Raw genomic sequence first — 247,500 nt, 5'->3', positions numbered from 1 at the left:
CACCGTTGCTCCAGCTGTGCAGCTCAGATGTACTTCCTGTTCCCTTTCTCAGTCTGATTGCAGCCGTAGTCTGCGTGTGAGTCTAATGAGGCATCTCCCTAATCCATCCAGCCCTCACTCTCTGTTCCCTCTCTTCCACTGCTCCTGCTCTCCTCTTCTTCACACTCCCTCCCTTCCTTCTCTCACACAAGTGGGTGACAGATGTGAGCCACTCTGGAGAGCACACAGACACCCAGCTCTCTGCTGCCAGGCGCCACTCCTCCGTGTGTATGTATGTGTATGTGCGTCTGAGTGTGTTTACGCATGGTGTGCAGTTGTGTTTCACTTAATGCCTTTGTGCATGAACTGTAAGGCATCATGTAGGACTGTAGTCTCTCTGTATGTGTTTCTCCCTGGGTATTGAATGTGGTTGAATGTACTGTACTGTGAGTGCTGTTTTGATAAATGAGAGCCAACTCACAATGTTTGGTCCGACAGCTTTGTGGGGACCGAAATGCTGGACCCCATAATGTACATTATTTAGTTTTAAGATTTTAGGGGGAAGATTTGGGTGAGGAAATCATGGATGTGTGCGTGCATGCGTGTGTGTGTCTGTGTGTCACACACACACACACACACACACACACACACATAGATAATAGACACGTCCAGTATTTCCGCTCCATAGACATAGGAATGAAACGGACAATCTCTCCCCCACTCTCTCACTTGCACACATGCACACACACATTTCCGCTCTCTTCACATGTAATGCAATCACCTGGGCTCTCCATGCTTCCTAACCCAATAAAGCTGACAACCTCCACCACACACACATGCACACACACGCACACACACACAAACAAACACACACATCCCTTAGAACGACCTGTGATACATTCACCTCTACTTTCATTTCGACCTCCGTTCCTTTTTTCCGGTCTATCTGCATCTTACAGGAGCTGTTGCAGTTTCAAACTCCAGCTTTTCTCAGCCTAACCATAGAGTCTCATTAGCCGCTTGCAGAGTTTAAGGACTGACTCGAGCCGGTCCAAGGTGCCATACAGCGTCTGGGGAGCAGACAGAGAAACAGAGGCTCAGACACAGAGAGTTGGATCGACGTGGCTAAAACAGAAAATAGACAGACAGACTGTGGATGCTCTTTGTTACATTATTCAACAATATGCATGAGTTAGGACAGAGAGGACAGAGAGAATGGAAGATGGACTGATGAATAGAGAAGGAAGAGGTTGAAGAAAGCCTGTAGAGTAACTGTGAGTGTGTGTACTGTATGTGTGACTGGGGTCTGCCTAGTGTTGTGGAGGGTGACCAGGCATGGCGGCCATAACCGCTCCTCCGAGCACCATCTGCTCCTCGCCGCAGCAACTGTTGCCAGGGTACCTGCTCTCCTCTCTTCCCCTCTCTTCCCCTTTATCCCACCTTTTACTCCTCCTCTTTTTGCTCCTCACCTCCCATCTCTTCCTCCTGTTCTGCTCTCCTTTTCTACCTTTCTTCTTCCCTCACACATGTTCTTTTCTCTTCCCGTCAATTTATTCCATTTCCTTTTTCATTCTAAAGAGGATACCTGCTCTCTATTCAATAAGCTTTATTGGCGTGACATTCAATTCGTTGTATATTAGCAACGCTTCAGTGAAGTACTAATAACACTGAAATACTACTGATACTACTGCTAATTCATTAGCTCTTTTTTTAATCCTTTCCCTCATGTGTCTTCTGATTGTCTTTATTTGACTACACACGGTGTATATAAACTCATTCTGTCAGTTCTTCAGCTAACTGCTACATACACACAAGCTCGGCCAAAGTCTTGAATTTTCAGAGACTTTTTCTCTCCTCCTTCCTTTGAAATCCATCTCTCTTCCGTTCCTTTCTGGCGATTGTGTGGACATGACTCAGGGCCCCCTGTCTACAGAGAGAGAGAGAGAAGCAGAGAACGAGTGGAGAAAGGAGTTTGATGGCGGGATGTTTAGAGAGAAGGGAAGAAAAGAGGTAGAGTGAGTGGGGGAGAGGGAGAGATCGTAGATCAGAACCGTCATGATTGAGCCATCTGCTGAGAGGAGGCCAGTGAGACTCAAACACACATACATACACACATGCGTGCTTAAAGATCACCACTGCCACCCGTTGGTCATTGTCTGACACTACGCCTCTGCTCCTTTCTTCCATCGTCTGACTGCCCTGCTGCCTGCCATCCGGTAGGAACATGCCAGGCGGAGATGAGACACGTAGCTCTGAACATCGATCAGTCTGGTCTGGCTGTCTGGTGAGCCAGTCTTAAGCAGCCGATTCTGTTTGCTCCACAGGGTTTTTTTGTGCTCTAATATATGAGATTTATCTCCACCAAACTCCTTTCTAAGAAGAGCAGAGCCTCAGTGCGGATTATGAGGCTTTGGCTCTTTCAAAACATATTGAGTATAGCGATGTGTTACAGGCTCTTGCCAATGTTACGATGCACTACTGTAATCCTGCTTTTGCTGTTTCATTCTTGCCCTGCAGTTAAATGTGATTTGTTGTACACTGTCTGTTCCTCCGTGTGGCTGTGGGTGGCTGTGTGTTGTTGAATTTTTATGTGTGCGAACACACTCTTTACTGGCCTGAATCGTTCTTTCCTCTCCTCTCAGGCCTTTCCACTCTCTTACTGTCAGCCGGCCTAAACGATGTCCACTCTCATTCAGCTGTCTAACCTTTAATAGATTTATAAACGCTCCCCTCCCATTGGCCAGAGCAGGCCATTTCATCCTATTAGAGATTAGCATACGGCTGAGTGGAGGAGGAAGTGCTCTTTATATGCTAATGAGGAGATAATGTATGCAGCGAGGACCAACCATTGCCCCCGTTGGGAGGACTCGGGGTGGCCTGACGAGCTGAATCTTGAAGCAGTCCTGTCTTTATCTTGTTTTTCACTCTCGTTCACACACACCAGGACTGTGTCTCTGTGGGCTATTATACAACACAGTGGCTGACTATAGTATTATGTCTAAAACAGACTGATCAAAGGTGTCACTGTAGATGCCAATAACGCTGGGGGATGTACTGAGTACACATTCTTTCTGTCCCTGATCTATTTGTGATAAGAGTAGTAACCCTGAAGCCGAGGTTTCTATGGTTTCAAATTACTTTGTTAAATGTGGAGCAGAAAAGCTAATTTAGCCCGTTTTTGTCCAGATTTACCCTTTAAAGGTGCTATACGTAAGAAATGACCACCTGTCAAATTCATACTTAAAACAAACAGAGCAGCATATCACTATAGTAAGTGCTAACTGTAGCTGCCATTAGCTGGTTAGCTCAACTAAAATTCTTACATGTTGCACCTTTTAAGCAATAAAAACAAGAAAAAGTAATAGTCCAACATTGTGGGGAAATAGACTTATTAGCTCTGCGGCCAAGACTTAAATGAGAAAATCAATGTCACTTTCATATCTGAATGGTAAATCGCAGGCTACTAATGTTTGGTTAGATTAGCTCAGCACAATGATTGGAAACAGGGAAATGGCAAGCCTGGCTCTGTCTGAAGATAATTGAATTTGCCTAGCACATTTAAACAAATGTGTTATCTCTTTTGTTCAATCCATACAAAAATCAAAGTGTAAAAATAAAAGTTTAGCATTTTTTGTTGGACTGTTTCTCAACTGGGACCAGTTGCCAGGCAGCCAGTAGAGACTTCAGGAAGTAGTAGATATAATAAGATATAATTTGCAAGCTCTAGAGGTGCTGGTAGGTGGATTTTGTTTCCTTTGGACAGTACCAGGCTAACTGCTTTGCCCTGTTTCCTTTATGCAAAGCTAAACTAGCCTGCTGCTAACAGACAGATGAAAGAGCAGTATCAATCCTCTCTGTGACAAGAAAGCAAATAGGAATATTTCTGGAAATGTCAAACTTGCTTATCGATATATGATTGACTTGCTGCTCAACAGTCCATCTGACCAGGTGCCCCCTTCCTCTCTATCTTTACAGGAGCAAGGTGTGGTGGGAATGTCACGACCACCGGGCGCCATCCCGCCTCCTCACCCTGCTGGTGGCGTGGCCTCAGGGGTGGGGCCCAACCAGGGGTCAGGTCCACCTCCAGGCTATGTGGGCAACCAGCAGCAGGCAGCCATGATGAAACAGATGATGGCGTTGGAGCAGGAGAAGAGGGTGCAAATGCACATGATGGAGCAGCAGAAGCAGCAGCTCTTCAGAGAGCAGAGACAACAGCAGCAGCAGCAACTACTGGCCGAACAGGTGAGTCAGTGTGTTCATAGCATAACATTGTGTGATGATGTGGTGAAAACGGCTGTATGATTCATCTATCATGCATTAAATTATAATTTGTGTGTGTTTCTGTGTGTGCATTGTTTGTTCATACATTACTGTGTAATTGTCTGTGTCTGCAGCTCTAACAAGAGCGGCTCATCCTCTCCTCTTCCTTACTGCTGTCTGGTTGCATGTATAATTACCCTCAACCAGCCCCCTCTTCACTACTTCCTTTTCATCTCTGCATTGTGTGTGTGCGCCTGTGTATGTGTGTGTTTTTGCCACATGCCGCCTGCTGTGATAATGTGGTGTTTTCTTTTTATTTCTCTCTCTGTGAGGGAATCAAGTGTTAAAGAGTTCTGAACTCTGAAGTCACCACCCACTATGTTCGTTTTAATTGGATCTGCAAAAACATACACAGACACACAAATATAGGTGTCTGAAAGGGAGCACATCCTGTTGGGGTTTAGTGTATGTTGTTAACTGGATATCATTCCTCCATTTAAATGAGCAACACCTCTGCTGCTTTCAAGCGCACATTCAGAAGCTGCTTTTCATGCTGCAAGGACTAAAGTTTTTCCACTTAATCTTTTCAGAGTATCAGGGCTGCCTTTGGTTTTCTGTTTAAACACGGATCAGTTATGGTGTTAATTATGTTGGAGAGCATCATGCAGACAATGTGCACCAATGCAATCCTGAAAGAACACATCTGTCTCACTGCTTTACCAAATGTCTGTCTCACATCAACTGTGCCAAATATGTCACTTCTGTACCAAACATCTGTTTCTTCTGTACCAAACATCTGTTTCTTCTGTACCAAACATCTGTCTCACATCGAATGTACCAAACGTGTCTTATGTACCAAACATCTGTCTCGTCTGCACCAAACATCTTTTTCACATCAACTGTCTCAAACATTTGTCTCCACTTTACTAAACACCTGCCTGATGTCTGCTCTGCTATACCAAACACCTGTCTTCCCGCTACTATACTAAAAATATATCTCCATTGCAACTAAATTCTGCCTCACATCGACTGTACCAAACATGTCTTCTTTACCAAACATCTGTCTTTTCTGTACCAAACAGCTGTTTCACTCCTGCTGCACCAAAACATTTGTCTCACTTGTACTGTGGCATTTGTAAAGTAAAAAAAATGATATATTTCAACAGCTATCGAAGTGAGAATAGAGGTACTCAGAATGTCAGGAAAGTGGTGACTTTGACAGAGTTTACCACACTCACAACACCATGTGAAATGTGCAAGAATGCTCAAAGAATGTCATAAAGAGAAAAGAAGGCTTTATACACTTGGGTCCAATGCAAGTATTTAATGATAACAAATTGGGCAAAGATGTTTTCCCCTATGAAGGTGCCGTGACTAGCTTTGGAGTGAAGACTTCATTGTTGATTTTATAACAGAATTTAATTCTGTTAATACAAATCAGATCCTTTTTCTCGTCTGTATCCCATAATTATAATATCAATACATTTAAAAAGATATGAAGACATATGAAACACATTGACAACCTACATTCTTAACAATTTATGTGTGTGCGTGTGTGTGTGCAGCTCCAACAGCAGCAGCATCTCCCCAGACAGATGGGTCAGGGCCAGAGGAATCCATACCCCCAAGTCAATCAGTACCAAGGTGAGACAAACGAACGCATGTCTTCATTTCATACGTGCAAAAATACACGTAATATGAGCAGAAACATAAGAATGGCAGCATAGATTTTCTAATAGACGAGGCAAGACCTGACCTAGATTCTTCAGCATTTTATTGATGACCACATTAGTAAATTAGATTTTTTGGTAATTCAGCTTCTAGTTCTTTGCAGATCATCCAGATGGTTACACAAATAAGACTCACAATCCCACATGCATGCTTGGTCTGCAACAAGTATGGTATACATGGTAGAGTGCCAAGACATTTAGACATTTAACAGATTTTACAGTTCACTGTCTGCCATATTCAGAGACAGATAGACACACAAACATATAAAAACATGTATGCAAACAGCAGCGCTGACTGAACATCACCCTGAAACCAAACCTCATCCTCTCTGTCTGTCTCTGTCAGATACATCAGTTGGCGCTCAGATGCTCTACAGCCTCTCTCTCTCTCTCTCTTTCTCACTCTCTCTTTCTCTGTAAAAAAAATATAGAATATTCCTGCTCTGCCTGTTACCACGGCAACTTGTCTGTCCTGGATCCCCCAGAGTTCCGGTGAAGTCAGAGAGATGGATGAGAGGAGGGAAATGGGAGAGGGGGAGAGAGGGTGGAGGCTGGTAACAAGAAGAATAGGTAGATGGTCTGCTCAGTAGAAGGAGAGGTTGGGAAGAGAAAGAGAGAGAGCGAGAGATGAGTGGGTGAGAGGATGATGGAGAGATGAAGAAATACATCGAGAGGGAGGAGGAGAGTCAAGACGAAAGCCATTTATAGCCATCACAGAGTCTGTCTGCAAGTCTAGGAGATAATGTGGCGAGGAAGAGGGGGCTTCATCATGAAACTCTGGCCTAGAAATATACCTGTTAGTTCAGGTATCCCGCAGCGTTTCAGTGATTTGAAAGCAACCAGTGCAACTGCAATCAGAACACAATCATCCACTCTCTACTCGTTTATATACAAGAAGTGATGTGTGGCATAGATGTGGCTATTTCTTCAAGTTACATTACCTCCAACTCTGCTCGCTCCCTACTTACTGACAAGTCTGGAGTGTGTGATCCTCTTCGTTCTGACTCCTCTGTTACAGTTGCAGTCTGATCTGTGAGGTGAGGGATTAGTGGAATGATGTCAGAAGTGGGTGTATTAGAGGATTTTGAGCCATTTCCACGCTAGCAGACCTCCTCGGCTCTGCCACTACCAAGCCTCTAATAGGAAAAAGTGGGGAATTCAGGTGCTAGTGCTTTAGAGTGTTTAGTTTTATTTTAGTGTGGTATTTAAAGCAAATTGGGAGGGAAGCATTCATTTCCAGAGTAAACCGGTTGTCACAGAACATAAATTTTTGCCACAGAACTGACTTACTAGATTGGCTTTATGTGCCATTTGTTGATTTAAGTAGATCTAGTACACAGGCTCCAAAGCTCTTTACGACAGTCCAGCTCCTTTGTGTTTTCTGTCTCCATATGCTATTCTATTTTTTTCCCAACTTCATTGTCTCTGTTGTCTGATGTTAACTCCTCTGATTCTTCTCTCCTAGGACCCCCTCAAGATCTGGCATCCAGGAGCCAGGCTCTCCAGAGCATTCGGGCTGCACGTCTCCTACAACAGCAGCAGCAGAACCAGCAGCAGATGGTCCAGATGAGTTCTGTTCAGGGCCAGGGAGGCTCAGTGGGACCCCAAACTGATATGGGCCTTCCCTATGGCAACCAGGGGTCCAACCAGGGTTCCCTGTATGGGCTCAACCCCTCCATGAGCCAAATGATCCACCAGCAGCAGCACCAGAGCCAAAGTGTCCAAGCCTCCATGGGTCTTCCACCTCAGCACAACCCTGCCGGAGGGCCGCCCCGGCAAGCAGGTGCAGGTCCTGGGGTTGGAGGTATGCCCGGAGGCCCCGGAGGTGGTGGAGCTGGAGGGTATGGAGGCCAAGGGATGTTAATGAACTCCATGACCCAGCAACCCCTCAAAGGCCCTCCCAACGCCAAAGCCCAAGCACAGAGACTGCAAAGCATGCTGGGAGCAGGAGGAGGAGGCGGGGGAATGGCGGCGGGTGGCTGGCCGCAGCAGCAAGGACAGAGTCTGCAGGCCATGGGGGGAGGAGTCGGAAGGACTACAGGAGGAGGGGGAGGAGAAATGGTGGGGTTCAGCTCTGCCCAGGGTTATGGGATGCAGCCGGGTCAACCCCCCCGCATGGCCAAGCAACACTTTCAGGGCCCAGGCCAGGGGATGAGCCAGGGAATGGACCCCAGAGTGGGCAACCCAGCGGCTGGTATGGGAGGCCCAATGATGGGCCCTCACATGGGCGGTCAGCCCAGGACCAACCAGCCCCGGCCCATGGTCATGAACCAGGGGATGAACCAGGGGGTGATGGGCCAGGGGATGACTGGGATGGCAGGTTTCGGGCCGGGCCCTGGGGGGCCTGGGATAGGGGCAGGGGGAGGAGGAAGTGGACCCTATGGACCAGGGGGAGTTGGGGTTGGAGGTCAGCCACCGGGCTACCAGAGGACAGCCAATCAGGACATGTCATCCTATGGTTATGGGGGCGGGCCCTCAGGGGGAGGAGCTTTCGGATTGGCCGATGGCTCAGGGGCAGAGCTGGACTCAAGCGATGGTTGGATGGAGGAGTTTTTCCCGAGCCAATAGCCACCGGGGAAACTGGAGAAGAGTTTTTACTGGATGAACTAAACGTTAAAGCAGGACAAAATTTAAAACCTGAGAAAGTAAAACAAAAAGGATGACATGATGTGGACTGGCATGTTTTTGTTTTGTAAAACATGAGCAAGATTATAAATGAGTTCTTGTGTTATGTTTTGTGTGTGCAAGTGTATGTGTGTGAGTATGTGAGATGAAGAGCGCGATCATTATGTCTTGTGCATATTAATGAAAAACCAATATAGAGATTAAGAGGTGTGTTTCATTAGTTTCCCTTTTTTTCTCCACGGATGAATTTTTCTCATGTTCCAGTGTTTGAAAGTGAGCCCCATTTACACAGCAGCGCTTTGAGCCCAAGCTTCAGCAGGGGCTGATTGAACACCGCAGACTGATGAAGGGGAAGGAAGACTTGTTCTCAAGACAGCAATTTATTTGTGTTTGTGTGTTTGTGCCACCCAGCTCAGTGCTTCACATCTCTCAACTATGTGAGGAGCTGAAGGGAGTAGAAAGCACTCTCAGCGCTCCCATTTCCTCTCTTAGATTTGTGCCCCCCGTACACACACACACACACATGCACACACACACAAATCTGTCTCCCTCGCGCTCTCTCACTTTGTTCCTCTCACTTGATCTCTCTCTCTCCCTCATCCTCCTTCCCTCTCTCTTCCCGTCTTTCCCACCCCCTCTCAAGAGAATCGTTCCTCGCTCTCGACACTCCTCTCTCTGTTTAAATTGTGAACATCACAACCGAACAAATGATGTTCTTCTATTGTGCCACACAAGCGCACTCTGCCCTCTAGTGCTTTTGCTAAGTAATCGACCTGGGTGGCGTTTTTGGGGGGGAGGGGGGGGTTTCATTTCCTGTGCATGGCTGTGGATGACGGGTATGCATGTAGAGAAAGACAAAGAGAGTGAAAAGCAGAGAAAGAGGGACAGAATAGGCAGCTAAAGCAAGCGCTAGGATTCAAAAGCTAATGCACACACACACACACACACACACACGTATACAAACCAACAAACAGACAGACAAACAAACATCAGCCCGGGAGGATGAGCGGATGTGTGAGAGGCAGCTAACGGAGCTAATATTGCAGTAAATTTCTGCCTGTGTGACACAAACCACATCACATACATCAGGCTGACACAAAGCAAAACGATCGCTGGGCACTGAATGTATTCAAGCACCACAAGTGACTTCTTTTTAAGGAAAAAAAAAAAAAAAAGCTCATTGGAAGCCCACCCACATGGTTTTGTTTGTTGCTGTGTTTTATCTCTAACAATGATGCTGGTTGTGTCTTTGTCGATTAAAAGGAAAGAAAAAAAAGTTCAAATTAGCCTTCTTTTAGTTTGTGTTGTCTTTTGAAAATCTGTTTGTCCTCCCGTCGCAGCACAGCCTCCCCTCCCATTGTGACACAGCTAGTTGTCAATCACCGTGGCCCTGCTTTACATTGTGGCTTTTCTTGTACCGCAGCTATAAAACGCCCTCGCTCCGAACTAGAACGTAACTGTGCTATACTGTAACACTACTGTGAAGAAATACGAGTTGTCCCCTTCCAGCGTTTTACTAGGAAAATGAACCACTGCTAAGCCTTGAGTTTATTTCATAGACAGTAGAGAAACTTCAGACAGCTGGCTTAAAGGGTGACGCCGGTTAGCGCCAGTTAGCATCAAAACAATCAGTGCTTCCACTGAAGTCAGTGTCTCCCCTTCTCTGAGCTTACTAGCATACTGTAGGCTTTCCTCCAGGCCTTATGGCTTTAAATCATCATCAACAAGCTGTCCACTCTTTTGCCCTAATGGTTGAGTAATAAATATGTGTCAAATAGGTTTTAATACAGTAGTTGTTGGTAACACCTTACTTCTCTAACTGTTTTGTAATCTTGGTTAAAAGATGAATGAAAGCGTGTTTGTATGTGCATTACTTTGTATTTAGCTCATCAGAGTGAAAGGTTGGAGGATGACGCTGTAATCAACAAACCAAAAAGCCTTCTTCTCTGTAAACTTAACTCCTTGCCATCAATGCATTTGTTCTCATGGTTGTTGATGTTGTATAATCCAACCCTTTAAAAACAAACTTTAACCACCACCACGCCCATCATCCTGTAAGCGTTGCTGCATTTGGTAGCACCCACGAATGAGGTTCTGTACTTTGATTTTGTCATGTTTGGGGAGTAGAAGTCCTTCCGCCTCACTGTGTGGAGTCTGAAGGTCAACGGCAGACGGGTGTTGAGGGTTGTAGCGTCCCCCAGTATTATCAGGGGGAGATGGTCAAATAAATGAAAACACACTCTGATTGTTTGAACCTTCCTTGTGCAGGAAATGCAGTGGAGCAGTCACCGCTTCAGTGGCTCCACTGCTCATGCTTCCAAAACTTTAATATCGCTCCAGCACTCCAGGCAGGCTCAAATCAAAACTCAGAGTGCTTGACCAGTGAAATGGAGGCGGTGTGTAGGAAAATACCTGACGTGTACCACTCCAAACTGGAGACGGGAAGGTAGAGAAACTCTTCTGGGTCAGTGTTAAGGTCACAGCCTTTGTGACCTTTTAGTCTTCTTCAAAATAAGGGTTCATGATTTGGTTTGAAATCCCTTCTGGAAGAGAAAGGAAGCTTCCTCCAAATATCATTATGTACCGGGACCAAGTCTGTAGACAACATTTTAACAAAAATGGTTGTTGTTGATGTTCTTTGTTTTATTTTATTTGTTTTTTTTTACTGGTGCTGACATATATGTGATTATGAGAAAAAGTATATAAAAGATAATGGCTATTTGTAAATATGTTTTTACAGGTTTAAATACATCAGATAATACAGTCTCTACTCTGTAAAGAATTTACTGTTTGTTGGAAAATAGAGAAGTATTTTTATTTTGAAGTTTTTTGGTTTCACGTTTAACCCATCTGAGCTATGCCATTGCACTTCAGACAATGTCTTACTACTAATTTGTATTGTAAACCTCCTCTCTTTTTTGGAATTTTTTTCATTTGTTTTTTTTCTAGTTTGAGATTTGACTCTGTTCTTAAGCAGTGCTTATTTCTTTTTATCCTGTACAGAATTCTGAAATGTTAACAAAAGAGAATTACAAAAGACTTTTTTTTGTTTGTTTTTCAAAAAGATACAATAAAGAGAGAATGTTCTCGCTGATCATATTAAATGAAAGCTTGTTGTTCATTGGGTTTATTTGTCTTCAGCGCAAAACTGAGTAGTAGAAGGTTAACAGATGCTAGCTAGATACAATTATTCTGAAGTTTTTAGATTGGTTGAGATATTAAGAACATGTTAAATTATTTAATCTACAACATGTCAAGGATGACACAATAAAGCCAAATTATTAATACTTCCACTCTGAAGACAAGACGCCAGCACTTGAATATGCAGATAACATTATGAAGTAGGCTCTGTTAACTACCAAGTATGACTAGCTTGCTAATGATTTAGCTACTGTTACAAGTTTATACAGGGTAAATACAGCAGTAGCCTACAGCACAATTAGCTTAATTGAGTTGCTAACTGAAAATGCTGGTGCTCTGTGTGTTAAGTTCAAACAGCAACCTCCGGAGCTGAAAAAAAATTGGGAGTCAGTGTTGCCAACATTTTCCAATGAAAGTAGCAGACACCAGCTCCAAAAGTTGCCAAATGACGCCATGCCTCCATTTGCATATTGATGACTTCAAGCCATATCAAGGGTAGATTGAGACATCTTCAGCCAAATAATCACAGTCACAACATGGAGATCTTATATTTGATGTAAAAGAATGTACCAAAGGAGGGAGAGCAGGACCAGATATTTACATATTAACAGCCTACACCCTTTTCCAGAGAGAGAGAGAGAGACAGAGAGAGTGAGAGAGAAGCTCAAACTAATTATTAACAGATTAGTGAGCTGCACTTCAGAGAGTTTCAAAGCAACTCACTATAACCAACTTAACTCCCACTCCTGCAGTGGTCGGTGTCCGCCTGCCTCACACGCCACTCATACGCCCATAACCCCACGCATGACACACGAGGGCAGGGAGAGTTCCTGGTGTTGTCGACTCCTTCATCAATGCTTACTCTGAACAGCATACATGGGAATGAATGACAATGTATGTCATTTCTACCGAACTACGTCACTTGTAGCTTTTTCGAAATAAAGTCGCTAAGAGGGGTCACCAAGCTCGTAACAATGGTGGAAGTGCTGAAACTGCAGTTCCTCGAATGGCCACTTGAGGCTGGCTGTAAAAGCAAGTCAATATCCTTGAGACCTCACGTTAACTCACTTGTGTAACTTAAGGCTAAAAGTTATGCATAACTTTGTGTGCAGATGCCTTCGAGTGACAGCTAGCCACTAGCTGTCTAGCTAGCTGACAGCAACCAGGCTTCATTCATCCTACCTCGGCTCCACCATGCTCCACCTCCATGCCCATTTTTAGATTGTTGGGGGGGTAAGCAGAGTCAGGCATCACAAAGATGGCGACAGCAGGAGCGACCACGCCGAGCTTCACAATGGCTCTTCAGAAACCGATGGGTGACGTCACAGAGACTACGTCCATGTTCATACAATCTGTGGTGTGTTTTCAGTTAAGCTAGCTAGCTGCACATGACCTCACCAGTGTCCTTTGATATTACACAAACATTCCCACGAAACCTGAACCAATCACTGCTCTGGACATGCTTGGACATGCCCATATTATTAACATCGGCCTACATACAGACAACTGAAAGAAAATGTGGTGATGGAAGGAAATGTGGTGTGGGGAAAACAGGGAAGAAGTTTTAAGTTTTCATTCATTTTATTAATTGGTTAGTTGTTACTGTCACTGTCTGCGCTCAATAAACAGCAACACTGTCTGCGAACACACAACAACATCAATACTCACCCGTTTAGCCGACAACCAGTAATCTCATTTCGTTTCAGGGTCGCAAGTCTGACTGAGACAAATGTACACACATCCATGTAGCGCCTAAAACCAGACTGACTAACTGCTGCAGTAATGTTTTGTCTAACAGACCTGATTTGCATAATTAGACTTGCATATGCTAAAGAGCAGAGCCTTAATTCTGTCTGGCAGTAATAGTGACGATGAATCATGGGCTCCCTGTTGGTGTCAGCAGACAGACAGACAGACCACATGCAGGGCCGGGACCTTTTTGTTATAATTCATCTTTCCTTCGATCTGCTTCCTTCAAACTCACTCCTCCTCATCCTCTGTAAGCCACGCCCCCTTTCTTCATCACTCCTCTTCGACCACCTTCCTCTACCTCTCCTGCTTATATTCCAGCTACATCTTTCCTCTCCACTCTCCCCGGCTGCCGTGTTTCTCTTCGACTCTCTACCCCCCACCAACCGGCACCACACACACTCACACACACTCCTCCACCACACTCCTGCTTCCCAGCTGACAGTGATAAATGGAGACTAACAGAGATGACAACATCATTACTCATGTTCAGTAGCGACACCACCTAGGACAGAGAAAAACGAGAGGAAGAGGGAGGATGAAGGACAGGACAGGAGGAAGATGGGGAGTGAACAGGGTGGAGGGGGGAGGCTGCAGTTGGAGGTGTTTGCTACAGTCCACCCCCGAGTGCACACCTGAACATCTCCTGAGAGCACGATGTTGAGGTGTTCATTACTGGTGTGAAAAAAGTAGAGCAACTGGTGATAGTACGGACAGCCTGGATTAAAACTCATCGGTTTCCTACGCAAATCCAATCAGACAAGAGTCGCTGCAGGGCTGTGAGATACAACAGTTTTCTTTATCACTCAATCTGCTGCTTCGTTTCATTAATCACTTATTGTAGAAAATGTCAAAAATAATGATAAATGCTTATCGCACATGTCCAGGTTTCCAAGGAATTTCTTCCAACAGACAAAAACACATAAATTACATTTTATTAGATTTATTTATGAATTATATGTGAATTTACTTATCATATATTAATCTATTATCATATATTTATGATGAAAATGTGACTCCACTTCACATTTGAGAGGCTACAAGTCACATGTATTCTGTATTTTTACTCAATGAGTTACAAAAACGATTCAGTCTGAAAATTAGAATTCATTGTATGTCAAGCGAGAGCAGCAAGGTGAATATTAAAGGTCCAGAGTGTAGGATTTATTGGCACAACAGCAAAACAATGTACAGCAACTTCACACAGCCGTGAAGAAGAGTGGACCACCCAAACACCACTGCAGGCCGAGTGCACCGCGTCATGGCAGTGACACTCCCTGATGGCAGTGGACCGTCAGCAGGACAGTGCATCCTGCCGCACCACAAAACTGGCTCAGGAATGGCTCTGGAACCTGGCCTCCAAATTCCCCAGATCCCAATCCGATCGAGAATCCATTACTAAATGTCCTAGTATACTGTTCAGCAGTTAGCACAATATCAGATTACTTAATGGTTCAACACTAATAGGACATGACACAATACAGGTAATGTGTATTTAGTATTCATGCCTTCTGGTTTTGTTTCCTTTACTCTCTCACTTCCAATGTGAACAAATTTGCACTCAAAAACCTGCTTAGAGGTTGTGTGATGTATGAATTTGGGGCACAGTGTTAATTTAGAGCGTGTCAAAACATGCTAACATTTGATAATTAGCACAAAGTACAGCTGACGCTAATGGGAATGTCTGCATTTGTTGGTATTTGGTCATAATAATTGTGGAGATAGAGGATCACCAAAGTCTTCATCCTCTAACATGAATGTCAGTACCATATTTCTTAGCAATCCATCCAATAATCGTTGAAATGTTTTAGTCTGGACTGAAGAGCTGAGCCAACCAACCGACGTTCACCAGCGTGGCTACAAAGCTCGTAGATAAATCACAAATCTGCAGTGCAAAAGTGACGCTGCGGACGGATTTTTGCAGCAAAAACGCATCATTTCTCCAGCAAAAGTCTAACTTCACTATTTTCATCATTGCACGGGGCAGGTGGCAGGTAGACATCTTTGTGAACACACACACATATACACACACACACACACAACTGTCTTTCTTGCTCCTCAGCGCTCAGGAGATTGTCAGCAGCACCGACATGGAGCCAGCCACAAGTCCAAGTTAATGACAGCCAGTTTCCTCCCGTAGCCAAACGCTTACTTACACACGCACACACACCGGCAGCCTGGCACACACTCCAGAGGAACCGTTATGGGCTCTAATCAGAACGACAAATGATGTGTCACAAAGAGTAGGAGATGAGTTAGAAGAATCATTCACTCTCTCTCCCTCTCAGAGTAATAATGTGAAGAAATGTAGCTGCAGAAATGTGGAGGGGGAAGACATATGGAGCAGGAGAGAGAGAACAGGGGATGGGATAGTGTGGAGTGAGAGGGAGAAAAGTGTGTGTGTGTGTGTGTGTGTGTGTGTGTGTGTGTGTGTGTGTGTGGTGTCAAGTTGATGAATGTGGTAGCAGGAGCCATTGTGGTGGTGGAGGAGTAGGAGGCCACCAGATAACAGCAGAGCAAGGCCTAAGCTGTCTTGCACCATGAATAAAACACCATGAAAATCTCTCTCTCTCTCTCTCTCTCTCTCTCTCTCTCTCTCTCTCTCTCTCACACACACACACACACACACACACACACACACTCTCTCTCTCACACAGATTTCTAATTACCTTTGATGACTCTATCATTCTGTTTCACTGAGTTATTTAAATGGAAAGTATCAGGCTGTGGGATAAGTTCTCTGTGCTCTGCTCCAGCTTGTTTAAGATAACCTGCATATGTATGTTAACACACACACACACACACACACACACACACACACACACAGGCTTAGTGAACTGTCCACTCACAACTTTTAAAGTTTGCTTGTAGGCAAATTATAAGCAACAAATTGTTTGGCTGTGAGCAGTGACGAGGTTTGGCTGCTTTTCTGTTTATATGGCGCCCTCTGGTGGACGCTGACAGGAGCTGGAAAAAGCTGCACGCTGCTCACTCCACTGCTCCATTTATTTACTCACCTTACACTTTAACAGCAGTGTTTAGTGTGGAGCGATGAAGCTGCTCATAAAAATGTTAGACCACACTCCAACATGTAGTCTTTAGACGTCACATTGTACAGTTACACAGTGTAGTTTATCATTACTACAGCACATCACAAGAAGTTTAAAAAAACTGATTGAAATCTTTCCAATAATGATTGACTGACAAACTTGTGTCTCCTTCCTAATGTGTGGTAAACCATCTTAGTGAACCAATTTCCCACGTCATAACCAGTTTACTTGTCACAACGAGTGCTGCTCAGCCTGGACACAGTTGGGTAATCCCTGTATCCCTGGACGAGATCACCAAAATCTGATAATTAGACCGTATTCACACTGCACCCATTTTCCTCTGATGACACACTCAAGGATGAAAGCTCAAATGCTGGGAAAATGTTACGCTGCTGTTCCATGTTTAAGTTGTATAAACTCAGGGAATTGGAAATACTGCCAGCATCTTGCCACTTCCTGGTTGATCGGCAACTTAAAGGATGATGATTAGTAAAAATCTGGAGGGACATCAGGCCATATTTCAACATATATGATGACTATTAGCTAACATTAGCATTCAACCACTTCCTGGCTAACACTGCCTTTTGATTACATTCCGCCAGCTTCACTTCCAGGCGTAAAAAAAAACCATGTATCCAAGATGTTCGTTGCTATTTTAGAGTTAATGTAAGCTTTTCCTTTCAAACGATGATGTTAGCTAGGAGAGATTGGACGCTATGGTTAGCTGCTGTCTTACTGAAGCTAAGGGGTCGTCTTCTCAGTTGCTGATCAATCAGGAAGCAGTGGAATGACAATGAAACGACATTAGAGCTTTCCACCCTGAGCATGACGTCAGCGGTAAATGGCCACTGTGTGAAAATGGTCGCTGACCCTGATGCTGTTATAGTGATGTCATCAGGGTTATTTCGGCATGGCCTGGAGACCAAATGCACTGACACACCAGGCCGTGAGCGTCTGTGTGGCCCGCACCATTGGCACTTGTCAGCCATTGTCGGTGGCTTTTGGTCACCAACAAGCGAGTGCCATCTTGTTCCATTATATTCAAAAGAAGGCAAACATCTCTCCAGCTGATATCTCCACAACTCTGTGATTTGCATCAAAACAATATAGATGGATAAATAGGACTCCAGGTAAGAGGAATAATTTTTTATTTTTTTATTTTAGGGTGAACTGTCTCTTTAACACTCAATACATTTTGAGCTATCTTGTACACAAATGAATTGTCAGCCACTGAGTAGACATTGAGTTGACTGTGCTCTGCAGATGTTGTGGCAGTCCTTCCGGTAGATTCTGAAGTATTTTTTGCGAACAAGAGGTCACCGAAATTTTTCACTGCAGTAGTGTGTATTTCTTAGTTCTTTAAGGCAATCTTTGATTCCTCAGAGTAATCCGGCCTTGTCTTTGCATTGAGGACCATGTAATAAAGGAGCTCTCAGATCCCAATCAGTCTTCACTTGCCCTCGGTTTGATTTGTGCACTCTTTTTGCAGGTGTAGGTCATTATTTAAGGATGAATCGTTGTCATCATTAAAATAGTGGGGGCTCATGTCGTTATACACCCAACACGGCCGAATGTATGTGGACACCTGAGCATTACACCAATAATCCAATACTGAGCTTGTGATTGAAAAAACATTCTACAAGTTCTGTGTGCAGGACAGTCGAGTTCTCTCACACCAAATGGAGAAAACCATTTCTTTAAGGACCTGACTTTGACATGTTGAAACAGGAGAGGTCCTCGCCCCAACGATTGCCACATTTTTGGAAGAACAGTGGTTTCTCAGATGTAATTATGTACTGTAACATTAAGATTTAAGAAGGAAGATTTGAAACTAAAAACAGCCCTGGGTATACTATTTTTTTCTATTCCTTTATCATACTGTTGTGTTAACTTGTGTACTTGATGTCTAAAATATGTAATATATTTAGATTAAGATTAAAAGAGACAATTATCATGTCTAATCTGTTACTCCAAAACAAGTACTTTAATACTTCCTCTCTCGTTTTATACTATCATATTAAAAATATATATCTTTATTCACAAAGACATAGACAGGCAGACAACAATTACTTCAGCAAGTTCACAATATTTAACACATGCACAAGAAGGGATGGGCGGGAGTAGGAGGGTGGAGGGTTTGTTTTGGGTTGGGGAAAGGAGGGGGGTTTTCCACATCTAACCATGAGCGCATTCACATAAAAGGGGAGGTGTTTGCATTATATGACCAACATGGACAGGTCTGCAGGAAGCAGAGTGAAATATTTAATATAAAAGAGGAGCAGACCATTGGACAAATGGGCTTAAAGAAGCAAGACTCAAAGCAACAAAGTTACTGACAGGCTTATAATATTAATGTGTTACTTAGGTGTATTCTTACGGCTTGTGTGTGAAAGTTTAGTCTTATTCTTTCAGCAACAAAGCAGCACTTTCAATCCGTCTCTGTTGAAAATGATGATATCGGTATAAAAAAAGCACAATAAAAAGGCTCTGAACCGGCTGTTTGCAGCCAGCAGAAGAAAAGCACAATTGTTAATAAATATGAAACACAAGCGAAGGCTGGGAGTGTCATCAGTTAAGCAGATATTTAGTCAGAAAACAAATACCCTGAGTGGGACCCTGAGTATCTGCACCAAATTTCTCTCCATCCAATAGTTGATCAGATATTTCAGCAATGTGGTAGACCGACTGACAAACCAGCATTACCATTTTAGAGCCAGGCTCTTACCATGGGCTGACTTCCAAAGTAAATGCTGTAAAGCTCCAGTTATTACTGTAGTTCTCTGTATTACTGTAAGGTCATTTAGTTTTCAATGTGACAGATCCAAGTTAAAGACTTGATTTTGAATTTGTGCGTCAGAGAAAGCAAAGAAATGCAAGAAAGGGAAACAGATGTAATCAGTTCAGCTGATCTGTATTATTATTTTAACTATTTACAATACATATAAGATGGGATGGGTGGGGGAAAGGGTTGAGGGGTGGAGGGTTTGTGTTGAGGAGTGGGTAAGGGTAGAGTGGGGATTCGGCGGTTCCGGTAGGAGCGGGTGGAGGTACAGGGCAGTGGCAGACTCAAGATGTTTAAGGGGCAGGGGTGGAAGAAATAATAAAGGGCACCAGCTGTATGCAGTGGGGCACCAGCACGCAGAAAGTCTCGGTCCAGGGTGTCCACGTGGGCTCTTGAGAAGTTCATCTTTGTGTTTCAGCTTCTCTTGGCGCTGGCTCACCTCCACCTGCGTGTTGGTTGAGTTGAGTTCAACTTGAAACTGAGACAGTGAAGATGACACAATGTTTCTGTTCCCCTCAGAATCATGTATTACTACTTACACACCAGCAAATGAGTGAGCACAAAAGCTCTACAAGGCATCAACTATACAATTAAATCAGTTCACATCATTCAATGTTCATAGTGCTGATTACATCTTTTCAAATGGTCTTCTATTAGATGTCAATAGCCAATATCAGAATTTAGTCTACTTAAATAAACTAAACATATGAGAGCATATAGGCCCGCATCGAAACTGCACCTTTAAAATTACAATGGCCTTTCAAAAATGCTAAAAAAAAAAAAAAAAAAAGGACACAAGGTTGAACCTTAAAGATAAGTTTGAGGTCTTCTGGAAATAGTTACTCCATTACAGTTTGTCCAATACACTCATTTATGAAATGGCCCTCAGCACACATCTTTGTCACAGTTCCTTAATAATCAAACTTATGGGATCATAAAATGTTTGTTTATGTTGGATGTGTATGTTGAAAAAATACAAATGTGTATCTAAAATATAAAGGATTCTTTGGAGTAGTGTAGTGTTAGTGATAGATGCCTGCACAAGGACCACAGGACTGTTGGGCCTTGGTGGAGATATGTGCTCTAGTGAGTGCTATTCTAATTTTGAATTTGATATAAAAAAATTCAGTGTTTATAGGCTACATAACACAAAGGCCTACATAAGCTATAAACAGGGTATGACTACACTGTGATTGAATAGGTGTTCAAGCTAATTTAAATCTCTGCAAGTTGATCTAATACTCTAGAAACATACAATGTGTTTTGTGAAAAGTACACATGATATTTGTAAATTGGTTGTGCCCATTTTTACTTAGGCCCACTGTCATCTCGCTTGACGATGTAGCCCATATGCTGAGTTTAAATCTCAGTGTAAGACGGGCAGATATGAGATGCTTTTGTGACATCACAAATGGTTTTTAGGCGTGGAGGACAATTCTAGTCCAGCACGCAATAAGGCTATAAGTAGGATCCCAAGTTCGCTTAATTGATTGTCTTGCTAATTAATAAGCATTCTACATATTTAAAGAGCATTTTCAACTTTGACTTAAAGAAAGTAGCATAGGCTAAATATTATTATTATATAATAATAAAAAGACTTACGTTGTTTTCTTTACAGCTGAAGGCCCAAACTTTCTCCCATGCACCCTTACTTTCTGTATATTATATATATATATATATATATATATATATATATATATATATATATATATATATATATATATATATATATATATGTATATATATATATATATATATATATATATATATGTATATATATATATATATATATTATAGTCTGTATATTATTATCTCTATAATGTCTCTCTATAATGTCTGTGGCAGCACTGAGTTGAACTTAAGTGAAAATAATATTTGTACATGGGCAGTATTCAAAGTGTGAAGGACCAGATATAATTTTATTTGTCTCTCAGGCACTGTTGTTTAAAAAACAGCCGCCGCCATTTTGAAAGGTGTCGGAGCTTCCGTCACCACGTGAGGAGGAAGCGAGCGAGGAGAGGAGACGGAGCAATCGAGCGGAGCGGCTGAAGCGGGCGAGCCAGGGCCATCACTCCGCTCTACTCGTCTTGACTACCTGGGCTAACTTTAGCTACATGTGCTGAGGTCGAGGGGGAAGCTGATCTCAACTGTAACAATGCCGACAGTTACTTTACCGCCGAAAGAGAATGCTCTCTTCAAGAGGATTTTGGTGAGTTAATTGTTAAAGAGAGGTGCAACGATAGCTGTCGTTAATACGGACAGCTGACGATTTTAAAGATCCATCGCAGCGGCTCTGTGTGTGTCAGTGTAGCTCTCCGGTAGTTAGCGTTAGCTTCAGTTTGTTAGCAAGATGGCATCATTGAATGGGTCAGCTAGCCCGGCCCTGAGGTGCGCTGTCACTGTAGCGTAAGGCCAAATGGTTGTTCGTGACTCTGTTGTCATTCTGACAGACTTGTTCATGTACATTAAAATACTGCACTGATAAAAACACGCTGGTGAAGGTTTAAATAGCCAGACATGGCTAGTTAGTAGCGTTAGGCCTCACCGTTTGTCAAATAACAGCTACAACAACCAGGAGCTTTACTGTAACGCTAGCTAGTGTCCACGATGGCTCACTCGCTAGTCAATGCAACGGTCATGTGTGCGGTTAAGTTAGCTTCTCGGGCTTTTTCTATAAATGTTTTGGCATCTGTTTGTTGCTAGCTGAATGCATAGCATGTTTCCTAACCAGAATATAACTATACGATTGAGTTGTGTCAGACGTGGGCCATGCTAGACTGCTATGTGAGCACAGCCCACTGGCTGGCCATTTGACGATAGCTAATCGGCTAACGCTAGTCGGCTCGCGCTAGATATCATGCTTTAGCAGACTTTAAGTGATTGTCAGTCTTAATCTGTCTGTGTGGGACCTCGGCATGTACACATTACCATCACCAGTCTAGGTCAGATTAGGTCAAACTTGTAGTGCCTTTGTGAAAACGAAAGGATGTTAGGATGGCACCGGTGTGACTGTGTCAGCAAATCTGTAGCTGCTTCAGGCCTGCTGTGCCCTGGCAGCTAGCTGCCCACCCATATCCATCCATCCATCCCTCCACCTCTCTTCCATGTTAGAGTCCTTGTGTCGCCTCGCTGCTTGTTTGTTTTCTGCACGCAGTTTTATTTAGGTCAAGAATTGTTGAACAGGTGTGGATGAAGTCTAAATGTATATTTACAGGATGTGACAGCAGCGGAGCTGTCTGAACTCAGTGTAGTTTGCTGCATGTTTCACAAGTCCTCTTCTGCCATGCTCAGTGGTTGTCAGCATGTGTTGTTAAACATATCTGCGTGAACACCTAGCTTCATCCTCTCCTGGAACAGTGTGGAGTACGTGGGAGTACGTGGTACCAGTTTTACATTACTATCAGGTTCAGATAAACACCATTGTTTAGAAAGGCAGGGGCTCTGCTGGGAGTTAGTGGATGTTTATCAGCACATTGGCAGACGGCTGGCATTCAGTCGCTCTACCTCTGGCAGGAAAAGGGGAACTGTGACCTGCACCTGATCTTGAAAACTTGGAGCCTGTATTTGCTGCATATCTCAGAGGGGATATTGTTTTTCCTTGAAATGTTATTGGGCTGCACTGTTAGACTGGAAAGATTTTCTGATACCACACTTGATAATTGTGGAATTTACCAATAAAAAACGGAAGTTTTTATGGTAATGTTTATGTGGAAATCGGTGTGAAATTTGCTTCACTTAGTGAATAGTTGCTGAAATTAAGTTTTTTTTTTTCAGACATGTGGAAGCATTTAACAGAAAACAGAAAAGCCTTCACCACCATTCTAACTATACTTCATACATATTGTTTAACTTGAGCACATCACTGCTACTTTTTAAAAGTTTGGTACTGCGTGTTCAAAAGGCTTCTGCTGGTCTTGATTTCTGCAGGTTCATCTACGGCAGGCAGATGAGTGAATACGTGTTTATCAGAGTTTAATGTTACACTTCTAAAATAAAGTGAAGTGACCTTTAGGTCTTGTTCCTAGTTCAGAAGAAGCCTGAAGGCATTTTGTCTTGTTGAATTTGTTGTTGTGTTAATTAGAAAACCCAGAATAAAATGACTGTCATTAACCATTCTGCACTGGGGATGTGATATGAGATTTGACATGGTTTTGTCTGGTTGTAGTTAGGAGCGGACCACACCCCTCTTTATTTTTGCTTTCCCAGACCGAGTGCCCAAATGCATTATTAGAAATTGGCAGGTTTCCAACTTGTGCATGGCACTGGAGTTGGATCAGGGTCCATTTTGTTCTTATGGGTAAGGGGAAACACCTTTCCTTGCTGTTAGCCTACTCTAGAGTTGGACCTTGTGCCATTACTCTCACTAAAATTGCAGTTTTCATCAAGAATGCATTGCAGTCTTGTTTTGCAAGAAAAATTCTCTGCTGTATTTGAATTTGCAGGCCAGTAAATTACAACCAGGTGCGCCTGTTTTCTCCCAAAGTTGCTCCAACAAATGATAAAACTGTGTTACAGACAGAGGAGTAAAGTAAAACATACACCTAATGTTCACTGCACATGGAGACCTAAGAGAAAACTATTGCACCTGTAATAACTTTTCACATTTGTAAAATCCCTGCACAAAGGAGAAAAACTGCTTTGTGTAGAGTCTCGGCATGTGATAAGCCTTCAGAGTAATGGATGTAATTCTTTAAACTGGACTTCCAGGTATTTCATTGAATTTCACTCATACCTGTAGCAGCATGCCTACGTCAAAGGGAAGCCAACATGTTGCAGGACAGGTTCCATTCAGTGAAAGTGAGTCTTATATGAAGGGATTTATCCAGGACTGTCTACTTGTTTTATGGATAGCATTTGAAGTTAGAACAACATAGGTGCCAGGACCTTTAGGCTGTTACACAACTATTGTTGAGTTGATTGCAAACAGTCCATTTTTTGAAAGCTTCTGAATGTCCTATCTTAGCTGAAACCCAACTCCTATTTAATTGAACTACCTTCTAAGGTAATAAAGTAGGTTTATATTACTGCACTAAGTGACGAGGTGTAGTACAATTTTGCACCCTTGTCATGTTGAGTTGCCGTTCAGTTGCCATTCACTAATGTGAACACTTGTGAGTTGTAACCACAAGCATCTTCCTCGCTACGACCTTCCTTCCAACATGATGAGAGTGTGGCTTTGAACTGTTTTCTCTAAACCTTACGTTTGTACTCCTCGCAGTGATCCCTGCAGCTCAGAGCCACCGCTCTGACAGATTCTCTGTGTAACTCAGGGGGCCGAGTTATTTTGGGTGAGGAAGAGAACATGCTGGATAAGCACAGCTGGTGGTGTTAATGTTGCTAAATTTACATTAAATGTACAGTTTGTGTGTGTGCTAGCTTCTGTATACTTGCATAATGCATTTGTGCCGTTTTGAACTGAAACTTGTCATAGGTATTGCTGCCTAATTTAACTACATACTACTTGAATCAAATATGTTATGCAATATGTGGCTCTTTTGTGACAATGAATTTGAATTAATTTTTCAAACAAGAGTATCATTGAGTCCCTCCTGTGCCACCAAATTTATGTTGAGGACTATTCTGATGAGGAATCAGCAGGTGAACTTGTGTTGAGAACAGTGACTTTCTGACAGGAATGACTCACACAGTTTACATGAAGAAAGGAATGCCATGTGTGTATTGTATGGATAGCTCCTGTGTGGCCCAACATTTTTTTTTAACATTGGAATGACGGCACAAATGGACACGGACAATTTGCAGTAAATTTTTTTTAATACATTGTTTCATCTCAGTAAATGTAATTAATTATGTGACGCTAACACCACAACGCAACGCAGAATATGCATTATATTAATATGCAATATATCAAAGGCAGGAATATAATCAGTCTGCAGAATAGGTTGAAATGAGAAAATGATAATAAAATCCAATACAGTCTATTATGGTTAAGATGGAGAAAATATAAATAGTGTGTTGCATGATTTTAAATGGTGCTCCTAAATATTGTGCTGGTCCTCTTAAAAATTTCAGTAGTAGGGAGCATCAGAGCTACTAAATCATCCTCTGCAAACGATTTAATTAATTTCTGCTAGCTCGTGTTACATGACATCTTTTCCCTATAGAGTGTTCAGTGAAGAAGAAACATACTGTACCTTCCAATGTAGTTTAACTTGAGGGCAGCTTCTGAGCTTTTTTGCGTTTGTGCACAAAGCAGGAGCTCAGTTTTATGTTTAGTAATGGGACAAAGAGATATAGTTAAAGACCCAATGCAAAGCTGAGACCCTATGCCTGGCTATCATTATGTTATGGAATGAATGAATGAATGAGGACAATGGAGTATTCAGCTGGACCAAACAGAGCAGATTCAAGTTAATCTCTTAATGTATGTCCTCTTACTCTCCATTAGCCCCTTAACCCCCATGAGCAGATGGTCTTTTTTTCACACATATGCAACTGTTTGCACCAGTGTGCACCATTTTGTGTCACATTGTCTTTTATACAGTTCAGTTAGAGTACAGTATGTAGATAAGGCAGCATCATGCACCAACTGACATGTCATGAACCTGTTTCCTCTGTCCTCTAGCCCCAAGTGTCTTCAAATGGTGCGATCCTCCATTCAGTTCAACAGTGAATTACTTGTAATTTCATTACTGACCTTGGCACCCGTATGTGAAGTTGACATCATCTTTTTTTTTCACCATTAGTGAAGTTGGCTGTGGGACAACGAAATGCCATCTGCCGGCTTGACTCTTCCTATCTCTCTCTCTCTCCCTCTCTCTCACTCACACACAAACACACACACACACACACACACCACTATCCCCTATGACACTCAGTGATCAGCTTAAAAAGAGAGGTGGTGTAGTGTTGTTTGTGCAACTGCATACCTAAATATAACGTTAGGGCAAAAAGCTGGTTATTCCTTTTAAGGTGGTTTATTACTGTGTGTGTCTCAGTAGGAAGCCTGTTTAAGCGTTTAAGCTCAGCTATGTGCAGAAGGCTGATAAATGTTAATCTGGAGTGTTTGGGGGAATAATCCGGGAGTACATTGTCTGATATTTTCTGGCGTTACAATATCAATGCTGGTGAACTTGGAGTGCTGACTTACCACAAATTAATTGTGCCTGGTTGTTTAAGGTCTTTAAAGTGATTTGTAGACTGCTGTAACATACATGTTCAAAGGAGGATGACATCCGGCTTCCAGTTTACCACCTTGTAGTTTATCATTACAGTTTAGGTAGTTGTCATGAGTTTGGACAAGACTATGACTTCTAGGATGACTTTTAAGCTTATGTCTCTCTGTCATGTCGCTCTTGTTCTCTTGCCCTAATGTGATTTCTCTCTCCTTCCTTTAACAGCGATGTTACGAACACAAGCAGTACAGAAACGGGCTCAAGTTCTGCAAACAAATCCTGTCCAACCCAAAGTTTGCTGAGCATGGAGGTAAGCAGCAGATTTGTGGATGTAGGGATGGACAGATGAATGGAAAAGTTCTCCTTTTGTCGCTATGCACTGTACCTCTGACTGTCTGCTTTACCGTTATCCCCCTCCAGAGACCCTGGCGATGAAGGGCTTGACCCTGAACTGTCTGGGGAAGAAGGAGGAGGCCTACGACCTGGTGAGAAGAGGCCTGCGCAATGACCTCAGGAGCCATGTCTGTATCCTTACTAATGGCATTGCACACATGATTTGGTGAAGGAGATGTGCTCTGGGTTAAGTGTCACTTCAGACTTTCAGCTGGTGTGAGTCCTGTAAAATGGGTAAATGTATGTCTGACTTTTGGGGAGTTTGAGGGGCCTTAAGATGCCACATATTTTGCTGAGGAGCTCTTGTCTTTTGTGGAGTATAGTCAGCGCATCCTCTCTCTCTCTGTGACTCCCGGGCCACAGTGAAATCCGTGCACATTTCTAGCAGATAAGTGCTATCTCAGCCTAAGCCCTAAAGTCAACATACTGTATCACTGAGCAGACAACACCCTGCTATCTGTTCTAGCTTCACCAGTCACTTATCTTGAGTCTGTCGGCAAAAACCCGTCTTGTTTATGTAGTGTGCACTTGTATAACAGCATACATCCCTCAAAGTGTTTTAAAGAGCAAGGGCTTGACATAAAATCATCATTACTATGAGATTTTATTAAAGATTACATTTGTGAACAAATTAGAGCTCAATTTTCCTGTGTAGATATAATTTACTCCCTGCTCTTTTCTCATCTTGTTCTGTTTGTCTCAGTACATTTTCTACACTGATGGATAAGACAATTTATTCAAAACCAGAGCTAAAACGATGAGTTGGTTAATCAGTTAGTTATACGCCTAAAGTTAATCATTTAAGTCAAGTATCGAGGATAAACAGTCTAACCTCGCTTGGTTCTACTTTTCCAGATTTGAGGATTTACTGCTTTTCTTGCTGTTATATCACTGTCAATGGAATATTTTTGGGCTTTGGCTGTTGGTCGGACAAAACAAGTAATTTGCAGAGATCAGCTTGGCCTCTGAAGAAGTGTGATTTATTTATTTATTTATTAATTTTTTTCCTGAATTTCCTGACCTTTTTATATACAAATAATTAATTAATGGTTGTCATTGATATATTGCAACCGTATTTAAAATTATGTCCACAGTGACTCATCTTCAACATGTTTTTAGATGACAGCCACCGTCATTGGTGTGTGCTGCACATTCTATTTTGCCTTTTGTTTTGTTTTATTTATGTTTTTCTTCTCTTATTTTGAAATTAGTAGCAGATTAAGGTTTCTTCAAGAAGTTTCACTTAACCTGTAAGAAACATTGTTAAAGAAGCAACATTAACTAATGGATACATTATGGATCAGTGAAAGCAGTTGTTTGCTCTGAACACGAGGGGCCCATTTGGCCACAGTAACCTCACCATCTCAGTGCATTTCTGCACAAATTAGGAATTGGTCTTCGATAAGATCAGATTGTATGAAGGAGATTGTTCTTATGTTCCTTAACTCTTCGTGCGTCCCAGGTTGGCACGTATACGGCCTACTGCAGCGCTCAGATAAGAAATACGATGAGGCCATCAAGTGTTACCGCAATGCTCTGAAGTGGGACAAGGACAACCTGCAGATCCTCCGAGACCTGTCTCTGCTGCAGATCCAGATGAGAGACCTGGAGGGCTACAGGGTGAGGACGTCAGGGGAACTATGACTGGATAGTTTCTATCTCGTTAAATAATTATCCTGAGAAACTTTTTGGATTATCATAATGGGAAACATTTTCTGGGGGGACACTGTCAGCTGTAGAACAGCACGCTCTAGCGTCCACACTCAGATTTAAGAAATGTGGCATTTTTTCTTTTTAATGCAGTAATAAAACAGACTGAAATAGTTGTGGGGGAAAGAACATTCAGGAATACACACTCCAATCTGTCGCCCTGCCTTGTCCAGGACACAGGGTGGCACAATGTTTTGGAGAGGACGAAGAGTATCAGCAGGCAAATACCAGGTTGCAGTCAGTCTTCACAATGTAGAACAGCTCTCCTGGGACACAGCCGGGGATTTAGATGCTTATTTGGTGAGAGGTATGAAATGGCAAGATGAAAGTCTGGTTGAGAGGATTAAAAATATGGATGAGAGAGGGAAAGGGAGGGGCTGTGTATTAGGGTTCCTTTTTAGTTCTCTCTGAGCAACAACCTGGTATCAAAACCATGAATCAGCAAAATTTCTCCTCTCCACTTTGTGCTGCCAGCCGTACAGAGGACATGTTGGTTCTAATGTTGAGCATGGCTAAACCGACCTGTCTTTGTATATTCTTTTTTACAGGAGACACGGTACCAGCTGCTGCAGCTGCGTCCAGCACAGCGGGCCTCCTGGATCGGCTACGCCATCGCCTATCACCTCCTGGAAGATTACGAGATGGCTGCAAAGATCATTGAGGAGTTCAGGAAAACACAACAGGTTAGACCCAGTTATAGTTTGATAGGATCCGAACTGAGAAACTGTTAATTTTATTACTCAGATTTGTTGTCATGTAGTAGGTGTCTGACTCACTGATTGATGCATCTGAGTTACAGGGCATGTTATGTGGCCTCAATAGATTTTTAAATATGGGTTTTGTCTCTGTCCCCAAACCTACAACCTACAATAGAGCTCACTTTCTCTCTGGCTTGCTCCTGATAAGACCCGTCTGTTTCCTGTCTTTGTGCCATCTATGTAATACAACAAGCTGGTGTGACTAGGCAACTGCACATATCCACCAGGAATGATGCAGAGTTTCCTGAAGTGCGTAGATACAGAAGTCCACCCAGCAGCTCCTGTAGTTTTCCATTGTTGTTTGAAGAAAATGTAGATTTCACTAACGCCTCTTTGTTTGTCCAGACGTCTCCAGACAAAGTGGACTACGAATACAGCGAGCTGCTGCTGTACCAGAACCAGGTCCTGAGGGAAGCAGGCCTGTACAAGGAAGCCCTGGAGCATCTGTCCAACTATGAGAAGCAGATCTGCGACAAGTTGGCTGTAGAGGAGACACGAGGTGGGTCATTGTGCTTCATACGTACTCTGCCAGTGTAACACTGAATAATAGACGTGCAAAGACGTCCAGCCCTTTTAGCAGTAGGGATGCTACGATACAGTTAGCCCACGGTTCGATACGTACCTCGGTTATTGGATCACGGTTTCGGTTCAGTTCGATATGTTTTTTTTGTGGGAAGAGAAAATAAAGGTACAAAATATTTATGAGATCAATGTAGATCGGAGGAGAACTGTTGGCTGATTTTTATTGACAGATTGTCACACTCTACAGCCAATTGTATCGTTAACAGCGTGTGCGCGCCTGACCAATGACAGTGTAGTGACCCACACAGGGCGGGATCTCAGCACGGAGCGCAGTCAAGTTTAGCTGCTTAGCTAGCAAGGACTCAACGCGCTGCTACGTTATCAATTGAGTTTAGTCAGCACGTGAGAACTCGTCTGACACGGAGAGTCTCCTGTTGTGTGCTACATGTGTGAAATAACAACTATAGTCTGGACTTTGTCTGGAGTGTATCTGTGTAAACGGCTTCATTCAGCGTCTCTCCCTCCCCTCTGGCACCGTGAGTTACCATGGTTACAGGAACGCCCTGAAACTTTATAATGATGATCAATAAGAAGTTTTTGGTTAGCTTGACTGTACAGAATCATGAATGTTGCCTGATTGTAGCTCAATGCTTGAATCTTGTATTATAACATAGAACAAAGCCTCAGAGCTTCTTTGATTATTAACAGTATGTTAGTGATGACAGAAAGGTGATAACTCGCCATCAGACTGACAAGGTTGCAAAAGTTGCTGCTTGTATGATGTATTTTTCTGTTAAACGATAAGAGGCTCACTTTAAACAATATTATTAATAATAATAATTCATGATAATGATGATGAGAAGAAGAAGTAGAAAAATAGCGTACTGAAAAGCTCTGTAGATGGTTGATTATTTGAAAGAGTAAAACTTGAGAGAAGCTTGGCAAAAAAAGGCACAGATTGATTTCATAGATTGAAAATTACATTGAAAAGACAAAAAACATTTTAAGTGTGAATAGAACAGCTGTTCAGATCATCCTCCTGTAAAACACTGTTGGTCAAATATTTAAACTTGATGTCTGCATTAGAGAGCATGGTGTTGGGTGAGGCTGTAAATCTTATTTTTTTAGCACGTGTCAAGTAAAATGCCCTGTTTCACAAATTACAAATTGGGAATGTGACTTGGCTACAGCTCGAAAAAACATTTCAGTCAAAAGATTTTTTTTTTTTGCTTTAATCCATGCAAATTTCTCTCTTTATTTTCTGTATGAGCAACAACAAAAACCTTTTTTTCATTTCCGGTGTATTGTATAATGTCAAATAAATAAACTCTGTGTTTAGGCCAATTCATCTTGTATGGCTTTGCGTTCCTTTTCATAAAGGTCGGGAATAACTTGGCTGCTGAAAAATGTGTGAGAGGGCACAATGTAACGTGAATCAATTGTTTTCATATGGTGACAAATACCCAAATCTCTCACCACCAAAAAAGGGCTGCAAGTCTTTAGCAATGGTGGTTTTTTTTTCTTTTTTTTGTGATTTGTGTTTTTCTGAACTGGTAGGATAGATTTGTTTGAAGGTATCAGAGAGAGACTGCTGTTTCACTGATGGCGCTACCTGCTCAACCATCCTGTTTCCACACAATGATTGCAGGGTGGTGGCACAGATGCGTGCTCATGTTTGAAGTGTTTCCACTTGTGTGGGCGACATGCGACAAGCAGTGCTTGCAGACAGTTCTGCCCACTGTTTTTGTTCCCTCATCGTTGTATTCTCCACTAACACTGAACCAAAAGTGTCCCCACACCAAAGATTTGTAAGAAGACGATGTTTCCTCAAACTTTTGTCTCTCCACCCGCACAGCCATGCTGTCTGCCATGTTCACTGTGATTCTATCCTACTTCAGCGCCACCTACAGTGTCACTACTTTATTTGCATACTAACAGTGATTGTCCATTTATCGGGGGAGGGATATTCTCTGGTTACCAACCCGCTCTCACTGCAAGACACAGACACAAACACACACATGGAGCCAATTTCCACTACTGGTGGGGGTAGTAACGCAAAATTTAAATGCAAAAACTGAAAATCCGTGAGCCCTAAGTGCATAACAAACCGTGGATGGCGTATTGTACTGTTCAATATTATATTGAGATTCGTGGCACCCCTATTAAGCAGTGTAATCTGCTCTATTTATGATCTGAAACATTATTGTTGTAATCCAATGTAATCTATTAAACTTTTAAAAATGTACAATGTAGGCATATTTGCACATGTGGATGGACTTAATTTCAGACTGTTAAATTTTACATCTGGCCCAGAATCAGTGTGGACAAAATCAGGAAGAGATGTTTGATCTAGTTGCTTTGTACCTGCTGCATTTTACTAGGAAAAGTTGACATGCATTTTTAGTAAGCTCTATTTTTTACAAAATTCACATTTATTAGCAATGAATTTATGCAGCATTTGGCTGTCCGTGAACCCTGACACCAGAACTCTTCCCTCATCTTTCTACAGGAGAATTACTGTTGAATTTGGAGCGTCTGGATGAGGCAACAGAAGTCTACCGTCGCCTGCAGGAGAGGAACCCGGAGAACTGGTCCTATTACCACGGCCTGGAAAACGCCTTAAAACCAAGTAGGACACATTATATTTATTAAAAACACAAGCATCATCGACACTGACTAATAAAATATCCACTTTCTTTGAACAAGCTGCAGTTGTCAACTCTTTTTACATGTTTTTATTTTCTCTAGGCAGTGTAGAGGAGAGGCACAAGATCTATGAAGATGCCTGGGAGAAGTTTCCTAAAGGACTGGTTCCCCGCAGACTGCCTCTCACCTTTCTCTCAGGTGTGGCCAATAATAGGTCTCCTTTCAACTAAAACAGTGACCTCAATCAACATTTCTATCCATAATGAGGATTAAATTATTTTTACTCCACTTTTATGGAGTCGTTTTTTTAAACATAAAGTGAACTGTGAGGTAGAAGTGGATTTAAAGTGTTTTGGTCTTCTCCATCTCTCCATATTTCTCCATAGGTGACAAGTTCAGAGAGTGTCTGGACAGGTATCTGAGGATGAACTTCAGCAAAGGCTGTCCGCCTGTTTTCACCACCCTCAAATCACTGTACAAAGACAAAGAAAAGGTGACAGCCCCGCTGCTAGACATGTCAGATGACTGATTGAAATCTAAAGCACAATGACGCTTATTCCTCTCTTGACTTTAAACCAGCTTACATCATGCACTGAAAGAAGAGAGGTCAATCTAAGGGAAAGATTCTACTGTCCTAGATTAAAATATCCTGAGATATTTACCCACAGATGTATAGATCACACTGCAGCTGAGGTAATATACTCTTTTCTCTTTCTCTTTGCAGGTGGCAATAATAGAGGAGCTGGTGGTCGGCTATGAAACCTCATTAAAAAGCTGTAGAATGTTCAACCAGAACGGTGAGGAGAAAATGTCTAAATCGGGGATGATAATGAATTTGATGTCTTTATAATCAAATTTATTGAGTGAGTAATGGGGAGTTTTTAAAGTTGTGATCCTTCAACCTTATGATCCTTCAGTCCTGGTTGACTGGTTCATACCAAGCTCGGTTTAATACTACAGCAAACAGTCTTTGAGCTGCTACTTTGTCAGAAATACATTAGAAGAGCAACTGGTAGATCTGTTTACAGTGGAGCCACACAAAGTAAAGAAGTCAGGTTAAAATAATTGCTTTCATAATCTGATTTCATGCTGCACATGGTGTAAATAGTTTTTCACACAACAGCAGAGCGTAGTGACATTGGTTACCTTGCTGAGGAGCGTGCAGCATTAAGCACCTCTTCATCTTGCAGCTCACTGTTGAGGCTTTTCCACCAACATAACACTTGTTCCGTTCCAGTTCATGCACCTAATTTTGAAATGTACAGAGCACTTCGACCAAAAGTAAATCAGAACCCAAAAAGTTTGTTCCCAGCTGGAATGAAAGAAAAAACAAGTTTTCCCGACCTGAAGTGCAAACCGAAGTGGGCGTGTCATATTCTACAGGTCATTGTGCACTGTGCAACAGCCTCTGTTGATGATGCATCCTCTATTACAATGATTGTGCTTAAAACTGGTGGAAACGCAGCCTAGATGGCACCAAAGTTTGAAGAACCAAATCTAAAAGAGTGGAAAAGGAGTATGTGGCTGCCCCTGACTGTTCCATGACTCCCTGCAATATTCAAAACTAGGCATGTAAAGACACCAAACCTCACGGTACGAGATCATCACGATATTTATAAAAAGAAAAGAAAAGGACCTGACCTGGGGGACAGCTGAGAACGGGCCGAGAACAGGGATATAGGTGGGACACGCGGCCCACTTATCTCCCTCCCTCTTGTTGTCCAGCAGATGACCAGGATCACGAAAATCTCTGTCAGCGCCACTCAAACTGTATGTTCAGTGGTTGTCTGTATGTGTTAATGGGTTGACGTTGTATTTTTCTCGCAGTTGGTTTGTAAAACAAACAGCCAGCAGCGGAGCTGATACAGGGACATTACCGGACCTTGTCTGAGCTAACAGGCTGGACACACTGGATGCGTGTGCAGCGCTGCATGCCGTTACCTCTCGCTTTTCATTTCGGCTTCCAGGTTAACAGGATAGACCGGCCACACTGGATCCACACACGTTTCAAGCATGGCTGCTATGTTGCTTCATCTCGAGATTTGGAGTCTCACCTACTTTTACCGCGCCACACACTAGGTTCTCGGCAAAAATAGACCTGAAAACAACCTGTAGACCGTCATATTGACATCATACCAGCGTTTCACTACAGTCTAAATGTCTGTCTGTAGAATATATCACAGACATGAAGAGAAAACACAACAGTGCACTCTTTTTCTTTCTCTCCCTCCCTCCTCTTTCCCTTCCCACTTTCTCAATGTAAACAGATAGGGCTGGCAGCAACCATGCTGCAGCAGCAACGCAGCCTGTGTGAACACAAACACAAGAGTGAGCGGCAGCTCAGCAAGGCAGGCACCACACACTAAACAAGCATCCTGTGTGGCCAGCCTGTAACAGTTTGAGTGAAGCATTGAGAACTAAACCAATGAAGCCAAGCAATCAGGGCTGGAGTAGGGAGGATCTTATGAGACTAATGTTCATACAGAACAATACAATGACAAGGATCAGTAGAAGAATGCATTTATACCTATTTGCCCTGTTAGATCCATGAACTTTATGAGAAAAAATAGGCCCATGATAGGTTGGTAGATGTCATCACAGTACCATGACTGTATTGCGTCATTTTTTTATCGCAATATTGCAAAGTTTGGTATATCGTTACATACCTATTCTAAACTCATCCGCAGACAAAAAATACAGAAAATTACTTAACTTGTTTTGTATGTGCATTTTGGCTGAATAATTGAGGTCAGCACTAACTGTGGTGACTAACCCCCAAATGCCACCATTTCCCTGTTCTGGCTGTATCTCTGATCATTTCAGCCGAATTCAGCACAGCTGCACAGCGGAGCCGTTCTGCAACGCATGCAACCAGTGGAATTCTGGAGTAATACTTTGCGTTTCCTGTGACTAATTAACAAGAAATTCCTCCCCATATTTCAGCACTAGGAAATGTTGGGGGGGCATTAGCAGTAACTTAATACAGATCTGATACGGCTGTGAGAGGGTGAACAGTAAATAGTGAGGCTGATACCAATAAGATAAAATCAAAACATGCTTCGTCATTTCCTGTGTAGGAAGGTAATTTGAACCAGGGTGAGAATGGTGTGCTCCACTACTAACGATGTAAGCTAATAATTACAAGAGGGGAAAAAGAAGCTAATGCCCACTTCATAAAGTTTCACAACAGGCTTTGATTTCATTCAAATCTTCAGGATTATAACTTCTAAAAGAAAGATGTTGCACAAAGTTGTATAACTATTACAGTCTTCTTTTTACAAAATGTAAATTTACACAACCCCCATGCACTGTTTCAGATGATGGTAAGGAGGAACCACCAACCACGTTGCTTTGGGTGCAGTACTTCCTGGCACAGCACTACGACATGATTGGCCAACAGACACTGTCTCTAGAATACATCAACGCAGCCATTGAGAGCACGCCTACACTCATCGAACTCTTCCTTATCAAAGCCAAGATTTACAAGGTAACATACGCCGCAAATTTGTTCATGTGTCGACTGTTATAACTGAGGAGCACAGTGTTGTGGTGCTTTATTCATGACTGGTATATTGACCTTCATCGTCCTGCAGCATGCTGGGAACATCAAAGAGGCTGCTCAGTGGATGGACGAGGCCCAGGCTCTGGACACCGCTGACAGATTCATCAACTCCAAGTGTGCCAAGTACATGCTGAAGGCTGGCATGATCAAAGAGGCTGAGGAAATGTGCTCCAAGTTCACACGGGTGAGAAAAACTGTGTGTGGGTGTGCACACAAGTACACAGTGGCAGCTGACAAGTTGAGGAAAATGTCAGAACAAAATCCTGTTGAGTCCATTTATGAAGAACAGGAACAACGTGGAGATGTCATGACCCTCATGTATGACTAGCCTGTAACTCTAAAAACCTGAGGGTGGAATTCTGTCTTTTTACAAATACTCACTTATGTCAGACAGGATTCAAGCTCAAGAAGATTCAAGCATATTTTTAATATATAATATTTATGAGGTAATGTTAATGACAAGAGGACCCCAAGTCAAAAGAGCTTTAGTGTTCATTAATGTGTAGTGTGTGTTTGAAGTTGAATGATCAATGGTGTCTCTCTTTATTGTGTAGGTGTTTTGTTTGCGTGTATTCAGGACATGGAGACTGAGATGAGTAATCGCGAAAGACACAAAACCAAATAAATCATAATAAAATGTAGTAAGGAAGAGACATTTCACTTGGAAGACAAATGTCCAGACAAAGTTCCAATAAAATCAGTTTAGGGCTGCATTTAAAATTATTTTCATTTTTGATCAATCCTTTGATTATGTTTGCAATTTATTGATTAGTTAATGGAGAAAAATGTTGATCAGTGTTTCCCAAAGCCTGTTTCTGTTTCCCCAGAGGAGTAAACAAACCAGGACATGTTTTTAAAAAGCTGGAATTAGAGATTTCTAACTTTTATTTTACTTGAAAAATAACTCAAACTAATTTAATTGATTATCAGAATAGTTGGAAATTAATTTAATAGTTGACAACTAACTGATTAATCTTTGCAGCTCTAACTCAGTTATTGATTATTTATTTAATGATATAATATACAATTTTATGAATTGATTTAAATTTAAAACTTATTGGGTATTTGTAAGTGATTGTATATGGAGTATATTCATATGTATTGACTATGCAAATGCATGTGATATGCTTTAAATGTGCCTCAAAAAAAAATTTTTTTGTTGTATTTATTTTATTGTAACAGTTCAAGGTAAAGATGCGTTAAAAAAGAAAAACTAAAGTAAACTTCATGGTTTCCTCCTTTAAGTCTAATTATGACATTAATCTCTTGGTGCCTTTTAATGAAGCAAGCAGCCATATCTGAAAATGAGTTCACACATGGGGTGAACTGAAACGAGCCTGGTCATGAGTGACAAGATAATTCTGGAAATTAATCTTAATAGATCCGCAATAACACAAAATGATTAGTCTCCAAATTAGTATGCAGCAGTTGACAAGATAATTAAGCACTTTGCCTGTTTTGTCATTTAACTTTGCTCATGCACGTCTTTGTTTGTATCCATCCAGGAGGGAGCGTCAGCAGTGGAGAACCTCAATGAGATGCAGTGTATGTGGTTCCAGACGGAGTGTGCACTCGCCTACAAGAGCATGAACAAGTATGGGGAGGCCCTCAAGAAGTGCCATGAGATTGAAAGGGTGAGACCTTATTATCAGGGATCATACTTGGTGTATTATAACAGGCCATGTTTGAATAATTGTGTTTATAATTAATGTATGGGTCAAATCCCTGATTGCCTCTTCTTCGCCCTCCTCAACAGCATTTTGTGGAGATCACAGACGACCAGTTTGACTTCCATACTTACTGCATGAGGAAGATGACGCTACGCTCCTACGTAGACCTACTGAAGCTGGAGGACGTGCTCCGGATGCATCCCTTCTACTACAAGGCTGCTGTCACGGCCATCCAGATCTACCTTAGCCTCCATGACAATCCTCTGACTGACGACAGCAAGGAGCTGCAGGCTGACACTGGTGAGGGCCGGAATCCATTTTGCACCACTGAGTTTCCAATATATTTGAAATGCTTGCCTGAACAAGGAAAAAGAGACACTCTGGGATATTAATAATGGTCAAAATGTACACTCTTTTGCCGCTCTCTTTTCTAGCTAACCTCTCGGACAAAGAGCTGAAGAAGCTCAGGAACAAGCAGCGGAGAGCCCAGAAGAAGGCTCAGCTGGAAGAGGAGAAGAAGAATGCAGAGAAGGAGAAACAGCTCAAGAACCAGAAGAAGAAGAAGGAGGATGACGACGAGGAGATCGGAGGGCCCAAGGAGGAGCTCATTCCTGACAAACTGGTCAAGGTTAGTGAGAAATGTGAAGAATCAAAATCATAAAAACTTTGTCCGTCACAAGGCGGTAGAAAGCTGTTTGATGGAATCAGTTAAGGTGATGTTGACTGTTTTGACTTCCGTCTCCCCTCTCACTTCCCGTTTACAGGTAGAAAATCCACTGGAAGAAGCCGTCAAGTTCTTGATGCCGCTCAAACACCTGGTCAAGGACAAAATAGACACACATCTACTGGCCTTTGAGATCTACTTCAGGAAAGGTTGGCGAGCTCACTCATTTGAATAACTTTTGTTTTTACGGACTCAATACTTCATCTCTCATTTCTGCGTCACACATTTACAATCTGTCTTCTCTTTTCAGAAAAATACCTGTTGATGCTCCAGTCAGTGAAGAGAGCATTGGCCATTGACCCAGATGACCCATGGTTACACCAGTGTCTAGTACGCTTCTTTAAAGGAGGTACGAGAGAGACTTCCTCATTAATACCAACATTTTTCAACACAGTTGTTCCTGTGTTGATACATCCTTTCTCTTTCTAGCTTTGTACCCATCCCCCTATCTTTTTCTTCCTAATACTTCTTCCTCATTTACTTTGTTTTCCACATCCCCATTATCATTGTTCACATCTCTCCTTCATCTTCTTTCAGTCTCGGAGAGCAAGGAGCTGCCGGAGGTGGTCAGGACCGTGCTCAAACAGGAGATCACTCGGCTGTTCGGAGACAGCAATGCTAAGAGCTTCAACCAGGCCTACCTCACCAAGCACTCAAACTCCATACCACATCGACTGGCTGGTAGGCCTCTCTCATACATACACACACACACACACACACAATGTTATCAAAAAGTGGCGTGTAAACCCGTTCATAATCGGCAGTTACCTCACATTGCCAGTGGAGAGTTTGCCTTTCGTTTTTTTCTAATTCGTCATCACTAACACACTGGAAAAACATGGAACATCAGAATCCATCCAGAATACATCAAACTTGTTTGAAAAAGTCTTAATCAATAATATTTTGAATTAAACACATGTTTTTTTTGGCCAGTGTGAAAGGGGTATTACCTGTCCAAGTCATTTGTCAAAGCTCTGTCATGAACACACCTCAGACTCACACTTTTCTCCGTCCTGCAGCTGCTAAGATGATGGTGTATCTGGACTCATCCACGGAATTGAAGGCAGCAGAGCTGGCCACTGCACTAGATGAGTCACTCGACAACAGAACCATACAGGTATGCATTCATGGAATTATGAAGTGTGATAACTGTCTGGTAAAAAGTTGGAATACCTACTATCAATAGTAGTAATAGTACAGTGATACTACAGTAAAAAAAAAAACCTTATCAATGTAGTCTTTAATTGGTGCAAAAATGACTGGCACACACAGTATAGCCAATATTTTACCTCTTTCTTACTATAGATTGTAAATACTAAATAAGAATGTATAGAAATGTGTTCGGTGAACTTACCATTTTCCTTTGTCTTCCCTCATCAGATCTGCACAGAGACCCTGGAGTGTCTTCGGAGCGGCATCTTTGGCGACTCTAAGGAGCGTCTGGAGTCGTATCGCGCCGAGTGTCACAAGCTTTACCCCTACACGTTAGCTTTTACGCCACCCGGATACGAGGAGAACACCAAGATCGCCAATGGAGACGTTTCCACAGAAACGGAGGAGCTAGCCAATGAGATGTGAGCGCAACAGAACAACAGCGGATGAGAAAAGGAAGTGGGCCGAGCACGGAGCCTTGTGGTACGCCTGGCAGCCATTTTGTAGAGCCAGACACGGGAAGCGAAAATTTGGGTGTTTCGTTACTTTGGCTCAGCTTAATCGGGTCTGACCTGGCATGGCTTGGCTCGCTCCCACATGGTGAAAATCAGGACTGTGTGTGTTTGCGTGCGTGTGTGTTGAGAGCATGTGTGCGGTTGTGTATATTTGTGGGAAAGGGGAGGGAGGGGGGGGAGAGGAAGATAACAGAATGGCCATTTTACTTTTTTAATAAAGCTGACAAACATGCTGAATATGAAAAATAAACAATAGTTACTGGCAAACTGTCGGGAGAAACTGTGACGGACTGACACAGACTGTCGGTTTCCTCGGAAATTATCAATAACGGTGACAGCAACCACTCGAGTGACTCAGTGCTGCTCCGACACACGCCTATCGCATACTGTGTTCCCCGTATTTTAAAAAGCTAATTTAAATGAAAATAGGATACAACTGTCACTGGGGGACGGGAGGCTGAGCTGAGTGGATCTGATCTGTGACGGATCTGTAGGAAGCTGAGCAGGAAGAGTTACTGAGGACCGAAGGAGACACTGAGAACATCCAGCGACCACAGGTGTATCTGTATCTGCTGAAACTCTCCAGTAAATCACTGATGTACACGTGGCAGTGCAGTGGAGTGTGTGAGGGAGGCCCGATCTGTGAGGGGGCACAGCACGAAGAAAGTGGCCTCACTTGTGAACAGTTTTTTTTTTTTTTTTTGGTCAAACTGTGCTTCCCTCACCATTCCTGGTTAAACTTGGGAATATGTAATCCTCTGTCTGTCATTATGGAGCACTTTGTAGCACAGATTAAAAACTGTAAAGGTTGTGTGTCTTGCTCCATTTCAAATACACTGCTACTCTTACCGTTTTTACATAGTTCTGGGCGAGTTGGATAGATCCAAGCAATACCATAGACACCTTCCTGTCCATAATGGATCAATGAAACTCTTATTATTGATAATGATTTCTAGATCTGGTTGAAGTGGTTACACTGAGCCTCCTGGCAGAGTCACATGTGTTGTTGCTGTTGTCACTGTTAGATACAGTTTTATCTGCATGTACACAGGGACTCAGGAACAGTCGCATCCTCCTTCAGAGGCTCTTCTCTGCTAATGAAAACAGCTCTTCTAAAGGTCAGAGTTCAGCATCCGGCCCGTTGCCTGAGGTGACAGAAGTGAAAACGTATGGGCACCTGGAATTTCTTGTTTTACTTTTTTTTCCCCCCTTTTTTTTCTCCCAATAATCTCTTTTCTTCCCCTTTTTCCTCTAATTTGGGTTCTAATGTGAAAGATGAAATCTGAGATGACGATGTATGATATCTCTGGATTTTTGTATTAAAACCAAATGGATAAAAAACAGTTGATTTCATTGCATTTGTGTTTCCACTGCTGCTGTGTTCCTACTCACTGTTTCAGGGTCAGACAGGCAGAGCCTGTATGGATCAGGTAGGATTCAGAGCAGTGATGTCAGACTTCTGGTCAGCCACTGTATATTGCAATTATTTATGTCAATTATCTTTATATAGAAAAAAGAAAAAAAATAGAAAAAAGTGATTTATTTTAATTTTTTTTAGTACCCAAGGTGTACATGATTTAAGATGTGGATTTTCTCCCTTCTCCTATCAAATGAGTTGAGCACTTTCTGACATCAGCAATTTATAGTGACCTCAAGTATTAACCATTAATGCAAGGAAATCCTCATGAGTAGTCTCCTCTTGACAGTCTGCACTTAGGGCACCATTTTTAAAAAAAAAAAACTTTTATGTAACACAATTCTGTCACAACATAGAATCATCTTGTTAAATCAAGTGAATTTATTCTTTCTTTGTGCTGCATCTTTAACAACATCTTTTTATCCTTTACAGTAAAAATAATTTAGCCAACCTGTCGTATAGAATTACTTTAAAACAAAACAGAACATACACACTGAATAACTCGAACAAGGGAACTGGGGGAAATGGTATGGCGTGTAAAATTGGTGGAGTTACCGTTTAAAGTAAAGGCACAGAAATGCGAAAGAACGCTCCCTTACCACAGTGTAAGTCTGGGATATGTGGAGTGTAATATAATGTACAGTGTTGCTTCCAGCTTATAATTCATTGGTACCCCATATGTAAAAAATATTTACACTGCCATGTATGGGCCGTATTATTGATCTCTGAATGACATCAGAAAGAACATGAGGTTAGCACTAGTTCCTGATGACTGTGTTGTTATTGGTTGAGATTTCCTTTCATACATTTTTCTGCTTAAGAACACATCGGCATAAATACATGCATCAGGAGGCTCCATTGTACCACCATGATGTTTATTTTAAGTAGCATCAGTTACACCAGTCAGTTATAATAAAATGCAGAATGTGTAGGGAGGTATCATGCCAATAACTAGCAGTTAGACTTTATTATCCCAAAGGAAAATTCTTTTTCACAACACCATACCAGTCAGTTAGCTTAGTCTTTTTGGTACGCCACTTCTTTAGTGTGTGTGCGCATCACGGCTTGAAGTGGAAGTGATAGCATCAAGTGAACCCGAAGTTGAACAAAAAAAGACACGAGAAGCTGCCTGCAGCACATGAACTAGGAGTTTGTGCATCCATCTTATCTGTTTGTTCTTACAAATTTACCTCCATTAGAGCCATTATAAGAAGTCTACGTTTAAAGCTGATTGTTTGGGCAAAGTTTTCTAAGAGTAAGATGAGTTTGAAGATAAGCATTATGATCACTGGACTATGTTTTGAAATGGTATAAGCAGACAGCCTTGAGTGCCAGCTGTGAGCAGATGTTCTCATAATGATTTTTTCTTGAAATAAATATTTAAAATGGAAAAGAAAAGAAGCACAAAATACAACATGCATTAAAAAAACTGCTCTTGCAGAAAGTCATGAAAAGACAGGAACACAATGTATGGCTGTTTCAAGACAGCCAGCATGAAGCACATTTCAGTGCTGTTAAATTTGGTTTAAGTGGATATCTAACTGAACCCTGATTTAAAAAGCACAGAAAAGGCTCTACTTCCTACTGAAAAAATTAAAATTAGGAGCAAGATCCTGGTCGACTTTTACAGAGGAGCAATAGAAAGCAACCTTACTGGAAACATCACAAACCGGCATGGTTCATGCACAGCCCAGGAAAGAAAGGCTCTGCAGCAAAGGATTAAAACTGCCCAGAACAGAACTTAACTGGTACCATCTACTGAGCATTAGTGAGACCTGTGAAGTGAGATGTCTGCAGGGCGAGTTGAAGACAAGGTTTGTCTTCAACTTGTGAGCTCCTCCCCACTCTGTCAGTTGGCTCCTCCACTCTGGCTGTCAACACTCCACCCCATACACACCAACGCAAAAATCTGAAAGTGGCTGAAAAGTTATGAATGTTGAACTGCGACAAAGTATGAATGCTGTGAAAAAATTGAATTAATGTGAGAAAATCCTCATCTTTGTGAACGTCTCACAGTTTGAATGGAGAATATATGAAGGAGGGAGAAGAGTTGGAAAATGAGTTGGATTGAAGGGATTTCTAATTGACTTCAATTATAATGGCGATACGACAAAGCTTCAAAGAAAGTTGAATATTTTCAAAAGTTTTAATGGGATTTGAAAGATGAATATAACCTTGAATGTAGATGATTTCAAAGACATTAACATTCTAGAATACAGTAATAACATTACCCAAACGTTCTAGAATACAGTAATAACATTATCCAAACATTCTAGAATACAGTAATAACATTACCCAAACGTTCTAGAATACAGTAATAACATTACCCAAACATTCTATTCTAGAATGTTGCTTTGATCCTTTGATCTTTTGATCTTTATGACAGGAAAGGAACAGTATACCTACTTAATCTGTCTACTCTATACAACTCAGTTAGCTCAGAAGTTAGGTCAGAAGAAAAATGCAGGCCCAGGAGCAGATAGAAATGCCTTTTGGCCAAGAAGACAAATTGGCCGAGTTGAAGAAAGAAAATGTTGATTTAAGAAAACGGATTGAGGAGCTTTATCTCGAAAAGCACGCTTCTGATCTTAAATATGAAGATGCATTGACGACTAACAGAGAATTGAGGCATGAGTTGGAGTTGGCAAAATCTCAACAGGCTATTGCTGAAGAGAAATTGGATAAGGCATGCAAGGCGCTGAGCGAGCAAAAGGCTTGTGCAGATGGGAGAGTAACAGCAGTCCAGGAGAGAGCCAATGAGCGGGTGCAGAGCTATCTGACACAATGGAGGGAGGAGACGACAGCTCTCCAGAACACCATCAGAAATCTCCAGAAAACACAAATGGAGAAACAGATAGATTGCTCCACCATTGAGGCAGCAGTCCAGGAGAAAGCCACCGAGCAGACACATCTGATGCAGTGGCAGGATGAGAGGCCCGCTCTCCAGAACACCATTGAAGAACTCCAGTTTATGCTGGCGGAGAAGAAGCTGGAGTTGGAGCGCAAAATCTGCTCACGGATAGACATTCTTGAGAACACAATGACTGAGTTGCTCGAGAAAAAGTCAAATAAAAAGAAAGGCTTTCTGGCCAGACTGTTCAAAAGGTCTGCTTCCAAATGAAGGCCAGAACTTCAGTTTTTGCGTGCTAGTGAGTGTTACGTCCCAATGGAGTTGTGCTTCAGGCTGCCTCATACATGTAGGTCTGTCTGGGTCTCATGAATGGAGTGACCATGTTCTCTGGGTTGTTATATGGGTTTCCTCCGGGTGCTCCGGTTCACCCACTGGCATTCGCCTTTAAAAAAATACATAAATAACAATGTGGCGAACTGAACAGTTAGACCCCCCAGCCACCCATGGAGGGGGAATCTTTGTGTGACATTGTTCCCTGGATTTTTATATGGGTTTTCTCTGGGTGCTCTGGTTAGTTGTTTTAATGTTCTGTGTTAATTTGTGTACTCTCTCCTCCCTCACTCCCTTCCTCCTTTCCTCCCTCTCTTTGTTGTAGAAAGGTTACCTCTGTGTACTGGCATACTATTCTGTGTATAGGTGTCAGGTAGTTCACATTAAAAGTCGCTGTCCAATCCAGCCACTTCCAAGTCTGAAACAATGTAGCTGTCCACCATCTTCTCCTGGCCAATGGTTCACGATAGGATGCTTGTTTTCCTTCCATAGAGATTATGCTTATTCATCAGACCCACTGTACAAAATGATGCTGTGCTCCCCTGATCCAGCAATCCCTTCTTTGATTTGACTTTCACTGGTACTTTGGAGAGTTTGCATTTTTTTCTTCACCGGCCTCAGTGACCACTGGTTTTTCCACAGGTGAAGTAGCAGTTGCAAAGCTGCTCCTCTTCACCCCATAATGTGGCTGTGATTGTAATTTCTCATCTCTTTTCCTGCTGGAGGCACTGAAGTATCCTTTATGTCACCAAACACCAGATCAGTTGCAATTTTTATTTGCTTTTCAATAAAGCTGACGATATCTGTAAATGTAGCCCTACAATTGTTCCTTTCCTGTAACTCACAGGCTACGGTTCTCCATCTGTCCTCAACTCATCCATGTACTGGACTAGAGCTGTTGTGTTGTCAGATTTTATTGATGGCCATGAAAGAACCTTGTCCATGTAGGCTGAAGCAATTTTTTGATCATTCCCAAAATGCAGTTGTAATAGAGCTTTGGCCTGGCCATGACCTCTATCAGGGGCCATACAGCTTCTTACCAGTTCCCTTGGCCAACCCCTGGTGTACTGTTCGAGGAAGTGCAAGGGGTCTTGTGGATTGTTGGTCTTGCTTTCAATGCTGTCTTCACATGCTCTGATGAAGGTGTTATATTTTAAAGAATTACCGTCAAAGATTTGTGTTGCATGTGAAGGTGCATAGATAACAGACAAAGTCAGGCTGTGTCTCTCAGTAACGTGTATTCACCAGCTGTGCACATAACAGAACTGAGGTGTGTTACACCAAACGAGTACATATACATCCGTGCCCCCAGGGGGGGCTGTTGGCTGCATAACATTACCCTACAACATCTCCCTTACTTTAGCAGAGTACAATACCAAACAATAAAATGGATAGTATTAGCCATTAGAACATTAGTGCTAATATCTCCATATCAAAATAGTGCAATGGAAAAAGTGTATCAAGAAGAGACAGCAAGTCAATATCAACCAGAACCTTTGTAGAACAATAACCACAAAATAGTAGTATCAGAACATCCACACAACAACTGAATAATAACAATTGAAGTGAACATCACACTTTTTGTTGTCCACTGTCCTGCGTTTGTGTCCCAGCTCCATGTATGACCTAGAGGTCAAGTCTGTCTGGAGGCTTAGTATGCCTCCCGCTCCGGGTCACAGCCCATGGGGGAGATGGCGGTGACCTTGGGGCGGACAACCTTGGAGACGTCGCAGTGCTACTGACGACTTCCTCCGCGTCGCCCCCGCTCGCATGGCCCCCTCCAGCTGCACCCGCGTCTGCAGGCTGCTCAGGTGGCCGTTCTGTGTGGGCTAACGGCTGTGGAGGGGCAACCTCTGCTGGACAGAGATCGACCCTGTTGCGACGATACGTGGTTCCCTCCACTTTGACGAGATAGGACCACGGTCCCACCTGCTGCAAGCATACACCTCTCCACCATCGGCCCATCCTGTCACCCGGGAGTGGCTTCATCCTGATGGGCTGGCCGATGTTCAGCTCCGGTAGATCCCTCGCAGATCTGTCATAAGTCAGCTTCGCCGCCTGACGCTTCACTCTCAGCTTGTCTGTAACCCAGTGATGACCTGAGGCTCTAGCAGCTGGTCGGCCACAGGGAGAAGAGTTCTCAGCCTCCGTGACATCAGCCGTTGTGCTGGGCTGCAGCGCATGCCCTCAGTGGTCGTGTTCCTCCAGTGTAGAAAAGCCTTCCAGAGGTCCTCGTCGGCATGGTCTGCTTTTCTGCATAGGGCCTTCACAATCTTCACTGCACTCTGCCTTGCCATTAGCTTTTGGGTGTCTCTGGGAGGACATGACATGGTCGAAGCCCCACTCCCTCACAAACGCCCAAAACTCTCCACAATCAAACTGACCTCCACAGTCTGAAACGACCCAGTCAGGGATGCCGTACTGTGCAAACTACGCCTTGCACCTTCTGATGGCCGTTTCTGTTGACAAGTCTGGGTCAGCCCGCGGGAGGCAAATGTGACCGGCTGCCCTCCCTGAAGCAGGCAGCAGCCCAACCCGTTCTGACTGGAGTCGCTCTGTATGGCGACCGGCTTGCTGACGTCATAATAACGTAATACTGGCACCACTGTGACCAGCGTCTTGATTTCCTTCATAGCCGCATCATGTTTGGGCAACCAGTGCCACGGCACCTCTTTGTCCAGCAACCTCCTCAGCGGTTCACACACCTCTGACAAGCGGGGCATGAACTTCGATAAATGGTTAACAAAGCCAACACACCGCTGAACGCCTTCTGCATCCGTGGGGTTTGGCATGTCCGTGACCGCCCTGACCTTCTCGGGGTCAGCTTTGAGGCCCTCTGCCGACAGTATGTGGCCATGGAAGCGGACCTCCCTCACACGAAACTGCAGCTTTTTTATGCTCAGCCTCAGCTTCACTTCCCTGCATCTGTCCATCAGAGCAATGAGGTTTGCATCGTGGTCACGTACAGCTTCCTCCTCCGTGTCCCCACAGCCGACTACAAGGATGTCATCAGCTATGGGCTCAATCCCTTCCAAACCGGCCAGCAGCTCATGTTGTCTCCTCTGGTACAGCTCCGGTGTGACTGACACGCCGAAAGGGAGCTTCAGCCATCTCTTTCTACCCCACGGCATCCAGAACGTTGTCATCAGGCTGCTCTCCTCATCCAGGCGACACTGCAGGAATGCGTTGCGCGCATCCACCAGGGTGAAGATGCGCGCCTTTGGCAGCTTGTACAGAACATCATCTTAAGTGGGCATGAGGTAATGGGACCTCTTCAGGGCTCGGTTAAGGGGCTTAGGGTCGATGCAAAGTCTCAATGTATCCGGCTTCTTCACTATGACCAGATTGCTAATCCAGTCTGTGGGCTGAGTGACTGTGGTTAAGTGTCCATCCTTTTCATATTGGTCCAGCTGCGCCTTAACAGCCGCCTTGAGGGCCACCGGGACATTCCTCGGTGCGCACTGGACGGGCGCCACAGTGTGATCCAACTAAAGTGAACATCACCCGGCAGTGACTCGACTGGGCTGGTGAACACATCATTGTAGGTGTTAATGAGACAGTCTCTGGTTAGCTCACCTGTCTTGCAGTGCTCCACTTTGTTCAGCTCTTCGGGAATGGTGAAACGCATCAGGCCAAGTCTCTCGCATGTCTCCCCTGAAAGCAAGGGCTTCTGGATGGTGTGCACGATCTCAAAGTCCAGTCTGTGTGTCTTGCCCCTGATGACACACTGTGTGCTGTACACAACCATGGAGCTCATCCACTCACTGTTGTAAAGCGTCAGTCTGGTAAGACTTTTCTGAAGAGGCGCTCTAGGTGCCAGTCTCATCTTGTGTTTCATGCTCATCACGTTGCAGGTGGCACCTCTGGACCCCTCAGTGCAGTGGCAGGTTTACAAACCACTTTTTCCTTTGAGTGTTCACAGTCCTCACGCTTTCTGTGTACACATCTCTCTCATTGCAGCTGCTGTCCTCCGGGTCCCCTGGCAACGGGTCGTCCACAGCGTTCAACTGACGTGCTTGCTGGCCTCTTTTCATGCATACTTTGGCAAAGTGATTAGCAGTGCCGCACAAGCGACATGACTTTCCAAACGTGGGGCACAGGTCTCGCCCCCGTCTGTGTGGCGTGCCACAGTACTTGCATTCACCTGTGACTCTCTGTGGCTGTGCAGATGTGTTGGTGGACTCAGATGGCCTGCTGGTAGGTCTCCGTCCTGGTCGCTGTCCATATGCTACATTGATGCTCTCCCCAGACACAGAGCTGCTAAGTGACATGGCTTTTAACTAATTGTCCAACACCTCCACTGCGCAGCCAATGTCAATAGCCCCCTCCAACTGAAGGTCCTTTTCTCTTAGCATGCGCCGTCTGGCGCCCTCATCAGTTATTCCAAGAACAAGCCTGTCCCTTATGAGCTCATCTCTTATAGCACCATATTTACATGTGGCAGCTTTCTCTCTCAGTCTTGTGACAAAAGCATCCACGGATTCTCCTTCCTCTTGTTTGAGGTTGCCAAAAACATACCTCTCAAAGATGACATTTTTGGAGGGTGTGAAGTATTGCCCCAGTTTGTTGAGTATCGTTCCTGCGTCTTGCTGCTCTTCCGCCATGAGTCCCAGGTTGTGCTTGTAAACATGATGGCAGTCCTTCCCCATTAGCCTCCCGAGCATTGCTGCCTGCACCGGCTTCTCTGCCTTGTTGATCCCGGTTGCAAGCAGATAATCCTCAAACTCTGATCAAAAGCTAGCCCCCCAGTTGCTGTGAAGATCCCCGGTCATCTTCATGGGCTCCGGTGGCGGAATGTTGGAGGCCATCGTCTCGGCGCGATGCTAATGCTAGCAGGCTAACTGAAACTTCTAACTAAGCCTAGTAAAACAAATAAACGCACGCTGTTCCAGCGACAGGCAACGTAGGACTCACTCTGGGTTCCAATACAACTTCTGACACCATGTTGCATATGATTTCATTTTGTTTCTCCATGATGGAAAATACAGGATTTTGATTATTGGTTCCTGACACCATTGCTGCATTGTGGGAGGTTACCTGCTGGAATTTATTCATGCTGATGAATATTTGCAGGCAATAATAAATCAGCTTCGGCATTTTTTCCTTTATTAAAATATGACTCCATACTGTCTGATGCTGATGATGCAACACTTGGAGCGCCTCTGAGCACATTCATTCTAGCCATGGAGACTTCTATTTTGACTTGCAGCTCAAGTTGCTCTTGTCTCTCGCGGAGCTGCTCTTCTTGCTGTTCCAGATCGTGTTTTTGCTGCAGCAGTCGCTGCCGTACAAGGAGAGCAGCCGTTTCTGCCTCAGCTCTCTTGCAGGCAGAAGATGTTGTAGAATAAGTGGACCTCTTGCCAGTGGAGCTGGCAAGAGGTCCAGTATTTGACACGCTATCACTTGGTTTTATTTCATCTTTACCAGAGAAACTTGCATCAGAGCCAATCTTTGATTCACTCATATTTGCGTTTCACAGCATAGCAGTCATCACAGCACAATAAACAAATTAACGCATCCAGCCACAAGAGATTTTATTCCACAGCACCGCAATATCACGAACCACATTCAAGGCAGACAACCCAGCATTTAATTCAGCAACACGTGAATCCACTGCACCTGGCCCACAGCCACCAACAAAAAATTTAACGCAGATGAGTGGCTGTCAAAAATTGCAAAGGGCATACCAATTGATAAGGCTCTGAAAGCATGTACCACTCAGATGGCTAATCTGGTACAGAAGACCAGTAACTGTTTGCTGCTAGAGGTTAGGGATTTTGGCGCAAAATGCATAGATGCTATTCAGTGGAATGCCCGGCAGTCACAGTCTGAGCTCCAAGAGTCCCTCTCTAGTAGTCAAAACTTACTTTCTGTTGTCACCGAACGTAAGGATGTACAACTTCTTGTGATTGAGTGTGGGAAATTAAATAGTTTTGAATTCAGTAATAAATGTACAAATAGAGAACAAATCAGGATGTGAGAGGAGGGGAGATTCCCCCTCCTCTTTAAGTCAGAAACATTTGGAAGACAGCAGAGAACACTTCGGGTCTTCTCTCCATGCTGCATGTATTAAAGAGATCTGATTCATCACACTGAGTCTAAAATTCTTCAGAGAATTAGCAACTCTCTACCTCAACAAGGAGAATTTCCCTTACACTGAGGTGCACACCTTGCAACAACAGTTGGGCTCAGTGCAAGCTACTCTGGAATCACTTGTCTGTCAACAGTGCGCACTCACTTCTCAGATCAATTTCCTACAGAAGCGATTATTTGTTTCCCCAGTCAAAAATGTCATGCTGGAGAGATTGTGCAGGTGCTGCCGTACCTATGGGTGCAATTGGCCAGGATCAACCACATAGAATGACTGATGGCAAACTTCCCATTAAGATGGTTTTCCCTTGTTATGGTGGGTCTCAGGATGATAATGATCCTTTGGTATTTTTGCAAAAATGTAGTGACTTCCTCTCTCTGAGACCACTTTCCCATGTTGAGATCCTAGCAACCATGAGAACTGTGTTGCACAGTTCTGCACATAATTGATGGGAGACAGTAAGGGAGAGAATCCAAACATGGAAAGACTTTCAGGGAGTTTTCCTTATGTCTTTTCTTCCTGAGGATTATGTTGATGATCTTGAAGAAAAGATTCCCATGTTACCACTCGTGTCCCACGACACGAGTGGTAACATGATTTGGTGATGATTTGTGTGACATAGCTTGTTTACCTAAGAAACCTGATGCTCTAGCACGGGCCATTATTCCGGCCTCCCTGGCATCGTATTCACCATCCCTGGCATGTGACAAGAAATTTATTCCTTTTCCCCTGACCGTTGAGGATGTCTGGAAAGCTCAGAAGAACGATCCAAAAGTCCAGAAATTGTACGAGGCACTGCTGAAGGATGACTCAACATCTGGTGAAGCAGACTCTGGGTTTGTCATCTTGGAGGATAAGGTTTACCGGAAAACCACACATCCGGACCGAGGTGACCTATACCAGGTGTATGTACCAGAGTCACTTCGCTCCAATCCTTTGAGTGGTCATTTTGGACAATATAAAACCCAGCAAAGGATTAGGGAAGTTGCTTACTGGCCGAAATTATGGACTGATATTGGAAAGTATGTCAAGTCTTATTCTGTTTTTCAGAAATACTAAAAACTGCCAGCTTACTCCAACAGACCATAGTAACAGAGCCATGGGAAATGCTAGGTGTGGACCTTATGGGTCCTCTGCCTTGTAGCTCATTAGGAAACACACAATTACTTGTTGTGGTTGATTATTACACTCGGTGGGTTGAGTTGTTTCCGTTAGGTAATGCTATGTCTTTACACGTTGGGGTATCCCAAAGTGTCCTACCGTGGACCTCAGTTCACGTCTGAGGTTTTCAAGGACCTGTGTGATAGTTGGGGAGTTGTCCATAGACTCACAACTGCCTACCATCCACAGACTAATATGACGGAGCGCATCAACCGCTCTCTCAAAAGCATGATGGCTTCCTTTGTTGGGGAGAAGCATAAAAGTTGGGATCATTTCATACCGGAGTTGCGTTTTGCCCTGAACTCTGCAGTCAATGAAACCACTGGTTTTACCCCAGCTGAGCTAGTGCTTAGAGGGCCTTTGAAGGGACCTTTTACGAAAGCTCTGGAGCCCTCGTTCCAGGTCCCACATGCTCTGAAGGATGTCCAAGCTCTTGTTGAGTCAAATCTGGAACGGGTGAGATAAAAAACAAGCTCAAACCTACGATAAGAACAGAAGACATGTCAGTTACAAAGCGAAAGACAGGGTCTGGCTGAGGGCCCATCCCTTGTCCAAGGCTGCCTAAAATTATACTGCTAAATTGGTATTGGTATTTTGGTTGTTGTTCATTTGTTGTATTTTTAATATTTTGTTTTTGTTCGCAAAGTTTCATTGTTATTAAATGTAACCTAAAAAATTCTATGCATTGTTTCTATGTGTGTGTAAAGTCACTGGTATTCGGCTACGGTTTAAGTAGTCTATTGTCAGTGCTTAATTGTTTTTATTGTAATGAAGGAAAGAAGAAAAAGTGGAACAAAAGCTTAATTTTTGAAAAGGCATAACAAGAACAAAAGAGAATGAACAGGAAAAATTTTGCAGAAAAAGCTAAATATTTCAAAAGCTGAAAATGCAGAATGGCTGAGAAGTCGTAGGCTTAAAAGCTGAACATCTTGATAGATGAACAAATATAGTACCAGCAGAGATAAATAGACTGTCACAGATGGTTAAAACCACATCATTTACCCATCGGTGATGTTTTACAGTACATGTGTGATCTGTTGGTACATGTCTTGGTAGCGTCCTTATGCCCCTTTATCCACTGGAGGGCGACAAAGACACACTTTGTGTTTGTCAGCAATCCTGAATCCTGCTTCAGATGTAGTCAGTCAGTGATTTGTACCCAACTTAACACGTACCCTGACACTACAGTAAAAACTATATCTGTGGTAATGTGACCTCTAAAATATTTTGTCTGGAGATGTATTTTCAGCAGCACAGATGTTACTGAATGGTCATAGAAATATTATAGGAATACTACAGGCAGCAGTGTGTCTCTATGATCTTCTTGCTCTTCTGTGACCACATATTGGTTCTTGTCACTTTGATCCTGACAGTGAAACTACTCTATAGAGTACATAGGCTCCAATTTAATGTAGAATAGAGTATTTATAGCATATAGTATAGAGAATATTATTATCATTGGAGTGAGAAAAAAGGCAATTACAAATCTGTCTGCTACTTTAGCACTATGGACAGGCTACTGATATTTCAGAGTAAAAGTCGGGCTCATTGATTCTAACGTGCACATACATCTGTCAGATAAAGGATCAATGAGTCAGACTAGATTAACTAAACACTGCTACTAGGGGATGGGGAGAAGGGATGGCAAGGTGAATGTATTTTGGTCATTTTGCTAACAAACCCCCCTCATCCCCACACAACCTGCCTTCTGCCTGTAGTCAGCTGAATAGTGCAGCATTTCTAAAGGTCACTCATGATGTTTTCAACATAAAGAGACCCTTTCTCCCAGAGCCAGTCCGAGCCATGCATGATGCAGGCCCACATTAGCTCTGGGACAGTGTGTATTATGTAACCACAGCTCACTGTGTCTTTCCATGCAACCACATGGGTCTGTAATCCACTTGAAACCAGCGTGAGAGATGTCTGATCCTCTGCACACAAACAGCAGAGTCAACATGACTGCATGTCATTTTAGGAGAAACTTCATCAAGTGGGTTAAGCAGCATGTCACTTTCCAAAAAAAGGTGCAAAATCTGGCCCAGAATAAATGTCAGATCAGGTAGCCTAGTATGAAAATGATGTCACTATAAATCCATAACATAGCAAGACTAACTAGTTATGCTGAAGTAACCAACAACAAAACACTGGCTGTAGAGGTCTTTATTAAAGCCTCACATTATTCTGACCATTTGCCTGTAGGGGGCGCGCTAGTGATCCAATCTTTCCTGAAAGTGGGTGTCCTCTTTGCAATCAGCGATCGACAGCAGCTGAGTGCTCCTCCTCTGTCATTTTTAAAAAGCTGCTGCAAACTCACGGACTCCAGTCGTTGACCTGCTGCTGATAACCGAGCAAACATGTTCTGCAGACGGGCATTGCTGAGAGTCGGGCCGCTGGCACGGAGGGCTTTCAAACCCACATCCAGAAATGGTGAGTCAGGTTTTCAATTAATCACTTTTTTTTCCTTTTCTTTTTTTCCCACGTCGTCAGATTAAGTAGAGTAATTACGAAAGAGTAAAGATTACCGCTTCGTGCATTTACCAGCACGTCTGGGTTCAAATTAAAGGGCACATTTAAAGGTTTTCTGAATGAGTGTCTTGTAAAGCTGTCCAAAGTGTAACCTAGCTAATGCATTGACTTTAAAAGTTATCTTGTGCATCATTTCTGCTCATACCTCTTTTTTAAATCTTTCAATTTACTTCACTTATATGAAGGTACATCATGTCAAAGTCACACGGAGACATACATTCGTGTGCTTTCCATTGTGCACGCGTTCAGTGAGGAGGAGGAGGTGTGTCCTGCTTTGGGAACATGCAGTTCTTGCACACAGGTTATGAAAGAGCGCATCACTCGCGGCTAAAACTGCTCTTGATTTTAGGTTTATAATCAATTTGCGTCAAGCGCGCTTGATTCTGAATGCTAATATTTAGCTCTATAGATTGTAGTCCGGTTTTATATAAATAGCGATTGTTGGCGGTCTTCATGGGTACACTTTGTCCCAGGACGTCTTATTGTGAGCAGGACCACACTGAGACCAGCTATGCCCTGCAGAAATGTAACCCCTCCTGAGTATGAACAACTGATGATGATGATGATGATGATGATGATATTATAATAATAATAATAATAATAATAATAATAATAATGCACAACCAAGTCATTTTCTCTGATCATGCGTCCTTGCCTGGATCATCCTCTACTCTGGCTCTGAGCATGTGGAAATCAGCCTGAGGGCAAACTGTTGTTTTAATTTCCTGGTGAAACTCTGACTGATGGTGCAGATGAAATAAAGTCTTCCTGCAGGACCACAGTTGTTCTTTAGTGCCCTGGTTGTCCTGCAGGTCTACATATTCTGACTGTCTTGACTCATCTGCCTCAGTGAGCACATGGCAGCTGACAGACTGCAGCAACAGAGCACAGTTCACCCCACAGAAGTGCACTACACACATGTGTTGCTTCCAACAGCAGCCATCTTGTCTGCTGTTGCCTGACATGCGTGTCCATTTTTACAGTCTTGCACCTCACTGCAGGGATTAACTGATTACCTGTATAAATAACCTGTACTTGGCCTTGTCCCTGCATAGTGCTGCTGTGTCATGGGTATTAGAAGAGAAAGGAGGGGAGGGCTTACTGCTTCATTGGCTCAGCATCCACAACAGGGCTGTTTACAGCTCTGTTTTGGTTTGGCACACAGTTGATCACTTATTTAGTGGTTAAATATAAAACCGGAGCCAGCAGCCATGTAGCTTAGCTTAGCATAAAGGCTGAAAATGTGGTGAACGCTAAAAGTAACAACATTTTACGCTACTTTGATGAACAATTGCACTAGCATGTTGTATATGTTATTTGTTTCATCAATACAAAACTATCACACAAAGTGTAAAAATGGCACATTGCAGTTGCAAGACAAACAGTGGAGAGACCATGACTCACTGCTTTGGCCCAAAAAATAGCTTGAAGCGCAACTTCCTGTAAAACCAGTGTATCTTTTTTACTCTTTGGTTGACGTACAGCTCAAACAAGCGAGGTGTAAGGTGTTAATTGTTGAGTGTTAGAGGTGCTCTTAGGATGATTCCTGTCCAGCTAGTTTACCCTCGCTCTCTGTCTTTAAGTCAAGCTTATGTAACAGACACACATGAGAGTAGGACCAAAACTGAATTCACCAAGATGTCAAACTTTCTTAAACAGACAACTTGTCAAATTCCCCCTCCTAGTGTTTCACCGTGGTATTACTGTTGGCACCATTGTTGCAGAGTCGGCTACGAAACGCAGTCAAACACCCTATTGGGTTAATTTAGTAGGCAGGTTTCGTTACCTAATGATCCGATCTTGAACAGTCTCCATCGAGTGTATGTGTGTCCGTTCACTCTTGTTTTACCTCGGTTTCGATCACTCTTGTTTTACCTTCTTTGCCTCCTCCATCAGGGGGATTCTTTTTCTTTTGCAGTGTAGAGTTTCAACAGTTGTTCCTACTCCTACTCCTACTCCGACCGGGGAAACCGATGCCTCTTCCATTGGCAGATGTACTCCCTTGCCGTGATTTGACAGGAATAATGTGGCCCGTGGCGGACCGAACAAGCTAAGCTTATAGGGACCAAATCTATACGTGGATGGTGTCATTTCTCAACAGTCATTACACTCTGCTATCAGTATTTACGTCAGAATAAGTTAAAGCAAAAAAGCTTATCGCCAGTTTAGATAAATATTAAAAGAACAATTTCCCCCCCAAAATGAAACACTGAGCCATGGATATTCAGTGTTTTTACAAGAAATATTCACCGTATTTATTAACTTTTAACAAAGGCAGTTTTTTTGGCCACTTGGGGGCAGCAGGAACAAGCTGTGAACACAACATTGAAAAACTTGCTCGCAAACAATTGCTTACTTCCACATCCATTAGTTTAAGAGCAACATTAGCATTCGTTTGTAGCTGTGATTTGTGAGTTGTGACCATATTCACTCCTGGTTGTTGCGATTTAATGTTCAAAGTTTAAAATGGCTGAACAAAAGGCCATGTTTCTGATGACGATGTTAAGATGCTCATAATGTCTGACAAAGAAATGGAGAGCTTCATTCTGTTGAGCTTCCATTGAGCTGTACCTAGAAAGTATAAATTATTTAAAAAAATAACTGCATCCAGTAATTATCGGGTTTGTGTCATTCGTGACAACTTTATTTAAAAACCAAATGACACCAGAACACTTTGCCACAGGCCATCTGAAGCTCTCACCTTGCCATGCATTGAAATTCAATAACAAAACGCAGAAAAAAAATATTGTCAGGTTCTGTTGCCTGATTTCAACATTAACATCAATCTTACACAATAACATCAATGCATTAGCACCCCCACGGTCACAGAACATCAACAGTGAGCTGAAACTCTCGAAGGTGCTTCAGCTAATGATTCTCTGCAGGTTCAGCTGTACAAGTGACTCCTCACACATTGTTTTCATATTGTTGTTTGAATTATGATTAAAATAGCAATTTTATGTTTTCAAGGGATGTAACTCTTAACTTTTTTTTTTTTTAGTTTAGGAATTGTTCTAGACCTTAGTGAAGAGACTGTGCATTCCAGGAGATGGTGGTAAAAATCTATGAATTAAACCGACCTAAATATCCTGCGACCGGTTATACATGTTGTGAATGCAACAGGTGGACAATCCTGTCTTCATATAGATCCCAGTTGTCATTGTAAAAGTCAAAGGGTGACATATGATTTGCCTGCACACATGAAACATGGGATGGACATAAAGGGGTGGTGTATGTGCCGTACATTGTGTTCTCACTGCTTCAAATTACCTACTCAGCTTGCTGAGTAAACCACGTGCATGTGCACACGTGGAAGGCGTAAATCATGCTAAAGGTATTGCATGTACTGTGACTTGGTACATGCACACACTCTTTGGTGTGTGTGAGGTCTAGGTAGGAAGAGATTAGGCTGACGCAGTGTTTTGGATGCAGGGTGGTTTTATTTATGGCCTCCTTCGCATGCACCACTGGCAATCCTTTTAAACACCAGCAAATCTGTTCACATGGTGTACACCCTGAGCCAGCCACACCTCCACAACAACAGAGTGTTAAGAAGCATCTGTCAGATCCTTGAATAGATCCTGATATGTGCGTTGAGGGACTAGTTCATATGAATTGAAACCCACCAGATAATTTTGAAATTGTTGACGCAAATCTAAGATGGAGCAGGAAGTGTTTTGTTTGTTTGTGCTGGGGATTTAATTTGAGGGACAATTTGGTGTTTAGCTTGGCTGCTGCTAAATCTTTCCATCTCCTCTGCTACAAATGACCAGGGCTGTATTGTGTAACTGGATTAAGGGATGAAGACATGTTGACGCTATCACAGAATGCACTGGTCTTTGTGCCAAGTTGTACTTCTGATGGGACACTGAATGAAACGTCCACAAATGATCAAATATAAAGTGCACTCTCGGATATTCACGCTCGTTTTGGATTCCATGACATAAATGTTCAGTTGGTGGTTGAAGGTGCAAATGACAATTCACCTGGTTCCACAATTTAAAATCCATTTCAGTAAATGTAAACCACTTGGCTAAAGGTCGGCCTCCAATCAAATCTCCAAACTCACCCAGTAACTCTGCCTTCCTGTTTCTCAGCAGTTCCAGTGCGACACATGGCCTTTGGGGTCCCTGGTGGCTCCTCCAACATGGCGTACTTTGTTCTGTGTGGAGGAGGCCTCACTGCTGCAGTCGTCTATGTGAGTATTTGAATGTGAACCTGGAATGGAGAAATCTCAGTTTTGTAAGTCTGCGTTATTACTCTCTTTGTCTTTCTGCTGTGATTTCTTATAGTGGTATTCCACTCGCATGGAATAATATGGAAGTCCAGGCTGCCAATATTAAAATTAATGAAATCTAAAAGTTTTCCATTAATATATGACAACATTTATCTCTTAATACACTGTATGTATACAAATGGAAAATAACATTTCTGTTAATAAAATTAAATTTATACAGTAAGGTTCGTTGGCTGTGGAAAACGTAAAAAGACAGTAAATGTCCTGTGATCTACAGGACATTTATTGGTCACGATAAACCTTTTGAGTATTTGAGTACCTGTCAGTGCAAAGATTGACTCTACTTCTGATTCTAAACCACAACTGTAAAAGGCAGCACTCGTGATCATCCTCCTGTACTTTCACACTGGGGTGTCGTGGTTGACAGGCAGCCAGTTAACATGCAGTCTGCGGACAGACTGAGCTATGGCGATGTCTGTTACACACAGTCCCGACAGTGGTAGGGACATAGAAGGTTCTCTGTGCTTTCTACACACAGCTATTGTCTGGGCAGGCTTGTTTCTGTTCACTGTCAGGCTCTAGGCAAAGCACAAATGCACTGTATCAGCTGTGTTAGTTCATGGTAGACAACATTTCAGAGTTGTGTTTGGTAATATTGTTACTGTTTTCATGTTATCATTTGATGTGTGCTGGAATGTAATGTACACGTATCTGCCTTCTTTCTCTCAGGCCTACAAGACAGTCAATGGTGATACTGAGCGATATGAGAACAGACTGGCCAGCATGGGCTCCACAGCAAAGGGTAAGGTTCTGCCACACAGCACATAAAATACACAATCAACCAAATCCAGTTAGTGCACAGGCCTTCAGTACAAGAAACTACAAATTGTGTGGTTGTTTCCATATATTATTAAAAAGTCCAAAAGTCAATGAACATATATTCTGTCAGACATCATGCCAGCAACAAAATAAGTAGAATGGTGGCACAGTTCAAAATGCAATGACTCATGAAATCGATCTTGCGTAGCCTGAAGCGTCTATGTTCATACTAGCCTGCATGCTAACTCCCAAGTATTTGCTAACTGGCACTAAATGGTGCATTAGTTTAGCTGGTATTGGGTCATAAACCAAAGTATGGGACTTATTTTTGAATTGATGCTCTGGTTGAAAAGTTAAGGGGTCACCAAAACTCTTAGAATTCATCCTCTGGTTGAGTGTCCGTACAAAATTTCATCTTGGCGATCTATCCAATTATTATTGAGCTATTTTTGACAAAGCTTGCTAATTAACAACATTGAACAACCACATTTATCACTTTTCCCCAGATCACATTGTTCACTCTCTTCCTCTTTAACATTTAACATCTATCAAGCTCAACACATGGCCAGCTTTTTAAAAGGGTAACTGTCTTTTGTGGAGAATTTAAATGGATTTTGTGCCTTTTTAATTTAGCTTCAGTGTATGTACTGTATGCAATGATGAATTGAGTACTAAACCAAAACAGTTCTGAGAAACAGAAAGCAGAAGGACTTGCTGTAGTTCAGAGTTGGCTTCACAACCCAAATATCAAACATGGTGGAATGATCACTCTCAATAGCTTGATCTTGCCTGTCTGTTTTGATTTCTGTCTGCAAATTATTTGTCTATTCAGCCAGTTTGAGCCCGGAGACATCATGGCTCTGCGCCCAGAGCGGCAACTAGTCTGTAATTGGGATGAGCAGCGGCTGCCACTGGTTCAGTGTACATTCTGCCTGGAAGTGTTGTTCTGATCTCAAATGGAGCATAAAACTCTGCATCCTACAGCGCTGGACACTGTCCTGCTTTGACTTTAAAATGATTAGAGATCATGTATTATGTAATCAGGCAAAAATTTACAGGAAACGGACACATCTTGATGCACAAAGTTGGTGTGATTAAAGAGATTGCGATCGTGGATCATACTGTCCTGCCACATCTATCTGGGTACACATCACTGAGTTTTGTTACATGCACATTTTGTGTTCTTGAGCTGCACAATCAGGAGGGTTGTTTGCCTGCTTGTAAAAAAAACTGTTCTGATGATGCTAAAAAAAACATGTTATCAAAATGGACCAAAATGAATATAAAGCTACTACTAAAAGTTGAGGCATTTTATTGGATATAGGACTGCAGTAATAACGTAAAACATGACATTTTTTTCCTGTTGTGACAAGTGTCATCATTTCAGAAACACAGCCAGAGCACTATTAATTGCACAAGAGCACACTGTATAACAGCCATAATTAATATATAAACTTTGATGGTTCTCTTCCAGCAACTGCACAAACTAGTTAAAGTATTTAACCGCTGGAAAGTTGGCCCTTGCATAAAACTGGACTGTCTATGCAGTAGAAAGACAAATATTTTTGAAATTGGTGTTACAAGACCAGAGAAAATGGAGAAAACGTGCTGTGGTATTATTATAAAAGGTAGCCTAAAATGTATTTGTGCCTCTGGGGCTCGGGGTGCAGGCAGAACAGACTTTACCATTGTTCATTTGCATAAACTACCAACATTGTTACAAAGTCCCCCCAAAAAACGATGCCAAGCGTTGCTCAATTTCCTGAAAAACTGAGCACGCACTATGACTCCTTAAACGAGACAAAATATACAGCCATATCACAAAATGGTGAATGACCAATGTTGCCATCCCTAGAGCCATGTTGGCATCATTGATGGTAATGTGAAAGCAAGAAGACAAGATCATGAAGGTACCAAAGTACTGGTACCATCATCCTGCATTTACCACACTTCCTGCTTTTATCAGCATTTAAAAAACAAAATGTATCTGCCTACTTGATTTTGCATGTGTGTATTAAGTTATGGCACATTTAAACTAAGATGAGATAATCTGTGATGCTGCACTTTATCTTGGCTTTTAGCCTGGATTTTCTGCCTAAGCCTTTAAACTTTATCAAAAAAACTTGCTTTAACTCCAAAGTGCTCATTTATCATTGTGATAACTCTGCAGTGATTACATACTATATGATTGGAAAATGGCTTTCTGTGTTTTCTTTGGGGCGCTGATAAGATAATTGCCATCTATCACCTTTTTGTATCTAATGTATCTACTCTAAAGGATCAGTATAAACAAAAACTGAATGTCCTGTAGTTATTGAGATCAACTGCTTTGGTGAGGTCAGCTGTTTTATTTCTGTCCTGAGGATGACCTGTTCGGATTAGGATTATCTGTCACTTTAGTCATATTATGCTGCTTCACCTTTTCAACCTTTAAAGACGCAAGGTCTTGATCTTTAACCCTTCATTACCTGTCAGGAGTCAGACAATGGTTAAGAACTGAAAAATGAGGAATTGCTGTGTTGCAAATTGTGACCATATCTTTACCCACTGATCCATGGTGATTATTAAAACACATTGCACATTTGTTTCTTCAAGAAAGGTTGTTGTTAATGTCTTTTCCCAATTTCTGTATCTGCAGCACCAGAAGCAGCAGCACCAGAAGCGGCGGCACCAGAAGTGGCAGCACCAGAGGCAGCAGCTCCCGCAACTGAACCAGAAGCAGAAGCTCCCGCAACTGAACCAGAAGCTCCCGCAGTTGAACTCGCCCCCGTGGAGGAAGCTGCACCAGCCACCGTGGTCGACGTCGTTGAGCCTGTCCCTGCTCCCGCAGAACCAGTAGCGGAGACCGCTGCTGAACCCGTCGCAGAGGCCGTAGCCGAGGAAGCAGCCCCCGCAGTCGCTGAGGTGGTCGTGGCTGAGGTTGCAGCTGAGCCAGCAGCCGCAGAAGAAGCTGCGGCACCTGTAGCTGTAGAGGCAGTTCCCGAAGCTGCTCCCGTCGCCGTGGAAGTGGTTGCCGCGGTGGAGACGCCGGCAGAGGCCCCCGCAGCAGAAAGCGCTGGTACGGCAGCAGTAGATGAAGCCCCTCCTGCTCCCCCCGCTGAGGCAGAGACTGTCTCTGCAGCCCCTGAGGCTGAGGCTGCCCCTGCTGCAGAGGTGGCTGCATAAAGCGGTGATGCTTCCGTAGTTCACCCAGATAGAAGGGCTGGGAGTTAGTCCCAACTCTCTGGGCCAAGGAAAAAGGGACTCATGAACCCCTATTTTAAATAATGCAGCGGGGTGGGGTGGGGGGTGCTTGCAGTTGGTTAACGAATACAGTTAGGGGTTCATGAGTCCAGTTTCCTCCCTTCCCTGACCTCACCCCAACCTTCAGCTCCAAACCCGAACATTTGCATTAGGCTGTCTGTTTAGATTCAGTTTGGAAAATTCAGTTTCATAGGAAATTCTTGCAACCAGAGCAAATCAAAGTTACGGTTTGGAGTGTTGAACTAGGTGATAGAAGCGACAGAGCCGAGTTTGTGTCTAATGTTCTCTGTAAAAATCATGTTCTGAAGTGCCCTTAAAACAGCAGCACTGCATTTCTCTTATGTAAAATGTCAGCATGGTGAATGAATGCAGCCCAGTTGATTGTTGAAGTTATTCAGTCTCATCCTCGTTTGCACTTGCTCAGCAAACGCTTACTTCCAGCTACATCGCATCAGTCTTTGCTTAAATTAGGATTATTATGCAGTAGAGAGATAAAGTGCGTGCTTCATTCAGTTTCAGCAGTCTCAGTGTGAAGTTTGACCAAAAACCAGTGAGCTCTTCTTTTCCTGTCTGCACCTCTTCAATCCTGTAACATCTTTTGCACATCTTCTCTTCTTTTCTTTTCTTTTCTTTTTTTTTTACTCCATAAGGAGTTAAACGTCTGTTTCATTACTCTTTTAATGTGAAACTTTAATCTTTCAGGGAACACTCCAGGAAAAAATAATTCACCTGTTTCTGAGTTGTCATTATGATTAATACAGTTAAGTGTTCAAAGAATAAAATCTCACTGGATTGTATCAAGATGACGTTTCTCTTTTTTGTATGATATTGCATTTTTAAAAGCACTCTATGCAAGGTTTGTTCTGTTGTGAATTTATGGTTGAAACAATGATTTATTTATTTTAAATAATTGCGTTCAGATTCTGCAGGTTGTAAACTAACAGCATTAGAGCAAGTATCCAATCTGTCTGGGGCAACTTCGTGGCCTAGAGTTTATTCAGTGGCTCTTACCTGCTTGTTGCTTAAATGTAGACACTGACCTACAGTAAATATATGTATCATAGGTGTAGAAACACCCACTTCCAGTAGAAATGCTCCCGTTCCTGAAGAATTCCTGTCATGTTCATGCTCCTGTGCCTTCAAGGTGAAGATTGAAAGAAAAGGATCTAAAGGATGTTTTCACTTTAACTACTGTTCTCCAGGATATTTTTTTTATTTATTTGTTTTTTCTTTTGTAATGAGCACCTGACCCCCTCTAATATAGACATGGTGAGCTCTAACTAATCCATAAGCAATCACAGAATGTTTTTCTGTGTGGAACAAAACGCAATGCAATGTGGCAGGATGTGGAATGTCCTGCTCAACAAGTTGGAAAAAAAAAAAATCTGCAAGCACTCTTTCTGCATTCAGTTTAACAGATTATTTTTTTCTTTCTTTCACCCCAGGGTTAATTATTAAACCAGATTTGTATGAGCCTTTTATTTGAAGTCCTGGGACAGGTGCAGATTTAAGCGGACTCAGACCAGTTAAAACTAATCCTGGATTACAACGCTTGTTTTAGGGAGTCTGTGGCTCGCCAGGATGGGGTGACCGACAGGCTCATGGGACAATGTGACAACCCAGGGATGTTTACTATCTGCCAACACAAAGGCCATGTAACAATTCATTGAACAGCATGCGGGAATCGTCTTAATAAATTTAGGATTTATCCATGTCTAAAATGTGAATTAAAGGGTCAAGTTTACTCATTAAAGTGTGTCCACAATTCTTCTTGGGCAAATGTGAAAATTATTAGTTATTTTATTTTTATTAAAATTATTTTATTTTACTTAAGTTTTTTGTGGCTCCAGAGGAAGCTGCATGTAATCTGAAAAAATCCCTCCACTGATTACACCAAGTGGCTCAGTTGCATTGTGGGCAATGTAGGCACCAGATTAGAAAAGGAAGGAAGAATGTGTGGAATGAAAACAGTGATATCTCTGGTTCTTCTGTTTTGATTTTGATCATTTGTTTTTAAACTGTCCATGAGTCCAACAATGTTGTAGGAGGGCAGAAACCGCCTACATTACCCATAATGCAACATAGCCACGTGGTAAAATCACTAGAGACCAGTTCATCAGATTACATGCAGCTTCCTCTGGGGCCACAAAAGGCTTTACACTTATTTTTTCCACATATGCAGTTGTACTCTCCAAGACCTGTAAACACACTTTAATTGGTGGAGTTACCCTTTAATTCTCATGTTTTAGACATGTATAAATCCTAGATGAACACTTGTGAAGATGACTTCCAGGTGTCGTTCAGTTAATTGTTACATAGCAGTTATGTGATGTGAGATAGTAAAATGTGTAATATTTGAGTTACCTTGAAGGCTTTTGTACTGAACTTAAGTCCCATCAAACCAATTCTCTCCAATAAGTCTTCACCACATACACTTTACCTGCTTTCTCAGGTGCTGTGTTTCATACTTTTTCTACAAATGTTATACCAGCAGGAGCATGAACTGGACAGGTAGTCTCCTGTAGAGTATTTCCTGAACCTGTGGTGACTGTAGACCTTCCAGTGATAGACACCCACTCAAGGTAAGAGCAATTTATACAAAACAGTGGAGTAAACCACTGTGTACTGTATATATCAGAAGTAATCCTGGCATTTCTGGCAATTTGAAAATAAGGAATGCACAAGGGCTGCAACAAATTATAATTTTGATTATTGGATAATCTGGCAATTTTTGGTTTTTTTTAGCCAATTTAGTACATGAAATGTCAAACATTTTTTAACAATTCAATTCAAATGTTCTGTTGTTTTAGATATACAGTTTACAATGACTTAACAGAAAAGTACAAACAAGCATTTGTGTTTGATTATCCTTAAACTGATTAAGCAATTATCAGAATTGTTGCAGATTAAGTTGATATTAAAGCATGAAGCTCATTTATACTGCTGTTGAAATGTATGAACTTACTACATACTCTATACTATTACTATTTCAAATCTCTCTCAGTCAGTACTTTCTTTCCTCCTTCTGTCCTTCAGAGTCTTTGCCAGATCTGCTCACAGCTGTAAAGATCTTGGCCGGCTCCACAGTTGAGATTGCAGCAGCTTCTGTTGGTGAGTCGAGTCTGGTGAATGCTGTCCTGAAAGCAGAGGAAGAAGGCAAAGTTTTTGAGTCTAAACTGGAGGTGGTAGAGCCAGAAGTCCTGGAAGCAAGCGCAGAGGTGGTACCTGAGGAAGCAGCTGTGAACGAGGAGGAAGTGAAGTCTGCAGAGGCTGCTGCTGATGCAGAAGATGCAGATGCTCCAGCTGCTGAAGAGGAGCCATCTGCTCCTGTAGCAACAGCAGCAGAGGAGGAGGAGGCAGCTGTATCTCCTCCTGAGGAACCGACAAATTCAGCCCCGACAGTGGAGGAGGTAGGTGAAGTTGACGCAGAAGATCAGGCACCGGTCCCTGAAGCTGCTCCAGAGGAGGTTGTCTCCTCTACAGGGGCCTCGCCTGAAGATGCTGCTCCTGCTGAGGAAGCAACACTAACTGAGGAAGCAACACTAACTGAGGAAGCCACGTCAGCTGAGGAGGCCACGTCAGCTGAGGAGGCCACGTCAGCTGAAGAAGCCACGTCAGCTGAAGAGGCCACGTCAGTTGAGGAGGTCACATCAGCTGAGGAGGCCACACCAGCTGAGGAGGCCACACCTGCTGAGGAGGCCACACCAGCTGAGGAGGCCACACCTGCTGAGGAGGTCACACCAGCTGAGGAGGTCACACCAGCTGAGGATGCTACCATCACTACTGAAACAACACCTGCTCCTGAGACGTCATTGCAGGAGGCAGCAGCCGAAGCTTCAGCAGACGAGACGTTGGAAGCTGCAGCAGTTGTGAACACGACTCAGCTGGCAGCAGCCTCCTCTGGGTCGGACATGGAGGTCTTACCAGCTGCAGGGCCAGGACCTACATCTGAAGCTCCGGTACATGAGGCCAAACACTGCCACTCCTGCCACTCTGCTCCATCAGCAGCAGAGGAGGCGGCGCCACCTGCTGCTTTGGCAGAGCAGCTGACCTGTGAGGGAGCTGTGGATATAACACATGAGGCCAGGGAGGCAGAGTCACTGGTGGAAGGACAAAGTAAGAAACATACTGTGAGACGTTTCTGAACACCCCAAACCTACTTTTCATGATCTATAAAACTACACAATAGCTACACTTGTTGCGTTGTTGTAAAAAATAGCAGTATTGTATAATAGAGCTTTGTTTTACCTTTTCGAAATACAAGACCTCCCCTTTAAATAAGTAACACTCACAGTTATAGGGTAGGTTGAGGAAAGGTTGTCCTCTCATCTAAAGGATATCATAGTCTTTCATCACAAACCATCCTGTGGGCATCACAGTGAAACTTTCAGACACTAGATGGCAGCACAACAATTCTCTGTCACAGCAGATTCACTGACTTGTTAAAACACATACCTGAATGTAACCGAGCTATTGTTAACGTTATTAATTCCACCTGTGATTTTCCACAACTGAAATAATGGTGGAAATGGATTAATGCAACGTTTTTCAATCCTGTTCTTAGGGTCTCCCTGCCCTGTATGTTTAGACGTTTCCCTGCTCCAACACAGCTGATTCAAGTGATCAGCTCATCATCAGCTGAAGTCTGTCCAATTCATTGGAAGCAGGTGTGCTGTAGCATGGAAACATCTAAAACCAGCAGGCAAGGGGACCGCCAAGGAACCTGAAAAAGAAGAAAGGATCATCAAGTCACTGAATCTTGCTTTGGTGTCAGACTGTAGTGACAGCTGTATTGAAGTCTATGGGAGATGCATAGAGAAGCATACTAAAACCCAACATATCTACATCGTATGATTTCTGATGAAGAGATGCCTCCAGAAAATAAAACACCACACATCAGAGAGAAGGTCAATGTAGGATATTATTGACACGTTGTTCATCCCTTGACTTCATTTGGGAAAGGCTCCTGTTTGTAGTGTAATGGCAGTCTCATCAGCAATATTTGGTTGTACCTGCCCCGTTTGGTCATGATATTATCAGCCCTGTCAATCATTTGGAGAAAACAAAAAGTCTGTGGTTAATCTACTCTAAACCAAACAGGATTAAGTCATATGATATAGATATTGGGTTTTAGTATGTTTCTCCATGCATCTCTTATTGACTTCAATACAGCTGTCACCAAAGAGAGATTCTGTGACTAATGACCCTTCCTTTTGAAGGTACCTTGGGGGCAACCAGGAACATGATTAAATAACACTGGGTTAACAAAAGAAATATCAAACACTATACACAAGAAAATATATCAGAGGGATGACACTAAACAGGGTATCTGTAAGACACTCATGAAGTATCCACAAACAAGGAAAAATACAGTAGTGCAACGCTAGTACGAACACACAAAAGAATATATCATAAAGGGAAGGGATAGGGAAGACACTCAGTGGGGTATCCTTAGCCACCATTGGGGTTATAATCTGTCATCAGGTACCAAAACATACTAAGGAGGCATCTCTATTTGTCCTGGAAACTGTGCAATATTTACAGTCAGAGATACAAAGATCATAGATGACAACCAGCAGCCTACACAGAAGACACAACTATCAGAAAGTGGCACACAGAGAATTTAACTTTTTCATCATTGAGGCCCTTGGGTGACATGGTGGTTAGAGTGTAGATGCAGAATAGTTCACATTTCAAGTTGAAACACTGTCAAAAACACTGTCAGCACACAGAAGTACATTTTAAAGGGCCTTTGTCGATGAGAGCTGCTAGATTTCTAGGTTCAATAAATCCTAATTATTGAGCATCAGAAAAATACAATGTGGCTTAATTGGTTCCCACCTGTCTGCTTTTCAATTTTGCCATTAAAAAAACCAATATAACGTTCACTGTATTTGGCTCTGACCAGATGTATTTCTGCCTGTATCCACAGAGCCAAAGATGTCTATCTGGACTGTAAAAAGATGCTCAGTGATGTAATAGTACAGTTAAGAAGGTAAACAAACAGCACAGCTTTAAAGACAGTAGAATGGACATCTTTAGGATAAGCATCATTGTCAGATAGCCACATTTGAGATGCTCAGAGTTACTGAGGGCAGTGTGACTCATGTATATTACTCCACTATTCTTTGCACTTTCTTTTATTTAGATCCCACTTCCCGTGTCCATTCTTAGATATTTAAACTCTAGGATAATATATTGCAAAATAACATAGTCATGTAAACTCAAGTATTTTTGCCATACAAACCATTTGTGCTTGTTTTTTGCAGCTACAGAGACAATGGTGGTGGTGACAGCCCAGTCGTGACATGACAGACAGTGTGCCTTCCACAACCAAGCCCGGACGACGGTGAAAACAGCGTGAGGAGAACTAGCTGCAGGTTTAACTAGCTAATGTGTCCTTTTTTGAAATGTTATTACTGAGTTTTTATTTTTTAAGTGTCCCCTTTCTGGTTCTGGTAAATCTTCATTAGCAGTTGCGAAATGATTCCCCTTATGTCTTTTGTCCTCTACTGTAGGTGCCACTGTTGCAAAGCGTTTCATGACCAGTTGAACTGAACATAAGTTTAAGGCAGTGGAAGTGGTTTGTTGTTACTATAATGTTGTGATAGACTGCTTTTCATAGAAAATGACAACATACAAACTCTACCCAGATTTTTAAGTGGGGACACACCTATGTTTTCTGTAAGCTGATAACGGCAAATGTGATTTTCCCACTCACATCGGTTGGTATAATGGCACAAAGACATGCATTTTTCCTATCTTAAAATATTTACATGTTTTAAGACCATTACACATTTATTATGTTGCTAATTTAAAAGTGATACGTATTACTGTAAGAAAACACTACAACAATACCAGTGAAAAATATTGCGCCAGTGCTGATATTTGCTTTTTGAAGCTGATATCCATAGTATACCCATAATTTGGTGCATATCTATTCTCTATTTTTTAGTATTATCGTTGTCTATATTTTACCTTCAACAACAAAAGACTGATACATGATAAATAAGTTCAAACTTATTATTATTATTATTATTGTTATTTTCACCCTTTCACTTAGATGATTATATTCAACAGTGACATTCCTCCAAATCTCTAAAAGTGTATGCTTTGTTTAAATGTTTGTCCGTGCACTGCATAAATGATCATATATTAACTATGTATTATACAAATATATTAAATAGTTAATATACCGCATTCTATGTAGATAACTGCAATGTCTCTGTTGTCATGATAATGTGCTCACATAGACAACTTAATAAAGTGATGTACAAACATTTATCTCAGTGTTGCTGTGCATGACTTTATTCTTGTGTTAACCAGTGCTATTAATCAGCATGGCAATGCACTGTGATACAGTGATTACAGTGCATTGACCACTTGGTGGAGACAGATGACTGTCATTTGATCATTTTGTATGAACTTATTGATGTTGGCTTTTTAGGGGCTTTTGGGATACATTGTGACCATCAAGACATTATCTTTGATGAGAAGAGAAGCAAGAGAATAAATTCATATTAAAATGACTAATCATTTACCCCTGGTTATGGCTGGAGGGACAGGAGAGGATCTTTTCAAACACAGATAAACAAACGTGATGATAAAGAAATCAGTCTGTCTTTAGTTTATTCTGGTGAGCTCTGCTTGTTTATGTACGGCGTGACGTCACTTGTGTAATTTGCCTGAACAAGCGGAGTAAACTGACAACCGAGTCCGTCTCCATTAGCGGAGCAGCAGCCTGTCCTGACCGAGCGGCAGCGTCTTTATTCAATGACTGTCGCACATGAAACACCAAGGACACCGAGCTCTTCATGCTCATCTGTCTGGAGGCTCGTCGTGAATACAAACAGCTAACGCTAACGTTGAGTTAGCTCGCGTTACCGTTAGCAGCGGGACCCTTCAGACCGTCAGTCGTCCGGGGAGGAGGAGAGGTTACTGGATGTCACACAGACACGCACTCACACAGCAAACTCTCATTAGCCAGCCAGCTAGCGTCAAGTTCCTGCCTGTCAACTAAGTTGGTCCCCAGCAAGGAGCCAAAAAAAATAATTTGACGGTAAGTGAGCTGACCCGACATTAGCCAGCATTAGCCACATGGTTTGTTGTGTTTGTTTTCTGTCAGCTTGTTTTTGTCATAGCGCTAACTGAGCTAGCTAACGTTAGCTAAGTTAATGGCAGTGTTCAGTTTCTGTTTCCTTTCAGTTTGCTGCTTTTGTGCGACGTTTTCTCTAAAACGACGGCTCTTGTAACACGTTCGATGCCAGCTTCGGCATACTTATAACTATATGTAAATGATGCAAGAGCTGGCTAATAATTCATTGATAAGGTTAGCTGCTCTGAAGAGCAAAGGTATCATTGCAACAGTGAATTCCCCCTGTGACTCACTGTACATGCCTCACATAATCTGACAGTAAGCATTGCAACCAAGCGGCCAGCCAACTGTGCCATGTAGTTTGAAATCTTGGATCCAACTTCACTGCTTTTTATGTCCCATTACCACAAACTAAAACCAGTTGCATCGACACACTTAACTATATTGGCTTTTTTTAAGATAGCAAGTAAGTGCATATTATTATAACCCTGCAATATGATGTGAGGTGGTGATAGGCAGGCCATTGATGCTGGTGGCATGCTGTCTCCATGGGAAGACTGTGTTAGGAGCTGTTTCCATTTTCTCATTGCTTGTTGAAAAATCAAAATAGATGATCAATTATTTCTGCTGACTTACATTCATATAGTTTATTTTATTTTTAATACGTTTAATTTGGAATATTAGGGAAGTGACATAACTATTTATTATTTGTCTTGTTGATGTTTTAACTCCTAAGTATTTAGCACACAAAAATAAAAAAAAGATTGATTCGAATGTCCATCAAAATTAGAGTTCAAAGTGTAAATTTCTGACATCTGGAAAGTGAGAGATTATTCAATGATAAACCGTTTCATGTAGTACATTTTTGCGTTTAAAATAAATACAACTTCCAACTTCGGTTTGATGGAGGAAAAACATTATGGATGTGCGAAATGGATTTTATTTCTGCTGATCCCTGTTTGTCATCGCTGATACCAAAAGATTACCAATAATTTTCCTCTCTGAACCTTTGCAGAACATCTGTTGCAAATGAAATTTGTATTGTTTTCCTCTAAAACTGTAAAAATATCCACCCAGGTGCAGCAGTGTGACGTTATGAGCACAACGGGTGCACTCTTGTTGTTCTTCTTCTTTGTGTTCATTGGTTATTCACAAACAAACTTTCAAGGTGCAAACAGCCACCTACTGTATCAAAGTTTTTCAATTTTGCTCTTTTTAAGTCAGTGAAGGAAATTTGACTTTATATTATTAACTGTATTTATTGGCTATAATTTCACCAATATCAATAAATACCTGATAGCATAAACTTCCCAATATCGGGTGGATAGTTTGTCAGTCAGATTATATCATGAATCTCTAGGCCTATTATCGGGGCAGATATTAAGCATTTTCCAATTATCGCATCAGTGATTTTTCAAATTGCTCTTAAAATAACATTATTTAAAAATGTGCTACTTTGGCTCTAATGCAACATCCTCTCACACAATGTCCTGCCCACAACAATATCTGATTGGTGACATGTCACACTTAATAGCCTATAAACACTGAATAATCTGAATCTGCAAAGTAACTAGTAACTAAATGTATCAAATAAATGTAGTGGAAGTGGTAGTAAAGTTTAAAGTAGCAGAAAATGGAAATACTAAAGTAAAGTACCTCAAAATTGTACTTAAGAACAGTACTTCAGTAAATTGAACTAAGGTTTATTCCATCACTGGTTGTTCGAAATTTTGACACCAAGAGTTTCATTTTTGCTGTAAATGAACATCGGTCCCAAATATTGGTTTTCAGTCTCCTTAATTTCAAAAATCGGTATCAGCATCAGCCCTGAAAAAAGCCATATTGGTCGACCCCTACTCTGTACCTATCTATGAAGAAACTGTTAATTAGCACCGTCTAATTTCCTGGTGTAGTACAGTCTTTTTAAGTTACTGGTCTGCGGTTTAGTGGCTTCTGGTATGTACAGTTTAAATTATGTGTGTTAAAGTAGTGTTGGTTAGAGATCTGCTGTCTCCAGAGTGAGCTGTATTGAAGAGTCAGTTGTTTGTGCTGGTAAATGATTGACCAGCCTGCCTTTGGCTCAGCCGGTACATCCTGCAGTCTGAGCTAACAGTTGAACTGTTGTCTGAAGGTTTCCACTGGGTGTGCCTGAATGTCCTGTAATGGGGCTTAATCATGAGAGGCCTGTCTAGAAATATGTAGATCCAGACACTTAGGACAGGGATGGATTGGTGGCAGGTAGGTGCCAATATCATTAAACTGCACTGGGAGGATGATGGTCACTTGCAGACTACACGTCATTACTATTTTATTGTCACTTTCTGTAAAGCTTTAGAACTCATTTGGTCATTTTTTTCATGTTTCATCAAGTCTTTAGGTGAAAATAGCAAGTTAAACTCAGCATGCAGGCAAATATTCTTTCCAACCACCTAATAAGGGTTCATTTTCAATTTATCAATTTATGAATAAATTATTTTCAAATGGCTTGTTTTATCTGACCAACAGCCTAACACCCAAAGATGTTCAGTATGCAATGACATAAACAGAAGACTAGAAAAAAGACTACATTTGAGAGGCTGGATCCTGCATTTGGCATTTTAACTTAATAAGTGACTTAGTGGATGAATTGATTATCAAAGTTGTTAATTGGTAATCACATCGGTAAAGTTAAAATAGTTGCATTTAATCTTGTATGTGATTAATGACATATGTTTTTACTTTACTTTATCACAGAATTTGCAGTAATTTTTGGCCTTTACCATCATGCTTTCCCCCACCCATCTTCAATATGTCAGTGCTGAGATAATAGGCATGACTATCGTTTGCATCTTAGAACAAACTCTGAAAGTTTGAGGCTCATTTTCACACCAGATGCTAATTAACCAGTACTCTGTGACCCAAAAGTGCCAACCCACACAAGGCCTATTTTTTAAATTACTAAGTGACAGGAGATTAAATGTGACACTGGAACACTGCAGAGAATTAATAACACAACTTTATGACTATATAATATTAGCAGCTGAGTTATAGTGGAACTTGGTGGTTGAATGTCAAGTCAATCCTGAGGTCATTCTTGCCATGTATTTACTCGTTGTGTCATCACTGTGTGTGTGTAGAGGGCAGGGCACAAGGCAGGGCGTTGTATCTTTACCAACAGCCCCAGTTACTTGGAACAAAAGCTCTGTTGTTGAAAGATCATGTGACTGTGTGTGTGTGTGTGTGTGTGTGTGTGCGTGTGTGTGTGTGTGTGTGTGTGTGTGTGTGTGTGTGTGTGTGTGTGTGTGTGTGTGTGTGTGTGTGTGTGTGTGTTCCACCCTTGTCATGTGATCTGAGCTCAGGGCAGGGTCTGAGAAGTGCTGAGTCGCTCTGAGAGGTTCCTTCCACTCAGGGAACAGGCAGACAGCGAGCATGCAGGCAGAGAGAGGAGATGGAAGACCACATGGATGGATGGATGGATGGATGGATGTCGGACAGAGGGGCATGGAGGAAAGAGTCAGAGGCAGACAGAAGGAGAGAAAGATGCAGAAAATGTACTGTTGGCCTTCACCTATCATGGCAGGACAGCACCAGTCTCATTCTCTCATTCTCGTCCTCGTCTCTGTGGATTTTTAAGCAGCAGCCAAGTAAAAATGCAAGCCAGCATTTTGAATCACGTCAACTTTTCTGCGGGAAGGCAAGTTTGGACTTTGGCCCTTTTAGTTTGGATGTTTTCATTGGGATCTTGTGGTGGGAAAGTTGGCCTGTCGGGATGACTTTGCTGTATCCAATGAAGTCTCGAGACTGCTACTGACTCACCATGAACTAGGGAAGCATTTGTAAACGAATCGATGCCCGTCTTCACAGTGATACATGTAGCTCTAGCTGTTGTCCAGAATGACTTTCATTGCAACAGAAATATTTTCAATTCCTGAAATCCCAGCGTGACTTGTAGCTCACTGTAAGGAGTGAAAAGGTCGCTCTGTCTGCTGCTAACCTTTAGAATAATTTGTTCCTTTGCTTGTAATGTGACAGGTATGCACTGGTAGTTTCTGAATGAAGTAGTTTGTTGAAATGGTAACTATGCAGCTATTCATTATGATTCATTTTGTTAGAGCTGAGAAGTAAAGAGGCAGCCACGTGTTCACTGTCGTCCAGCAGGTCCTGTTAGACTTGTTTGAGTCAATGAAGCCTGATGAGAGACTCCTAACAGATCATTTGTGTGTTGCTTGGTGTGTGTGTATGTGTGCATGTGTACGTGCGTGTGTTTATATCAGATTATCCCATTTTGGGAATCTGCCTGCAGCATGAATGTTTCATATTTTGGATCCATGTCCACTTAGATGGATGTTTTCAGTATCATAGTAGGCGAAAAGAAAGATTGAGTGGAAAGGAAACAAAAAGAGAAAGAAAGAAAAGGAATAGCATTGAAGAGAGAGATTCACATAGCTATGCAATTGCTCATGCTGATCCATACTGACGTATGCTGTCATTTTAGTGCTATGTCATTCTGTTGACCGAGTGAAATCATACAGGCACCACATGCAGGACTCTGCACTTTGAGCCTCCCTTTAACTCAATGTCTCTCTGATTGACTTCCTTCGGACCACAACAAATAAAAACAGAAGACAGAAAAAGCAAAAATATACCAATGAAATAGAGGTGAACAGAGCCAAAATAGCAGATTATCAATACTTTTTTTAAAAAATAACACACACCACAAAAGCAATACTTTAAAAATGATATTGGAAGGTGTAATATAGGCAATGACTGAAATTGGATTTGTTACTAGGACACAGGGCAAAATAAGAAAAAAAAAACTGCCATTTTAGTTAATTCGCCACTCTGACTGACAGCTCTGGCAGTGGCAACTGAAAATATGGAAATGTGTAAATCTTTATAACTGTGTCAATATGAACCATGACATGGTTCATCATTATACACTCAAAGGATAAGCCTCTTCATTAAAGCAAAACCTACAAGTCTCATAGAACCAACGTCTGGTTTCTGGAACATGCAGCCCATAAGTGTGAACACTTTAACAGCAGGTAAAATGTCTCTCTTTTTCTAATAATTTAAAACCTCAGTGATGCAGAGGAAATGGGAACTTTCCTTTTATTTTGAAAGGAGTTAGCTGGGCTCATTAGATTACAAAGCCCAGTGTCACAATCTCCAACTCCTCTGTGAACTTGCATAATAACCTTTGACAGTTTAACGGCAACATAACAGCACATAATGCAACGCATGTACACACATTTCTTTGGTCAGGCTGTTCCGGCCACAGAGCAAAATGCATGAAACAACAGGTCAAGCATTAAACATTTAAGTTAGATTGGATGGATGAGAGGAAGTAGAGGTTGGAGGGAATTGATTTGCTTCAATATCAGAAAATTATACTGGTAATAAAAAGTGCCGACCCACTGTATCCTGATTTGTTGGGACTCAGTAGCACCACGTCAGTTGGAGCTGTGTCTGAGTGCTGTGCATGTGTCACAGTTGGGTTAGGAATCTTTAGACACCTCAGGATTTGATTCTGATTGAGAAAGCTATGATGTTATTATAAAATGATCAACATTTTTTATTTTATATATATGTGACTTCTTGCTCCTTCTTAAACATAGCATATTTGTAATGACCCAAAAATCCCCATCAAAACTCAAGAAGTAGCCTAGCTTAGGACATAAACATAACACACATTTTACATCTTCCTGGGCCAAGGAATATATAAAAAATCAACCAAACTTTACAGGTGTGTAGTTGAGATCAAAATGAAGGCTGAGTGCAAACATGGGTATGGTCTCATGTAATAATGCGGTAATGACTACTGAATGGGGCAGAATGAGAACATGTTGATGGGCTGGTGTGATCCCATTACAGAATGGTATTGATATTAGTATTAACTACATCTGTACACCCGTCTAACATCCCATTATTTCAACAATCAGATGCTAACTTTTTTCACAGCTGTACTGAAAAATCAAGATAATGATAATGATACGTTTAATTTGGTGCCTTGAACTTGTACACATAAGCATGTGTGGCCAGCAATGTCATCTATGGTAAGAGCGAGTGTCTCATCCCTTACACTCTTTATGTTTTCCCTTGTGGTGTAAACCAGTTTGTACTATGTGCACTGAGATTGTGGTGGCTCCAATTCCATCATGAAATCCTGAGCAGCATAACTATGCATGTAAACCTTGTTATCTTATCACTGATGGCATTTTTACAAGCTTCTGGCAGAAGCTGAGTGTGGCATCAAATATTGTTGTAGACTTGGCGATGCCAGACTTGTCCGTGCCACTGCTGCCTCAGTTGGGTGGCAAGCTACCAAGTGAGTCTGCAGATTTGTTGTCATTGTAAAGTAAGACCCTTTTTCAAAGTAGTCGACAAACAGCCTTTTCTAAGTTTGCCATCAATGTTGTAGAACCAAAGAATTTCCGACACACTGCTTCTCAGATGCTTTGGTGTTGTGATTGTCCTCTCAGGAGGGCTTTGCTCCCCGGTATCCTCCATTTTTTTTAATCAACAAAATTACTAGCTTAGTTTACTGATCAATGTCTGTCAATAGGCATGCAATAAGTCAAATCAGAGTTTACGCCAGACTCCATGACGGCAGTCTTGCTGTACCAAAGGAGAACAACAGTTATGCTGGCAACATGGTTTCTAGCAGTGCGTTTCCATGTTGGTGGCTACCCAGTTGAACTTCTCCTGCCTCTCTGGTTTGAAACATCTGTAGTTTCTTCGGCTGTGGAGCAAGAGCTTGACACTTTTCTGTGGTAGTTGTTGCAGCATTGCTTGTTTTTGTTGTTGTTGTTGTTGTTTTCATTTAAATTCCCCAGCAAAATTCCAGACTTGCATTAACTTTATTCCCAGCCAAAGTGTCGGGCTGTTACTGGAGTATGCAACTTTTGAATTTCGTACCACGCGTAGGGCCTGTGTCCATGTCCCAGACATTGCTTCAGCATGCTCAGATGAAGTGCTTATGCAATGACTAAATGCTTAATGAATCCCTCGATGTTTTAACATATGCCGGCTAACCTAAACGCCCCCTCTGCAGGATCACAGAGCAAACTACTTCTACGGCCTACTGAGCTTATAGACTGTAAATTTTATAAATGTTGGTCTCGAACAGGTTATTACAGTTGGAATAGCTCCCTCCACGTTTGAATGTTTGAATTTCAAATAAAGTGACAGCCCCCAACTGTAGATGAGCTTCAGCTTTATGCTGTTGAATAATTGAACAGAGGATTTCTCCATCCGAGCTGATATCATGTGGTCTCAGCAGAGGGGTGAACACCAGCTCAGCATGGCTCATCCATTATACAGCAGTTAGAGTAACTGAGCATGTCCTTATACACACCCTGTATGAAGATGTCTGGTCTTTAGGTTCTAAAACTGCAGTTCATGCATGAAGTTACACTGTTTTCCAGCTATTTTGAAATGTGTTATTCCATTCTTCAATCAAAATGTGGGAACATCAAAGTGTCAGTGAGAGAGTTATTTCTAATCTCTGTCCCTGTGTGTAGAGAAGAATTTGAAGAATTTTGCACAGGATTATCTTTATGCAGAGGGTGGGCTTACTTGGCTCTATAAGTGGGGAGATGTGCTGTGGTCGGTGAGGAGCAGAGAGTTGTCCTGCTTGGAACATGGTGTATGTTATCAGGTCTAAAGGCAATATTGTTTATAGCTGTTTTGAATGGTCACAATTGAAGCTTAGTTGAAGAGCCTGCTGTCATAAAGCAGGCAGATAAATGAGGAATTAAACAATTACTAAACACTCACACTTTCTGTACTTCTCATTCATGGTGTTGCATTTTTTTTTCCGTGTGAAAAATGAGGAAATGAAAGCTTCCAGTGAGATTTTCAGACTCTATACTTTGTCACCTGACCAATCATGGCATGAAGTACGCTCAGCACCACACTCCTAGTTACTGATGCTAAATCTGTATGTGCTAGGTGTGAGCAGAAAGCTAAACAGAGTTATTTGCAGCTAACCCTTACTATTGAAATTCTTAGTATTTTCAGACAGAGGTAGAAAAGAGCATGTTTCTAATTTCTTACTGCCGTGCATTGATTTTGCTGGCGTAAATGAGAACTGTTCAGATCAGATTTTATCAGCTCCAGTTAGCTAGCAAATCAAGGTAATTTTAGCTCCATAAGTGGATTAAAACCTCTGTCTAGGGCTGACTTTTTAATGATTCCAGCTTTCCAGAACCTTGTAAAGGATCTTAAATATTCACCTGATGGATACATGCTTGTTATTGTGCTAAAAAAACGGGCTAATGCTGCATGTCCAAGGCAAAAGTTTTGGCCAGATTTGGTCACATTTTCAGAAGACCTATAATAAATTCATTATTTAACTAACTTTTTGAATGTTTTTCATCACAAAGTTGTTTGTGTTCCACTCATTTCATCACAGAAAAATGAGAGTTGTAGAAATCATTGGAACTCAAGACTGCCATGATATACTGTACATGCTCTCAACAAGTGCATGTAAACCTTTGACCATGACTGCACTTAGCTCACCAGAGTAAGAATATATCAAATCCCAGTAGGTCAGTGTCCAAGTCGGACCTTGGAAAATAGGTGGAGGATTGGTTTAAAAAATGTTACGCAGTTTATGTATGTCTGCCTCTCCATGCTCCTGCCTTCTTCTTGTCGTCCCGCGGAGCAGTACAAAACAGGAACAGAGGGTCCTGTGGTGCTCCAGTCTGCCCCGCCTAAATCTTTTACTGGACACTGTGTTTGTGTTTGAGGGACTGACTTGGCTTCCTGTCAGTGCATTTGTTCCTGTAATAGCTGACAGGCACTTCCTGCAGACCAGAGCTAGAAATAAAGAGATGGGAGAAGATATAAGAAACCTCTGCCTTTAATGAGGTCTCAATCTACAGTTAGGACGAACGGAGGAAGGGGTAGTTGCGTTTTAGCCAGGTGATTTTTTTCAGTGAAGACTCTAAACTTTATGATACTTTTTAAAAGTTTGGCAAAATGTCAAGAAAGAAAAATATGCTTATTTGCTTGATCAATGCACAGGGTCATCTAGTCAATAACAACAACTCTGGAGGTGGCAGGGATTCATTCATTGTTTTGTATCGAGGACACAGTACAGGGCTGACAGAGAGAAAAAGGCAGGCGTCTGTCATCAAACACACTTTGGCAAAATCTGGTCATGTACTATTACTGCGTCACAGACTTCATTGTGTTAAACAAAGTGTCTTCTCTCTCCAGGGGCCTTTTTTCATCAGACTGGTGGAGGTCACCAGACAGATACACTGGCCAATCACTGGCTGTGACTGCTGATCCCTGAGGAGCATGAGTCATGACCTCAGTGGTGCTGGTCGACGCTGGTGGGACAGTGGTGGAGTATGTCACAGCCGAGGAGGACCCCCAGCAGGTGGGTTGGACGCAGACACAAGCTAGTAACACTGCCACTGCAGTTCACAACAAAATCCAGTCCAATAGTATTTTCTTACTAAAAACTTTTTTTGACTGTCTTGTTCTCTTTCCCTCCCTCAATACGTTTGCCCTGCAGGAGGGAGACTGTGAGGTGGACATGGAGTTTGAAGGAGAGGTGGAAGGCGAGTGTGAAGCTGAGGAGGCCTATGAAGAAGTACAGGACAGAGAGGAGGCCGAGTACTACCCAGCAGTCATAGTGGAGGAGGTTCCTGGTGCTAACCTTGCCGAGGAGCAGGGTTACTCAGCCCAGGTGGTGGTGTATGAGGACGAGGCCTACCTGATGCAGGAAGTGGGCGATGAGCAGGAGGTGGAGACAGAAGGGGAGGCAGGTGAGACATAAATATTGCTGTATTTATCAGAAATTGGATAAAGTATTTCCTCATAATCTAACTTTTTTGCACTGTAGGTTAGAGAACCAGATGATTGTTAGTTAATTTCTGTCGGCGCCCTAGTTCATCAACAAATATCTTTTCTTGTATGATTTCCTATATAATTGGTATCACTGGTGTTGTCACAAATCTATTAACTGGTGGAAAAATGTCCTCTCTGTGGCATCCCTAATGACTATCATACAAGTGCAGGACACATAACACATACACCTCACTAACCAGAATGCCCAGAGCAAACCTGTATCATTAAGCAACCTGTTTAACCCTTTTACCTGAGGTTAGGGTTAGGGAAATTTGACTCATGTTTCTTTTCTCTATCCTGTTACCATTGCCGATGCACAGTTCCCATTTCCTCTGCGTCACTGAGGTTTTAAATTATTAGGAAAAGAGAGACATTTTACCTGCTGTTAAAGTGTTCACACTTATGGGCTGCATGTTCCAGAAACTAGACGTTGGTTCTGTGAGACTTGTGGGACTTTTTTTTACTCTAGTTTTGCTTTAATGAAGAGGCTTATTCTTTGAGTTTATCATGATGAGCCATTGACACAGTTATAAAGATTTAAACATTTCCATATTTTCAGTTGCCACTGCCAGAGCTGTCAGTCAGAGTGGCGAATCAACTAAAAATGGCAGTTGATTTTGCCCTGTGTTCTAGTAACAAATCCAATTTCAGTCACTGCTTATATTACACCTTCCAACATCATTTTGAAAGTATTGCTTTTTTGGTGTGTCTGTTATTTTAGTATAGTATAGTATAAGTATTGATAATCTGCTATTTTGGCTCTGTTCACCTCCTCTATTTCATTGATATAGGTTTGCTTTTTCTGTCTTCTGTTTTTATTTGTTGTGATCCAACTGTCATCGGGCACATTTGTCATGATCCTGTTAACAGCATTGGTGACAGTCTGGCAAAGTAGGCTGAGAGAGTTGCAGGCCTCTGTGTTCACACACTGCCACCTTGTGGACTATTTCATGAACAGGGAAGGTATCCAGTAATATTTCTCTAATCATCCATTAATCCCTTATTAATGATGACTAGTGTCCGATCCATGTGCAGTGTTCATAAGTATGAAACACATTGAAAGATTCCATATTAGTTAATATAATTTGGATTTATTTTTTTTAAATTTGGCTTTTTTCATTGACATTGTCCCAGATTACATCTCTAGACTCCAGTTTCACAAAATCTGAACTAGAAGTATCGAGCAGGCCTATTTTGCACAATCATTCAGTTTGGATGTCAAACATTTTAAACTTTTAACTGAAGTTAGCAAGCCGCATGTGCTGAACATTAGAAAGAAACAATCCTGTATTTTTGTCAACCAAAATGTTACTTTATGAATTTGGGCCATGTATTATGATTCATCATGTAAATCGGTTTAGGAAACACATTAATGTGACCTCAGACCTTAAACTATGTTCAACTCAATTTATTGTCTTTTTTTGTGTACTCCTATACATAAAAAAAAAAATGCTGTTCGTCCCAGCCCATGGCGGTGCAACAGAAGAAATAGACACTTATAGATATCTGAAATATTCCTATCTGAAAATGGTACCACAGGTAACATAAAAGTGTGTTAAAGTGCATAGAAGAGAAAGTTCTAGCAAACATAACAGTTACTTTCACTTCAGTAGTTAATTAGTTTCTGTTGACTGATATCTTCCACAATTTACAGTATATTCCCAAATTGCAACTAAATGTTGCCAAAGAAGCTATTTAAAAAAAAATTTAAAAATGAAATTGATAATGACTTATATACATCATATATAGAGTATATTAACTTGTTGGAATGCATTTGTCTTGTACTAAACTCCCAGTTAAACCTGTTAAAAAATACATAATGAATCCATAGTTTAAACAGAGCAACAAAAGTCAGTCTTTACAAAACAAGTGTTGTTCATTGTTTGAAATTAAGTGGGTTAGATAAAATGTTTTGCGAATTTGTTCTGAGATTATACGATTTTTGTCCAGTGACTTTATTGTAATAGCTGTTATCACAGTACAGCTTTATTTGACGTAGTCACTACGCAATGGAGGGAGGGCGAAGGAAGGATTTCCTGTATCGGCGGCGGAGGGATACCTTTCTGCCGCCGTAATGTGTCTCGTTGAATTTGAGGAGATCTCCCTTTAGTGGCGGAGTGATATGAGCTAGTAGCTTCCTATACAATTCAGTGAGAAGTCAATGTGAATCTGCAGTAAGGGGAAAACATGGCGACTTCACAGCATGAGGGACACGCAAACCAGCTCGATTTACTCATCAGAGCCGGTAATGTATCTTTCTCTACTTATAACTTCGCCCCGGGCGCTGATGTTAACCCAGGAGTTGTGTTTTTAATCTCGACCGCTGCGCCTCAGTCCGCTGAGTAGTGTGGTGAAGTAATGGAGGGCAATCAGGAAGTGATCACCTTGGTAGCAACCTGCATGGCGTTGCTACAAGGTTTATGAAACCCGGTTTAAGAGGTGAAAAACTGTCGCGGGGCTTTGCTGTTTGCACAAATAGATGGTTGTCTGCACGAGGTGTGTTTTGCATGTTGGAGCAGATTTTTCTCACCGCAGTGTGATTCAGAATAACGGTTTGCAGATCGGCTCTGCACAACCAGGAAGTGTAAAGATGTTGTCTTTCCTACGTCTTTGCCACGCTGTCTGAGTCGGAAGGACATGTGGGTTTATTTTTACTAGCATAAATCTGGTACATACTAACAGATATCACCTCTGTTACTGTTATGAATTATATATGTCGTAGTATTTGATCCCGACTGGCTTCAGTTTGTTTTTGTTTGTGGGGAATAATGTTCAGTAACAGTCTTCACATAATGTCCATGAGTAACAGTCCATTAAACCTGAAAATTAACCGTCGTATTATTGTATTTTTGTTTAATTTAGATGTGGTGATCACATTTTACACATTTCCAGTGTCAGAGATTTTTACATCTTTGTTTCGTGGTTTCCGTTATCGTGTTATGCAGCCTCGGATTGAAGCGTGGGATGGCCTGGCTCACTCGCTTTCTGCCCTGTAGTTGTTTCAAGTGCGGCTTCAGCCTTCGACCACACTGACCTGTAAAGACACATTTTGTATGATTTCACTCGCTTGTTAACAGTGTCTGTTAATGGACGATGTGTTTTGAAAACACATCTTCGTCCCCACTTAGGTTTTTATCGCAATTTTCAAAGTATTTTTGTCCCATATCGATGGCGGAAGCATTGTGTATGTGAGAGGGCGGGGTCTGTTGTTGATCGACTTCCTCGTTAGTCCAATAGCATGCGCGCTGTTTCACAACGTCAATAGACGTCCAATCAGGCTGCACCGGGGGCGGGTTATTAATCGAAGAATGAGCCAATAGGAGGCGAGGCGGGTGTTGAGTGACAAGAGGATTTGTGGGCTTCTTCGAAGAGAACTGGAGGGAAAGGATGAGGACTGTAAACACGGAAGTTATCAGGGGCAGCACTACTTTTTGTCGGACTCGCTGATACTCTTGGCGCCGTTACATTGTACTGAAGGTTCATAACAGGCATTTTGCTCACATCTGAAATGTTTGTAATACCTTTAATACTTATATGTCACCCACATAAAACACATTTCTTAGAAAAAAGTCATTGTTTGTAATTTTCTTTTATTCAGTAACTAAGCATTAAAAAAACCCTAGTATTCTGGACAGACTAGAAATGGTCAGAGTGTCTATATGTGGTTATGTAGGTCAAGCCAAGCTGCAGTTTTCTGACTTGACACCTTTTGGTGGTCTCATTACAAGGGCAGCTCTGTAGGCTATAGGGTCTCTGCTGTGAGGGCTCCCAGCATGTCCTGTTTGTTTATTAGGGGGACTGAATGAGCAGACGATCTAAAGATAGCCCATTTCACTCCCCTATGCAGTGCCTGTTGCCTCAGTGAGATAGCCAAACATGGACAGAGCAGGGTGTAATGGCATCTCGTGTTTCCCACCATTGATTGACACCAACAGCAGGTGCCCTGGGTTCCTTCTCAGGGTCCCAGATGGGGCTACGTACCATTTCCTTTACAGCAGGCTGAATCCAATTTTTTATTTAAACAGCACTGCGCCTTTATGTGTCATGTATTGCCATTTTCCAACTTTTATTGGATTGAAGGAGAGCTATAAGGTTAGTTGAAACAATAGTTAGTTGTCACTCCTCAGTACTCACAAACATTCTTGGTATCTTACATTTACACACAAAAGTCAATGGTGTATTGTGGAAACAGTCAGGATACCTAGTTTAAGTAATACAAAGAGGTAGATGACGAAAACTTTCTTCTGTGAAGGAACTACTTTACATCATCTCATACCTGGATCAGATTGAATGTGCTGTCTATTAAGATTGTCATATCAGTGATCTAAAAGAAATTTGTTTCTTCACTAGAGGGCGCCATATAGCTTTTTTGTGTGCAGTATATGCACTGTGTTAATAATGTGTTGTAAATGAAAAACAGCTGGTAGTGGCATTTTATTATATTTTGTTTGGGGAATTATGAAGCCAATGAAGTAAAAAATAGAAATTGTGCTGGCTTAGGTAAGACAGGTTTTGTTTTGTCCTGCTCAAAGATGCCGGTTTTTCCCTGTGGGGATTAATATTGTGAAACTCGCATATATAGGAAACACAGGCTCCACTGGGCTCAACCAGTAATTTTATTTTTCCTAAACTATTTGCTAATTGATTCTGTGTGTGTGTTTCAGTGGAGGCGTCTGTCCATGGCACCAGCATCCACTGCTCTGACAAGACCTTTGAGGCTGCAGAGGCTCTGCTACGCATGGATTCACCTTCCAGCCTCAGAGAAGACCGCAGCCCAGGTAACACTCACTAAATAATACATAAAAACAAGGGTATCAACACAGCATAGAAATGGTTAAACTTGAAACTGGTAATCGTAATGTTTCTTTTTAATGTAATTAAATTGTATTAATTTGTATGGTGGAGTATGGTTGGTCAATAAGATTCCCATTGCTCTGTTAACTTTGCTGTAGTTTGACCATGCAGCAAGTAATTTTTTCAAGCTTAAATATTTCTTTAAGCTGCAAAATGTAATTTTAGGAGATTTCATTGTATGGCTCTGTTTTCTTCACCTAGTACTGATCCAATAAGAATTGGTTAATCAAGAATATTTTTATTGTCGGTGTAAACCCTGTGTTAAGGACCAGAATTATGAACATAAACATTTTAAAACTTCTCACAAGGGGCTTAAATCCTCAGCTACTGTCAAAATGTAGACATGAAATTTCTCCTCAACTATTATTTAAACCTCCTAACGCTACTTTAAAGAATAACTCTTAGAAATAACTAACCTAGAATAACTCTTTCCTCTTAATTTCTCCTTCCAGAAGCTTTTGTCCCACCTTGCGTAGCGACACCAGACTTCCTTCACGCTGCCATGCGTCCTGACATGATCACAGAAACGGAGGTGGAGATATCAACAGAAGAGTGCTGCGAGGAGGAAGATGAGGAGATTGGCCTTCTTGAGGAGCCAGAACCAGAGCACGGCCACGAGCCTGTCAGGAAGAGGAGAGGTAGGCAGAAAAGCTTGTTTTGTTTGTCATCAGTAAAATGAGGAAAGTGAACCCCTAGTAGCCCAAAGCTGTGGAAAAGCATCTAGAAATGTTTACAACTTTATTTCATATAGTTGTTGACCCACTATCAGCACATGGTTGTGGAATATGGGAAATTTAAACTTTGCAAAAAGTAGCAATTAGTTTTCAGTGTTTTTAAACAAAGTTTTAAATGGAAAACATCTGGCAGCTCTGTGGTTAAACTTAGGTCATAAGCCAGGCCTCAAACCAAAACCTCAAATTACAGTTGTTTTGTTTATTCAAGAGCGCCATCTAGTGGTAGAATCGTACTGTTGGGTCTAACTTCAACTTCACAAGTTAGTGATCTAAATGAAATGTTTGCTTTTACAGCAGGACGGAAGCCAAAGACGCATCAGTCATCTATTTCCAACGGCTCACCAGACCTTGGCATCAAGAAGAAACCAAGAGAGGGGAAAGGTACCTAACAGTAGTAATGCTACTGGCTATGATAAACATAGACGTATACAGGATTTGTTGCCACTTTGAGTGTGCTGGCACCAATAAAGATGTTTTACAATTTAGCAGTTCATTAAATTGACGTGATTTCCAGCAGGGAGCACCACCTACCTGTGGGAGTTCCTGTTGGACCTCCTCCAGGACAAGAACACCTGTCCTAGGTTCATCAAGTGGACCCAGAGAGAGAAAGGCATCTTCAAACTGGTCGACTCAAAGGCTGTGTCCAAACTGTGGGGCAAACACAAGAACAAGCCTGACATGAACTATGAGACCATGGGACGGGCACTCAGGTGAGGAGTGTGTGTGGATTTATGTATCTGTGTGGGGAGAATATTTTTTCATATTTGTGTTTTTTGGTAAACATCATCAAAACTCTTTGTCCTTTTCTCTCAGATATTACTACCAGCGGGGCATCCTCGCCAAGGTAGAGGGCCAGCGCCTGGTTTACCAGTTCAAAGAGATGCCCAAAAACATAGTCATCATCGACGATGACAAGGCAGACATGCCCTCCCCTGATGATCTGATTGGCTCAGAGACCTCATCCTATGAGCGCGTGCTGCCCTCGCCAGATGTGCTGATGCAGGCAAGCGATCTGTCATCCTCCAAGAAGCCCAACATCCTGCGGGGTAACCGGGCCAACGTGGTCCACGCGCCTGTTGCCACAGGCAGCAAGACAGTGGCAGGAGGCGGTGTAGCGGCGGCAGGGGTATCGAGGATAGTGGCGGTTTCAGGAGCACCAGATGGGAGTCAGGTCCAGCAGTCTCACGCTGCTATCATCTCTAACGCCAGTGGGCCCAGGTGAGGCTCCTGCAGAGAGACGAGGACCTTCAGATTGACATGAAAGGGTCCCCCTGAGCAGGAGGGCTAATGAAAATGTTGGTGTCTTTCCCCAACAGTAAGTGTTGACTTTTGGCACTCTTGCTTTCTTACCTTTCATCTACAGGACGGTGCGGGTGGCAATGCAGGTGCCTGTGGTCATGACAACATCGCTGGGTCAGAAGATTTCCACCGTTGCCATGCAGCAGCCGGCAGGAACGACAGGGGCAGCAGGCCACACCGCCCTCCTCACCAACACTTCGGCTATTGGTGCTACTGGTAACACCAACTCACAACAGAAGGTTTGTACACAGATATAAACAAGTTAAACCTAAGACTTTTTAAGACCTTTTTACTGCGCATGGCTACTTTTCATTATTTAAATTCCCCTTTTTATTAAGAAAGTCCTACCAGTAATCAGGCGACAGCAGCCTACAATAAAAGCTGCATCTCTTCAATACATAAACATTACAAAAACAAAACATTTATCAATCTGCAGTGCCTTACATTTACGTTTTACTTATGTTTGTTTAATCTACAATAATATTGTTTTCACATTGCAGCTTTAAGATAAGGCATTTATTAACTCTGCAGCACAAACCTTTCTCTGAGTTGGATGGCAAAATTATTAGTGATTAATAATTGTTGTGAGGCAGAGGTCACGCTCAGCGTGGGTCTCGTCCAGTTCGTGCGTCTCAGCAAGGTCATAAAATCCAACATGTGCCCCGAGATGTCCGTTTGAAAAATACTGAGTTTTTATTATCACTCGCTGATGATCTCTGTCTCCCTCCAACATACCTCCTACATAAGTAACGTTAGTCTAATGTCCGCCCACAATTCAAAGCATGGGAGCAACATCGCAACGTAACTTTGTCCAGCTGAAGCCGAACAATCAACATAAACTGCAGACTCTCGAGAATCAGCACCCAAATCACCTCAGCTTTGCGTGTTCATATACTCAGAGCCAAAAGCTGTTCGGTGGTCGGATGACTGCGTTGTAGGCTGTGGATTCCCAACACCTGCAGTAACATCTTTGCTCGCAGGCTGGCCAGCTAGCTATAGTTTGACCTGTATTCTGCCTTAATCCTCTCTGATGACGCGGTGCATGCAGGAAAAACATTCTTCTTATTCAGTCTGTCTTACTGGAGAAATTTTTGCAGTAATGTGACCAAAAATATTTAACATCCATCAAAAACATTTTAAGACCTTTTAAGGACCCGCGGCCACCATGTTAAAGGAACTTCTGAATGAATAATTTTTGATTATCAGGCCCATGTTGCATTAATTTAATTGATTACTGTATTATATTTTATTGTTATATACTGCTAGTTAAAAGTGGTTTTCTTTGGACAGGTTGTGATTCAGACCATCCCCACCATGGTCCCGGCCACAGCAGAGAACGGGGACAAGATCACTGTCCAGCTGGCTAAGATTATCACAATCCCAGCCCACCAGTTAGCTCAGTGTCAGCTCCAGACCTCCACAGGCACAAACAAGTCTGGCATCGGGGCCTCACCAACAGGCATCAGCCTCCTCGGGAGCCCCCTGACAGTCCGGGCCCTGGCACCTGTCAACGTCGCCCCGGGAACGCAAGTGATGAGACTCACCGTACCAACGCAGACACAACAACAGACTCTGGTGGTGTCACAGCCGGGCAGCGGGGCGGGGGTTGTAACCGTATCAACAGCCAATCAGACGTTGACGGCACAGCCTCGGCTCATAAGCGGCGTCATTAATGGTTCGGAGCTGGTCATAGGAGCACCAGCGGGCGGAGCAGTAGAGAAGCTGAAGGCTGCAGGAGTCCAGATCCAAGCTGTGCAGGTGCCGGTTGCAGTCCAGCAGAATGTCCAGTCAGAGGCCATGGACACTGAAGTGGTTTTCAAACTAGAAACGCCTGATGTGACGATAAAGTCAGAAGAGCCCGAGTGTTGAAATCTACCAATATCTTTTCCATCTCATCCAGAGAGGGTTAGTTTGTACATGTGCAGCATCATTTTTACTCTTGTAATAACCAGCAACAGTCTGTGAGACTTAAAAGACTCCTGAGGGCCTGTTTTTAGTCCTGAACCTGTCCTCACAGCTTCCCTGTTGCTGCCGAGAACTTGACTGAACTAAACCGGTCTCTCTCAGAACCACAACGAAACCTCTCACAGTTGCAAACTGTATTCTGCAGCAAAGGAATCCACACAGACTTTAAAGGAACTTGTTGGGAAGGGTAAAGGGACCAACCCTGATCACTACAATTTTTGCCTTCTGAAAGGATCTCTGTCAATGTCTCAAAATTAGAAACAAGGAAAGAACCTTGAAAGTACAAAAACAAGCTGAAACACTACAAAACGAGGCAAATAATTAAGACTAACCAAAATGTGAACTATGGAATAAAAAATAGACACAGATGGAGGGGGTGTAATGAAGCTTTGGTAGAGACCATTTGTTTATAATTTTGCCTCGAGAGATGCTAAAACCAGCAACTTTTTTTTTTTTTTTTTTTACTTGTATCACTGTGCAGATCAAGTGTGGGTGGTGCTACGTGAGTCGTAAAAGAGTGAGAGAGAGAGAAAGAGAAAGTGGAGTTGCGAGAAGCTCCAACAAGGAACGATATCAGACAGAAAATGGTCAAGTATGTACATATATACAGTATATATATATTATCTACTCTACAGTTTACGGAGCTAAAGTTAACAGAACAGCCTTAGATTTTAATTTTGACTTTCTTTTTCATGTAATGTCTGAACAGTAGGCTGAACATTTTTTTTGTGTGTGTTTTGATACCTTGTACCAAGCACAGTATTACTGAAACTAGGGGAACTAATATATGTATTATTATTAGTTCCTCTGTCTCTATCAGGCTGTTAAACACTTACTTAGATTGAATCTTAAAGAAGAAACAGTAACATGTTGTAGATCAGAGGCCAGGTTGCTTGCAGTGTGTCCTCCAGCATCTAGTACCATTTCTAGGCTTAAATTTCAGACATGTTTGACAAAAGGTCTTGATTCCTCTAAACATTACTCAAGTCTTTTATTTTTTGAGAAATGTTTGCTCATTTGACAACGCTTCAGTCTGGCTGCATGGAAATGCAAAGGAATGTGACTGAGCTGATCCTTGAGCTCTTAGCTGTGCCATGTCTTGAAAAAGAAAAATCCAAATAGAAACAACAAATGTATGTAAAGTCAGAAATCAAGAATGAAACCAAGCAATTATCTCAAAGAGAGGCATCAAAAGTCACGAGTTTATGTAAGAAATCTCAAACCACTGTGGAGCCCAGGTCACTTTACTTCTGGCTTTAAACAAAGTCAAATTGCCAGCATAATTTTTTATTTTTACTGTTTTGGCCCTGCCCCTGTACTTCACTATTATTTTTTTTTTATCTAAGAAGAGGGAAGATGGAAAGAGATGTTTGTGTTCAGACTGAACTGTTTGTATATTCAACATTTGAAGTATATTCTATTTTGCTGTACTCTTGTTTCAAAGTGTATTAGATTTTACTGAAATATAAAAAGACATTTGAAACCTGACTGACAGTTGTCATTCTCTTCATATAATTAATTTTTTAAACTTTTTACATTGAAGTTGGAGGTTACTCATAAAACCAATCTGATTGGATATTTGTTTTATGCAGCCTTAACATTTATTCTTCCAGTCAATCAGAAGCACTTTGAGTACAGACTGTTTCTGTGGTTACTCTGCACGTTTTATTGCTCAGGTAGACAAAAACTTTGTGGGACATTTAAAAACTTAATGTGTTTCTGTATACACACACTACTTGGCCGTTCAGCTAATCTTCAAGCCATCTGTTGGTACAGTATGTGCAGTTAAATGTTCCCATGAGAACCTCAGTTAATAAATGATCTATCATTGTCATTGTGACATAAAATATTGCACCCTTCAGCTGTGGTTGTATGTTGGTCATACCAGCTGATTATGGTTTCACTGATACTGATGTTCAGACAGCAGTTGATTACATTTAGCACTGCAACAAATATTTGAGCCATCAGTGTGATACTCAGCTATCAGAGACTGACAGATGTTGGCACTTATCCAGAATAAGTGACCTAGTTGACCTTTAAAGAGCCAGTTCACCCAAACATTTCTTGGTACGTAGACATACGGGAAGATTTATTTTTATTTGCTTGATAGATATCTACCTCCACCGTGATGAAATGCAAGTGAATGGAATTGAGTTTGTGTTGCTCAAAGAATTTAAAAAATGCATTTGGAAAGTTCAACAGCAGGTGTCATTATAGGAACAATGCCTCTGCTAATCTGGATAAACCACATACCATTTCGTCAGCAGTTTTATATGACCTGTTTCTTCCAGTCACCAGAACAATGTGTCTTTATTGACACACTGCAGTACAGTTTTTAGATGTAATTCTTCAATACTGTGAGCACCCCAAACAAAATGGCTTTTACCTCCACTAGATTGGGGTGGATGCAGTCGGAGACAAGTAAAAACACAACTACCTGCATTGATACTACTAGATAAATTGATAATATTAGGTGGATCGATCCTTTAATTCCCAAACCATGAGAGTAACCACGGAGAGCATCATCAGAGGGAGTAAATCTAAATACTTAACTGCAACAATCATCAAATATTAAAAGTCAAACGTACAGCAAATTCACTTTATTCTCAGTCACTCTGTAGGTCATTGGCAGTGTGAACTCTGGGTGTTCGGCGTCCTGTCTGCATCATCTCCCTTCACTCAGATGTGGCGTCTCCTCTGCACGCCATCTTGCTGAGAGAAGTCGATCAGGAGCCAGTCTCGACTGTCTCTTCACAGCGGGGTCCCTTCCTGTGTGCTGGTCTATCATGTCCTTTTCACTCTTTCTCCTTAAAGCTGAAGTCACACACCAGAGAAAGATGGTCAGACGGATAGCTGAAGGAAGGAAGCCTGTTTGGCCCAATCTGCTCCTCAGTGGGCATGTCCAAAACTGCGTCCACTCTCAGTGTGTCCTGAGTGTACCAGATGTAGTCCAGAGTGCTGCAGCATTCCCCTGTAGGTCGAATCTTCCATGTTGTGTATTCTGGCTCAGTCAAACCGTCCTGGCTGAGTTTCTTATAGGCCGAGTCCAAACCGAGAGGCGACACTGTGAAACGTCGGTACACCTCCTCAGTGGGGACTGCGTTGAAATCTCCACATATGACCAGAGGAATGTCGGGGGTAGGGGCACCTGTCTGGCTGCTGGCTTGTTTCTGGACCAGATTCTGGAGGTGTCGGAGGAGGTCGGAGCCCTGGGCGCTGCGGAGCCACTCCCAGCCAGAACGAGCCTTCAGGTGGGTCACTGCAATGCAAAAGCATCTCCCTGTGCTGCGACAACGTAGCATCGTCACCACAGCAACCTGTGGCAAGAGAGAAGCGTGTTAAAGATACTAACAAGTAGGTTTTTGTATCCTCAAGTGTGGCTTTAAACGGATTCTACCCACCTGATTGGTTGGTATCCTCATGGCAGAGAGCCGTATGTTCACACTATCCAGGAACTCGAATCGCGACTGATCAAAGAACAGCGCGCAGCCGTCGGGGCCGTTGTTGCCCTCAACATCCAGGCACGGCGACCATGGTTTAGGGCAAAAGTTGCCGCTGTAACCCAGACCTGCCAGGACCGGCTGGAGGGTGTCATAGTAGTGGTCAACTTCCTGCAAACACATGATATGAGGTCGGTAGGTGAGGATCTCTTCTAAGATGAGGAACTTCCTGTGGGACCAGCTGAGGGCCTCCAGGGGACACTGGACAAAACTGTCGAGTCCCTCGCCCAGAGCTGAAGGACAGGAGAAAGAGGGAGATCTGACTTCAGTATAGATATACAACAGTAGTTAAACAACTATTAATGCAAGTGTTCAATCGGGATATCTCCTTGTAAATGTTCATGCTTACAAAAAGGTCACCCTTATAATTATCTGCTGTCAAACTATAGTTTACATTTCACAATTTTATTACATTTTCAAAAACTTAAAGTGCAATATGTAAGAATTAGGGCTGAAAACATTCAAAACTCAATTAAACTTATCAACGAATGTGAAGGGATGACTTTTATGTATTGTGTGTCAAAGCATATTTAGCATGTTAACCAGCTAGCCAGTCTGGTCTGCTAGATGCACTGCTAACAGGGCTAACTAGCTAATGGCCGCTACAGCTGATAGCAGTTTGAGGTTTCTGTGATGATATACTGCTCCCCATTTATTCTGATTATGAATTCAACATGTGGCCAATTCTTATGTTAAGTGATTTATTTTACAGGGATGGTTTCCCAGCAAAGAGCAATGTTAACTTCCTGTTGTTGTCTGGCTATAATCTGATAATAAATGTGTTAAGATATTTTTCTAAAGCAGTATTAATGGAGCTTAATAGCCACTTAAGGGTATGATATCTTATCACCTTGTAGAGTTGATATGGCTAACATGTTAGCAAACAGTTGCTTAATTACACATCTTGAAGACACAAAGAAACATGAGCATTCATTTGGAGTGTTTTAGGTTTTAGCTTGCGAGTTGGTCAATTTAAGATAGCATAGCTAATTGCTAACTTTGTCTGCCAAGTATTGTACAGTGGGATTATGGAGATTTTTCTCTGAAATAAGATGCCTGCTAACTGGAAGTGGGATAATAAGACAAGCAGAGTGAATCAAAACAGAAAAGTTGTGGGCCGTAAAACCAAAACAATGAGCTGAGAGAGGCTAAAACGCACTCTTTTGATCTAATTGATATAAAAACATTGGTAAGTGCCATTTTAACAAAAATAAGTTAATGAAAAATGAGACCTGATATCTACAACTTTAAGGATTAGTACACAATTTGAAAGCCACTTGTTTCACCATCTCACTGCATCTGACGCATCCAAAATCAACTTTTTTTATAAAATTGTTTTTGAACTTGATTGTGTCATTGAATATATTAGATATAATAATATATATAGAGTCCACAATCTTGTGCGATGTAATTTTAGACTATTGTAGGACTGAACGCAGTCTACCTTGTGCCAATATGTTCCACTGCATCACCCTGATGGGGCTGCTGGGGGCGCTGCTTTCATCACTGAGGTGAGTGAACTTCCTGTGGAAGCGAGGCGGTCTGTCTCTGAGGGCCTCCTCACACTGTCGAAGCAGCTCCACTGGATCAGACACCCTCTGCCCCTGCAAAACAGACATGACACTTAGCATCTATTCACTGTAGGAGGCAGATTACTATACACATTTCCTGTACTGTGAACAGAACAGATGGAGTCACCTGACAGAAAGCTGGATCCAGGTTTATGTCCGCAGGAGGGAGGGGGTCCAGATGGGACGGCGGGAGGGGGAGAGGAGAGCTGCTGAGGGTCTGAGTCAGGGTGCTGTACAGCCTGGTGGCACCTCCACCCATTGGACACACTGTTAAGAAGAAAAAGACAAAGATGGAGATATAATAAAAAAAACAAAACATTGTGTTTGTATGTAAATGAACAGCAGCAAGCAGGTGGTGCCGTTTCACAGATCGGGAGATTATCATCTATCCACTGTGACTGTTGACCTTGAGATCAGATTATGAGACGAGGGAGTGGCCACCGCTCCCTGGCTCGACTGTCTCAGCTGCAGAATCCTCTGTAGCAGCCTGACAGAGATCACTGCTTTTTAAATTCACACGATGACAAAAGTGTTTCTGCTTCACGTCACAGTATCACTGTATGGGTGCAGCTCAGATCACCCTTTGTTCCCCTGCGACATCTGTCCACTCACATGTGATCTGAATCATTAATGCAACCTAAAAATAGTGCTGATGTTTTCCAGTGACCGTCACAGACTGACACTGAATATTAATAGTTTGAAGAAATGATTTGAAAATAAACTGTCGGCCACATCTTTTTTGGCCAATGCAAACAGAACACTGACACTAACCTTATGAACTTGCCTGGGTTGATGTGTAAGCAAATATTTGCTTCTCAACACGTGTCGGCACACACTAGCAGGCATGGAGCAACGTTAGCATTATTTAGAATTGTGTTTCTGTCGACCTAATTAATGCAACTCTGGTATTCACTCCTCTTTTAGCTCCATTTCAAGTCTTCATCTGATCCTGAGGTATTAACTGGCTCTTTAAAAGGATTGTTTTGTTCTTCTCAAAGTATCAACTACCAACAACACAGGACAAAACATAAGTTTATCCATTTATTTAGTCTATAATGGAGACATGAAAGCAGCTAGAAACAGAGCCAGGCTGCCAGCCTTCATTTTCCTGGGGATAGTCAGAGGCGGATATAATTGAAGAGGGTAAGCAAGCTTTACAGGGAACCAGTCTGACTGCGGATGGTGTAATCATGCTATAGCCATTACACTGTATTTACATTTACTTCATAACTGTAAATTCAAGCAAAACACTTGTCTCTGCTATTCTCACCAGCAAGTTTCTAACTTTGCCTTTTTGCCGTTTGGTGCTGGCAGGTAGTGAACAGTGGGGCTTTTACAGCTTTTTCTTTGAAAGCAGCAGCCACCTGTGCCTGAAATGACAGCTGTAAGACTCAACTAAAGTTGAAGTTAAAGGCCTTTAAAACCAAAACAATGAGCCTAAAGAGGCTAAAGGTCTCCATGCAGCTGAAGGAAGCTGCAGTCCAGTAGTAACTCTCCGTGGGTTTGTCGCCATGAGTGACCTCTTTCACATTAAACATGCTCATTTGATCCGTAGTTAATCGAAAAATGTTGATCACAGCTGCTCTACTTGGCATGAATCTACTCTCATACTGGCAACTTTCAATTTTAAAAATTGTAGGTCAAGTTTGCTGAGGTCACATCCTGTTAATGATGAGCACTGTCACGTGTGCACATGCACACGCTGGAACAATCTGTTCCTCTGGTGTTTGATTCCACAAATATTTCACGTGTTGACTGTTTGTTTAGGAGAACTTTAAACTGCCGCAGGGCAAACCAAAGTGGGTCAAATTGACTTGTAGTTTTGCCAAGAGGCCTCAGGCTTGTTTAAGTCCAAATGTTGTAGACAACAAACAATGATACTAAAAATAGTTGAGTTGACCAAACAGAGTGGTAAAACGTACGCAAAAGTTGAGAAATTGTGTTAATATTAATTTAATAAAAGTGAAAGTCACCCACACAGATTGTACTTAAGTGAAGTACATTTAATATCAGATAAAAAAGTGCAAGTAAAAGTAAATTCCACATACACTTACGTAACAGAAACCCCTTTGATTGAATGACTACTACTGATAATGCATTAAACATCAACAGTTAAAAAGTAACTAATACTCTGAGTAGTGTGTCAGTATTATTTTAATACCAGTAGTTTTCCTTTTAGTCGAGTAACATTTCAGCAATGTAACTCTACTTTTTCTTGAGTACAGATTTTCAGTACTCTTTCCACCACTGTTTACATGTATGTATACACTGCCTGGTCGACATTTTTCTGATCATCAGAATCAGTGATTTTTTTTATAATCTGATTGTTGATAAAATAAATTAATATAAAAATGTGCTACTTTTGCTCTGATGCAACAATCTGCAAAGTAACTAGTACCTAAAGTCATCAAATAAATGTAGTGGGGTAGAAAGTACAGTATTTGCCTCCAAAATGTAGCAGAGTGGAAGTATAAAGTAGCAGAAACTGGAACTACTCAGGTAAAGTACTAGTACCTCAAAATTGTTCATAAGTACTGCACTTGAGTAAATGTACTTACACTACTGAACCCAATAATATCATAATATTAATATGACCAACTCTGAAACTGACCTGTGCTTTGTCAAGCAGATTCTGATTAACTTCTCCTCAGTTCCTCTGAACCAGAAGGATATGACTATAAAAGGAGAGCTGTGACACAGTTTGACCACTGATGTCCAGTTTTATGTCTTTCTGCGTGAGAACGGGACCTCAGCCAGAGAGCCAGCTACCATTCCTGTCTACATATTAAACAAACCCTGGTTTAGATAAACATAAACAGACTCTTTTATATGAGGGTCCATGTTTATCCATATACATCCCAGCACCAGCCACACTCTATATGGTCAAATCAGTGCTCTCTGTTCCTCAGTATCACTGTCACTGTAACACCTTCCACCTCTCATCTTTGTAGATTCAAAATGACACCTGTCAGTTATGTACAGTAGATATTATACATCCAAACAATACCTCATTAACAGTGAAATTAAGAGCAGTTGCCTCTTACCCAAAGTCTCCATCAGAGACCACAGCTATGTCCACTCTGCACTTGAATAAATTGTCCTCTTCGCCTCCCTTTAACACTGCTGTCACAGATACTGTATGTTACTGTCAGCTGATTTAAGCTTCCTGTCTTTGTCGAAAGTGCAGAAGGAGATAATGCCAGATGTGTTGGTCTCTGTGTGAATGTGGTAACCTGACTGCTCTCTGCTCATATAAAGCCTCAGGGAGGCGGAGAGAGGCAGAGAGAGAGTGACAGATTAGGAAGAATAGACGTCATCAAGCCATATGGAGTATTACAGGTCATGTGCTGGTGAGAGAGAGATAGAGGGACACACTGCGCAATCCAAACCGCTGCTCTCTGACAGTCACACACACAAGCTGAGTGTGTAACAGATGTACTGAGTTATCTGGAGAATTGTCACACCCTCAACTGAACATTTCGAAAAACATAAAAACACACGCCACACAAAAAAAAGTCACGCTGTCAAATACACACAAAGAATATCAGGATCAGAAAAGAGAGTAAGCCAATTTCAATGGTTCACAGTTGTTAATGATTTCTGATATAAACTACGCTACAGTAACAATGACTGCATGAATGTACATGGGCTGTATGTATGTGTGTGCGTGTGTGTTGGCACATGTTGCAATCAACAACTTCCTCAGTCTGCATGTTGAAACAGCATCCAGGGCACTCTGATCACAGCTGATCGTCAGAAATGTTTCATCAGTGTTCTGTGTAATTTCCCATGTAAAATACTGTACTTTTCCAAACTGAAGTTAATGTATCTTCTTTTGGGATGGAGTCATACACCGATCAGGCATAACAATATGACCACCTGCCTAATATTGTGAAGGTTCCCCTTGTGCAGCCAAAACAGCTCTGACCTGTCAAGACATGGACTTAAGACCTCTGAGGGTGTCCTGTGGTGTCTGGCACCAGGGCGTTTTATAGTGGATCCTCTGGGTCCTGTTTGTTGGGGGGTGGGGCCTCCGTGGATCAGACCTGCTCCAGCACATCTTACAGATTCTCGATCAGATTGGGATCTGGGGAATTTGGAGGCCCGGTCAACACCTTGGACCCTTTATTGTGTTCCTCGAGCTGTTCCTGAGCAGAGTTTGCGGTGTGTCAGGGCACATTGTCCTGCTGGGGGGCCACTGCCATCGGGTAGTGTTGTTGTGATGAGGGGGTGAAATTGGTCCACAACAGTGTTTGGATGGGTGGTGCGTATCAAGTGGCATTCATATGAATGCCAGCTTTTTTTAAATATTAGCACATTCTTCCTGTATTTTAGTTCATCAGGTAATGCATTCCATAACTTCACGCCACAAACAGAAATGCACCTGCTTTTCATATCTGTATTGTAGACGGGCTGTTTCCAATTTAGTTTGTTTCTGAGGGCGTAACCCCCCCCTCTGAACATGGATTGTATGTTGGAAGGAAGCAGGTTATTTCTGGATTTGTACATGACTAACGCAGTTTTCTGGTCTACCAAGTCCATGAATTTAAGTGCTTTTGTCTTTATGAATAGTGAATTGGTATGATCATAAAAACCAACATTATTTACTATTCTTATTGCTTTTTTTTGTACTGTGCATACTGTCTGTAGCGTAGTTTTGCAGGCATTACACCATATCTCAACACAGTAAGTTAAATATGGCAGAATCAAGGTGCAGTAAAGGAGGTTCATAGATCTGAAGTTTAGAAGGTGTTTGACTTTGTTCATCACACCGATTCTTCTGGAAATTTTGGATCTGACTTGGTTCACCTACGGGTTCTCAGCATTAATGTTGATGGTTATGAGATGAAAGAAAATACATTATTCCAACACATTTTTCTTTTCTGTAAAATATTTAGTAGGTCTGTAAAATGTATTTTAATAACACATTACTCTTAATGAAACTGCATACTACCTACAAACATGCAAACTGTGATAAGAGGGCACAAGTAGCCACATTAGCAGCGTGGCTCTAGGCATGCTCTGTCTGCCATTTTGACCCAGATTGAAATATCTAAACAATTATTGGATGGATTGCAATTGACACTCATTGTCCCTGGAGGATGAATCGTACCCACTCTGGTGATCGCCTGACTTTCATCTAGTGCCACCAGGAGGAATATATCCAATGAAATATCCCAACATCTGGGTGAATTAGCACCCAATTTTGGACCCCAATTGACTGAGCCTATTGACTTTAATGATCCCCTGATGATGAAAACATTACTTTGGTAAGTGGCAATAATGTACTAAGTATCCAAAATACAAGTAAAAGAAAATTAAACCTATATTAGCTGTACATATGTGTATATAATGTGGGTTGACAGACTCACTGATCACTGGATCTGTTATTCAGCGTTTTTCTGTTTATCAGAATCAATTACTTTTTAATCCGATTGCTGATAAAATTAGTACATTTAAATATGTGCCACTCTGGCTCTGATGCAGCAATTTGCAAAGTCACTAGTAACTAAAGTTACCAAATACATGCAGTGGATTAAAAAGCTCAACATATGCCCTTCATAATTGTACTCAAAGGTGAATTCAGGAATTTTTAAACCTAAGCCTCATACTCACATGTTGTGGTGTGTAAATGACTCATTTTTGCGACGTACAGGCTGAGGTTGTTATTCCAAGTGTCTCACAACTTTACAGAAGCAGTTCCTAGAAAAATAGACCTTTTTGTTAAATACTAAGATCCGTTTTGTAACCAGAATCATCATGTGAGATTTCAAAGCGAGAATTCTTCTTAACTAAAACTTGTGTTTCTGGTTACAGAAAGGATTTAACAAGAGGGTTGACAAACAAGCAATTTTACCAGATGTAACTTTGACAGTCGCAGTTGCCCCAGAGGTTTACACATTGCAGCCGTTGCAACCGTTGTGTGGCTCCCAGCTGAGGTGATCTATGGGACTGATTCCAAATCGTTTGGTAGGTATATAAAATCATTTTTAGAGGCCTGATTACCCTGTCATTTGCAAGAAAAAGGCAGATATAAAGGGTTTTGGAAATTAGTTTTTTTTAAATGTATTTTGTTAATCATTTGTATCCCCTCAGATTTAACTTGTGACCCCTGTAAAGGTCCTGACACCCAGGTTGAGAACCACTGAGTTGAGGCATAGAAAATGATAAAGGTTGTGAAGCACTGGTATGATGGGTTATATGAAGTACAAGCTGCATACATTTATCTTAACAGGTTATTGTCTGTGAACTCTGCTGTTTTTAATGGCAGCTATCAGACTGTAGCACAGGTAATGTATAGATGGTTTTTTTTCGATATCAACAGGAGGCTACAACAGGATAAGACACATCAGCAACTGCCATTTGTGTGTACGCATGTTGAAACAGCATGTGAAAATGGCAGCAGACAGTATTTGAGTTTAAATGAGCATTCTACAGAAACCTCTGTAAGACATCCACCTATTCCTCTATGGATATAAAGAAGACAAAATCCTGCACTTGAGTGTTCTCCACGATCAACATAACTCTGATGTTTTATTAGCAGACATATCACTCCTCTCTGTCTGGATCCCTTAATCCAACGGAATGGAGCCAAGGAGGCAATGTTTTAATTTTCCACTGTGCTGCTTTTACGTCAGTGGGTCAGCACACAGGTGAGCAGACTTATGAGGGATGACTCATGTCTGCAGACACAAGACTCAGTCTGTGCAGATCCACTACACATTTAGTACTACAAGTCACGACACATCACGGAAGGCGCCAGTGTGTTACTGAAACATATGATTTCTACAGCTTTTTAAACAGCGGGGAAACAAATTATCTTCTACAAGAGCCACAAGCTACAGGGTGAATGATCCTTCACTGATGTACGTCTGCACATACTGTGATTGAGTGTGTATGTGGCTGTGAGGGCAGTGTGACTCATATCCTGTAGACAATCTCTTGTGCGTCCAGGCAGAATAATTAACTATAGTGAAGTGATTGGGTGCATGAGATGAGAGCAAGAGAGAGAGTGAGGTTCTGTGTACGTGTGTGTGTGTGTGTCTGTGTGTGAGTGAATGAGTGAGAGAGAGAGCGTGTCACTGTATCCCTAAGTGGCATATTGACATTTCCACATGGAAGGGCAGCTGCTTCATTACATTACAATATGTGGGTGGGTTTGTGTGTGTGTGTGTGTGTGTGTGTGTGTGTGTGAGTGAGAGAGAGAGAGAGAGTGTGTGAGAGAGTGTGTGAGAGAGAGAGAGAGAGAGAGAGTGTGAGAGAGTGAGAGTGTGTGTGTGTGTGTGTTTTGTCATGGCAGCTGAAACAATTTCACAGTAATGGTTTGAATCAACGGACTGATCATTCAGTTCTGGTGCTACTGTATCCAACATTTTTTGTTCCGTTTATGAACATGTAACATTGTCTTCTGGCACCTTGTTGTATCGTTAATGTTATGTAATGCAGTTATACCAGGCACCCAAACTTTTTCCCCTAGCGGCCCAAAACTAAAACTTAATGGTGGGCCATGGGCCTAAAGAAACACCCATTGTATTGTATTGTTTAGATGCAAAATGGTACTAGGACCCAAAGTTGTCTTAACTAGCTGACTTTCTGAGCAACGTGTCGCTCAGATTCTGAAAAACAATTATTCAGGATTCAACATATTTAAAGAGCATTTTTATTACAGCAATTTACTTAATTTTACTTACTTACTTAGCTGCTATAATGTTTACCATGTTTACCATGTTAGCATGCTAGCATTTGCTGAACACAATGTAGCACTGGGCACAATAAAAATTTGACAGAATACGGAAACTTAACATGGACAATTGGACAATTCATAGACCGGATGCGTTGAAGTACCCTGGTCTTAATGAGGATTTAGATTTGACATGTTTTCTGTAAAATATTTTTTGTGTATAGGCTCTCCCTGTTTTTTAAAACCCCTTGGGGTATCATATTATATACTGTATATGGTTGTCTGTCTTCTGTATGTTGTTTGCATGTACACTTTTATGTCATCTCATCTCATCTCTTGGTCTTTCATTGTTTCATTATTTTGGGTCATGTGATTGCCTCCTATCTGCTGTTGCTACTATACAGGTGTGATTACATCGTGTTGTTTGTTGTTTGGAGCCCTGATGAAGAACTAGTGGTTGAAACATGTTGGCTTTTTAAATGACTGCCCTTTTAATGATTTAGCCACTATAATAAAACTGTATTTCATATTTCCTTCCTGATTTGATACATTTTCTTATATTAAAGTTAGAGTATCACGAATATTATTGCATTTCATCTGGAGGGGGTTTCTGCCATTTCATAGCAATCCATCCAATTGTTGTTTTTTAACTGCTCCTAGAAAAGTAAATTTAATTAATTTTGTCGACTTTAAAAGTTTTACATTTTTCATACACTGTAAGTTAAGACTGTGATTGAAACCTTCACCATAAACTGAATTATTATTAACCATGCACTTAAATCCATTAGCCTGTTTTTTCACCTGCAAAGAACCACAGTTCTCAGAATTATGCCATCTCATTTCAATATTTTCTTTGATCTTGGACTTAGGTGCTGTATGTGCAGAGCTACGTGTCATTACATCTGTGTGTGATATCTTGCAGACCCTACAGTCTGCCCCATACAGTATATGTTATCTAGTTTGTAGTATTGAATTGCATCTTTACTCTCTGACCTTTAGACAGTCAAGGCTGGGTGAACACAAACTACAACATAAAAGAGACATATGCACACTATATAGGTAAAGATCGAGTTCAAAGTTACAATTTATACTTTAGCTTTAAAGCACTGTGATTAACTACTTTATCACATAATGCACTAAAATACATTTACATTTTAGGGCATTTAGCAGACGCTTTTGTCCAAAGTGACTTATAGTAATTCAAACATTCATACACTGATGGCGATGGCTGCCATGCAAGGTGCCGACCAGCACATCAGGAGCAGTTTGGGGTTCAGTATCTTGCCCAAGGACACTTCGACATGCAGACAAGGGGAATCTAACCAGTGACCTTCCGATAACAAGGCGCTGGCTCTACCTCTGAGCCACAGCCACAGTACATGTCAAGGTCCTTCTTACATTGGAAAGACACTTAATATCTCATATCACAGCGGTAGACTTGAGACTTGACCCGCTTAGATGTAAACAAAAGCATTGCCACATGCTGAAAATCAAAACACAAGATGGGAAACAGACATCACCACCAAAGTGATATGTTTTCATATCCACTGCCCCATTTACTTGTGACCAGGAACATCATTGTTGTAGCTTATTATTATAAGCTTTTCAATTGCATCACAACCAAAGAATGTAACTATTTTTCATGACTTTAACTTTGCTGACTCCCACATACGTAGAAGTCACACCTTTGGCCTGCAAATATCAATACCATCAGTACTGTCTGTTCCAAACCACTTTCAGAGCTCTCTGCGGGATAAGAACATTTAGTACTCCACTTAACTCAAAGTTTGAAGGTCTGAGTAGGAAAAGGTCAAGGGAATTTGAGAAAAGTTCAACTAGGTGCTATAAGTTCTCGAATGCCTAGAAGCGAAATTTGAAACATTTGATGCGTCTTTCTTTTATAGTAAAGCCTGATTACACCATAGAGCCACAGATTCTGTAGCTGTCAGATAATATTGCACAAAGGAGCTCAGAGCAAAGTTACTTCATGTTTTTCTCATGACTTACCTTCTCTACAGGAATTAACTGCTGATTTTCCTTCAACTCCACTTGTTCAGCTGCTGACCTGTTGACAACTTTCGTCCTCTGCCTTTAAGTGGTCCTTTAAGAGTTCGACACAGATAGAGGGATTGTACTTCTCCGTGCATGCGTCTGCGTGTTTTTGTTTGGAGCGAAGTGGGTGGCTGCTTGACCCTCTAGCTGCAGGGCAAGGTCACAGTGGAGAGAAGCAGGGTTCCTTCTGCCATCTGCTGGTAGGAGCTGCACAGGGACCAACTGCCAAACTTCATACAGGAAGTCTGAGAAGACATAAAAGATGATGGTCATTATTCTCCAGGTTACATAGTATTTACATACTGAAAATAATGTGGCTGCAAGAAAAAAACCTGATGAATATTACAGGGAGGAATGCAAAAAGTAACTCCATATTTTGAACCTTTTATTTTCTTCAATCTTGCCAATTAAATGTTTTCTTTTCAGTTTTCACTTCCAATTTTCCATTTTACTTTGAAAAGATAATTTGATTTTGGTTTCCTACACAAAAAAAATATAGCATTATCATAAACAAATAGGACAGAGCAGGGGGGAAAAAAGCAGTGGGTCACAGCTAATTAGCACAATTCATGGAAATTTCTTGAATTTCTGTGAATTCTCTGATAGAAAGAAGTAGCAAACAAACAAGTAAGTTAGTAAGTAAATATATACACAAATAGTGTAAAGGAATAACAGTCTGTATTTCCTTTGACTAATTGAGTATCACAATGGCAGCAGAGGAAAGTTTAAAACAAAAATAATAACAGTGGTGGAGGTTATAACCTTGTGATTACATTTACAGACTTGGGACAAAATGGTGAATCCTTAACAAAAGGAGAATGTCTAGAAGAGAGACTTCGGTCATTTGTTTAGTTTTGTTATTCCAGTACATGTAAGAAGTATATGATGATGTCGACAGGGACTCAAAAATGATGGTGGCAAAGTTGACAACAGGTCGGTAAAGTGCAGTAGTTGCCGGCAATAGTTGTTACAACATTTATCAAAAAAGGAACAAAGTGCATTTTACAGCTCTGTGTTATAAAGCTTGTGATACTTCAAATAATGATTTCAATAGAGCTATTCACTGAATGTAAGCTGCTTTTCCTCCATGTTGGAAGATAACAACAGTTGCTGTACATACCAAATACTGCATGTATAAGAAATATACAGTAGCTGCAAAAAAAGTATTGAATTTGTGACCTGTTACAGGACTTCAACTAATTTCTCAAATCTGCTCTCTTTGGAGAAACTGCTTTTACACCTTAAACCTGGTTTGAGTTATAGAAACACATTAAACTTGATTATTTGGTAAGTATAGAAAGTAAGATTATAACAATAGGATCAAGGACTATTTGACCCCTGAATGCACATGTCCTATTACTGAACACTGGAAATTCATTGTCTAAATGTAATTTGCTGATTGCTTTAAGTCAGTTGCTTGTTTCTTTTATGTTATTATTTTTTGATAATATATACCATGGAAATGCTTGTCTGTAGCTAAAATGAAAATAAAAAATAAGTTACAAATTGCTGCTTGTTCCTTTATGTGAAACCTCTTATACGTACTGCTGTTTAGGCCAGAACTCCCTTGTAAAAGAGATTCTGAATCTCAATGGGAATATTCCTGGTAAAATAAAGGTTAAAATAAAAATAATATTTAATAATAAAATATATTTCTCTAATATTTTTTGGGGATATTTAACTTTGAAAGAGGTTAGCAACTCTTGCAGGTTGTGGTTGTGGCTGCTCTGACAGTGCACAATACCAGGACTCTGAAACTGAAGCAGCTAAATGGAATTCAGCCAACATTAATAGTATTTTGTACACACAAGCTTTTCCTACAGTGAAATGTCAAATTGTCTTCTGTGAAAAAGGCCTACTGATAAGAAGAAATAGAAATGATAAAGTCATAAAACATGAAGTGCAACTGAAATTAAACCGTAACAACTTTTGTCCATCTTTTATTAAAACTATATATAAAATGTGTAGCCCTGAAATGGACTGAGATCTAACAAAATAAAGCACAGGTTATACACGCGTCTCTGACGACTTAAAATGTTGTGAAATTGTCTATACTAAAGATATGTACTAAAACGGTACATCTATACACTGTATATTTCATCATTACTATGTCAGAAGGGTGCACAATCAAGCAAGAAAATTATATCATAAGCTATTTAGTTGCAATCACAATCCATGACCTAAAGTAAAACAAAAATCTCAATTCTGAATTGCTTTGTAAACTTTAGTCAGACTTGAAATAGCCTATGAATATTTGTATTTGCACCATTTAAACAAAAATATATTAAAGATAGTCTTTTTTGTCACAAGCTCCTCATCCACCATGCCAATAGCTATAACTCACATTTAAATATTTACAATTCGTCACCCAGGGGACAGCCATGTGAAGTATGAGTAGAAATCAAAAGAATGAACATGTCCCAGATTGGATGCTATTTGCTGAAGCCTACTAAGTTCTGTTCAATATATATTTTATGTATACGAGCATACATTAAGAATACATTAAACATATCATCATCTTGCTGCTGTGACATTTAAAGCTTTTATTACAAATTAATACCAAGTCTGAGTATTCCATGCATGCAGTTTAACTGAATACGCATTAGACACTACAGGTCAGCAGACTTTTGTGACTTAGTGACACAGAATTAGAGACACTTATCAACTCAACTATGCTGATCTACAGTTGCTTTATGTCCCAGTCGCTTGCTGAAGTCTAACATTTGTTGGTGTAGGAGTATGCTGAAATTCCCTAACTCTTCTCTCCTGGTTTTCAGAAGGCTCATAATGGCGCTCATCGACTCCAACAGAGCACCATCGCTGCTCTGACAGTCCTGAGTTAGCAGCAAGTCCTCTCTCCATGCTTCCTGTACACTCTCAAACAAGGCCAATATGTCCTGCCTGAACTGCTGAATCTCCTGCCAGTATCGGTCTTTGTCCTCCTTGGCTCTGCTGACATCCTCTGTCATCTGTCTGATATGGAGATGTAGCCTGCTGTTTTCCATGTTGACCTCCTGCAGATTCACGCTATTGTTATAGATGCTCATCTCCACAGCTCTCAGCTCTGAGGCCTGTTTGTCGAGCATGTCCATGTAACTTCCTCGCATCTCCTCCAGCACAGTCTTCATTTTCTCTTTGGGTTCAAGCAGAGAGCTAGTTTTCTCCTTCAGCTCCTGAATGGACATCTCCAGATCGTTTCTCTTCCTCATCAGCTCAGATGTCAGCATTTTCAGTCTCTGATGCCCGGACAGCTCTGCGTCACACGTTGCTTCCACCTCCTTCAGCATCTCCTCTTTCTCCTCCACTTCCCTCTGCTTCTCCTCGTTGCTCCTCACAATGCTCTCAGTCGCCGCAGAGCACTGCTCCATTTCCTGGTGGCTTTTGGTCTCTTCTTGTCTGTACTCCACCTCACATTCGGCCACATAGCTCATCAGCAAGTTGGCATCTGAACTCTTGGGCTGCCGCTGCAGGAGCGTGTCCTCTTCTTGTCGAAGCTCCTGGTATCTCTTCCTGGTGCTGCCAATATCAGAGGTCATTTTTGCCACGTGCTCCTCCTGCTTTGTCTTCGCCTTCTCCAAGAGCATCGTTAGCCGCCCCTTCTCTTCCTCAAAATGGCTGACGTTCTTCTTCTCTGTGTCCACATCACCGTACATCTCCTCCTGATTCCTCTCAAACACGCGCTTGTTGATCGTGTTGGCTTCCAGGTGTTCTGTGACCTGCTTGTTCATCTCTTTGATCTCCATGCTGTGTTTGACTATGGAGGCAATACGCTCTTCCAGCCGCAGCTTGGATTGCTCCAGCTGCTGCGAGACATGGATATACTCTGCCCTCACTTCATTCTCTTCATCGCACTGGTGCTTGAATACCTCATAGATATGAGCCAGGGAGTCTTGAAAGAGCAATCTCGATGCTCGATTTTCTTCTATTTTACCTTCCACTGTGGCAATTTGCTCTTTCAGATGCTGGACGGCAACGCTGAAAGTTTCCCGTAAATCACACAGCTCCTTCTTTAGAGCTTCTCTCTGTTGCTTCAAATCTTGATGTTTTTGGGTCTCCCCCTCCAGCTGTTTCTCACACTCGCACAGAGATGCGGTCAGTCTCCCTACCTCGCTCGCCAGCTTGGCCATGTGACGTGTGAGCTCATCCAGATGCTCATTGGTTTCATGTTTCTTGCGGTCAACTGTGTCCAACTCTGGCCTGCTCCTCCTGATCTCTTGCTTCTGCTGCTTAATTTTCCCCTCGACCTGGTCCATCTCTCTGGACAGGTTGTCTTGTTTCGCAGTGAAAGCTTCTCGTTCCAGTGCCATGTTTTGCTGCAGTGTTATTTTGTCCTGTTTGACCGCAGCAATGCAGGACTTCAGCTCTACTATCTGCTCATGAGACTGATCCAGCTGCAACTGCAAGCCATATTTCAAGGTGATTTGATCATTCAGAGCAGCGACAACCTTGTCGTGTTCAGCCTTCACCTGCTCTCGCTCAGGGTACAGCGCTTCATTTTGGCTCAGGAGGGCTTCCTGCCTCTTCACAGTGGACTCCCGCAGCTGAGAAACTGCGATGAGCTCTTTGTGCAGCTGCTCCATCTCCTCAGCATTTGATGCCCGGGCTGCTGCTACGTCAGTAGTGATCTCCTGGCTCATTCTTTCTCTTATGTTGTCAATTTGGTGTCTTAGCTTGCTGTTTTCTATGGTTTCCACCTCTAAATGTTCATGAGCAGCACGCCGGTCCGCCTCCAGTTGAGTGATAGCAGCCGTTATCTCTGTCAGATGGAGGCTGGCCTCAGGTGAGAATGGTATCCCGTCCTCTTTCAGCTGCTTGTCCAGTTCCTTTAAATGCTCGACAGCAATCATGACGGCCGGGAAGTCGGGGACAAGGCAAGTAGCCATGTTATTATCTATATCTCTACTACTATATTTGTGTTTCTGTTTTCCGTTTAAAGTTCAGTTAGCTTCTAACACCGACATCCTGTGAGTGCGGTCGCCATGGCAACAAGTGCCCCACCACGAAGAGACAGCGTTCTGCTACGGCGAACCAGCGAGACCAAAATGGCGTTAGCTTTGGCTCAAGCTAACACAAGCTAAAGCTAGTATGTGAAACTAAGCAATTGCTGACACTGAGGTTGTGACTAAACGTAAGAATAGAAGCCAAGGTTAGGTTTAGATACACAGACAAGTCGGGTGACCTTCGCGTTTGAAGCACGAAAGTTACATTACGTGTTTTCGACGCATGAGCCTCTGGCGACTTCTGTCCTGAAAAATATAACGTAATAGTAGACATTTTAAAAACTAATGAATCAACAGCGGCTTTAGTGCTTACCTGAAAAGCACCCGAGCAAACATTGGGGGTGAGCCTCAGCTCCCCGAGATGTGTGTATGGGCTGAAAACACAAGTCAGGCTCACATGACAGATAACGGTGGGTGGCACGAGCTCCGCCGTTGCCAGATTTGAAGATTTCACGTAAATCAGTGAGAGAGGGAAGCGCAGGTGGGTGATAAGCGCAGATGTGGGTCCCTGCTGTCACGTGGAAGAGTTCCCCTGTGCGTTATCTATTTTTGATATGCTAAAGATCTTAATGAGAAGGTTCAGTCGTCATTTTTTCTGACGAGTCAAACTGTACTGTTTATCTTAAAAATATTGCCCTCACTGGCTGCCCCTGGCAGAAAAGCACGTTTGTGGAAGACCTACCTCTGATTTTCTCTTTGGATTGATATTTCTAACCCGACAGAAATCGTATACAGGGCCAGATTCACCTGCTGGGGGATCCTTGAGCAAGGAGTGGCTGCGACAGAGACACCAGTCACCCGATTACAAGACACTACCATCATCATGATTTTGAAGCTGTTGCTGAATGCTAAAGACATTATAATGTCTTTGGTACAGGGCCCTTGTACAAGACAATGCCTCAAGATATTCATATAGTAGTCCATACTCCCACACAAAGTATTCAAAATATCAAAAACTAATTTCCACAGTGAGTCTGCGGCCTTCGGGGTAGTTGCCTGCTTTAACTGGTTAGTAAACCAGCCTTGGACTTGCATTTGTTCTAAGCAACATTCAATTAGTGCTCCTTTCCAATGGGAATGTTATATTAACTTTAAGGACCAGTGTATGTCATTGTTATTTTTAATCATAGAAATTGTCTGAAATAAAAGAGGAGGCAGCAGAAAGATGGACAGCATCTGGGTTAGCAGAGCAGAATATCAGAATATTCAACTTTAAGTTGTGATCTGTTCAAAAGTAAAATACACAGAATTGACTAACTTCTTGTTTTTCAAACAAAGCATTAATGAAACTTTTCAAAGAACAATAAAAACTTTTCATTTGCAACATTACATGAATCATTTCAGACATTTGGGTGGCCGTTAGATGATGTTTGGACTTTAAAGTTGGAATGTGTCTATTTACAACAAGACCTGGCAACCCTGACGCGTCGCGGTTTGTTGTCGTTGGTCCCCAGATAAACACGTAGACAGCATAGAAACAGAGCAGGTAGAAAGTGCACCACTAATTCAATGGCTGTCATCCTATGTGTTTTTATTCTTTATTTTTTTCACGAAAGCTGCTGAGAGTGTTTGGATTGTTAGTGTTAGTATTGGCAAAAAAATAATATATGTTATATGTTCGCTGGTCATGATGATATAATAATAATAATAATAATAATAATAATAATAATAATAATAATACATTTTATTTGTACAGCGCTTTTAAAAACTCTCAAAGACACTTTACAAGAATAGAATACATACAAGAATACATAAAATCAAATGAAATATGAAATATGAATTATGAATTTCAAATGACAAGTTCTCATCATCATTAACTTGAATGTAGCATGCATTTTAGCACATGAATAGTTCTGATCATAGGGACATATGGGACACAGAGAGATGATGAGGAATAAAAATAAAAAGCTTACTGAGCATGGGCAAGAGGGCACAGGTAAAGGTAATGATAGCTTTCATAAGGGATACCGGTTTTAATAGGATATGATGCATAAACAAGATGAATGACATGAAGAGCGATTTTATTATTAAAGGCATACTGTGCAGGATTTGGCTGCTTCTGTTCTAAACATGCCCTTCAAAGGTACAGCAAGCGATTCTGGAAAAAGAGTGTCAATTGCTGAGTCTCATTACCTGGTTGTCACATGACTTCCCTTTGGGCTGGTGGAAAGATTATTAATTGCAAACAATCAACCATCTTTCTTCAGAATTGCTGATGCCCAGAACACAGCAAAATACTGCAGACACCACCACACACACTTCTAGTGGGTCAAAGTTTTGACTGAGAGGGATTTTTGAGTGTGTGTATACACACAGTTTTAAGGAAAAAAATACTGTATAGTATACCTTTAATGTCTTTCATGTTGTTGCTGTCCTTTTGTCCGTTGGTTGTGTAACCTGTCGATGTATTTTGCGTGTACCTATTACTTTAGGTATGGCAATATAGTTTTATATGTATTGTAATTGTATTGCAACCCTGTTTAAAATAACGATAACAACAATAAAATATATAGGACTATGTCATAAAACTTGGAGGATACAATTAGGGCTGTGTGTGTGAGTGAGTGTGAATTAATATTAAAAAAAAAAAAATTAGGGATTTAGTTTATAAATCTATGAACTGATCCACTCTCCGGAGCAGAAGGTGGCAGTAATGTACCAATGAGCTGGATGCCAACTGCAGTAAAACATGAAGAAGAGGAGGCAGCGGAGGAAGAAGAAGAGGGCTGGTGTAATTTTCCACGGGGTGTCTTTTCTAAGCAGAAAAGGGGAAAACATGGATCTTATCAGTAAACCAAGGGGCAAGTCCATCGTGTGGCTGTACTTCGGCCTGAAGGCAGATGACAAGGGGCAGCCTCTGAACTCTGGCGAGGCCGTCTGCAGGTTATGCCGAAAAATAGTGCTTGCAAAAGGTGGCAATACAACGAATTTAAGAAGTCATCTGAGACGTCGACATCGTGCAGATTTTCTTGAGACCACTTCTGCCGCGACCTCTGGAGCTCTGTTTGAGGTTCAAGGTGACTAACCACCAAATTCAGCACTTTCACTGCAAGAATTGTGAATCTAAAGCATGCATCCAATTTGAGTCATGTTGCACTGCTGCATTCATCCCCCCCACCCCCTCCTGCAAAGTGGGAAGTGTAATTGCAGCGGGGCACTGGGTTTCACGTGGTTGCATTGCAGTGGGGAGCAGTCAAAGTCCCTGATCCTAATGCTGTATTTGTATATGCACACTTTTTGTCATTTCACTACATAACCACGTGGTATGGAATACTTTGTTTTGTCTTTGCAGAACATTTATTGTTGCAAGAGTGATGCGAGTATATTTATGTGTGCCACATCAACGAATGCAACGTTTAATTCCCACCATGCATTGGGATTTTGTATGACACATTCAAAGAATATATATAATCAAACTACATATGTTGAAGCCCACTCAAGCGTCGGGCAAGTAATACAACAACACCGTCCAGCAAGTTTCCAAGCAAGACTGTGTGTATTTCTCTAAACATGCGGTTATCTGTCTCACACATGATGACATTTCCACAGCTGGCGGAACTGATAAATTGTACACAGTGCAGCACAGAGCGCTTAACTTCGTCATGCAACAGTGTTATTTCTGTTAAAACGTACCATTGCTAAAGATGCTTGTACGCATGCGCAGAGAGAAGACGGCTACAAGTCTGTTGTACGACCGTCTTTCACCCTCGTTGTTGCCATGGCATCACCCAAACAGTCATTCACACAGTCCCATGTAAGGAGCGCGAGCATTTGGCAATATCTTGTCATTTAAAACGTAATTTCACCAGCTGTGTCCCGCTGGTGTGATATGTTGGTGCAGTGACTGGTCAGTTAGAGCCGCCATCTTTAGCTTATTAAACCCCCCTCCATCAAAAATCGACTGACCCGTCTCAATACGAGCTGATAATGACTGTGCTATAATCGAGGTAAAGCACCGGAACCAGACGGCCTCAGGGGCATCACTCCGCTTTGTTTACCATGCTTAGTCCTTACATCTCTGACCGAGCTGACAGCTAACATAATGAATGCACACCTGAAGGATTCTGGTGATTTGTTTGAACCCGATATGAAGACTAAAGAGGAGGTAATTCTGAAAAAAGAGCAAGAGTCACATGAGGAGGAAGAGTGTGAGGTAACCTTAAATACTGCTGACATTTCTAGACATGCAACAGTGTCAGACTTGGACCTAGATGAACTTGAAGACAGCAGGACTGAGATCAATTTGGTTACAAAGAAGCAGACGACATGGGCTGTGAATTGCTTCATTGGCTGGTTGGAGTCCCAGGGGCTGCAGGTGGACCTGACTACAGTGGAGAAGACTGAGTTGAACGGGCTGCTGAGACATTTTTATGGATCTGTCCGGAATGGCAAAGGAGAGCTGTATGGGATTGCTAGTTACATTGCACTGAGGGCAGGACTCAACCGGTACTTCAAGGAGCCTCCTGTCAGCCATTCTGTGTGCTTAATGAGAGATGCTGAGTTCACCTCAGCCAACAAGGTGTTCTTGGGAGTACTCAAGAGAATAAGGAAGTCCGGTCGAGACTTAACATCACACCATCAGGCACTGTCCCCTGATGATGTTCACATCCTCAGACACTCGCGTGTGATGGACACCAGCACTCCAAAGGGACTTCTGAACAAAGTCTGGTTTGATATCCAGGTACATTTCGGCCGCAGAGGGAAGCAGGCCAACAGGAACCTAAAATCGGATTCATTTGTAATCAGAAAAGACGAGAGGGGACTGAGATACTGCACTTTATCCTTTAGTGATGAGGCAAAAATCCACAACGAGAAGGACAGAAGCTCAATGTTTGAGAAGCCAGGAAGTCAATTCTGTCCCATTACTTCTCTTTTAAAATACCTCAGCAAGCTCCCATCGAAGGCAACCGCACTTTACTTGCAGCCGAAGAAGGAGTTAACAGATGAAATATGGTACAGCCACATTCCCCTAGGAGTCAATTATCTGGGTTCAATGCTGTCCCGCATGTGTAAAGAAGCCAACACATCAGTCATCTACACCAATCACTGCATCAGAGGCACACCCTTTCACCAACTGTGTGACGCGGGACTGGAGAGGAGAGAAATTGTTCCTGTTAGTGTGCACAGGTGGGACGTGTTTATTCGCCTGTTGCCATCCTAATCAACATGTCTCCCGTTATTCCTGCAAAAAATGACCTACATATCATTTTTACAACAGGTCTGGAAGCTCCCTCCAAAGTCAGCACACACCATCTATCTGGAGCCTTAAGCAGCGAGGCAATATTTTGCCACAAAGTGATTCAGCCGGCCCAGCAGGTCTGCCGCCATCCAAGTGGGCACCCCTAATAGAAGTTCACTCAAGCACACACATTCTGCACCAAATCTGCATTGGATTCATTATCTTAGTAATTAGAGCCTGGGATAATTGTTCAGATAAGTGTATAAAGAAAGTCAAATGTGATTCTGGATACAAAATGTGAAAGAAACGTACATTTTTCTTGGTGGGGGAACAAAATAAAATTGATGAAAACAAAGTTTGCTTCCATCTTTGCTATAAGTAATGTGTAAAATGGTGTGTGTTTGCTCTAATGTAATATTATGTTGTATAGTAACAGTCACATTCATGCAGTAATGTCAAACAAACAAAAAAAACGATAAACATGCCTCTTCCACTGGATTTTCTTAATAGCAGTATCTCATCTAAATTCAATATTTGACTAATTATTTCTGTTTTTTGCCGCTCCAGGTTTGGATTTAAACCATGATGAACTATTCGAGGACGTTTCATTCCTTCAGGCTACTTCAAACCAGAACTATGTCCCAGACGCCGTGCTGCCACCTGGCGAGCCTTGGCTCCACGGCGGCCCATCCCGAGCACAGCTGTCCATCCCTTCCTGCCTGTGCCTGTGCAGCGACGTTGGGTCTGAGATGTCCGTTCCCGGGTCTTCTGGCGAAGGGCAGATGGGAGAGATGAAGGTGTACGCCAAGTGTCACCTTCAGCAGGGAGTCATGTTTGGGCCATATCTAGGGGAGGTGTGCAGAGGACAAATGCCGACTAACCTCAAATACGCCTGGGCTGTAAGTAGACTGGTTTGATCAGATGTAAAGAGCCAGTTTTAAATTAAGTTGTGGCAAAACACTTGCGCTAAAATCACATTCAAAAGCTGTTGTGTTATTTGTGAATTGTGTTGATAACCAGAAGGAATTCCATGAAGAATTGGTTCTAAAAATACTTAACATACACATTGCTCTCATCTCCAGATCAGGGATGATGCTGCTTTTGTCTACGCTGATGCCTCTGATGAAAACAGATCTAACTGGATGAGGTGGGCAGTTTCTCAAAGATGTAGTCTGCTTTCTACCTTCTGCTTTACTATATTTATAATGTAGTCACTTGTTTGTTTTTGTTGATTACAGTATTTATCTGACAGAAAATGGCTCTTAATCTCTTTATCTCAGTTACATGCTATACTTGTTTGCTCTATGTATCAGGTATGTAACATATACCAGCAGTGAGGAGGAACACAACCTGGTTGTCTTCCAGTTTTACCGTCGCATCTACTACAGGGTTTCCCAGCCCATCACGGAGGGAACAGAGCTCAGGGTCTGGATCGGCAAGGATTATGCCACCTTACTGGGCCTGGGGATGGGTGAGTTCACTCACGGATGCATGGAACAACATAATGCAGATTCTTTTTAGTTTTTCACTTCCACATTAATTTTCAGCTGACAGTAGAGTTAAATTTAATTTGGCCAACATCTCATGCATTTGTTTCTGGTGGTGCAATACAGGTGACAATGTGAAATGTGAAGTTGGAGACAAGGAGACAGTTCTACGCCTCTTGCAGGACATCCAGTTGGTCACCCTCCCAGAGCCAAGCAGCTCTTCCCTTTGGTCAGATCACAGCCAATCACAGAGCCCCATGCCTATGATCAGTGACGTGACAACAATGTCAAACCCAGACGCAGCAAGTGATTCAGGCATGATTTCTGGCTCTGCCTTCCCCTCCTCCCTGATCTCCTTCCCCTCCCCTATCTCTCAAGCGTACGATTTTATGCCTGGAACTGAGAAACTACTGAGTAACCCAACCGCCCCACAGAACAGCCCGTGGTACTTTTTTGGGTTCGAGCCCGACCCAACCGGTCGGCCTCTGGACCGGAGCACTGTGGTGTGTAAGGTGTGTTTGGAACATGTGAGCTGTGGAGGAGGAGCAACGGATCTCCAAAACCATTTGAGCAACAAGCACCACATCAGACCACATCAGAGCAGCTACAAGGACCGGAGTCTTCCAATAACTATAGGTACGATAGGTAACTTTTACTGACTACTGTATGCTTGCAATGTGCAATTAATAACATTATTTATTTATTTTACATTTTTCTTACAACTTCAAACTTATTTTCGTAGATTTTAGACCATTATTTCGGTTTAGATAACATTTTACTCACCAGGGTAGTTGCTGCTCTCTGGGAACATAGTCACCTCTATGACAAAGTCCAACAGACCAAGACGTGAGCAGTCAGACAGGCAGTAAGCAAACCGGTATCATTTAGACAAATTATTCATATCCCTTTTTTTTTTAAGTAAAACTAAAAGTAATGCAATTTTATTTTTTTATTTATCTATTTTAAAAAAAATCCCTGAATTTTCTGGAAAACTGGTCACAAACAACTTTGCCAAATGTGGCAAGTTAAACCGCGAAGAGTGTCTGTAAAATGAGATGTATGTTTACAAAGATGTTAATGAATGTTTCCAGTTCATCTTTGATTTCTGTTTGGTTAATCTGGGAGGTTACAATCTGTCACTTCGTCTTCATTTGTTCTACAACTAGAGCAGCAAACTGGTGTCTAGTATATGAAAAATTGATTTACAACTTAAACCGACTTGATATTTAATAATTGAAAATGTGTTCTTTTTCACAAAAGGTCAACAACGCTCACAGTCAGTGATGGTCAACAGTGGTCTGGTGAGCACATTTCCAATTGTATCATCACAGACGATACCGGGGGTTGTGACAAATGCCATCACCAACTTTCTCATCATGGATCTCCAGCCCCCAGCTCTGGTAGAAGGGGAAGGCTTTAAAAAGCTGATCCATGCCCTCCTGCCCTCCTACAAGGAGCTGCCCTCACCCAGTCAGCTCGAGAAACTCCTGAAAGAACACCATACCAAAGGCAAGACGAGCCTGGCACAGCTGCTGAGGAGCAAAATCGACAGTGGAGAAAACGAGGAGATATCTGACTACACTGCTCCCATCGAGTTTGAGCCCAGGAGACGATGGCGAAGTCCTAACCATTGTAGGGAAGTTCCTCACTTTGTCACTTTAAGTGTGGATGTTTGGTTCCACAACTGGCAGGGCAACACTGATAGGTACCTCACCCTCTGGGCACATTACATAGACTGTAATTTTCACTTTCAGAACCTGGCTCTGGCAACCCAAAGACTGACAGAGAGTGGGGTCAAAGACTACAGCTTTCGAGCAGTGGACGCTCAAGTGAAAGTGATGGCCCAGGAGTGGAGAATCTCACAACCTAATATGGTCTTGCTGGGAGGGGAGGGAATGAACAAGATGAGGCTGGGCCCGATGAAAAGCACCAAAGGTGGAGAGGCTCCAGGAAGCGTTCCTCACCCGAACTCAACAACATTTCTTGAGAGGGAAGACTCTGTGTCACCTGAGGAACCACATGGCTCAGAGCACGGCCACTCTAGTGAAGGACTACCCTCTGTGCCGTGTTTCTTCAGCGCTGTGCAAGGCTGCATTGAGGAAGTAATGTCATATCCTGTCATCTCAAAGACCCTCAGCCAATTCCAGGGTATTCTCTCGACCCTGTTCCTGCCACTTGCTCAGAACAAAGGCTTGCATCAGCACCATACCCAGAGTCTATTGCAGACTCTGACGAAACAAGAACAGGCAGAGCTGAAGTCATGGGCTCACAGCCGACCAACGTGGAATAAACTGTACTCTCTACTGAGCATGCTCATCAAATATAAAAGCCTTTTCTGTGACATGATAAAAGAGATAAAAGGTGAGGGCTTGTCTAAAGAAGATACTACTTCAGAATCTGGTTCATCTGGCAGCTGCCATGCGAACTCCACCTCGAACACATCCTCAACAAGCATTACGACTTTGCGATCAGAATGGAAGGTTCTGGAGGAACTATGTCTGGTCCTCAAACCTCTGGACGTGGCATGTCGAACTCTCGCCAAGGAGGCATTCCCTCGCCTGTCCCTCATCAAACCCATTCTCACCGGCCTGCTCTCTCGCCACCTTGTGTCACGATCAGGAGATTCATCGTCTATCCTGAAGGAAGTGAAGAGGATGATGAGGAGAAACTTGGCAAGCTGTTACGACAACCCTGTTGTCAACAGGGTTCTGTGTGTGGCATGTTCCCTCGACCCCCAGTTTCATGGGATGGGTTTCATGGAGGAGAAGGTGAGTCATAAAGTTAAAATGCAGGGAATTGACTTAGCTAAACCCAGCCCCCTTAGTAACTGTTGCTATGCCTGCTGAGGTTACAGTGGCTGATTTACCACTGAAATGCTTAGTAATATTCAAAATAATGGGTAAAGCACGCTTCTCATTTCCTGCTGTTGATGTTGATTTTGTCATCTGAAATAACAACTTACTGACTTACCCTACTCTTCCTGCATTCTCTACGCGACTAAAACTGTATGATAGTATAGTGTGGTTATCTGTTTTTCTTGTGGTACTGATCTGTTGGTTTATGAGCTGTAAATGCACTGACCTCTTCAGCCCCTTGAGAGAACAGGCACTTGGCTGTAGGCACGGGTCCCTCTTATCCCCCTTACTCTTGTTGCCCAGGGCCACAAATTTTTTTGGGTGGGAAGACGGCACCTATTATTTGATTTCCTCTGCTTTTCTCGCCCTCTCCCATTGAAAAAGTTATCAGATTTACTTAGCATGGAGAACCAAAACCCGTAACTGTAGTGGTTTTCAAAAAAATGATAGACACAAGGCAATCAGAGGAGGAGCAGGGCTGGACTTAATCTCTTAAAGCTCTTAAATGTTAAATGCACACGCTTTGCCTAAATGAACTCTAGTCAAAAATCAGCAACATTTAAATATAAATCTGGAACTATCTAATCAAAGCACTGTAAACTTGACTATGAATCTGAATAGGCATTTGACGCCGGCTTTCAGCACTGGACAGTTTGATATTTGAGGTTTAATATCCCACCCACACACATGCAAGTCTGATCCTGAACATTTTATTAAAGCTAGTGTTTTCTTGGGGTTTCCATTTTGTTTTGGAATACATATTAAAGGATACCTTCACCCAAAAATGAAAATTCAGTCATTAGCTACTCCCCATGCCGATCAAAAGTCGGGTTTCAAATACAACATAAAAGGGCTCCTTCCAGCTTTCCTGGCATAATCCAAGTCTCTGGAAGCCCTGACATACAAAATTGATAAGCCAATATATTTACTGCAGCTGCTATGCTGAAAATGCTAGGGCACACCTGTCAAAGTAGCATAACCGTGAGGATGTCAATAATGGCTTGTCAAATCAATTTGGGATTTAAGAGCTTCTTGAAATTTGGATCAGGCTGGACAACTTATATGGAGCCATAATATTTTTGTTTGTTTACATTTACTTGCCGCAATGCTGTGCTTGAACGTCATTAGCCAAGAAGACTGAATTACATAAAGTTTTGAGGCTGCCTTCTTGCTCTGTTGTTCAAAAACTCCTCTATGTTACTTGATGATCCCTTCACTAACTCCCAATCATAGTTAAAATAATGTGTGAAGCAAAGAATACCCTTGAACACAAATTAAATCTTTTCGTTGTGATTTTCGTTATTTTCAAGGAGCAGACAGCCACTTTTGATTGGCTGAAGAAAGAGGCTGTCAGGATTGTGAAGGAGGACAGGAAGAGAAGCCAAGTTAAGAATCAAAGCCAGTGCAAGAGAAGCCCCTCACCTGGTTCACCAGAGTCAGAGAGTGACTTCCTGAGGAGGAGCAAGCGTCTCAAAGAATCCCGCCCAATCAACTTCAGAGAGATTGATGATTATGAAGAGAGCGATGCAGGAGAGGATGAAGACGGCGAGTGGGCAGATCCTGGCTCTCAGGCCGGGCTCTCTGGTATGGAGTTCCTTCTGGGAGACCTGTTCTCCTCTGCCCCCCGGAGCAGGCAGAGTTCTGTGGAGGAGTCTGTAGACATGGAGATGTCTGTCTTCCGAGCCGACAAGGGGACATCTCTGGGAGTGGAGCCCCTGCAGTGGTGGAGGACGAAGGCGGTACAGTTTCCACTGTTGGCCACAGTGGCACGGGCCTACCTGGCCGCCCCAGCAGTGGCAGGAAATGCTGCACAGGACTTTGTGCGTGAAGGAGCTGGAGCCACATACAGAAAGAGAGCCAATATTCCTCCAGAAAATTTGGACTCAATCTTGTTTCTTCACCACAACCACTTACCCACCACTGAGAGTGGGCACACAGCAGGTCGAAATGATGACCAGAAGAGTGGGATGGACAAGGTCCCATAAACACCCAAAATAACATTCATTTGTTTTTCACAAGCTCAGACTTTAACTAAGCTACATGTGTAACATCCAAATTTAAACCTGATTCAAACCAAAGTTCCGATACAGAGTTGGCCTGAAGTACAGCACAATATCCGCACTCAGGACATAAACAGATGCTGAGGTTGGATGAAGTACGCACAGAGGTCATATAAAAGTGTAAAATAAGTGCATGTTAGGAGGAGAGAGACATTTTTTGAGGAAGGCAGGCTGGGACTAAAGAGGAGAAAGAGAAAACCAGTTATGTACTGTGTATTGTTTGGACTGTTATACTTCTGATTTGCATTTAACTTGACTGTGTGTATTAACCTTGTAGCGCCTTGTGCCTTACCTCTTTTAGATACAATCATACAGTAGATTGTTAGGTATTCCTATTTTATATTTTGTATCCTTTCTAACAAATGTATGTAACTGTGACTACAAGTGTGTGTTGTCTGTGAAAACATACAGTAGATGAAAGTCCTCCATGGTAGCATAATGTGAAACTACCATGTGCCTTTGCTTTTGCATTAATACTTGTTTTTGTGTTATGAAACACTGGTTAAGAGATTACATAATGCTTCTTATTTAGCAGTAAATCAGTCATAGAACCTAAATTATGGTTCAGGTGATCACGAAAGTGACGCGTAGTACGATGAACTTTTTCAGCACTACACTGTACACTGTTAACAGAATGGATGAAGCTTATTAGCACAAAGTCTGTATTGTCTTAGACTGTGATGTTCATATTCATGTTTACTGGAAAATGAAAGTCCACATGCTGAACAGTGCTTTAAAGTTTAATACTAATATTTACGTATGAATATTGTTCTGTTTGTTTTTTCTGCTGTGATGTACATATTCATGTACATGCAGAATAACTGTTTTTTTCGATGTCTTACTGTAATGTAAATCTACCAATCACATACTTTTTAAAAATAAAATATATTACCATTTGAACTGGGTCATGAATAATACACTGTATATTAACATAACACAGTACAGTAGTATTATTTCTACTGCACGGCTAACTGAGCTAATTTGCTAACAGCAGCTACAGTTGGCAGCAGTAAGCAGTTACTTTGGTAACATTAGTTGAGTATGCAATTGACAGAAGGCCAAAAATTCTTACAGATTGCAAAAATGTATCCAAGCCAATTTACATTTAAAAGTTTTTCATAAATGTTTTTTATTAAACTATTAACACATTTTGGATAATACAAAACATTAAAAAATGCACTTAGAAAAAACAAAATACAAAATGCTTATCTATCTATATCTAGTTAAAAAGTAAGAACAGGAACTGAAAAGTGAGATGTTTTAAAAAAACAAAAAAAAGAAAAAACCTAAAATGTAAAATACTATTTATACTTGCGCTAAATACGTATTTATCCCTATAACCTATTATCTGTAGATCTATAACTTGGCTTCAGCCATTTTGATGCCAGTCTGGGTGTTTTCCTCTCTGTGGCGGGCTACGTTCCTGCAGTGGACGAAGACGTAGACAGGATGTATGAACACCAGCAGAGTGAGGAGAGTCAGAGCAATGTCCACCTGTAACAGATCAAAACACATTTTACATGTTTTGCACACTAAACATTTTGATATGAATCCATTGACTGTTACAGTGGGACAGACTACTCTCTCCCTTAAACTCTCTTGAGCACCTACATAAAAGGGGTCACCCCCCAGAGTTCCTCTGACGAGGGCGAAGCAGGGGTACTGCAGCAGAGAGAAAACAGCAGATATGGACATCACCAGGCCGTACAGCTTCCCAAAGTGACAGGCTGGAAAACTGAGAGAGAGGGAGAGACATGTCACTTCACAGGTATGTTATGACTTGGTGTCCATCTGTCACATAACCAAAAACAATAATAGGGTTACAAATGCCCATCATAAAGTCTCTGATCAGTAGTCAGTAGCCCTATTAAATGTCTTTCAGTCAGTGCTGGTAACAGTCAATGTCTGACCACTTGCACTCTTTGCCAATGCATTTTTTTCTTTGTCTGGCATCCATTATTAGTTTTTGACACTTTCCCCCTACCTCTTTTCCTGTGTTTGCTAAGGTTAAATCATCAGTTCAGGCAGCAACTATATGAAAGGGCTATTCCAGTTCCATAGAGTTGAATTTAAATGAAGCTGGAGTCTTGCCACAGCCATATTAAAAACAGAAGAATGGCCAAAATCTAAGCAGTAGAGGCCAAAGTATTGGCCCAATCCTAACGTCAACACTCACAGACTTTGAGGCCTGTTCCCTGTAAGTCTGATGTGGTTAGGGCTGTCCCGCTGTCAAATCATCAAATGCATTGGGGGTCCATCACAGACATTTTGAGCCCTTTATAGCCACTTTCCATAGTACACATTTCTGTTGACTTTACCTGAGGGAATTACCCACAGTTTATCGTATTGTGACGTTAAACATGGTGTTACCAGGAGGAGCCCTTAAAAGTTTAAAAGAAACCTGATGATAATCCAGATGATGACACTCTTGAATAACTTATTCATTTCTTATTAATAAACAGAAGTTTATTAAGGCCTTGGGTTTGGGCCATCCTGAGTTTTAGTTCAGATTATGTGTCAAGCGCCAAAAACCCAGTATCCTACAATTCCCATAATGCCACACAGTAACACCTTTTTGTCAAACAATTCAACTTGATAAATGCACAAGCATAATAAACTAGAGATCCAAAGTTTGTGACTCAGACAAAGGTCTAGTTGTTTTTAGACATTTTAAAGCAGAATTACTACATAGTTTACATTTAATGATGTCAAACATAGAAAATGTACATGGTCAGAGGGGAACATAAGTTCATAAGTCACCTCTGACTGGCAGATACTAATCTGTGTGTTTGTTTACTCTACAGAAATGAACATCAAGTCACATCTGTCACATCTAACTATTCTGTTGTAAGGTGTTTCTTTTATTTCGCCCATCCCCTGTGTGTGTATGTGATAGCTACTCACGCAATGCTAATGAACGCTGCATTTCCCCCGTAGAGGAAGGAGCGATTGAGGACTTGAAGAATAAAGGTGAGGTACTGCAGAGGGAGGAGAGGAACGGCGGCGCACACAGAGAACAGCAGGCACTGCAGGGAGGTGAGGAACAGAGAGAGAGAGGAGGAGCGCAGGTCCGCCTCCCGCTCGGTCTCTCCTGCAGGGGGAAAAATGGTCAAGAAGTAATGAATAAAGATGCTATTATACAAACACACACACATGTGCAGTCATAACACCAATCGTTGATTTACCAGGAGCCAGAGGCTTTCCCTTGTGTCTGTCCATAATGAGCCCGTTCCAGGGAGCACACAGCACTCCACACAGCTGGGTCATGGCAAAAGCATTGGTGTACTGACTCACTGCAGCATAGGTGGAGCGAGAGAAGAGGAGAAGAAAAAGTAAACAGTAGTCAGTGTAAGATGATGAAAAAAAGGAACAGAAACGCTTCATATCACAGCCAGTTAATAAGTGTGTGCGATAAAGCGAGGGATTTTTATGATTACCCAGGCTGGGGTCATTGTTGGCCAGTCGGTTGAGCATGGGGTTGAGCGTGCCAATGAAGAGGTAGTGTCTCAGCTGCATTATAGACAACCACACCAGGTGCCACAGGAAGAACCAAGACAGCACACAGCTCCGGAAACTCGCCACTAAACACGTGGAAATTCACATGGATTCTGACGTGAACTTTATGGGAAAATGAAAGCAAGTCCATATAGTGAAAAGTGCTTTAAAATGAAATACATTTACTAAAAAAAAAAAAAAAAAAAAAGGTCTGTCAAACATCAGCCTCCATCTCCTTAAAGGCACAATATGTTATTTCTGCCACCAGAGGTCTCTTAATCAAAACAAAACAAATGTGGGATCATGGGAGTTGTTAAGCAATCATCATTGCAAATCAAAATCCATTTACATGAGGCACATCAGGCACAAATGTTCACAGATGAGGAAATGTTCTAGCTCTATACTTAAAGCTCTATTCACATTACATTTAGTCACGTTCCTGGGAGTTTTAGCGACAAGCGATTAAATGAAACCAGTGCTGATTACATTAACGAAAACTATTATAAGAAATGTTCATCAGTGACCTTTTTGTTATGACTAAGACTGGATGATGATACGCTAAAAATAGATCTTTGAAAATGAAAACTATGACGAAATATATGTTATGTTTTTGTTGACGAATTGAGAAGGGACTAAAATGTTAGTGTTTTGCTATTGGACATTGAAATAATTGTGCATATTTTCTGTCTGTCAAAATATAACCAATGCAACCCTGTCACTGATTGACGTGTGCAGATCTAGGTGATGTTGTCTCAAGTTAGTTAGTTAGTCGTAAGTTACGCTTACAACAGCGTGATGGTCTGCAAAAAGGAATAGATTTATGGACACACTTTATTTATAATTTGGCAAAAAGGAAAACACAGTGCACTAGAGAGAGAGACTGAGAGATGACCTTTAGCCTAAGTGGGAAGAATACTAACAACCTGAAGAGACAGCTGAAGGCACTGCATGTGTTGTTTAGGATTTCTATAGCCAGCTGGGAATATAAATCTACTTATTGTTTGAGCACTAGTGTGATTTTAATGGTAGTATTTGCAAGTACAACGTACAGCCTGATCAAACTATCTGACATGTTTGAAAAACATGAAGCTGCTGATGATGCAGACGCTAATTAAATGAGTTTAAAGAGAGAGAATTTGATGAACACTAGATTAAAACTATGAGGATAAAAAATGACTAAAATGTGACTAAAACATAGTCCACATTTTCATCGAAAGACTAAGACTAAAATTGTTCAAATGAACACTGAATGAAACACACAATTCCCTTAAACAAAATTACAAATTTCTCTTGGTTTGAACTTTGTTAGAAAAAGTTTAGATAATGTAAGAACACAAATAATTAAAATATATCACAAAGGTCTGCTTATTTTTAGATGATTTAATGCAGAAATGTTTCATAGTATATCTTTAACTTCATGCCAGTTGAAAGTACAGCGATGTTTACAAGGCAATGGGTTTTTCCTTGATGTTCCTTTCAAAGTTACACTATTTGATAATTGACCACTCGATTCAGCGATTTCTAAGAAAAAAGGCCATATGTGCCCTAGTTTCAGTTTCTGGAAATTGAAGATCTTTGCCCTGACAGTGGACTGTTGGCCGGACAAAACAAACACATTTTCGCAATTTTTCCAGTTAATCTCTGCATCGGCAAATAGAGAGAAGAATTTTTTTGTTTTGAATGCTATATTTGTATTGTCCTACTTTAAATATTTAACGATTTCTGTGCAGTTTTATTGATCAACCATGTTATCCACACCTGATGATGTGAATGTGGAGGCAACAATGAGGATAAGTACCCTTTCCTGAGTCTTGGACCTCTGCCCTGTCCTCTGGCACTGGTGGAACGTTGTCCGTCCCACTGGACTCCTGTGAAGCTGCCATGGCACCGTCCCTCATCCTCTCAAACTGCTCCACGTTGTAAGTGTTGCCCTGTCCACAACTCGGTCTGTCCATCGGGGAAAAGTAAATGTCATGTCTCATCCGTGAAGATAATCTATGTGAACTTAGACAACAGCTGCTTCAAAGAAAAGCTGATGTTCTCACCCATAGGTGTAGTATTGCGGCAAAGGGTAGGGGATGTGGGTTCTGGGCATCAGCAGGAAGGTCCTCAACAGGAGTATGATGCTACAGGAGGACAAAACAAGGAAGGAGGTGCGGAGAGAGACCCCCTGTTCATACAGAAGCTGGAAGCAGAGGAAATTGGCATGGTTAGACTTAGAGAAAATGGAGTTGATGTACATGTTGCTCTCTGCTAAACAAAAAGATCAGAGAAAACAAACGTATTTCTAAGAAAAACAGAGCAGCATGACCTCAAATGATGTATTTCAACTGCATTACCAACCACAGGTTAAACCTGATTTGATGTCATTGTCTTTAGCCATGCCTGAACTCACTATTCACTGATATTGTTATATGACAACTACCCATCTAGTAAACATTTTCAGATACTGTTAGAAGAGCATTTTAAAGGAGACCTAGAATGCTTTTTTGTTTTTTTCTTTTCCTCCAGTGTGTTATATAGGTTCTTATGCATGTAAATGGTCTTGAAAGTTAAAAAGTCCAAAGTCCACAGCAATGGGAGCTCTTCTCTCCCACAGAAAACACTGCTCCTGAAGTGCCTCAAACGGCTCATCAGTAGTCCCGCCTTTAACTCTGTGACCTCTTGACATCACACTACATCACGATGTCAGCCATTTTCATAACTTATGCTGAGCGGCTAGTTTGGCTCATAAGAATTAAGTATAGCTGCCACAGCTGACTGGAGACATGGTTAGTGTTGGCTAAGGTGTAAGCTGACCAATCAGAGCAGACTGGGTATTCAGGAGGGGGGCTTTAAAGAGACAGGAGCTAAAACAGAGCGTTTCAGACAGAGGGTGAGCACAGAGTTGCAGCACTGGACAGCGTGAAAAAACTGATGCATTTCTTGAGCATTAAAGCATGTAAACCTGTTTTAGTAGTAACCCAAAATAAAATGATGAATCTGAAAATGAGCATAATATGTCTCCTTTAATGGTTCTTCTGACATGGCTGCACTCCTTTACCTTGAAGATGAGAAACACTGTAGAAGAAGAGTCAAAGGCACCGTTGTAGAGGGTGATGATGGTAGAGCGATGAGCAGCGAATAGGTTTCCCACCTTCCCGACACACAGAGACACAATTCAGCCATACAAAATTCCTTATTAGAGATTTCAAAGTGGGCTTGAAATCCAATTTAGTTTGGACACACATTCATATGGAAACACTTTCAGAATTCACCTGCATGTTGGTAAGAAGGAGCAGGATTCCTCCCACAGCGATGCACGACAGCGCAGGAAACAGCAACTCTGAAAATGCTACGGGACAGCGGAAGACAAACTTCAACACCTTTATAGACATGATTACATTGATAATGTGCTCATAACATGATTGTAAACCCGTCCTCTTGACTTATAGTGATGGATTCCAGAGTCACAGTGTAGTGAGAAAAGCAGAAAAGGTGGAACAGATGAATCACGAGCACTAATGCTGCACATGTTTGGTCTTGTGGCAGTAATGTTAAAGGGTCAGCTACATAAAAATACTTTTTCAAGAGAAAATTAGGAATTAAATTCGGGTTTGATATGATTAAAGCATGAATTATGAATTGTATCGTAGTAACTAGCATGGCCTTTCCTGTGCTAAACAAGTCGCGCACTATTGGAACGGGAAACCAAACCATATATCCCCTCTATCTAATTTATTTGTTTAATTAAGACATTGCATTGTGAAAACAGAAGAAACATTTAATTCCACAGGTAGTGCACTAAAAGCAAGCACAGCTAACTACTGAGTCATCTTTGCTATACAGCTAATTAGCAAGCTAACTTCTGCACCAACTTAATTAAGCCATATGGTTGTTTTTTTTAGGCCTTTATTGACAGTACAGCTTGAGAGATTACAGGAAACAGGGGGAGTGACATGCAGCAAAGGGACCCAGACCGGGACTCAAACCCAGGGCCGCTGCAGTGAGGACAGAGCCTCTGTACATGGAATGCACACTCTACCAACTGAGCTAATTGTCATAACTTGTCTGGGACAAGTAAATATTTTGGTTGGACAAATGAATTGCTGTATCATTAACTGTCCTGTTAAGGAAAGATTGAGAATCACATGTTGCTTCTGTAATGTTTATAACCTGCAAGAGTGTTAATTTATATGTTTGGTTCATAATTATGCTCAATCAATTTTCACTTACTTTTCTTTGCCAGAAAAGCGTAATGGCTGCTCTGAACATGTAGTGTTATTTCTAAGATGACACAGCATGTGTTGAGTATGATTGCTGAGCTCTAAGGCCAGGTAGGAATGTGACTCATCTAGTTGTTTTAGCACTAGTGTGAATTAAATGTTTTGTTTTTTTAATAGGCCAAAATAACACATATATACCATATGGTTTTTGCCACAGGCTGCCTGGGGAGACTTGTGTGGTTCTCCATAGAAGCCATTTTCACTCAGAAATGTTGAGGTGAGAGGTCAAGAGACCCCTTTGAAAATGGCCATGCCAGTTGTTCTCTCACCAGAATTTAGCCTAACTTCGGAGCATTATCTACCCCACTTCCCAACAAGATAGCATACATGGTTGGTATCAATGCATGCCTGGAATTTGTCTTGTTTCACATGATACCACTACCTTCGCTAGCTTAAAAATAGAGTGTGTCACAGCCGTTGACTCACAAGGTTGTAAGTTGATTATATTATTTATAGTTTTTTTTTTGCATAAAGTGTCCCACCTTACCTGACAAATGCTGTCCCACATTAGCTCACATCATGTTCAGGTAATATGGGACAGTGACATAAAATGTTTAGGCCTACATTTGAGAAATGGCAGTGGTGAATGGATTCATCCTTCACCCCATATGTCATCATACATGTTTCCATTTGTTTTTTTCTCGTCATACTATACATGCTTTCAATACTCACGCTTTGAATATGGACAAAGTTTAATTAAATGTTTGAAATGGTCAGTAAATGATTTGACATATGTTGTGAACACTTTTGTGTACACCTACCTGCACTGGAGAAGGCCACAAGAAGGGTTCCAGTTGTGTACAAACATCTGGAGAGAAAAATATGCATCAGTGTCTCCATCATTTATCCACCAAAGCATACACACACAGTCAGACACACTAGAAGGCTGAGAGGTATTTCCACTATCACACATTATATATACAATGGTAAATACTTTAAGAACACTATGAACTCATATTTATCACATGCTGGTGGATCTGACTGGCATCAGATGAAATAACTATAATGCATTCTCAGAGTTGAGGATTTGCTAAAACATATTCTCTGTCTGAGTGTTTTTTCATTGGTGGGCTCTTTAGCCTGGTAACCTGTATCACATCATCTGAAGATATGCCTTCCCATGCACCGTGAGCAATAAATAAGTAACCTAAATTGTCAATGTATAACGCAAAAGCTCTAAAAATCAACATTTCTCACTGACTTGGGAAAAAGAGAATAGGCAATTCAATATTGAACCCATGTGTGATACAACAATAAAATGGGAGATACATTTATTGGTGTCAGCGGGATATGTACATATCTAGATGCTATAATGATTCACAGTTTTATTACAGAATGATGATGTTGACACTGCAAATACAAGGGTCGAATAGTGTCTGGGATCATTGGGGTCAAATGAGGTGGACTCTGCTGGACTGTAATCTCTCTGCCTCAGTGATACACTCCCTACTTTATCTCTGTAATCCTTATGGAGCACCTTTAACCTAACTGTAAACTGCACCAATAACTGAACTGCAAACTGAATTATAATTTTGAGCAAATGGATCCTTTATGAGTATCATGCATTGAATAATAACTTATTTCAAATTGTTTGCAACTTTTTAGGCCCACTGAAGTTTTTAAGGCTTTGCGTCATTATGTTATCTGAGGTCAAGTTTTTAAGCCTTTGCTTCATTATGTTATCTGAGGTCAGACTACTGATAAAACTGATGCTGATGGGGGTTTTCAACTGCAGCCTTGAAGAGAAAAAGACGATGAACTCACATTCCCAGCAGCCTGGTCACCATGGTGCCAAACCGATCAAACAGGTAGCCATTGACTAGATTGAGAAAGTTGTTGAGGAACGAGGCGATGGTGAAGACCAGAGAGAACTGCTCATCCTGTTTGCTACAGTCTGTAGGAAAGAAAAGCAGAGATGGGATGTTGAGCAAACTGGACCATGTCTTCTGTTACCCAAGAATAGACCTGTCATGAAAACCACTTTATATTGGTCAATATTTTGCAAAAGCATTCTATGCCACAGATATAATGATAATATAATAGTATAATAACACAAGTTTTAAATGAACTATTCAAATCTAATTTAATATACAGACAATGTGATTGTAATATGAAAAATATATTAAAATGTCCTGAATGATAAATAAACATAAATAAAATAAAACCATACAACCATAACAATAAATAAAATAATAACATAAAACAATAACCCAGCTAGTTATTCTGGCATCATGTTGACATTCTTATGTAAACACACACGTATGTAAACACAGGCAATATCGAGGTCAGCAAAAATGATCAAGGTAATATATATATCTCGATAAGTCGATAAGGAAGATACTGTTCAATAAGTCAAGGACATAATTATCATGACAGGTCGACTCATGTCCTTGTCCATAGAGCCGTGGCACATTGAAGCAAAACCTTAACAGGTGCAGTTATCCCTCAGGTAACAGGTGGTGCTCCTTTACAGTATACTAATTCATGTGTAGACTGCATTTTTTGGACCAGTGACATGGTCCATGTTCTCCTGTGTTTTAAATGTAAACCTTCAAAGGCTCACCATAACCTCTTTGAAAAAATGATATTCTGCAACGCTATTTTTTGTTTATAGTGTAGGTTTTTTTAACACTGCTTGCATTAATATTTATTATTATAATAATGAATCAAGTGGCTTTGTGCTGTCTGTAGCATGTGTGGTGTTTTGGAGTTCTTCTGCCCCCCAGTGGTAAAAAATCTATTAACACAGCTTTAATTTTGCCTGACTAGTTTTATTTTTTGTCCAAAAAAGTATACGATTCAAGAAGTGTAGTGGGGGACTTACCATTAGACAATCTGCTCAAAGGGCGAAATTGTCGCCATTGTCGAGCTTTTGTCAATCTGTTGTCAGGCTGTGCGCCAGAACCAAGGAGTGATAAAAAACAAAGGAAACCGATATTGTAATTTTTCACTTTGCTCTCTTTTACTCTGAAACCACAGCAAAACCCAGTATGTGCATACTTTAAATGACGTGATATTCAGGCAGATACTTTGGTCTGAAGTGATAGACAGACTGAAGATGGAAATGGAGCGTAATGAGTTGACAATGATATCAGGTAAGCTTTAATTGACAGTATTCGTCCTTCTGTTTAAGGATGTGTACCTGTATTCTGTAAAGAGGTCATGTTTAACATGTTTTTCTTAGTGCTAGCTGTTTTCATCTAACTCACACATTCTCTCAGGGAAATCTACTCTATTTACTTCCATGTTGATTTTGTAAAAGAGCTCCTAGAGTTCCCCACCTGTACTGGTCAAGGTGTCGTTGATACCTGGGACACTGGTACACAGCTGACTGAAGTAGCCATCCTCCTTCAGCACAAACATCAGAGAGGCGAAACCAAACACCACACCGGCAAAGCACAGACACTCCAGCATCCCTGAGGCCAGAGTCAGCCTGTAGCGCAGCCGGGTACCAACCTCGTGCCCCTGCATGCTTCACTCCCCTTCTCCAGGTCGCCAAACGATTTATTTCCAGTATGACTTTGGTGCCCACAGAAAGTTGTTTTTGTTGTCTCTCTTTGTCTTTTCCGTTTTGCTGATTTGTCTTGAAGAGATCAGATCAACAAGTGCAGGGCAGTTGGGTTAAGATACAGAACAAAAGCAGATGGTAAATAAAGAGCTTTTCATCTGTCAGTTACAGCCCAAACTCTACTCATGCTGCTAATATCCCGGCATCCACTCTAAAAATGTCATTTTGGCTCAGGTTTATATTACTGCTCAAACAGTACATAGATATTGAAACAGCTGCTGGGGCACTAGCTATGACTGCACCCACTAAAATTATACAGGGACATGAGAACACACATACACATTCAACTAATGTCAAATTAATTTCATCTGTCTGGAATATCTCAAACAGAGGCAGAAAATCAATTTGAACAGGTTGACTCTAAAAAGTGTCACCTGATAATATCAGTCTCAGTCATTTCTTCTGAATCTATAGAGCCACTTGTTGCAGTGGTGGAAAATCACATTTAACATAAGTACATTTATGAGAACATTATTATTTGCTCCTAACACAATAATAATAATAATGCTATAATTTAATCCTATATATATTACATTTAAATATTAAAAACTACCATAAAAACTATTCTGAACTTAAAGTAACACATTTATTTTTGATACTTTCACTAAATCAATTAAGTACATTTTTTCAAGTACTTTAAAGGAACTATTGTACTTTTCACACCACTATATTTACTAGGCTATTTGTTAGGTTTTAACATGAGGGGTAGGTCATTAAATGGGTCATTAATTCACCGGTGAGGAGCAAACTGACTTCAGGTCCATTGATTCTAACTTGCACATGCCTCAGCCACATGAAGGATCAGTCAGTCAGACTAGACTAACATGTCCCTGCACTCTCTCTGCTACCAGTCAATGGAGAAGGCGGATGGCGAGTGGGGATGGCACTTACCCCCCTTACCCCCTTTAACTGTCTACTGATTGTATTTATTGAAGATGCATTTCCTAGTTAGTGGACTGAGATTGGGAATACAACTAAATGCATTCTGTTATAAAATACTACTCAGTTCCTATACATGCAGCTACCCACATTGAACAACTTTAACATCAAGATGCTGCTAACACAATGATAAAGAATGATGTTATAATTCAATACAATATATATATTGCATTAAAATATTAAAAACTACTTTAAAAGCTCTGTTGGGGACATTCTGAACTAAGAGTAACACGTTTATTTTAGATCCTTTCACTAAATGTTGCTGACATGTCTGTACTTTCAAGTATTTTTCAATTTTGAATTGATTAAATGAATGATGAAATAAGAATTTCCTTTAAAACTTTACCAATACCTAAAAAAACACGTAAACAAAAATGAAAAAGTTGTCCCTTGTCTTTTCCTGTGTCTCATGTCCCACTCACATGGCAACCTGAGGACAGTGCGGCAGTTATCGCCAGGCGGTGCTGACCATAATCCAGATTAGTTCACTTAATCTATGCGTACTGACACATGGCACAACGTGGACGCAAGAAATTAGACCATTATAACTTCTATGATCATTTATCTTTAAACACAACACGAACATTTGATATTGTACATATGAGAAGACTGTGTTGTCCATAAATGGTCTATTTCTCTGTGCGGATCCACTCACCTCACTTTGGTGACAAAACACGCATGTCTCCTCCGACACCTGCTGCGTCATTTACATTAAATGATGTTTACCTCGTGTTTCCAGCTCGTTCAAAAATCCATCCACTGTCCTCCTGTGCAGGGACTCTTCAGGACGGGGATGCTGCCTCCTCCGAGCCGCAGCTTGTCTGCGCCTCTCTCTCTCTCTCTCTCTCTCTCTCTCTCTCTCAGTGACAGCAGGTGGACACATTAACAGGAGGCTCTCTTATCTACCGCGCAGTCATGCTCATCAACAGATTACTCGTGAATTACAGGCTAATCTAACGGATTTTCTGTTATTCAGCCGACATGATGGTCACATTTTAATTAAGCCCCCTAAAGCCTGGAGATAAAACATACTGAATAACTATAAATGCAATACAAACTCACGAATGAGACCAAAACACACGTGTTGGCACCTGCTGGAATATTATGATTTTCTGTTTTATTTTGAAAACACAGTGTTATTTGATGATGACAGCATTAGAACCTGCTGTCCTTAGGTCATTACTCCTTTAATGATCATTCGTCCTGGTCCTGGTTAACTACAGTGTGTGAGAACTTGTCCATAGTTCCAGTGCTCCTGTAGTCCATGTGGAGCTCCCTACTGCCCCCTGCAGGTCACTGCCTAGATTAACTAATTCAAACTGAGCTAACTCATTGTAAGACATACACTACATAAATTTCAGTGGACACCTCTAATACTTATTGAGTTGAGGTGAAATGGGTTTGCATGGCCGAGCATCAGTTAGGGTGGTGTAAAGAACGCTGAAACTTGATGCTGCAGTGGAAACTTGTACTTTGGAGAGATTAATCCTTCTATGCAATCTAGCAGTCTGATGCAAATAGAACGCATAGTGCCTACTGTAAAGTTTGGAGGAAGAAGGACAACAAACTGTTCTTCAGGGTTTAGGCTCCTTTAGATGTTTGCAGCTAAGGGTGTCCTTAAAGGATAACCTCACCTGAAAAAATGAAAATTCAGTCATTATCTACTCCGATGGAAAGTCAGGTGAAGTTTTGCAGCCTGCAAAACATCTGTATGGAGTTTCCATACATGGAGTCCATGGAGTTCAGTAGTTTTTAAATCAAGTCCCCATCTACTTCAGTTATTGATGAGAATGCTGCAGTGCTGTGTTGCTGTGAAGCAACAGAAATATTTTGTGGACTGCAGAGCTTCACCTGACTTTCCAACTGCATTGATGAGAGGTGATAAAGACTGAATTTTAATTTTTTTGGGTGAACTTCTCTTTTAATGCTATATAATACAAAATATTTTTAGTGGGATTAGAGTGGGATGTCTGACATGCTCATATAGGTGTGATGGTCAGGTGTCCACAGACTTTGGCCATGTATTGTTATCTGGTTGGTTACCTAAACCTGTGCTGGATGTGTCAGTGACTGTTTGCTGAGGAGTTATTTTGCCCCCTCAAGGCCAAATATCCAGCAATGCAGCTTTAACTATCACAATATCTGTTCTTGCTCATTCAGATACTTAAAAGATATATAGATATTTTGCGAAGTACACTTTATTTTCTTTCCAAGAGTAAGATGTAAGATGAGAAGATAGATAACACACTCATATCTGTATTCAGAATATGAAGCTACCACTTTCAGATGGTTAGCTTTTAGCCTAGCAAAAAGACTGAAAACAGAGGGAAACCGCTCGCCTGGCTCTGCCACAGGTAAGCTGGCCAGAATACAGCTAACAGGGATAAGATCCAAACACAGACAAAAGCAGGCAGACCAGGTCAGAGTCACAAGAGTCACAAGACAAGCAAAGGTCCACATAAGCAAATGTTTAAAAAAAAAAAAGGTAAGGCAAAGAATCCTGAGTCCAAGGATCAGGCAGAAGGTCAGTCAGGCAGGTTGGTTAAGATAAGGTAATCCTTTACTTATTTATCCTTCTATTGCTTTACAGATGACAAGGGGCCTGGGTCCAGAAGCTCCAAAGCCAAGGCACATAACCAAAAACAACTCAAAACAATCTGTCATAGTACTGATGGGAATTAACCGGTCAATATACTATTGGGCTGATAAGGGGAAACAGGAATCAGGTGGATAAGGGAGGTAAAGGAATGTGGGAACAGGTGAGGGTGTGCTGAGGAAGGTTACATCATTAAAAAAAAGTTATTACAATACCAGTTCGTATATTTTATTAGATCATTGGTCAATTTGTATTATGTTTATGTTGTAATTTTTATTACATTTTCAGAAAATGTTTGCTTGTTTGTTTATCAGTTGCTGCACTGGTTTGAATTATTTTGGATCATAAGACCAGAAGAACTCAAAAGATAAGGTGACAGAGGCAAAACCCTGACATGTAATATTGCCTAATAAAGCTGTTAATGCTAGCCTGTTAGCAACATTCTTTAGAGTCATGTTTTTCCGTTTTTTTTCCTTAGCTCTGTTTTGGTCATTTATCTGGCTATTTAGCTGCTAGATACTCATCTTCCATCACCAGCTAGTCGCTTACTTTGTACCCTTATAATGTTGTGCACAGGGAGAGACAGGGGGCACTGAGATTAAAAGGGAAGGGAAACCCTAGGAATTTCAGGCCATTGCTGTAGTATAAAGTTTACCTTTCGTAAACTACTAGTTTAATAATTTCATACTGCAAATATACTTTTAAGTTCTCCCTTGAGTGAACTTAAAGGTCATATTGATAACAATTTTATGGGGACAAATCATTTTTTAGAAATAATACATCTACAGAGCTTGTTGAATGGTGCAGAATAAAAGTATATCTTTTCCTCAAAAACATTATTATGATTGTGAATTAATAATGAAATTAATATTCATAATTAATCAGTAATCAATTCATAAACATTTTGCCGGGTCCAATATGATTGTTTTGTTTGTGTCTGTGTAAGGACAGTTGGTTAGTGGGGAAAAAACTCATTAAAGTGAACCCTGACCCTAACTAGGGTTAGTGACCTTAATGTTACTTAACTAGTGTTAGCAGCGTTACGTTAGCTAGCTAACATTAGCAAGGTTAGGTAGTGTAACAAACTGGCGACCACTTGACGGGGCAGATGACTCGAACAACAGCGGTGGTGTGACGTCAGTGCAATGTCAGATGCCACATTTAGTGGCTGAATATTATCAATGACACATTTAACATCATACACACAGTCGACTACTCATATATCATTTTTGTACTACTAGCTTAACATTTATGTTTTTTTATTTACTTGGAATATACCTTTAAATGTACTTTTAAATAGACTTGAAATGAACTCATATATACAGTCCCAGTGGACTACACATATAAAACTTCACATGACATACTCACGATTAGGAATGTATTTGTTTTCTTTATAAATCAAAATTTTCAAGCAAATATTGTATTGGATGCAAAAATATATGAAGAACATAACAATGACAACTTAAATCAACACCTCAGTTAAAAACAAGTACACAATAAAGTTTTTAATGTTTAAAAACCATTTTAACATGATTCATTAAAACATGGTAAATCATTTGTGTGGTCTGCAGGCAACTGTGTTTCCGAAATGAGAAACTATCCTCATAATGTCCGCGTCATACAATTCTTTCATTTTCATTTTCCACATTTGTTACACCGGATAAAGTCAGCATTGCAGACCCTTGTTTATCCACTTCTTGTTCAGTCTTTCTCTGTTTGGCCAGCTTTGTGCAGTAGAGGCTGACATGTACCGGGTGAGTAAAAGCAAGCAGAGACAGCACGGTGACACCTACATTTACCTGTGAGAACGACAGACAGAAGAGGAATATGGAATATATGTGGTCCGAGATGACTCAATAGGTTTTAATCAAAGCTTATCACAGAACCTCTGGCCACTTACATAGAGTGGGTCACCATGCAGCTGGTGCTGGATGAGGTGCAGGACCGGAAGCTGGAGAAGCAGCGCCAGAGCTGCAAATGACATCGCCACCCCCGACATCTTCCCAAAATGAGACATCGGGAAGCTGGGGGAGAGATGGAGAGGGAGAGAGGAGAAAATGAAGAAGGAGCAGTAGCAAATTCAGAGAGCTGAAAAGGGATTGCTGATGGAATATTGTGGTGGAATTAAAAAGGAAATGGGTACGTACGCGATGCTGATGAAGGTGTGGTGGCCTCCGTAAAAGAAGCCGCTGTTGAGAACCTGCAGGACAAAGGTGACGTACTGCAGAGGGAGGATAGGACAGGTGAAACACACACAGAGGAGGAAACACTGTAGGGAGGTCAGGAAGAGGGCGAGAGAGGACGAATGGAGGTCGGCTTCCCGCAAGGTTTTTCCTGAGAAAGATGACAGATGATGCTTGGTAAACTGTGGAGTCTTTATAGGAACTGCCAATAGAGGAAATAACTAAAGGACAACTCAGGCAAACATAAAAAGTGAAGTTCGGTACTTTTATTTTGGAGAACCCTTAAAAAGGGTTTTTTAGGAAGTACGCCTGGTCAAAAGCTCAGCATTTAAGGATCCAGTTTGAAGATCTTTCTTTTGTTAATCGACTGTGGTCACACCCGAGGCAGGGAGAAGGATAACGAAAGAAAACGCCTCCCCTCAGGTGTGATCATTTCAACTTAACAAGACACTATGTACTGCCTTCCCCCTCATTTAATATTTGATTTACTGTTAGTTATCACATACAGTTTCTGTATTTCTGTTGAGATCTTTAATTCAACAGAGAACAAAATGGGTTTGTTCTTTGGGTTCTAGAGCTCTAGAGCTCTATAGCTAAATTAGCCATTAGGTTTAGAACTAAGAGCGACATATAGCCCAACATTTAGTCAAATAAAAAGCTTTGTTCCACACTATGATTTGAAGAAAGCTAGCCAGCTAACCTGGATCCAGAGGCTTGCCCTTGTGTCTGTCCATGATGAGGCCGTTCAAGGGAGCCATGAACACTCCACACAGCTGGGTCAGGGCATAGACATTGGTGTAGTGACTCACTTGAGGGGAAGGTTAGACAAAAAGACCAAGTTTAGTCTGGGGGAGGAAACAGTGGTAAATAATCAAAACCTATATCACACCAAGGGCTGGAATGAGGTGTTGATCACTGGAAGTAGACAAGAAAACAGGAACAAGTGAACCCTGGTTTCATTCTTTTTAATTTGATGACGTTTCAGCCCTCAGGCCTTTTTTCAAGATCAACAGTGGTTGTTGCAGCTTCTTCTCTACTATCTCTCTAACATAGTTGAGCTTTAAGCAGCAATGTGGCAACAGTTCTCCTCGAGCACTGACTCAGAACAGGGCTTTAACTATTTACTTTTGAGGTTTCCCAATATATGATATTAATTGACACCCACTATCCAGTCAGAAAGCATGACGTTTTTTTTAATGGCATGGTATACATTTGCACAGAAAACTAACACCGACTGGTGAAGTCAACCTACACACTGCTGCCTCTGCTTATGTCATTTGACACACTTAAAAAATGCTGTTATATCTTACCCAAGGTTTGGTCGTCATTGGCCAGCCGGGTGAGCACGGGGTTGACATTGGTTAAGAAGATGATGTGACAGAAGATGATAGTGACCACCCACACCACGTGCCACAGGAAGAGCCAGGACAGCACACAGCTCTGGAAACTAGCAACTGGATGGACGGAAAGTTGGAGGGCAGAAATCAGATGAATCAATGTTTATGTAGAAAGAAAATAGCTTTGCTTACTCTTAGACTATCAGATCTGATCAAATTGTGACAAAATGATGTTGCTGTGGACCACATTGCGTATCTACCTTCCCTGTGTCTCCTACTTCCATCCGAGGTGGAGATATCATTTCTGAGTATCACTTTTGATTAGGCAGAGAAGATTGCGGCTGTGTTCCAGTATTCATTCTATCATATGATTAGGTATGCCAGAAACCAATTTGGTATCTCCCAATATGTAGTATGTCCCAATTCTGTAAGCCAAAAATATGTGGAACCGTATTCACAAACATCCTGAGAATCCTCTCAGAGAGCTCCTAACTTAGCCTAAAAACTTCTAGCCGAGGAGTCCGAACTTTACAGTGATTTAGGAAACTTAGAGCAACTCTGAGCATGGAAGAGACAGAAGCTTTTATCTTAGTGAGGTGGCCTGGTTGACCCCGTCGGTAGGTGTGATACAATCTTTTAAAAGCTGTGATTGGTTGATCAGAGAAATGAATAAAAATGCAAAGAAAGGACAGTGAAATCAAGCATAATCATCTCTATTTAGACAGGGTGTAATAATGAATATTATTTTATGTAATTGATATCTCTGTTTAATAAGTATAGTAAGTGTAAGACTCTAAAGAAGCTTAAAAATGTTGGAAAACACAGATCTACTAGTAGTAGCCTATTGACATGCTGATAGTGCATGCATCCTTACATGTACTCACTATGCAGGCAGTTTTAGGAGGCCTGCATGCTTAGTCTATTTGACAGCAACTATAAAACAATATTAAAGGGAGCACACCAGTGAGGAGTGCTATGTAACAAGTTGGAGATGATTATGGACTATAGGTTGTGTGATCACTTTATGGATGGAAAATTGTATCAGAAATCACTTTTGCGATATTACATTTAAATGTAGATATTTATTTTTACATTTACCAAATATCTCAGTGTTGTGATCACTAAAATTTCTGCTGTTGTATCGTTGCGTTGAGTTGGACACGTGAGCGCACCTCTTATGAGATCAACCACAAACATTATCCCCTGCACGATCTAAACCCCAGCGTTTTATTAACTCATTGTGACTCAGTGTTTGGAGAATAGTTTACCTTCTTCTTTGTCTTTCCACCAGTTTCTCCTCTGCTTAAGAAACTCCCGAGGCTCTTAGAGGTCCTCCTCCCTACTCCAAATAGATTTTCTCCCTTAAGGGCTAGGATGCTTTCTGAATACGGGCCCTAATGTTTGCTGCCAGTTTGAGAGCAAACTCCACTTAAATTCTACTAAAAACACTAGAAAAGAAAACCCACAACAAAAAGATCCCATACTTAAAGGTACACTATGTAGTTTTGGGGAGAAAAAAATTGTAATCAGAAGAGAAAGATCTTCATTGACTGATTTTTTTGAAGCCTACACAAAGTAAATAAACAAACTCTCCTCATTTCATGACAGAATAAACCAGCTGATCTTAACAGACAATACAAATTTAGTTTTACTTTGTTTATATCTGGCGGACTCTGCCACGTGTCATGCTTCAAACAGTGTTCTGGGGACCTTATTTAGAACAGCTTGTTTATTCAGTTATGGAAAAAATAAATGTTTCTGATTTTATATTATTATTATTATTATTATCAATACCTCACTAATATTGTAAATTCTAACAAAACGACATAGTGCCCCTTTAAAGGTCCCATGTCATACTCACTTTCAGGTTCATACCTCAAAATAAGCACCCAACTTTATAATCAAAAAGGACATGGAAATCTCACTTTATACCATATGGGACCTTTTCAATGCAGTACAAAAACTTTACCTACCACTTTGCATGTTTTGGGGTGGATTTTCCTTTCAAGTAAATAATGACAGCTTTGCCATCCAAATGAGTCCTATTGGAGCTGGAGACCAAAATTGTGATTGTAAGTCACATTCAAGAAGAAACATAAATGACGTTAACCTTCCTCCTTCTTGGGCTCGGGCAGTGGCTTTTTGAGCAGATGCAAGGCGGACATCTCATCCTCTGCTCTCTTGTCCTTTTGATCCTTCTTCACATCTGCTTCCTCTCTTTCCTCCTTCTTGGACTTCTCCTCCTCTCCTCTTCCTCTCCTTCGGCTTGGGCAGCCTATTCTGTTGGAGCAGAGGTGGTGAGGGAGAACAAATTCACCTGGCACAAGCTTAAGTTGATCAGGATGGTGGAGTTTGCTCTGACCCATAAGTGAAGGTTTCCGGCAGTGGGTAAGGGATATGTCCTCTGGGCATGAGGAAGATGGTACGTAGGAGGTGGATTATGTTGCACAAGGTGACGAAGAGAAAAGATGACTGAAGAGATACTCCTCTTTCACGCAGCAGCTTTTGACAGGAAGACAAAAGGAGAAGATGTATACATAATTTGGGGGTCTGGGGTCTATATTGCATCAAATATCTATTACCTTTATGATGAGAAAGACAACAGCAGAGGAGTCATAGGCCCCATTGTAGAGGGTGATGACGGTGGAGCGATAGGAGTCAAATAGGTTCCCCACCTTGAACAGAGAAGTCACCTCCAATAAACCTGCATACTGATTTTGTTTTCCTTATCGTAAGCTTTCATACAGCAACATTAGTTTTTAGACAAGGTCACCACAAACCTGGGAATTGGTGATGTAGAGGATTGTTCCAGCCATAAGGATACATGACAATGCAGGGTAGAGCAACAACGACGTCTCTATGTGTGAAAGACAGAGACAACACTGTTTCTGAGACCTGATAAAGGATCTACCCTATGTGCTATACAAATCAACATACCTGTGTTTGACAGTGTGATGAACAATGTGCCAGTGGTGTACAAAGATCTGCAAGAAGATGATCAATCATGAGACTGAAACAGGTCAGAATTCTTTCTGGTCAAAATGTCACTATACTAGTAAAGTCACCATAGTGCAGTGTTTGTCAGTTATGTTCCTGTTGGCTCACTGCCCCGCATGTTTAAATTTTATATCTGAAAGCTCTGCTGAAGCCTGTAAACGACCCATTCATTTGAATCAGATGTGTTGGATCAGGGAAACATCTCAGGCCTAGTTCCCACGTACACGGGTATTTTTGGAAACTGAGTTTTGTCTCTTTTCCATCATTGTATTATCAAAGTTTGTGACGTCAAACAATATAACATCCGTTCCATCACTGCACAAACTTCAATACTCCAATATCATAACACATACTCCAGGTTCACATTTGCCAATGATGCTTCATACACTGATAAACATGTGTCTGCGTCATCATTTCCAAAAATCTCAGTTTCTGCCCGTCCAGATGTAAAGACTAAAAAAAAAATTCTGAATGTCTTCACCCTGGCAGGAGTTTTCCAAAAGCTCGGTTTTCAGTGAGTGAGTACGGTAAGCCAAAATGCAGAGAAAAAGCTGTTTCATGGCAATTCATCCAATTTTTGTTTTCAGTCAGGACTGACTGTCGCTGCCATCCCTCGAGCCATGCAGTGCTGCCCTTCCCCTCTATGCCAGCAACCCTGTCACAAATAATCTAGCATGTTTTTAGCCACACCCAGCAAGTAAATTATACATTGTCAGCTTTGTGCCACCTACATTTATCGCCTTACAGGTGAGGTGTCTGCTGTTAGATGCAGCATATTAATATGAGTATTTGGAAAACATATTGGAATGTTAGTTGCTGTTGGGGCCTTCCTGACCTGGAGATGATTTGGTCAGGGTTACCGGGTTGATGACATTGTAAACAGGTTGGACCTGCTGATGGCTTGCTTAACTTATTTGCTGTCACGGGATGGGACAGAGGTAAAGGGGCGCTTCACTTCTTGCCTCTCTTCTTATCAGTCCCTTCCTTTTGTTTTGAACAATATGTGGTCAAGGTAACAGGTATAAAATGTTAAAGTTTAGCAGAGTCATGGAAGTCCTGGGTCAGAGGTGAAGAGGCCTCTCTTCTTATCTGTCCCTCTTTAATGTGGATCATGTGTGGTAATTAAGTCTTTGACCAAAACAAGCTCGGTATATAAGGAGCTGTCTGCATGTCTTCGGGAGAGTTCTCATTATTCGGCTGGAGACTCTCCAAGTAACGTGTTACTTGTATATGATACTGATCTTATTGTAATAAATTTGTTATACAACTAAGACAGTGTCGGCGGAGCTTTTCTTCAAACATCTTCATCAGCATCGCCACAGAATATACGACACAGGTTAACAGCTTCTACAGCTTATTTAGTCATGAACCAAAAAAAACAGACTTGACACAGTTTTGCTCACATAGCTATTAGCCTCGTTGCTGCGGTTCCGCAGCGGTCAAAAATGTAGCCAGTGGGGAAGCGTATTATTGTGTTGCTGATGGAAGCGACAGACATTACTCGAGAGAAGTGCTCATCCTGACCGCTACAATCTGGAAGAAATAAAGATGAAACAAGGAGAAGAGGTCAATATGGAAACAGCTGAATGCTTCTATATGTTTACTGTATTTCCTGTGCGAATTAGCCTAATTTTGTGTTCTTTAATGTCTCTTAACATATTAATTATCATATACTATAAAGCAAGGATTCTCTTTCGCACATCTCATGATCTGCTCATCTGATCTACTTCACACTTGGCAGGTTCGTTGCTACAGACCCAAAGAAGTGCAGTGTCAAATTTGGTGCAATGTGGACACGTTCGGTATTTGAATAAACAGCGAACACAGCTCTGTGCAGCAGCGGGGGCAAGGCTTCAGTGCTTTGGCTTCATTGCTCTGCAGACTGAAGCTGGGCTCACAGGAGATCCCTCTCATGTGGTCTCAAGGGGAAGCAGACATAAACAAAATTAGTGTGGTGCAACAACTTGCTTTAGTATCACGTTGCAGCGAGAAAAAAAACAAAAGCAGACAGTCAAGAGAGGCTAAATGAGTGGGGAGACGCGGTCAACAAATGAGACTTTAGGTGAGATTTTAAGTTTTTGTCAAGAGTAGCATGCTAGCTTACGTTAGCCTCAAGGTATAGAATGTTTACCCTTGCTCGGCAGCACAGACAGATGCCTCTCTCATTAGTTGTTGTGGTCCAGCTTGGAAAGTGTTGATGTAATCATCTAGATTTCACATCGTCAATATAAAAACATGTTTGATATTATTGGGTTAACCCTGATGAGTCTAGCAGTTCAGGAGGCTATAAACTGGATTTGTAAACCCCTCACATTACCAGATAATCTGTGCCCAACCGCATGTTTTGAACAGGCATTGTATTAGTTAATGCCTTGAAAAGTAAGTGATATTTAGTGGACACAGATTGGGAAAGATTTGTGTTGTTAGTTTGCCCTCATTTCCCCTGAAGCTGAACTCATTTAAGTACATGTCAACGAACCTTTTTTTTTTTTTTTTTTTTTACAATTTATGCCTCTTCATATACCTATGAACACAGCATTGTCCTCCTCTCTGGTGATGTTGACACAGTATCCAGCAAAGTATCCATCAGCTTTCAGCGCAAACACCAGAGAAGCCCAGCCGTAGACGATCCCCGTGAAGAACAAATTCTCTACTAGTCCAGACAGCAGCATCAGCCAGCGCAACTTGTGTCTTCCTCCCTGGATTTCGAACATATTGCCAAACTCTGCTGCTTCTGCCAAGAGAGCAAAGTGGAATGATGCTGTTGAATTATGATGAGCAGAGCTGTAAAACCATCACAGTACACATCGAAGAGAACCCCACAAGACACAAATACTGGAGGATCAGCTGAGTACATTCTCGTGAGATCATAAATCATTGGCACAGGTCTTCACATAATGAAACATAAATAGCAGCTTATTACAGAAGCTCTCTTACCACCAACCTGCGAGTATGTCACAGGAATGTTTGTTCTCACAGAGAGTGAAAAATTTCTTGATATGTTCTTTGTTATGAGGTCCACTATTCTGTCCTTCAGTCCTTTGTAAGCATTACAGCTATTCAAGATGTGTGAGATAGGACATTACTTATCACCCACCTACAATGCAGTACTGAGTTCTCTCCCCAAACAGCTTAACAACCACTCACACCTGGGCTCACCTAGCATTGGCAACCCACATGAAGATCAGTTGGGTCAACAGCCAGTTGGGTCAATGACCCAAGTGGCCCTAACGACTCTGAAACTCAGAGCTCACACGTGTACTTAACGACTCTGTAAGGACACTCCCACACAGAGTTTAAAAGCCTGCAACTCCCCTCCAGTTAGTTAGAAGTGAAGAAGCCTCTTGGATGAGAGGGGAAACGTCTTCAAGAAACTGAAACAAGTCCAGTTGCCTCAGTACAGCACACAGAAGAACCTGCTCAACTACTTTCAGTTGGAGATGAATACCATGGCAAACTGTCAATGTTTGTTATTGAGCTCTATCATACTGTAGACAGCTATGTCTGTGTTTTTCTAGGTAACTTCTGTGATCCTGGTAATTGCTGTTACCAAGCTATTTATTACTAGGGATGCGCCAATCAGATATTCAGTATCTGTATCGGTCCGTTATTGGCCAAAATCACTGGATCGGATATCTGAGAGGGGAAAATGTATTATCTGATCCGATTTATTCACCTACATGCTCCCATAAGTGCTATGCACATCATGCCGCAGAGAGAGAAACCTGTAATGCTGCTTCAGAAGCCAAGAAGTCATTCTTTTAAGACACACCTTCAAGCAGGTAGCCCAGCTGAGATGGAAATGCAAAGCCCGGCTGTGCCATTCAACAGTATGGAACAAGAAGAAAAAAACCTTCTTTACCTGGAGGGGGAGATTAGCCAGCAAACCTGCCATGCCCATCTCTGTCTTGTCAGTGATCAAGATCTCTCTAGCTAGAGACTGCAGATGGGCAGAGACGTGCTGCCTTAAGGTGGCTGTAAAGAGAGTCACTAGAGTAAAGAGCAGCCCATCTGTATAGGCTACTAATTGTCTTAGATGACAGATCTGGTAATTTTTTTATAACTGTAATAACACTATCTGTCTGATCACACGTCAGCTGGTAGAAACATGTTTTAAACGAAACAAAAAAGGTGCAGGCGCTGGTGAGGGAGATGAGATAAAAGCAAGAGAGCGAGTCAGCCCAGTTAGAGGCTGGACTTTCATATCCTCCAGAGCACAGGGCCCAGGGGCTCCAGATCTAGCTGTTACCACAATCAGCTTCCTCTGGTAACCTCAGAGAGAGACACAGGGAAAGGGTGTCAATAACCAACATGCACAAACACTCAACCAGGGCTCCGCAGTTTTGTAATATTTAAAGTGAATATATTTTATTTGATGCCATTTTGCAATCATGTATTGTATTCCCTACTCAATTGGTGCTATTATAATGTCTCCCATCCACCTTAAAAAATCGTGTTATAACTATAACCCAGTCATTCACAGTACTATTCAGATCTGGAGGCAAATAACAAAGCAACTTAAACTTAGGAAACTATCATTTACACTCCCGATATCAGCAAATCCATCATTCACCCCTTCTATCATAGATGGAGGCTTCGATAGGTGGAAAGAACTTGGATTGCGAAGTATAGGAGACCTCTACATTAATGGGACATTTTCATCATTTCAATTACTGCAGGAGAAGTATGGTCTGTCGAAAAATGAATTTTTTAGATATCTTCAAATCAGACACTTTGTAAGGACGCATTTGAATCACTTTGAAAACTCTACACCTAACAGGCTAGACAGATGTCTCAGAGACTGCGTAACGGAAAGCAAGGCAATTTCATTTGTATACGATTTGTTGCAAGAGCAAGATCAAGTAAATATGGAGTGTATAAAGGAAAGGTGGGAAACAGAACTGGGTATGGGAATAGCAGAAGATATCTGGAAGGAAAGCCTGAAGTATGTCAACATCTGCTCTTTGAATGCTAGACATTGTTTGATCCAGTTTAAAACCCTGCACAGGTTACACTACTCAAGGGTTAAATTACATAAAATCTTTCCAGACGTGTCACCCATCTGTGAAAAGTGCAATCGGGCAGATGCAGACTTACTGCACAGCTATGTACTATGCCCTGAACTAGAGGCTTTTTGGACAGCAATATTTTCATTCTTTTCAAAGATTTTTAAAACTACAATAAGACCAGATCCACTTTTGGTTATACTGGGGGCATCAGTGAACTTTGGAAGTCTGCAGAATGCTCAGCGCCACCTTCTGTCTTACTGCCTCCTATGTGGTAAAAAACTTGTCCTCTTACACTGGAAACTGAAGGAGACACCAACTTTCAGGGCTTGGGTAACTGCATTGACTGACACATTACACTTGGAAAGGATTCGTTATGCTCTTCATGACAAGCTAGAAGACTTTGAAAAGATCTGGGAACCAATAACCTCATTTCTAAGACGAGATGTAACACAGACCTGAGTGGCACTTGATGGGTGGGGTGGGACGGGGAGGGAGGTCTCAGTGCTTATTTTATTGTTTGGTTGCTTTTGTTTTTTGTTTTGTTTTTTTATTTATTTATCTTCCCAACATTGTTTATGTACTTTTTGTTTGTTTGTTTTGATTATTTGTTATTTGTTTGTCTGTTTTTGAATATATTGAAATGAAGCAATGTTTATACTAGAAATTGTACTGCTGACTACCTGTTGCTTCACAAATAAAAATATTTGAAACATTTTGCAATCATGTTGAGCAGCTCCTCACAAACTAACAGTCAAACCACATATATGTTTATCCTTCCTCACAATAGTTTGTATGCAGCGCCTAAATGACAACAGAATAACACATCCACAAACACTTGCGATTAATAGTTACAATAATTTTAATCAGATTATTTAGAAATGTATCCTACATTATCCCTTCTCTAGTCTCTGTTAAACAGGTTGCTCTGCATGAATGCTCTCTCCCATTCAGCGCCGACAGTCAGTTAATCAAGTTTGATGCTCACCAAGAACATATGGTGTGATGATGGGTAAAGGGAATCCACATCCAAGTGTGAGCTGGTCTCTCACTTGTCCTCTGCACTGTGATTGTCTCCGAGTTTGTCTGAGCCTTACTTCACTGCACCTCTCAGGTTGATCAACACTGCCCAATGGGTGGAAAGACAAGTCCTTACAGTGATCACTACTTCTGCTGAATTGCACAACAAGAGTTTACAAGCCACAGGAATGTGACAAGACGAGGAATCATAAAGCCTTGTGACATTGTGTTATAAGGTCGTTCCCTGTTATTAAATACATTATTTCACATTTAAACAACATGGACTTCACTGTAGAAATCAAATCTTTTAGATTTCGATGAATATCATCCCAAATAGCAGATACAGTCCATATAAATAAAAGTAAAATATCTGGATATGACACTGAATTGATGATTAATTAGGGTGTTCCTGGTCCACAACGATGTTTGGATGGGTGGTGCATGTCAAGTGGCATCCACATAGATGCCAGGCCCCAAGGTTTCCCGGCAGAACATTGCATTGTAACGACATGATTAATGTTAATCACATCACCTGTCAGCAGTTTCAGTGTTGTAGCTGATCGTAGTATAAGGACAGAGACAATCCATGACGGGTGCTCTTAAAGGTGCACTATGCAGTTTTGGGGAAGAATTTTTAATCAGAAGAGAAAGATCTTCATTGACTGATATTTCATGCCTAAACAACTAAATAAACAAACTTTCTCTGTTTTCATGACTGAATAAACTGAATAAACAAAATGACCTTAAAGGACAACACAATTTCATACTGTTTTACTTTGTTTATATGTGGCGGACCCTGCCTTCTTGTTTATTCAGTTATGTATTTGTATTATTACCTCATTATTGTAAATATAAAAATTCTGAGTTTGAATTTCTTCCCCAAAACTTCTAGTGTCCCTTTATATAGACAAGGCTTGCGTGAACTGTGATGTTTGATGTAATGCAGCTCTTACATGTCTTCGTTGGAGGCCTGCTATTGGCTGATTCGGTGCTTCATGAAAGGCAAGCTTGTGATTGTAGTCCTTATCTTTCAACACTGAGGTGCCACTGCAGTCAGCGCTGAAGAATCACACTTAAACTTGGTAAGAAGGTCTTTTTAGATTATTTGCCTTATATGCTTGTCTATTATTTGTTAGGAAAGGCGGTGCAACAGAAGTTGTGAGTGTAGTGGAACTTTGTACAGTGGAAGTGACATTTGATCAGATCAAATCGAAAATCCTTTACCCTATACGTGTGTGTGTGACAAAATAGAAATAAAAAAAGTAACACTTTCATTTTCAGGATTTGCAATATACAAAAACTTATCCTGTCAACTCTTGATGGATCACTTTCTCATGGATCACAAGTCTGGAAAATTCCTCCCGTTAAACATACAAAAAAACCCATAATTTTTTACACACATTTTATATATGTTAAAAAAAAAGAAAATCATTTATTTTATTTGGACACTAAAGTCATGACAAAACTCAACATCAAATTCCTGTGGATATTTTTATTTTCAAGCTTGGGTAGCACATTGTCTCGTAAATTTAAAGTAAAACTTAAGACCATTTATTTTTCACTTTCTTTTAAAATATGTTAGGTGTAAACTCACTATTTAAACTTTAATCAAAAGCATTACATGATGAAAGTAAACTAGCTAATATTGCCAAAGACTCAGACTCTGCACATGGGTCGTACGCTACCAGGATGCCCCCTAATCTTGTTCCTAATATTCTCTCTTCTGCTTCATTTTTTTTTTTTTAGAGTGCTTTATAAACAAAAGATAAAGCTACAATCTTCTGGTATGTAGCTCCTCACTGTATTTTTGAATTTCATTTAATTATGAAAAATAATGTTAGAAGTCAATCATTCTTTCACAGATCCAATGATGTTGTGTGGCACATTTTTCATCATTCCAGCTTCTCTCCTCTCTGTACCAGTAGATATCAACACAGTTCTTCCCTCCTCCAAGCTTCCCGCTGGGCTCCGAATATCTCCAAAACCTATTTAAACATGGACAGTCAAATGATTGGCTGTGGTCATTGCAGAACTGGATGCACAATGTGCTGATAATCAGCTAACAGGCTGTCACGAGACAGAAAATGTCTTACACTGTGCTGTTCAGAACTGAACCATCTACCCATCTCCATGTTCCCTCTTCTTCTCTGTCAGTCAGTCCAATCCAGACAACAAGTGTTACAGAATTGATGAACATCTGCAGCACAGCATACTAGAAGTCACCAGAACTATCAAAATGTGGGCTCATGCACAGCTTTAACTAAACAAAACACCCTGCTCCACCCAACTTGTTTTATTTTACCTGCTCTTCCTTGCTGTTTACAATGACCAGATCTGCCCCTCTGCCTTTGCAGTCCTCTCTGCTGTCGTCCCAGCTTTTTTTTCCCGAAGAAATGTAGTAAAAACTGTTGTTGAATGATGTGCATCTTTCCTTACAGAAGTCACCTGCGAGTTAAAGTGTCAAAAGTCAATTTAAACACACACAGAAACTCTCTGTCACACAAACTAGGGCTGAGTGATATGGTCTAGAAATAATGTTCAGATACACAGACACACACACACACACACACACACACACACACACACACACACACACACACACACACACACACACACACACACACACAGTAGAACAGTCTAGTAAGTTGAGAAAAAGATATCCCTTTACTATAATGCAGGAAGAGACAACACTTTTGCCGTATCACTGTAGCGATATACAAAATCCAAAAAGATAGTCTCATATCATGATAACAATATAATATCAATATATTGCCCACTCACTGAGTTCAACCAAAGTCTGTTTTCTCTCTTCGGCCCAGCTCTCGCTGTGGGTCTGCAGTTCGATCCTGCCTGCACGGGATGTTAAATACACACAGTGATACTTTTCTGACCCAGTGTTCATTGAACTGCACAGCAAATCTACAAACAATTGATGACTTGAGTTGGTGAGATCTTTTAAAAGAGAAAATGAATGTAAATTCTTTACAGTGGAGTCCAGTTCCTATGATGCCGGCCAGGAGGAGAACACAGAGCAGCAAAAGGCAAAACGTTTGAGCCCTGACAAAAGTCCTGCCTGGGTGGAAGATGTCACAGGGAAACATTATAAATATTCATTTAGAGCATAGAGCAGATTTGTATGTGTGTTACTCACCTGGCTTCACTGCACTCGGTGTCGCAGCTTTGTGACCCTCGTAGTTGTCTGAGCCTTCATAAATATCCACTACCCTCTCCTCTGCCTCATCACCCTCACCCATTTGCTTTGGTTCAGCCAGATCATTGTCATAAATGTACTCAGACAGCTCCATTTCTCTATTTAAATAGGACATATCTAGGTGATTTATCCATGGATAACCACTTGCGTTTTGTTCTTTCTGTTCAGTTCCACACTTCCTTTAATGCTGCGACACAGTTTCTTCTCATTTCTGTGTTACCGTACTTTCTTATTTACTCACCCTGTGCTTTGGCTGACCCACACGCCAGGCTGACAGGATGTTACATCAGTTTCTCTGATTCCATGATGAAGTGCAAGTATTTATAGCAGCATCAGCTTCATGTGATGTCTCTCGCCTCAGCACTGGCAATTTCCTAAACAAATGATCAGCAATGAAAATAAATAAAATAACATACCTGAAAGAAATAGGGGGTTTCCTTTACATTTACACAATAACGTGAGGCATCAAATGATGTTACTGAACACGTCACTAAAAAATAACCAGGCTATTTAGGCTTGCTGTATATTGCACAAGGTGGTTTAGGGAAGTGAAAACTGTTGGTATGATGGATGTAGGCCTACAGATGTGAATCAACTCATGACGAAATTATTAGATCACTTCATACTCTGTGCTGTTTAATGTTAACGCCACATCATGCTGTTGTGGTATATGGTGTGAAAGTACATACAAACATGACAGGTGGTAGACGTGTATTGACAGCAGTAGAAGAACCCTGCACCTCTTTAGCTACAGTGTAGCGCCACTTACTGGTCATTTGTTGGCCTAGAAAATTATTCTTCAAAATAATACAATGCCATTTTAATGTGATTTGTCTGTTTTGGCTGTCTGTGGCTCAGTTACATTGATATTCTTTGTGGGAGTGTCGATAAATGTGCTCTGTACTGTCAGAAATATTCTGTATATTAAACAAAGTTGGAGATTCCAAGTAAAAGTCAGCATTTCAAGTTTTCTTCAAGAGGAACTTGCTTCTCAAATGTGATGATTTGCTGCCAGACCAATTATCTGTGATTACAACTGCCTAGAACATCATTGGTACCCATCCACAGAGCATCAGTGTTATCGGTGAAGCAAGGTGTCTGCACAGAGCACAAAGGATACTAAAAGACAACACCAAACCCAGCCACAATCTGTTCACCCTGCTGCAGTCTGACAGAGATACAGAAGTATCTGCTGCCGTACCACCAGACTACAGAGCAGCTTCTTTCCTCAGGCTGTGAGATGCCTCAATTCATCCTTCACACCCTATTGTATAAAATAGTTTGTGGACAGTTGGTCCGACAAAACAAGCGATTTAAAGACATCCCTTTGGCCTGTGGAAAAATGTGATGACCATTTTTCACTATAGCTTCTGACCTTTTTTTTGTTAGAGAAAAACAATTTGATTGTAATAATACCTGCTAGATAAATAGAACAAATTATTACATCTTAGAAGCTTATCATATGTTTTTAATGTAACCTTGCAAAGTACTGTATATAGTTGTCAAATGTCATTAATGTGGTGGAGTAAAAGCACAATGTTTTCCTCTGAAATGTGGGGCAGAGGAAGCATGAAGTAGCGTAAAATTGAAATACTCAAATGAGTACGGGAGACCTGGGCATCTTGTTACATGGGTAGCATTACCCATGGGTCCTCACTGTTAGATGTGCCATTTACTGTTCTGAAGTAGTTTTGCTCTTTTCATGCAGTACTTGTTACTGTAAACTGAGGTGAGAACAACTGTCATAAGCTTCAACCATTAAAGTAAAAAAAAAAAAAACTGCACTATTTATGTAATAAAACATTGGTAAGTAAGTATGTTAAATTATATTGTTTTTCAACAGAATGGAGGAGAGTATATGTTATTCATTTACACCTGTTTTTACTAGTGAGAGTGTATTTGGTCATATTTGTTCATTTATTCACTTTCATGGGTTCCTGTTTTTTCATGCACTGACACTGATAAGGCCCTCGTATTCAAAACATCTGTCTAAATAAATCTGACTTTTAACTGCAAAACAAGTGTGGCCTCTACTTAAAATGATGTTCTCATTAGTTTAAAAATAAAATGTGACAATTGTCTCCGCATAGTGTGACAAGTAGTGTTACCCTGTGATTTGGCAACTTGTCACAAATGCACATCCTGTACTTAACCATTTACTGTATACTCTATACCATTTTAACTTTATATTAAAGTAGGAAATAAAAAAGTTATTGATTGTACATTTAGTATCCAGTTTAATGTGGACAACGAGGTACAGGGAACAAGGTCAGTTTATTGTCATTTTTTTAAACAGTGAGTGTTGTTGTTGAGGATGAGTTGAGGAGTCTCACAGCCTCGGGTATGAAGCTGCTCTGTAGTCTGGTGGTACGGCAGCAGATACTTCTGTATCTCCAAATCCCTCCTTAATTTCCTTTCTCCCCCTTTACCCCTTTATTTATAAGTTGCCATATAAAATGAGCGTTACACATTTACAGACTGAGGTAATAAAAACTGGATGGAACAAAAAACATAACAAACAAAAAGAAATAAGTTAAATAAAGTCAGAGGTCTGATCAGAAATCAAGCTATCTACAGTTTGTTTTAGCTCTTCAAGGTTCGATTAGTTTTTAAACATTTCAATGTTTTATTTTTATTTTTAAAATTTGTTTATTCATTCATGGAGATTTGAAACAATGGTCTGGCATTAACACATCTACCTCTGTGGATGAATTGTTTGGCCGTAGTGATCAGACTATTGTACAGCATTTCCCCTTTTTAGTCCTCCATTATAACTTCAAATGTAATATTATTATAGTACAGCTGGTGTATTGCTTTGCCATAGCACATCTACGACCACACGGGGGCAGTGTTAGTTCTCTTTCATTTTAGTGGCTATTTCCAATATTTCCAATTCCGAAAAAAAAGTCAGGTATTCTGTTTAAGAGCCGAAAGATTAATGCTCTTAAAGAAGGCTCTTAAACAGTGTGAGGGAGAATAGGCTAACTTAGTTATAGTGTAAACCCTGAAAACAGGAAAATGTTTTCTTTATAGTGGAGGAAGGTAAATTAATTCAACTATTTATTGATTTAAAAAAAAAAGTGATTTCATAATATCTATATGAGTGAACAAGTAAAAAGTCATATTGCCTGTATGCATACCTTCATTTTAAAAACGCCCCCCTGCTCTCTCCCAGTCCGTCGCCTCCTATGCTGCGCGCCGCCACCTCTTCCCCCCAGCGGAGAGGAAGAGCAGAGACAAGTGAACAACAAGCCAAGGCGAGGAAGATAGGAAACTGCAGAGGTGGGTGTTTTCTCCGTCTCCATCGTGAGTGTTCTCGCCCCGCGGTGGACACTGCACTTGTTCGGCTGTGAGGCATTTGTTCAACCACGCCGAGGTGTTTTTGTTGTCTCCTCTCAACTCACTTCGTCTCCTCCGAGCCTGCGGGTCGAGGCTTGGATCGTGTCAGCGCAGCAGCGGCAGCAGCAGCAGCACTCGGCTAGGCTAGGCCTGAATCCACCTCGCAAACACTTATGGACTTTGACAAACAAGCCTAACAGTCTCCACAATCGGTAATAGCCTGTTGTTTTGTTGTTCTGTGTTCGGTACAGCTGGTCGGGGTTTGTTCTAGGCTGAGAGGGGTGTGAGCTTTAATTGGGTGAACTTGGTTGTTGTAAACGCAGTGTTAGCAGGCTAGCTACCGCGGCACAAGCTAATTTAGCTAGCATCGGTGTATTCCCCTCGTTAGCTTGATGAATAACTCATCTGGAGTCAGACTTGGGGAAAGTTTGACAAAACTTCAGCATGCAGCCAACACTGGTTGATATCAAGACGGCTGAGAATATTAATTATCCAGCTAACATAACGTTATCTAGCTACTATAGCAGCTTATTACATGAATGGTCTGGTTTGTGGCTGGCAGGGGGGTGTAACGTTATAACGTGATAACACAACACGTTGGGTCGCTTCTGTTTGCTGCCTCTAAACACCGCTGCGACAACGTTTTACCAGACTTTTCCAACACTTTTCCCCGAGCTGGGAGGGAGGTATTCAGGTGAGAGTACACGGAAGTGACCGGCCAAGGCAGCCGCGTCACAGACCGCAATTCAGGAGTCAAAGTCCAGTCGCGGCTTACTTATCAATTTCCTATTATGTATTGTACTTGAGACACACACTCTCGGACACTGTAGCTGCATGGTGCGTTCAGGTGAGTAGGCTCGTATGGTGAGTGTGCCTTTTTTTGATTGATCATCCTCGGTGTTGAAAGTCTACAGTGAAAATACACTGTTTAATGTTTCAGCAGCAGCTGTCTTTTGATGTGGTCTGCCAGGTAGAGGAGGGAGACTGGATTTTTGGTGGAGGAGAAGCCAGGGACAAAAGCAAGAACCTGTTGTGTGGGTCTAGATGTGTGGGGTGTGGTAAGGTTGCAGGAGTGTTTGTTGCTTCATTATTCAGTCCTCTCCTGTGTGGAGGTTTCCAGCTTGGACACCTTCTCATCTTACAGTTGTTCACCTGTGAATGGATGCGGGGTCACTCAGGGACCTGGCTAAATGTGCTGTAGTGGCTCACACTTGGAGTAAGCTTACCACTTTCGCTTTGTAGTCGTAATCTTATTTGTGTGGTTTTAAAAATCAGTGCAAAAACAACACGGCACAGAACAACCTGAGACATGTTTGACAACTTGTCTAAAGTAACTGGATTATTGATTTGAGTTGGTACAGTCAACTGATTGGGGAGTTCAGTGCAGCATGGATGGACATGCCTGTCATATTCCTCTTAAATGCCCTGCAGGTATGTCTGCTTTGACCTGCTGGAACCAGATGGAAAAGATTGTAAGCGAGTTTGGACATGCTGCTCATAAATGCCCCCTCTGCAAGATGAACAAAGGAAGGGTAAAAAGTCATAAGTTGGACGTTTCTTTTGCTGCCTAGAGTTTGTTCCTAGCCATGTTGCCTCTGAGGGCTAAAGTCTTGCTGCTCAGCCAGTTGTTTTAAGCAGGGCTATCATTTGTGAGCCTCGGTAATGACGGGCTTTCAGAGTACACCATGGGTGTGTCCCTCTGACACACAGAAGCTGGGGTTTTCTTATATTTGCTCCTCCTCCCTGTCTGCCTTCTCTCTCTCCATTTATCTCTCTTCCTCCCTCTACTTCCAACGGTTTCACCTGCAGTCTGTTTTTATTTGAACGGGGAGGACATGTGAGATGTGTGATAGTCAGCACACACCGAGTGAAATCAAAGTGCACAGATTTCTGAAGCTGTGAAGCAAAACTGTTGCACAGCCGTGCCCTCCCTCTGTGCTGGTGGTTAACTTCATGGAAAGGTTGAGTGTCAGTTTGCACTTTTATGGTCCTCACTGCAGCAATTTATCCAGCTTCCTTGTTAAGTGGTGGTCACACTGTGACTGCAAGTCGCCAGTGGTAAAGCGTTTCCGGCTGCCGAACGTTGGTTTTTAGTTTGCTTGGCCATTTTTCACATTGCAGTTAACCAGGAATGTCAAGTTTTTACATGTGTTTTAAAATATTTATGTAAAATCACGGAACTTCCTTTGTTTTGGGATTGTGATAACATTTTATTATTGACTGATGATGAAGTTCCTGAATGGATGTAGAGCTGAACTATATTCACTAAATCTAATAAGACCATATATCACAGCTGAGTCACGTACAGTACATTTACCATTTGAGATCTTTGAGTGCAGTCTGTTGCTAAAATGAATAATTATGAGGAAATATTAGTTATAAACCAAGAAAATGAATTATTTAAGTTTTATGGGCTGCACCATTATTTACATTGTTGATTAATCTGTTTAATTTCTGATCAATCAATTACTTGTTTGGTCTATAAAATGGTAAAAATTGTTAATCATTTTCTCAAAGCTCAAGATGACATCCTTGATGTCTTGTTTTTGTCCACAACCCAAAGATGTTCAGTTTATTGTCATAGAGAAATAAAGAAACAAGAACATTTTCAGATTAGTGGAATCCCTTTGTAGAGAATTTTGTTACTGAGGTCAAGTTCATTACTAATGGGGTGAAATGGCCAAGCACGTAGAGACACTCGGATAAGTAACGAACAACAATTTTACTCTTGATATTTGAAGTCATTTAAATCAAGATTTAAGTCATTAAGCAAGAATAAAATCCCAGATGTTTCCTTCTTCTATCTTTCAAATATCACAAATTTAAAAAAAGAAAAATCTCTTATCATTTTAAATTCAATATCTTCGACTATTGTTTGTAGTGTTGTCAAAATACTGGACTTTCTCATGTATAGAGATTTTAATAATTTTGACAACACTAGTTGTTGGTTAGACAAAACAGACAATTTGAAGATTTCACCTTGGATGGATTGTGAGAGGCATTTTTCACTAATTTCTTTGATATTTGATTGGCAAAGTGTTTTGACCTCAGAAACAAACTACATATTAATCTATAATAAGATTAATTATTGGTTGCAGCCTTTATTTGTTACAATATTTCACCTAAACTAGAGGTGGGTGATATGTATGGGGAGAAATTAATTTGTAATGTGAATATGATAGTCAAGAACTTACTGTTCATTTCATTCAGATAAAACATGAATGGTATCGCTTTTACTGTAATGCTGCATTTAAGACTTAGAAAAGACAACATTGAAACTTTATCATGATATAACAATGACCAAAAACCCAGATGACATCAAGCTTCAAATCCGTACTATGTACAACATCTCGTAGCTTCATTTAGATGTACAGACAGTATGCTTGAACTGATTGGGCCATTTCTTGGCTCTTGTTGCCCTCTGAGTTACAGTTGCCTGCACGCTTCCTTCCTCACCGAGAATAGTAAGTCGGTGTCCTGTAGATTAGACAGCTGGCCTTACCGAGGTCCCTGAAAAGTCGGCGTGGAGCGGGAGTGAGTGTGGGTGGGCGTGTGCATGTGCAGCTACCGCACTGTGCCCACACTGTCGGCCACATGGGAGTAGAGAGAGACGGGGAGGGGAGGGGGGTGGTCGTGGTTTCAAGTGAGGATGGCAAAGGCGGTAGTATTTGGCTGTGGGCCAAGGCTAACACACAAAACACACAACACACACACAGGCCAAATCTCTGTGTGACCATTCAAATGAGGCTGAGTCAGCGGAGCACTTGGCCAAGCCGCAACAGCATTTTACCATAGCTTCGCCTCAGCTGTGTGTGTGTGTGTGTGTGTGTGTGTGTGCATGCTGGAACAGAATGTGTGTCAGCCTGCCACAACCAGCAGTGACTAAGTTTCTGAAATAGCAATGATAGCATATGAAAATGAGAGAAGACACTGCAGTCACAATACCCAGTGGGCACTGGGTGATAGACCGGCTGTGAGTGTGTTCTTCACAGAGTAGTAGTGGACACCAATAGTGTGTGTATATTTGTGTTGTGTGTTGGCTCAGGATGTTAAGTGGCTTAGCAGTGTAATTCCAGGGATATCCCATTAACAGATACGGTTTAGCGTTGGTGCTAATGGCCTTACAATAGATTAATGACTAATACCCTGGCTGTAAGTGGCTAAAGCCATTTACAACTCTCTCACAAGAAACTGCTCCCTGCCACAAGAATGTTAGTGGTGCAACTGGCATAGCTGTAGAGGTTGTGTGGGTCTGTGCGTCTGTTGCACGGAGGCTCAAGAGACTGCCTTCTTCTGTGCTCTCAAAAAAGTGTTGACGTTTTGACAGAGCCACAAAGAACAACTCAGACTGTGGTATGAAGTCTTATCTGATGTATGGTGTCAGTGCAGCATTGCTGAGTTTAAATCTTGGTCCCTCATGTATAACTTGACAGCTGCTGTAGGCAGCCTTCATGACACAACAAACATTTATTGGTAGCTTGCTGCCACATTTAGTGATGTGTTATCTTTTTGTGTTTGGGATCTCAGCAAAGATGCATCATTGTTGAACAAGGCTTTTTTGAGTGTGTTTTTTTTGTGGTTTGTTTACATGTCTGACGTCATATTTGATGTCGTCACCCTTAAAAAGAGGAAAAGAAGTCCTGAAGGAGATCTTTTGAATGAGGTGATCTTTTTTTTTTTTAATTAAATCAGTTTTCCTCAATAAATATAACTCAGCAGCAGCAAGCTAATCGAATTAGTGCATAAAATAATGATGACATAATAATATCATCCAGCAACATTATTGTTTGACATACATGGCAGTAAAATAAATCAGAACATTTCAAATTCAAGTATTTAAGTGTTGTGTGTCATTTTAATAAACTAACAGTCCCATGCATCCCAAGGACGGGGGCTGTTACTGGGATAACAGTGTAACAAACTAACCTACTGTAGCTTGAAAAATTAAAAATTTCAGCCTGATTTAGGAAGAAGACAAGCAAATAACACCACATTAGACATTATATATCTAACACACTTATTTTGTGTTAAATCAGCTGGCAGAGGCAGATTGACTCACTCCGTCTGTCTATACAGGAGAACACAACAGCTGAAAAATAGTAGTCTGCCTGCAAAGACCGCTGCTTCTCTCACAAGCCAAAGATCAATAGAAAATACATTTCAGTTGCAAAACACCAATTTGAACTCTGCCTAAGGATGTCACTTAATAAACAGATACAGAGGCAAGGAAGAAGAATGTTGATAGACCACCTCTTGAAGCCTCAAACTTTTTGGTACAGCCTTACTGTTGAGTAAAGTCAAGTTTTCAGTTGAAGTTTCAATGCATTCTTCGCATTAGGCCGGGGCTCCATATACCCACTTAAGATCATTTCAAGCCATCTTTCAATTTGTGAACATTATCCACAAAGAAGCACTTTGTTGGTTTGTGGTCAGACATCCTGATTGGGTCATAGAAGGTAATGGCGGCCACTCTCTCTTTCCAGGACTTAAGTGTTTGGCTGGGAAGTCAAAGTGTTGGTGTGAGAGACGGATGAGAGCAGCACAATGAAAGAGTGAAGGGCTCCCTTATTAGGACAGCTTCCAACAGCTGAGACAGGATATGACACGCTAAATCTCCCTGTGGAATGTGTGACAATGGTGGTGCGTGTATGTTTTTGTGTGGCGCGTGTGTGTTTCAAACAAATGTATGTTTTTTATGCCCTTCACTAATGGAAAGAAACAAGGCAGCATCAACTCCACCAAAACTTACCGAAGCTCTGTTTGAGTGTTCAAGGATATAACCAACGTCAGACACACACACACACACACACACACACACACACACACACACACACACACACACACACACACCTGCCACCTTTATTTAGTCTCTGACCCACATACACAATCACAGATGTGTGTGCGCACTCAAGCTGGCATGTGTTCACACTCAGACTTAATACTGGAGTCTTTGTTCACTCAGCTGGGCCTGTGTGCATGACACAGACAGCAGATTTGATCTCCATGAGTCAGTGAACTTTGAAGTAGAAAATGGTTTTTGCCCTGGTCTGGAGATGAGCCGCACTCATGTCATCCAGTTATTAGACAGACAATGTTGAAGTAATCCTCCCCAGATTCCTCATGCCTCCCTCACCAGCGTCCCTGCTGAGGAAGTCTGATAAAAAGCACTTTGTCATTGTCTTAATTTGGGCCGAGTGACGTTCACTCATTATGATGCTTCTGTAATTTAGGCTTAGGTCATCTGAACCATGTGTTTAGGCTGCATTATCTTCGAGATTGATGATTATAAAAACAAACTTTTCTGCTTCTTTTCTTTGTTTTGTGTACTAATTCTCTGAAAGCAATTTTCTTCATTGCTGTACACTAGATCATTGGTATTTGTCTTGATTCGTTGCTTCCATAATTAACAGTTATGTAATTGAGCAAATTATTTTGAAATGCACGTTCCAGTGTGTTGGGTTCCCATGAGACTTCTGGTGTCAAAACACTCCCTTTGCATTTGAATAATCATTAAACTCCCAGGGTTAGGAAAGTCAAAGTTCAGAAGGAGGAGCAGACATGTTCTATTGACTTTTAAAAAAACTGTTGTTAAGCAAAGTGAAAAAAATTAATCAACTCAATGTTAAAAATGTAAAGGTTTCCTCTGAATTTGAATATAAATTAGGGATTGACATATATTTTTTTGGAAGGCAGACACTGATACTGTAATCATAAACACTGATAACCGATACTTGGTTACATGGTCCTTTCCTTTTAAATACAGTTTATTGCTTGCAGTTTGTAGAGATAATAGTTGTCAGGCTATAAAGAATGCTCAAATTTAATCTCCCTTTACAGTAAATTGTCATTAATGGCCTGCAAATAAAATGCCTTCCGTATTATAACTTGCAGGGTATAATAAGTATAAAAGAAAGCAAGGTAACAAGGCCAGCCATCTTTTACCCTGTTGAAGAGAGCACACCATCCCAATTTAAAACACCTCTGGCGTTCCAAATTTGGTGTACGCTGGCGATGTGATACTGTCTTGTGATAACTCCTCTGAGTGCTCTCACATGTACTCCTTTCTCTTTCCCTTCCTCACTTTCTCTGCCTCTTTGGGAGGAAGAAGTGCTAACAAGCTCCTCACACTGCAGCTGAAAACATGCTGTAATTGTCTCTTGTCATGTATCTCACTTTGCTCCTATTTTTAACCCTGCACAGCAAAAGGTGAAGAAACTCACTGAAAAAGTGGCATTTTTTTCGCTAACATCCCTGCTCTGCTGATGCTGGTCCCACCTTGAATTTGAACTGAATAATCACTTTTGAAGATAAATTCTCAAGTCGTGAGCTCTTTCTTTTATGCCTGCTGTGTTTCTCGCTCTTCTACTCTACATGTTTTATCTCCACAGTTCTCTCTCTTTCCCTCATTTATCTTCCCTTGCTTCGCTTTCCTGCGTCAGCTCCTGCTGCTTTGTAACCTCTAAATATCAACTTCATTAGCACTTCAGTGTGTGAGGGCCCCTGTCTTTATATCTGTGTACTTGGGTGATTCAGCCTCGCTCTGTGTCTGTACTTTAATTAAATCCCGGTGTTGGTTGAATCTCTCCTCCTGTCTGGTGTTGACCCTGCCCTGTCCTGTCCTGTGCTCTGCTCTCAGCGTGTGAATGGAGCAGTGTGCGAGTACGGCCTCCCTGCTGGCCTCGGTGCGGGAGCAGGAGAGGCAGTTTGAGATGCTCAGCCGAGCTCTGGAGGAGGAGCGGAGGTCGTGTGCCGGCACCTTGCCCCGCCCCCTCCCCAACATGCAGGTAACGCGGAACAACCCTCCCTGCCTCATCCGCCCTTTTCACTCACCCCCACGCACGTTCTCCATCTCGGATTCATCCAGTGTCATCTCCATCCCATCTGTGTGGACTGACTGAATGGCTGCAGGGGGAAAAATACCTCCTTGGTGGTCACTTGAATTTAGCTTGAATTTTGGAAGTTAAAAGTTTAGTCAAGTTAAACGACTGAAGCACCTTCAAATAAAGCCTTCCTGAGGAGGTAATTTACACCCTCTATTGCTCCTCACTGCTTTTATTCGCATTTTGTCCCATCCTCCATTGGCTCCCGAGTAACCGTCCATGTCTCATTCAAAAAAGAAATCTTCCCATCATCATCATCATCATCATCATCATAATATCCCTCCACCAATCAAAATTAACAACCAAGTGTTCACCCGTCATGTTTGTCTCAACTTCGTCCATAGGAGTTTGCATGCGGAGCGATGTCTTGCTTGATATTTTGTCTTGTGATATTTGGCTTTTCCTTGACCATCATCAAGAGTTTACCTTTGTAGCTACAGTTTATCAGCCTGCTGGTGTATTGGGTGATTGGGTAAAATGAAGACGTCCCACAGCTGTTTTTCAGTGGGACAAGGTCTATTCACCAGGACAAGGATCCAGTCCTTTATCCTCAGCTGTGAATTCTTGGTAAAAGTCTTGATTAGTAAATCTGCTTCATGGTTAGTGTGTTCTGCTGTTTGCTTACACACCCTCTTTATCATGCGTGAGTCATTAACCTGGTTAAGAGACTGCAGGGTGACTTCATGCTCTGAGTTTACCTCACAGACACACACCCACGCTTGCTCATTCTTTCGCTTCCTTATTGGCACGCTCCGTCTTTACATATATGAATAAACTGCATAAATACACACACAGTCTGTCTTTGGCCCTGAGGCAACCTTTGAAACACACTCTCATAAACAACTGGGCTTTGCCGCTTGCTTGCTTTCATTCTTTCATTTCGCCGTAGGCTGTCGTTTACTGACGGGACATGTCCCAGTCCCAGGTAGTTCTAGTGACTGATAGAAGCAGGAATCCAGGTAGAGTGTGTGTTACAGTGAGAGCTGGACAGAAGTGAAGCCTGTGCTGGTTCTTATCTCTCCTGTGTGTGTTTACATAGCCCAGAGGCTTCGGCATGCCTCTGCCACTCTCCCAGGCAGCGCAACACGACCTCAGTTTTCACTGACAGGTTCTCACACGCTCACATCTGCCCGGCACTTTCTACTATTCCCTCTGACTGAGTCTTCATCTCAACCAAAGAGTGTGTTTTATCTGTGTCTTGTTAATTTCATCTGGGCAGAGTTGCACTTTAAATGGTTGTCATTGCTCCTCCCACAAGTAATAATTTCTGCTTTCAGAAAGTTATTTCATATTTGTAGGCATGAGACAACTGTATTCCATCTCTGAATCACTATTGAGCAATTCCTCTCCCCTGGCTGTGCCCCTTTACCCCCATATTAGTGGAGATGAGAGTGCAGAGATGGCAGTAGAGATATATAAAGCTCCCCCTGTGGCTGGAATGGGAAATGCACCACACCCATCACCACCCATAGGCAGGCGGTGCTGGAGAGATTGTTGGAGATTTGTGTCTCTAGAGGTGTCATTATTAATTTCATCACTCACTAATTATTTCATCTGTTCATTCCATCATCACAGTGAATGCATTTGTTGGATGATTGTGCATTTGTTGGATGATTGTGCTACATTTAGCTACCTGATTGTGTTAACAGGTGAAGATTGCACACATGAGCTCTTTATGTTCATATTCATGATGTTTACATACCTGTTGGAGTTCATGTTGTGTCACTAGTCCATGCAGACTTTACTTTGGCTGAGAGACAAAGTGCTCAACTGTCACTGACTTACAGTTTCAACTTTTAAAAACAGCACGCTTGTTTGGTTTGCAGTTGGCCTGTTAATAGCTAGTTGCATCACTGTAACTCAATGTTTCTCAAACTGGGGGCGGGCCCCCTGGGGGCGCTGCTTCAGAGAGGGCGTGGATGACCAGGAGAAAAATATGTTGAAGCTGATTTATGAATATGATTTATGTAGCAAAAATAAACAAACAAGAGTTTGCTGAAGCTATAATGATGATCTTTATTTCACTAAAATTCAACTTGGATACCTTTTTATTTTAATTAGTTGGGTCTCCTATCATTGTTAATGATAGGGAATTGATAAAAAGCTTTTTTTCTGCTTCTATCATGCAGGAAAAGTTTGAGAACCACTGCTGTAACCCAACACATTAAAAATAGAGCATGGTTCTATTTTTTCAGCTGCAGTAGAGTGCTTGAGCTTCACATGATAAAGCTGGGTGCCATTAAAATTCAAATGAAAATTGACGACAGTTGCTGCTTTCACTTTTGTTTGTTACTTATTCGGTCAATACTGTATATGTATAGCTTGTGACTGTTGATGGCTGGAAAAGTTCCAATGTTCAGTCAGTGGTCTGACGTGTGTACGTGTCCATGAATGCACATTCATCCTTTTTTATTGTTAGCAGTTAGAGTGTGTGTGTGTGTGTGTGTGTGTGTGTGTTGCATCCCCTCACGTGTATTTCTTCCTCACTGCAGAACGGCCGCCTTCCTTGTGATGCGGACATAGAAAGGTTGACACTGAACGAGGGTTACATCAACGGGTCACATCACGTAAGCATCTTCGAAGCCGTCTCTTTGTTTCAGCTGTTCTTAACAAGGGTAACACTGAGGATATATGTTGAGTTATATACTCAATGTGTGTGTGTGTGTGTGTGTGTGTGTGTGTGTGCAGTTCAGGATGGAGCCTGGTCAGGTGGTGCAGGAGACATACACGGTGGAGGAAGACCCCCAGGAGTCGCTACCTGTTGTCTCCTTAGAGACCAGTGACGATGGGACCACGCGGCGCACAGAAACCACGGTAACATGAGTCGATGGAAAACGTGTTTGCACAGTGACCTATAGAAGTTTGTAAACATTAACTGTCGTTTCATGCCTCCCTTCTTTTGCTCTTTAAGGTAAAGAAAGTAGTAAAGACGACCACCACTCGCACAGTCATCCCCTCCGTGTCAGACACACTTTCCCTGGATGGTGGGGGTTCAGTGACAGGTATGGGAAGCTACCCTGCACCCATGGTCTACAGGCAGGCACCCGGAGGTGGCATGCCGATGGACTACCCCACTCACACTGTGCCCCGCAACTACCACTACGGACCGCCAGGGGGCTATGACGACTACCGCACTGGACCCCCATCGGAGGCATACGCAAGCCTTAACAGGGGAGCTCGCATGGATGATCGCTATAGGTACCATGTTTGTTGACATTCACCTTTAAGTTAGTCCCATCAAGGCCTCTTTTTCTGTTCTCATTCTTAACCTCCCTGCCTCTCCCCTCTCCAGACCGGTTCATCCAGACGGTTACAGAACTCTGGATCCAAACTACAGAGCCCACAGCAGGAACCAGCTGGACCCCTATGCTGCTCAGCCACAGGTATGTTCAACAATCACTGAATCATTTGGTTTGATGCAGGATTTGAACTTCGTCCTCTTCAAGATTCACTTGATGAATTAGGTTTTACATGTTAGGAATGTAATGTTAATAGGATTTAAAAGTTCTAGAGTAGAGTACACAAATCTACAAGCCATATCATAAGTTTACCACCTCATTCGTCTTGTAGCTTGTATTATATTGGAGCTTGTCTCTGTAGGCTGTGCGTATGGGAAGTGCCTTGGAGCTATCGGCCATCCCGAGGTTTGTCCCAGAGCCGTACGGTCTGGAGGACGATCAGCGCAGCATGGGTTATGATGAGCCCGACTATGGATTGGCACACCCAATGCACTACAGCACTGTGCCCCGCAACCTCCATGCATTCCCTCATGGTCCCCCACGCAGGACTGGGTAAGTTTTTGTATTGACTCATGCAGTATTTCAAGGATGAATTCTGTCTCTATGCAGTGTATAAAGTGTCAACTTTGAGAGTGATGTGTGTCAGAAATGCACATAATAATGTTCCTTCAACATTCACTTTTAAAATATAGAGTAAAGGGGAATTATTATTGTGTCATCTGCTCTGTCTCTATTGATGGATGTCAGTGTGTCCTTTCAAAATAATGTTAACATTCACATCTGTCCTTCTCTCCCCTCCCCAGGAGCTACGAAGGCACCTTGGATGGTGATATGAGCGGTCCAGGGGACATGTACTATTGGGGGGGAGGGGCACCGCTGGCCCAGGGTGAGAGAGGCAGCATGGCTTCGTTGGACAGCACTCTGAGGAAAGGTCCTGGCCCCAGCGGGTGGCGTCAACCAGAGCTGCCAGAGGTCATTGCCATGCTCAACTACAGGCTGGACCCCGTCAAGAGCAATGCAGCTGCTTACCTGCAGCATCTCACCTATAAGAATGATAAAGTAAGAGATGCACATGTGCAAGCTTATATTTTTTATGGTTGAAAGCCTTATTTTCAGTGTAAATTAGAATAGAATAGACTTTAATAATATTTATTTGAGGACTGAAGATAATTAGTTGTACATGTCTTTGACATGATAGAAGATATTGTAGAGCCAGACAGAAAATTATAATTCTAGCAGAGTGGGAGTAAGATAAGGAGTACTTGGAGGGGTGGAACACTTTCAGGAAGTAGATAGTGAAGACCCTCTTTTTCTCAACGTTGGATTTTGGCTATAGAACTGTTTTTTAATTGGCAAAGGCTCCAAATGTAAAATTGTGAGTTTGTTTATAAAGATGCTTTTAGATTTTGCTCATTGATCACTGAAGTCAACCTGATAGTAGAAAATTTGGACAAGCACCACAGTCAGATTGCTGGTTGGGAATGCACGTGTTGTGTTTACAACAACATGAGCCACAGAAAGCACTTAAAAGTATATGAGTGCTTTACAGAAAACAGGGTTGTGCGGTGAGGAAGTCTGTGTAAAGCTTGGCAGACAGACACTGTGTGTGTTTATTGATCTCGTATGTTGTGTTAACTCAAACTGCACGTTTAATCTGGCTTTCTGCACGGTCACAACCTGTGACTTTTATGTTCACACTGAAGTCGGAATGGCAATTCCAGTGAAGTTTATTCAAACAAAACGAATGTGACGGTTCTGCTATGAACAGAAAGAAAGGAGAAAACTAAAAATATGGAGCTGCAGCTGGCTGGATGATAAAGAAAATCCGGTGTTTGTTCTGCTTTCAGTTTTGTATCACAGCAGTCTCTGTCAGGACTACAGTTTTAGCCACAGCATGTAAAACGCTACTACAATGATATTGTTGTTACATGAGTTACATGACATTATCTGCAGTTGTCTGCAGTTTGGATGTCTGTAGTTGCTGACATAGCAACATTTAACTTGTAAAAGGCACGATAAAGAACATTTTAGATTAGTGTTAATTTCACCTTTAAGAAAAAGTACCACAAAGTGATCTTAGTGTTGCAGTTTAAGGATTTCCCAGGATATTTCTTCTCAACCGATGGGCTTCCAACATGCTTTCATGTGTCCTGTGCTTTGATTTTCCTTATTGGCGTTCTGATTTCATTTGGTTGTGGATCACTGCAACTTCTGCTTTTTAAAATTGATTTATGTTGTTGACCTGTTTGATTTGCTGGGCTCTATCAAAAACATTAAAACTGGACTTTACTTGACCTCCCTCTATCCACGTCCCCTTGTTTTCCAGGTGAAGTCTGATGTGCGTCGTCTGAAAGGCATCCCAGCGCTGGTCTCTATGCTTGACAACCCAAACAAAGAGGTCAGTTTTTGCTGATTACCTCCACATCTTTCTGTTCATTCTTTACTAGATGTGTGTTATTATTGAACTAGGTGGGGTAAAAGAGAGGCTTAAGGGATGTAGTGTATTTCTTACGTAATATCAAAACAGATCACTGGCCTGAGACAAGATGAACTTGAGACTCACGACTAATACCGACTGAAAGGGAAATGGAAATAAGCATTACGTATTTGAGTTCTCCTCAAATCCTGTAGGTCAACATTTGTGCTAAATATGGCTTCGGCCAAAACATTCTGAGGTTTTTCTACGATTCCCTTTCATTTAGCACAAGCTGTGGCAAAGTTTTTTGCTGATGTTTGTATGGGCATTACCAGACCAACCACATCATGCATTCCACTCTCGGGGCAAAAGAAGCAACTTAATTTCACATTTCATGCTCTGCGGCCAATGACGAGTTTGAAGTCTGGTGTGTGTCGGATGACTTGCTGGCTGGAAATATGGGTCAAAAGTGACTGCATCCTCTTAACGCTTTTAAGTGGTTCCAAAACATCCACACATTTAGTCTGTGTATGTGTGTGAGTGTGGGCAGCATGAAAGATTGAGATATAAAATAGAACAAAGAGTTTAATCTGAGAGTATTTTCAACACTTTAAACAAATAAGTGTGCAACACTGAGTATAGAATGTTTATGAACTTGTGCTGAAATTAACCCTGCTTTAAAGAGCAAATATGTGAGAAATATGGACAACTAATGTACTATTAATTATAGACAATTACACGCATGAGTAGCAGGGCCAAGACCCATGTAAAGTGCTTGGTACAATCCAACAGTTATAAGAGCATGACACTGTTTTCTAGTACTACAATAAATCCATGTGTGAGTGTAATCAGTGCACTCTTAAGTGATGCTCTATCAGGACTAACAGCTCAATAAGCTGCTATTGGGTCTCTGTTCTAGGTTCACTATGCAGCCTGTGGAGCACTAAAGAATATCTCGTTTGGCAAAGATCAAGACAACAAGATTGCTATCAAGAACTGTGATGGAGTGCCTGCTTTGGTCCGGCTGCTGAGGAAGACCAGGGACCAGGACCTCACTGACACTATCACAGGTCAGAGACACATTGCCAACACACAAACTGTGTAAAAATGGTTTGGACTGTTAACAAACCAGTTGAAGATGTTTCTGGTCTGATTGGTTGAACTTGTGGAAGTAGGCTTTTTAATTGAATATGGCATTTCTGCATTGTTTTCCCCCAGGGACACTGTGGAACCTGTCGTCCCACGACTCTGTGAAAATGGAGATCGTGGACCATGCGCTGCATGCCCTCTCCGACGAGGTGATGGTGCCCCATTCAGGCTGGGAGCGAGGGAGCAATGGAGCAGGAGGAGGGGAGGAGAACTGCAAGCCCAGACATCTTGAGTGGGAGACTGCGCTCACCAACACAGCAGGCTGCCTGAGGTATGGAAGGACAGAGATTTGATGATTTGGAAGGAGATGGATGGATGGAGGCAGGGTTCATGTAGACGAGAGTGAAATGGAAAAATGCCAGCTCAACAGACTGACAAAGCAGTGGGATGTATGAGGGAGGAAGGGAGCAATGATGAGTTAACAGAGCAGAAGAAACGGGAAAAACATCATGGGGTGGTCTTGATGAAGACAAAAGAAAGAAGCTACAGTGTGTTCATGTGAAGCCACCATTAATGAGAATGATGGCACAGTCAGAAAACAAATGCCTAGTTTGTCCTTGTCAGTAATAATACATTTGGTCCATTTTACAGGAAAGTTTATTGCACTCAACAAACCTTTTCTCACCAGTTTTTATCAGATAAAATATGCTGTAAATGCTGCTTCTGGTTACCTTCTAGTTTTGGTAATATTTTTCAGTAGAAAGAAACCAACCAATAAGCTCTCTATGCAGGTCTGTTGTATTCAAAAGTGATGCATGCAATCTATCGTGTTTGCAGGGTTCCCACGCATCCTTGAAAACCTGGAAAATATATCTTTCCAGTCATGGAAAACACATTGAAAATGAGAGAAAAAGCAAATGTCCTGGAAAATCTTGTGTTGTCCTGGCAACCTTTTCCTATGTTTCTATCAGAGCTCCCCAAAATGGATGACATTGTTGTCTGAAAGGGCTAAGTTAAGGATCATATTCAAACGGTAACGTTAGTTTATGGACCGGGGTTAAAATTATGAATAGCAGCTCAAGTGTATGCAAGTCGGACACTAAATACTGGCTAAGGCTACTTTTTCACTAATAGTGTTGTCTCTTCAAACACAATGCTGCTCTATAATGGACTGTTACATGATATGAAATGTTTAGTTATTGTAGCTGCATCTCATAGTGGGTGGGTAGGTGCCTCGTTAAAGACTCCACTTAAAGGTGACATATTATGCTCATTTCTGCTTGTTGACATGGTTCCTTGATGTCTAAATGGAATGATAGTAACATGCTTTGGTCGAAAAAACCGAAGGATTGAGCACAGCAGGGGTGTTTACACACCAGTTTCACAGCCCTATTTTAAGCGGCTGGTTTGAGTGCCTTTCCCTTTTATGCTAATGAGCTACTGCGTGCACCGCCCACCTCTTCCTGCCGGGCGGAAGACGTGAGGACGGCATCGCGTGACCATGGCAACAAGCTGTACACATTTGCGAAGCAACTGTTCTGTGTCCATGCCTGCATATAACTGATAGTAGCACAGCAGACATGTAGCAGCTAACCCCTGTCTCCGGCTCCAAGACAAAGTAGTGATTGCTTTACTGCAGGTAACGTGCAGGTCACTGTCCTTTAGCACAACATGCTAATGAATTAACGTAGCTCACCGTCCGCTAACAACTGAGACATTTCACCCCGTCTCCTCTGCGTGTTCACGGAGGAACAGTAGCTCACCGTCCGCTAACAACCGAGACATTTCACCCCGTCTCCTCTGCTTGTTAACGGCCGAGCAGTGGTTCACTGGCCGGTTAGAAGCGATAAAATCTCAATATCCTAATTCATTTTCTCAATTCACTGTCATGTTTTAAAAGAGTGCTGATATGACAAATTGTGAATCCTACGGCCAGTAAGCCCAACGTTGATAACTTCACATTAGCCTCATATTTACATCGACGGTTAGCGTTAGCGTTAGCATTAGCGTTAGCGTTAGCTCATGTGCTAAACGGCCAAAGTAACACAAACTACACTGTTTTTTAAATACTTACAGTTCCATCATTGACAGTGGGTATGGATCCATCTTTTAAGGGACAATCTTGTTGCCAGTCCAGCGTCCAGTCCTGACCCTGGTTGCTGAAGCAGTCCGACGTGAAGTGACTGGCACAGACCGTAACGCTTTGCTCACTGAAGCTGGGACGTTTCCCTGATAAATAAAATGTAGCCGCTTCGCTCTGATATCCTTTTTGATAGGGAGGCCATGTAGCGAAACAGGAGGATCCGTGCATCCGACGACAGAGCAGCAGTGCTCGGCTTTCGGGTTGTACATGGTAGCGGTCAGGCTGTCGCGTACAAGTTAAGCGAGAACGAGAAAAATGGCGGATCCTCGTCCAGGTAGCTGGCCAAGTGTGGGAGGAGATAGCCAGCGCCAGGACTGGAGTATGCAAAAGACCAGATTGTGACGTCACAATCCGGTCGAAATCCAAACGGCTCGTTTAGAGACCCAATCCCTGACTCCAGTAATTTACGAAATATTGACTTAGTTGTCGAAAAATCATGCTTAAGGGGTGGGGAGGCACTCCGGATACGCAAATATACATACTAAAGCAAGGAAAAAGTGAGTTTTGCATAATATGTCCCCTTTAATATAACTAGTAAAGCGGTTGAAGTATGTTTTGATAAACTGACAGTCAGCGGCAGTTAATACTCTGAGCAAACTCGACTTGAACTTTAGAGTCCAACTTAAGTTTCTTAATCATATAGTGAAATACAGTTTTACCATCTTTGTTACTTTTATACTATTAATTCTCTAAATGTCGATGCAGAGCTGCAGTGAAAAGACGAGACGGATGCGCTCTGTGTTTTACTCTGAAGTGCAACACTGCGTGACACGGAGCGACTGATTTAAAAACCGATTCTCTCGCCTTCAGTGAGTGGAATCCCGTAGGTTATAACTCTTGGCATTTTCAGTGGTGTAACTGGGAAACCACCACATGATCACAGAAGTAGATCATGAGATTGTGATGTTTATTGTAAATTCAGCGATGCTCTTCATTGATCGGAGCCTGTCTGTGACACAGCCTTCAGTGTTGATTGGCTAGTGTAACCAATCAGTTAGTGCTGTGGGTGGGACATTGATGGAGACTACAGAGTGTTTAGGAATATAATCATCGCTTGTATGTATTATAGTATACTATACAGTATAGTATTAGTAGTATACGAAGTAAGTATAATAAAACCGTAAACATTTCTTCAAAGGAAACCAGTTAGTAGTTGATTTTAATTATTTGTTTTAATCTTTTAAATCAGACTTCCAAAGAAAGAAACATATTTGGTCGTGATCCCTGTCCGTCATACTAACTAGATAGTCATTGAAAATGTCTTGGAAAAGTCCTTGAAACGAGCCAGGGTTCCCACTCTTTTCGTAGGGGTGATCCCTACGAAAAGAGTGGGAACCCTGGCTCGTCAGAAGCCTTTACTTCAACTACTAGCACGAATAAACAGGATATCGTATTCAATTTTGTATGTTGCTCATTAAAACATTTTAGGGTTAAATGTCAGTTATTTATGACTGAAGTCCAGGCTCACAGTAACTCTGTGCGATCAGGAGAGGCCGAAGAAGAGAATGTCAGGGCTGACAGGGAGGGGGCGAGCAGAGAACAGTGGGGCATTGACACATACAGTGTAAACAGTTTGTTCTAGCCTGCCGGCCTGTTATCTATGCATTCCCTCTGACCACACGGTTAATTACAGTGTTCAGCTGCAGGTTTTAGGGAAGCATGTGTGAATAACTTGGTAATCTTGAATGCTTAAAAAGTTTGGCATTTGCAGAAATGGTCTGGACAGTGTCCTCTCAGTACCCCCATATGACTAAACAGTGGAGTAGATGATCTGCACTGTCATTAAAATACCGTGTATTGGAGGGGTTCTCAAACATATTACGTCCCCATCTGATTTGTATTCAAGATCAGCGGTCTAGAACGATTTGCATTAACAAAATAACATTGAATCAGTTAATTCATGTCATATCTCTCACATCTCTAGCATTTAATTATTAAAAAATGCTGCAGTCGAACACTCTGAAAATGATCAGAGATAGGCTACTTGGGGATCTGTTGTACAAGAATATAATCGAGAATATGGGATATTATAACACGTAATTATTAAAAACGCCGTAGTGAAAGAACAAGAAAGTAATAACAGATGTAGGCCTGTGTATTTCATGAAAGGAAAATAAAAAAATATCAAACCTTTCCCGTTTTAACAGCCTTTGAAAGCATTAGTGTATAAAGTATAGATTTGGGGTTATGAGGTGCACTTGAATGGCGACCCTGTCGGTTCCCATGCTTTTTGCTGCACAAAGCAATGTAGATTTCAGAGTTTACGACGTACACAAGTCTCTGTGTGTCAAAGTCCGACAGCAGACCTCAGAGGAGAGAAGCATAGACATTGAGAAAAGCAGCTTGTGATTCTTACAACTACATTTACACTAGTTGTAGAAACTGTAAGAATGAATGTCGGTCTCAACCTGAAACTCCATCCAATAGTTTGTGAGATATTTCAGTCTGGAGCAAAGTGCCATCCATAGAGCCACCACGTCAGCACACTGGTCAATCATTTTTACCTTCCAGAAGGTCAATTAATCCATCTTCCTCTGACTGAAGTGTTCATTTTCTGTATACAGTGTCTGTTTTTGTGCTTACTGCCAGTGACCTCCCCTGACACCAGAATGTTCTCCTGTTTTTCTAGAAGTAGGGCTGTCTTCTGCGCCATAGTCCTTATTTCATTTTGTCTGCATTTTACATTGTAAATGTTTGCCTACTGCAGTATATAAATAAACTTCCTGCACTATGCAGTGGAGTGAAATCAGTGCCCCCTGCTGTGGAGGGCAATGAGTCCTGGTATTGTGTGAGAGGGTGTGTCTGTCACTAGGAAAAACAAACCAGTACAAAAGGCTGAATATCATTCCACACAGTTTTTCTCCCTCATGTTCCTTTCCTTACATGTCTTCTACATCCATGAATGACAAACTGGGTTTCCAGTTTCCATGTCTATCCAATCCGATCCTGCTAGATGTCTAAGTAGGACTGAGTCAGAGAGCAGCTGAATAAATTGGTCCAGAGCTGTAACATGATCTCACCAAACTGAACTCTCTTTGTAAACCAGCAGATTTAACAGGAGTTTCATTCAAGCAACTCATGGGGGTGTGTTTAAGCATTGTATGCTGGAATCCTTTTGTAGTCACTAAAATTGACTCTTTCCTTTCCCCTTTAACCTCTTTAACCGCCTCTTTTATTTCCCCAACCATTCAGACTGCTAATCCTTGTTTCGTTTCACATTCTTGTTTCTGCTCTTCTCCACTTTCCTCTTGTCTAAAGAAATGTGAGTTCAGAACGAAGTGAGGCGAGGAGGAAGCTGAGGGAGTGCACAGGATTGGTCGATTCGCTTATGTACATCGTCCAGTCCCAGATTGACTGTAAAGATGTCGACAATAAGGTGAGTGTAACTGCTATTGATAAAAGGGCAACTGCACCAATTTAACACACCAAACTGTGTTTACAGGCCTTGGTTACTACAACTACAAGTTATTTAAAGCTTTTTGTGGCTCTGAATGAATCCAATTAAACTGTCAGCAATTGAGTTGCATTTTGGGTAATGAAGGTGCCAGTTTTGAAAAGGAAGAAGACAAGGTAGTTGTGCTGCAGTGATGTTAATCCTTTTCTTTCAAAAGCTCTCCACCATGAGTCCAACAATGTTACGGTGCTGCAATGATAATCTGCCAGAGTTTCTTTTCATTAGACCAAATGTAATTAAATAATTGAAACAAGAGGGTGTATGATGCACTGTGGTTAGGTGACGTGATGTACTTGCAATGAGAAACTTGGCAGGTTGGCTTAAATTCTCTTCTCCTCTCTCTCCTCCACGCCACCGTTTTCCCTCCACCTCTGCAGTTGATAGAGAACAGCATGTGTCTGCTGAGGAACTTGTCCTATCAGGTGCATCGCGAAATCCCCGGCTTTGAGCGCTACCAGGAGGCCGCGCCTGTCAACCAGGGCCCCGCCCCCTCCAGCCAGAAGGGCGGCTGCTTCAGCTCCCGCAAGAGCAAAGGTCTGTGACAGAGAGGGAGGGAGAGAGACATGTACTATACATTTGTTCAGACAGGAGGAGGAACATTCGCGGTGATGTCACTGTTGACAGCAGTGATTCACTAGACTGATACTGAAGCGTGCGCACACACACACACTTGCACAAACAAAACAAGTTTTTTGCGCAGGAATGTTAAAAATTTCCAACTGGGAGAATGCTCATCCTCCCTCCTGCAGCTCTCTGTTTGCGTTTCACTGAGAGTATTGATTTGTTTTTGTCTCAACTACAAACTCAGGTACTACTGTTTAATCCCTTTGTCTGTGTGATTACAGAATCATTTTGCAGTGACATTGAATCTGTCAACATTCAGATACTGTTTATCCTTCCAGCTAGTTTTCTTTTTAGTATAGAATAATTGGCACTATAAACACAATGTCATTAGTTCATGAAGGTAACAACTACCCATGCTAACAATATAAATATAGATATTTTAAAAAAAATGAGGTTATCAATTAATGGACTAATTGTTTAGTTAGGTGAATGCTTTTCTTAATATTTATTATTTTCAGGTGTCTTGCTCATAGGGCTGCACAATTAATATGATATTAATACTATCAAATAGAAATATGGCCATGTGCAATATCCAAATCGCAGAAGCTGTAATTTTTTGGTAAAGATAAATGTGTGACAAAACAGCATTAAAATGAAGTACTGTAGTTCTTCAGAGATTTCCTCGCCTACAAATCTTGTTCTGTAGATGTAAGAAAACATGTTTGTTGTCACGTCATCATGATTTAAGTTTTTTCCGTGAAAATGAAAATTGTGATCATAAATCATATCTCAAATTATATCTGTCAAAATAAATGTAATATGATTCATTTTCTACAATATTGTGCATCCCTAGTTGCAAACAAATGTATCACAGCAACAAATACTCAAACTGATGCTGTACAAAGCAGTTATGATGTGTGAGCTGCTGTATCCTTTGATTAGCTTTATTTAGCCTTCATACTTGGCATGTCTCATTGCTGGTTTGTGTGTGGTTGGTGGCAGCAGTGCTGTTAGGATGTAAGCAGGTGTTAACTGGGTGCCTCAGTTATGGCTGCTTTCCTCTTACTTACCATAAGTGCTCTCTCTTCCTCCTGTTCTGTCGTTCTCTCCTCTCCCTCCTCTGTTCTTTTCTCCTCTTTTTCGAGCTGGGCTACAGATGAGTGGTTTTCCAAAGGTAAGCTCTTCACCTCTGTATGACTGATCTTTGCTTCTGCTGCCTGTTGTCATATTCTTAGTGGTATTAGTGATAGAGTAGCTAACAGGTCGCTGTAACTATCCAAGTACTAACATGCATGCCTTCCTCTCACTGTGAAAGAGCTGTAGTGTAATATCTAACATGCATCTCAGGTTTTGGTCGTAGCACATGTCTAACCACACCGAGGACAAATATACTAACAGTAGAACTAATTGTCTACAATAAATCTTGAGATTGTGCGTATTTTTAAGGCTGTAATGTTGATTTTGATTTCAGGTAGGAAAGATGAGGATCAAGCTGCAGACACAATAGACATTCCAAAGAGGACCACACCTGCTAAAGGTAAAGAGAGGCTGAATTTTTAATGCGCTGTATGTTTCTCTACATTAAAGGGAAACTGTGAAGAAAATGTGCATTTGTCCATAATGTTCTGGTTTCTTCTGCATTTTCTTATGCTGTCTTTACCTTCTCCGCCACACTTTCCCTCCTTGTCCTGTCATCTTTCTCGGTCTCTTTCCTGTAGGCTATGAGCTGTTGTACCAGCCAGAGGTGGTCCGCATCTACACCTCTCTGCTAAAGGAGTCCAAGAACCCCACCGTGCTGGAAGCCTCGGCTGGAGCCGTTCAGAACCTGTGTGCTGGACGCTGGACTGTAAGAGCCGCTATCCATTATTTTCCTGTTCCATTTCACAGCACCGATGCTACAGGACCGAACACAGCTTGAGTCGTTGGGTAGTCATTATTGGGAATGGACCAAGACAGTAGAACACACTTTTCCAAAGTACTTACTGAGACAATCATCATATGACTTTCTATATATTGCCCACGACCTTACTTGGAGCTACTTTCACCTTGTCCTGACCTTGAAAATCCTGTCATTACGGCAGGAGAAAAAACAACATCTCCTGTTAGAGAAGGCATGTTCAGTCTTGAGTGATATTTTTTAAGAACTGTGGCTAAGAAGTTACTGCATGTAAGATCAAAGGGGAATTTGAATACTAGTTGGCATGTGTCCTTGGGAAAGACGCCCAATACCACACTGACCTACCTCCAATATAAATGTAGTGTAATAATGAAGGCTTCTCCGCACGCCTACAGCAGTAAGGAGTGAGATTTTAATGTGTTTACATGATTGTGGCATTTTGGCATTTAACAGAGTTGTTTATGTATTTACTAGAAAAAAACTAAGATAGCTTGTTGAATCTAGTGAACTAGCTGCTAACACATCTCCCAGCTAGCCAGCAACAGCTACGGGGAAGTCTGTGTTGGTGTAGTCAGGCAGTGTGCGTTCATGTGCTTAGGAGGAGTAGCTCTGAAGGGAGGGGGTCAGCCTTTTTTTGGTTGGATACTTTCAAAATGTGGCACACTTTTGCTGGTTTCTACAACCCCAGTGTTAACGAAAAAACTGTCTCTCTGTTTTAGTATGGGCGTTACATCCGTGCCTTGCTGCGTCAGGAGAAGGGTCTACCCATGATGACCGAGCTGCTGGCACACGGTAGCGACCGCGTAGTCCGCGCCATGTCTGGGGCCCTCCGCAACTTGGCCATCGACGCACGCAACAGAGATCTACTGGGTGAGACTCGGAGAGCTTCTCGTTCTGTCCGCCAGTGTTTAAAATACTGTTTGAAGAATCTATTTTATCAAGAGGATGGCATCAGTAGTGTGTTCCAATTGTCTTGTGATTGTGTCGTCAGGTAAACATGCAGTGCCTGCCCTGGTGGCTGACCTGCCCGGCGGTGGTCAGAGTCAGCCAGTGCGAGTGCTATCAGAAGAGACGGTGGTGTCGGTATTGAGCACGCTCCATGAAGTGCTGGGCTCTAGCCTGGAAGCAGCCAAGACCCTCAGGGCTTCACAGGGAATTGAGAGACTGGTGCTCATTAACAAGGACGGGTGAGATTTTGAGAGTGAGAGTTTCGTAGCATGTTGAATGTGCACTTTTGAAGAACTTGCCTTCATGATCCCTTAAACGTTCCATCGTATTTTAAATTTCCTGATCACCAGTAACCGTTCTGAGCGGGAGGTGCGTGGGGCCGGCCTGGTGCTGCAGACGGTGTGGGGTTACAAGGAGCTGCGGCGCACTCTGGAGAAGGACGGCTGGAAGAAGACGGACTTCATGGTCAACCTGAACCCTCCCATCAACACCAGGGCCAACGGAGGATATGAGGACAGCAGCACCCTGCCACTCATAGACAAAGGTCAGGAAGCTACGTAGGAAATGTTATTGCTCTGCAAGGCTACATATCTCTGAGTTTAATTAGTGACAGCAGGTCTACTGTGTGTCCTGTCTTTGAATCTAGTTCAAGTATTGTTTACACAGAAACATTATTATTATTATTATTTAGTGAATTAATTTGTTGATGTCGGCCGAAATGTTAAAATGGCATTCCACTTCAAAACAGACAAAAACAATACAAAAAAAGACTTCTTGATTTTTGTTGTTTGAAATGCAGCACACAAACTACTGCTAAAGTTGAACCATTAGGGGTCAGATTTATATCTTTGAATTGAATTCTGATTGCTCTAAAGACTGATTTACAATATGGAGCGTTCTCAGCTTTTCATATTTGGGCTTGCACAAGCTTAAATTCCAAAGTATTTTATTTCACTTCAGCTCTACAGAGCACTGCTTCAAATTCTACAGAAACAGCTGTGGCAGTGTATCAGAACTCATTACAGTCTCCCTGTATGTTTCCATGTACTAGAGTTGATAAGTTGTAGGCTGTTTGCAGACTGTGGAGAATTAATTAGGAGTTGCAATGAATTCTTACTCATTTGTCTCAACCTGCTTACTGTGGAAGATATTAGAGGGTTCACTACAGTAGACGTTTCAGATAATCCCAACTCGGTTTGTTAATCACTACATTTATGTTAAGTTTTCTTTTTAATATGTTCAAAAGATCTCTTAAGCTCGTTGGCACGGATTTGAAATTTTCCAGCCCCCACCCATCACACACCAAAGTGTATATTTGCAAATACTAGCTGGCTCATGTCTGATACTTGAAACGCTTACAAAACACTCACACACCTACACACTGTTCTATCTTTGGCAGGAGCTGGTGTGGCTGTTAACTCCGCAGTAACATTTATCACTTCATATTGATGCTCATTGTGTTTTTGTCCTTAATACACAGGAGGCAAAGGGGACCGGGAAATGATTCCAATGAATGACTTGGGACCAGGCAAGTGTGACACACACACACACACACACACACACACACACACACACACACACACACACACACACACACACACACCTCTCTCTGGTTTAACATACGTTTGTCCTTTTCAGATGCCTACTCCACACTGGACCAGAGAGGGAGAAGGAACACTCTGGATAACACACTCGAACCTGCTGACAGAGATGCAGTACAGGTAAAAACAGGCCTTATGCTCTCACACACACACACACACACACACACACACACACACACACACACACACACACACACACACACACACACACACACCCTTCCCACATACATTACCCTGCATGACTGCACCACTGAGAATTACTAAACCCCTAACCTAATCTCTGCCATATACCATATACTTCCTACGTTCCTTTACTTACCTCAGTATAACAGACACATTTGTAAGTGTATTAATACAGAGGTCATCTTTTTGTTGAGCCGTCCTTCACAGGGTGTTACTTCCTGTTATCGTGTCATGTGTTAATGCTGTGGAAAACCTCTACATCATATTTGTGAAATCATTTCTTCAGGAGACATCAGTGCAGAGTCTGCGCCGTTGATATTGGTTGCACATCATCACCCAGCTAAAAAGATGCAAATTGTTGTAAAAATAAAGCTGGTTGATAATGTCCAAGACACACACACACCTTTCTGAGATTGTAGATTTCAGGATGATATAGACTGATATCCTGTCTTCCTGCTAAAAACGTTAGCGTGTGAAAGGACACGCTCTCACACACACCCACAGACAGCATGTTGATGCATGTCTTTTTACAGATCTGTGTCTTGCACATAATTTCTCACTGGTGTTCTTTTCCCCCCGAAACATGACCTAACATTACACTAACCTTTTTTAACCCTTCTTTGTTTTTCTCATCTGGTGCCTTTATTTCCCTCCACTTTTTTCCTCTTTCTCTCTCCTCTCTGTTTTGTGTCTTCTCACACATAACCCTCTTATTTCTTTATTTACTCCTCGCTGTGTATCTCGTCCCTCTGTGTCTTCTTTGGTCTCTCTTTATCTATCACACTCCTACGCTCTACTTCTTTTTGTCTCTCTCTCTCTCAGGGAGGGATGTATGGGGAGAGGCAGGCCTCTTTGCCTCTAATGGATTCTTACGATGGTTAGGCTACACCCACTGTCACACTGCATGTCAGCGCATGGTATGTGTGTCCCAAAGGCTGCTCCTCTCAACTCACTGCATGGCCTAATATTGTAGTCGTGTTTTAAGAACTGTGACTTTGTGTGTTTGACTGTGACCAGTGTTGTCAGTGAGCTCCCATTGTACTGTATTTGGACTGTTTTTGCTCCCCCTGCTGGTGAAAAATAGATGTGAAATGTGATTTAATTTTTCTCTCTGCACAGTTTGTATAATTTTTGTCTAACGTGTGATAACGTTTGTCAGCAGCTACTATTGTGTACTGTATTTCTTTTAATGCCACAGCTGTGAATCTGAAGTTTAAATGTGCGATTCCTCCCGCCTAATGTGAGGCATGACCGCCCCACATGAGATCAATTCCCACACTTGTGCCTCTTCTTCTCTTGCAGAAAAACTGATTGTGTGCATCACAAGACGACAGCCTCCTCCCACATACTGCCCTTGCTGAACTGACAATGGGGGACCACAACACTACCGATGGGACTAAACTCCATCCTTAACTCTCAACTCTTCTGTCTCTCTTCACTCTCTCGCAGCTTCTCTCTTCTCTCTCTTTGTTACATTCCTCCATTTGCAGCTGAAAAACCGAAACCACACGGTAAAACTGACGTGGATCTACGCTCCCTGTGGACAAACCGGACGAGACACTATGACCACTTTGTGCTCCTCGAGTCCCTGAACTCCAAAACACTAACCACTCGATCAGATACCGTGGCCACAGCACTACATCTCCACGCAACAACACTACGACTCGCCTGGACAACACTAATTCTCTCTGCGACAGAGACTGTGGCTTCATCTGAGAACTTATCTATTCCTTGGAGGACGGAGCGTAGACTTAGTCTAATTAAACTGATTAGAAAGAACTGTGGGATCACAACAGGACACTTTCTGGTGAGATTTTACAGAAATGGCTATTACACTACATTTCGAAGAAATCAGTGGAATGATTCTCATTGTTTTTCTCTCTCTTACAACAAAAAAAATGTTTTCCTACCACTGAGAATCGATGTTTAATGATCTATTCAGATAATGTGTAAAGCTTCTGCTTCTGTTTTGGTAGTGGTTATTCCTGTTCTTGCTTTGCTCTGTACCACAGTAATGCACATGTGCCAAATGACACTGCTACTGCTGCGACTGCCAATATAGAATGCAAGAACGTCACACACTCAGACTTTTTACAGCAGCTACACTGAAATCTGTCTTCGGCTTTTGTTTTGTGCGCAGTTTGTGTCGATGACAGTCAATCGCCAACATGCATGGGGATGCTGCATTTCCTGTATTTGATTGTAATCCATAGATATGGATCAGACAAATAATTCTCCATCTTGTTGGAACAGACACTATGTTCCTAAAGTGAAGTTTCTGTAAAAAGTAAGCCCCTTTGCTTTGTAATTCTTTGGAGCTGTTGCAGGATTCAGTGGGTGCATTTCTAATCTTATGAATGTGTACATACAAGACTGTCTTTACGAGCATCTGTGTGGGTTTAACTGGAGTGCCTCGCTCATTCAGGATCGGTCTGATGGGTTTGTCCAAACTGACAGGGGTAACCAATCTCAAGGTGTCTTTTTCTCAGCAGGTAACAAGTTGGGAATAATGTATATGGAACTCAGCAGTTTTCTATTCTGCAAGATAAAGGAATATGTGAACTTGTTTGTATGTAAGAGTTGATTCTTGTCATTTGGAAGTGTTTTTTTTATAAGATATAAAACTCTTGAGTTCTGTATAATTTACTGCTAACCATAGCCTACCTGGCTTTAACTACAGAACAGTACATGGGAGAAGACACAGTATTGTCTGTTTTTGCCTGCATTTCTTAACTAAACCGCTTGTTCTGTAGAAGAATGCATATACTTAGTGCCGAGTGAGATGTAGATACTTACTGAGTGGATGATTAAAGAAGCACTAGGGGGGTATAATGTGTGTTTTTTTTCTTCTTTTCCTCCTTTTTTTTTTTTTACCTTTTCCTTTTTGTTTTCCATGCCAATTGAAACACGACAGAGGATGCCTCGTTTTCTCAAAGTAACAAGTTGCCTTCGAGAGTGGACTTAAAGAGGAGAATAGAGGAGAGCAAGGGTTTGTGTTAGAAAATCTGTGTAAGGAGGCATAGACCAGAATCTGCTATTAGATAAAGTGGAGAAAAAATAAAAGCACATTTAAACTATATATACAAGAGAATATTTGTTAATTTTAATGGTTTTATGTATTTCTTTTTTATACTGATTTGGGTTTAATTGTTTTGGGTGCTCTGGGTGAACGCATATGCAATCAGTTTTTGTGTTTTGATTGAAAACATTCACTTAATGTGTTAATTAAATGCAAACCAAGTTAATAAAATCCTCCTACACCTTCATCAGATACTGGAACACTAATGGAAACATCTGATTTTGGACTACACCATAATCTCTTTGCCTTGGCTCTTAAAGTTGCACATTCTCATTTATGAATGAATTATGTAACTAGCAATACTGTTTTTAATAAAAAAGAAAATGATTTCTCAGAGCCTGTCTTCTTTCGCCTCTTGTTGATGACACTTTATCACACTATTGTCTTTATTACAGTTCATTATACAGAAGGTCCCTCTGCTTGGCTCCTATAGAGTAGAGCAGCCTTTGCTTGTTTGTCCTTTAGATCACCTTGTCATTTAACAGATCGGCCTGTAGGTGTCGCTATTAACTAGCTACTCACTACTAATGCGACAACACTGAGGAAATGTGTTCGACATTTAATGTTTCTGTGACTTTCATGCTCTCGTCATTGTTTGGATTACAGTTTAAACGTCCGAATCATTTCCACTCGTGCCACGGAAAACAATTGGTGAGTGTCATTTTCATGCTAATGCTAAGTTACCCCACTTCAGCTTTCGTGTGTGAACTTCCAGGTAGTTAGCTTTAGCTAACCATCTGAACTTGACGCAGTCACGTGGAGCTGCGCTGCGGCCTGAAAGTTCAAATTAAAGTTAATGTATGGGGTTATACTTCTAAACGATGTTTCTGAATGCGGTGGACATTGCATATTTATTTGAATCGCTTTTTATTCATTTCCGCTAATAGTGTAGCTAGCTTTTAGCCCAGAAGCTAACTCCGTGATTAGCAGAAATGAAAACGACACCTAGCAACACTTAAATCCACAAAGTCACGGAAGAAATGTTTTTGCAAAAAAATGTACACTGGCTAAAAGAAGCTGGCTAAAGTTAACAGAAAATGAAGCTGGAAAATATATCATTACCCTCAAAGGCAAAACTATCAGTCAGACCTTTAAGTCACATTCAGCTAGCGCAGTTCTGCTCCTCCACGTGCAGTTTGACACGGCGGCCATCTGCTGGAGACCTGTCAGGTTAGCATGAAGCCGAGCCATGCTATGCTAATGCTAGGCTATGTTTAAATGTCGGACACCATCAGAACACGCTCTTTTGTGCTTGCATTGTAAGGGAAAGTTGCTTTAAAAAGTTATTAAAAAACTGTAGCTGTAAACTGTAGAGGTTTTGTAAATATAGCGACAGCTCAGAGTGATTTCCATATTGTAAAGGGAATAAATAATTCAGGATAAAACTGTAGCACATTCAAACATTAACATGAGATGAGTAAAAAGCAGATTGTAAAACCAAAGCAGGAATAGTTTTAAGTGAGTCTGCCACTGGTTCCAGCTGCAGTTGGTGTATTTGGGTGAGTCTTTCTAAGATAAGCACATTCCTTTATCTGTTATCCTGGACTCTTATGTCCTCAGTGCTCATGAGGACATGCAGAGGTACCGGTGGCCAGGTTATGAGATCCAGCTTCTTGCAGAGCTGCAGAGACAACAGTACAGCGCCCAACTCTGTGATACCCTGCTGCAAACTGAGGGTGAGATGTGCACCTTATTGCACTGCTGAAATGAAGCAGTGGTGCAACATTTGAAGTGGACGAGCAGTATAAAATAACCTTCTTTATGTCTCCTACTATTTGTGAAGGTATCTCAGTGCCAACCCACAGCTGCATCCTCGCTCTCAGTCCCTACCTGTCTCAGAAGCTGTCAGCTTCCCCGTCTCCACCACTGGGCCAGAAGCGCCGGCTGCAGGTCCCGGCTGTGAAGGCCCAGACCCTGGTGAAGCTTGTTGGTCTCCTGTACTCTGGAGAGGTGGAGGTAAAGGGAAGCGTAGAGCAGAATGACATGCTGTCTGCAGTCCGCCAGTTTGGGATTACAGACCTTGTTGAAGGACAGAAAGATGTGGGGACGAAGGGTAGTTGTGGGAGTTGCAGAGAGAGGAATGAAGGCAGGAAAATGCAGGACGCACAAGTTCAAGCAGAGATGGCTGGATGGAGAGATTCTCTTGCTGAAAAGAGAAGTTGTGTCTCCACAGGCACACAGACTGTTAAAGCTGATGAAAAGACAGCAGACACTTCTTTCACTCACCAAACTAAACCGCTGATCCGAGAGCCTCAAAGCTCGGATTTCTTTTTCACATTACAACCCCAAAACATTACTCTCGATAACCGATTTTACTCCACTGGTTTTCAATCCATTCCCAGTGTCCCCAGTGGACCACCAAGCGATGGAGAATCTACATTAGACCGATCCTCTGACAGTCTCACAAACCCCACGTCAACTTCAGCTTGGCCCAGGGACGTGATGACCCTCCTGATATCCCCTGATGATGACTCAAACCCCCCGACACCTCAGGAAGACCGCTCCTACCAGCAGTCATCCGAGTCTGGGGACAGCACACAGGGTTTGGCTGAGGAAGGGATGGGATTAGAAGATGGAGACTCAAATGGCAAGACAGCTGACAAAAGAGAAAATGCAGAAGAGCCAAACTGCCCCGACAGAGATGAGATACTAGGAGAGAAGCATGCATGTGCAAATGTAGGGAGTAAGAGCCTGGCTAAGATGAAACAGATGCATCAGATGGTTGAGACCACACAGATTTCTATCAAGGTAAGAACAAGGAGTTAATATTTTCCACATAGAAAATAGCCTGGAATTGAATTCTCTGTCATAGCTCCATGTGGACATAAACTCTAAAGGTTTTCAAAGTGATTGTGAACCATATCAGAGTCAAATATCCACTGCCATGTGATGGATAGTGACGTTTACCGGGCCAAAATGCAAATTTACACTGTAATAGACAGGAGTGTCCTGCACAGGCTCAGATATACAGACCAGGAAGCGACAATTTAAAAATAGTGATATGAAAAGTTAATGGTCAAGAATGTCAACCATGAACCGCAGTGTTGCCAGTTCAAGTTTGACCAGTGTTATTATTATTATTATTATTATTATTATTGTTGTTATTATTTTGACATTTTATGCACCATTGTAGCTTAATCAGGAAATTAATTCATTATTAAAATTATCATTGGTGGCAGCCATACATCTCATGGTTATATCCATGATTTAATAGATTTCTCTTTTAGCCTCTAAAATTTCAATGTACATCACGATTTCCAATTCCAAGGTGATGTAGTCAAATTGCCTCTTTTGTCCAACTAACAGCCCAAAACCCAAAGACTTAATTTTCTATCATAAAACGACAATTTCTTACATTTAGGAAGCTGGAACCAGCAAATGTTAGTCATGTTTCATCGAACTCTTGACTTTTTCTTTCAGTCAGCTAATCTTTGCAGCTCCAATTCTGTCACATCTCTTTCTCTCATTTCCTGTCATCTCTCTACTGTGTGTATAAAGGCTTGAAAATGCTTAGAAAATACAGTAAGTGAAAGGCTGCAAAGTCTCCGACTACCTCTGGGACAGCAATCACAGACAGGCGTCTTTTTCTGAGCTGAGGCTGCTGTGAGCATTTTGATGAAGTCGTCTCATCGTGCAAGTTTATCTCAACATTCTGGGAACATTCAGTGGGTGATGATGAAGCGTGTGATGTGTTTTTTTTTCTTCTTTTAGAGCATGAGGCTATTGCACGATAGGCAATCAATTGTTGGGTTTTTTTGACCACCTACTGTAGTGTATGATTAATTTTCAGTCGGAATTTCACCTGCCTCCTAACATTTTGAGTCATGTCTCCATTTCCCCTCGGCTCTGAAACCGACTTGTCTTCTGCGTTTCTCAAATGGACACATGAAAGGAAATGAAAATTTGGGGATTTAGCTTCATGACAGGATTGTCTCACGTCTCAGCCATGATGTGTTCATAAAGTCTTCAGACTGTCAAATGTGTAGGAAGCCAGCTTATTTTTATCCTTTGCGTTGTCATCATGGCCGAATTTCTTCCCTCTGTGCAGGTGAAGCTGAGGAGGAGGACCAAAGGAGAAGGGTGGGAGGTTGTGAGCATGCACGACGCAGATGAGATGCTGTCGGTTCTTACGTCCCTGAAACAGGTAGACAAGTATGACTGTAGCCCTTTTCACACAGAGACTCCGGATTATCCACACAAAGAAGGCTCGCCTGTAAGCCGCCTTTGTTTGTTCACACTGAGCCAAGCAGCGCCTGCGTTGCAGAACCAAAAGAAGCATGACGGCGCACATCATAACATTGACATCTGTCTGTTTCTCCTGGTTTCCACCTGTTGATCTAAACAAGTATCCGCTGTGTGTTTTATAATCATATGGATGCAGTTATAAAGTGTTGTGATTGAGATCCTGACCCACCATACATCATGGAAAGTGACAAATTTACGTTTTTGAGTATAACTACATAATCACCATCAGTAAACAGCGGACCCTGTCTGGCTCTCACTCGCGGGGAGGGATGCTGTTTTCTGGGGGAAAGTTCACTGAAGTCTCGGTCGGTAGGGCTGACTGTCGCAGTGATTTTTTTCAGTACAAGTTGCCAGAGACAGTAACTACAACAACACATTAGTGGAAGGTGACAAAGACGTGAGTTAATCTCCTCACATAATCACGCTGCTGATGGAAGTTTTCCTTTAAAACTTAGAAAAAAGAAACTGGAAACAAACATAAAATGGCTCCATACAACTTGTCCAGCAAGTCTTGGAAGTCTTGTGATCCTAAATAGATTAGAAAAGATGTTATTTACACCTTTTTAAACCGAAATCTTCACAATCGCTGCAAAGCTAAAAGCGTTAGTTCACTCTGTGTAAAATGGGTACACGAGCTCGACTGCACATGGAGGGTGTAAATAACGTCTTTTCAAATCAATTTGGGGTCCATGGGCTTCCGGAGACTTTGGTTATGGCAAACGAGCTGTACGTAGCCATTTTATGTTTCCTTTTAGGTTGCCTTTTTACATTTTTAAATGAGTCCCTGTCTAATTCGGTTGTTTAGGACAATGCTGCATCACTGTTTAGCTGTAAAGCTCCAGAAATGTTTTGTGGATTTTGAAACTTGATGTGACTTTCCATCAGCATAGTCGTGAGTGGATAATGATTGTATTTTCATTTTTGGGTGAACTTACACTCCAAGTTTAATATAAAAAGCAGTGGATTCTGTTACGGTAAATTTGTATTTATAAGTGCATTTCATGAAAAAATGCAGGCAATTAACACTAAGAAACAATGAATGGTCATTTTTGGGTGAACTAACTTATCCTTTAAACCGGCGAGTCTGAAAGAGCATTATTACAATACAAATATAAACTGATGTACTAGAAATAAAATAAATGTCTCTGTAACTGTCATGGGCCATGTTGCCTCACTTTGCATGGGAAAGTGTCAAAAGAAAGACTAATGCTATCGGCAAACTTGTCATGCAACCAAACAACCAGACGTTTCTCTCGGTGGATAGCAGCTCTGTTTCATCATCTGCTCCCAGACTTCTCCCGAGATCAGCTGCCCCACAGCCATGCTGATACCTGTCAGGAAAGTTTCAGGTTATAAGAAGTCAGTCTGCATTTAGTAGCTCTGGTATGAAGTGAATCTTATCAAACTAAACTTGATAAAGACATGTGACTTCTTCATCTTTCACAGACAGACCTCACAAACCATGAGGCCTCCTCTGTGCAGCCAGGCCCAGTTCACAAACCAGGGACCCCGATTCTTCAACCTGCTCCCACCATCTCCCCTGAACCACCAGCTCACCCCAACACCACCTCTGACTCCCAGCCTCTCTGTAATGACCGCCTCCCCCCAAACCAAAACATTGCCCTTGAATCAGTTCCGCTGCCCCCGCCTCCAGGCCCTGTGGAGGAGTCTGATGAGCAGATAGAGAAGCTGTTGGAGGACATCATGATGGGTCTGAATATCCTGCCAAACCTGGAGAGGGACTGCAAGAGGTCTCATCATGTTCAATCCAGCCATGACGTAGCACCGGCCGTTGGCCAGGTCCCAACTCCAGAGAATGACCGGGTGAAGAGTCAGATGCATGCTGCAGCAGGGTGTGTGTGTTTCCAGGATTTGGGGACCCATATTGGTCATTCTTCAGCAGATACAGGTATCTACACACATTTGTTTTCTTCATTATTTTTTCCCTAACAAAATGTGTAGACTGCCATCTTTTACGATGACCTTATTGATAAGATGTTGGTGAATGTGTTGCAAACTGTGGCAAATAGGCAAGCTAGAGAAGTAAGTAACCATTTTTAAACGTAAAGAGATTTGTTATGTGGGATAACTAAGAAGAAATATCAGACATGCTTTGACTCTTCCCATTTATTTTTACAAGCTAATATAACTTTGTACACGTGATTGTTGAATTCTAGTTTTTTCAATGACTGACTGAAAAAAAAGTTTTTATGGACTTTAATATTTACTTTATTAAAATGTTACTCAAATATTCTCAAACGTCATGATACAGAAATAGAAGTACAGAAGTAGGCTATAGAGGTAATCAAATGCATTTTATTACTGTAGTCTTTAGGCTTGTCTATCAGCAGCCTTGTAGTCTCAACTTGACGCGATGACAGTGAACACGTTACAGTATGCCTGAAGTCCGACAGGGCTCAGTCTGCTAGTCCGGGTGGTGGACATTTGGATTCTGCCAAAATTTACAGAGGGAGCCAGTCATTGTCCACAGAGTCTGCCATGTTGCATCGCCATGTTTCTACAGTAGCCCAGAAAAGACAAACCGACCACTGACTGTAGAGAGGGCCTTTTTGCACATTTTCAGCAGCCACAGTAGGGGAGGGTAAGACGAGAGGTATTCCGTTGGTTGTGTTGTGCAACCTTACCACTAGATGTCCCCAAATCTTCCAAACTGGAGCTTTAAGTCTGAGTCGAAGCAAATTACTCACTTTGTGTGAAGAGTCCAAAACCCAAATATAGTCAATTTACTGTCACATAAAACAAAGAAAAGCAGAAAATCCTTTTGTAAATCTATTATTCAGCAGTACTGTTAAAAATAAATTAATCTTATATTGTTCAGCGTGCTAAAGTGTAGCAGTTGCTAAAGCAATCCAAGAGACAGATTTACTTTAAATGTTCCTTCTTTCTGTGTCCATCACTTCATGAGCACTTGTCATTTTATCACTCCAACAGACTCACTTGAACCTGAATTCAGCGCACAATCTAAATGCCCACACTGCAACATCTACTCTTGTCAGCCCTCCAATACCCCAAACCCCCAACCCAGCATTAACCACTTCAGCTTTTCTAATTCAAGATGGACTGATGGCTGTCTTCCCACCTGTTGTACAGGTGTCCTTTGTTGTTTTACAGCTCAGAACCAGCCCAGCTGCTTGAGTCTTTCAGCTGTACAGTCGGATGCTGTGCTCATCCAGCAGCAACAGCAGCAACAGCAGCAGTTTACTCTCTGCCAGTCATCTGTCACATCCGTGGGGCAAAGAGATGGAATGAGCGTGCCACTGTCCAAGTGGCACGCTCCAAGTCAAAGCTGTCCATATCCTGAAGCACCCACAACAAGATCAGTCATACCCTCAACTCTCAGTCGTTACCCATCATGTCAGGTACCGTTCTCACAAGACGATCAGAACATCTTAGAACTTGTACCCCTGACCAATGGAAATGTGGCCCAGTCCTCGCTTTCTTCTTCTTTACCTTGCATGGATGAGTTGCGGCTTCCTCGATGTCTCTCTCCATTAGAACCATTTGTTTCAGCAGCAAAACATCAGCCGTTCCTCAATAACTTGATGAACCACAGCGATAAAACTCAGCCACAGCCATCTCTACACTGCCCACCCTGGCTTGCAGAAAACTCTGGATCACTTCAGTTTCCTCTCTGTGCCATCACTCACAGAGAAAATAAAAGTTTATCTTCAGCACAGAAGACAAACCACAGATGTAGGTCAAAGCGACGGCAGACACAAAAGGAGTTGAAGCCAAAAAAAAGGGGGAGACCCAGGAAAGAATCCTTCACTGTGAAAGAGGTGGAAGAGCAAGAAACTCAATCTTCTGGTCATAAAACTGGCACGGAAGAGAAATTTGACCACAGGAAGAAGAAATACGTACAAGGGGACACTAAAGGTGATGCTGCAGCGCCTAAAAGGAGGAAGAGAAAGCGCACAAGTCATCCACAAGATGCTGCTGTTTCTCTGCAGGCACACAAACAAGTCAGTGATGGAGCAAAAAGTCAGATCAACCTGAGTGTTTGTTCAGTCAGTTTGTCGAGCAACAATGTGCTGGCAAAGGAAAGAGAAATGGCCGCCAGTTCTTCAAACATTGCAAACAAATTTTTAGGCAAAAGGGATGAGACTTCAACCATCCCAGACAGCTGGGTAGCGAAGACCAGAGCTGCTAGAGATGTCAATACTGCCCAGACTCGGATCAGGACCAGGGGCTTTTTGAAAAACACTCAAGAGACCCCAAGTAACACATGCCTAGAGAGTTCTTCAGTTTTAAAGCCTCTGGCCTGTAGAGCTAAGATTTCCGATAAACAAGGAGTCTCAGGCTCCAGGTGGAAACGTGGAAGGCCGACGAAAACAAAGACTGAAGAGAGCCCTCCTGCCATCGGTGAGAAAAAGAGCCATGGTGAGAAAAGTGAGCAGCAAATTGACAACAGTTTGCCAAATGAAGAGGAGGTGGGTGAAAAGACGAAGAAAAGGATTAAAAAACGGAGGAGGGATAGGAGTAAAGTGGATGCAATTCCACTGAAGAAGACCAAAAGTGGCGAAAGCACTGGCACGGTTGAGGCAGACAATAACAATGATGTAATTCCAGGAGAGAGAGAACCAGGGACAACCAAACGTCCACGGATGGTCACTCTGAAGGAGTTCCAAAAGCTCATCAAGCGCCAACACTCAAAAACAAGGAAGTCAAAAGAAAGCGAGGACAAGGAAACAAATGAGACTGTAAGAAATGGAGAAAGTGAAGAGAAGGCATGTGGTAGCAGGTGTGAAGAATTAATCAAGGACACAGTGATGGACAAAGACATGACTCAGGCTCAGAACAGGGAGTGTTCCCGCATCATCGTCAGTGTCACAGTCGATAAAAATCACAATCAGATTTTCAACAACTCAACAGCTGAGTGTAACAAATCACACCGAGATAACACAAACAGCTCTTCCAGTGAGGGGACCAGTGTGTTGGGTAATGAGAACCATCCATTGTTTTCCTTCGATGTCTTGAAACAAGAGGTGGCCAAGTTAGCAGCCAAGGCGGAGACACCGCTGAAGACTCCTGATGAAGGTAAAGTGTTTGTTCCTATAGTTGTGGTTGATAATTGTCAGATTATGACGCCCTTTTTTTCTCTGCACAGCGAGTAAAAATTAGTAAGCAGAAATTTTGGAAAGTTCCAGCTATCAAACGTTAAAATCTTTTGATTTATTGGTCAAGCTGGAAAGAGGTTTCTTAAAGCCACTACAATGTTTGAGATTAGAAAAGCCCCTACTTTGGTGCCATCTGGTGGTAAGATACAGAATAACACTGTGAATGCTTTCAAAAAATCTGAAAAGCAGCTTGTAACTTGTAACTAACAAGTAAATTTAGTGGTTCAATATTTCCCTCTAAATTGCATGGAGAGGAAGTATAAAGAAGCTTAAAATGGAAATTTCAAGTCAAGTACAAGTGCCTCATAACTTAAGCACAGTACTTTAGTAAATGGAGTTTTTTACTTTGCACACTTCCTTTCTTTTATTTCATGAGGCTTTCAGACATTTGCCACGTTAATCCAATGGAGGTGAATGATTTTGTCTGGTGCTTCAAGTGTCAAAAAATCTCAAACATTGTGCATTTACAAAAAACAACCAGTTACTTTAGATTATCTATCTTACTTCCTTCTTTTTTTTCTTGTCTTTTATTTGTTTTTTTTAGCACAAAAAGCCTGTGGTGCAGGAGTGTGGGATGCAACACCGCAGACTGATATCAGCGACGAAGGCTCATCTCACAGTGATACACACCCACCGCAGCAAGAACAGGCAGTGCTTTTGGAACACAACGTGAACCCTCAGAAGCCTGAGAGACCTGGTCCACCTCCGTCAGACAGTGGTGGGTTCAATAGCTCAGGCTGCAGCGAAGAAGAAGAAGAAGAAGAAGAAGAAGAAGAAGAAGAAGAAGAAGAAGAAGAAGAAGAAGAAGAAGAAGAAGAAGTGGACGTTCTGCTTTACTCCCCAGACGAAGTGCCGCACTCCAGAGAGCATGAGAAAACACTGGACAACATAGACATAACAGCAGAGGAGGAAGAAGAGGAGGAAGATGTGAATGAGATTGATGTGACCGGAGACGAGGCAGATTAACTTTGTACATAGTTTTTACTATGTTGTGTGACTAGTTCGGCACTTTTGACTTGACAAACATCATGTTCTCTGTGTTCTGGTTTTATGTATGTTCACAGAAGTGCCAGATGAAGTCCATTTTGCTGTCAAACTATGTGTAATAGATTTTTATGTCCTTTCTTTTCTGTATTCAGTCATTGTCTGGCTATTATCAGCTTTGTACGTGCAAGAATCAAGGGTGCAGGCTGGATTTGAGCTTCATTTAGTTCCACATGTAAGATTCAAATGGGTGTTTGATTTCCATTACTCATATGTTAAAGCATTAATACAAATAAGGAAAAGTTCTTACTGTTGTTAACATTTACCATTTATATTTGTCAGTATCAGTGATATTTGAATTGTCAGACTAAAAACACTTCAGCAGCATTTTGTCTCTGTAAGTAACTATTGTAAAGAAGAAACTTTATTTTTGGAGCCTGTATTTGTAAAACGCAGTCCGTTTAAAGTAAAGTATATAATTATTGTTTATTAAAAACAGTCTGTCTTTTCATGAATGTCACAAGTGTTTTTTTCCACACATCAGTCAAACCTTCACACTGAAGTTGAATTAATCCGGCCAGGAGGGGGCGCGCTGCCTCTACTGTCCGTTTGAATCTAACTTTATTGACAACACACTTGTGAGCGGAAGCGGTACACACGTGCGGTCTTGAAGATTTGAAGGTTACAGAAGAGGCAGCGGGTAGCTTTCTTGTCGGCTGTCCGCAGGAGAGGATCACCAGAACGGCGTGTTTGTGGTTGAACCCAGGTGTGAGCAGCACTGAAGCGGAGACATGGATCCCATGAAGGCACAGCAGCTGGCGGCGGAGCTGGAGGTGGAAATGATGGCTGACATGTACAACCGGTAAAGCCAAAACAAGCTAACCATTAAGCTAACCTTAGCTATCTCCCATTCATGCTCCACCTCTGTCAGTAGTAAACTGTCTCATGGCTTTCATTGACAGTTTTTCTGAAACTGCGGGTCATGTAACTTTTTCAGTTTCCCAAATTCAGTGACGACGTAGTTTTTGTGTCTCCCTGATGCTAGCTTCGTTACATCGGATTACCTAAAATTACTGCAGCTACATGTGACAGTAACGCTATTTCAATTAAGCTTACTGGACTGACACTGACTGGACATAAAGGACTATGTAAGCCACCAATAACACAGTGCAGAGTTAGCTAGTCATGTTTAATATGTTTGTATGTTTTGCAAAAAGTCACTGAATTAATTAGCTGTATTACAGTAACACATGACCAAGGACATTACAGAGAAATGTGGCATTAAGGTCCTCTAAATTTATTTTTAGTACAAAAGCACACTGAAATATCTTCAGGGCTTTAAGTAACAGCTAATGACCAATCTATACGTTTTCGACTAATCTATTTATCACCAAAGAATTGAAAAAAATGTGTAAAATATTTTGGCCTAACAGTTTATTCATCTTTGGTGTTACAGTAAACCACATCAGGAGGGACTCTGAATGTCCATCACACCAAAAGTTGGATAGGAGTTAAATCTGTTCAGACTTGGCTGCTAATAACAGTAGATAAAAGTGCTCACACATTGTATGCATTTGAATCAAACAAATTAATCATCCACACGATCAAATAATCTGAGTACATAATTCCAGTACTGATCTCAACTGCAATAATGAGTTAAAGTGTGTACTCAATAAAACACTGTTGTCTGCATCCAACTGCAGAGCTTATAGTGCTTTTAAACATAGCATTTACTCACTATTTTACCACAAACCATCCTCTTCATCATTACCTTCAGAAAGGGAATTTCTGTTTGAAAATTCAGCTTGATGCAACTCTGCTTCCAGCATGGAAGGGGAGGGAAGCAAGATAAGACCAGAGATATGTGTTTGACCTAATATAATATGCTGTTACTGTAATATGGGCAGCCAGTGGGGAGTGTAGAGGTGAAGGGCTGATGCGGTAGAACTTAAGGTAGTTTGAGGATGAGGTTCAGGGGGACTGTGAAGAATGTGGACAGTTGTGGATGTCAAAGAGTATTTAGCTCCATAAAAGAGGGACTGCACAAAAGATTTAAGAGCTACATCTTCAGCTTGCGGTGAGGTGATGTCTGTCGTCTTTCACTACGTCAGATATTTTGACTTCTCAGTAGTAGATGACCGTCTCAATGGATATATATATTTTTGTTGAGTTGTGATGATGATTATCATTAATTAAAGTGACCAGTAATCTTTGTTAATCAGCTAGCATGCACAACACCGCAGCCCAGAAATTATCATGTAAATGTAACGTAGCCATCATTAAAGATATGAGCAACACCTGTGTTTTTTTTCCTGTTATGACATGTGCAAATGTCCATTGTGAAAAGGGCCTATTCAAATATACTGATAATAATTCCTGCGTTAGTGTTGCCCCCACTGGTTCGGGCCAGCAGCTTGGTCCCATCAATCACAACAAACCTTTTTCCACCATTTTAGCCCGAGGTTGCTCTGATAGACATGATAGCTTTTTACAAATCTTGCTGATTTTGGTCAGTGTTCTTCGATCCTGTTCCTGTGTCTGCCCTGCAGGCTTTAGATGTTTCTCTGCTCCAACACACCTGATTTAAATGATCAGCGCATCATCAAGCTCTGCTGAAGTCTGATAACGACCCATTCATTTGAAACAGATGTGGTGGGGCTAAACAGTTTACTTGGTCATGCACGTTAATGCTCCATATTCTTAAACAATGGTGATTCCAGCAGGTCAAGCTGTATAATTTAACCAGGTGACACTGACTATATGTAAGTATTGGTAGGACATCATATTCAGGTGCTCCGGCATATTAAAAGGGTTAACACATGAAATATGATCTGTCTTTACACATTATGTTTTAAAAATCTGACTGTCTTCTGGCTTCCCTATCCTCCCAGAATGACCAACGCCTGCCACAGGAAGTGCGTACCGCCACATTACAAGGAGGCGGAGCTGACGAAGGGTGAGTCTGTGTGTCTGGACCGCTGCGTGGCCAAATACCTGGACCTCCATGAGAAGCTGGGACGCAAGCTGACAGAGCTCTCCGTCCAGGATGAGGAAATGATGAGGAAGGCAGCTGTGGGGAGCGGATAGAGACGCTGGAGTGGAGCATCATGGGGAATAACAAGTTATGGGAAGGGGTCGGCGTACCTGGTTTCTCCAAGAGGAGGGACTTTTTTGTTTTAATGAGTGGGTGGGTTTTGTTGGGGAAATGAAAACATGTTAAGTTAATGCTGTTGAGGGTCCACTGAGAGAAACTGCTTCCTTCACTGCAGCAGAGGATGAAGATGGAGCCGGAGGGATCACTGGAACAATCGGTGGAAGGACAGCACGAAGACATCTTCCAGCCTCTCTGGATGTGTCAGATTAGTTTTACACTCAGAAGTCGCCTGGAATGAAAAAAAAAAATGACTGGACAGGAGGAACACCAGGGACAAGTGATATTATTTTTTAGTCATACTCGGTGATTGTTTTTAGCTGCTTCTACGGCAGAGACTCAAATACTGTGTTGAAGCTTTGTGGAACCAGCCATCTGGTCATCGGAGCAGGTTAAAACAAACACTAAGGATGATTTGCATTTAGTCTTTGTTCCTAGATCACTCTTTGAACTCTAGGATTTTCTCGTTTTGAGAGGGGGTTAAAGTAAACATGGGCCCTCTTCATAAGGTTACAACACAACATGATGATCAATTGTTCACAATTACAAGTTGTCTGTCATGCAGACAAAGTAGCATCTGTTCTGTAGAAAAAATACAATAAATGAAATATCTGGATCAGGGTATGCACTGAATTATGTATGGCAGTGTTATAGTCGATACGGCAACACTTAATAATGGGACAAATGATGATTAACTAATGCATGACTCATGGCGAGTTAATGCACAAACTAATACAAAATGTATCGTAAATTCCTGTTGCTTATTTTTAACAAAAGAAGTTACTGGAGCTCCTTTCACACATGCACTGTATGTGTGAAAGGGCGTGTAGACGACATGTAATTAACCAGCTGTAACACACATACTCAGAAGTACACCAGGACATGCAAAAATAGTGTTTGAACTGCTCATTATCAGAGTTCTGTAAAAACATCTGCCTAGAATATTTCCCTACTCGGTTGCTCAAGCTTCCACACGGCCCGTTCAGGCTGCAGCTGGACACGGATCCAAAATGCCGCAGCTTTCTTTCTATGGTGGGATCTTCGTGCACGGAGTGAAGCTGCTGCTTTGTGATCTTCTCTGCTTGCCTGTATGTTACTTTCCACTCTTTTGTTAATTTGGCAGATACGTCCAAAAACATGCAGTTTTTATATCAACGTAAAAACAGTCCTCATTAGGGAGCAGTCTGTAGCCTCCTAACCAGAGTATTTCCAACATGTGTGAACACGGAGAATCTGCTGTTGTGTGAACAAGCAAACATGGACAATATCCTGATCTGATTCTCTGGATATTGTCCGGAGTTCATATGTGAAAGGAGCTTATTGCTGAATAAGATTACCTCACACTTAATAGACCACCGGTTGAGGAAGTTGGTTCCTTGAGGGGGTTCCCCAGGCAAAAGGGAATAAGTTATTTTCACTTCAGTTTCATTCATAAGTAAAAAAATCTCACAACTTATGACTGTTTTGGTCATGAGTTTCTTATCAGAATGGGACAAAATCTAATCAAATGGGAGTCTGTGGTCTAATCTTTGTTAATTTTGGGGTCCTTGACGTGAAAAAAATTAGGGGGGTTATTTATGTTACTGTATGTACGTGTTTGTTTAATTTGTGAATGTTTTGTGTTCTGCTTTAAGAGGCTGAGCAAATACATGGGTCTGAAATAAAACTAACTGGAATCCAACTAATTTTGTCACACATCAATATAATGTATTAAGTAATTGTCGTCTATTAAGTGTGAACCAAATCACAAAGTAACTTCTGTAAATGTGTTAAAGGTCAGCAGCAGGAACTCTTGATACATCCTACATTAATCATCATGTGTCATGCATTAGTTGAGTCTATGATTTGCATCCTCATGATAAAGTGTTACCTCAGAGTTTACACTCTCTTCAGCCCTGGACGGTGCCATGTGGGCTTCTTCTGTCACAGCTCAGACACAGACTGCCTCTGGTCTGGTGATGGAGATGGACTGAACTTAGCTCATCTGTCCTGCCTGTGTTGACTGTGTGGTGTCATGTCAGTGGACCATGTTTCTGACTGTGAAACGTTTATTTTTTCTTCTTCATGTGCTAACCGCTGTGTCAGTGACGCAGCTGCAGTGTTTCGTCGTTAACTACTCTTAATAAATAAAACATTGTCATGCTTTTATCTTAACATCATGAGCGGTGTCACTTTTCTTTTTGGCGCTCGGTAGTTTTAATGGCGCAGGAGGCAGGAGAGGTGCCTGTAGCTTTAAGAGAAGGAAAGTGAGGAAGTGAAGCTAAGTTTCGTTTCTCTTTACTAACTTGTATTTATACCTGCTGCACCGAGTTAGTCGGAAAGGGGAACCAAATACTGCAGGGACCACAAGTGACACGGGGACAGAGGTGTCTGGTGCTGCTGTCTCTCAGGTGGACAACTTTACTTGCCGAGGAGACTCGTCCGAGAGACATGGTCAGTGAGTTTCCATTCAATAAGGCTGATAAATGGTAAAACAAACAGAGGGGGTGTGTTGTTAGCTAGCTGTGTTTGGAATAATGCCTCATTCTGTCTCAAAGTAGTTCATAGATATAAGCCAAAGCAGAAATAACCTCACAGCTGCTGTCGACACGTTGACGGCTCAGTCACAGCAGACTACTGCAAGTTAGCACGTAACTCTTTAAAGGACTATTAAAGAGGTAGGAAACTATGAGGAGAAAACAACATGGTAATAACTAATGCTTGACGCTTCCCCTGGTTTTTAGAGTCCTGTAGTATTCATGTATGGAGGCCTAAGAGGACATGAGGACTGTGTTGTATGGTATCATTTACTGATGACATGTTTAGTACCACATCCTCTTTTTATAACAGTGTTTGTTAAGGTTAAGGCTAAAAAGAACATTAATATAGTCTACACTGTATGTAAAATAGATACTTACAAATCAACACAGAAAGTGAAAAACTACTTAAAAATAAGAATGTTAATAGAAATATTTTTGACCAAAGTAGGGACCACACAATGATTTTTTAAATTTTTTTGCAGAAGGGAGGGTAGTCTCACTTTTATTTGGAGACTAGGGCAAAATTATTTAAATTTTTTAATACCTCTATTTTATTATTGTATTTTTTTAAATCTAATAATATGTAAGACAGAGATCAAATAGTTGCGATGAAAAGGTAGTTTTCATGTTCTCCATTTTGAGATATTGGGAGGAGGGTATTGCATATTTTTATTCTAAGTAAAGGGGGAGGCCCCCAAGATAATATTGATAACTCAGGAGAAGGGTTTGCTTTGTTATAGAAAAAAAATGAATAAAAAAAAGCTTGAAAATGAAATAAATGAAATCAAATTTTCATCCAGTCCCTTGCCTAACCTTTAATTTTGTATGTGATGTTTAATGCAGCAACCCAAATGTTTTTAACACAGATAGGACACACAATAGCATGAAATGAACTCAAATGTTAATTCAATAAAATGCATCTGTCCAAGTGACGGAGATAAAGTGCTGTAACACCAACAGAGAGAGGACAAGATTCAACATCACAATCGTAATGAAACTTCATAGCATTTTTAAGATTTATATTTCATTTTTATTTCAGTATTGTAAACAGTGCCACACAATTTCACATTTTAACATGTCAAATTTAAAGAAAAAACAGAAGGTTACATAATTAATCAGTAACCTGAAAATGCATGTAAATATTGGAAGGGATTAAGAGAGAGTAAGATAGCATATATGTCACTGCATGTACCATCACAGGATGCCACCTTCGTTAAATTAACTCACAAGGTAATGACTTTAAGGCTCAATTATACTGATGATCTGATTTATGTAGCCCTAGATTTCATCCTTAGTCTGTAATACATTTCTGTGCCTGTGTTTCTGTGTGAAAATGTGAAGGATCTAAATGTAGTCTCCTTAGTGTTATGCACAGTAAGAGATTTGACAACTCTAGTCCCCTCAGGTACCTCATAAAACTAATTAAACGTAAAGCGATTGAATGGTCTGGATGTGTGCTTAAGGTGCACTGAACTGCCTATTTCAGTCCAATTATACTTACACACCAATGTGCGCAACACTTGGAGATAAGCATCTCACTTCTGTCTAAAAATGAAACTCTGCTGCAGGGATGCAGCGATAAACGGATTTCACAATTAACTGCGATGAAAAACATCATGGTTTTGTCACCATAAAAGCTCAGCTACATTGAGGTTTCTGTTCTCACTCTCAAAAAACATTATGGTACATAATTTTTCTATGACCAGCAGTTGTACATTGAGGAAAATTAAACACACTTAAAGCAGACTATAGGCAGAATAAAAACCTGAACATGGTGCACCAGGTTCAGGTGATAAAATCAGCTGAAGGATGGGAGAGTGACTGTTATTGTGAAATACATTTTAATCTTGAAACTGCGATCTATAATTGCTGCATCCCTACTCTGCAACCTCCCTTTATCAAAATGTCATGATTGCAACAAAATGATACACACATGCAGCATTTGAATGACTCTTTCAAAGCAGTAACAACACACTGATGTACTTCATACAAAACAGTAGTTTGTTAGGCTTCTGTGAAAGAATGTCTGCTGACATTTGACTGAACACAAAAATAGAAAGGTTTCAGAAAAAACAAAAAAGCACAAAGAATTACAGAACAGTAATCAACACAATATGTTAGTGTAAACTCCCGCAAACAAAAATAATTATAGTTATGCGTTGTCATGTTTATGTAGGCAGATGATGTTGTTTGCCAACACTATACTGACTATGGGCAGTTCCTGTTCATGAGTGAGCAGGCGTTGCCTTCCACCCTCAGGAGGTCATCTGGTAGTTCAGTAGGAAATGCAGAACATAAGGGCATTTGTTAGATTCCTTTTCACATACTGCACTGTCAACGTAATACAGTATTGTAGGACTACATTGTATTGTACTGTAATACAGAATAATGTGCTGAAATTGTATAAGTACAGTCGAGTGTATAAAATTGGAGGCATACTGTCATCGGAAATATCCATCTATCCGTCTCCATCTGTTGCCTGGTCCTCTTCTTTGTCCTCCTCCTCCTCCTCCTCCTATTCCTCTCTCTTCCTCTTCCTCCCGCTGTCACTGCCCCCATGTTTGCAACTACTCATAAAAGAGCTGAGATTACCTGAGGCCTATTTATAGTGAAAAGGCTCAGACTGATTAGTGTTCAATAGTGTATACGTTTTTTTTCATGCGTGTGTGTGACCAATTCCAGCTATGTTTTGCATTTTGCAAAGTGCTTTCTCAATGATTGCAAGAGATTTCATTCTCGAATGAAGTGAGTGTCTAATGTAAGAAAAAATGTGTACTAAACATGTCCTACTGTAAACAGTTCAAAAATAAAATGCGTGTCTTTATTTACTCACCCCCATGCTGATGGTCCTTGAAACATTTCTGGAGCTTTTCAGCAAAACTGCGTTGCTGCATTATTCGAAACAACTGATGTAGATGGGGCCTTGTTTTAAAATGTTTTAAGAAAAAACAAATGTAAACAGAAAATGACTCCATACAGCTCATCCGGTGTAATCCAAGTCTCTGTAAGGCCCACAGTCCCAAAAGACGTTATTTACATATTTTTTTTTCAAGGCAAAGTGTGTTAGCGCACACCCCATCTGAAGACGCTACACAAGCTTGAATGCCTGTAAATGTACAAAGGATGTAAATAACTTATTTTCAAATCAATTTTGGGATCTTGGGGCTTACGGTGACTTGGGCAAGCTGTAAGGAGCCATTTTATTTCTTTCTGTCATTTTTTTACATTTTAAAGTCCCCATTTACCTCAGTTGTTAAGGAGAATGCTTTAACACTGTTTTGCTGTGAAGCTCCAGAAATGTTTGGTGGGCGGACTATGAAACCTCACTGGTCTTTCCATTGTCAATGCTGGTGTGTTGATAATGGCTGAATTTTCATTTTTGGGGGAACTTATCCTTTAAGGCATGGTTGTAAGGAGGCTCCTGTTCAAGCATTCACTTGTTGTATAGCATGTAAGCAATTTAATCCAGTGTACTGCTCCTTTTGGCCACTAGATGGAGGCATGTGAGAGAGAAGAGTTGGTGGCTGATGCTGAACACCTTGCAGGACCTCCTAATGGCATCGAGAATGAACTGCTGGATGTGGGACAGGAAGACCACATGCAGGGCCAGGTGAGCTCCCTGCTGTCCTGTGAAAAACCTCCAGATTGCGTGATTCTCATGATTGTGATAGAATTCCAACATCTTTGCTCTTATCAATCAGTTGCATAACTTTATTTCGAATTTCTTTCCTCAGATGGAGGAGTTTCTTGGCCCACAGGCAGAGTACAACGAGGAGGAGGAAGAGAGGAAGTACTACAGGAGGAAGAGGCTCGGAGTCATCAAGAATGTTCTGGGAGCCAGTTTTGGAGCCATGATTGTGTACAGTGTGTACATGGGTGAGTTTGATCGGAGGAAAGACAGCGAGGTTGACAAATAAGCACACAAAGAGGCAGAGTTTTTAATTTATGTGTGTGTGTGTTACAGGCCTACTGCAGATGCAGCTGATCCTCCATTATGATATGACATACCGTGAGGTGAAGTACAGCAACCTTGGCCTGGTGGACATCGATCGCAAAATGCTGATGGGAATCAACGTCACGCCCATCATAGGCCTGCTGTACACCCCCATACTCATTAGGTAGACACACACACACACGCACGCACACACACACACGCACACACATACAGACACAAATGATAAAACCATTCTTGTTTATCTAAATGTCCTATAAAAATACTATATTCTCTTCTCTGGCAGGTTTCTTGGTACCAAGTGGATGATGTTCCTAGCTTCTGGAATCTACGCACTCTTTGTCTCAACCAATTACTGGGAGCGTTACTACACCTTGGTTCCTTCAGCCGTAGCTATCGGCGTGGCCATTGTTCCGTTCTGGGCCTCTTTGGGAAATTATATCACTAGGTAAGAAACATGACGTGGAAGGGTGGGTGGGTGAGGATGTGTCATGAGAGGCTGAAGCTTCGCCCTATTTTTGTCACAGAGAAGGTTGTACTGAAGGTTGATAGCTGAGATCTCAGTTTATAATCAGTGTTGCAGATCTTTGCTCTGACCTTCATCGCACCAGAATGCTGCCTAGCTTTAAGTTCACTATCTGAATTGTTTCTCACCTTACACTACATTCTGTGATGCAATGCCTAAAGATAACTTTCATCTTCAAAATTTTAAATATATATGTGACATTTCTACATTCAAATGTCTATAAACAACCAGACCTTTGTCAAATGTTTCCAACAATTCTAAACCAAGAGAAATCCAGAATTTTACTCAAAGAAATGGTGCGTTTCATTTAGTCGCCTGTCACTATACCCTCTGTGAAAACATCAGATGATACATCAGAGAGTGAGGAAGGAAGCCAGCGAACGTGACTAAACATAAAACACTACCCATTTAGTGAAAATTTCTGTCTGAGTCACGTCACACAGGTTTTCATCAACAACTCCAATGATCCCACACTACTTCACAACATCATCAGACAAAAAAAAAACAAAAAGAAAAACTGGTAACAGTATATAAGTTGATTTTCTTTTTACACAAAAACTTATTGTGTCCAAGATATGTACTTAGTGAGACGGTTGGAAGATTAATTTGTCAGCTCTCTCTGTTGGACAAACTACTAAATGTAATTGTGACATGGCCTGATTGACTGCCGGCCTCATTAAATTAAGAAAATGCAACATACAATATAAGGACAAACCTGAAATAATCTGTCCTGTTCCTGGGGGCTCAGTGCCCTGCATGTTTTAGATGTTTCCTGATTCAAATGATCTGCTTGTCATCAAGCTCTGCTGATAATAAGTCTAATAATGACCCATACATTTGATTAAGGTGTGTTAGAGCAAGGAGACATCTAAAACATGGGGCCCCCAGGACCAGGATTGAATGTTTAAAACTAGATTTTGACAGCAGGACCCTCTTAAACATAGAGCATCAAGTCATGTTTTCAAACAAATATTTTTAATTTTATTAGCATATTAATTCAGGAGCTTTAGGGACCAGTTACTCACTCTGCTCAGGTGGTCATCCAGCTTTGTATAGTGACACTGTTTCTAAATTGCCTCATATACTTAAATTTCTTGTTTCTTGTTGTTGACATGCTTCAGATGTTCAAAATTGTGATGCTGTGTAACACGTAAATAAAAAGACATACATATAATCATATGTAAACAAACTGTTTACCTACAACACTATACAAAGTGTTCCCAAACCCATGTAGTGATATCCTTTAAACAATAACTCAGTGGTGAACCTTGCCCCATACTTGCTTGGTAATGACTGAGCCTTTCGAGGGAGCCTCTTTCATACCCAGTCATGATGCTATCACCTGTTACCAATGAACCCGTTTACCTGTGGAATGTTCTGAACAGCTGTTTTTGTAGCGTTCCTGAACTTTCCTGGTCTTTTGTTGCACCTGTTCCAATGTGTTTGAAACGTGTTGCTGGCATCAAATTTAAAGTTGATGAGGTAAATCATTGAATATATCATCTTTGTACTGCCCTATACTGACTATATGTCAAAAAGGATTAACAAATTATCATATTGTCTTATTGATGTTTTACACAGCATCCCACTTTTTTTTGGAATTAAGGTTGTACATTCAAACCTGTTTTAGTTAAATAATAGATTTCAGCCTGTGGTGTACCATATACACCTCTTCATTAAGATTCAATGAGATCATGATCGCTTTTTCAAGGCAGACCTGTGTACAAGAATAAACATATACAGTGTAAGCATGGACAGACACAGAAAACGCCCAAACATGAGGTATATTTAATTTCACATTAAGACAAACAATTACAAGCAGAACTGCATAAAAATCCTCTAGTGAAATGAGAGATTTTCATTTCAAAGTCTTTTGTGTCAGTTGATAGCGACGAAACTCTAAAAAAGCTGCTTCGAGTGTTTTCACTTCTGTTCACAAAGAGCTGTAACAATAACAACACCCCGTATTGTGTCGATCAATGCAGCCTGAAACAACATTTCACCAGGCACTTTTTTTGTTGAAATTCTGTTGAACTGTGCAGTGCTGTAGTTGTCAAGCTGAGATATAGTTTGTCAGCATACTTTTTTTGTACTTTGCATAGCATTGTTGTTGTTTTTTTGTGATACCATGCTGCAGATAAACATACAATTCTCTCAGACCAAACCCTGTGGTTTTTTTTCCAATGTCTAAAGAGTAGCTCATTCATAAATGTAAGGCACATTCTCAGGCCCCCTTTTTTCAATTAAAATCAAACTATGAATTTTAGGGATCCTTACACCCCTTATATGCACTATTCATGGAGCAAAGCTTAGTTGTAAGTGTGTTTTCTTTCTCCCCCCACAATCCTATGCAGGATGGCGCAGCAGTACTACGAGTACGTCAACTACAGGGAAGAGCATGTGCAGGAGCAGAAGAAGCTTCCTAAGGGAGCATGCCACAGCTACATCATCGTCTTCCAGTCAGTCTTCCACATTATCTATCATGTGAGTCCTCAGCCGTGCTTTCTTCACTAATGCCTCAATTAGCATCATGTTGTGTGCGGTGTTTAACACCGGAAAACAAGTGTGCACAGCTGCAGAAACAAAGCTTAAGTCCCTGCCTTCTCTCCCTTCCTCATCAGCTGAGTTTTGTCTTTGCGGAGTTCCCCATGCTGTTCGTCCTCAACGGCCACCTGCGTGAAAGTGATCACATTCTTTACAATGTCAAAGGCTGCGGTAAGGCCACATGTCACTTCACATCCACTGATTACAGACAAATAAAAGCAGGACAAGAAAGTGTCAGGATTGAGACATGGCAAAGCTATAGCTTGACATTTAGGGAAATACTTACCATGCTTCTTGCCAAGAGTTAGATTCTGAGATCTGGGCAGTAAATATAAAGCTACAGTGAGCAGCTAGTTTGCTTATCTTTGCACAAAGACTTGAAACAGGTGTAGTTAGTGTAGTTAGACTGCCTCAGTCCAAAGTTAAGTAAATCTGCCGACCATCACCTCTTGGTGGAGGTCTAAATCCCTGGTTTACTGTGAAGACATAGGAGTGGTATTGATCATTTTCTCTAACTCTGAGTTAGAAAGCAAATTTGCAGTTCCCCTCAGCTTTATGGAGTATTTTATCAACCTTTCGCGTAGAATTCTGAAAAAAGGGTACTGTACTGTACACTACCCGCCTTACCCAAAACAGCAGTCAGACAAAGTTAGAGACTGGCTGATGAAGATAGTAGAGTTTAGCAGCTGAAGCACTACATATTTCCTCAGGTGCCTCAGGAGTTGTTGGAAATTAAAACAGAGAAGAGTGAACAGTGAACACAAAAGCTAAGGCACGACTCCTAATGAAAGCTAAGGTTGCATCATGTTTGCTTGATGTTTAAAAAGGGAACTGTTTGCGAACACGCTCACCACAACTTCAAAAGCTGATAATACACCAACTTATGTTTTCAGCTTGTTGTGCTGATCCAAGTGGCTGAAAATCAATTTATGCAGCTTTCAATGCTTGACCGTCTGTATTTCAAAATCTCCCGTTTTCTTACCAAGTTTGTAAAGTGAAAATTTAGTTAAATTTCTCTGAATCAAGTGAATGAAAACACAAGATGGCCCCTCTAAACTGCTGTGAAATTTCTGAAGTGCAGCACTTCTGCTAAAGCTGAAAAGTGTTTCCTGTCATGCTTATCCTGGACAAGGATCTCACTTCTGGCAACGATGCTTCCTTTTTATTGTGACCAACAGTAGGAGGAAACAAAACGGTACTGAGGTTCACACCATCACATGCCTCACAGATAAGCTTCTCAATATACAAAACCATGATCATACAAACATCCTTGTTTTTTTAAACTGCTGCTTTGTTAGTTATCCATTCAGCTTTTTTCAGCGTACATTTCAGCTATATGTTACTCTGCAGAGATGCAGCCTCGTGTGTTAAACAAACAGGACTGAAGCTTCTTTATGGCTGAATCTTTCTCTTCCTCTGCCAGGAGCAAACATCAGCGGAGTGATCCCTGGCTTCAACAGCACCGTGCTGGTCAACCTGCCTCGCTCCATGCTGCTCATCCAGGTGGAGAGCGTCCTCATGGGCTTCGCCTTCCTCGCCATGCTCATTGTAAGATTAAACCCGGCAGTCGGGGGCAGCAAAACAAACTGTTAACATGCTGTATACACTCTGTGGCTTCTTTACTCGGTATACCTGTAAAATCAAATGCAGTGATAGAACATCTTCAGGCTGTGGCCTACAGTATACATGAACTATCGTTTGTTTGTCATCTTGATAGTGATTTGGGGACAATGATATGACTGGCTATCTAGCTTGTCTTGTTAAACATACCGTCAGATTTACTCTTCGTCAACTGCAAAGTGCTAAGTCATATCTAAGGTTCATCCTATTTAGTGGAGTAGTGAACACAACTCCATTGCATAAGAACCTTATGGGATTGTAATGATTTTTCCAGCTATTAGTCCAATCCTCAGGCATTGCCAGTTTGGGATGGGACAATTGTTGATCGTGGAGAATATCATAAATATCCTCACCAGTGACTTGAAAGCCATCTGGCTTGATAACATACAGTCCTATATTGATCTCATCTCCCATCTCCATGACCACTGTCTAACTCCGTTTGCTGAACGGTTTGTTTTTCGTGAAAGGGGGCGTGAGTCCTATCAGTGATACAATTTTTTTTTTTTCTTAACAAAATGAAGGATAAATGAATTCCTTTATGTTTTAGTGCCATTTCATTTTTGAAGCATATTTTGAGGATAATCAGGATAATCATAACATGACATTTTAATATCGTTCCATGCCTATTGCCAGGAAAACTGAGCTATTGCTTGTGAAAAACTGTGATTGCAAAACGTCCATCGAAGCGTCCATAATTAGAAGCTGATGGACTCCATGGAGGCACCTGTCCGTCTCGCGTGCCTTCATGTTATCCATTAGTTCCTGGTAATGGACACCTTGCTGGGTTATCCCTCTCATATAATATGTAGCAGAGCTGATATTATGTGGGTATAGCTAATAAAGTGGCCAAAGAGTGTATGAGAAAACTTGTTTAAAAACACAAACAATTTACACATCCAGCACACACAGCAACATGTTTCTGACCAATTGATGCATATTCTGTTAATCCACTTTCTGTGAAGAGTGTATACACAGTAGACTATAGTAAATTTTTATAATATGTGCTCTTTCTTGTGGAGCACAAAGTGTTTAGTGGGCTTTGAGCTTTTTTTGGATGGAAACAGCTTCCTGCTGCTAAAAACGATGCAGATGAGAGGTGTGAGCGTGAACCAAAACAGTGAGGACATAAAACTAAAAAAAAAATGAGGGGAACTGCAGTGTTTGGTGGTAATTCTTTGTGGGTTCAAGCAACCTCTCACATTACACACAGTTATTTAATCAATTGTTTATATAAAATATTGATTAGAGCAGCTTTAAGATGGAATTTATGAATATGTTTGAGACACATTTTCCTAATTTGTGTGAGATATCAGGTGCAGTCATATTATCCACAGAGCGCTTCCACTCTAAAATTACCTTCCATTAATTTTCTAAACCAATTGGTCTGTTTGGGGATGCTCAGGGCTCAAACGTATCCCATCATGCCTTGGGGAACAGTTTATCACAGTGGTAGCTCACAGAAAAAGCACAGTAAACATACGCTCAGATCCACAGAGTTGAACAATTTAGAGCAATTTAGAAGGCTGACTTGAGAAATGGATTGTTGTTGCTAATACCACTCTCAGCAATTTAAGAGAGATTCAAAGGCTTTCAAGTATTTTATGTTATTCAGTGCTGTGTTTGCAGTTGGTTATTTTTCATGGCACGGCACAAACAAACCTTAGCAATCATTTAAAATTATTCCAAACAAACCGATTGCTGTCTGCTGCTCCCCACAGTTCCTTGTGCTGTGCGGTGCTGCCTACCGCCCGACTGAAGAGATCGACCTTCGCAGTATCGGCTGGGGCAACATCTTCCAGCTGCCTTTCAAACACTTCAGAGACTACCGCCTGCGACTGCTCTGCCCATTCTTCATCTACAGCGGGTTCGAAGCACTGTTTGCAGTCACTGGATTCTCCCTGGTACTGTGCTGTTAATCAAGTTTGTAGAGTGGCTTTTACTTGCATGACTTTGAAATGCAGAATAATAAACAGGACATAAACAGGAGATTATAATTTCATGTTTTATTTCTTTCTTTCCCTCCACAGTCATACGGCGTCTGCGTTTTGGGCCTGAAAAAGCTGTGGCTCCTCATTGTGGTCTATGGCCTCTCCTGCTCTGTCTTTTCCTCCCTCTCCCTTTGCCTCCTGCGCCTCCCACGCTGGGTGTGTCTGGTGGCGGGCTCTGCTGTGCACGTTGTGCTGCTGGTGGCTCTCCTTGCGTTGCCCCTTTATCCTGACCAACCACGGTATCTGGGCCCTCTGCTGGTGATCTCTGTGCTGTGGGGACTCGGCACTGCCCTGATCAAGACGGGCGTCAGCAGTAAGTGACAGCTGTGGTCCATGTGTGTGAATGTACCCTACACTAACTTTGTTCGCACATGATGTGTGTCAGCATGAACTCTTCTGTGTTGGCAGCTCTGCTCGGTATGCTGTACGCTGAGGACAAAGAACGTCTGGACTTTATCTACACCATCTACCACTGGTGGCAGGCCATTGCCATCTTCATAGTCTACCTCTGGTCCAACCTGCCGATGAGGGTATGACTGTTCGTTGAGACAATGTTTAGTGTGTGTTTATGTCTCAAATATAGCACCTTTCAGAGAAGACTCACCATTTGGATTCACATTTTAAAGGTTGTGCACCTACTTTTTCTTTCTTGACCCATTTCTGACCCTCTCCCTCAGGCCAAACTCTCCATCCTATTGGCCACTTTGTTGCTGGCGTGCTACTGTTATTGGGTGATGGAGCGTCGGCTGGCCAATAAAGACCCTTATAGACTCCCTCGCATCCCACGGCCACGGCACAAGGTAACCAATCACAGTAACACAAATGGCTGCCTGAATTTAGATTTAAGAAAAGCCGATTAGCCACTGGGCATATTTCTGACCTGTAAAGCCCAGAATATAAATGTGTTATTAGTTTCCACAATTGACAAAAACTTTCTTTAGACAACAAAATACAGAAAAACAAAACACATCTTTTCAATCTTAGAAGAAGGTTGTAAGTCTGATTCTTGTAAATTGTAAAAAGAATATTTTTGTGCTTAGCAAAGGACATAAGTAATTAATGGGCAAGTTAGCCTGCGAACAAAATGATCAAAGTGCCCGAATGAGGTTGTCAAAGTGCCGTATTTGAGCCACAGGCTGCTGGTTCAAAATGTCTGCTTTAGCATATTCATGCTACAGTTTACTGAACACAAGTAAGAATTCAATTTCCATCGAAGCCAACTATGATAAAACAAGTGTTGTTTTCCATCGATGTCAAAAAACAACCAGAATCAGTCTGCACATGTCCATTTGTTTTGACATTATAGCATTTTCAGAAATAAGCTATTTTTTCCGGTTCATATCCGTTTTGTTTTTTATATCTAATATCAAGAAGAAAGCCATAAAAACTTTAAAACCTAGAAAAGCTGCTTTCCCTGGAATAGTTGGGCCGCCACATTTAATGACCGTTTTGTTTTATATATAACCTCTACTGGTGTTCTCATGTGGGTAAAAAGCCTTTTTAAACCCAAAAGGTTTAAACATTAAAGCCCCCCTTTGCTCAAAGTTGCCTTTTGTTGCATCATTATTATTGTTTCATTATTATTACATCATTTGGATTTTTGACCTTCACTGCAGAATGATGTACTCCGCACATCATTCTGCACAGTGAAGGTCTGTGCTCAACTTAAATCAAACAGGATTTTTTCAGTATCACAACCTGTTTGAAGCCAGTCATGGTCAAATATTAAACTTACATTAAACCTGACACTGACACAAACAGATGCAGAGAATAGACTTTTCAATGAGTAAGAAGTTTTATAGTCTTCAAACATGTAGGAGACCTTTAAAAAATCTTTTTTACTCTGATCTATGTGTGACAAAACCACATTATGTAAGCAATTATATAAAGGAAAATGTCCTGATACACATAAATAACAGAGAAGACAGAGCCAGGTCCTGATACACCTCAGGGTAATATTGCTCTTATGTCATGGCCACTAGAAAGAGGCAAAAAGAAAAGCTGTTTTTAAATCATCCATTTTCTAAAGAATATGTTTAAGGTCACTTTGATTATTTAGTTTGATAAGCACAAATTAGAAGTGCCGTTGCCATGGTTACCTTTAGTTTAATATACCTTGTGGACCGATTTAGAAAGACATTTTCAGCTCAAGCAGACCTATGTTTTCAGTGCTGTGTTTACAATTCTAATGAGTACTGGGGTCATGAGCTGTTCAAAGCCTCCATTCTGGAGGTGATTACTTTGGGGTGTTTTTTTTTTGGTTTGTTATTTTGTTTGTTATTTAGTTTATTTCACTGGAACAGTGCATATTATGAACATTACTGTAAATATGCCAGAATTCGTCTTGCTATTGCTTTGCTTTATTGCACCAATTATGGTGCAACAAAGCAAAAACAAACAATGCAACAACAAGCAAACACAAGCACAGACATGACACGTACGTCTCATGGGCTGCAGCCTCGGTGGTTGCCGAAGCAAAGACCCGGGTGCGGGAGGAGTTTTGGAGGCTATGAAGAAGGTTAAAAAAAGTTCTGCTAATGTGTCCGATGACTCAGGAAGGGGATATTAACTGGTGATATTATACGTGTGTATGACAGTTTAACACACAGCTTTTCAGGTGATCATATTAGCACCCCAGATAGCTACACATTTTTATTCATGAAAGAAGTGAGTTTTCCTGGAGCGAAAACAACTCTCTTCTTCTCTCATTCAGAAATAAAGAAATATCTGTAGAGATCTGTTGTCTGGTGAGATTTGAACTCAGTCCTTTGTTCTACACCCTACCAGCCCTCAATAGAAGGAGTCCTTCAGCTGTGCAGGAGTGAATAAAGTCTTATTATAGTCAGAGTGTTATCATAAAACATTTAACTGGTGGCTTAAAGGTGACTATAAGCATATTTTAACTCACTTTCTCTTCTTAGTCATTAATATAGCATATTGTTTGTGTTGGCAGGTCAAAGGCTACCGCTACCTGGAAGAGGATAACTCAGATGAGTCAGACTCCGAAGGAAGTGAGGAGGATGACGAAGATGACAGGGACGAGAATGAGGACGGAGAACATGTGGTCGAGGAGATGAGAGCAGAGGACAGGGAGGAAGGAGGCCAAGACGCAGGGGTCCAGGGAGCTGACTCACCAGGAGCCAGGAGGAGAGTGCCGGAGGGTCACCTTCGCAGACGGGAGGACGCCCATGTGATGGAGGGAGAGAGAGAGGAGCGTGAGGAATGGTGAGAGAGGAGAAAAAGGAGGAGAAATGAATGGAGATGGTGGACAGATTACAGATATACAGAAGAGGAAGAGAGTTAAAGATGTACTGGATGCTGTTGTTCTCATGACTTCATACATATTTTTACAGACTACAAGGACCAAAAACATTTTTTTCTGGCATGTGCTTTGATGAAAAGCTCTGACCTGCTGGTCAATTATAATCACAACAGGTGATCAAGGGTACAGAAACTGGAAATATTGTATTGCTATTTAACAATAGGTAGGACAATCTTAAAAAGTAGAGCACCTCGGATAAACAACTCAGAAAACAACAAGATTGGTTATGTTTTTCATTTGCTGCACAGCTTGTGGCTCATATTTAAAAAATGTGCTGGTCATTATCGAGGCAGTTGCATTGCTTTTGTGCTTCTTCGAGTGGAAAATATAACGCAGAAGCAAGTTTCATTTTAAAAAGAGCACTTCTTTACAAAGAATTGGCTGAATGTATCAGAAAAAGGAATGAGGAATTGATTTTCTCAGTTTATCCTCAGGGTGAAGTGTGTTTTGAGTCATTTTTAGAGAGTCTGGCTCCTGCTGGATGTGAATAGCGTAAGCAGCTTCAGCTATATTTAATGTTCTGTCTATGTTTACTTTCAACCCCTTAAAGAAAACAAGCTGACCCAAGGTATCACCGGGAGCTCTGACACGTGTCTGCTGACTGATGTGTATCCTGGGGGAAGTTAAACATGCTTTTTGCTGAAGTTTAATATAAAGTTTAGTTTGAATGTGTGTCTATGTTTTAGTAAAGCTCGATACAGGTACAGCTGGTCGGTCATGTATGACCAATAAGGTATGAAATAGGGATGTACAGTCATTAATATATGGTATATATACATATATATATATATATATATGTATAGTAACATGTATTCCAGGGAAAGCAAGTAACATAAAATATGTCAGCGAGCAAGATTATACAGCCATGCTAGCAGCCGCACTTAGGAGGAGTTATTTGCCAGTATCCTGCTGATGTTAGCATGTTAGCTCACAGTAACAATGTTTACTTGCTGATGTTAAGCAGGTATAATGTTTGCCATGTTCAGTATCTCAGTTCAGTGTGTAAGCATTTTGATTTGTGCTAATTAGCATTAAACATAAAGCACAACTGAGGCTGAATGTCAGTGTTCATTGCAGTCTCTCTCATAATTGTTAATTTCACTCAAAATCATGATTTTCAACCTGCTGGTGGCACCAGAGAAAAAGTCAGGGATTCATCAAAGTCATTAGCATTCTTCATCTGGGTTTACCATGAATATCTGTCCAAAATGTCATGGCAATCTATCCAATTGAAGTTGAAATATTTCAGTGTGGACCAAAGTGGTGGACAGACCGACATTGCTCTCCATTGAGTCATATCATTAGCGTCGTTAAAAAAAACAGGAGTAACTAACTATTTAACCAAGAGACGGTACAGGAAACAACATATCAATAAATAAGGTCACTTTATGCCTTGAAACTGCACACATATCAGGATACCCACAAACCCTAAAAAAATAATACAGTTACAGTTATTAAAGATATTCTTTTGTCATAATCCAAAAACAGCTTTTTACTTGTGCTGAATGGCCATGGGCCCTTTTTACAAAAACATTTTGACATGGCACAGCAGAAAAAGCACAGGTGTAAAAATAGCAATGACTCATGGCTGAGTTCCATTTAGCTGCTTCAGTTTTCTTCCTTTCCTCCTTTAGATGCAAATAAAGAAGCACATCGCTGAAACAAATGGACACAAAGCTTTTTACAGAGAAAGTAGAAGATATCTTCATGTTTAACATTTGCTGAATTTGTTGTAGATTTTTTAAGGGAGTGGCAAAAAGAAGTCTTTTTTCATAAATTTAGTGATAATGTTGAGATCAGTTGAAAGAGTGTGTTCAAATAGCTGCTAAATGTTAAACACTTTAGAAACGGAGGTAGACTGGTACAGCTAGCCACGGCAAACTGACACTTTATACAAGGAAATTAACAACTTAATGTGTTGAATTTGATGCTGCGTGTCACTCCCCCTCTCTCTCATCCTGTTTCCTGTCATGTCTTGAACTGTTCTATCAATAAAGGCCAAAAAAAGACTTAAAAAAAAAAAAGAATCTTCCGAGCCGATTCTTAAAGTATGTTAAATCTCTCCTCACTCAGCAAACCTCAAAACTGTGTTTTTTTTTAAGGGAGTCTGGGGATATATATCACAGTTATTAAATCAATGGTTAAATCAGTTGAAACAGACTGTGTTCACCAACATTAACTGCTAACATTGTCAAATAAAGAGAGCCTCAACATATAATGTGCATTACAGTGAATCATATGAAAATCAGACAGTACAGTATGTAATCAACCCTGCCTGCTGTTGTGGCTTACAGGACGTAAGTTTGAGTATGCGGTCTTTCAAAGTGGCCCAGGACACATGCGCGTACACATACTGCTGAAAGACTGTCGTCACGAGGCCCAGACCACCTCTGAATATGATCTGAGTGATCAGATTGGATCTCAAATGCGTCTTGGATGCGCTCACACCTGTACTTAGAGCTGTCCACTTATGATTGATCACTCATGTTGATGCAGGTGTAAACAGGGCCAGAGTCATCATTAATGCCTTCAGTGACACCTGCGCTTTAGCTACTATGACAAGTCAAAATGTCTGAGGTGAAACAGGTCTCATAATTATGACAAGTTGGGAAGTCTGGAGACCTGGTATTGGTTGATTTGGTGATTATGAGTGAATAAAGTAGATGTTACTATAAACAGAAGCTACTGTACATGTTATTATTATTACTGTATCTGTAAAAAGTTGTCACTTCATTTCCTGTCATGTCTTTTGCTTTACTGACCTTGTATAGCTTCTAAATTGATGTACCACACTCTTTTTTTGTTTTGTTTGTTGTTTTGTATTCTTTCTTTTCTCATCTTTATTGATATCTCATCCAGGCAGCTTTAAGAGAAAATTCCTCGTTATGTCAGCTCTCATGCTTTCAGACTGATGGTCAAAAGATCATATAGTTTTGTTGATACTGTACTCAGACATTAAGGTTGGGTTCAGTTCACCCAGTTTGTTCTGTTAAAGTAATCACAGCAAGTTTGATCTAAATAAATCCACATTCTCTTTCTCCTGACTTTTTAATGAACTGATGCCAAAGCTACTTGATGATCTAATACTTGATGATCTTACTGATCCCTGAAGTTGTTGATTCTGTAATATCTTATTACTGAGAGTGTAAAACTCTGTGGCTGTGTTCACAGGAATACACTTTGTACCTTGCTCCTAATTACTCACATACTTTTAACTTAAGAATGTGTTGAAGTTAACTTACGTGTTTGTCTTGTCTGGTGGGTGGTGTGATGCCAAAGTCTCTGACTTTGACTCAGATCTGTTGTGACAGCCACACATGTTTCACCATGGAAACCTCAGAGCTCGGCCAATGCAAAGAATAGCAAGACTAAATTAATGTTTCATTGTGGTTACTGTGACACAGTTCATTCACATACCCACACATTTATAAAACATGTCCACTACATCACTTCTTGTGTCTTTTACTTATGTAAGAGTAGAGTTACTATAATGGACTAAAGGAAAAAAAGGTAAAGTTCTGTGATCACCCAAAAATGAAAACACAGTCATGACCCTCTCACCCCTGTGCTTATGGAAAGTCAGGTGAAGGTTTGTAGACAACATAACAGCCTCACAGCAAAACAGTGTTGTAGCATTCTCCTAAAACCTGAAGTAGATAGGGACTGATTTAAAATGTAACAAAACATACAACAGCTCCATACAGCTTGTTCAGTGTAAACCAAGTCTCCACCAATCCCAGATTGATTTGAAAAGACACTATTTACTCCCTCGACTGGTGGTCGAGCTTGTGCACCCACTGCAGACACACTATTGTTTTTTGCTTAGCAGCTACAGTGAAGATTTGGGCTTTAAAAAGGGTGGAAGTTATTGAGGACTGAACCTGCCAAAATCTGAAAAAAATAAATATATAAATGGCTCAATAAATTAATTTGCCATTAAATGCAGCAAAAGTCAATTTGAAAATAAATGTAGGTGTCATTCATTTATAAAATGTGACAAATTGATATTTCTGCTTTTAATTTTCCTCTGTGTTGATCGACCTTTGTATTAATTCAACTATTTACTTACTTTCCCGTTTAATTTAATTGTTTTTATTTATTTATCTACATATTTACTTCCATTAATAAAGCAAAAAACAAAACAAAATGCAAGCAGCTTGTTGAAATACATGGGGGGAAATGCAACTGGTTAATAATACAGCAATAAATACCTAAATAAATATGTAAAAGAACCGAATAACATGATAGCTAAAATGGATCATTTAATGGGAAATAAATAGATAGTTGAATTAATACAAAGGTTAACAAATACAGAGGTAAGTTAAAACAGAAATATCTATTTATGTCACATTTTATAAATTGATTTATTTTGTTTTTGGTGCATTTAAAGACATTTATTTAATGAGCTATTATTATAGTTGCTTAAGCCAATCATAATGTTACTGGGTAATTAAACTTCATATAAGTCTATGTGTTTTTTATACATTTACAAATATCCTTGCTGGTTAATATGGACCATAGCTAAAAAGGTAAAGTTTCACTAAATAGGAAATACTCAAAAGATGATAGTACATGAAAATTGAACTTTTGTACTGCAGTAAATGTACTTTGCACACATATGATGAATGCTGTTTGTGCTGAGGGACACGTTCACGTAGATGAAAAAAATGCATTCTCTGCATTTGTGCAATCACACATGAATTACAGAAATCACTTCTCAGGTTCTCAATCTGAATTTATTTCACTTGTACTAAGACAAAATGAGTATCAACAGAAATATGAGCTGGGATAAAGAGGTAGCTGCTACGTCACTGATGGATTGTGTTGTAGTCGCGGTCCTGACAAATGAAGCCTGAAGCTTAGAACCAAAGCTAAACTTCAGGCTTTTGTCTCATAGTCAGGCCCCTGAAGCACAGCATCCAGGTGTTAGCCTGAGCCATCACTGTTGCCGGTCCTGATCTGCTTCTCCTCAGTGCCTGATGCGTCTGATGGACTGGATCTTTGGAGTCTGGCAGTGGGAGCCCCAGTTCCTCCAGTGCTGATAGTCTCCACTGTGTCTTTCACACTCCATGATGTACTGCTGGCCTCTGTAGCCTGGGTACTCATAGCACACAAAGCTGAAAGGAACGAGGAGGACAGAAAGGGAAAGTAGGTCAGTATAAAGACTGAGTTACATTTGTATGACATGCTTTACATAAAGAAACTCTACAGGTAATATTGATTTAGCCACTATTAGGGAAATTATTCAAATATATATAGCCTAACGGATCCTGGATGCCAGTACCAATAATGAAAAGTAAATATTCTGATAACAATATATTGAATATCTTTCCTTAAAAAAAAAACATTTTAAAGAAATATTACAGAATTGCAGTGGGAGTGGGACTTTGTACAGTAAAAATACATTTGTCCATACTCTCTGGTGCACCGACCATGTATAACTACAGTGTTTCTACATCACTGCAAATGTGCGTGTTGTGTTGCATTACAAACTTTAAAGCAACAATGGATATGACCATGAAACGTCCACGGGTGATTCTTTACATTAATACAAGTTTGCTGAGCTTATCTAAATAAATGTTGTGTTATTATGCATAAACTTCCAGAAAGGACTCTAACTAAAATCTCAAAATTGAACAGTGCACGACAAAAAACATGTGTTTGCTGCCATGTCTGGCTTCAGGATTCAAAGTTTGTTCAAAGGTTTACATGTAAATGTGTAAAACACAACAGATGCCTGTGGCTATCTGTGGCTGGACGGCTCTTTATATTGTTCAATGAGAAGCAAACTGCAAGATGAATGATAATTTGGGTCCGAATTTGCATTAGAAATCATGGTTTACAGTTATTGTTATGCTATCACAGCTCACAATTACACAATGTTAACATGCTAACGTTTGGCCAATAACTCTCAGCATACTGGTTTAGCATGCTAACATGAGCTAATTAGCAATAAAAACAAAGTACAGCTTATTGGAATGTTATTATTTTCACAGCTATTTGGCCATAAACTAAAGTATTGGATGACTATAAATTTGACCTGGTGATGGAGCCAAATGAAAAGTCAGTGAGTCATCAAAGTGATTATACATCATGCTGAGGGGAAGGAACGTCGGCATCTAATGGCAATCCGTCAAGTAGCTGTTGAGATATTTCAGTCTGGACCAGAAGAGCAGACCGAATGACAGTAACATCCCCAGAGCCACGCTGCTGGGGAGGCTGAGAATAGAGGCATCATTAATCTAAGTGTGATCCAGCTTTGAGATGTGGTGGAACTAGTGTGACACTGTTGGACAGTTTGGGGACTTTTAAACTGCTCAAGAGGGGAAAAACAGAGAAACACAGAAGTTTTTGTTGCTTTGGGACATGATATGTCTCCTAAAATGTCTGAACTTCTTCATGTCTATTTGTTTGGACTTGAATATGTTTTTTGTCCTGCTCAGATTTAAAGCCCTCAGAACTAACTCTGACTTACGCTCCACACTGCACGTGCATGGAGCCCACCTCGGGCTTGAACCAGCCCATGGCCTGCAGGGAGGGGTAGTCGTCGCACAGCTCGGTGTTGCGACCCATGAAGTTCTCCTTCTCAAAGATCATCATGCGGCTGCTTTGGTGAGACTGTTGAACAGAGAGTTAGTGTTAGGCCCGTCAGACATTCAGCACTGACTTGTGTCATTTCTATTTTTAAGCTGTTTCAGTCCCTGGCTGTGGCTCACTCTACTGATCACTTCCTCCCTTCTGTCACTCACTATCTTCTCATTTCCATTCGCCCTTTCACGCTCCTTTACTCCCACTTCTCTCATTTTAGCCATCCCCTCCTCTGCAAGTACTCACAGCGCAGTAGATGGGGCGCAGGGACATGAAGCGCTCGGTGTGGTAGGACAGAGAGCCACTGCAGGCCTCCCAGTTGGGGTACTCGCCCCTCTCCAGGATGAACTGCTGGCCCTGGAAGTCATGGTGCTCGAAACCCACCCAACTGGACACATAAGTGGAAGAAGTGAAATCGTCAGATGGGGAATGACAATGTTAAATGTTTGGAATCAGTCTAAACACCAAACAGACAGGTGACAGGTGACACTAGACGGGGTGAGAGGAGTAAAAGGTAAAGAAGCAGAGAGGGAGCAGTCTGCAGTGTTGTCCCAGGAAACAGTGCACCTCAAAAGCAGGTTCATTAAAGGATAAGTTCATCAAAAAATAAAAATTCAGTCATTATATACTCACCCCGGCACCAACAACAAAATAGAGTTGCAGCATTCTGCTAAACGCCTAAAGTTGCTCAGGACCTGTTTTAAAATGTTAAAGAAAACTTCACCCGACTTTCCATGGGCATGGGGGTGAGTAGATTTTTGTTTTTGGGTGGACTTATCCTTTAAGTTGTGAGCGTCCTGTTTTAATTAGTTTTCACATTTAGCAAGGCCAAAATGCAAAAGTTCCCAGACAGTTTAATCTCTCAAGGTGATTTTTAAATTTTCTCACAAAATAATGAGCGAAGATTAAAAATAACTAATTAAAACTAATGTTTTTAGGAGCTACAAAGAGACAAACAAACAAAAAAACACGATACATTTAACACTTTTTTCCCCTTTGCCTCTGAAACCTGGGGGAGTTTAAAAATGTTCTCAACATCCAGGGCAGCACAATCTGTCAGCTGAATTTACAACATGTCAAAGGATAAAAAAAACAAAACGTGTTTTTGGCCAGACAGTAATTGGCATGTTCTGGTCAGGTTGCACAGAAGAGGAGGAGGAGTGAGCACTTGATGAAGGAGTGTAGAGAGGAAACTTCCACACAGTCAATTTTAGGTTCTGTAATAGCCTGTCACCTTTGTAGATTACCATCATCCACTCAGTTTCTACAAAATAGCTTGACTTGGTATTCGGTGTTGTTCCTCCTTAGTCTACAAATAGTACAGTTGCACTCTCAGTGACAATCATTTCTCACCACTTTTTCTAACCCCGTGAGGAGTCACCAACAGATGGCTGCTTGATGTATACAGAGGAACACACTGAACTCTTTCCAACCATGAAAAGATGTTAGAAATGACTGATGACAAGCAGCTGATGAATAAAAAAAAGGCTTACGTAACACCCACACAGAAAAGAAAAAGTTGATGAAATGATCTGTTGATTCACCGTGGATTTAACTGAATGCTGTGGCATTTTTCCTAATGTGGACATTAAATAGAAAATCCAGGAAACAATTAACCATCTAATTGATTCAATCAAACATATAATATGTAACATTTCTGCATTAAAATGTCTAAAACATGACTAGACCTTTGCTGTAAATGTTGTGTTGTATACTTACACTATCCTAAATGTTTCCTAAAATATTTTACCCCAGAGAAATATGTCATTTTATTCACTTGAATACATTACCTTCTAAAGCTAAACTAATGTACAAGTTTATTTTAATAAAGAGGATTCCTATCGGTATGTTGATGATTGAGGTCGTCGGGGGTGGTGGTGTTGTACTGGAGGGCATCATGGTAACAGGCGTTTCTGATATTCTGCCCCTCTCGAGTAAGTAACTGGGGTGGACAAAATATTAGTAACACTTAATATAATGCAGTCCAGTTCAACAGTTAACATTAGATTGTACAAGTGGAGCCAATTAAGTGGTTGCCGAGGGTTTCCCATTATATTGTTACATTAGACACAACGATTGAAGAGCTGGCTGATTATTCATGAGGAATAACCTGCCGAAGTTTGATCACTTTTGGTTATTTTACAAGTGATTTCTGTTTTCGATGTGTTCTTTTCACTGATTTGGATTCGCGGGGCTCCTTTGAGAAAAGGTGATGTCACAGACTTCCACGTACCAATTAGAATCGGGCCACATCTGAATCCTAACGTAATGATTAGCATAGTTTTCCAGGGGTATGCATTAATACTGAATCAAACAAACGCAACATTACTTTTAGACTGGAAGTAATTAGTTAGAAGTGTGATAACAGTAGATGACAGTATCGACAGTATGATATCGTTCTCAGAGCAGTTTCTAAAAATATGGTGTTCTTTTCATCACAGGGACCTTGACTTGAAAAAGAAGAGTTGCACCATTTCACCAAAAGGACCTTAAAGTATCCACGGGTGACCACAGGAGAGGCTTGTATTTCAGCTTTGAATCGCCTCCACAAAATGAAACTCTGGCAGTATAAATAGCTTTCAGTTTGGTTAAAAGACCCCGCTGGCTCCTCAGGTGATCCTGATAAAACGCTCTCTCAGCATTTCATTTCATTGAGTCTTCAAAGATGACTGCTCATGCTGGGTGCACCCTACACGTAGGACACAGCGACCTCACAGGTGTCACGCTTTAGTGGGAGTCTGGACACTGCGTCCCTCTCTCGTTGTCTCTCTACATCCATCTCACGGACACTTACATCAACACACACACACGCACACAGAGTCAGTCAACTGTCCACAGAGACTTGCAGGCGTACAGGCTGTGTGACTCACGCTCCACTCTCCACTCGGATGGAGCGGATGTTGTCCATGCCGCAGTCATGGATGTTGCAGCACTCGGAGGTGAACTCCATACACTTGCCCTGGAAGTGCTCCTGCTCGAACACAGTCACCTGCACACAGGGGGGAGACAAACATGGGGGAGGCATGAGGATGTGTAATGTATCTGTGTGTGTGTGTGTGTGTGTGTTTGTATATGTGTATTTGTTAGTGTGTGTGTGTGTGTGTATTCACCTTAAAGAAAGGGGCTGTGTCCATGCTAGGGAAGAACATGGGTGAGGTCATGTGGCTTCTAGTGAATCTATACATTTCTACAGTGGGATAGAGAGAAAAAGAAAAACACAGCACAGAGATCAGAGAGGATGTACAGGCAGTCAGATCTATCAGCATTAGCAGATTTGGATTTACTTCATAACAATAGGATTTTTTTTTTGCTTTTAAATAGTTGTTGTAACTAACACTTTCCTCCCATGTGAAGTCAGAATTTTACTTTTAACTTCTCATACAGACGATATGTTCATAATAAAAAGCTTGAAACTAAAGTGTCCGGACTAGGAGAACCCACAGCGTTTAATCCGTTTCATTGTCATTACTGAGTGTCAGTCATGTCGCCGGCCCTGCTCACCTGATGCTCTCTGCTCTCCTCGCTCCTCACACACCGGATCCTCTTTACATACACACTGTGTGAACCTGGCGCGTCGGTTTTATACCGGCGTCCACGCGGCACACACTCGTGGTCGCGCATGTGCCCGTGTTGCCCCTCCATACTAATGATGTGAGCGGGCCGGGCCTGTCAAGTTCAAAGCGGGCCCGAATTCAGGACGATACTTCCGGTTTAGAGCCTTCAAAATTAAGCTCTCGTGACCGCTTGTAGGACTACAATGTGTTACAGTGATTGTTACAAGTAATACAGAGTAAGACACTGAACATATATAATAATACAAATATAAGATGTTTTAATTATCAATTTTATTTTGCCTTTAAATGAACTGGACCATGAGGCATGGTTCATGCTTACTAGGCTTTATGTTTCAAAACAGACTTTCATCCCATTCATGATTGTTCGGGCCTAAATAGGTTGTTCTACAATTCCCTATAACCACTGAGGCTTCAACTCAAACTGCTGAAACTATTAAAATAGTCGATTTGGATAACTGCTGATGATCAATTGATTGGAAAATTACGCGGGGCCAGCTTTCTCAGATATGGCAACACATGTTTTCCCACTGCTTTACAACATCACAAGAAAGCCTGTTAGGTCATTTTGTAAAAACCAAACAAACCACTGATTAATCAAGAATATAAGCGACAGATTGTTATCAACATACTGAGCAATACACACAGTGAAACGGGCTAAAAGTTGGGTGAGCATCTCTATGGAAGCCCAGCAGTTAATCAGTATGAAAGAAATGACAGAAGTCTTCTTCAGAGCTAGTGTGGCTTTTATTTTGAAGGCAAAGGGAGGACGAGTTGCAGCATTGTTCTGGCTAACTGTGGTCAGCTTGACTCAGGTGAGCGTGAACCTCACGTGCGCTCCCCTTTGCTCATGTTTGTGCGTAAAAAGCGGTTTGTGCGCTCGCGCACGGGGGGCGGCCTCTCATCTCTCTCTCTATCTGTCTCTCTCCCTCTCTCTCCCCCTCTCTCTCTTTGTAACCCTGTGCGGCCTGTCGACTCAGCAGATCATATACAGCAGGCACAGAGGTGAGGCTGGGGAATGCGGGGCTGTTGTTGGTCTATTCGTATAGGTCAGCAGTGCCATCGTATAGAGCAACAATGGCCGGGGCTATAGGCAGTGAATGAGGAGGATTTGGAGAGCCAGAGAAGAATGTTTCAGTGGTCAGTCCCAAAAGTTGAGGAAATTGTCACAGAGGATTTCAATTGATGATGGTAATTATTAATGAATAATAACTCTGTGGCAATAATGAGCTTTAAAAATGAAAAAGCTAGAAAAGTGGATTAAGAGAATTTTTCTATGCAAGAACAAAAAGTCAACAAAATGAAAATGTGAAAATATGTTCACTCTATATCACTGCACCCGTGTCACATCCAAGGAATGTGTTCGCTCTGATGTCTTAATTAAAACCCCTCGGTCCATCACTTAAATAGACAACATGCCACTGTTGCCACAGCAACACCCCCTCCCTCACACCCACCACCACATCTGGGCCTTGGCCCTTGACATTTCATCTAGAGAGCACACGAGGGGGCTGGCACCAAGCTCCTTTTGATATGTTCCCCCGTCATACAGGCTGACACACAAAGACACACACAGCCACACACATGTACAAGAAACATACAAAGCCGCTGGCCACGTCAAAGGACACCCAAGTCACGACGCTGCCATTATTTTCCCACTCACTGCTGCACCAACCTTATTTTATAATGAGGCAGTCATGCGTGTTGTTCTCCTAGACATGAATATTTCAGGTAGTGTGTGAAGATGCTGTATAACTGAAGTGAATATGAATTTTGCAGTGACTGTCATAGTTATCATTCCCCAGGAGACTTCTTTCTACTTCATAATTCTGGTGTGGGGAAGATTGTCAGGAAGCTCTGCTTCAAAGTCCAATTTGTAAGATATTTGATGATTCTCATTCCACACTCGTCAAATTTGCTCTGAGAGATAGAGCGTCAGTGTTCAACGAGTCGGGAATGAGACTCAACAATCAACTGTCCTATAAATTAGACCTTTAGCTTTTGATGAAATTAGTTCACATTCTTAGTCTAATGAAATGGTTGATATATTGATGGATAAACAGATTTTCAGTTGTTTTCAACAGTTGGTTTGAAACAACGAGTGGCCTGTGGGCTGACCCACTTTGTGGTGAAAAGAACTGGTGCTAAGTGTATTCTTTTTATACATCCATGGCTGTAGCTACTGTCAGCTTTTTAGCTCAGTTAGCTGTGCAGCTAGTAGGACTAGCAGGGCAGCGTTGGTGTTTAGAACGTAGATTTCTTTGGCATAATGTCAAAACTGTTAGGGCTATTTCTTCACACTGTTGGAAATGTTTTGAAATAAACTTCTTGCATATTGCACCTTTAATAATAAATGAATATACAAATAACTATGCTTTTTTAATTTTTGAGATAAAAATACTTACATTTGTAGGATCCCTAATTATTAATTAATTTTTTGTAATCTGAGGACGGTGGGCAGACGGACACTTTGCACAGTAAGTCAGTCAGTGAGGTGAACTTCATACCATTTGCATCTTAACAATACAATACAATAGGTTCCTGCTTTCGGCCCTCGGACAGAAAAAGTTTTGGCACCCCTGAATTATGAGATATCAAATAGGCCTGCATAAATCATAAAATACTAAATGTCAGTGCAGGTGCAATGAACTGCTATCTCTTTATGCACTGTGTGTAGGAGGAAGCAAATTAAAGATAACTTTCACACATATAGATCAATGCACAGATCAGCTGCAGGATCTTAATACGTCAGCTGAGCATGTATGGTCTGACAGATTTTGTAGTTTCGCCTACAAAAACAGCAGAGCTACAATGTAAAACTATGCAGTTAAGGAGATCATCATTTCAGCTGTGCAAGATGTGAATGTGAAAAACACATAGCTCTATACTGTGCATTATTTATGTAGTCCAAGAGATAGAGCCCCTGGATGATAACCTTCATATACACTGCATTGCAGATGTTATGTGGTTTCATAACTTCTCGTCCTTGAGTGACCAGTGTTCAGAAAGTTTCTTCAGTTTTTTAATGAACAAAATCCAAGGACTTAAAGTTTACCATGGTTACATGCCACAGTATGTATTATCATGTAAACTACTTTACTTTCTTTTAAAAAAGAGGAAGATTCTCAAGAAACTTCCCGGTTAAATAAAATGAAATCAAGTTATCTGCTAACATGTTCACAGATAAAATGATATGTTCTTTTACACTTCCCTTACATTAGCATTATAATTTCTATGGTCTGGGATGTGTATCATCACTCCTTTTTATTCATCTGCTCTGAGAAGTGTATTGTCAGCTTGAATGGATGGTGGACCATGACTGAATCCAGTCACTGAATCCAATCCAAAGTGGTGGATCTGACTGTCCTCCAGTACTGACGAGAGGACAGGTGAGAACATAGAAACAAGGATGCACCCCACGATGCCCACTCAATTTCCCCTCCCTGTTGGACACTTCCTCTTCACTCTTTGTGTTACTTTTTACTGATCCTCACCTGAGAATGAGTATTTGAGGAAATTCCAACAGCAGGATTAATGAGGCCGACCACTGAATCCAAGACATGAATCATCTCCCCCTCAGGATCTCATCTGATGAACAGCTGCGACACTTACTGTAATTTAACTTCCTGTCTTCATCAAGCACTTGATGTCACACATCACGTGACCTCCCCTATCATGTTCACACATTTCGACCAGTTTGCTTGCTCCCTTGTGTGCACTTTGGAAAAGGCATCTCATGGACTTTCCTCTTGCTTCTAACGCCCACCACAATATTTTACTCACCCACGTAAGAAAAAAGGCAGAGGCCTTTAATTTAATAGCTCTGCTCCCACTGTGATGAGGAGAAAGATTGTCCATGCACACTCTGAACCACTTTGCTCACCCAGAGGTGGAACAGCCAGGTTATTGCTTCTCACGGCTTATTGCTTTTCTTGTTATTATTTGTCCCAGTGCTTCTTGACTATGACAGTGGAGGGAATATGAAGTTTTAAATCTGTGACAGGCTGTTAAACGTGATCCTGGTCAGCCTGGATGCCATTATTATAAGACTGTTATCAGAGGCTTAGAAAAAGACTTAAAATCTGACTTTAAACCAACTGCACTCTCCTTTCAGTTCATGGATTTAATGTCAGGTTGGTTATGAAGCCATTTAGTCCGAGCCCACATTGATTTTCATTTTGTCACTTTTGCCTCCTCACATTTATTATCTTCTTTCAACCTATATTTCTCTGGCTCTCTTTCTGCCCCACCGTCTCTCTCTCTCTCTTTGATGATGGGGGTATTTCTATTCTGTGGGGGCTGTGAGCTCAGCGAGTTTGTTTCTGTGTCCATAATCCCCTCTCTCTGAGCGCCAGCATATAAAAGCGCATAGGGGCCTCCCGCACTCTCACACAGACCGCCAGTCTCAGCCCCGTGTCTACTCCTTTACGCACACACTGCCACAGGTAAGACAGTGGACAAACATCTTAGGGAAGGAGAAAGAAAAAGGAAGCGAGGGAGGTAGAGAGCAGGAAGAAACGGATGTAATACTTTGTAATAAGAAAGCGTTATCATAGTTTGAGCTCATGATATTAGTGTCAAACTTACTGTCAAATTGTTGGTGGAATTTCACTGTGGCAGGTTTCAGCCTTTCACATTCAGAATAAACATTAGAGATCATTCTGAGTATACGTTATGCTAAATATAATGCTTACATCCAGTCAGGTTGGTTCCACAAACACAGCACTTGGATTTAACTGCTCAGTTTGTAAATTCAGGTTCAAACGTGAAAAAATCGTTTTACTTAAAACATTTAAACGATTGTTTAACGTGGTCATTTGCAAGGAATGTTTCTAGATTCATTTAATTTTCTTTTGTACTTCGTTTTGGCTGTTTTGGTGATTTTTGACGGGAAAAGTTGCTGTTTTATAATATAAATATCAGTGTAAAGCAGGACAACTGGCAAGATAATTTGTGTGATAAAGTCTGATCTGATTTAATCTTTTTTAGGGACTGTATGAAAAATATTAGGGGGGCATTGTGGGGAGAGGGAGGTTTTTTTTATTAAAAGGAGGACAATCTAAATCTTTCAGTCAATTGGGAGATTGAGAGGGTCTTTAGTCATTGAACGTTATCTCTCTAGAGAGCATTTGTCATCTCCTAAAGCAGCTTCCTTAATGTAATTCTGTATTTTAACAGGAAGCAGAAAAAAAAAACAAAAAACGTCAACATCTCATATAAAGTGAACGTGGCAGCTCTTGTTTCAAAAATACAGAAGTGCTGGAATAGTTGGAAAACAGGATGCATCATTTTGACCATAATTTTGGATATCGCTAATCAACTTGTATTATGCAATTTGGTGGCTATTGGTGTATTGGAGTACATCGTCTTCAACTGCTCTGTAGTCTGATGGTATGGCACTAAAAATAATCGTCTACTTTTCTTCACCGCCTTCAAAGGGGCTGCCAGAATCAACAAAATACGAAATTTCCCAATAGCTGCTTTATGTTTAACGCCTCTACCAGTAATTTTCACACAGTCCTTGAATGTGAATGTACAAAACTGCTGTTAAGAAGTGATTCGAAGCATCTTCTCTTCTCGTCTCTTTGCAGTCATCATGTCTGGAGAGAAATCTAAGTCTGCTTCCCAGACTGATGGGAAGGCGGCTCAGAACAAGATGTCTGAGATGGGCATGATGTCCTACAAGGTGCAGTACACACACACAGACACACACACACACACACACACACACTACGCCCCACATGTCCACCAGATGGTCAAACATCTGCAAACATAGAATTTTTCACACTGTGTGAAGCAGCTGGCCTCACTCACAGTTTACCTTCAGGGCGGATGTCTATTATCACAACCTGATGGTTATAGCTCAGTGAGGGGGCGGCTGACAACTACAACTGGCAAAGAAACACCATGTGAGGCTTCTGTGCATTAAGTCACCGGGGGGGAGCTGTCATAACAACACAGTCATTTCATTTAACTCCATGTTTGGTGACTTTATCTCCTCTGCCACAGGCCGTTCCAACCTATTTCTACTTGCCTCAGGTGTCTGTGACCTCCTTTCTCACTCCACACTTCTCTTTCTCTATCCAGATGTTTGTGTTTGACCAGGAGAACTTCCAGGGCCGTTGTATTGAGATCAACGCCGAGTGTATGAATGTGTGTGACATGGGAATGGATAAGGTGCGCTCCCTGCGCGTCGAGTGCGGACCGTAAGTAGCCTGTGCATGTACAGATGCAAGCACACAACCGCCCACAAACACAAGTACAGATAATGTACCCGGCACCCACACTCCTGTGAGCACAGAGCAGGTGATATCACAATTGTACCTCCCCATTATGTGACATTTCACACTTCACATTTGATGCTTTTGGATGATGCTTTTATCCCGAGTGATTTGCAGAGAGTGCAGCGGTAGAGTGAACTTCACAGATAACACCATGCAATGATCACGTAACAGTGTGGGGCAATAAAAGTCAAAGGAAATAAAACGGAAATAAGGAGATTTCTTTTTTTTTTTCAAGGTGAGGGCAAATAATTGCAAACAAGAGAAAAGAAAACAGGAGAACAGTGACAAAGTATTTTTTCAAAACCATGTCCGTTATACAGCACAGAAAGGCAACTTCCATAAAGTTTTGGCACTCAAAAGAGACTTTCAGACTTTGAAAGCTCATTCAGCAGTTTTCGGAGGCAGAGTAGTACTCTTCATGTTCACTAAATTGATCTTCATGTGTAAAATCAGTGGGCTGCTCCTTTAAAAGACGATACAATGCTCGTCCATCATACGTAGAGCTCACCACCTTCCTTTCTTCCTCAGCTTCGTCGGCTTTGAGCAGATGAACCTCTGTGGTGAGATGTTCATCCTGGAGAAGGGCGAGTACCCCCGCTGGGACTCCTGGAGCAACTGCCAGAAGAACGACTACCTGCTGTCCTTCAGGCCTGTCCGCATGGTAAACCCTGCGCCAACAGAATACTTTCATTGGCAGCTTATTTTACATGCACGTAGTTCCTCCTACTTTTCTTCATCTTCTGTCTCCCATCATTTCAACTGCTTTCCCCTTTTTACTTTCCCCGCCCTTCCAGGACCCCGAGAAGCACAAGATCTGCCTGTACGAGGTCGGAGAGTTCAAGGGTCGTAAGATGGAGATCATGGACGATGATGTCCCCAGCCTGTTCTCCTACGGTTTCACCGATAGAGTGGGCAGCATCATGGTCAGCTGTGGAACGTGAGTATTGTGGCAACATGTTACGAGCATTTGTTGTTTTTTTTTCAAGGTCCAGTGTGTAGGATTTAGTGGCGTCTAGGTGTGAGCTTACAGATTGCAACCAACTGAGCACCCCGCCTCTACTGTGGCTGCTAAAAGAAAAAAAAAAACTCAGAAGATCCTCTCTAGAGTCAGTGTTTGTCCGTTCTGGGCTACTGTAGAAACATGGCAGGGCAACATGGTGGAATACATGCATTCGCTGTCTTAGATGAGAAGATGAATAGCACTTTAATGTCTGTATGCTCAGTTGAGCTAAAAGCCTCTAATAAAGGGCCTTTTGTCACTACACTTAGCCCAGGGCTAAAAGCAATCTTACAACTTTCTCAGCCTCAGGCTAAGAAGCTCCCACACTGGCACAATCCAAAACAGGCTAACCCTGACTTTTGCCCAGGGCTTGCGAGCTCCGGAGCCCCTTAATTGTGGGGTTATCCACTGAAAATCAACAAGGGGCTAAAAGGTCCCAGTGTAAAACAGGGCTAAAATAAACATTGGTTACATGTTCCAGCCAACATTTAACCCAGGGCTAGTAGAGGGGCAGTGTAGAATCATATAGCCCTGGGCTTAGGTTACCCCTGGGTTAACCATGTGTGTGTGAAAAGGGGCTAAGTTATCCCAGGACCAATAATTAGCCGAGGTCTAAGGATAACCTTGAGCTAAGAATATGCAGTGTGAAAAGTTTAGTCGAGAGAGTGGAGACTGTAGTACGTCAGCAGCTCAGTGTCTGTGTCAGAGCTGTCACAGGCAGCAGACACAGTCTCTGAATGCTGTGATTACTTCATTTGTTCTGCTCGCTGACACAAACAAGTGAGAGGCAGTCTGCCTGAGAACTGACATCACTGTAATTATTTGTTAGACGTTTAACCTTGCTGATCTGTTTACACCTGTGTTTCTTGCATCATTCGCAGACATTTTACCTGTCTGTTACTCATCTTTCAACCTTCTGTTAGTTTTCCTTGCATCTATTTTCTCTGCCCAATCATTCATGTTATGTATTCCTGCTACCATGCAATCCATCCCCAATTTGAAAATGTAAATTATCTTCCCTCCTCCTCTGCTCTCTCTCTGCAGCTGGGTGGGTTACCAGTTCCCCGGCTACCGTGGCAGCCAGTACGTGCTGGAGAAGGGCGAGTTCAGGCATTTCAACGAGTTCGGCGCCCGCTGCCCCCAGATGCAGTCCATTAGGCGCATCCGTGACATGCAGTGGCACCCACACGGCTGCTACACCATGTCCTCCAAGTGAAGCACAGCGAGGGCGAGAAAGAGAGGGATCGGAGGAGAGATGGAGGCGGAGTGCGGGCATAGAGACGGAGGGGGAGGCGGAGGAGGAGGAGGGAGGGCGAAGAAGGAGAGGAAGAGGGAGAGGATGTAATATTTCCTCCTCTGTCCCAAAGTCTCTGGCCAGTTTAATTGCAGGATGGAAGGAATACAGTAGGTTGTTATTTTTAGTTGTTGGAAGACTGTAATTTAGCAACCAATGAAAAGTTATTCAAAGGGAAGGGGGAGATAATTACACTGACCATTGATACTATATCTGATAATAAACTATTTCTGTTCTCCTTCAAGCACCGACTCTGTTTGTCAGCTCCCGTCTCCCCACTGTCTCTCTCTCTCTCTCCTCCCCTCCCACCCTCTCTCCCCCTCAAACTCCTCTTCCACATCACACCGACGTCAGCCCTCACTCAGCCCATTAGAGCCGGACTGACTGGGGTACCAGTGTGGAATTGTGTGTGTGTTTGTGTGGTGGGCGAACTGAGACAGAAGAAAGCCACAGCAAGAGGAGCTGTGGTGAATCCTCTGTGCTCAGATCCTGCAGCCACAGCAACTTTAAACCCCAATAAAGTATCTCACATCCTGTTCCACTTGAAATGACGTCTTATTTATCAGATATGGTGATGATATAGATGTCCAAGACAAAAGGGCTGTGGGAACAGACACATAAAGGGCCCCCTCCTACCTACAAGGACAGTCAGTGGTATTTTGTGCATTTACCTTAACGCTAAAACAGATCCTAAACTTAAAGCTGTTGCAATCAATATTTTTCTGAGTTACAATAGTTGCTCACAGTAACAAACCCACAAATAATTATAACCTGTATCTGTAGTTCCCCTCAGCTCTACATATGTTTTTTTAGTGTCTTTCAGCTCATTGTTTCGGTTTTACTGCCCAAAACTTCACGTTAAAACTCTGATAAACCTGCTGTACACTTCCTGCCCAATACCAAACGACAAGTAGAAAAAAATGGCTACTAGCTAATGAAGGTATTGGAACATTTAGCAGCTAAAGAGCCAGATATACATTTTCATTGGGAATTGGAGAAGAGCCACGTCACAACTAAAAGAGAGTGAATATTAGACTTACATTTATCAGGTGGCAAGAAACAAGACTGCAATGTATGCTAATGCTGCCCTGCATCTGATGTATGTGGAAGTACTGAATAGGTTCCTGTTCGCTAACCGTTCGGCAACATGAACTTATGTCAATGGTGTGATTTTGGTGTGTGTCTGCTGGCCCCAAGTGACCAAGAAATTACTTTAGGGGCACCTGAAGTAATTTTACTCATCAAAGTCTGTTTCAAGTCGGAATGAGACAATAAATAAACACTCACACTAAGTTGATTGATTGATTTTCATTACCACAATCGTGAACTGTAGTAATATGAATAACTTGAAAAGGCTGTCTGGCTCACTGATTTACAGTCCTCTATTAGTTTCCTGATTGATTTTGAATTGCCTTAGCCTGTCAACATGACTGAAGGGACTGCTGGCACAGTGTATCCGCCATAACAACAAGTTAAATCGGATGTGGGTCAATAATACGGATACTAAAAAACAACAGGGAGATGAGATTACCACCATTTATTTATCCTCTACTTGTGTAGAAGGAGCTTTAAGATTTGTTGATTGATTGTTTTTCACTAAAAAAGACGTATCCTACCTGTGATGCAATGGAAGTACTTGTCTCCTAACAAAATGTAAGTCTAAACCTTCAGTATATTTAAGTGCAATTTTAGTTTTTACTTGAGAGTTTTAGGAATATTTCTAGCAATTATCCGGATAGTATCATGAATCGCAATTATGTTGTTGGACAGGATTGTTACATGACATTTTCATTGGGAACTGAAGACCTGAAATGAAAAACTCTAGAGTTGTGGAGTTAGAAAGAAGTGACCTCACCAGACCTCTGCACAGATGCTTGAGGTTACATTAGCTACTACAAATATAACAGACATGAATCTTTGAGCTTACCGTCCTGTCAGCGGTTGAGTTACATTTTTTCTTATGAAGGTGTCATGTTTTGACACGGAAAATAATGAATGGAATAAAAAGACAATATCTTACATATTAAGTTCAAGTTGGAGATGAAAATAGGCTGCTGAATGGTTCTCAGCTGAATTACGTCAGGGAAAATGTTAATAACATTCACTTCAGACAGAGCTTTTGGTTTTAGGGCCTCCATTAGTGCCCAAATGAGCAGTTAGAGTTTATTGTTTTGTTCATTGTAACTCTAATCAACAGAAATCACACATTACATTTAAACTGCATTATTATGAATATTGCCACAAAAAAAGCAATATAATCTTTTGGATTGAATATCTGTCATTTCTCTAAGACACAAACGTTTTTATTGATCAACTTCCCTGAGGAATCGATTGCCTCTCTCAATTTGTTATTGTCAGATGGGCACAACTCGAGGTAATTTGCAATTTCTATCCCACGTCCAGTCACAGTGTGATCACTCAACATAATGCCTGCTGCAGAGACACAGATTTGATTTGTACTGATGGAGAACAATTTGGACCAACATTGTTAATGTGTGAAAGAAGAAAGCACTCCAACTCCTCTACCCTAGCACTCTGTCTCAAACAGCATATTATGTTTTGGACGATTTCATGCATTATTTATCGGTCTCGAAAAGAATATTGATGCCTGGTGTGGCCGGCAGACGTCAGCACCAAAATGGACTTTACCACATTTGAGCTTTAATACTTTCTTTTTATAAGATATAAGCGGATATGCGGTGCCTCCCTCCCTCCCTGATGCTCATCAAATATTCAAAAATATCAAACTACATCATTCATGATGTAATCTGCTCATTCTGTCAGTGCAGTCTGGTTCTATCCACGGTGTGACGTAAGACCTATTATAGAACAGGGCTTTTATATTGCTGAGAGTGCTGAGAGGCAAGTTTCAGTAAACTGCATTAGAGTTTTATTCAATCATCGCTAGCTCAGAAATGATGGCACATGAATATGATTCACTGTGTCCTTTCATTAGCTTCTCTCTCTCCCTCGCTAACCTACTGACCAATCCATACACTTTCTATTTACATACAACAAAACATGTATATACTCCATGTGCCAGCTCCAAAAATGAGGTTAAAGTTCATACTGAGTGATTCATCAATACAGTGTCCCTAGAGCTACAGCAGGAAGCCTCTTGTCTAACTACTTTGTATTACTTATCTCTCTAAAACTCCTGATTACGTAAGTCACCTTACTGGCAACACCATTTATTCTTTCACGGGAACTCTATTGAACTAGGCAGCATTAGTCAATTGTGTCTTACTCCAGCACAGTGTCAGGGTGGGAAGATATCTGGGGTGTCCTGCAGATAATTCTCTACACAGACAGAGTTGGAGCACTTCCCAGGCTTGGATGAACATGAAGCTTTCCTACCTGAATCATCAGTAGAAAGTATGAGCAACTGTGCTCAACAAAAATCAAACTCATCGATTGAAAGTCCAAAGTATGGGCCTGTTCTCATTAAAACTGTAGGAGGAGAGTTGACTGCAACTCCTGAGTTCTTACTGCAGTAAGAAACACTCAAACACTCAGATCAGGATTCTGTCTGATGGCAGGCAGAAACTGGAGTTTATGTTTTCGAGACTCAGATCAATAATGAATGAATTTAGCATTTTAGCAAGAAATAATATATTTCTGAGTTTGTATTATTGCCTCACTAATATTGTAAATATTAAAATTCTGACTTTGAATTTCTTCACCATAACTACATAGTGCCCCTTTAATGCATTATCAGTAATTTACTCTTAACTCCTGCTCTGTTCTGCTCAGTGGTCACGGTCACCTCTTCAAACCTGCAGATTTTTTCTTTTTTTGTTCATATGTCAGGATTTTCATTGGCCCGTTTGTGATTGGATAGCCGGATAGCCTATATATACATCATTTTAATATATATATATATATATCTTATATATATACTGTGTATATATACAGTGGTGGCCAAAATTATTAGAACACTTGGCATATGTAAGAGGTTTCAGTTGTTTTTGTTGAATTGGCCATTAAAATACCCATAAAACGAATGAAATATCTACAAAGTCATCATTATGCTCTATAAACCATAGAATACTGCCATCATAAGGAGATTTAGGTCATTTTCCTTACAAAAAACAAGCTAGGCTTATTTCACTGTCAATGTCACACAATCATGTTCCTTCACAGAAGAAGCCAAATTACTTGTGTAATCATTGTCAGGTGTGATCGTGGTTAAATTGATGGTGATGCAAGAGTCTTAGGACACAGCTGTGTAATTCTTTTGAATGTACAAGGCCTATCCTGCTCATTAAGTGATTGGTAACATCAGGGTTGTGTCACTGAGGCCACACCACCAATTGGTTTAAATTCAAAGCCTCTAGAAGTAGTCTTGAAGCACATGTTGCTCTTTGAACATGGCTAAGGTGAAGAAGGGGCTAACGAATGAGCAATGGGTTCGAATAAAGGCCCTTTTTGATGCTGGCTGGAGTTACCGCCGCATAGCCAAGGACACTGAGATGCAGTCCAAGCACTGTAAAGTACACTTTAGACCGCCATGATGCCACCAATTCACACCAGAACTGAAAGGGGAGAGGTAGAAAAAAGAAACTTTCAGACAGAGAAGTGAAGCATCTCAAAATTCTCAGTCTTAAGGACCGAAGAAAGACCTCACGAGAACTGCGTGACGAGATCAACACCACAATGACTAATGGTGCAACAGTGTCTTCAAGAACTGTGTGTCGGAAACTGGGAGAGGAAGGACTTGTTGGCAGAATAGCAGCAAAGAAACCATTACTGAAAGAGAAAAATAGAGTGAAATGCCTGAAATTTGCAAAAGAACACAAGAAATGGACAAAGGAAGATTGGTATTAAGTGTTGTGGACTGATGAGTCCAAGTTTGAACAGTTTGGCAACAAGCGAAGAGTGTATGTTCGACGGAGGGAGGGGGAGAGATATAAAAATGAGTGTCTCTTGCCAACAGTTAAACACGGAGGGGGTAGTATTATGGTGTTGGGTGCCATTTCAGCCTCAGGAAAAGGTGACTTGGTGAAAATTGATGACATCATAGATAAGAAAGTATACCACAACATTCTGGTGAGGCACGGAGTACCATCTGGGAGTCATCTTATTGGGCCTGGATTTATTTTCTTAGAGGACAATGACCCTAAACATTTTTCTAACTATTGCCGGAACTACCTGCGACAGAAGGAATCTGCTGGAACTTTGAAAATGATGGACTGGCCCCCTCAAAGTCCGGACCTCAACCCCATCGAACAAATTTGGGGCGAGTTGGAAAATAAACTGGACAGATCTATTGTACATTCAAAGGAAAGCCTTTGGCTTGAGTTGCAGAAGGCATGGGATAACATTAGTGTTGAAGTTCTCAGGAAATATATTGACACTATGCCAAAGAGATGTGCTGCTGTAATTGCTGCAAAAGGTGGACATACCAAATATTAAAGTTAAAAGTGGATAAAAACAGTAGGACTAAGTTCATTTGATATTTGTTGTGCTCAGAGCAACAATCTGCATGTTTCATGAACATTATGAAATGAAATCATGTTTTGGAGGCAAGAAAAAGGTCAATATTTTCAGATCTGTCAGGTGTTCTAATAATTTTGGCCACCACTGTATATATATATATATATATGTGTGTGTGTGTGTGTTATGGCATGCCGTTCAGGAAATTAATCTTTGAATATATTGAATGAATTCTTGAATATATTGAATGAAACTTGAATATATTGAATGAAACTTTGAATATATTGGATGAAAGTTGAATATATTGAATGAAACTTTGAATATATGGAATGAAACTTGAATATATTGAATGAAACTTGAATATATTGAATGAAACTTTGAATATATTGAATGAAACTTTGAATATATTGAATGAAACTTGAATATATGGAATGAAACTTGAATATATGGAATGAAACTTTGAATATATTGAATGAAACTTTGAATATATTGAATGAATCTTTGAATATATTGAATGAAACTTTGAATATATTGAATGAAACTTGAATATATGGAATGAAACTTGAATATTTGGAATGAAACTTTGAATATATTGAATGAAACTTTGAATATATTGAATGAAACTTGAATATATGGAATGAAACTTTGAATATATTGAATGAACTTTGAATATATTGAATGAACCTTGAATATATTGAATGAAATTCAAAACCTCGTTGTATCTTTTTCATCAAAGTGATAGCCTTCTGAATTTGCTGGTTTTACAAAATGGCATCAGTTGAAATATTCCAATACTTTCTTGAACTGGAAAACTTTTTTGCAACAGGTTGTACTCCAAATGACACTAACAGTTTGGAGACTATATCGCGTCACCTTGAGGATCATATTTCCATTATTGCGACATTCATAGTTCTTATGAGTAATAATGTTCAACAAAACATTGCCGAAAGAACATTATGCGTCATTCTTGAAGGAATTTACGAGTCTCTAAGGGAGATGTTGGCGGAAATAACATCCCAGCTGGAAGTTGATGTACAAGCGCATGGCATGGGCACTCATTCTGCATCTCAGAGAGGAAGGCCGAGGTAAGTAGTATTTAAAGTGTACGGGGATGGAGGCTGATGCAGGCCAAGAGTAATCTCTATAGTACATTGTACAATAAATAAGTTACAAACTTATTATAAGGTATTATTATATAAAAAATCATTATAGGCTGCAAGGTAATAAGACAATTCATTCACAATGTATGAATTAACACATTAACACATTTGTTTTTTATTTTATTTATTTCTCTTTGAAGGTACAACATACCAGCTGCTCAGTTGATTCACATGCGGGACTTAGGATTTAGCTGGATGGCCATATCTCAGATGCTGTCTGTAAACATCCGAACACTGTACAACCACAGGACACAACTCGGTCTGGTGGACTATGGGAGTTTCACTGGCATTGCAAATGTCGATCTGGATCGACTTATTGCTGAGATTCTCAGACAAACCCCCGGTTCCGGAGAGACATATGTCACTGGTGGTTTGAGAGGACGAGGAATCAGAGTTCAGCGTTGGCGGGTACGGGAGCGTTTAAGAACAGTAGATCCAGTGGGGCGAGCCTTGAGAGGACGAAGGGCAATTCAGCGGAGGGTCTACAATGTCTCTGCCCCAAATCAAGTGTGGTATGTGTTGTTTTATAAATGTGAGTTACAGTTAGTCAATTAAGTTACATTTTTATGTACATCCAGTGTGGTTTATTACTATAATAATAATAATAATAATAATAATAATAATAATAATAATATCACATTTCTTATTATTTCAGGCATATTGACACAAACCACAAGTTAAATCCATGGGGATTTGTGTATCATGGAGCAGTTGATGGCTACAGTCGCTGCATTACCTTTCTGAGATGTTGCACAGACAACCGAGCATCAACTGCCTTGCATCTTTTCCAGGGTGCCGTTGATGTATTTGGACTGCCACATCATGTCAGGGGTGATGCTGGTAGCGAGAACATTGATGTTGCACGGTTCATGATTGAGAATCGAGGAGCAAACAGAGGAAGTTTCATGGTTGGACGTAGTGTCCACAATCAAAGGATCGAAAGATTGTGGGCAGAAGTAAACAGGGTGGTGTCAGGATACTATAAAGACCTTTTCCTCTTTATGGAAAATTTCGGACTGTTAGACAGCACTGACCCTCTTCACATTACAGCTCTTCACCATGTTTATCATCCAAGAATTAACAGATCTGTGGATGAGTTTGTGAGCCAGTGGAACAACCACAGCTTGAGGACAATGGAGAGTCGGTCCCCACTGCAACTGTGGACAATTGGAATGCTCCAACTTCCTCAGCATCAAAGGCCACTCAATCGTGTGCCTGTGCAACCCCCTTATGCTCACCAGTGGAATGTGGAGTTAAGGCCCATCAACCCCTTCACTGATGATGGAAATCATGGAATCGAACTTTTTGTCAGAGCATGTGAACTGCTTGAGAGATAGTCTGCTAGCTTGGGTAATTCAGTTGTTACACTATTGCGGTGTCATACATTGTCACATAGACTCAGATATAAATAAGTAATTTTGAGAAATATCACAAAATTGAACATTGTTATTTGGTTTCAAGTCTCAGTTTGAAATGATTAATCTTTCAGTTGTACCGTTTAAGGGATATCAGTGGACAAAAGGAGTGTACAGGTCCTTGGACAGAAGATTTGCTTATAATATTCTTTCATGACAAAATGTGATGTTATCACCATATAGATACGTGCCAGGACCCCTAAACTGACACAAACTGAGATGTAGCGGAGTAGAAGTATAAAGTTTCATACAATGCGAAGACTCAAGTAAAGGACCTGAAATCTGTATTTAAGAACAATACCTGGGTAAATGTACTTAGTTACTGTCCACCCCTGATTATATTATATATCATTATATATAATGTATTTATTTAACCCTATTGATAAAGATGAACTTATAACTAAATTCATCTTGTGTATGGTTTTTCAAATTGAAAAAATATGACAAGTCTGGGGTACATATATCTCGTAGACACTAAAATGACAATGAACCAGTCCATACAAAGTAGGAACATACAACCATTTATTAAGAAGGCCTTACCATAACATTTAGAGGGAATAATCTGCGCTAATCACTCAATTGCTGTTCTGGGTCATATCAGACGGTGGAGATAAATGACATCGTACAGTTGTTCAGGTTGGAGGACTGGTTGACTACAATACAAAAAGAAGTGCCTCACATTTATCAACTTAAAAGTTCACCAAGTGCACATTATTAAATCTGAAACACAAAACCATGGCTTGAAATATATCTTCGAAAGTAACAAAGAACATTTCTACTTATATTTCTTTATGCCTTTATTCAAGTAAATACTGTCTCTAGGAAGAACAAAATGAAATAACAGCAATTATTTTTGAAAAACAAACATCCTCATCATAACTCAAGCCCTCTATAATATTACCTCTCACACTCTTCCAAACCCTGGTGAATTGCGTATGGCAAAATCCATATCAGATTTGAAAGCAGTGTATACTGCATTAACTGGAATGCGAAGAATGTTTTCACAAGTATTCGCCAGTGGAAATCGGGAATGGGTGATGAACTCAAGGCTTGGCTTTGGAGAGAATCCCAGTGCTGGAACACTGTCACATCCAGTGAAGAAAACAAGAATATCCCCCAGAGATACATCGTTTTCAACTGTAAGACATAAAAAGAGAGTAACACAATTAAATTATGTAGTTTTTATTTTTGAAATGACACAGTAATTTGAAAGGATAGCTCATAATGCCATAGACTAGTGTTGTGTAAAACTATAAACTTCAATCATATACTTTATGTAACCTAATGAAATATGTTGTGTTAAAATCAGGTTTGGAATGCTTTAAAGCTGCATGAAATAAATCACATAAACCTTATTTAAAAAGAGAGCTGTCACAGGCCAGAAGCTATTGGTGTCATCCAAGATTAACTATTCAGTGGAGAAGCAGCTAGGTAGCCCTGGTAGCCCTGAGAACACCTGTGTTTTGAGTTAGGCTGTGCTGTGGAAAAGTACCTCAAGTTCCTAATATGCTATAAACAATCAGGACACCTTTATAAAACAAAGGCAGAGGATAAGCAGGTTCAAAAGCACCCGACTGGCCTGAAATAACACCCAACAGAATCGGTCCGAGTTAGCGAATCTTAAAGATGGGCTGAACCTCCTCGGGGCAAAGTCCACAGAGGAGCAGGACAAACAAACAAAAAATAGATTTTGGGATTTTTAAAAAAAATTTTTGGATTCAAACTGCCGACAAACACTACTGCTGCTCCAATTAATGTATTTATAATTCATATAAACTGCCTTACATAGTGGAGCATCTCAAATAAAATGATTTTTTACCAATGTCATGTACTACTATGATGCAGTCAAAACAGTTTAAAGAATAATGTCTTGTTGAAACACTGTCCAAAATGCCAAACTTACATTCAGCATCCTGAAGGTAGTCTTGCCAGAAAGCCAGGGTATGGCACTCTTCTTGGAATGCATTACTCCCTCTTTCAGAGTGAATGATCAGGAAGAGATTCTCTACATCAGCTGCTGTTAAACTCTTTTCAACCTTCACGAAAAGGCACTTCACCTGTAGAGGGTATCTCTGGAGAGCATCTAGGACACCTAGAGACATTAGGCCATCTCTGAACCTATTAAAAGGGAAACAAATTGGAATGTGTTTTTTTTAATGTTCAATTTAGTGAGGAATTTCTTTTGGGGGTTTTTTTCGATTTTTTGGGGGGGCTTTTTGCCTTTATTATAGGGATAGCTGAAGATGGACAGGAAGGAGGGTAGATAGAGGAGGAATAACATTCAGCAAAGGGCTGTACCTGGGGCACATGCTCTACCAACAGAGCCATGTGGGCACCCCCACAATGAATTTCAAACAAAAAAAAATACTTCAAATACTTTGACTTGCACTGGTGCACTATAAAATGGAACTCTACATCCATCATTGAAATTGTTTGTATACAGTGGTAACATAGTTTCAATGACATCAACTAGCCTTAATTTTTCTGCCAGGGTACAATTATAGCATGTGGTCATATATGAACATACCTTTCAAAAGGTGCACGGGTCCGCTGGAGGACATACCAGTGAGCCAAGTCCGAAGCAGTCTCTTGTTTGTTTTGCAGTGTTATGTGAACATTGTGACCAGCAAGACTGATCAAGCTGGCTGCCTGTGAAACTGCATCTTGCAGTTGTGATTCAGTCTCAGCTTGTAAGATCTGAAAATATTAAAATAACATTAGGATATGAGAACAGTAAATATTTATTGACTTTCATTCATTTTTTATTAAGATTAATTATGTTTAATGTGTATGTTAATGAGTGCATATAAAATGAATAATTTGTTTATAAATGCAATAGAATCAAAGGAAAATATGCTCACCGACTGCACCAGTGACCTTGTTTCCTCATCAGTAATATGTTCAGTTCTGACCTTTACATTGTCCGGACCTTTTTGAAGACACTCATACAAGAGTTCAGACAGGAAACATGGACTCTGTCCCCCATGGGCAATTGACATTGCCATAATCTGGCCAGCATAGAAGTATCCATTGTCTTTCATCGCTGTTATCAAATGAAATTAAACATCACATGTCAAATGGTTACATCAGAAATTTTCAGGTTAATTTTTATCATTGTTAATAATCGGTAAATTTCCAAAAAGGTATTATAGATTAAAAACCTGAAATGTCTTACATTAATCTTGCATCATCAATCATTAATTATCATCAATCATTTCAGGTTCAAAGTTTTTATTGATCCAAAGAAATCCAATAGAGGCCTCACTGAGAATTCATTTAATCATAAGTACCTTTGGAGTTGCATGTGAGGACTTTGGCATTAGGTGGACCCTCAAAGATGCCAATTTTGTCCTTGATTTCATGAAGACAGAGTCGGAAAAACTCCCGAGTAGGTCCTCCATTGTCCACGGCACCCTCAGATATTCCATAGTCATCAGTAAACTTGACATCTACCTTCTTCTCAGGTGAAAAATTGGATCTGCCCATGGCTCTGGATGCTCCATCCCACACACTTCTTCGTATGATATTGAAGCGCACAGTGTTGTCATCGTTTACTCTCGATGAAATCTCCTCCATTATTCTCTCCAAAGTCATCTTTAAATCACTGAAACAATAATAAACAATAAAACAAATTTGTTGTTAGTGTCAATGGCAATAACTCACATACTGAACTATAATCCAACATCTACAAATTGTTATTAATATTGATTAAAATCCATTTTCCAAAAATGTTTGTGATAAGGTAAAGGGATAAGGGAAAGAGTTTCTTGCTTTTCCAGAAGTACTTAACCTACTGATATATCGCACATAAAATGCAAAGAGCATGAGAAGAATTTACAACACTGAAAACCACCCTTCATCCAAAGAGTTGCTGAAACTACTAAATCATACACATCGGCCCCCTTCACACCTGGTATTAAAATGCACTTTTTGTGATCGGATTGCGATCAGATAGCGCTTGACCACATCCAATCCACATGCAACAACTCTGCAGGCGGGAAATACGTTGTAAAAAAAACACATTAAAAGAGTCTGCCGATGCAAATGTTTGTCAAGTGATATTAATGGGAAAGCGCATGATCGGATAGCAACTGGATCTAGATGTGGACATCAGAGATGCACATTAATACCAGGTGTAAATGTATGTGGTCAAGCGCTATCTGATTGCAAACTGATCACAAAAAAACACATTTTAATACCAGGTGTAAAGGGGGCCATACATACACATGAAAAATAATGCATGTTATGGCATGGGTAATCCCCATTCAGAGAAGTTTTACACCATGATTTTCTATTGTACTGTATATTGTTGACAAAATGAAACCACAGAAATGATTGGATAACAGATAAAGAACAGTAGATTGCAGCTTGCTTATTGCTACTTGTCTCTAGGCAAGAGAGTCATTGTTATCCTGGATTACACTTAGATTACACTTAGAACACTTAGATTTTATATAATATCTTCTACTGACCTCTCACTTGCGCTGGAATCTAAAGACCTTGAAATGGCTTCCTGGACATCAGGGTCATCAGAGAGGTATTCTTCCTCAAATAGGTCAAGGTATGTACTACAAAATAAAACAAGAATATTTTACAATTAAGGTACACATATAATGTTTGTTCACACAGATAGTTGCATTACCACAGGACAAATAACTTCCTTGATGGTTTAATAACTTGAATTGCCTTGAATGGACAGTGCATTATTTAAAGGTGTAATATATGCCATTTGACTGCTGTCTGTTGTAAACAAACGTGGAGAGGACAGAGTGGGTGGTGCTGGGTTAGGCAGTGGCTGCACATCATTTAAAGAGCTCTCATATAGAGCTCAACACAATCAGCAGTGGGGTTGTGCGGCAGTGTGTATATTTGTGCTTATGAAACCACTATGAAACAATCAGACAAAAATTTTTGATTTCTCTGATTCACCAGTTGTTTCACCACCACTGCTCACTCTCCTTGTTCTCTCTATGTCACTCTACCACTGTTGCTCTCTCTCTCTTTCTCTCTGATGCCCCACTCAATGAAGTGGTGATAACAGTGTGTAACTTGACCACGTGACTGATACATACACAAATGAAACAGAACGGACCCACGGACTTGCTAGCACTACAGTACACGAGTCTGTTGGCCGGCAGAGGTTTATTTATCAGAAAGGTTCAGATCAAAACAAATCCAGAGGGAGTGCAACTTTCTTCTCTGTTCAGGACACCATGACTCTACAATATCTTTACATAGCAAATAGTTCTTTGCTGATAATACTGTATTGAAAAATGAGATGAAAAATTTAGAAAAGATGGACCTGTAGGATGTGCTGGATGAACTTTTGCCAGATGCACTGGGTTGAGTGGGACCATGGGACACACCGGAGGTGTTATTCGCAAAGATACAATGCCTGTTGCCGCTAGCATTGACAGTGGGGCCAACTGACAAGCCATGAGTGTTGCCAGTGGAGATGGCAGGATTTCCACTGGACATGGTGAGAGTCTCAGCAGCAGTGATGGCACCAGCACTAGTGGACATGGTGAAGGTGTCGGCTGGGATGGAAGGTGCATCAGTGCAAATATCTTGGGTAGCAAAACACCACAAAACTTCGTCACCAGTGGAGAGGGAATGGGCCTCAGAAGTGGAGATGTCTGGGACAACTTCTTTGGAAATGTCAGGCGCACTACCAATGACTGTAACTGTAACATGGAAAATTAACTTATGAGTAACATTTACCTTATTTGACAGTGAGCATCAGAACACATTTAGGGCTTGTACAATACATGTATTATGTGGCAGATTAAAAAAAGTGTAATTTAATTTTTTTTCTGCACAAAAATATTAATTAAAATAAATTTGATTTTTTTAAAAATACTTAACATATAATGTAACAGTGTAAACACAAAAATATTTACCACATTTGTCAGTGTCAGATATTTCTGCCAAACCAGGGTCATTTGTACGGCTACTTTCTCCATCAGAACATGACTGTCAATGCAAACAGATAAATACAATAACTTTTATGAATCCATTAGACTATACTGACAACAAAACATTGTAACAGACTTTTGTATTATGTCAGAGCATACTACAAGTAACTGTTTAAATCAAGTGTAAATTACAGTATTGCCATTGTGACTGCCACTGTCATAAACATGTCTTGAAATCTTCAGTAATACTTACAGATTCTTTTTCCTCACTTAAAATGATTTTGTCAGGCCTGACATAAATGGACTTCTGATGAAACAGCTTTTTGACAAGGTCTCCATTCAAAGTCTGTGTGGGGGTAAGGGATGGCTCAACTAATTTGTTGTAGCATGACAGCAGGATTTGTAACCTAAAGGAAGGAAAAACACACTGTATATGAAACTTCTGTTGAAGCTAAAAGAGCACACACTACAGTACAAGGAAAATATTTATTTTCAATACATCATTTGTATGAACACAGACATTTACATTCATTTTCTCAGTTCAACCAACCTCAGTTTACTTCTGTTATTTTGTATAACTTTTTAAAAGATATTTTTTCAGAATTTAACTTGATAGCAACAGTTGAAGACAGACAGGAAAGGGTGAGAGAGAGAGAGGGGATGACATGCAAAGCAAAGAGCCCGGGTTGTACTCGAACCCCGGCTGTTGTGGGAAGGACTTGGCCTTTAGTACATGGGGTGCACACTCTAATAGGTGAGCTACTAGGACGCCTCAGTTCAGTATAACTTAAATGGAATTGTTATGAGCTATTTACAACCATAATGTATTGAAAAAATGTGTGTGGTCATCTTGTTATATATCCCAGCAAGCCTGTTGGAAATCAGCAGCAGCAAAAGGGAATGTAAAATAATAAAATAATATTTTAATTCACAATACACAAGCACTCAAAATGAAGCTTTCATAGTATTATATGTTGTGGTATTCTTGCAAAAATCCAATGAAAAGAGGTAACAAATATAACAAAACAATTCCAAAACTTACCTGCATCCCTCCACAGCTGGCTGGAAGGCTGCTGTTATAGCCTGCATTATTGTGTCAGAATCCCAGTCACAGCCAAATTCCAAGGCAGACTTGATGTGGCCGTTTTCAAAAAGCCAAGCTTTTTTGGCACGCCTCGGCACATGTGTAGCTTTGTGGTCTGGCAGCAGAATCACCTCTTTGAAAAAGGACTGAGCCACAGAACGTGAACTGCCTTGTGCCTGAAACCTTAGAAACATTAAACAAAATATATAATTCTGTATACAAACAGGCAGTGTTAACAGTGAATTTATTTTACACTGTATATTTTGTGGTTGATATGCAACATTTGTGTCTTACCATGGTATACCATTGAACTGTGTTACAGTGATTAATACAGCAGTAATTAATTAATTAATTCCATAGTAA

The 247,500-nt window shown here is 41.3% G+C and overlaps 17 protein-coding genes across 29 annotated transcripts in view; 11 read left to right on the top strand and 6 right to left on the bottom strand.

Moving 5' to 3' along the window:
- The window catches only part of maml3 (mastermind-like transcriptional coactivator 3), a 110,417-nt gene extending 98,707 nt beyond the window's left edge, over window positions 1–11,710 (top strand). Inside the window, exons 4-6 of the mRNA XM_073474275.1 lie at window positions 3,955–4,221; window positions 5,805–5,883; window positions 7,435–11,710. Coding sequence (XP_073330376.1) covers window positions 3,955–4,221; window positions 5,805–5,883; window positions 7,435–8,537 — 1,449 coding nt within the window. The 3' untranslated portion in view covers window positions 8,538–11,710. The remainder of the gene's footprint in view (window positions 1–3,954; window positions 4,222–5,804; window positions 5,884–7,434) is intronic.
- A 9,621-nt stretch (window positions 11,711–21,331) lies between these two features.
- LOC141002845 (N-alpha-acetyltransferase 15, NatA auxiliary subunit-like) lies at window positions 21,332–41,444 on the top strand. The gene is made up of 20 exons (XM_073474253.1): window positions 21,332–21,525; window positions 26,675–26,759; window positions 26,870–26,974; window positions 28,305–28,462; window positions 29,101–29,235; window positions 29,656–29,809; window positions 32,342–32,461; window positions 32,581–32,676; window positions 32,865–32,971; window positions 33,203–33,275; window positions 35,796–35,965; window positions 36,072–36,224; window positions 37,546–37,674; window positions 37,797–38,010; window positions 38,145–38,338; window positions 38,475–38,583; window positions 38,685–38,783; window positions 38,972–39,115; window positions 39,454–39,551; window positions 39,815–41,444. The coding sequence occupies exons 1-20, from the start codon at window positions 21,472–21,474 to the stop codon at window positions 40,010–40,012; spliced, it is 2,595 nt and encodes an 864-aa protein (XP_073330354.1). The 5' UTR covers window positions 21,332–21,471; the 3' UTR covers window positions 40,013–41,444.
- A 12,799-nt stretch (window positions 41,445–54,243) lies between these two features.
- On the top strand, window positions 54,244–63,577 carry LOC141000650 (uncharacterized). 2 transcript variants are annotated; one of them, XM_073471431.1, is made up of 4 exons: window positions 54,244–54,378; window positions 58,578–58,675; window positions 59,444–59,516; window positions 62,172–63,577. In XM_073471431.1, exons 1-4 carry the CDS (start codon window positions 54,306–54,308, stop codon window positions 62,696–62,698), a joined length of 771 nt encoding a protein of 256 aa, XP_073327532.1. In that variant the 5' UTR covers window positions 54,244–54,305; the 3' UTR covers window positions 62,699–63,577. The 2 variants fall into 2 exon arrangements, with proteins under 2 accessions (XP_073327532.1, XP_073327524.1); XM_073471423.1 differs by having other exon boundaries at window positions 54,247–54,378; window positions 58,575–58,675.
- A 6,904-nt stretch (window positions 63,578–70,481) lies between these two features.
- LOC141002785 (ETS-related transcription factor Elf-2-like) lies at window positions 70,482–91,054 on the top strand. 5 transcript variants are annotated; one of them, XM_073474180.1, is made up of 10 exons: window positions 70,482–70,835; window positions 80,076–80,241; window positions 80,380–80,632; window positions 85,379–85,492; window positions 86,021–86,206; window positions 86,597–86,683; window positions 86,817–87,012; window positions 87,116–87,520; window positions 87,666–87,840; window positions 88,892–91,054. In XM_073474180.1, exons 2-10 carry the CDS (start codon window positions 80,167–80,169, stop codon window positions 89,468–89,470), a joined length of 2,070 nt encoding a protein of 689 aa, XP_073330281.1. In that variant the 5' UTR covers window positions 70,482–70,835; window positions 80,076–80,166; the 3' UTR covers window positions 89,471–91,054. The 5 variants fall into 5 exon arrangements, with proteins under 5 accessions (XP_073330281.1, XP_073330297.1, XP_073330289.1 ...); XM_073474196.1 differs by lacking the exon at window positions 70,482–70,835 and adding an exon at window positions 74,254–74,544 and having other exon boundaries at window positions 86,820–87,012; XM_073474188.1 differs by lacking the exon at window positions 70,482–70,835 and adding an exon at window positions 74,254–74,544.
- A 954-nt stretch (window positions 91,055–92,008) lies between these two features.
- On the bottom strand, window positions 92,009–109,785 carry LOC141002818 (nocturnin-like). Of its 2 annotated transcripts, XM_073474229.1 has the most exons (6): window positions 109,684–109,785; window positions 104,326–104,615; window positions 94,765–94,904; window positions 94,511–94,670; window positions 92,968–93,299; window positions 92,009–92,883 (listed from the first exon to the last, which is right to left on the bottom strand). In XM_073474229.1, exons 3-6 carry the CDS (start codon window positions 94,894–94,896, stop codon window positions 92,362–92,364), a joined length of 1,146 nt encoding a protein of 381 aa, XP_073330330.1. In that variant the 5' UTR covers window positions 94,897–94,904; window positions 104,326–104,615; window positions 109,684–109,785; the 3' UTR covers window positions 92,009–92,361. The 2 variants fall into 2 exon arrangements, with proteins under 2 accessions (XP_073330330.1, XP_073330322.1); XM_073474221.1 differs by lacking the exons at window positions 104,326–104,615; window positions 109,684–109,785 and adding an exon at window positions 97,682–97,864.
- Window positions 107,037–109,253, bottom strand: ccdc175 (coiled-coil domain containing 175). The gene has a single exon (XM_073472308.1). It carries the CDS (start codon window positions 109,251–109,253, stop codon window positions 107,037–107,039), a length of 2,217 nt encoding a protein of 738 aa, XP_073328409.1.
- A 2,322-nt stretch (window positions 109,786–112,107) lies between the features above and the next one.
- LOC141004596 (uncharacterized) lies at window positions 112,108–121,851 on the top strand. Of its 3 annotated transcripts, XM_073476179.1 has the most exons (8): window positions 113,221–114,497; window positions 114,589–114,686; window positions 115,117–115,448; window positions 115,632–115,696; window positions 115,863–116,020; window positions 116,163–116,672; window positions 117,297–118,804; window positions 120,202–121,851. In XM_073476179.1, the coding sequence occupies exons 1-8, from the start codon at window positions 113,413–113,415 to the stop codon at window positions 120,874–120,876; spliced, it is 4,431 nt and encodes a 1,476-aa protein (XP_073332280.1). In that variant the 5' UTR covers window positions 113,221–113,412; the 3' UTR covers window positions 120,877–121,851. The 3 variants fall into 3 exon arrangements, with proteins under 3 accessions (XP_073332290.1, XP_073332280.1, XP_073332300.1); XM_073476189.1 differs by lacking the exons at window positions 113,221–114,497; window positions 114,589–114,686 and adding an exon at window positions 112,108–112,387; XM_073476199.1 differs by having other exon boundaries at window positions 114,441–114,702.
- A 213-nt stretch (window positions 121,852–122,064) lies between these two features.
- LOC141005010 (equilibrative nucleobase transporter 1-like) lies at window positions 122,065–134,043 on the bottom strand. The gene is made up of 13 exons (XM_073476776.1): window positions 133,945–134,043; window positions 131,993–132,294; window positions 130,476–130,605; window positions 129,473–129,519; window positions 127,704–127,780; window positions 127,490–127,582; window positions 126,492–126,631; window positions 126,245–126,393; window positions 124,389–124,532; window positions 124,137–124,244; window positions 123,856–124,042; window positions 122,563–122,686; window positions 122,065–122,445 (listed from the first exon to the last, which is right to left on the bottom strand). The coding sequence occupies exons 2-13, from the start codon at window positions 132,180–132,182 to the stop codon at window positions 122,308–122,310; spliced, it is 1,527 nt and encodes a 508-aa protein (XP_073332877.1). The 5' UTR covers window positions 132,183–132,294; window positions 133,945–134,043; the 3' UTR covers window positions 122,065–122,307.
- Window positions 134,044–137,430: 3,387 nt separating this feature from the next.
- On the bottom strand, window positions 137,431–145,045 carry LOC141001162 (equilibrative nucleobase transporter 1-like). The gene is made up of 11 exons (XM_073472188.1): window positions 144,856–145,045; window positions 143,735–143,864; window positions 142,272–142,318; window positions 142,115–142,191; window positions 141,917–142,009; window positions 141,697–141,836; window positions 139,308–139,444; window positions 138,698–138,805; window positions 137,962–138,148; window positions 137,715–137,838; window positions 137,431–137,613 (listed from the first exon to the last, which is right to left on the bottom strand). The coding sequence occupies exons 1-11, from the start codon at window positions 145,043–145,045 to the stop codon at window positions 137,431–137,433; spliced, it is 1,416 nt and encodes a 471-aa protein (XP_073328289.1).
- Window positions 145,046–149,834: 4,789 nt separating this feature from the next.
- Window positions 149,835–151,778, bottom strand: LOC141002745 (C-type lectin domain family 6 member A-like). The gene is made up of 6 exons (XM_073474138.1): window positions 151,509–151,778; window positions 151,344–151,430; window positions 151,139–151,207; window positions 150,660–150,802; window positions 150,451–150,554; window positions 149,835–150,342 (listed from the first exon to the last, which is right to left on the bottom strand). The coding sequence occupies exons 1-6, from the start codon at window positions 151,681–151,683 to the stop codon at window positions 150,195–150,197; spliced, it is 726 nt and encodes a 241-aa protein (XP_073330239.1). The 5' UTR covers window positions 151,684–151,778; the 3' UTR covers window positions 149,835–150,194.
- Window positions 151,779–154,762: 2,984 nt separating this feature from the next.
- Window positions 154,763–182,209, top strand: ctnnd1 (catenin (cadherin-associated protein), delta 1). Of its 5 annotated transcripts, none has more exons than XM_073474112.1 (21): window positions 162,551–162,691; window positions 165,280–165,354; window positions 165,476–165,601; window positions 165,699–165,985; window positions 166,080–166,170; window positions 166,388–166,578; window positions 166,830–167,085; window positions 168,353–168,424; window positions 169,362–169,512; window positions 169,661–169,862; window positions 174,933–175,050; window positions 175,506–175,662; window positions 176,849–176,866; window positions 177,164–177,229; window positions 177,411–177,538; window positions 178,309–178,459; window positions 178,581–178,776; window positions 178,888–179,081; window positions 180,018–180,065; window positions 180,176–180,258; window positions 181,624–181,716. In XM_073474112.1, the coding sequence occupies exons 1-21, from the start codon at window positions 162,551–162,553 to the stop codon at window positions 181,630–181,632; spliced, it is 2,760 nt and encodes a 919-aa protein (XP_073330213.1). In that variant the 3' UTR covers window positions 181,633–181,716. The 5 variants fall into 5 exon arrangements, with proteins under 5 accessions (XP_073330228.1, XP_073330220.1, XP_073330213.1 ...); XM_073474096.1 differs by lacking the exon at window positions 181,624–181,716 and adding an exon at window positions 181,144–181,238; XM_073474127.1 differs by lacking the exons at window positions 162,551–162,691; window positions 176,849–176,866 and adding an exon at window positions 154,763–154,850 and having other exon boundaries at window positions 181,624–182,209.
- A 2,310-nt stretch (window positions 182,210–184,519) lies between these two features.
- Window positions 184,520–193,749, top strand: LOC141001077 (uncharacterized). The gene is made up of 7 exons (XM_073472068.1): window positions 184,520–184,570; window positions 184,961–185,076; window positions 185,184–186,148; window positions 187,449–187,544; window positions 189,092–189,554; window positions 190,598–192,703; window positions 193,328–193,749. The coding sequence occupies exons 2-7, from the start codon at window positions 184,974–184,976 to the stop codon at window positions 193,747–193,749; spliced, it is 4,155 nt and encodes a 1,384-aa protein (XP_073328169.1). The 5' UTR covers window positions 184,520–184,570; window positions 184,961–184,973.
- A 704-nt stretch (window positions 193,750–194,453) lies between these two features.
- timm10 (translocase of inner mitochondrial membrane 10 homolog (yeast)) lies at window positions 194,454–198,599 on the top strand. Its single transcript, XM_073466459.1, has 2 exons — window positions 194,454–194,629; window positions 196,659–198,599. The coding sequence occupies exons 1-2, from the start codon at window positions 194,559–194,561 to the stop codon at window positions 196,852–196,854; spliced, it is 267 nt and encodes an 88-aa protein (XP_073322560.1). The 5' UTR covers window positions 194,454–194,558; the 3' UTR covers window positions 196,855–198,599.
- Window positions 198,600–199,230: 631 nt separating this feature from the next.
- On the top strand, window positions 199,231–213,731 carry unc93b1 (unc-93 homolog B1, TLR signaling regulator). Its single transcript, XM_073474059.1, has 13 exons — window positions 199,231–199,351; window positions 202,931–203,047; window positions 203,172–203,313; window positions 203,402–203,555; window positions 203,676–203,837; window positions 206,270–206,399; window positions 206,537–206,630; window positions 207,883–208,007; window positions 209,798–209,980; window positions 210,107–210,380; window positions 210,476–210,597; window positions 210,745–210,867; window positions 213,021–213,731. The coding sequence occupies exons 1-13, from the start codon at window positions 199,349–199,351 to the stop codon at window positions 213,294–213,296; spliced, it is 1,905 nt and encodes a 634-aa protein (XP_073330160.1). The 5' UTR covers window positions 199,231–199,348; the 3' UTR covers window positions 213,297–213,731.
- Window positions 213,732–218,103: 4,372 nt separating this feature from the next.
- On the bottom strand, window positions 218,104–223,162 carry LOC140995213 (beta-crystallin A1-like). Its single transcript, XM_073465182.1, has 5 exons — window positions 223,088–223,162; window positions 222,848–222,966; window positions 220,224–220,365; window positions 219,865–220,007; window positions 218,104–218,506 (listed from the first exon to the last, which is right to left on the bottom strand). The coding sequence occupies exons 1-5, from the start codon at window positions 223,160–223,162 to the stop codon at window positions 218,359–218,361; spliced, it is 627 nt and encodes a 208-aa protein (XP_073321283.1). The 3' UTR covers window positions 218,104–218,358.
- Window positions 223,163–229,145: 5,983 nt separating this feature from the next.
- crybb1l2 (crystallin, beta B1, like 2) lies at window positions 229,146–232,049 on the top strand. The gene is made up of 5 exons (XM_073465192.1): window positions 229,146–229,235; window positions 229,637–229,755; window positions 230,362–230,494; window positions 230,628–230,770; window positions 231,878–232,049. Exons 1-5 carry the CDS (start codon window positions 229,146–229,148, stop codon window positions 232,047–232,049), a joined length of 657 nt encoding a protein of 218 aa, XP_073321293.1.
- A 6,252-nt stretch (window positions 232,050–238,301) lies between these two features.
- Window positions 238,302–240,436, top strand: LOC141004339 (uncharacterized). The gene is made up of 3 exons (XM_073475775.1): window positions 238,302–238,648; window positions 238,864–239,235; window positions 239,379–240,436. Exons 1-3 carry the CDS (start codon window positions 238,332–238,334, stop codon window positions 240,058–240,060), a joined length of 1,371 nt encoding a protein of 456 aa, XP_073331876.1. The 5' UTR covers window positions 238,302–238,331; the 3' UTR covers window positions 240,061–240,436.
- Window positions 240,437–247,500: the final 7,064 nt, after the last annotated feature.

The sequence above is a fragment of the Pagrus major genome, chromosome 1 (genome assembly GCF_040436345.1).
Source record: "Pagrus major chromosome 1, Pma_NU_1.0".
Taxonomy (NCBI): domain Eukaryota; kingdom Metazoa; phylum Chordata; class Actinopteri; order Spariformes; family Sparidae; genus Pagrus; species Pagrus major.
This window is presented reverse-complemented; position numbering and strand designations above follow the sequence as displayed.

What these genes read in the sequence shown, in the direction of transcription:
- LOC141001162 (XM_073472188.1), bottom strand. Translation starts at nt 145,045, where the DNA reads ATGTTCGAAATCCAGGGAGGAAGACACAAGTTGCGCTGGCTGATGCTG. An exon ending in TCTACATCACCAATTCCCAG is followed by an intron (nt 142,010 to 142,114) that starts GTTTGTGGTGAC and finishes TCTCTGTTCAAG; the next exon opens with GTGGGGAACCTATTTGACTC. An exon ending in GGGCAAGCCTCTGGATCCAG is followed by an intron (nt 138,149 to 138,697) that starts GTTAGCTGGCTA and finishes CATCTTTCTCAG; the next exon opens with GAAAAACCTTGCGGGAAGCC.
- LOC141002818 (XM_073474221.1), bottom strand. An exon ending in TGGATCCAGCTTTCTGTCAG is followed by an intron (nt 94,671 to 94,764) that starts GTGACTCCATCT and finishes TCTGTTTTGCAG; the next exon opens with GGGCAGAGGGTGTCTGATCC. An exon ending in TGAGGATACCAACCAATCAG is followed by an intron (nt 92,884 to 92,967) that starts GTGGGTAGAATC and finishes CTCTTGCCACAG; the next exon opens with GTTGCTGTGGTGACGATGCT.
- LOC141002845 (XM_073474253.1), top strand. Translation starts at nt 21,472, where the DNA reads ATGCCGACAGTTACTTTACCGCCGAAAGAGAATGCTCTCTTCAAGAGG. An exon ending in CTCTCTTCAAGAGGATTTTG is followed by an intron (nt 21,526 to 26,674) that starts GTGAGTTAATTG and finishes TTCCTTTAACAG; the next exon opens with CGATGTTACGAACACAAGCA. An exon ending in AGTTCAGGAAAACACAACAG is followed by an intron (nt 29,236 to 29,655) that starts GTTAGACCCAGT and finishes TTGTTTGTCCAG; the next exon opens with ACGTCTCCAGACAAAGTGGA.
- timm10 (XM_073466459.1), top strand. Translation starts at nt 194,559, where the DNA reads ATGGATCCCATGAAGGCACAGCAGCTGGCGGCGGAGCTGGAGGTGGAA. An exon ending in ATGGCTGACATGTACAACCG is followed by an intron (nt 194,630 to 196,658) that starts GTAAAGCCAAAA and finishes CTATCCTCCCAG; the next exon opens with AATGACCAACGCCTGCCACA.
- LOC141002745 (XM_073474138.1), bottom strand. Translation starts at nt 151,683, where the DNA reads ATGTCCTATTTAAATAGAGAAATGGAGCTGTCTGAGTACATTTATGAC. An exon ending in ACCGAGTGCAGTGAAGCCAG is followed by an intron (nt 151,431 to 151,508) that starts GTGAGTAACACA and finishes TCTTCCACCCAG; the next exon opens with GCAGGACTTTTGTCAGGGCT. An exon ending in TCAGTTCTGAACAGCACAGT is followed by an intron (nt 150,343 to 150,450) that starts GTAAGACATTTT and finishes ATGTTTAAATAG; the next exon opens with GTTTTGGAGATATTCGGAGC.
- LOC141004596 (XM_073476179.1), top strand. Translation starts at nt 113,413, where the DNA reads ATGAATGCACACCTGAAGGATTCTGGTGATTTGTTTGAACCCGATATG. An exon ending in GTTCCTGTTAGTGTGCACAG is followed by an intron (nt 114,498 to 114,588) that starts GTGGGACGTGTT and finishes TTTTTACAACAG; the next exon opens with GTCTGGAAGCTCCCTCCAAA. An exon ending in CTTACTGGGCCTGGGGATGG is followed by an intron (nt 116,021 to 116,162) that starts GTGAGTTCACTC and finishes GGTGCAATACAG; the next exon opens with GTGACAATGTGAAATGTGAA.
- LOC141004339 (XM_073475775.1), top strand. Translation starts at nt 238,332, where the DNA reads ATGGCATCAGTTGAAATATTCCAATACTTTCTTGAACTGGAAAACTTT. An exon ending in TCTCAGAGAGGAAGGCCGAG is followed by an intron (nt 238,649 to 238,863) that starts GTAAGTAGTATT and finishes TTCTCTTTGAAG; the next exon opens with GTACAACATACCAGCTGCTC. An exon ending in TCTGCCCCAAATCAAGTGTG is followed by an intron (nt 239,236 to 239,378) that starts GTATGTGTTGTT and finishes TTATTATTTCAG; the next exon opens with GCATATTGACACAAACCACA.
- ctnnd1 (XM_073474096.1), top strand. Translation starts at nt 162,551, where the DNA reads ATGGAGCAGTGTGCGAGTACGGCCTCCCTGCTGGCCTCGGTGCGGGAG. An exon ending in GGTCCCCCACGCAGGACTGG is followed by an intron (nt 166,579 to 166,829) that starts GTAAGTTTTTGT and finishes TCCCCTCCCCAG; the next exon opens with GAGCTACGAAGGCACCTTGG. An exon ending in CCTGCCACTCATAGACAAAG is followed by an intron (nt 179,082 to 180,017) that starts GTCAGGAAGCTA and finishes CTTAATACACAG; the next exon opens with GAGGCAAAGGGGACCGGGAA.
- LOC140995213 (XM_073465182.1), bottom strand. Translation starts at nt 223,162, where the DNA reads ATGTATAGATTCACTAGAAGCCACATGACCTCACCCATGTTCTTCCCT. An exon ending in ACACAGCCCCTTTCTTTAAG is followed by an intron (nt 222,967 to 223,087) that starts GTGAATACACAC and finishes CCCTGTGTGCAG; the next exon opens with GTGACTGTGTTCGAGCAGGA. An exon ending in TGCGCCCCATCTACTGCGCT is followed by an intron (nt 220,008 to 220,223) that starts GTGAGTACTTGC and finishes TCTGTTCAACAG; the next exon opens with TCTCACCAAAGCAGCCGCAT.
- ccdc175 (XM_073472308.1), bottom strand. Translation starts at nt 109,253, where the DNA reads ATGGCTACTTGCCTTGTCCCCGACTTCCCGGCCGTCATGATTGCTGTC.
- LOC141001077 (XM_073472068.1), top strand. Translation starts at nt 184,974, where the DNA reads ATGCAGAGGTACCGGTGGCCAGGTTATGAGATCCAGCTTCTTGCAGAG. An exon ending in TACCCTGCTGCAAACTGAGG is followed by an intron (nt 185,077 to 185,183) that starts GTGAGATGTGCA and finishes CTATTTGTGAAG; the next exon opens with GTATCTCAGTGCCAACCCAC. An exon ending in TTCTTACGTCCCTGAAACAG is followed by an intron (nt 187,545 to 189,091) that starts GTAGACAAGTAT and finishes CATCTTTCACAG; the next exon opens with ACAGACCTCACAAACCATGA.
- unc93b1 (XM_073474059.1), top strand. An exon ending in TTGGGAAATTATATCACTAG is followed by an intron (nt 203,838 to 206,269) that starts GTAAGAAACATG and finishes AATCCTATGCAG; the next exon opens with GATGGCGCAGCAGTACTACG. An exon ending in GATCAAGACGGGCGTCAGCA is followed by an intron (nt 210,381 to 210,475) that starts GTAAGTGACAGC and finishes CTGTGTTGGCAG; the next exon opens with CTCTGCTCGGTATGCTGTAC.
- LOC141002785 (XM_073474180.1), top strand. Translation starts at nt 80,167, where the DNA reads ATGACCTCAGTGGTGCTGGTCGACGCTGGTGGGACAGTGGTGGAGTAT. An exon ending in CAGAGAAGACCGCAGCCCAG is followed by an intron (nt 85,493 to 86,020) that starts GTAACACTCACT and finishes TTCTCCTTCCAG; the next exon opens with AAGCTTTTGTCCCACCTTGC. An exon ending in TCTAACGCCAGTGGGCCCAG is followed by an intron (nt 87,521 to 87,665) that starts GTGAGGCTCCTG and finishes TTTCATCTACAG; the next exon opens with GACGGTGCGGGTGGCAATGC.
- LOC141005010 (XM_073476776.1), bottom strand. Translation starts at nt 132,182, where the DNA reads ATGCAGGGGCACGAGGTTGGTACCCGGCTGCGCTACAGGCTGACTCTG. An exon ending in CGACACCTTGACCAGTACAG is followed by an intron (nt 130,606 to 131,992) that starts GTGGGGAACTCT and finishes TCTTTCCTACAG; the next exon opens with ACTGTAGCAAACAGGATGAG. An exon ending in GGGAAAGCCTCTGGCTCCTG is followed by an intron (nt 124,043 to 124,136) that starts GTAAATCAACGA and finishes TTCCCCCTGCAG; the next exon opens with GAGAGACCGAGCGGGAGGCG.
- crybb1l2 (XM_073465192.1), top strand. Translation starts at nt 229,146, where the DNA reads ATGTCTGGAGAGAAATCTAAGTCTGCTTCCCAGACTGATGGGAAGGCG. An exon ending in TGGGCATGATGTCCTACAAG is followed by an intron (nt 229,236 to 229,636) that starts GTGCAGTACACA and finishes TTCTCTATCCAG; the next exon opens with ATGTTTGTGTTTGACCAGGA. An exon ending in CTGCGCGTCGAGTGCGGACC is followed by an intron (nt 229,756 to 230,361) that starts GTAAGTAGCCTG and finishes TTTCTTCCTCAG; the next exon opens with CTTCGTCGGCTTTGAGCAGA.
- LOC141000650 (XM_073471423.1), top strand. Translation starts at nt 54,306, where the DNA reads ATGTTCTGCAGACGGGCATTGCTGAGAGTCGGGCCGCTGGCACGGAGG. An exon ending in CAAACCCACATCCAGAAATG is followed by an intron (nt 54,379 to 58,574) that starts GTGAGTCAGGTT and finishes CCTGTTTCTCAG; the next exon opens with CAGTTCCAGTGCGACACATG. An exon ending in TCACTGCTGCAGTCGTCTAT is followed by an intron (nt 58,676 to 59,443) that starts GTGAGTATTTGA and finishes TCTTTCTCTCAG; the next exon opens with GCCTACAAGACAGTCAATGG.